General features: G+C 46.7%; 1 protein-coding gene across 1 annotated transcript; it reads right to left on the bottom strand.

Annotated features, from left to right (window-relative positions):
• Positions 1-149,472: 149,472 nt before the first annotated feature.
• Positions 149,473-276,903, bottom strand: ajap1 (adherens junctions associated protein 1). Its single transcript, XM_078239716.1, has 5 exons — positions 276,715-276,903; positions 276,436-276,502; positions 244,299-244,386; positions 202,836-203,078; positions 149,473-149,545 (listed from the first exon to the last, which is right to left on the bottom strand). Exons 1-5 carry the CDS (start codon positions 276,901-276,903, stop codon positions 149,473-149,475), a joined length of 660 nt encoding a protein of 219 aa, XP_078095842.1.
• Between the last annotated feature and the right edge of the window lie 11,455 nt (positions 276,904-288,358).

Below are 288,358 nucleotides of genomic sequence, written 5' to 3'. Positions count from 1 at the left end.
TTGCATTAAAAACAGCTGTGACTTAGTCTGGTTACTTGAAGGGATCAAAGTTGTGATCAATTTAAATGCTGAGCATCAAAACCCACAACATGTCCCCAGGCCAGTTCCAATTTTGCTCCAATCTCTCTGAAAAGTCTGCAATGATGCATTGTATCGAAGACGATCATTTATCTATATTTGTCAAAGACCTCCGATGCTTATTAACCTTTGAAAACTTGGCGTTATGTGCCCTGCTGCTTCACCCTACCCCTCCACTGAAAGCTTCTCATCTCTCTATCCCTCCTCTTTCTCCTAAACTAGTCGGGGGATATTGTAGAAACTACAGATGTCATTATCCATCTTTGAAAATGATTGACTAATGGTGGAGCATGTACACATTCCAATATAGAGGTGGGGGGGTAGGGGGTGGGGAGTTGAGATTGATTGGAAGTTTTTGTTTTGTTGGGTTCAAAGGGGCAGACAATTCAGATAAGCTCTTTGGAATATTTCACTCCTTTACGTTGAATGTCCACAATGGATGTAAGGTTGTTGAAGCTTAAGGGACTTCCCCCATTGCTTTCCCTGGCTAAAGGTGGTTAATATCCTCTGGTACAGCAAACCCCGAATTTTAAAAATGGCTGCCCAGAGGTCAGGTGTTCAGTCCGGCTACATTGGAGGTCAGGGTGATGACTTTGGAAGTAGTGAGGAGGATGCTAAGCGCAGAGGTCTGTTAGGCTGTTGGATCAGAAACCCCACGGTATGAAGCCAGACTAGACACCAACAAGTATTTTTATTTTGGTATTAATGTGAGGAAAGGATGTTTCACCTCAGGAGTGATTCCATTGACAAATTAGGGTTTTTATAAAAATCAAAACAAGCTTTATTCATAACACAGATTTTTAAAAAAATATATACCTCTAACAAAATGAAGCGGTTTGATTCTTAACCGCAAATCAATCTTTAAACATGAAAAGAAACAAACTTTTAACTTCTAAATTATTGTTATTCAGTTCCAATTAAGCAATATTCCTCTTACAGGCTTAAACCCCACTTTAAAAATAGTTAGCAAATCCAGGCATACTTGCTTTAACCTTTGTTAACAGCTTTAAAGCTCCCAGAGACATTTTGTAAGTTTCAATCTATAAACAACATTCTCCAATTGCTAAACTCAGAAAGCTATTTCGCTCAGCTACAAACCTAGCTCTTCCCATTTCTAGTATCACATGACTATATGACTCTCCATACCTAACTCATTTTTCATTACTTTAATGCAGAAAACACTTCACTCATCCTTTTCTTTGGTAAACAAAAGCTTTTGGGCCTTCTGCTAAATAAGCACTTACATGACTAAAATGAGTAATCATTCTGCTTTCCAGCATCTGCTGTATTCCTCCCACACAAACCAACTGCTCCTAACAAAACTCTAAATCTTAAAGCAGTTCCCCCATCCTCCTGGATCACCGGCTATGAGTGCACAGGGGACATTTAAATGAGGGGTGGCACAGTAGTACAGTGGTCAGCACAGCTGCCTCACAGCACCAAAAAACCAGGTTCGGCTCTCGACTTGGGTCACTGTCTGTGTGGAGTCTGCATGTCCTACCTGTGTGTGCGTGGGGTTCCTCCGGGTGCTCTGGTTTCCTTCCACAGTCTGATAGACATGCTGGTTAGGTGCATTGGCCGTGCTAAATTCTCCCTCAGTGTACCCAAACAGGCGCTGGAGTGTGGCAACCAGGAGATTGTGGTCTCATTCACACCGGATATCACAGAATACTGCAGAGCAGAAGAGGCCCTTCAGCCCATCAAATCCGCACCGATTCATGAAAGGCCCTGACCTGCCCACCTAATCCCGCTTGCCAACACTTAGGCCACAGCCTTGAATGTTATGGCACCCCAAGTACTCATCAAGGTACTTTTTAAAGGATGTGAGGCATCCCGCCTCCACCACCCTCCCAGGCAACGCAGTCCAGACCGTTACCACCCTCAGGGTAAAAGCGTTTTTCCTCAAATCCCACCTCGGGTGGCACAGTGGTTAGCACTGCTGCCTCACAGTGCCAGAGACCCGGGTTCGACTCCCGGCTTGGGTCACTGTCTGTGCGGAGTTTGCACATTCTCTCTGTGTCTGCGTGGGTTTCCTCCGGGTGCTCCGGTTTCCTCCCACAGTCTGAAAGACGTGCTGGTTAGGTTCATTGGCCATGCTAAATTCTCCCTCAGTGTACCCGAACAGGCGTTGGAGTGTGGCGAGCGGAGGATTTTCACAATAACTTCATTGCAGTGTTAATGTAAGCCTACTTGTGACACTCATAAATAAACTTTAAAAGTTAAAATGTTATGGCATGTCAATTATTCATGCAGGTACTTTTTAAAGGGTGTGAGGCATCCCACCCTAAACCTCCCACCCCTCACTTTAACTTGTGTCCCCTCATAACTGACCCTTCAACTAAGGGGAACAGCTGCTCCCTATCCACCCTGTCCATGCCCCAAATGTGGAGATGCCAGTGTTGGACTGGGGTAAACACAGTAAGAAGTTTAACAACACCAGGTTAAAGTCCAACAGGTTTATTTGGTAGCAAAAGCCACACAAGCTTTCAGAGCTCCAAGCCCCTTCTTCAAGTGAGTGGGAATTCTGTTCACAAACAGGGCATATAAAGACACAAACTCAATTTACATGAATAATGGTTGGAATGCGAATACTTACAGCTAATCAAGTCTTCAAGATACAAACAACGTGAGTGGAGAGAGCATCAAGACAGGCTAAAAAGATCATCATAGATCATAGAACCCTACAGTGCAGAAAGAGGCCATTCGGCCCATCGAGTCTGCACTGACCACAATCCCACCCAGGCCCTACCCCCATATCCCTACATATTTTATCCACTAATCCGTCTAATCTACACATCTCAGGAAACTAAGGGACAATTTTATCATGGCCAATCAACCTAACCCGCACATCTTTGGACTGTGGGAGGAAACCGGAGCACCCGGAGGAAACCCACGCAGACACGAGGAGAATGTGCAAACTCCACACGGACAGTGACCCGAGTTGGGAATCGAACCCAGGTCCCTGGAGCTGTGAAGCAGCAGTGCTAACCACTGTGCTACCGTGCCGCCTTCTGTGTAACATGTGTATTGTCTCCAGACAAGACAGCCAGTGAAACTCTGCAGGTCCAGGCAGGCTGTGGGGATTACAGATAGTGTGACATGAACCCAATATCCCGGTTGAGGCCGTCCTCGTGCGTGCGGAACTTGGCGATCAGTTTCTGCTCAGCGACTCTGCGCCGTCGTGTGTTGTGAAGGCCGCCTTGGAGAACGCTTACCCGAATATCAGAGGCCGAATGCCCGTGACCGCTGAAGTGCTCCCCAACAGAAAGAGAACAGTCTTGCCTGGTTCACCTCAGACTTGTTGTTAAACTTCATGCCCCAAATGCACAGATCACCCTGTGTTCCTTGCTCAAAAATACACTTTGGGAAAAATCCACCCATCAACTCGACATACTACAACGTGTTTACTTCTTTGTCCCGTTAATGTCACAAAATTTCATTGCGACACAATTCTGAGCTCAGTTGGAGGCTTATTCTCATCAGCAGGCCCTGTTGCCAACATAAAATCAGAAGAAAACAAAGAAGCCAAGTCTCTAGGTAACAAGTAAAATCATTAAAAATGACACCCCAGTGCCCATTAGAGAATAAATTTGTCCCAAACACGGGAAACAGACAAACCAATTACAAAAATGCAAAAGAAATCGGAATAATTTTATCTCTCAGTTCATTGCATTAAGTGTCAAGGTCCCTGCGGATTACGTCAAGTGTGACAAGAAATGTCTTTGCTCTCTAAGGCAGATGGGAACAAAATGTTCAGTGGATAAATTGAAGCGAAAGATCCTGATGTGGAATTTTCATGAGGGTCTGAATGATGGACCCAGCTGGATGGGCTGAATAGCCTCTTCAGCATGGCAACACTCCAACAGGTGCAGCGATGCCAACATACAAGGTTGCAAGCTCTGCAATTTGCGACTGATTTATTTAACGATTGCCACTCGGTGGAAAGGATGAAATATGTGGTGTTAGGATTTGCACCTGCCTTTCATTTTTCTCATATGGATAATGAACATTAAAAGTCTTGGGAAGGTAATGAGACTGGGAAAAAACTTTCCGCTGTGGAAGCGTTAGTTGCAATAGTGGCCCATCGATGAGGCGGAGAGATTTGAATTTATGATAGTTTGCCTTTCCCATTGGCAAAAACCGGCATCATATTCGGAAATCTCTCGTCTCAGATGTAATGTGGAGATACCGGCGCTGGACTGGGGTAAGCATAGTAAGAAGTCTCAAAACACCAGGTTGAAGTCCAACAGGTTTATTTGGTAGCGCAAGCCACAAGCTTTCAGAGCGCTGCTCCTTGAAGGAGCAGCGCTCCAAAAGCTTGGGCTTGTGCTACCAAATAAACCTGTTGGACTTTAACCTGGTCTCAGATGTACCCATGGCAGAAGTGCGGTCTTGCCAACCTCACCGACGCCAAGGCTGGGTCAAGCAATTAAGGATCACCAAAAGAGAGGGAAAAGTGCTGGAAGTGCTGGAATCTGAAATAACAGCACTGGGGTGGGAGAGGGTGACATTTATTTTTTTCCCCAGAATGGCGCTGGAGCAAGGTGACTTCTTCCAAGCTGTGCCCAGCATACCTTCTAATTCTATCTTTTACTCTCCTTCTATGCTTCCAAAACTTCATTCTAACTCTTTGAAACTCTCTGTGACTGTAACACTACATTCCGCACTCTCTCGTTTCCTTCTTGATGAACAGTATTTTCTTTCCTGTATAGTGCGCAAGAAACAATACTTTTCACTGTGTATTAATACATGTGACAATAATAAATCAAATCAAAACATGCCTGGGTAGTGTCCTGACATTGCCCCCGACACAGGTTGGCACTGACTCCAGCACAGGTCACCTGACTGAGGGCGTAAACCCCATCCCCAGGTATTTTTCTGTCAGCATGTCAGAAAATCTGGTCTGAAAATTCAGCTGAGACTATCTGGAGAGCGACACGCTGGTTTTCAGTGACAGTCTGACACGCTGGTAAACCCTGGGAAAATTGCACCTGATATATTGTCTGATGTTCGCAATAGACAAGCCCTCGATAACGGAATTGCGCACTCCTTACCTTATGAAAATGGTTTGAAAAATGAGTTGGCCACTGTAAGAAGGCAATGGGACGGATTCTCTGACCTCCCCCGCAGCCGGGATTCTCCTGTCCCGCCACAGTGAATGATGATTTGGCGGAATGCTGTACTCTCCGTCCTCCCTGACAGCAGTGATGGGGCGTGAATGGCCACAGAATTCCGGCCAAAGATCCTAAAACTAAAATCCTCACATTGAACTGAATGAAGCTGAGCGTGAGGTCTCTGCCAGAAACGTTCGGAATATATGGGCAGCACGGTGGCACAATGGTTAGCACTGCTGCCTCACAGCGCTGGGTTCAATTCCAGCCTTGGATCACCGTCTGTGTGGAGTCTGCACGTTCTCCCCGAGTCTGCGTGTGTTCCTTCCCACAATCCAAAGATGTGCGGGTTAGGTGGATTGGCCATGGTAAATTGACCCTGGTGGTAGGGGATTAGCAGGGTAAATACGTGAGGTTACAGGAACAGGGCCTGGAGGGATTCTGGTCAGTGCAGACTCGATGGGCCAAATGGTCTTCTTCTGCACTCCAGAGATTCTATGATTCTATATCCTTGTGCAACTGGGACGGTGAAACTTCATCTTCTGAAAGTTGCCTTTTTTGCTGCAGTGTTCGCTGTCGAGACCTTGACAAGTCGTGAGATCATATTCCATTCTGTGAGAGCCTCGCAGCTAGTTTGATCCACTGGTGAGGGAACATCACTTTCTGTTCAAGTATTTGAACGTTAACATCAGTGAGCTTGCCCTGGGAGCTGCTTATTAGTGTCACAAATGAAGCACAGTTTCCCTAGGGCGCTGACTTCTTGTGATCGCTTATGTGGCAATGTTACACAAAAGTCCACACAGCTCATCAATAAATATCTTGCCTTATCTGCCACCGAGCCATCTTGCATGTAAATTTTAATTATGCCTGCCGCACCAATTTCAGGAACGCGAGTAATGATCCCGCTGTCATTTAAGAATACAAGGAGAGGTTAGAATAATTACTTATCCTGCGCGGGCTGATTTAGAATGTAGAACACATCGCCACAAGTAACTGTTGTAGCTGTGTCAACCCCAGTGTTGGAGAGGGGGTGAATTCTCAAAGAAAAATATTGAAATGAACGTGAAAGATGTGGCTGGAGGAGATGGCTGTGATATGGAGACAAAGTGGGCTGAGAAAATAAAATCTGCTCCTGCGCATAAATTCCATCATAAAGTGCAAACTGCACCTGGGGTACTGAGTTTACGGAATGGGTCTAACAGGATTTTTCAGGTAGTGAATATTGGATTGGTCCGAGCTGTGAGTGACTGAAGCGAGTTGAAAATCTGGTTCAGCATATCCGGCGCCCAGCTGTGTGGCTGTCTGACTCCATTTGGATTATGAAGTGGGTTTTTTGCATTGTGCAAAAAGACAGCTCAATGAACCGTCTGCACACTCTGACCGGGCAACAGTCACAAAGAAACCAAAAGGGAAAATGCTGGAAAATCTCAGCAGGTCTGGCAGCATCTGTAAAGAGAGGAAAGAGCTGACGTTTCGAGTCCGGATGACCCCTTTGTCAAAGCCCCCAGCTACTAGACACAACATCCATACTGTTCCCACGACGTCAGCACATTGAAAATCTTAAATATTGTAAAGATATCGGACTAATTTACCAGGGAGAATTTAAATCTGAATAGTCTGAAAGTGTTCATATTTGCAGTTCCTTATTATCGTGTCAAAGGCCCCAGCTGTGACAAAGGGGTCATCTGGACTCGAAACGTCAGCTCTTTTCTCTCCTCACAGATGCTGCCAGACCTGCTGGGATTTTCCAGCATTTTCCCTTTTGGTTTCAGATTCCAGCATCCGCAGTAACTTGCTTTTATTTTACACAAAGAAAGCCAATGCTGACTGTTAAATCAATTTAGAAAGAGAGAAATGTACTTTTGTTTTTGCTCAGATTGTTTAATTCAGAGGAGGGTTCGAATTCCAGAACTGGTGGGAAACTTCTGAAATCATCATAGAATCCCTACAGTTCAGAAGGAGGCCATTCAGCCCATCGAGTCTGCATTTACCACAATCCCACCCATGCCCTATCCCTGTAACCCCACATATTTACCCTGCTAATTCCCCTGACACTAAGGACAATCAAGCATGGCCAATCCACCCAACCTGCACATCTTTGGACTATGGGAGGAAACTGGAGCACCCGGAGGAAACCCACGCAGAGACTAGAAGAATGTGCAAACTCCACACAGTGACCCAAGGCTGGGAATTGAACCCGGATCCCTGGTGCTGTGACACAGCGGTGCTAACCATTGTGCCACCGTGCCTTGCTGTCCCTGTGTTTTTTCCCCATTCGTTTGGGTGAGGGATGGTCCAGGGGGTCTCGGGCTGAGTCAGGTCCATCTGTGATGAGGAGTGTGGGGGTGAGGGAGGGGGGTGTCTACTTGGCATGGGGGGGGTGAGGGGTCAGGTCTACTCAGATGGAGAGGGGTTTAAAGTTTGCTCATGAGAGGAGAGGGGAGAATTCAGGTCTGCTCAACGAGGGATCCGGGTCCATTTGGGGATGGGTGAGTCCGTGTCTGCTCCGGGTGGGAGGGGGAATTCCAGATCCGCTTGCAGGGCTGGAGTGTAGGTTGGGAATCCCATTGTGGGGAGATGGTTGGGAGTGTATTGGTCGGGTCTGGGGGGGTCCACAGCGTGGGGGTGTCCAGTATGAGGCTCAGCCTGGGTGTTTAAAATAGTCACGCTGAAGTTAGAACGGTTTTATTCCTTCCAACTCTTTCAGAGTAACTATTGGTATAAAACTGGCACAACCATCCAGATTTAGCGATTTAAACCACTTTGTCGGATGGTTCCCAGCGCAGCGCAACTGTCCAGGGGAAGTTAGCGCTTCTGGACAACTGCAGCATTAAGCTTTACCTCGGAACTTCCCACGGGGGTTCCCCCGCGCAACTTTGACAGAAAAGAAAAAGTATCTGAGAGAAGATGTAGGCCAGAATTGTAGGACTCCTTGATGGCAGCATGCCAGACAGGGAGATGTAAAATTGGCCACCCTGCCAATGTTACTGTTTTTAAAGTTTATTTATTATTGTCACAAGTCAGCTTACATTAACACTGCAATGAAGTTACTGTGAAAATCCCCGAGGCACCACATTCCGGCGCCTGTTCGGGTACACTCAGGGAGAATTTAGCATGGCCAATTCACCTAACCAGCACGTCTTTCAGGCTGTGGGAGGAAACTGGAGCACCCGGAGGAAAATCCACGCAGACACAGGGAGAATGTGCAGACTCCACACAGACAGTGACCCAAGCTGGGAATCAAACCTGGGTCCCTGACGCTGTGAGGCAGCAGTGCTAACCCACTGTGCCACCATGCCGCCTTACCTACCTACCCACTATCTACCGACCCAGCTCACCCTGCTGCAATTTCACCAGTGGTGGGAGAGAGACTGGACAGCCTGTTTGTCCATTGCAGGTCTTAAGTGGACAATTAATGGAGACTTCAAGACCTCCTCCCACTGTGATTAGGATTCTAGCCCCAGGGGAGGAGGTTGGCGCTAAGTGCCCAGTCCTCCAGCTGGCAGCTTGGAGGCCAGGCAAGAGGGGGGGGGGCTTCATTTACTGGCCCCCCCCCCTTTTACCCATTGGGATTCCTCCCTACCCCAAGCTATTCCCCTCCCACTGCAATTCCCTCTGGTTGTCCTGCCCACCTCAACACCCCAGCCTCACCACCACGTAGCGCAAACCTGTTGCTGGGATCTGTGCCAGCCTAGCCCCAATGAGATCCCAGGCTTAGCTCTCAGCCCAGGCTCCCAAGGAGCACTCTTAACTTGGGGACTAGCTGTAATCCCAACTGTGGCCACTTGTGCCGCTGGTGCTGCAAGGACAAGAGCGCTGATGGCCATTTGATTGGATGGCAGCACTTGGAGGTGGGGCTGCCTCCCCGAAGGAGGCAGAGATCTTGCCTCCAATGGTTAATGCCCCAGCAGCCATTCAAGGGCTGCGGGACAAGCCCAGGCTCGTCTGCGGGAATTTCAGCCCATCATTAAAGAGGAGGTTTTGGGAGAGGATCTTGGAGAATGGGGCGAGGGATGGAAAAACCAGAAAGAACAGGCAGGGAATTCCAGAGGTGAGGAATGTAGCAGGTGATTACCAAGCTGAGGGTAGGGATTGGATGAGGAGAGATCTGAGAGGGGGAAGGCTCTATACAAGGACAGAGGGGGTGCTGGGTAATATACGATGGAGTAGGTCCACAGGGGAATTTGATGGTCAATTTGGAAATTAGCTCACCAGGCAACGGGAGCCAGAGGAACCTGGAGAGATACTGGGAATGGAATGTGCAATGTTGCGCGGTAACCAAAGGAGAAAGTAATGGAAACACTCAGCTGGTTTATCAGAGCTGGAAGGATCAGCAGCATTTAAAAAAGGAACAGAACAAAAATAACATTGGGCAAAACAACAACACAAACACACAAGAGAGAGGACAGGGAAAGTCTTGTAAGGTGTTTAATTGGAAAACCGGTGCAGACTAAATGAGGAATGAGAGGTTCTCTGTCAGAGCGTTGTGTTGACATGACTTCATCCTCAGTCGGTTTGTTTTTTTCCTCCTCCGTCTTCTGGATTCTGTTCCGCTTTGGTACGCCATCGGCGAAGGCCAATGAAAATCAGGAAATCCTGTCACACCGAAGTGAACTGCACCTTTTGAATTCCATGGGATTTTGACCCCACCCTGCTGAGACTGAGGGGTCAGAATCCCCCATTGTGTCGAAGCCTTCCGTGATGCTGACTAACCTGCTGAGTGTTTCCAGAACTTTCTGCTTTTGTTTCTGATTTTCAGCATTTGTGGTAGTTAATATAGTTAGAGGTAGTTAATATATTTTGTGGTAGTTAGTATATTTTGCAGTAGTTAATATATTTAGTGATAGTTAGTATATTTTTCAGTAGTTAGTATATTTAGTGATAGTTAGTATATTTTGCAGTAGTTAGTATATTTAGTGGTAGTTAGTATATTTTGCGACAGTTAATATATTTAGCAGTAGTTGGTATATTTTTTCTTGCTCTTTCGTTGAGCAGAAATGGTGTTTTAAACAGAGGCAAGGTTGAACTGAACATCAATATTCTAGACCTGTTGACTCGTGTTTGAGTGAGGAGAAGGATGGAATGAAGGCCAAAGGCACAAAACCAAAGATCAAGGCTTTAGTGTTGAAAATATTCAGGAGGATCCTGACACTATGAGTTGTATTTCATACCAATTGATAAGCATTGGCTGATTGGAGAGGACCCGGGAAAATGTATTTCAACTGTGTCTAAGTAGGGACAAGCTAGACGTTCGACAGGGCTTCTCTTTATAGAGAGCTTGAGCCTCTGAATGATTTGATAATGAATGTCTGTGGGTTATTCAGCTAAGGAGACCATCACAGCTCAGCTTGACCTCATCCATTGTCCACACACACACGTGGGCCTGACTTTAACTCTGTGCGAGTGGATGGGTTGCAAATGGGTTAAAATCGGGCCCATGTTTTCCAGCAGGATCTTCGATGGCGAGGAGATGGGTGGGACTGATTGTTACGGAAGGGTAAAGAAGAAACAAAAGGGGCAAACTTTTCCTGTCCCACCTGCCATGGGGAATCGTAGCGGGCGGGACATGAACCATGCAAACGTTCATGGAATCCTACAGTGTAGAAGTAGGCCATTTGGCCCATCGAGTATGCACTGACCACAATCCCACCTAGGCCCGAGGTTCATAACAAAATGCATTTACCCTAGCTATTCCCCCTGACACTAAGGGACAATTTTAGCACGGCCAATCCACCTAACCCGCACATCTTTGGACTGTGGGAGGAAACTGGAGCACCCGGAGGAAACCTGAGAACATGCAACTTCCATACAGACAGTGACCCGAGGCTGGAATTGAACACAGGTCCCTGGTGCTGTGGGGCAGCAGTGTTAACCACTGTGTCACTGTGCTGCCCTCAGTTTGTTGAGGTTCGTTAACCTTGGGTCGGATCTTCCGGCATTGGGGCGAGCACAGCCGGAAAATCCCACCCCAGGCGTCTGATCAACAGCTGCGATACTGGTTCGTCATTTCTCTGAATTGGATGGGCCTACCGTGTGTTTCCAGAACAATCTCTGAACAACGTGCTTCTTCACCAGCTAGTCCAACAGACCAGTTAAGCACCACATCTTGCATTGATGCAAAGAAGCTTCGACTTCATAATAACTCCAACTGTGAAGTGTAATGTGGGTGTGAAGTCACCCAATCAAGTGTAGGCAAGTGGTGTGAGATTAGTTCCAGGAGAGAGTCCCATATTCCATCAGTCACACTGGCTGCAGCCTAGCTTGCTGTGTTTTCTGCCGACAGTTCTGTGAGCTTTTAAAGTTTGATTCTTAACCAGCAGTTTGACACCGGCAAGCGTATATTGCATAGATGCATCCACACGGCTCCATTTTCTCTGCTTGAAGGGGAAATGGAGGTAAAAGTAATGAGCGGACCACACACAGCAGAGGGAAGTGAAAGAAAATGTTGGTGAGTGGCACAACTCTGGTTTGCAAACCCTTCACTGCTCTAGTAGGTACCAGCTTTGAGCTGATAGACAATACTCCGCCATGGTCCTTGATATATTGTCTATCAGTATTCACCCAAACAGCTTCTCCTGAGTAAATGGCATTGACCACGCTTGGATAACCTCCCCATCAACATGTGGGAAGATGAGAAGCCACCTTGTGAGTATATTCAACCATGAAGGGCAGAAATGAAAAGGGAAGGGAACACTGAGTAAATCCATGCATATAATGAATAAATATTACTTAGAAATAACAGATTGTGGCTTCCCCATTGTGGGAGTGATAAATGCTAACCCAATTGGTCTGGTCATGATGCAATGAGAATCAGGCATCAAAGTAAAGCCACTCAGTCCATCTAATGGATAGTCAGAAGCTTTTTCCCAGGGTGGAAGAGTCAATTACTAGGGGGACATAGGTTTAAGGTGTGAGGGGCAAGGTTTAAAAGAGATGTACGAGGCAAGTTTTTTACACAGAGGGTGGTGGGTGCCTGGAACTCGTTGTCGGGGGAGGTAGTGGAAGCAGATACGGTAGTGACTTTTAAGGGGCATCTGGACAAATACATGAATAGGATGGGAATAGAGGGATATGGTCCCTAGAAGGGTAGGGGGTTTTAGTTCAGTCGGGCAGCATGGTCGGTGCAGGCTTGGAAGGCCGAAGGGCCTGTTCCTGTGCTGTAATTTTCTTTGTTCTTTATTCTAATTCATCTCATCACCCAAGAATCCTTGAAAATACTTTTTAAAAATCTCACTAGCAGATCTCTGGTGGCACCACGCACAGTATAGAGTGGAGGTATTATACCACACAGCACTCAGTGTTAGTCTACTACAGAGGTGCAGTTGCTATTAACCTCCTGTGTTACTGGAAGACCATCAACTTTAATTGCTGTATTTAAAATATTATGTGGTCAGTCAGAGGTTAATTGCTGCATGTGAGTGAAGTCTACAGATTGGGGAAGTGTTTCAAACTTCCAATTTGGAAGAAGGCAATATGAAATCTCCAGGTCCAGATGAATTGTGCCCCAGGCACAATTGTGGGAGGCGATAGAGGAGATTGCAGGGGCTCTGATCCAAATTTTCAATTCCTCTCTGGCCATGGGGAAGGTGTCAGATGACTGGAGAACAACTAATGTGGTTCCGTTATTTAAGAAGGATTGTAGAGATAAACCAGGGAACTACAGACCAGTGAGTCTCACGTCAGTGGGAGGGAAACTATTGGAGAAATTTCTGAAAGAGAGCATCTATCACCATTTGGAGAGGCAAGACTTGACCAGGGATAATCAGCATGGCTTCGTCAGAGGAAGGTCATGCCTAACAAATTTGATTGAATTTTTTGAGGAGGTGACCAGGTGTATAGATAAGGGTAGTGCTGTTGATGTAGTTTATATGGATTTCAGCAAAGCCTTTGGCAAGGTGCCACATGGGAGACTTGTAAAGAAGGTAAATGCACATGGGATACAGGGTAATTTGATAAAGTAGATTCAAAATTAGTTCCGTTTTCGGAGACAGAGGGTGATGACAGAAGACTGCTTTAGTGACTGGAAGCCAGTGTCCTGTGGCATACCACATGGATCTGCGTAGGGTCACCTATTATTTGTCATTTATATAAAAGACATAGATGACTATGCGGGCATAGAATTAATAAGCTTGCGGATGACACAAAGATTGGCCGGGTGGTTAACAGTGAGGCTGAGTATCTTGGACTACAAGAAGATATAGACAAGATGGTCAAATGGGCAGATAAGTGGCAGATGGAATTTAACCCTGAAAAGTGTGAGGGGATACACTTTGGAAAGAGTAATTTGACAAGGAAATATTAAATGAACGGCATGACAATAGGAAGTTCTGTCGAACAAAGGGACCTTGACATGCTTGTCCATGGATCTCTGAAGACAGAAAGGCGTGTTAGTAGAGTGGTGAAAAAGGCATGTGGGACATTTGCTTTTATCAATCGTGGCATAGATTACAAAAGCAGGGAAGTCATGTTGGAATTGTATAGAAATTTGGTGAGGCCTCAGTTGGAGTACTGTGCGCAGTTCTGGTCGCCACATTATGATTGCACTGGAGGGGGTGCAGAGGAGATTCACCAGGTTACTGCCAGGGATGGAACATTTAAGTTATGAAGAGAGGTTGGACAGGCTTGGGTTGTTTTTGTTGGAGCAGCGAAGACTGAGGGGCAACCTGATCGAGATGTACAAGATTGTCAGGGACATGGTCAAAGTGGATAATGAGCAGCTGTTCCCCTTAGTTGAAGGGTCACTCAGGAGGGGATGGACACAAGTTCAAGGTGAGGGCAGGGGGTTTGGGGGGATGGAAGGAAAACTTTTTTATCCAGAGGGTGGTGATGATCTAGAATGCACCACCTGGGAGGGTGGTAGAGGCAAGTTGCCTCATATCCTTTAACAAGTATCTACATGAGTACTTGGTACACCATAACATTCAAGGCAATGGGCCAAGTGCTGGTAAATGAGATTAGGTGGGAGTTCAGGTATTCCTCATGTGTTGGTGCAGACTCGATGGGCCGAAGGGCCTCTTCTGCACTGTATAATTCTATGAAAAACAGTTGTCTATTTGTGATCTCTTTGAATAGGTTGGATGTTTGCAGAGTGTCACATTTTGTTGCAACCTGGTTAAAAACCTTTATTTCTTTACCATACGATCTCCCAAGGCATTGCTCACACTGAGTCAAGTTCCAGGAAGCCTTTAGAGAACTGATCACATGAAAACAAAAAAGGCTGGAAGCGTTAGAACTATAAAAAGCCGATAATAGACTTAATGGCCTGTATCTAGTGTTTAGCAGGTTGTAAGGTGAGTAACATGCTGGCAACTGTAGAGAAATATGAAATAAATAACCACATTTTTATATGAGGACAGGCTTGCAATAGCAAGACTCTTTCCACTGAAGTAGAGAAGGCTCAGAGGAGGTTTAATTCAAGTATTTAAAATCAGGAAAGAACTGACAAGGTGCATAGGAAAAAGATTATTTCTTCTTGCTGCATGAGAGAGCAAGCCTTCACCAACTTAAAATTCTCAATTAGGGAGTGAGGAGAAAGATGGGGAGGAATTTCTCTTTTGCTGTTTACATAACAGTGGGATAAATATTTTAATTTACAGAAACCATACAACAGGCTACAAGGATTTCTAATTCTCGCTGTGCCCGTGAATCCAATTGTCTGCACAATAAATAATAGGTGTTGGGGGTTGATCCGGCTTGCTTTTTGACAGATTCCTTTTTTCTTACTGATTCTTCATTTTCTAAAGAGAACACAAAGTCAAATGGATGTGGAGAGAATTGTAACAGGACGGATTTTTCACTAACTGGACCCTGTAGACATCTGGGGCCAAACACCTCAGTAACCAGTACAGTGTCATTCCTCCCACCAGCGCATGGGTCAACATTCTTTATTCAGCACTCACTAGCCCTTTCTGCACTTGCTTTTTATTTTAAATGCAGAGATGATGCTCCCAGGGAGAGCTTCACGGGGTGAGGTGGGGAGGGGGGGAGGGGGGGCAAAGGCAGTGTATAAAATTCCATGGATCTTTACAGCATGGGGAGATGGACCTGTGCAGATCCAAGAATAGACATGAAAGTTTAGCCTAAGCACCAGGAACTCTGTTGCGATCCTCCTCTGATCAGAACACTGTACAACATTGACAGGCAGACCACATCTCTCTGAAGTTACACAGGATTGAGGCACTACCTTTCTGACCAGAAATATATATTTCTTTAATGTCAGAAGAAACCTAATGCTTCACTCAATTCTTTCATGCGTCTCTTTGTTTTATTCTTGCCATTTGCCTCTTTTATTCTTTGGCATGTCCGCTACGACTCTCATCAACTTTTACAGATGCGCCACAGAAAGCATTCTTTCTGGTTGTATCCCAACTTGGTATGTCTCCTGCTCTGCCTAAGACCGCAAGAAACTACGAAGGGCCGTGAATGTAGCCCAATCCATCACGCAAGCCAGCCTCCCATCCATTGACTCTGTCTACACTTCCCGCTGCCTCGGCAAAGCAGCCAGCCATAATTAAGGACCCCACGCACCCCGGATATTCTCTCTTCCCCCTTCTTCCGTCGGGAAAAAGATACGAAAGTCTGAGGCCACATACCAACTGACTCAAGAACAGCTTCTTCCCTGCTGCTGTCAGACTTTTGAATGGACCTACCTTGCATTAAGTTGATCTTTCTCTACACCCTAGCTATGACTGTAGCACTACATTCCGAACTTTCTCATTTCCTTCTCTATGAACGGTATGCTTTGTCTGTATAGCGCGCAAGAAATAATACTTTTCACTGTATGTTAATACATGTAACAATAGTAAATCAAATCAAATCAAATCAAGTTTATAACAATCTCCCTTGATCTTTAATTTGTGAATCCTGCATTATATTGCTACTGTTCTCTCACTCCTTCTTCCCCTTTTGTAACATTTGGACTTGATTTGATTTGATTTGATTTAATTTATTATTGTCACATGTATTAGGATACAATGAAATGTATTGTTTTTTGCGCACTATACAAACAAAGCATAATGTTCATAGAGTACATTGGGGGGAAGGAAAGGAGAGGGTGCAGAATATAGTGTTACAGTCACAGCTAGCGTGTACAGAAAGATCAATTTAATATGGGATAGGTCCATTCAAAAGTCTGACAGCAGCAAGGAAGGAGCTGTTCTTGAGTCAGTGGGTACATGACCTCAGACTTTCGTATCTTTTTCCCGACGGAAGAAGGTGGAAGAGAGTATGTCCGGGTTCTTTGATTATGCTGGCTGCTTTTCTGAGGTAGCAGCAAGTGTAGATGGAGTCAATGGATAGAAGGCTGGTTTGCGTGATGGACTGGGCTACGTTCACAGCCCTTTGAACTGTTAGTGTTGCTCTTGTTCTCTACTGAACTCCATCCATACGACCTCATGGTAATCCAGAATAAAATAAATCGACATTCTTAATGCTATTGTTACTCATATAGCTGTTTGCTACAACACCATTTTGTATTGATTTCAGGCTATGTTCCAGATCGCATCGATGCTAAGACTGAATGCAAAGCAACCAAAATCAATAATACAGCTTATTTTGTAACATGAGGTTGTAGCCAATAACTTGTATTTGAGTCTTTTCAATTATTACAGAAACAGTACACCCTAAACAGACTGAAATTGTTCAGTGGGTTACTCAGTACCTCAGCAGCAGAGTCTGATAATTTCTTCATCTGATTCATCGAATGGTGTCAGCTATAATTCATTACGTTTATTCTTCATGTTTCAAACAAGGAGCTTTCAGGCAGTTTATACACTGTGTGCACTCTTAAGATCTGAAAAGTCAGATTGTCATTTCTTGAATTTCGATTATTTAATATCAAGAGCAGATCCCTTTGAAGTCAGTTAAGAAAGCGATGATGTGTTTAATTACCTGATATATTCCCAGGGAGAAAGCTCAGGGTGATTGTATTCACCAGGTAGATTAGTCATTCCTCAACCGAACCCATTTTGTTCATCATGCCTTGCCTTGATATAATGAATGGTGAACATGGAACCTGTTAATGCCAGCCTGGCACCCTGGCACTGCCCAAGGGGCAAACTGGCACTACTCAAGGGGCAGGGCCAGAGGGGGTGGGACCTGTTCAGGGCATGGCCTACTCAGGGCACACGCGGTGGAGGTAGTGGGGGCTCCCACTGCCGCTCTGCATTGGGACTGCTGGCAGAGGGAGGGAAGAGGGTAATCAGAGTTGGCCATCTGGGTAGGGGGGGTCGGGGCTGCGGGTGGGGGGATGTCGGGACTGTCGGGGGGCGTTCAGAGCTGTCGGGGAAGGGGGGGATCAGGAGATCTGGATTGGTCGGCTATGGAGGAGGGGGGACATCGGGGCTTGCCCGGGGAGATCCGGGAGGCCACCTATCAGGGGAGGGGGGAGTTGGAGGGGCAGCCATGTGGGGTTGTGGGCTGGCCAGTGATTGGGCCGGCCAGCGATTGGGAGGCCAGCAGTGCACTGACAGATTGGTCCATGCGCAATGGCCCACTCAGCACTATGCTGCCGGCCTCTCCAGCGGGAATAGGCTCCACTCCCAGATTATCAGAGCCAATCACGGTAGGGCACTCTGTAGTGCACAGAGTGTGGGAGATTCACTCTGGAAATTATGTTGAAAAAAACCAATGGAAGTTACTCCCATTTTCCCGCAAATGGGGGACTTAGAATTCTTTTGGGAGTAGCCCGGCCAATATATTCATGGTTAATAAATGTTTTATTAATTTGTAAAAAGTTCATCAGCTGACTCCTGTGACTTTGTTCAGTCGTTGCTCTCCACGTTTCTGAACCAAAAAATAAAAGTTAGGATTCATTCATCGAGCCAGGTTTCACCCTGGAATCTGACTTGTCCGATAGTAACATCAACTGGACCATCACAATGGTTTAATAATGTTTTTCATTTAGTTTATTGTTTATTTTTACTGAAATGAATAATGGAGCCTACAGCTAGTAGGGTTTGAGAAGAGTCAGTGCTTGGATCTCAGGTATTTACAGTCTGTGCCAATAGCTGAGATAGAATAGAATCATAGAATCCGACAGTGCAGAGGGAGGCCATTCAGCCCATTGAGTCTGCACTGACCACAATCTCACCTAGGCCCTATCCCCATAACCCCATGCACTTATGCTCGTTAGTCCCCCTGACACTAGGGGGCAATTTAGCATGGTCAATCCACCGATCCTGCACATCTATAGACTGTGGGAGGAAACCGGAGCACCCAGAGGAAACCCACGCAGACATGGGGAGAACATGCAAACTCCACACAGACAGTGACCCAAGGTGGGTCCCTGGCGCTGTGAGGCAGCAGTGCTAACCACTGTTCCACTGTACTGCCCCCTGAGGGAACCAAGTGTATGTGAAATAACTCCTCAAAGGCCGGTGCCCCTTCACCAGATTCCCTTTGCTTAAAACTGTATTCCACTCCTAAGGTACACAGTCAGAATCCAGAGTACCAGGAGACCTGACACTCCCATATTCATATACAGGTGAGGTCTCCTGATTGAGCAGACAATTATGGCCTCAATCAGGAAGCTCAGACTCCAAGAGGCCAACATCATGGTCTCTGTGAAGCCATTACAATATGTACAAAGATGCTGATGATATAACGCTAGGTGAGAATCTGAGGAAAATGCAAATAGATTTTTAAATGATACAAACAAGTTCAATTAGAGAACAAGAAATTGACAGATGGAACACCGGCCCAAATTTTTAGCATCATGGCAAATAGGAAGCCTGTTGTATGTATATGTCAATGGTGAGGCTGCACTTGGAGTTTTGTGTACAGTTTTGGTCACCCTGTTATGGGAAAGGCATTGATAACCTGGAAAGAGTGAAAAGAAGATTTACGCGGATGTTGCCAGGACTAGTGGGGCCTGAGATATAGGGAGAGATTGGCCAGGCTGGGACTTTATTCCCTGGAACGTAGGAGAATGAGGGATGACCTTATTGAGGTGTATAAAATCATGAGAGGAATAGGTAGGATGAACGTACATAGTCTTTTACCCAGGGAAGGGGAATGGAAAACCAGAGGGCATTAGTTCAAGGTCAGGGGAAAGATTTAAAAGGAACCTGAGAGGCAACTTCTTCACCCAGAGGGTGGTGCGTGTATATATATAATGAGCTGCCAGAGAAAGTGGTTGAGGCAGGTTCAATAGCAACATTTAAAAAGCATTTGGATAAGTACATGGATGGGAAAGGATTATAGGGATACGGGCCAGACATGGGCAATTGGGACTAGCTGGGAGGGCAGCATGATAGGCATGGGTGGGCTGAAAGGCCTGTTTCTGTGCTGTGTGGTTCTATGACTCTATGACTCTATTAGCCTACATTACAACAGAATGGGGTTTAATGGGAAAGTCTTGCTCTAATCATATAGGGCCTGGACGAAGCCACCCTTGGAGTGTGGTGTATGAATTTAATCTCATCATCCGAGGAAGGATATCATTGCCTCAGAGCAAGTGCAACAATGGTTTATTGGACTGATTTCTGGGATGAGAGTAAAGGTTTATAAGGAGAGATTGAATACACTAGCCTTTCTGCCCTAGATTTTGAAAGAAGTTTACATTGGAAACATGTAACATTCTTAAGGCACTGAACAGATTAGATGCTGGGAGAATGTTTCCCCTGGCTGTAGGGTCTAAAAATAGAGGTCATGGTCTCAGAGTAAAGGGGTTGACCATTTGGGACTGAGATGAGGAGGAACTTCTTCACACGGTGTGTTAGATTCTTTACCACCAAGGAGTATTACTCCACAGAGAGGTGTCAGGGAACATGGGTATTTATTGCAGACTTACTCGGTCCACACCCCGAATGACAACTGCCCTCTCAGGGCGGTTTCTGGACAGATCACCCCACACCCAGGGTCATCTGACTCGTTCCCTTAAAGGGGCTTCACCCCAATGTACAGAGGCTGGCGAATCTTTGAAATTCTCTACTCTAGAGGGTGGGGTGCGCAATCATTGAGTATATTCAAGACAGAGGTCGATAGACCTTGGGAGACCAATGTAATTAAGATTTATTTGAGTAGTGTGGAAAAATGGTGTTGAGGGAGCAGCAGCCATTATCATACTGAAAGGAGTAGCAGGCACAAAGGGCCAAATGGCCAACTCATGTTCCTATTTCTTAAGTATAATTTATTCTCCCTTCCAGTCGTTGATTAAAGTCTAAACTCTCGGAGGATTTCGGGTGGGATTTTCCAGCCCCTCCCACCCCAGCGGCAGAGAGGGTTCACCAATGGCCGCTGACAGGATCTTCCATTCCTGCCAAAGTCTATGGCATTTTGCATTGCTCGCCCACCCACCGTGAGGGACCACCTCAGATGGAACTGAAGACCCTGCCCAGCCGGAAGATCCCACCCTTCATTTTTGTATTCAGCCCTTGCCTGCCTTAGTTTAAATTCCAGGTTAAAGTCCAACAGGCTTTTTGGAATCATGAGCTTTTGGAACGTTACTCCTTAATCAAGTGTGATTCCACTCACCTCATGAAGGAGCAGCGCTCTGAAAGCTCGTGATTCCAAATAAACCTATTGGACTTTAATCTGGCGTTGTGAGACTTCTTACTGTGCCCACCCTAGTCCAACGACGGCATTTCCACATCTTAGCTTAAATTGACTGTAAGAAGTTTCCAGCATTGAAAGGAGCCACTCTGCCCATTGTGTCCATGCTAACTCTTTACTATGGCAATCCAGATCGAATCACGCTATTGTGCTCTCTCTCAATAACCCTGCACCTTTCTCTGCTTGAAATATTCTTCCATCAAAGTTTGGTTTGTCTCCAAGAATCATATTTTCATGGTGCCTGACCATGACTGTTCCTCGAGGTGAAACCAACCTGGGCACATTCTCACCACCAGCTGCGACCATCCACACTGCCAGATCCTCCAAGGTAGAATTAGAAAACCTCCCAAAGCCCTCGTTATATTTTTGTGCCTTATCTTTACAGAAACACGTTCCCGGCCTAACTTCATTTACATAGCGTGTGTGATGCGGAAGGAACATTTTTTGGGAAGACAATTAGCAACAGTGGGGTCCTCAAACAAAACAAAAGCAAAATCTCTCCAAAAGTGCTCCGGGTGCCACTGTTTAAAGAGAAACAAAATCCCCGAATCGAGGCACAAACCTCCCATTAATCCTAACAAACGATTTGACACTATCAGAGGGTGCAGCTGCTTTCGATTTTCAGCGGCAACTCGAGAAACTTATTTCAGTTAGAGTCGAAAACCAAGCAAAGTGGAGGAGCACGCAAGTTAATAGCTTCTAATTAGTATGCATCTTTTGATAATTATGTTTTTTAAGCTATCTGATTTCCTGCCAAGCAACTAATTGGAATAAAAACAAGAAATGATTCACCTTTTCTTTACTGGAAGAAGTGTGTTTCCATGGTTTAATGATTATTTTAATTCACTTTAAGCTTTCGTTCCTGTTTAAACATATTACAGAGGACGGTGCTGTAACACTCTTCCTCCTGTCCGCTGTACTACAGCGTTGACTGATTCGACCCGAGACACATGAGGGTAGTTTTTGTTAATTCGCTCCCTCGTTCATTCCGGAAAGGATGCATCTGTCGAAGTTGGTGAGAAGTTGGTAGCGGACATGCCGAAATTTCCTTAGCCCCCTGAGAAACTAGAGACGTCTTACCTGCCTTGCCCGAGGCAAATGCCCTTGAGAAGCTGGTGATGTGCCACCTTCTTGATTACAGCTGCTTGGTTTGCAAGGCTAGTTCAGAGGGTGGTTAAGAGCCAACCACGTTCTTTGGTCTGAAGTCACGTATCATGTGGTCAACGCTGATAAACCTGGCACTGATTCGATTTGATGTGATTTATTATTGTCACTTGTATCGGGATACAGTGAAAAGTTATTGTTTCTTGTGCGCTATACAGGCAAAGCATACCGTTCATAGAATACACAGGGGAGAAGGAAAGGAGATGGTGCAGAATGTAGTGTTACAGCCATAGCTAGGGTGAAGAAAAAGATCGGCTTAATACAAGATAGGTCCATTCAAAAGTCTGACAGCAGCAGGGAAGAAGCTGTTCTTGAGTCGGTTGGTACGTGATCTCAGACTTTTGTATCTTTTTCCCGACGGAAGAAGGTGGAAGAGAGTATGTCCGGGGTGCGTGGGGTCCTTGATTATGCTGGCTGCTTTTCCGAGGCAGTGGGAAGTGTAGACAGAGTCAATGGACGGGAGGCTGATTTGCGTGATGGACTGGGCTTCGTTCACAACCCTTTGTGGTTTCACATGGTCTTGGTCAGAGCAGGAGCCATACCAAGCTGTGATACATCCAGAAAGGATGCACCTGTAGAAGTTGGTGAGAGTCGTATGCCAAATTTCCTTAGGCTCCTGAGAAAGTCGAGGCGTCTTAACTAGCTTGCCTGACACAAATGCCCTTGAGAAGCTGGTGATGTGCCACCTCCTTGATTACAGCTGCTTGGTTTGCGAGGCTGGTTCAGAGGGTAGTTAAGAGCCAACCACATTCTTTGGTCTGAAGTCACGTATCAGCTGGACTGGCTAAAAGCGACAGATCTCATTTCCATGAAGGACATGACAAACGCGATGGGTTTTTGCACCAATATATATTTATGACATATATATATTTTGATATATGGAGCTGACCTTTAAACGTCCCTGGGTGTGTTTCCCGCGCGGGCAGGGGGGGTGTTGGGGAGGCACGTTCGATGTAGCGGGAACCCATCCACCACCTTCCCACCCATCCTCTGGCCACTCTATGGTTAGGCAGGCTGCCATCAAAGTCAACAAGTTAGGCTTTATTAGTTGGGCTTTATTAGGTTTGTCATCAAGCCTATTGATCCTGATAACATACTGCCCACACCATACGTTTGGCGGAGAAAGCAAGGTGGGAGCAGGAAGCCTGGTTTTTAATCTGAAATGGTTAAAAGACAGGAAGGAAGAAGGGATGGGGTCCATTTTCAGGGGCTGCCCTTTGCCGAAGATGGGACAGCCCCCCCCCCCCCCCTTTTCTCCCTACTCGCTCCCTCCCTTAAACCCACCCCAACACTTGCCCTCTCCCTGACCTTCCGTAGCCCTCCTGGTTCTAGGCTCCAGATTTACTAGCTCCAATAATCCTAGGCCTTAGGCTCCACTCCTTACCCACAGTCCCGGCAACTTTCACAGACACCTTTGTGGTGCTGTTGTGACTGAGGGAGTTGCAGGCTAATCAGGTTGGCTGGCAGTTCCATAGCGTGGGACTTCTGTCCATTCTCAACATAATACCTTTTCAATCACATCTTTTTGTTCGTCCATGGGACATGGGCATCACTGGCTAGGTCACCATTTATTGCCCATTTCTAGTTGCCCTTGAGAATGGTGCTGGTGAGCTGCTTTCTTGAACCGCTGCAGTCCGTGTAGTGTAAATACACCCAACAGTCTGTTAGAGAGGGAGTTCCAGGATTTTGACCCAGCGACAGTGAAGGAACGGCGATATATTTCCAAGTTTGGATGGTGTCTGACTTGGAGAGGAACTTGTAGGTGGTGGTATTCCCATGTCTCTGCTGTCCTTGTCTTTCCAGATAGTCCCTATCACAGGTTCAAAAGTTGGTGCCTGAGGAGCCATGATGCATTGCTGCGGAACATCTTGTCGATGGCACCCACTGTTGCCGCAATGTGTCGGTGGTGGAGGGATTGAATGTTGAAGGTGGTAGATAAGGTGCCAATCAAACAGGCTGTTTTGTCCTCGATGCTGTTGAGTTTCTTGAGCATTGTCAGAGCTGCACTCACCCAGATTGTCCCATCAACCTCCTGACTTGTGCCTTGTAGATGGTGGACAGGCTTGGGAGAGTCAGGAGATGAGCTACTAGCAATAAAATTTCTAGCCTCTGACTTTTTTTTATTCTTTCATGGGATGTGGGCGTCGCTGGCTGGGCCAGCATTTGTTGCCCATCCTTAATTGCTCCTTGAACTTAATGGCTTGCTAGGCCATCTCAGAGGGCATTTAAGAGTCAACCACATTGCTATGGATCTGGAGTCACATGGAGGCCAGGCCAGGTAGGGACGGCAGATTTCCTTCCCTAAAGGACATTAGTGAACCAGATGGGTTTTTACGACAATCGACAATGGTTTCATGGCCATTATTAGATTTTTAATTTCAGATTTTTTACTGAATTCAAACTTCATCATCTGCTGTGGTGGGATTCGAAACCAGGTCCCCAGAGCATTACCCCGAGTCTCTGGATTACTAGGCCAGTGACAATACCACTATGCTCGACTTGCTCTTGTAGCCACAGTATTTACATAACTAGTCCAGTTCTGTTTCTGATAAACGGTAACCCTAGGATGTTGAAAGTTGTGGCTTATGCAATGGTAATGCCAATGTATATTTAGATTCTTTCCGGTCGGAGATGGTGACGACCTGCCATTTGTGTGGCACGGATGTTACTTGCCACTTATCAGCCCAAGCTGGTCTTATCTAAAGTTAAAGTTTATTTATTAGTGTCGCAAGGAGGCTTACATTAACACTGCAATGAAGTTACTGTGAAAATCCCCTAGTCGCCACACTCCGGCGTCTGTTCGGGTACACTGAGGGAGAATTTAGCACGGCCAATGCACCTAACCAGCACGTCTTTTGGACCGTGGGAGGAAACCGGAGCACCCGGAGGAGACCCATGCAGACATGGGGAGAATGCATAGACTCCACACAGACAGTGACCCAAGCCAGGAATCAAACCCGGGTCCCTGGCGCTGTGTGCCACCGTGCCACCCCAGCTTGGTCTTGTTGTGTTTGGACATGAACTGCTTTAGTATCTGAGATGCAAATGGTGCCAACTTGTAATTTCCCAGTTGCCATGGTGGGATTGAAACTCTTGTCTGCGTAATAACATCACTTTTCTACCATTCCCTACACTCCTGTTTTGGAGATTTGGAATTGAACACATGTTGGCAACTTACGTGTATATAGCTCATGATGCTCTGTCCAAAATGATGGGAATTATTGGGTTATGTGTACATCATTTTCCAGTGTGAACTGCTGGAAGTGCCTAAGTGTGGACGTCAGGCGAAGACAGGATTGTGCTCCATGTGTGGTGATGTGCTCTCTTACCAAATAGGTTACTAAGCTATAAAAGTTTATTTATTGGTGTCACAAGAAGGCTTACATTAACACTGCAGTGAATTTACTGTGAAAATCCCCTAGTCACCACACTCCGGCGCCTATTCGGGTACACTAAGGGAGAATTTAGCATGGACAATGCACCTAACCAACAAGTCTTTTGGACATGTGGGAGGAAACTGGAGCACGCAAAGGAAACCCACTCAGAGATGGGGAGAATGTGCAGACTCTGCACAGACAGTGACCCAAGCCGGGAATCGAACCCAAGTCCCTGGTGCTGTAAGGCAGCAGTGCTAACAACTGTGCCACCGTGCCACCCTGCTGAGTTCATGATGAAGAGTGAACATTTGAACGAGATACCTGAGAAAGCTTGCATGAAGAGGAAGACTGGGAAGAATTGGAAAAATGTGAAAGAAAAAGAATTCTCTTTGCTCGAGTGTTTCCCATTTTCATTTCGCTTCACTGCCCAATAATTTACAAGTATCTTTTCAAAACTGAAGTTGGCCCAGTGTGTAGCACTGAAATTCACTGCCCATGTATAAGCTGCAGATATGATTTTCATACTATCGTGAAAAGTCATGGAAGCACAATAAATTTTTCTCACTCCATCATTCCTACGCCCAAGCTTTCCCTCTCCCGCTCCTTCCCACTTCCTTTCCTTCCCACCCCCTTTCCTTCCCACTTCCTGTACTTCACAATTCCAAAATTCCCACTCACAGTTCTTCACAATCCCAATCTTTCCCACTGCTCTTATTGCTAGTCCTTTCCACTCCCTTCCCTTCCCACTGCCAGTTCTTCCAATTCCCAATCTTTCCCACTCCTTCCCACTTGTAGCTTTTTTTAAATAGAATCCCTGCAGTGCAGAAAGAGGCCATTCGGCCCATCAAGTATTCACCGACTACAATCCCACCCAGGCCCAATCCCCGTCACCCTACATATTTACCCCGCTAATCCCTCTAACCTACTTGTCCCAGGACACTAAGGGGCAATTTAGCATGGCCAATGCACTTAATCCGCACATCTTTGGACTCTTTGGTTATTAACTCTCCACCATTTCTTTCTTCAGATAGGTGGTCCATCCCTACCAGCTCGCTGCTTGCAGGTTAACCTGACAACTGTGCTGGTGTGGCAGCACATGTTATGGGTCTACTTCCCCAAAATCACTGTGGCCGACTGCCTCCGGGTTTCTGTACCTCAAGAACAGTCACCTTGTCTTTTATGTCCAGATATTAAAACTTGCACCTTACTTTCAACAAGGTTTGACATGGGCCTCATTCCCCATGGTAACCAGGTCCCATGGGCTTGTCTCTGGGCAGGCTTAATAGTACGTCACACCACTCCCCCCTCCAAAATATTCCTTTTTATCTTGAATTAAAGGAGACAGTTTAAGACATAACCATCTTAATAAGTCCAGTGGTTATAACATTTGGTTGTTATAGCATACAATGGAACAATCATGACTTCACAATAGGTGTGCCCTAATGGGTAATAGGAGCATTGTGATCATGTCACTGGACAATTAATTCAGGAGCCTGGACCATTGATTCAGCAACCTGCATTCAAATCCTGCAATTGAGGCTGGATAATTCGAATTCAGTTCATTAAATAAATTTGGAATTAAGACCCAGTTTTGTCAGTATTTTATCTACCAGACTGTTATAAACATTTGCTGATATCCCTGAGGGAAGGAAATTGCTTCTTTTAGCCCCTTTTTCTTAAGCACTTTGGTATGTTTATTTTTTTCTAATATTAATGCATATGGTTGTAAAAATATTAATAATAGAAAAACGTAAGAACCAGGAGCATGAGGAGGCCATTCAGCCCCTCGAGCCTGCTCCGCCATTCAATACAATCATGGCTGATCTCATCTTGGCCTCAGCACCGCTTTCCTGCCTCCGCTTTCCACAACCCCACAACCCATTACTAATTAAAAATCTGTCTATCTCCTCCTTAAATATATTCAAATGTTCTGGCATCCACCGCACTCTAAGGTCGTGAATTCCACAGATTCACAACCCCTTGAGAGAAGTAGTTTCTCCTAATCTCTGTTTTAAATCTTCCATGATGTGGAGATGCCGGCGTTGGACTGGGGTAAACACAGTAAGAAGTTTAACAACACCAGGTTAAAGTCCAACAGGTTTATTTGGTAGCAAAAGCCACACAAGCTTTCGGAGCTCCAAGCCCCTTCTTCAGGTGAGTGGGAATTCTGTTCACAAACAGGGCACATAAAGACACAGACTGTAAGTATTTGCATTCCAACCATTATTTATGTAAATTGAGTTTGTGTCTTTATATGCCCTGTTTGTGAACAGAATTCCCACTCACCTGAAGAAGGGGCTTGGAGCTCCGAAAGCTTGTGTGGCTTTTGCTACCAAATTAACCTGATGGACTTTAACCTGGTGTTGTTAAACGTCTTATTAAATCTTCCACCCCTTATCCTAAAATTATGACCGATTGTTATAGATCGCCCCACAAGAGGAAGCATTCTGTCTACCTTGCCAATCCCCTTTAACATCTTATATATCTGTTAGATATCTCTCATTCTTCTAAACTCGAGAGAATATATTTGATTAGGTTTGATTTGACTTGTTATTGTCACATATATTAATATACAATGAAAAGCATTGTTTCTTGCTAAACTGCTCAATGTCTCTTCATAATACAAACCACTCATCTCTGAAATCAATCTAGTCAATCTCCTTTATGTATATGATTACTATAATATTAATTATAATAATGGGGAGGAGATGGCCTGGTGGTATAATCCAGAACCTCAGCTAATGTTCTGTGGACCCGGGTTCGAATCCTGCCACGGCAGTTGGTGGAATTTGAATTCAATAAAAAAAGAATCTGGAATTAAGAATCTACTGATGACCATGAAACCATTGTCGATTGTCAGGAAAAACCCATCTGGTTCACTAATGTCCTTTAGGAAAGGAAATCTGTCATCCTTACCTGGTCTGGCCTATGAGTGATTTATTATTGTCTCATGTATTAGTATACGGTGAAAAGTATTGTTTCTTGCGCGCTATACAGACAAAGCATACCCTTCATAGAGCAGGAAACGAGAGTGCAAAATGTAGTGTTATAGTTATAGCTAGGGTGTAGAGAAAGATCAACTTAATGCGAGGTAAGTCCATTCAATAGGCTGATAGCAGCAACAGCGGCACGGTAGCACAATGGTTAGCACTGCTGCTTCACAGCTCCAGGAACCTGGGTTCGATTCCCGGCTTAGGTCACTGTCTGTGTGGAGTTTGCACATTCTCCTCGTGTCTGTGTGGGTTTCCTCCGGGTGCTCCGGTTTCCTCCCACCAGTCCAAAGATGTGCAGGTTAGGTTGATTGGCCATGCTAAAATTGCCTCTTAGTGTCCTGAGATGCGCAGGTTAGAGGGATTAGTGGGTAAATATGTAGGGATATGGGGGTAGGGCCTGGGTGGGGTTGTGGTCGGTGCAGACTCGATGGGCCAAATGGCCTCTTTCTGCACTGTAGTGTTTCTATGATTTCTATGATGAAGAAGCTGTTCTTGAGTTGGTTGGTACATGACCTCCGACTTTTGAATCTTTTTTCCTGACGGAAGGTGGATGAGGGTATGTCTGGGGTGTGTGGGGTCCTTAATTATGCTGGTTGCTTTGCCGAGGCAGTGGCAAGTGTAGACAGAGTCAATGGATAGGAGGCTGGTTTGCGTGATGGATTGGGCTACATTCATGACCTTTTAAACTTTCTTGCGGTCTTGGGCAGAGCAGGAGCCACACCAAGCTGTGATACAACCAGAGCCACAGCAAAGTGGTTGACTCTCAACTGCCCTCAGGCAGTTATGGATAGGCCATAAATGCCAGGGACGCCCATGTCCCATGAATGAATACAAAAAATTAATAATGTTAATGTATATGGTTGCTGTTAGATATTGTCTTCTCGGAGATTGATTGCACCACTCTTGGTGAAACACTGCTACAAATCTTTCTCCTATATCGGGAAAGTGTCCGTATAAAGCTCACTGCTGCTTGTGGACTATGTTGAACACAGTCTGCCATAGTAAGATAAAAGCAAAATACTGCGGATGCTGGGCTCTGAAACAAAGACAGATAATGCTGGTAAATCTCAGCACGTCTGACAGCATCTGTGGCGAGAGAATAGAGCCAATGTTTCGAGTGCTCTGATCAAGGGTCACTAATGTCCTTTAGGGAAGAAAATCTGCCGTCCTTACCTCGTCCAACCTACATGTAACTCTGGAGCCAAAGCAATGTGGTTGACTCTCAACTGCCCTCCAAGTGCAATGAGAGATGGGCAATAAATGCTGGCCAGCCAGCGATGCCCATCTCCCACAATGAATGAAAATTAAATCCTGACTCGGAACATTGGCTCTATTCTCTCTCCACTGATGCTGTCAGAACTGCTGAGATTTTCCAGCATTTTCTGTTTTTGTAGTCTGCCATATTGTTTTTCCTTCTGATCACTCCGTAATCTATTTTTCCTGAAAATTTCCATAAATGAAAGTATGTTGGGAGACATTGGGACAAAAGAGAAAGGTTTAGTAGGTGTTTGGATACAACAGCCATCTCAACAAAACAACGACAGATTTTGTCAGCAAATTGATGATATCATTGATGTCTTAGTTATTTTTTCTCATCTTCTAATTTAACATGTCATCCCTACTAGAATCTTCATTAACATGAAGCTAGTGCCATTGTCACATCTTTAAGAAGATTAAGCGTAACCCCTTGACTTGGTCTTAGTGCTTTGTCACATCAGTGGTTTTAAGCTCTTTCCTTCAATGTACGGAGTCTGCACATTCTCTCAGCATCTGCGTGGCTTTCCTCCAGGTGCTCCAGTTTCCTCCCACAGTCCAAAAGATGTGCATTGGCCATGCTAAATTTTCCCTCAGTGTACCCAAGCAGTCACCGGATTGTGGTGACTGGGGGATTTTCACAGTAACTTTACCGCAGTATAAATGTTAGCCTACTTGTGACAATAATAAATAAAATATACGAAACTAAACTTAAACAAATGCACTGCCCTTGCTCCCAATAGCTCACTTTTTACTTAATTAGAGTCCCTTGTTATATGTGAGAACAAAAACCATTAGATGTCTTCAGCATGTAAAACTCTGTAGCTTCGAAATTAGCACTAGTGATAACAGAGAGTGAATGCTTCATGAGTTCTAATGCTATTTCTTTGTACTGCAGCCAGTAATTCGTTTATTAACATGTTAATGTCACCACTAAAATAAATCAGTTGTGCATCCAGTATCATTAGCAGCATTTCTAGCCTAATATCGGGCCATAAAACTGGTTAGCAACATTCTGCGCAAGGGTAGTTCTGCACCCACTCTGGGAACAGTAGTACCATGGAGGCAACAATGTGCAATATTGTAATTAAAATTCTCCAACACATAGAGAGTGTAAATGTCGCAGAGACACAAAGTTACATCTTATTTCCATTTATTTAAATCTCTGTATCTAGTGATCATTCTGGTACTGATGTGTAACTTATTCGTATCTCTCAGTCTCTCTGTAGGACTCCCTCTCGATCATTGCAACAGTGCAGTGTACCCGGAGTGTGGCGACTAGGGGATTTTCACAGTAACATCATTGCAGTGTTAATGTAAGCCTACTTGTGACACTAATAAATAAACATTAAAACTTTAACTTTAAGCCCTATGAAAAGGAGGCCATTCAGCCCATTGAGGCTGCACCGAGAACAGTCCCACCCAGATCCTATCCCGGTAAAACTACGTATTTACAATGCTAATCCCCCTGATACGAAGGGGCAATTTAGCATGGTTAATCCACCTAAGCCATACATATTTGGACTGTGGGAGGAAACCAGAGCACTCGGAGGAAACCCACGCAGACACGGGAGAACGTGCAAACTCCACACAGTCACCCAAGCCCGGAATCGAACCTGTGTCCTTGGTGCTGTGAGGCAGCAGTGCTAATCACTGTGCCACCATGCCATTATTGTTCCCCTCTTCTCCCGAGGTCAATGCTGAGATGAAATCCCATGGGCGTTGTTCCTCTCTCCACCCCAACATGGCACGTGCCCAGTGGACCATTCTTTATCAGGGATTGTGAATGTGAGTGCCAGCTGGTTGGTTTACCACTGGGGCTCACAACTGCTGAACCATAGGCTGCCCTCACCTGGCATTCGCCAGTGTGAATCAGTAAGTTGCAATTGGACATAGAAATCCTGGCTGATCTACCACACTCCAGTGGAGGGGACAGGGAGCCCCACTGAGGCATCCTTCCCGCACCCTGTCTTATATCCTCTCACTCAGAAAAGGCCACAGATAGAATTTGGGACAATTGGGGCCTCTGTGATTCTGCTCCACACCAGGCAATAATTTAACAACGACTGAACTTTCAGTGAGTGAGCTGTCCTTTTCCTTTGCTCCAAGTTTTATCTGGGGAACATAAATCTTGTGTGGCATTATTTATGGCAGAGTGTGAGACAGAAGGAAAATTGTCTTGGTGTTTTTTTAATTTATTCGTGGGACATGGGCGTTGCTGGCTGGCCAGCATTTATTGCCCATCCCTAGTTGCCCTTGCAGGGCAGTTGAGAGTCAACCACATTGCTGTGGCCCTGGAGTCACACAGACCAGAAAAGGACAACAGATTTCCTTCCCTAAAGGACATCAGTGAACCAGATGGGCTTTTCCAACAATGGTTTCATGGTCATCAGTAGATTCTAAATTCCAGATATTTTTTACTGAATTCAAATTCGACCACCTGCTGTGGCGAGATTCAAGCCCCGGTCCCCAAAACTTTAGCTGAGTTTCCTGGATTAATAGTCTAGCAATAATACTACCATGCCATCACTGCCCCATTGACGAACTACTTACACTGATTTGGGCGAACTCTGATTTTCTGAAATATACTTTCTTGCCCCCCTGCCCCCCTCCCCCCCGCCTCACCCCCCGCCCTCCCCTTAATCATTGCTTAAGAGTTGATTCAGTGACCTGGGAGGGATTGCAGGCCCATGAAAGACAACTACAGTGTTGTAGCCTATCTGTGACCCTTCAAGTTATAAAGAAAGGGCATGGTGAGAGACGATTGCACCATTTGAGTATCACATTCTTCATTGTGCGTTAATTCTTGTGACCATTTGGACTCCCAGAATAAAAATATCAGCCGGGATTCTCCAAAACAAAACTAAGTGCCCAATGGGCGGGAAAATGGGAGTACATTTTTTGGGCGTACCTACCAGAGCTAATCTCCGACACAAGTGAGTTTTAATACATGAATAGGATGGGGATAGAGGGATATGGTCCCCGGAAGGGTAGGGGGTTTTAGTTCAGTCGGGCAGCATGGTCGGTTCAGGCTTGGAGGGCCGAAGGGCCTATTCTGTGCTGTAATTTTCTTTGTTCTTTGTTCACTCTGAGTATCACAGAGTACCTCAGTGTGATGCATTCCGGACAGCAGTGGGTGGGGCCTATTCCTGTTGGAGAGGCTGGCAACATAGCGCTGAGCAGGCCATTGTGCATGTGCCAACCTGTCAGTGCCAAGATCGGCGCATGTGCACTGGCCCTTCCTATCGGCGGCTTCTCATTTGCTGGCCTCTGATCGCCAGCCTTCCCTCCTCCAACCTCCTCCCCTTCCCATCATAGGCCTACCGAACCACCCCCCCAATCGCTGGCCTTCCGGATGCCCCCCACACCCTGAGCGGTGAGCTACTGGAACTCCCCAGGCAAGCCCCAATTCCAACCCCTGCTCCCTTGACCAGCCCCAACCCATCCAATGGCCAGCTGCACCCCCCAACCCCAATGGCCAGCCCTGACACCCCCCACCCCCACTGCCAGCCCCGATCGCCTCCTCTCTTCCTCCCCCACCAATCCTACTTGCAGAGTGGCAGCATGCTCCTCTCAAAACAATCGCACCCCCCCTTCCAATAGGCCCCGCACCCCAGCATGACCCAACCCCCTCTGGTCCCACCCCAATGGACGTCGCTGGCTGGCCAGCATTTATTGCCCATCCCTAGTTGCCCTTGGAGGGCAGTTGAGAGTCAACCGCATTGCTGTGGCCCTGGAGTCACATGGAGGCCAGACCGGGTAAGGACGACAGATTTCCTTCCCTAAAGGACATCAGTGAACCAGATGGGCTTTTCCGACAATTGACAATGGTCATCAGTAGATTCTAAATTCCAGTCCAAAGATGTGCGGGTTAGGTTGATTGGCCAGGTTAAAAATTGCCCCTTAGAGTCCTGGGATGCGTAGGTTAGAGGGATTAGTGGGTAAATACGTGGGGGTAGGGCCTGGGTGGGATTGTGGTCGGTGCAGACTCGATGGGCCGAATGGCCTCCTTCTGCACTGTAGGGTTTCTATGATTTCTATGGTGTTTTTGCTGAATTCAAATTCTACTATCTGCTGTGGCAGGATTCGAATCCGGGACCCCAAAACATTCGCTGAGTTTCCTGGATTAATAGTTTAGTGATAATACCACCCCACCATCACCGCCCCACTGGCAGTGCCAGTTTGCCCCTTGGGCAGTGCCAGGGTGGCAGTTTTGCCCTGTTAGGCTGGCACAGCCCAAGAAGCAACCTCCCCCCCCCCCCCCCACCAATTGCCTCCAACCTACTGGGGGGGCCTCAATGGCCTCTGTCCTCACCAGTGGGGTGAGGATACCTACTTCCCATTAGTAGGGAGCAGTCTTAAACCCCACTGGAGGGAACCAGTCCTGGCAAAGGCGGGAGCGGGGGTTTATAGAAATTATAATTTCCATATGATAATCAGCTCCGTGTCGATTTACAGCATGGAGCTGATTGCACTGAGAAAAAAGCACTTGGGAGACTTGCAAACCTCACTAAACCTAATTGGTGTTTCCCTGTCATTCATTGGCACTGAACTAAGCTTGCATTTGGACTTGTTGAAAGACTTCTTATATCCAGAACATCGAGTCATAGAGGTTTAGGACACAGAAAAAGGCCCTTTGGCCCATCGCATCTGCGCCAGTCAAACCCCCTATCGATTCTAATCCCATTTTCCAGCACTTGGCCCATAGCCTTGCATGCCTTGGCATCGCGAGTGCACATCTAAACACTTCTCAAATGTTATGAGGGTCTCTCCCTCCACCAGCCTTTCAGGCAGTGAGTTCCAGACTCCCACCACCCTCTGGGTGAAAAAGGTTTTCCTCACATCCCCTCCAAACCTCCTGCCCCTTACTTCTGGTCATTGATGTCTCCACCAAGGAGAAAAGTTTTTTTCCTGTCTGTTCCCTATATGCCCCTCATAATATTACACATCATGCTGATAGGGTTAAAGAAGCAAGTGGTTAAGGGCTGAGATTTATAAGCTGTATGTATAAGGATTGAGGTGCTTCAGACGTCTGACACAAGCCATGCATCAACTGTGAGAAACAGCACCACAGATAGAACAACATACTTTGTCAAAGAAGCCTGCTTTCTAACTAATTAGCTCCTTGGCATAAAATAATGGGGTAGGGAGCAAATGCACCAAATGATTTATAAAATAAAGCTTTTTTCCCTGACTGTTTATCGCCTCACTTGAAGGAAGGTGACAAATCTTTGGATAATTTTCTTATTCCTTCAAGTTGCGAGGTCATGTTGTGGTATTTTTAAAGGATAGATTTGCAGACTACAAAGGTACAAGCAAACAAGAACTTATAGGGAAGAAGTTGCTACTCTACAGGCTGTTAGGATAGATTAGCCAGTTGTCTGCTCAGACAGCCAATGACGTCACCAAGACATCACATAATCGATCCCTTAAAGTGCCCTTGTTCCAGCTAGGAACAACGTGAATACACAACCCGTGTCAATTGAAAAGTTTCAAAATTTAGATTGATATTTTTATTGAGTGCTTATAAGGAATATGGAATCAAGTTTTTTTTTAAAGTTAAAATTTATTTACTATTGCCATAAATAGTCTTACGTTAACACTGAAGTGAAGTTACTGTGAAAATCCCACACTCCGGCACCTGTTCGGGTACATTGAGGGAGAATTTAGCTTGGTCAATACACCTAACCAGCACGTCTTTCAGACTGTGGGAGAAAACCGGAGCACCCGGAGGAAACCCACGCAGACACGGGGAGAACATGCAGACTCCGCACAGACAGTGACCCAAGCCGGGAATTGAACCCAGGTCCCCGGTGCTGTGAAGCAGCAATGCTAACCACTGTGCCACCATGGACAAATGGAGTTCAGATGCAGATCAACATGATCTAATTGATGGTGCAACAGACTTGAGAGGGGCTGAATGGCCTACTCTTTTCCAAATTTCCCAAGCATGCTTACGGCCACCTGATCTATACTGAGTTAACCCTGAGTCCAGGTACAAAGTGTTATATTTAGCTTTGCCCATTCAAACTAGGGAGGGAAAAGCAATCATCTGGGAGCTCTCTGTCTGTATATTACATTCTGGATTACTATCTGGTGATCTAGAAAATGATTGCGGATGATGAGGAACTTGGAGCTCACCTGGCTTGAGCAGAGTGTTATCTGTTTTCAAGCAGTGTGTTAACTGATTAATGATTAGATTTCTGGTTGCCTTGCTATTGAAGGGGCCAACTCGGCCTTTTGGCTAAGATCAAGTGTAGTGTGGTCGGCACCCCATGGTCGGCCGCGCTTGGTTGAGGTCATTAGGTTACACTGAGACTTCATATGTTTCATATGAGGCAATTTTTAAAAGCGGCATCTTGGCCTTTTGGCTAAGATGCAAATGAGCTCAAGTCTTGGAGGAGGAACCTCCCCCTTCTCCAATCAGCTTGGCTCATGTAGATCGGGCCCAGGACAGGGTGGTTTGGTCGCTCGCCCTGTCTTGTCAGCCTGGATCTGAAATGTCTCAACTTGTTGAGACTCTGAATCGGATTTGATTTGATTGAACTGGAAAAGTATTAAAAAAAAGGGGCCAGGGGTCCCTGCAGCAAATGAGTGCATCAGAACCGTTCCATTCAACAAGGTCCTGTTCAGTAACTTATGTTAATCAAGTCCAGTTTGTATCGAGGTCGTGCTTTGCAGACCCTGTACTGCCGGATGGGCAGCATGGTGGCACAACAGTTAGCACTGCTGCCTCATAGCATCAATGGCCCGGGTTCAATTCCAGCCTTGGGTGAATGTTTGGTGCAATATTCAACTTGAAACAATTTGCTGAGCAAGAATAAAGCAATGTAGAAGCAACACATTGATCATTTAAATGAATGAGTAATTAATAAAGATTACCATTAGAGTGTGAGGGGGTCAAATGATGTTTCCCTTGTTCACTCCCGTCTTGTGGTACTTATTGACTCACCCTTATCCACAGCCACTGGCAGGGATCAGGTTCAATTCCGGCCTTGGGTGACTGTGCAGATTTTGCACGTTCTCCCCTGTGTCTGCGTGGATTTCCTCCGGGTGCTCCGCTTTTCTCCCACAGACCAAAGATGCGCAGGTTAGATGGATTGGCCATGTTAAATTGCCCCTTAATGTCCCAGGATTTCTAGGTTGGAGGGATTAGGTCAGGTGGTAAATGTACAGGACTACAGGGATAAGGCGGATGGGAGGGGTGGGTGGGATGTTCTTTCAGAGAGTCAGTGCAGACCTGCTGGGCGGGATGGCTTATTTTAACATTGTAGGGATTCTGTGGTTCTGTGGTCCTGTTTTGAGGGTCTGTCTAGCCGGGTCTGTCTAGCCGGGTCTGTCTAGCCGGGTCTGTCTAGCCGGGTCTGTCCATCCTGGTGTGTTTAGCAGGGTCTGTTCAGCCAGGTCTGTTTAGCCGGAACTGTCCAGCCGGGTCGGTTTAATAGGGTCTGTTTAGCCGGGTCTGTTTAATAGGGTCTGTTTCGCCGGGTCTGTCTAGCCGGGTCTGTTTAATAGGGTCTGTTTAGCCGGGTCTGTCTAGCCGGGTCTGTCTAGCCGGGTCTGTCTAGCCGGGTCTGTCTAGCCGGGTCTGTTTAACAGGGTCTGGTTAACAGGATCTGTTTAATAGCATCTGTTTAACTGGATCTGTCTGGCCGGATCTGTCTAGCTGGGTCTGTTTAGCAGGGTCTGTCTAGCCGGCTCTGTCTATCCGACTCTGTCTATCCAGCTCTGTCTGGCCGGCTCTGTCTGGCCGGCTCTGTCTGGCCGGCTCTGTCTAGCAGGGTCTGTCTAGCAGGGTCTGTTTAGCAGGGTCTGTCTAGCAGGGTCTGTTGCATGGTTTTGTTTGGAACTGAGGGCCAGCGTCTAAAGAAGGCTTGTCCCAGATGAGGCTGGGCAACAGAGTCTGAGAGAAAGGATGTATCTGAATGATGGCAAGTTATCTCCCAATTCACCAAATTCAGGATATGGTGAGGAAGATAACTCACCAGTTACGTTGCCACAGTAACCACTGGTCACATTGGCTTCACTTTGCAGTGTATTATCATTGCACTGTTAACCCTGTTTTGAGTTTATTCATGCAGCAGCACCTGGGAAGAGTAAGCATCACCACAGAACTGGACAGTGATGCCATGAGAGTGCATTTGTCCTACGGGGCACTGCACGTGGCAAGTAACAAGAAAGATGGTTAGTGCAGGATGCAGGTATACAGGTAGCTCCTGTCTTGGGCACTTAGTGACACACGTCTTACTTGTTCTTTCCTAGTCCAATGGTTGCACAGTGTTTAGCACCGCTGCCTCACAGCTCCAGGGACCCGGGTTCAATGTTGGCCTCGGGTCTGTGTTGAGTTTGTAAGTTTTCCCCGTGTCTGCGTGGGTTTCCTCCGGGTGCTCCAGTTTCCTCCCACAGTCCAAAGGTGTGCGGTTTAGGTAGATTGGCCATACTAAATTGACCCTTAATGCAGGAGGACTAGCTAGGTAAATACGTAGGGTTATGGGGATAGGGCCTGGGTGGGATTGTTGTCGGTTCAGGCTCCATGGGCCGAATGGCCTCTTTCTGCACTGTATGATTCTATATGTTTCTTTTCTATGTGCTTGCTACAGAAGGCTGCACACAAACATGTGATCTAGGTGCTGCCAGCCCATTTGGAAGCTATAGAGGTGGTAAGAGGCGTAAGCTCCTTCCAAGCACATGGTGAATCTAATCTAATTTCTCCTTTCCTTACTCATCACTCCCTTACACATGGACATACACCAGAGTGTATGCTGTGCAGACACAATGACTGAAACTCTACCACATTGCCTGCTCCGGAATCCTGCCCAATATATCTCATTGTGTAAACACTGTTCCAAGGACATGTTTACCGAACATCATATTAAAACTGTCCTTGTGTTGTTCCTCTACCTTCCCATAAATAGCACCTGGCAGATGTGTTGAGTGGTGGCATCATGTTGGAGTTGGTGGAAATGGCTTAAACGTCACCAAAGACCGCACATCAACATAGTGGAAGTCAATCATCTCAGCTCCCGTACATCAGGTTAGTGTCCGAGGCTCGACCATCTCAGCCTCTTCTTCAGTGACCTTCCATCCATCATAAGGTCAGGAGTGAAGATGTTTGCTGGTGATTGGTTTAGCACTATTCACAGCTCCTCAGATACTGAGGCAGTTTGCGTCCATAAGCAGGGAGACCTGGTCAATATCTCAAGCTTGGGTTGATAAGTGGCAAATAACATGGGTGCCACACAGTGCCAAGCAATAATAATCTCCTCAAAAGAGAATCTAACCACCTCCGCAAGACATCTAATCATATTAGCATCATTGAATCCTCCACTATCAACATCTTGGGGGTACCACTGACTAGAACCAAACTGGAGATTAGCCATTTGAATACAGTGACTGAAACAGTAGGTCGTAAATTAGGAATTCAACAGAGATCAACTCACCTCCTGACTCCCCACAGCCTGTCTTCATCTACAGGGCATAAGTCAAGTATGTGATGGAATGCTCTCCTTGGATGGGTGCAGCTCCAAAAACACTCAAGAAGCTCAACATCATGCAGGATAAAGCAGCCCACTTTGATTGGCATCTCATCCACCACCTTTAATTTCACTCACTCCACCACTGACACACATGGTTAGCAGCAGTGTGTACCATCTACGGCAACTCACCAAGGTTCCCTCAACAAGCCTTCCAAACCCATGACCACTATCATCTAAAAGGACATGGCAGCAAACATATGGAGAAGCCACTACATGTTTCCTTCCAAGTCACATACCATCCTGACTTGTAAATATATCGCTGTTCCTTCACTGTCGCTGGGTCAAAATCCTGGAACTCCCTTCTTAACACCCTGTGGGTATTCTACAAGGCATAAACCATGTCTACTTGGCAGTGCCAACCTGTGCCAAGAGGCGGGAATCTCACGAGGAGGAGGTGGGGGGATTCATCTAGATGTGGTGGTGGTCAGGAGCAGATGGATTACCGCAGAATAGGTCTGGAGTCACATGTAGGCCAGACCAGGTAAGGATGGCAGATTTCCTTCCCTAAAGGACATTAGTGAACCAGATGGGTTTTTCCGACAATTGACAATGTTTTCATGATCATCGGTAGATTCTTAATTCCAGATATTTTTTATTGAATTCAAATTCTATCATCATCAAAATCCAGCATGAGCTTGGATCTCTAGATTGCTAGTTCAGTGTTAATTCCACTATGCAATTGCCTCCCCAGGTAATTATGCACGTTGTCTTAAACTTAAGGCAAGGATTTTTCTTAAAATATATCTCTTAAGTTAGACTAAGGCGGGGGGGGGGGGGATCTGATCTCGCCCGACCAGCTGAAAAGAGCGTGGAGCTGATTGTAATATTTAATTTCTATTTAAAATAGCGTTTCAATATTACAAGTGAGCCCAGGACGCAATCACCTGGGCTGACTTGTCTTTGCAGCCTCACCAGTAGAGGTCCTCACCAGCGAGAATCATGTATGGTCCCGATCAACGGTGACCTGTCAGGATGGCCTCACCGATTGGACCGGAGGCCATTTTACAATTCTCATAATTTATGACTAATGCACTTAAAATCAAGCGTTAATTAAGTGTAATAATAAAACGTAAATCATTACAAACATTGTGTTATAGGTTATATTACCAACCTTACTAATTCATCTATTGATTAACTACTCGTTCTTAATTTTCTCAGAATTAAAGCTCTTTATTTGACTAATTTGGCTGGTTTCCAATAGTGCAGTAACTGGTATAACTTTCAGAATGCCCTCCAGCTTAGATCAAAATGGTTTTTATCATAGAATCCCTATAGTGCAGAAGGAGGCCATCTGGCTCATCAAGTCTGCACTGACTCTCCGATAGAGCGTCTTACCCAGGCCCACCCCCCTTAACCCCACGTATTTACCCAACTAACCTACAGATCTTGAGACACCAAGGGGCAATTTAGCATGGCCAATCCACCAATCAAAGCTTTGACAAAGGATCATCTGGACTCGAAACGTCAGCTCTTTTCTTTCCTTACAGATGTTGCCAGACCTGCTGAGATTTTCCCGCATTTTCTCTCTATTTACCTCGCAAATCCCCCTGACAATAAGGGCCAATTTGGCATGGCCAATTAACCTATGCTGCACATCTTTCTAGTGTGGGAGGAAACCGGAGCACCCAGAGGAAATCCACACAGATGCAGGGAGAAAGTGCAAACTCCATACAGTCACCCAAGGCTGGAATCGAACCCGGGTCCCTGGCATTGTGAGGCAACAGTGCTAACCACTTTGCCACCTTGGAATATTGTGAGCAGTTGTAGACCCCATACCGAAGGAAGAGTGTGCTGGCCTTGGAGAGGGTCCAGAGAAGGTTCACAAGAATGATCCCAGGAATGAAGGATTTGTCATATGAGGAGTGGCTGAGGAGTCTGGGTTTGTACTCGATGGAATTTAGAAGGATGACGGGGGGGATCTAATTGAACTTACAGAATACTGAGAGGCCTTGATGGAGTGGACGTGGAGAGGATGTTTCCACTAATGGGAGAGACAAGAACTCGAGGGCACAACCTCAGAGTGAAAGGACGCTCCTTTAAAACTGAGATGAGGAGGAATTTCTTCAGCCAGAGGGTGGTGAATCTGTGGAACTCTTTGCCGCAGAGGGCTATGGAGGCCAGGTCATTGAGTGTCTTTAAGATAGAGATAGATAGGTTCTTGATCAATAAGGGGATCAAGGCTTACGGGGAAAAGGCAGAGAATGGGATTGAGAAACTTATCAGCCATGATTGAATGGCAGAGCAGACTCGATGGGCCAAATGGCCTAATTCTGCTCCTATATCTTATGGTCTTATGGGTTTTACTGGTACCCTTCATTTCCAAGGTTAGATTTTGCCTGTCCGCCCAGTGACAGGCATTGCTGCAGCCGAGATGGGAAATTTTGAAGAATTGACTTCGAGCCACTCTCCAATTTTCCCATCCCGCCCGCAACAATGCCCGCTTGCTGACAAGGCCGGGAAGTTCCAGCCCAAGATTTTCCTTCCAGGTGAGGATAGGATCAACGGCCCAGTGTCGGCTGATTTCCTGCATCGATCGGTCACTTGCAGTCAGGGAGTGAGATTTGAAAATTTAAGTGAGACCCTGACATTAGAACAGCCTAGACTGCATGTCAATGTGATCATCTGAACATCTCACCTGTGGTACACCCCTCACCCTGCCCCCAGCGTCCCGATGTAAAATGGGCTTTCCAGTTTGCCTGAAAGGCGATTGAATAGCATTGTACTCTCCATGTGGCTCAGTTAGTACTGTGATTGCTGTCACATGAGGAGAGACTAAATCGGTTAGGATTATATTCATTGGAGTTTAGAAGAGTGAGAGGGAATCTCATAGAAACAGGGTTATACAGGGTAGATTCAGAAAGAATGTTCCCAATGGTGCGGGAGTCCAGAACTAGGGGTCATAGTTTAAGGGGTAAACCTTTTAGAACTGAGGTGAGGAGACATTTCTTCACCCAGAGGGCGGGGAATGTGTGGAATTCACTACCACAGAATGTAGTTGAGGCCAAAACCTTGTCTGATTTCAAGAAGAAATCAAGGGACACAGGGGGGAAGGGGGGGTCGGGATATTGATCTTGATGATTGATGATCAGCCATGATCAAAATAAGAACATAAGAAATAGGAGCAGGAGCAGGCCATCTAGCCCCTCGAGCCTGCCCCACCATTCAATAAGATCATGGCTGATCTGAAGTGAATCAGTTCCACTTACCCGCCTGATCACCATAACCCTTAATTCCCCTACCGATCAGGAATCCATCTATCCGTGACTTAAACATATTCAACGAGGTAGCCTCCACCACTTCAGTGGGCAGAAAATTCCAGAGATTCACCACCCTCTGAGAGAAGAAGTTCCTCCTCAACTCTGTCCTAAACTGACCCCCCTTTATTTTGAGGCTGTGCCCTCGAGTTCTAGTTTCCTTTCGAAGTGGAAAGAATCTCTCCACTTCTACCCTATCCAGCCCCTTCATTATCTTATATGCCTCTATAAGATCACCCCTCAGTCTTCTAAACTCCAACGAGTACCAACCAAATTTGCTCAGTCTCTCCTCATAATCTACACCCCTCATCTTCGGTATCAACCTGCTGAACCTAAAATGAATGGTGGACTAGGCTCGAAGGGCTGAATGGCCTACTCATGCTTCTAGTATCTATGTTTCCTTTGGTTAGCACTGCTGCCTCTCAGTGCCAGGGACCCAGGTTCAATTCTGGCCTTGGGTCACTGTCTGTGTGGAGTTTGCACGTTCTCCCCATGTCAGCGTGGGTTTCCTCCGTGTACTCCGGTTTGCTCCCACAGTCCAAAGATGTGCAGGTTAGGTTGATTGGCCATGCTAAATTGACCCTTAATGTCAGGGGGATTAGCAGAGTAAATACGTGGGATTACGGGGATAGGGCCTGGGTGGGATTGTTGTTGGTGCGGACCCAATGGGCCGAATGGCCTCCTTCTGCACCATAGGCGTTCTATGATTCCAGGTCTGGTAAATGTAGAGTTAAGTTTAAGTTTATTTATGAGTGTCACAAGTAGGTTTACATTAACACTGCAATGAAGTTACTGTGAAAATCCCCTTGTCGCCACACTCCAGCGCCTGTTCGGGTACACTGAGGGAGAATTTAGCACGGCCAATGCACTTAACCAGCACGTCTTTCGGACTGTGGGAGGAAACCGTAGCACCCGGAGGAAACCCACGCAGACACGGGGAGAACGTGCAGACTCCGCACAGACAGTGACCCAAGCCGGGAATCGAACCCGGGTCCCTGGTATGTGAGGCAGCAGTACTAACCACTGTGCTACCCTGCTGCCCCATTGTCATGGACAACATTTATCTCTCAGTTAACTTGATGAACCGGAAGGGCTACCTTTCAGGTGAGACATGGAACTGAAGCTTCAGCTAAAATGGATGTGAAAAATATGCAAATAAGAACAGTGTGTGTCCTCCCAAATCCCCTGGCATATCTTTATCACTTCATCTTCATCCCTGAAATAAATTATCCACTCACTACCGTTCAAAAATTACTTAATTGACTGTAAAATGTTTTGGGCCATCCTGGGATTGTGAAAATCACTCGATGAGCATGCCCTTACTTTTGTCAAGCTCCGAGACTTAATCCATGTTGAAAGCCAAAGGAAACATAGAAACTAGAAGCAGGAGTAGGCCATGCAGCCTTTTGAGTCTGCTCCGCCATTCGTTTTGATCATGGCTGATCATCGAATTCAATATCCTGATCCTCCCTTCCCCCCATATCCCTTGATCCCTTTAGCCCCAAAAGCTATATCTAATTTTTTCTTGAAATCAGACAACATTTTAGCTTCAACTACTTTCTGTGGTAGTGAATTCCACACATTCACCACCCTCTGGGTGAAGAAATTTCTCCTCACCTCTGTTCTAAAAGGTTTACCCCTTATCCTCAAACTATGACCCCTAGTTCTGGGCTCTTTCTGAATCTACCCTATCTAATCCTGTTAGTAATTTTAGAAGTTTCTCTGAGATCCCCTCTCACTCTTCTAAACTCCAGTGAATATAAGCCTAACCGAATTAGTCTCTCCTCATGTGACAGATCCGCCATCCCACGAATCAGCCTGGTAAACCTTTGCTGTACTCTCTCTATAGCAAGCACATCCTTCCTCAGATAAGGTGCGCACAATGTTCTAGGTATATGGATCTAAAGAGAAATAAAACTGTGAATAGTAGAAATCCGAAATGAGACTGGGACAATTTGGAAATGCATGATGTCCAACATCAAGTTCTAAGTTTATTTATTAGCATCACAAGTAGGCTTACATTAACACTGCAATGAAGTCACTGTGAAAATCCCCTAGTTGCCACACTCCGGCGCCAGTTCGGGTACACTGAGGGAGAATTTAGCACGGCCAATGCACCTAACCAGCACGTCTTTCAGACTGTGGGAGGAAACTGGAGCGCCCGGAGGAAACCCACGCAGACACGGAGAGAATGTGCAGACTCTGCACAGACGATGACCCAAGCTGGGAATCGAACCCAGGTCCCTGGGATTGTGAGGCAGCAGTGCTAACCACTGTGCCACCAGATGTTGGGGAAGTGCAGAAGTAGGGGTCACAATCTAAGAATATGGGGTAAGCGACTCAGAACTGAGATGAGGAGGGATTTCGTCACTCAGAGAGATGTGAACCTGTGGAATTCTCTACCACAGAAAGCTGTTGGGGTCAGTTCGTTCAATATGTTCAAGTGGGAGCTGGACGTGTCCCTTGCAGCTAAAGGGATGAAGGGGTAGGGAGAGAAAGCGGGATTGGGATACTGAAAGTACATGAGCAGCCATGATGATCTTGAATGGTGGTGCAGGCTCGAAGGGCTGAATGGCCTTCTCTTGCTTCTAGTTTCTATGTTTCTATGCCACCCTTAGTCTGAAAGGAAAAGAATAAAACGGTGTTCCGGAGGTGGATCCTCAACATTATAAGATAAACAAAGGCCTTCTCAGAAGGACGAGCTAAAGTCATGAGCAAAGTCTTATCACCAGAAAGCAGTCTGTGGGTTTAATAGGCTGCAAATAGGTTTCATTAACACATGGGGAAGAAGGAAAAAAGTGCCGGCTGATACATAAAGATCATCTTGGTCAGACGTTAAACAGCACTGGGGAGACAAATAGTGAGACAAAAGTGCTTGGAGCTGGAAGGGATTGATGTAAAAGACATTTATTGTTCACCCGTCGCTTGATAATGAGAGTCAGATGCAGTGCCCGTTATAAATAACTACATTCAATGTCGAGATTGAGTGAGGTTCTCCCACTGTCCTTAATGCGGTAAAAGGCACGCCAGTTACCTTGAGCCACACACAGGGAATGTCCTGTTGAAATCAGGTAATTTCCTAAGGATTCTTGCGGGATTGTAATGCTTCTAACGTCAGACCTCATAAAACTCTAACAAGCCATCAGTGAATAAATTATGCATTTAACACATTGTGCTGGCCAGCCATCAGGCACTGATCCACGACAGGGTCTTTGCGCTCATGAAGCTGAGTGTGGTTCATCTATTAATGTACTCTCCAAGTGGCTCTGTACTGAAACGAGGGCCATTTACTTGATTGAAACTGTTTTGTCGTGCCTCATCTGCTTTTCGTTCCCCCAGTTCTGAAGCAGCCTCGATCACAGTGAAGGCAGCACTTCAGCAACGCGTGTACAATATATAAAAAAATAACTGCCGACCATGAGTAAAACCCAGAAGTTAAATATTCCTGCCCCGGATCCATGCTCATCAGTATCAGAATGGGATTGTGCCTGCACCATTGGGAAGTGTTACGGGAAGGATATTTTCTTTCTCCTCCGAGACATGAGAGGAAAACTGAGAAAACTGCTCCTCTCTTGATCAATCGCCTGGCACTTGGGTGAGGCCCTGGCACCTGTAGGAAGCTGTCTGTTGGGAAGGGGGCAGTGAAGATGAGGCAGTACGCTCAGGATATGGAAATAATCCAGTTTCTATTTCAATTGCCCTACTTCTGCAAACCATCAAAAGACGCACAGAAAAAAGCACTCTGCCATCAATCACCTTTCCAAATCTCTCAGAGAACCGCCTTGAGGAATTCTCAGACTTATAACGTGGTCTTTCCAGTTACATGAAAGAGTCACAAGGTGTACGGCATCTAGCTCATAAATTAATGGAAATGAAAGAGTCTAATAACACAAAGAAAAGCTCAGCAAGAGGAAAAGGAAGATGGGGACATTAAAAAAATTAGCAAGGAACCAACCACAAACAAATTCAAATATTTAGCGTGCTGATTTTATCATCTGTGTCCAACGCCTACGTATGATGTTGAACCTGGGCAGGCTCAGAGTTAGCACAACTCCCTGAGGTACCATCCCTAGTTTGATGATGCCTTGAATCAGCAATCCATTGAGCTGAAGTGCATAGATCTGGGAGACCCAAGAGGTTGAAGGATGGAAACAATAAGCTGAGAGAGTTATGAGTACAAGAGGCCGAGAGTTCAGTTTGAAATAGGCCTTAAGCCAACCAAGGTTGGTAGGATTCATCTGGCTTTGCAGTTTCTTTTTAGCAGTCTTGATGAAGGGTTAGAGTCGACATACCCGACGCCAGATCTCATAGAGAACAGATTAACCGAGCAGTGATCGACTGACACCAAGGGCGGGATTTTCCGGCCACGCTCGGCCCAAGGTTAGAAAATCCCACCCGAGCTAAAGGGACCTTTGCCTGGTCCGTGTCCCGTCTGCTATGATTCCTGCGTCTGGAGCTTCAAATGCCTGAAGATTTTTGACTGAGGGGAAAGGCTAAGAAATTCATAGAATCATAGAATCCCTACAGTGCAGAAGGAGGCCATTCGGCCCACCGAACCTGCACCAATAACAATCACACCCAGGCCCTATCCCCGTAACCCCACGTATTTAACCTGCAAGTCCCCCTGACAATAAGGGGCAATTTAGGGTGCTCACTGCACCTAATCAACATATCTCAAGACTGTGGGAGGAAACCGGAGCATCCAGAGGAAACCCACGCAGACACAGGAGAATATGCAAACTCCACACAGTCAGTGACCCAAGCCGGGAATCGAACCCGGGTCCCTGGCGCTTTGAGGCAGCAGTGCTAACCACTGTGCCACCGTGCCGCCAATTTGGCCATTCAGCTTCTGTTTTTAATGCTCCCATGGAGTTATCCCTGGCGTGATGGTCAGTCTGCTATCCCTGCACACAACATGCTGGAGTGAATCTCCTCAGGGAGCCCAGTGGCTGACCATACAATAGTTGAGGTTCCAATGTCTCTAATGCTTATTGGTCACTCTTTCTCTGCAGACTCCATACTTTGGACTATGGCAACTGTGAGTGATGCCTTCATCATTAACAGCTTTGTATGAATTTGATTTGATTTGATTTATTATTGTCACATCTATTGGGATACGAAGAAAAGTATCATTTCTTGTGCGCTATACAGACAAAACATACCGTTCATAGAGTACATAGGGGAGAAGGAAAGGAGAGTGTGTATAGTGTTGCAGTTAGAGATAGGAAATAGAGAAAGATCAGCTTAATATAAGGTAGGTCCATTCAAAAGTCTGATGGCAGCAGGGAAGAAGCTGTTCTTGAGTCTGTTGGTGAGTGTTCTCAGACTTTTGTATCTTTTTCCCGATGGAAGAAGGTGGAAGAGAGAATGTCCGGGGTACGTGGGGTCCTTGATTATGCTGGCTGCTTTTCCAAGGCAGCAGGAAGTGTAGACAGAGTCAATGGATGGGAGGCTGGTTTGCGTGATGGCCTGGGCTTTGTTCACAACCCTTCATAGTTTCTTGCAGTCTTGGGCAGAGCAGGAGCCATACCAAGCTGTGATACATCCAGAAAGGATGCTTTCTATGGTATACCTGTAAAAATTTGTGAGCATAGTAGTGGACACGGCCCATCCTTTCCGTCAGTGTTTTTTTGGGGTGGTTAGAATCAGTTTTTAATTCAATACGAACACATTAGCTAAAGGAGTCAAGTTTGATTTCATATTAAGATTTTAGATGTCATATTTCTCTGTGAATCGATCCTGAACTCTTGATTACTGTATAGAACATAGAACATAGAAAAAATACAGCACAACAGGCCCTTCGGCCCACAAGTTGCGCTGGTCATGTCCCTACCTACCTAGGCTTATATATAGGCTTACCTATAACCCTCAATCCTATTAAGTCCCATGTACTCATCCAGAAGTCTCTTAAAAGACCCTATCGAGTTTGCCTCCACTAACACTGACGGCAGCCGATTCCACTCACCCATCACCCTCTGAGTGAAAAACTTACCCCTGACATCTCCTCTGTACCTACTCCCCAGCACCTTAAACCTGTGTCCTCTCGTAGCAGCCATTTCAGCCCTGGGAAAAAGCCTCCAAGAATCCATCTGATCTATACCTCTCAACATCTTGTACACCTCTATCAGGTCACCTCTCATCCTTCGTCTCTCCAAGGAGAAAAGACCGAGCTCCCTCAACCTATCCTCATAAGGCATGCCAACCAATCCAGGCAACATCCTTGTAAATCTCCTCTGCACCCTTTCAATCATTTCCACATCCCTCCTGTAATGAGGCGACCAGAACTGAGCACAGTACTCCAAGTGGGGTCTGACGAGGGTCTTATAAAGCTGCATCATTATCTCCCGACTCCTAAACTCAATCCCTCGATTGATGAAAGCCAGCACACCATACGCCTTCTTAACCACCTCCTCTACCTGCGAGGCCGCTTTAAGAGTCCTATGGACCCAGACCCCAAGGTCCTTCTGATCCTCTACACTGCTAAGAGTCTTACCCTTGATATTATACTCCTTCATCCCATTTGACCTGCCAAAATGGACAACTACACATTTATCCTGGTTGAAGTCCATCTGCCACTTCTCCGCCCAGTCTTGCATCCTATCTATGTCACGCTGCAGCTTCTGACATCCCTCCAACCTCTCCACAACACCACCAACCTTTGTGTCGTCGGCAAACTTACCAACCCATCCCTCCACTTCCTCATCCAGGTCATTTATGAAAATGACAAACAGCAAGCGTCCCTGAACAGATCCCTGGGGCACTCCACTGGTGACCGACCTCCATTCAGAAAAAGACCCATCTACAACCACTCTCTGCCTTCTGCAGGCAAGCCAGTTCTGAATCCAGATGCATATTTTGATTATGTCACTTTAATGACGTAAAAGTTTAAAGAATAATTTTATTTTTAATCTGTCGGAATAACTTCAGTTGCAAGTTTGGTGCTGCAGGTTTTGAAAGGAGCTGTGAACTCTGGTAACTGTACACAACATTGAAACTAAATCTAACCAGTTCTCACCCATTGAATGAATAGCGATCTGCATACTTCTCCGGAACAGGAGTCTTATCAACTCCATGGGTGGGATTTCCGGCCAAGCTGGCCACAAGACCGGATAATTCCACCCATGGTCAACGGACCCCTGCATGGTCCGCCCGGGCCGCTATGATTCCCGTGGTGGGCGGGATGGGAAAATTCCGCCGGTCCCAAATTAGAACAGAGCAGACAATGATCACACACAGTCTAAGCGAAACAGGGGGCTAGGGATGGTTCTGAGAAGGTAGGGTCCAGTTGTCAATAAGGGTTTAAATAAAGAGTTCACAGGGCTTTGATTGTGCAGAAACATTTTGAGTTCTAGAAGTGGAATCTGCAGACTTAACAAATAGAGAGGCCCCAGCACGTGGAGTAACAAGACCAGGGTGCCGTTGGAACAGAAAGACCCATGGGAGGGAACAAGCACCTTGCCCGTCCCAGGTGGCATGATGGCACAATGATTAGCACTGCTGCCTCACAGTGCCGGGGACCTGGGTCCAATTCTGACCTCGGGTGACTGTGTGGAGTTTGCACATTCTCCCCGTGTCTGTGTGGGTTTCCTCCAAAAGATGTGCGTGTTAGGTTGATTGGCCATGCTAAATTGCCCCTAGTGTCAGGGGGATTAGCAGTTTAAGTATGTAGGGTGACGGGAATAGGGCCTGGGTACAATCGTGGTCAGTGCAGACTCGATGGGCCAAATGGTCTCCTTCTGCACTGTAGGGATTCTATGAAAAGTAAAAGTCAGACAAGCATTAAGTTGCTGCCTTGGTTTGCTGAGAATTCCAATCCTCTTCGCACACTTACTGATGCACTAAGGCAGACTTTTGTCTGTTTCCATAGCTATTAATTTCCGGAATAGGTCACTAGTCTGTCGTCAGGGGCCTATACTTGAGGGTATACCCCTCTGCATCAAGGGATCCCCCCTGCATGAGGGGATACTCCTCTTCATCAAGGGATAGTCCTCCTCATCAAACATGTCTGACCAGGAGCCTCTCCCGCTCTTACCACCAGCCATTGGTGTGCTTGAATGGATTTACAGGTTGACATTCAACCTGTTTGACTGCATTATGAATGCACCTTCCTAAGCCACCAAGTCCTGGGGTGGGACTCGAACATGGAGCTTCTGGCTCAGAGGCAGGGCCATTAACCCACTGCGCCACAAGAACTTCTTGTTTCTTAAAAAATTGTCCTCATCAAACTATCTCCTGCTGCGTTCTTGGTTTAAGTCTCATTGAACTAAATCTTGAGTGAACCAAAAACTCACATTTCTTTCAAGTGCATTGTAGGCAGGACAAAATTATTTTTGACATAGTGTCTTGTCCATTGTTGTGCTGGAATGCAGAAAGCTTCAGCAAGAAGGTCAGCAATATGATACATCTATGGCCCCTCAGGAAACCTATCATGTCTGATAAGTTTCTCAACCCCATTCTCCTGTCTTTTCCCCGTAACCTTTGATCCCCTTGCCAATCAAGAACGTATCTATCTCTGCCTCAAATACACTCAATGACCTGGCCTCCACAGCCTTCTGTGGCAATGAATTCCACAGATTCACCACCCTCTGGCTGAAGAAATTCCTCCTCATCAGTGGTTCTAAGGGGTCCTCCCTTTACACTGAAGCTATGCCTTCGAATCCTCATCTCGCCTGCTAATGGAAGCATCTTCTCCAAGTCCATTCTATCCAGGCCTTACGGTATTCTGTAAATTTCAATGAGATTCCCCCCTCATCCTTCTAAACTCCATTGTGTACAGACCCAGAGTCTTCAAACACTCCTCATAGGTTAATCTTTTCATTCCAGGGATTATTCTTGTTCTCCAATCAGTCAGCCCAATCTTAGCTGTTTTTTATAAGAACATAAGACCATAAGACTATAAGATATAGGAGCAGAATTAGGCCATTCAGCCCATCGAGTCTGCTCCGCCATTCAACCATGGCTGATACGTTTCTCAACTCCATTCTCCCACCTTTGATCCCCTTACCAATCAAGAACCTATCTACCTCTGTCTTAGATACGCTCAATGACCTGACCTCCATAGCTTTGCGGCAATGAATTCTACAGATTCATCACCACCCATGGGAGAAAGAAGGAACCCATTGAGTGAAGCGCTTAGCATTCCACTGTGACACTGTGCTTGGGTTGTACGGTGTGGGAGCCCCCTCCCCTCCTTGATCCAAGAAAAGCCATCCTGCTTTCTCGCACAGTCTATGGTGAGAGATAATCTGGAAGAGGTGGGTTGTGATCATTGAAGGCACAAACTCCTGATGCTTTCTCATCTCTTCCCCAGAGAGCCCAAGCTCCCATCATCTGTCAGTAAATATTCATTCATCACCAGGCTTTGTGCTTGAGCTGTGTGAAACTTGCTGTCAGTACCGGCACTGGCAAATTTCTGAAAGGAGGGATTTACAAGTTAGTGAAGCAGACAGTGGCCAGGAAGAGGCTCGGGCAATTTCCCCAGTCTGATTGATAAGTGCTCAATGCAAAGTCAAAACTGAGTAATTACTGACTCCCCACGGAAAGAGCACATTACTGCTATTGTTCAATTCATTCTTTGGACCAGCCTCAGCTTTCCTGTGCAATGCACTAATTTGAATTTTGTCTTATCAGCCAGCAGCAGTTCCCATGTGTAGCTGTCCCCTATAACACAGACCTATATTCTCTCTATACTGTATCCTGTGTACCTGAGGGTATAACAATTACACTTGCAGCATTGTTTCAGAGTATAGAACACCAGATTCATTTTAAAATCCTGATTATAAACCACCAGTTTACAAATTAAAGCATTTTTAAAAAAATGAACAGTTTTTTTTTGTTTACTAGTGTCACAAGTAGATGTACATTAACACTGCAATGAAGTTACTGTGAAAATCACCGAGTCGCCACACTCCAGTGCCTGTTCGGGTACACTGAGGGAGAATTTAGCACGGCCAATGCACATAACCAGCACGTCTTTCAGACTGTGGGAGGAAACCGGAGCACCCGGAGGAAACCCACGCAGACACGAGGAGAATGTGCAGACTTCACACAGACAGCAACCCAAGCTGGGAATCGAACCCAGGTCCCTGGGGTTGTGAGACAGCAATGCTAACCACTGTGAGACTGTGCTGCCCGCATGTTGGGCAAGAAGTAGTATATATGAGGAAGAAAGGCAGACTTTAGATTCATGGCGTCCCAGAGCAGTACGTTATGAAATCATAGAAATCATAGAACCCCTACAGTGCAGAAGGAGGCCATTCGGCCCATCGAGTCTGCACCGACCACAATCCCACCCAGGCCCTACCCCCACATATTTACACGCTAATCCCTCTAACCTACGCATCTCAGGACTCTAAGGGGCAATTTTTAACCTGGCCAATCAACCTAACCCGCACATCTTTGGACTGTGGGAGGAAACCGGAGCACCTGGAGGTTATGCGCATAAGCACATTGCGGAAGTCTCTAACAGGTCACATGGATGTCCTCTGAGAGTCTCTGCCCACTCATACTCTTGTAAATCTTCTGTGTGAATTTTTCCCTGCAAGTGGGGAGTACTCCTGAGCCTTTTGCAGCGATTAAACACCACCTTTCAACACCAGTTCATACTATCTGCTTCTAAACCATTACGTGTCGAAACCAACAATCAAAGAGATTCCCAGAGAAGCTTAACAATGCTTCATACGTATTTATATATTTTCAGAGTCTCCTGTAAGTACCATGCTTTTTCTACCCTGGAACCTTCTTCTGCCACACACACACATTTCCTCCATGATAGTTCTTGCCTCATTGCGAAAGCTATTTACTAATCTCACTTGCCTCTGACCAAGCCCTCTGATCTGGGTTGTGAAGAAGGATTCTGTGGTGCACTTTCAGTGCAGAAACCTCTCTGCCTCGTCGCCAATGTAAGTCACGCTGTTGTCCAATGCAATCTCTCTCCGCCCTGATGACGGCTCACAGCTCAGCCGCTCCACCCCATTGGCCACGGTTTGACCAACCCGGAGGCCAAAAACAACGCAACAGCAGTGTTATTGATTAAAACAGAAACTAAAACACAAACAGAAAATGCTAGAAAATCTCAGCAGGTCTGACAGCATCTGTGGAGAGAGAATAGAGCCAAAGTTTTGAGTCAGGATGACAGACTCGAAACGTTGGCTCCATTCTCCCTCCACAGATGCCGTCAGACCTGCTGAGATTTTACAACATTTTCTGTTTCTGCTTCAGATTCCAGCATCCGCAGTATTTTGCCTTTACCTTCTTGATTTTTGGAATCACTGGAAGTATATAATGGATTGAAAGCATGTGAAATGGCCATAAGTATTGTAATATTGTTTCAGGAGCCTGGGGGGTGGGGTGGGTGGAGGAGTAGGGGGGGGGGGGGGGGGAAGAGGGGGGGGGAGTGGGGGAGGGAGGAAGGGGTGGAGAGTGGGGGAAGGGGTGGGGGAGGCTCAGATCTCCCCTGTTTGTTCCATTTTACCCCTCCCCTCCCTGGCTTTTTCCAATCCCCCCCCTCCCATATCCTGCGGCCGAGGCATCAGAGATCTACGGACTTATCCCAGCCAAGACAGACCCTTAAATCTGTCTGACTGCGGCAGAGAAATGGAAATCATACACACCTGAACATCTCGTGTTGTGAAATTAAACGGCGCCCAAGGGAAACACGTTCTTCCTGGTTTTTGAAAGCAACAAAGTTGACTCTCGACCACTCCTTCCCTGCCTTCAAGATTGGGATGTGTTGTGGACATAGTGATTCATAGCCACTGATCACCAGGGCATAGTGCAGATGGGAGGGTGGGGGGTAACCTCAAAGATGCACACTAATGATAGAAGAGTCAATTATCCAGTCCTGGAAATTTGATGGACCATTGAAAGGTCCGCTGACTTCTGGCCTCAGTCTCAGGGTGGGCAGAGCAATAAAATTGATGTTCTTTATCCCATGATCCTTTGTGTCAATGTCAAAGGTTAACAAGCAGCCAATGCAGATCAAGATGACGCTTGCCCGGAAGTCAATGTGAATCAACGAACACCAGGGGACGATAAGGGACTCGCTGTGAGTTCATTCACGGGCGTCAAACGTTTCAGATGACTTTACTTTTATGGAGGTAGAAGGTGGAAGGCCAGTGAGGATTGTATGGGAATAGTTGAGTCTAGAGGTAACCAAGGCAAGAATGAAGGTTTCAGCAGGAGATGAGCTGTGGCAGGGACAAAGTCGAGCGATTTACGGAGGTGAAAACAGGTGGTCTTGATGATGGTGTGAATATGAGGTTGGAAGTTCCTCTTGGAGTCAACTGTGATGCCAAGGGCTGAATTGAATATAGATGATGGGGTTCAACTCGCTTGCTGGAGACCCAATGAGAGCACCGCATCATCTCAACTTGGGAAGACTCACTGTTTACTATGATGTGGAGAATCACCTGATGAAGGGGCAGCGCTCTGAAAGCTCGTGATTCCAAATAAACCTGTTGGATTTTAACGTGGTGTTGTGAGACTTCTTACTGTACCATTTACTGGGCAGTAGCAGAACTTCCTTAGAATCAAGGACCCCCCGGAGTGGAGGTTCCACCCACCAAGAATTGCCAGCAAATCAGAGACCGGCATCTCTTCATTGTGGCATGGTAGCACAGTGGTTAGCACTGCTGCCTCACAGTGCCAGGAACCCGGGTTCAATTCCCAGCTTGGGTCACTGTCTGGGTGGAGTTTGCACTTTCTCCCCGTGTCTGCATGGGTTTCCGCCGGGTGCTCCGGTTTCCTCCCACAGTCTGAACGACGTGCTGGTCAGGTGTATTGGCCAAGCTAAATTCTCCTTCAGTGTACCCGAACAGGCGCCGGAGTGTGGCGACTAGGGGATTTTCACAGTAACTTCATCGCAGTGTTAATGTCAGCCTACTTGTGACTAATAAATAAAAACTTTAAACTTTCTAAAACTTTGCTCATCGGCGTCACCCCAGAGGGGGTGGTTGCTACCAGTTACATGCCCACCCAAGGCCCAAGATGTGAGCGGGCCCAGGCCGAGGATGGTAGGAGGGGTTTCTGGGGTGGGGGTCGGGGGGAGAGGAGCCAGTAACAAGGTCAGGGAGGAATTTCTCCTGTCTGAAAGTTATACAGCACTCCCTCGGTGCACTGCAATGTTAGCTTAAGTTTCATACACAAGGCTGCTGAAGTGGGACTCGAACCCAATCTCCGAACTCAGCTGTAAGAGCGCTTTCCATTGAGATATAACTGATGTTCAGTGGCGGATTAACCATTAGGCTGAGTAGGCTTAAGCCTAGGGGCCCGGAAGGGAGGGGGGCCCGAGAGCAAAACAAAATTGGTTTAACCCTTTTAAGGGTGAATAAATTTTCATAACTATACCCCGTGGGTGAATTAATATAACAAATACCTATAAATCGAGGAGCTTCACCCCCAGACTTGTACTACATGCAAATAAATACAAAATAAATGCAACAAAGAGTTTATTGGCATGCTATAGCATGTATAGACACTTATTTTAGTGCATACTTAGTTACATATAGTACTTTTTTCAACATTCACCCTTACATAGTATTAGTCCCACACCACTTTTGTAAACCAAATCGACACTTTTATATCGACACTTTTGTAAACCAAAAAACACGGAGGCTTTTTAAAGTACAAATGTCAAGAAAATGAAAAATAAATGAATAAAAGGGCTGTAATTGATCCATATAACCTGATGATATTATACATGTAGTACATTATACATAGTACAACGATATACGTTATCTAACGTCACTTAACGCCACTTTATTCTATTCAACGAAGGGTGGGGCAGGGGGCAAGGTCAGGGGGCCTTGCTAAAGCTCAGCCTAGGGGTCCGGGTGGTAGTTAATCTGCCACTGCTGACATGAGCCAATGTGCCTTCCCTGTGTAATGTGCCCTGCGTTCCGTGGAGATTATAATCTGCTCTTCACACTGTGTGAGCAGCAAACATAATGTGCTCTTCATTCTCAACAGCACCCTTGCATTATCCATTTGACAACCTTTGGAGACCTTCCCTGTGGCAGTATTCTCTTCAGCCCACTCATCTGCTCCATTCACACTCGGTCCTGAATTGATTTTTCTTACCCTGCTTGTTTTCACTAAGCTCTCCTCTAATGCACAGAGAAATCCCTGTCGGCTCCAACCCCCGTACCTCAGACTTATTGATCCTATAGTCGTCATTGCACCCTGAAGTTGCAAAATTATTGATGGAGGGTGAGGACTTTCCGCCTCTGTTTTCGAGGGGTTGGAATGGCAGAGGGGTTGGAGAATCCAGCAGGAGTTCCAAAACTCCCACGGGATTTCCCCACTCGATTGTCACCACCCCCTCCCTCTCGCCAGTGATGTAACCTTAAAAGTCGGGACCCCCATTTACCTCGACTTGAACATGTATGGTAGGCACTTGGGCCGGATTGTGCCCCCGTGTGAGACTGCCCATTCACCTACGTGTGCCCTCACGACGGGTTCACCACTGTGTGCAGCTGGCGAACGGATTCTACCAAAGACGCACAGGTGAGTACAGCCCCTTGGGTTAGGGGCTTGGGGGGCAGAGAGGGTGATGCCCAGGCAGTGCCCTGGCATTGTCCTCTGAGACTGCCCCACCCCCCCCAGGCACTGCCCCCATTCAGAGCTCGCCCCGCCACCATGATGCCACACGACCCGCCCGTTTGCTTTTTACCCTCAAAGTGTCAGAAAATACAGCGGGTAAATCCTTCAGTGCAGCCGACAGGACACACTCTGCGTTTCCCACCTGAACTGGCACTTTGGAATAAAGATCCGAAGACTCCGTCCATTTTCTTGCACGTTGATGAAATCCGGACTCATCGCAGCAAGTGGATTTTTACTCCGGCTTTCAAAAGCATGTGAATTGCTGCCCTCCCTCAGTGCTTCCTTTCTTTAACAATCTCAGGGTTTTTAAGATGTGTCTGTAATGTTACACTTCCCCCAATCTGACCAATTATACTATCATCTCCAGAGGCCGGGTTTTCCTGCCACGCTCACCCCAAAACCGGAAAATCCTGCCCCTCAAAGTCAACGGACCTTTGCACGTCCTGCCGCAGCCCCCCCCCCCCCCCCCCCAACCCGTTACAGTTCCCATGGTGGGTGGGCAGGAGGGAAAACTCCCCCCTAGAATTGTCCTGCACAAGAGGCCTTGGTTCATCACCTGGTCATCTCATCCGTGCAATCCTCTGCTTGTGGTACAGTGGTGAGCACTGCTGCCTCACAGCGCCAGGGACCTGGGTTCGATTCCCGGCGTGGGTCACTGCCTGTGCGGAGTCCGCACATTCTCCCCGTGTCTACATGGGTTTCCTCCGGATGCTCCGGTTTCCTCCCACACTCCGAAAGACGTGCTGATCAGGTGCATTGGCCATGCTAAATTCTTCCTCAGTGTATCCGAACAGGCGCCAGAGTGTGGCGACTAGGGGATTTTCACAGTAACTTCATTGACATGTTAATGTAAGCCTACTTGTGACACTAATAAATAAACTTTAAACTTCTCTCTGGATGCATCCGTTATGATGTTCAGATGATCAAATGTGTCAATTGGCATGTTTCCTATAATTACCCTCGCAGCAAGCACTGTCCCTGACACTCGCCTTTGCTATAGCAATGGGATCAAGTCATTTATTGGGATTAAAGTCTCTACAATTGACTAAAAACTATGTCACGGGTTTGTTTCTACAAAAAAAAACTATTTTTGGATTCGCTGACAGGTTGAAGATGAGGTCGGCTGTGCCATGTGGAAGGTAGCCTCCTCCAGGCCCATTACCAGCCCCTTGGCCAGCAGGTACCTGGGCAGAGGGCAGGAAAGCTGCCAGAAAAAACAATTAAATCATCTCATGGTTGGGCTGGCAGCGTTAGGAGGGCATTTATCTTCCCAAATTCCATAACAGAGGATGATTATTAAGCCCTAGATAAGGCTACGTTTGTATTGTATGACTATTAGCAATGCACTGTTCCTTATCGAGACCCCTCCCTCTGAATTACCGGCATTTATAACAGTGAAGGCAGGGGAAATATTATCCTTCCTGACCGGGTAAAATGAACTGATACATCAGAAACAGTTTTGTGAAATTATCTCAGCCTGTTTTTGCAAAGGACCACATGGCATTAGCAGCATAATTCAGTCTAATGGTTTCAGTGTGTGGGCAAGATTTTACGGCTTCGTTCGACCCGAGACTGAAAAGTCCCACCCGAGGTCAATTGACATTTCCCCTCGCCCGCTCCGATTCTGAGGCGGTAGAATTCCGGCGTGTGTGTGAGTGATGGAGTGTGTATGAGAGCGGGAGTGTGTGAGTGCGAGAGTGAATGTGTGAGTGTGTGTGTGAGTGAGAGTGTGTGTTTGTGAAAGAGTATGAGTGGGAGTGTGGGTGGGATTTTCCAGCCGCACTCACCCCAAAACCGGAAAATCCCACCCGAGGTCAACGAACCTTTGCATCTTCCGCCACCAACCCCCCTCCCCCCCAACCCCCCCCCCCCCCCCCCCCGGGTCCGCTACGATTCCCCTCTGAATGTGTGAGTGAGAGTGTGAGTGTGTGTATGGGTGAGGAAATGTGCATGAAAGTAGGAGTGTGCATGTGTGTGTGTATGTGTGCATATATGATTGTGTGTACATGTGTGCGTGCGTGTGTGTGCGTGTGTGTGAGTGAGAGTGTGCGTGCGTGTGTGTGTAAGTGAGGCGTGTGTGGGGGAGAGTGTGTGTGAATGAGAGAACCATAGAACCATAGGGCCTGATTTTACCATTTTCATTCTAAGTGCTGAATCTGGGCGTAATTCAGATCCGACTTAGAAATCTGCTTTCAGGCGCCCCCAGACGCTCTCAGCCATCTCCAGTCCCATTCGCGCTGTGGGCGGGGCTTAGCGCGGCCGAAACGATCGGAGCTCTGAACTGCGCATGCGCAGTTGGAAAAAAAATTGAAAAAACGCGCCCGTGTCAGATCGCTCCCGGGCCGCAGAAAGCGAAGAAAGCGGCCCGGGAGCGAAAAGCGGGAGCGAGGGTGCCCACACACATCACTGTCCCCCTTATCCACCCACCCCACTACCCACACACATCACTGTCCCCCTTATCCACCCCCACCCCCACTACCCACACACATCACTGTCCCCCTTATCCACCCCCCCCACTACCCACACACATCACTGACCCCCTTATCCACTCCCCCCACTACCAACACACATCACTGTCCCCCTTATCCAACCCCGCACTACCCACACACATCACTGTCCCCCTTATCCACCCCCCCACTACCAACACACATCACTGTCCCCCTTATCCACCCCCCCACTACCCACACACATCACTGTCCCCCTTATCCACCCCCCCCCACGACCCACACACATCACTGTCCCCCTTATCCACCCCCCCACTACCCACACCCATCACTGTCCCCTTTATCACCCCCCCCACTACCCACACACATCACTGTCCCCCTTATCACCCCCCCCACTACCCACACACATCACTGTCCCCCTTATCCACCCACCCCCACTACCCACACACATCACTGTCCCCCTTATCCACCCACCCACTACCCACACACATCACTGTCCCCCTTATCCACACCCCCTACCCACACACATCACTGTCCCCCTTATCCATCCCCCCTCACTACCCACACACATCACTGTCCCCCTTATCCACCCACCCACTACCCACACACATCACTGTCCCCCTTATCCACACCCCCTACCCACACACATCACTGTCCTCCTTATCCACCCACCCCCCACTACACACACACATCACTGTCCCCCTTATCCACCCCCCCCACTACCCACACACATCACTGTCCCCCTTATCCACACCCCCCCCCACTACCCACACACATCACTGTCCCGCTTATCCACCCCCCCCCCACTACCCACACACATCACTGTCCCCCTTATCCACCCACCCCCACTACCCACACTCATCACTGTCCCCCTTATCCACCCCCTCCCCTCCCCACCGATCACCCACAGAGTGGCAGCGAACCCCCTTGCCCCCCCCCACCAGAGATCCATATGCCCCCCCCCCACCAGAAATCCATCTGCCCCCCCCCAACCAGTGAGCATTCGGGCCCCCCACCCCCCCCCCCCCCCCACCGAGATACATTTTACCCACCTCCCTCCTCCCCCCCACCCCCCAGACAATGATCTGGCCTCACTCCCCCCCCTCCCCCCCCCAGAGAATGGTCTGGCCTCACCCACCGCCCCCCCCCACCCCCCCACACCATGCAACGATCTGGCCTCACTCCCCCTCCCCTCCAGAGGAACATCTGACCCGCCTCCTACTCCCTCCCCACAAGACAACGATCAGCCCTCTCGACCCCCCGCCCCCCTCCCCCAGAGATACATCTGACCCGCCTCCTCCTCCTCCCCCACCCCAACCAGACAACGATCTGGCCTCACACCCTTCCCCCCCCTCAACCAGAGAAAGATCTTACCCGCCTCCCCCTCCCCGCCACCACCGATCTGAGTCAGGGAGCCGTTGGAAGCTCTGAACACGCTCTTCAGCAGCTGGAGTGTCTGTTTCAGACTTTTATTTAGCAGGTCCATTACAGCGCGGTTCCGCATTGGTAAACGTGGTGGTAAAGGGGGAAATGCTGATAGAGTTGGGCGGGCAGTTCATTAACTCAATTTAAATGCGGCAAATGCATTTAAATCGTTGTTGCGCCCGTTTTGGGCGCAAAGCGGATCGCCGCCATTCCCGGGTTTCGATAAAGTGGCGATCTGCGCGGACGCGGGTGCGGATCGCGATAATGACCTCTCACCCGACTTTACCACATTTTCGCACCCGTTTTCGGGCACGAGGCAATGGTAAAATAGGGCCCATAGAATCCCAACAGTGCAGAAGGAAGCCGCTTGTCGCACCAACTCTACGAAAGAGCATCTTATCCCGGCCCACACCCTCCGCCCTATCCCTCTAATCCTGCGCATTTAGCATGGCCAATCCACCTAACCTGCAAATCTTTGGACTGTGGGAGGAAACCGGAGGAAACTCACGCAGCCACAGAGAGAATGTGCAAACTCCACACCGACATTCACCCGAGGCCGGGATGGCCGGGTGGTAGTGGAAGGGTCTTTTTCCGGCTGGAGGCCTGTGACTAGTGGTGTTCCGCAGGGCTCTGTATTGGGACCTCTGCTCTTTGTGATTTATATAAATGATCTGGAAGAAGGAGTAACTGGGGTGATCAGTAAGTTTGCGGACGACACAAAATTGGCAGGACTTGCAGATAGTGAGGAGCATTGTCAGAAGCTACAGAAGGATATAGATAGGCTGGAAATTTGGGCAAAGAAATGGCAGATGGAGTTCAATCCTGATAAATGCGAAGTGATGCATTTTGGTAGAAATAATGTAGGGAGGAGCTATACGATAAATGGCAGAACCATAAAGGGTGTAGATACGCAGAGGGACCTGGGTGTGCAAGTCCACAGATCCTTGAAGGTGACGTCACAGGTGGAGAAGGTGGTGAAGAAGGCATATGGCATGCTTGCCTTTATAGGACGGGGCATAGAGTATAAAAGTTGGGGTCTGATGTTGCAGATGTAAGAACGTTGGTTCGGCCGCATTTGGAATACTGCGTCCAGTTCTGGTCGCCACACTACCAGAAGGACGTGGAGGCTTTGGAGAGAGTACAGAGGAGGTTTACCAGGATGTTGCCTGGTATGGAGGGGCTTAGTTATGAGGAGAGATTGGGTAAACTGGGGTTGTTCTCCCTGGAAAGACGGAGGATGAGGGGAGACTTAATAGAGGTGTATAAAATTATGAAAGGCATAGATAGGGTGAATGGTGGGAAGCTTTTCCCCAGGTCGGTGGTGACGTTCACGAGGGGTCATAGGTTCAAGGTGAAGGGGGGGAGGTTTAACACAGATATCAGACGGACATATTTTACACAGAGGGTGGTGGGGGCCTGGAATGCGCTGCCAGGCAAGGTGGTGGAGGCGGACACACTGGGAACGTTTAAGACTTATCTAGACAGCCATATGAACGGAGTGGGAATGGAGGGATACAAAAGAATGGTCTAGTTTGAACCAGGGAGCGGCGCAGGCTTGGAGGGCCGAAGGGCCTGTTCCTGTGCTGTATTGTTCTTTGTTCTTTGTTCTTGAACCTGGTCCCTGCCGATGGTTGTGGATAAGGGTGAGTGAATAACTACCAGAAGACTGGAGTGAGCCAAGAAAACATCATTTGACCCTCTCACACTCCAATGGCAATCTTTATGAATTACTCATTAATTTAAACAATCAATTTGTTGCTTCAACGTTGTTTTATTCTTGCTCAGCAAGTTGTTTCGAGTTGAATGTTGCGCCAAATTTTGTGTTTCTGAAATTTGCTCGTTGGCCCGGTGAGCGAGAAAAGGAAATGAAATGTGGCTCCTCGCATGAAAAGGTTGGAGCCACCTGGCCTAACTGCTGCTTATGTCCCACATCAACTTGTTCTTGAGTGTAAGGTCTATTCATTCCTCAGAATAGATGAAGACGGCACTGAAATGATGAATGTATTTTATTGAGCAGAATTTAAAATTGAAGCATTACAGAAGCGAACTGAAAGAAACTACTGGGAGAGAGAGAGAGAGAGATACTGGCAAGAGCCAGTCCGATACTTGTCAAAGAACTCAAAACATACTGAACAGGTCTTGAAATCAGGCTGCTAGCCACATACACACTTCCATATGTTAACCCTTATCTCGTGTTGAAATTGTTTGGTACACGCTGTCTCTGTCTGCAAAAACAGGTTTCTGCAGCTTGTTATGAGACCTTGCTGCTGTTTATGAAAATCTTTGTTTGGCTTATAAAAAAGCCTGTCTTTGCTGGCGTCGTACTTGCGGTCAATTGCAGTCAATTTTTCGAGCTAATCCCAGCATGCCTGCTGAGTTTTAAAATGTGGTCAAATTAGCTTTAAAAGCTTAGCATTTGAATGTAATTGCATAGGCAGAAATATCTTAAAATGAAGTCTTTGAAGACTTGTAGAATGCATTCTTTCTGGTTGTATCACAGCTTGGAATGGCTCCTGCTCTGACCAAGACCGCAAGGAACTACAAAAGGCTGTGAACGAAGCCCAGTCCATCAGGCAAACCAGCCTCCCATCCATTGACTCTGTCTGCACTTCCCACTGCCTCGGCAAAGCAGCCAGCTTAATCAAGGACCCCACGCACCCCGGACGCTCTCTCTTCCACCTTCTTCCATGGGAAAAAGATACAAAAGTCTGAGGTCACGTACCAACCGACTCAAGAACAGCTTCTTCCCTGCTGCCATCAAACTGTTGAATGGACCTACCTCGCACTAAGGGCCCGATTTTACCATTTGGAGTCTAAGGGCCGGATCCGGGTGTAATGCAGATCTGAGCCCGGAATCCTCTTTGCAGCGCGCCATACGCTTTTTGCCGGCTCCAGTCCGATCCGCGCAGTGGGCGGGGCTTAGCGCTGCCGGAACGATCGGAGCTCTGAACTGCACATGCACAGTTCAAAAAACATCTGAAGCAGCGCGCCCGGGCGCGAAAGAAAAAGACAGCAGAGAGAGCAGAGAGGAGGGGAGGATGGACTTGGGAGGGTCTTGCAAACTGAAAATAATGTAGCATCTTCTTTGTGCTGCCTAATTATCTATGGGGAAGGTAATTAAACTACAGTGTCCTAGTGAGCAATTAGTGATTTTCCCAAATTTTTGATTGTCAGGTTTTTAGTTCCTGCGATTATAATTTTGACATTATCTTCCAAAGGAAATTCCTCTAATTCTGTGCAATGTTCAGATGAAAACAAGATGACAGAAAGCATCCAAGGCTGCTCCAGAGGCAGAGTAGCTGCACCCAACGTTGCCCATGCAAATCACATTCATAAGTAGGGGCACATCTGCCATGGAATGTGAGAGAAGAGTTGCCAATACAAACTTCTTTTCGCTATGGTTGATTTCCCAGATTTAGTAATCTCCTTGAATCTTATTTCCAACCAAGTTCCACCACGGGGACAATTCTTCCAAGTTCACCACATGACTCTGAACATTTGAGCACCTGGCTCAGGGCTACAGGGACATCAAAAATCCAGTTACAGATCACAAGTGTATGATACAGGTCACTAATTGCTCACTAGGACACTGTAGTTTAATTACCTTTCCCATAGATAATCAGGCAGCACAAAGAAGATGCTACATTATTTTCAGTTTGCAAGACTCTCTCAAGTCCATCTTCCCCCCATCCTCCCCCCCGCAACCAGAGATCCATCTGAGCCCCCCCCCCCCCTCCTCCGGCGGACGCCAGGGGAAGGCCAGGAAGGTGCTGCAGGCTTTCGAAGGACTGCAGGTCGGAAGGATGGTGGAGGGAGACCAGCGATCGAGGTAGGTTGGGGGTGTGCTCTGCCGAGGGGGGCCTGCCTCCCACGGGGGTCCAATCCTGGGGGGGGGAGGGTCTGCTGAGGGGGGCCTGCCTCCCAGGGGGGTCCGATCCTGGGGTGGTGGTGGGAGGGTCTGCCGGGGTGATTAGCTGGGGGGTCTGTGAAGGATGGTCGAGGAAGATGGTGACTTCACAAAGGCAGAGAGGGCTGCGGAGGTTCCCCTGCACAATAGAAATCCGCTTCAGATTTTTATTCTGCAGGTCGCTAAAAGCGCGGATCCGGAACGGGCCAGAAGACGGTAAAGTGGGATTTGGCGGTAGGGTTGGGCGCGCGACTCATTAAGTCGATTTAAATGCATGCTAATACATTTAATACATGGGTCGGACCCACGCCCGAATCAGGTGTTGGTGAAGCCGCGATCTGCTCAGAATCGGATGCAGATGGCGGTATAGGCCCGACGCCCAACTTTACCGCGAAAACAGGCGTGAAGCTTTGGTAAAATCGGACCCTAAGTTGATATTTCTCTACAACCTAGCTATGACTGTAACACTACATTCTGCACTCTCTCCTTTCCTTCTCAATGAATGGTATGCTTTGTCTTTAAAGTAAAGTTTATTTATTAGTCACATTAACACTGCAATGAAGTTACTGTGAAAATCCCCTAGTTGCCACACTCCGGTGCCTGTTTGGACACACTGAAGGAGAATTTATCATGGCCAATGCACTTAACCAGCACATCTTTCGGACTGTAGGAGGAAATCGGACCACCCGGAGGAAACCCACGCAGACACAGGGAGAACGTGCAGACTCCACACAGACAGTGACCCAAGCAGGGAATCGAACCTGGGTCCCTGGCGCTGGGAGGCAGCAGTGCTAATCACTGTGCCACCGTGCAAGAAACAACACTTTTCACGGTATATTAATACATGTGACAATAATAAATCAAATCAAATGAAGCAAGCAGAGCTAAGCATACACAGGATCCCTCATTGAGTTAAACAGATTTGCCTTTTGGTTTACTGCACAGCCAGTGTATTGTCATCAACAGGAATTAGTTCTCACTCATCCCTCACATACAACCCATTCCCTTGCAAGTCTGAAGGGGTTTCTACCATTTCAATCTTGAGTTTTGGCTTTGGAAAAGGTTATGACGGTTGTTTAAAAATAAGTGGTGCTCTCATTTGTGGAAAGGATGTCATCTTTCAGGGAAGTGATGACCCATAGCCTTTCGGTGTCCTCTGCTTTGACATGAATTAATATTTTGTTCTCATGGTATGTGTGTTGGCGAGTCGCTCTCTGTCAAAACACACTGCCCGTCACCTGCTGAATTAAACAACAACCAGAAAATGAGAGAAAATTTTGAAAAAACATTTTGCAGAGAAAGCACTTGTTTTCCTTTTCTGAATTTAGCTTCTCTGGGCTAATGAGCAAAATGACCTATGGTGCAAAGCCTTAATTATCTATTTAAGATAATGGGCAGAGACTGCTTTTTCTTAAAGTATGAACATTTTCCTCAGTTATTAGTCAGTGCTGCAATTCAGTGTGGGGCCGTACCTAACTAGATTATCACACACAAATGTTCAATCAGCCTAATTAAACCACGAAGATGCAACTGCGCCATGGTTACATTTTAAGTATTAGTATTGAGTTTTAACAAAGGGAGGATTCAACAATTTAAAATGTTTATCACATAAAACGTTCCACTTCAATACTTCTCAGTGATTAACATTGATTACCGGTCCACCAATGCCTCGATTGTAAGATTCTCATCCCGTTGGGAACATAGGGATTTAGGATTGGAGTGGGAGAGGGCGGGGGGGAAATGGGCTAAGCCATTCAGCCCTTTGAATCTGTTCTGTCATCCGATCTGATCATGGTTCATCTGCATCTTAACATTTGCTTTGGTTCCATAACCCTGCGTAGCCCACTGTGGTGAACCATCATTGGTTCCCACCAGGTAGTACTGAGCCAGGGTCTGGCCAGTACTATGAGTCTGTATATATGTTACTGTTGGGGTTAGGGTTGGGCTGTTCTACATGTTACTGTTGGGGTTAGGGTTGGGCTGTTCTACCTGTAATATAGTTATTATGGTACATCCCAGTCGGGCTCCGCCTCCTGGGAGAGGTATAAAGGTCACTGCTCTGTCTGGGACCCTTCAGTCTGGGATCGTGTATTATATATGGTAGCTCTATTGTAGTAGTCAATAAAAGCCTTTATTTCCTCGAGCATCTCTAGCCTCGTGAGTTATATCGCGCATCACCCACCCAGCAAAAATCTTATCACCTTCAGTACTGGGAATTTTCAACAGGCTTTTTTGGGGAGGGAGATGCAGATTTCCAACATCCTTTTGTGCGAGGAACTGCTCCGCACTCGAACACCGCACTCGAATAGTCTGATTCCAACTTTTCTACTTTGCTCTGGACTCCTCCACCAAAGGTAATAATTTCTATCTCACCCAAGAATTCTTTTAAATTTTGTAAGCACTTCAATTGGGGTGCACCTTAATCATCTGGATTCAAGGGTGGCATAGTGACACAGTGGTTAGCACTGCTGCCTCATAGCGCCAGGGACCTGGGTTCAATTCCTGGCTTGGGTCACTGTCTGGGCAGAGTCTACATATTTTCCCCGTGTCACCTTTGACAAAGGGTCATCTGGACTCGAAGCGTCAGCTCTTTTCTCTCCTTACAGATGCTGCCAGACCTGCTGAGATTATCTAGCATTTTCTCTTTTGGTTTCAGATTCCAGCATCCGCGGTAATTTGCTTTTTTTTCTCCGTGTCTGCGTGGGTTTCCTCCGGGTGCTCCGGTTTCCTCCCACAGTCCGCTAGATGTGCTGGTTGGCCATGCTAAATTCTCCCTCAGCCTACCCGAGCAGGCGCTGGAGTGTGCCGAATAGGGGGTTTTCACAGTAACTCCATTGCAGTGTTAACGTAAGCCTACGTGTGACGCTAATAAATAAACTTTAAACTTAAGAGGGTGAACTAAACTATAAAACTGCAGGACCCTGAGTGCTAATGGACCGGGTTCAGTCTTGAGATGGTGACTAAAATATAAATAAGAAGCTGTCCTTACATTATAGAATAGGTGGCAGTCCCATTCTCAGCGTATTTATGGAGAAGCTGGAAGACAGTTGCAACTAAAATAAGAACTTGCAAAACAAGAGGCAAGCAGAGTAGAGGAAAAACCTTCAGAGCATAGTTAAAAGTTAAAAAGGAGAACCTGCAGAGTTAAAAAAGAAAGCTGCAATGTTTAAGAAAGCGTTACCATGCTTCTAAGTCTAAAAAAAGTCCTTGATCGGAACATGAACCTACCCAGTCTCCTGGAGTGTGGAACACGCAAACAAAAAGCGACAAGTCCCTGCAGAGTAAACGAATAAAGGAAAGAATTGCCTGGAAAATAAATGCTCCTTCCTCAAAAGTTGAAAAACAAAGAAACCCCACAATTTCTAGGATGTTCCCCAGCTCGAAAAAGTGCAGGGAGATTATTGGGTGGAAAGCAGACTGCGCCCAAAGATAAACAGGACCTGCAGAGTTCAAAAAAAAAGAAAAATCATCTAAAAGTTTGAGAAGTTGTTTTTAAAGCAGCCACGATCCCAAAAGAGGCCCCCAAAACCCTGAAAAAGAATGGAAACTCAGATAAAAGGAGGCTAAAGGCTACCGACAGTTCTGAAGTGGAAAATAAAATGGCTACTGCACCGACAGTGATGCAGGGACAACACAATTTAAACTGTAACTACAGGCCGAAGGGCCTGTTCCTGTGCTGTATTGTTCTTTTAAAACACAAATGGCCAAGGGCTGAAAACTAGAATAGGCAGTTGCATTTTGGATAAGGAAATGGCTACACCAGACAAAAGAGAGGTTTAGCACATGCCCAATAAAGTGCCGTAGGCAATAAGAGACCCAGAAGGAGGGCAACAAAATACCCCAGAACAAGGAAGAGAGAAGATTGCAGAACAAGGAAGTTATTGAGACTTATACACTCAAGCATGAACTGTTTAGTGTTAGGGCAGAATTTCTCTGTCCCGCTCGTCACAGGAATTGTAACGGGCTGGACAGGAGCATGCAAAGGTCCGTTGACCTCAGGCGGGATTTTCTGGCCTTGGGGCGAGTGCGGCCGGAAAATCCCACATTTTGCGGAATTCTCCAGCCGTGCTAGTCTAAAAGCCGAAAATTCCCACCCGACTGAAAATGGGGTTTTGCATTGTCCGCAAACCGCCCGCTAAAATTCCAGTGGCGGGCGGGATGGGAGAATTCTGGCCTTTGTCTTTAACTATTTATGGATGCCAGGGTTACTACCATGTTGCTTCTCCATGCAGTTAGGCTCCAAGAGTGTTCTCTCTGAGCCTATTACCATTTGGCTCTCTACATCATACCATGGCGGGGGGTGCTAGTCTCCAGTCCCATGTTACTCCTTGCTCCGCCGAGCACCTTTACATTACAAGGCTATGCCCATGCAAGGAAGAAAGGAGATCCCAGAGTGAGGGAGATGATGTCCAAGTAAGCTGCAAGATGGTTGCCATCCAGGCTTGTGCAATGAGATGCACAAGATGAAGGGTATAGCGTAGGAAGAAAAAGGTGGCTGAGAGGCAGCTAAAAAGTCCAAAAGATGAGCAAAATCTAATGAAGGAAAGGTTGACCAAGGTCATTTGAAACCCTGAATATCGACAGAAAAATCAAACCCAAAATTATGGCAACGGAACCTAAGGGCCAGAATTTTCCGGAATTTTCCGCCCCTTCACGCCCACTGCCACTACCGACAAGGGCAGAGAATTTGGCGCTCAGCCAAATCTCCGTTCGCTGCAGCGGGACCGGAAAATTCCACCGGCGTGAACGGCTGGAAAATCCCAGCCAAGGTCTGCGGTCGGGAAATGCACATCCTGCAACACAAGATGCTGGAGCGGTGGACACACGTGGGACAATATGGCCGGAATTCTCTGGCAGTTCACACCAGTGGGATTCTCCGGTCCTGCCCACAATGCTCCCGTGGGTTTTCCTGCCGGCATGGGGTGACTGATGCACTATCAATCAAGCCAAGACTAGTTGTGAGCAAGACAAATAGGCTTTTATTCGCAAGAACTTGGAGCCATCCCTGTCGGTGATCTGGTCTGAACTGAGGGCAAGGGGGGAGGAGCCACCGCCTTTATACCCAGACCAGGGGGGAGGAGACTTGGGCGGAAACAACAGGGATGTGCCCACATATACAGGTACTGAGAAATACCAACTACAGTGGTTAACCACGACAGATAACATATAACAGTGGTTTACCACAGTGACGTCAATGGAAATTCCCAGTGACAGCAGCGGGACCAGAGAATCCCACTGCTAGCAAACAACACGCCACCTCCCGCCAGCGGGAAGCACATGACGCGGGGGCCCGGGGAATCTTGCCCTATATAAATAAACGCTCACACAGGACAGAGGGAGCAATGATGTATGTCTACTTGTAGAATTAAATGGATACTATTTCCCACTCAAGGTGGAAAGGAAACATTTTTTGACCTCTATGGGCAAGTTATCAATCATCGGACGCAGTAATGAGGACATGTGACATTCCTTGAAGGGAATCAGAGGGATGGGAGCCTATCTTCTCTGCAGGATCAGGCTCTATAAACCGAATCAAGAGTTGATTGAACCTTCAGAGCTTTGACATCTAGTCGCCCTGGTCAAGGAAAATGCATGCAGCGGTTTGAGATGATAAAAGACATCATTAAAAAGACTTTGGAGCAAGTGTTTGACCTCACTGCTCATGAGTCGGACAGCTTGAAAAGAAAACAGGCAACGTCGCTGCTTCTGATTGCTATCAGGTGTTCATTATTGGAAAGTGTGCATGTATTGGTTCCGAACAGGGTCAGGTTCAGCCGCGATGCCCACCACAGGTGAACAGCACTGGCTGTGAACAAGATCGGATACAATGGTGACAGACCCCCATGGCTGGAAGCTTCTGGCAGCATCCTCTGGATGGACTTAAGCACAGCAGCGCTTGCTCGTCACTCCCAGTGGACATCATACCCCAGCCAGGGTCAGTGCTGGAAGAAATGGGAAAAGTTATGGGCCAGGATTATCCGATGTCGCCCGCCCTGTCGCCACTCTCAGTGAGAACAGAGAATTTTGCGCTCAGTCCGTTCACTGCAGCAGGGCCGGAGAATCCCAGCCGCGGGCAGGTTCCGGGAATTCTGGCCATGATCTGCCTATAAAATAGTGTGATAAAATCATTTTGTGAGTTTTCCTTTAAATTTATTAATTGATGGGATGTGGGCATCAGTGGCAAGGTTGGCATTTGTTGCCCATCCCTCGTTCTCCTGAGCTGAGTGGCGCGCCAGGCCATTTCAGAGGGCAGTCGCAATAGTGTGTGTCTGGGGTCACATGTTAGCCAGACCAGGCAAGACGGCAGATTTATTTTCCGTAAAGGGACATTAGCAAATTGGTCACAATAGTTTCATGATCACTTCCGCCCTTGGGTGTCCTTGATTCTAGGGAGAACCCCAACTCCTGCCTTCCCAGAGGAGGCAACGGAGTTTGGGTGGTTACCCCGAGTAGGGGTGGGGTAGTGGGGGGGTGGGGGGGGGCGGTCACCTTTTGCCAGTTCTCCCATCAATGAACAAGACCCTGTTACCTATGTTAAATTCTACCTGGGATGAAAACTGGGGGGAGTGTTAGAAGAGTTGCTGAAGGAGTTGTTAATAGAGTCTGGATAGAGTGGACGTGGGGAAGATGTTTCCATTATTAGGAGAGACTAGGATCCGAGGGCACAGCCTCAGAGTAAAGGGACAACCCGAGATGAGGAGGAATTTCTTCAGCCAGAGGGTCTTGGATCTATGGAATTCATTGCCACAGAAGGCTGTGGAGGCCAGGTCATTGAGTGTATATAAGACAGAGATAGATAGGTTCTTGATTGGTAAGGGGATCAAAGGTTATGAGGAAAAGGCAGGAGAATGGGGTTGAGAAACTTATCAGTCATGATTGAATGTTGGAGCAGATTCGATGGGCTGAATGGCCCAATCCTGCTCCTATATCTTATGGTCTCAAAGAGGTAGGTTTAAAGGGGAAAATTTATCGGATTATTAGATATAGGGGGTTGAGGAAAGCCCTAACTTATTTTATTCCATTCATCTCTGGAGATCCGACAGCCCCTTCACTGTGACAGTCAACTGCTTCATAAACAACATAAACAGGTTGGACTTTAACCTGGTGTTGTGAGACTTCTTACTGTCATAAACAACCCCAGGGGATTGGCTACTTCATCTAGTAATCCATTCCTTAAAGGGAATCATTCTTTCTATGACAAAATTCCTGACCTCTGCCCTTCAATAGTCTCGAAAACAAATGCGGTAAATTTTAGCAAGTCTGACAGCATCTGTGGAGGGAGGACAGAGCTAACGATGCAGACTCAATGGGCCGAATGGCCTCCTTCTGCACCATATGGATTCTATGACAGCAACTGTGGAGGGAGGACAGAGGTAACGTTTCAAGTCTGGATGACTCTTTATTTTGATTTGATTTGATTTATTATTGTCACATGTTTTAACATACAGTGAAAAGTATTGTTTCTTGCGTGCTATACAAAGCATACCGTTCATAGAGAAGGAAAGGAGAGTGTGCAGAATGTAGTGTTACAATCATAGCTAGGGTGCAGAGAAAGATCAACTTAATGTAAGATAAGTCCATTCAAAAGTCTGACAGCAGCAGGGAAGAAGCTGTTCTTGAGTCGGTTGGTACGTGACCTCAGACTTTTGTATCTTTTTCCCAAAGGAAGAAGGTGGAAGAGAGAATGTCTGGGGTGCGTGGGGTCCTTAATTATGCTGTGGCTTTGCTGAGGCATCGGGAAGAGTAGACAAGGCTGGTTTGAGTGATGGATTGGGCTACATTCATGACCTTTTGTAGTTCCTTGCGGTCTTGGGCAGAGCAGAAGCCATACCAAGCTGTGATACAACCAGAAAGAATGCTTTCTATGGTGCATCTGTAAAAGTTGGTGAGAGTCGTAGCTGACATGCCAAATTTCCTTAGTCTCCTGAGAAAGTGAGGGGCGAATTTTCCCATTCCCATTCCCATTTCCTATTCCACCCGCCGTGGGAATCTTGGGCCTGGGTAACATACTCTTTTGGAGATTCAGTGCAGCCTCAATGGGTGGGATTTTACAGCCTTGCTCTAGCAGGACTGGAAATTCCGAGGGCAATGGAGATTTCCATTGTCGGACCCTCGACCGCTCCGATTCTGTGGTGGGCGAGATGGTAGAGCTCCAGCCAATGGGCCAAATAGCCTCCTTCAGAACTATAGGGATTCTATGGTTCCAGCCATGCAACAAACCACCCCCCCCCCCCCCCCCCGCCGCCCCCCGCCCCCCCGCCCCACGCACGCACACACACACACACAGAGTCCTGCCACTGGGAGATTAGGGTCCTTCACTTTAGGTCAGGCAGCACTGAGATCCACCCTCACTTTACAAAGTGAAATCCTGTGCCCCTTGAGCACAGTGTTTGAGCTTTGCTGCACCAGTCTGCCTTGCTGGTTAATAGTCATCTCCAGAAAATTGTGGCAAATCAGTTTGTCTTCTTGTCATCTGAAACAAAACTGGGGCAGATTTTGAAAAAGGCTTTGAGAGAAACAAACTTCTGCATGGTATTCATCATTTGATTACAGTGATCATCTACGCAATGGCTGTTCGTTAAAACTAATTAATATTCTATGTAAATAAGCTCCACATCAGCACTGTACCTCAACACAGCTGGCCTGGAAGTAAGGCGCGGCTAATTGGGTAACTGCTGAGCATTGGCAGTGCGGGACTTAGCAATGGTGCAATAATCCTGTGTGTGGGTGAGAATTCATCCAGGCTGCAGATTAAACATGTCAGAACAGAAATAAAAGCAAAATAAGTAGGTTAAACTGCTGATCATGAAATTTGTAAAAGAAAATAGCAAAAAAAAACTCAACACAGGCTCACAATTACTCGTTTTCTCATCTCTCCATAATTACTTTCCTTAAAGCGGCACAGTGGCACAGTGGTTAGCACTGCTGCCTCACAGCGCCGAGCACTGCTGCCTCACAGCGCCAGGGACCCAGGTTCAATTCTGGCCTTGGGTCACTGTCTGTGTGGATTCTGCACATCTTTAGCATATTTATTAGTGTCACAAGTAGGCTTGCATTAACACTGCAATGCAGTTACTGTGAAAATCCCCTAGTTGCCACATTCTGGCGCCTGTTTGGGTACACTGAGGGAGAATTTAGCATGGCCAATGCACCTAACTAGCACTTCTTTCAGACTGTGGGAGGAAACCGGAGCACCCGGAGGAAACCCACACAGACACGGGGAGAATGTGCAAACTCCACACAGACGGCAACCCAAGCCAGGAATCGAACCCGGGTCCCTGGCGCTGTGAGGCAGCAGTGCTGACCACTGTGCTGCTGTGCCGCCCTCCAAATGTCATCCAATGTACAGCTTAGTTCAAAGGACCCAGTTTCTGAGTCAGCCGGTTGTAGGTTATGAGCACAGGAACATGGCTGCCGCCACAGTACAGTACTGTCAGAGGGAGATGATAGCGCCGAGACACTAAGTTGGCACGAATGATCCCTTGGCACCATAGGAAGAGTGGTGCAGATTTCCTGGTCAACACTCCTTCCCCAACCATCAAATCGAAATTAGTTGCTCATTGATATTCTACATTAGTGACTACCCTTCAAAAGTACTTCAATTCAAAACGTGCTTTGGGTCATCTTGAGGACTTGAATGGTTCCAAATAAATGCACATCTTTGGACAGGATTTTCCAGCCTCCCCCCATCTCCCCTCCCCCCCCAGAGTGTTTCTTGGTGGCAAAGTCAGCTCGCCATTGGCCGCCAGTGGGATCTTCCAGACCGGTTGATGTCAATGGCGTTTTGTGTGCTTTCCCCCATCCTGCCACCGGGACGAGAAAATCCATCTGATGGGAAGAGCCGGAATATCCCCATCCTTTCTATTTTTGTTTACGGGATCTTGCTGGATGCAAAAGGCAGCTACATTCCTTTACGTGACAACTGTCATTTACGTTCGAGAAATCGCTCCATCGTTTGAAGCACCTTGCAGGTTAACAGCTCCCCTAGATACTCCTGACATCCCTCTCTAACGCCAGTGGCTGATTGGCTGAAAGTTCGAAACAGTGGTGTCAATGGGCATTGATGCTGGCCTTCCACTATTGTTCTGGTAGGAGACGGAACGATGTCCACAGGTAAACCCACTGAGCAATAACGAGGTGTCGTTAAATGAACAATCTTTCTGTCCTTTAGCCAAAGCAATATCCATTGCATTGTGGAGGCAGACAGACCAAGGTGTTCCTCCATTTGTGTTGAGTCAGCATTGCAATTGGACTCAGTATCCCCAGCTGGGAAGAGAAAAAAAAATCAGTTGTGTTTCCTGCTCCTGGTCCCCATACCACTGATTCCTGCCAGACGGTCTGTCTACGGATACAGGACCAGCATCAGTCTCATCGCTACTGCCCTTCACAGCTGAATAGCATGTACGCCGAAGCTCACTCATGATAAATGACCCGTTAAATAACCTTGGGAGCACCAGCATCCATGAAGCTGCCTCTCAGAGTGAGTCAGAGCCTTCAGCACAAGGTAAGAGAAAAACTGAGAGAAGAGAAATAAGCCAACTATCTCAGAAACTATCTCTGCTGTGAAAAGTTCATAGACTGAATCTGCCAAGGAATAGCAATCACCACTGGATTATCACCCTGCTCCTACCTTCTCACCTTGCATCAGATCTGGGAGTCCTTCCTTCACTGGGCGGCATGGTGAAACAGTGGTTAGCACTGTTGCCTCGCAGTGCCAGGGACGTGGGTTTGATTCCCAGCTTGGGTCAGTATCTGTGTGCAGTCTGCACATTCTCCCCGTGTCTGCGTGAGTTTCCTCCGGGTGCTCCGGTTTCTTCCCACACTCCAAAGATGCGCAGGTTAGGTTGGTTGGCCATGCTAAATCACCCATCAGTGTACCCGAACAGGCTCCGGAGTGTGGCGACTAGGGGATTTTCACAATAACTTCATTGTAGTGTTAATGCAAGCCTACCTGTGTGTGGTGAACCATCGTTGGTTCCCACTAGATAGTGGGAACTGGCCAGTACTACAAGTATGTATATATGTTGCTGTTGGGGTTAGGGATGGGTTGTTCTACTTGTTGTTGTTGGGGTTAGGGTTGGGCTGTTACACCTGTATTATAGTTATTATGGTACATCCCAGTCGGGCTCCGCCTCCTGGGAGAGGTAAAAAGGTCACTGCTCTGTCTGGGACCACTCAGTCTGGGATCGTGTACTATACAGGGGAGCTTCGTTGTAACAGTAAATAAAAGCCTTTATTTCCTGAGCATCTCAAGCCTCGTGTGTGATAACGCGCATCAATTTTATTTACTGTTAATTAAACTCTCGTCGTTAAAAAAAAAGAAAACGATACAGAGAGTATGGAGCAGATGTTAAAACCTGAACGTCTTACACTGGATCCACGTGCGGCGGGCGCCTCTAACACCTTCGACCACTGGTTGAAATGTTCTGAGGACTACCTGGCAGCCTCCGCAGCGGTCACCACAGACGATGACAGACTCCGGGTCCTCCACGCGAGGGTAAGCGACACCGTATACCTCGCGATCCGTGCGGCCACCGATTACACAAGGGCCCTCGAGCTTCTTAAGAAGCGTTACATTAAACCGCCAAACGAAATGCATGCTCGATATCTCTTAGCCACTCGACGACGGCAGCCCGGCGAAACGACGGAAGAATACACGAACGAGCTCCGACAGCTCGCCAGGGGCTGTAACTGCAAAGCAGTGTCGGCAGACCAGAACATGAACGACCTCGCTCGAGATGCGTTTGTGGCGGGAATCGGATCATCTTATATCCGACTCAGACTGTTGGAGCAAGGTAATCTTGATCTCACTAAGTCGATAGAACTAGCGGATACGTTGGAAACGGCCTCCAAAAGCCTAGTATTATATCCTGAAGACCACGTGGAGACAACGTGGCAGGAGCAGTCGCTGATCCCTCCTCATCCCTCGGGTTCGAAAAGCTGCGTGATGGCGTGCCCACACTCGGGCCTGACGACGGCAGCAGCTCCGGGCGGCCCGCGGTGTTACTTCTGTGGGGGAACGAAGCATACTCGGCAACGGTGTCCCGCTAAAGCTGTGTTGTGCTCCGCCTGCGGTAAGAAGGGGCACTATTCGAAAGTATGCCGATCTAAACTTACTTCCAGGAACAGCAGTGCAGCCTGCGACTCCCCGGAGCCCGGTTCTTCGTCGTCGGCATCGTCGAGGGTTTCGTCCACGTGCGAGGCCAGGACGACGCCATTACAGTCGATGGAGTCGGAGATGCGTGACCACAAGGGGTCGCTGATTTTCGCGCCATCACCCACGTGCGACCTATGGGAGCAGCCATGTTGGTCGGCACCGACCGTGAACGACCAGCAGGGGTCACCTTCGTCTATCTCAGCTGCCTGCAGTGGCACTCACGAACCAACGGTGGCGCCAATCATCCTGGACCAGGCCAAGCCTCACATACTCGACAAGTCTATGATGGACATTCAGGTAAACAACCACTTGATTTATTGTCTGTTTGACAGTGGGAGCACTGAGAGTTTTATTCGCCCAGATGCTCTGAAGCGGTGTGGCCTCCAGATCCAACCTGTCAAACAGACAATTTCTATGGCATCAAGGTCCCGGTCTGTCACCGTGCTAGGGAGTTGTGTGGTAAATTTAACGGTGCAAGGCACAGTTTACGAGCGCTTCAAGCTCCTGGTGTTGCCGCACCTTTGCGCGCCAATACTCCTCAGACTAAATTTCATGGTCCACTTGAAGAGTGTAACCCTACAGTATGGTGGGCCACTCCCTCCGCTTTCAGTGGGAGAACAGCAGCTTCCAAATTGCCCAACGCGCCCCGCCTGTAGCCACTCGACGCTGAAGATTACCACACCCTCCCTGTTCCAGAATCTTGTGCCAGGCTGCAAGCCCATCGCGACTAAGAGTAGGCGTTACAGCGCTGAGGATCGGATCTTCATTTGATCTGAAGTTCAGCGGCTCCTCAAGGAAAGGATCATACAATCTAGCGCTAGTCCATGGAGAGCGCAGGTCGTGGTGGTCAAGAGTGGGAACAAACCCCGGATGGTCATTGACTATAGTCAGACCATTAATAGATACATGCAGCTGGATGCGTATCCCCTCCCGCGCATATCTGACATAGTCAACCAGATTGCGCCGTACCGGGTGTTCTCCACCATAGACCTCAAGTCTGCCTACCACCAACTCCCCATTCGCCCCGAGGACGGACAAGACATGGCTTTTGAGGCGGATGGTCGCTTGTATCACTTTCTCAGGGTTCCTTTTGGTGTCACCAATGGGGTCTCGGTCTTCCAGCGTGCTATGGACCGAATGGTGGACCAGAACGGGCTGCAGGCTACCTTCCCATACCTGGATAACGTCACCATCTGCGGCCATGACCAGCAGGACCACGACACAAATCTCCTTAAGTTCCTACGCACTGCATCTCGCCTGAATCTGACCTACAACAGGGAGAAGTGTGTATTTCGTACGCGACGTTTAGCCATCCTCGGATACGTGGTGGAAAACGGGGTCATTGGCCCTGATCCAGTCCGTATGCGTCCCCTCTTTGAACTTCCCCTGCCCACTGGTGCAAAAGCACTGAGAAGATGCTTAGGCTTCTTCTCTTACTATGCACAGTGGGTTCCCAATTACGCGGACAAAGCCCATCCGCTCATCAAGTCCACCTCTTTTCCCCTAACACCAGAGGCCCGATTGGCCTTTGATAAACTAAAAGCCGACATCGCGAAAGCCACGATGCACGCTGTTGATGAGTCCATCCCCTTTCAGGTGGAGAGCGATGCATCTGATTTCGCCCTGGCCGCCACACTTAACCAGGCGGGCAGGCCCGTCGCCTTCTTTTCCCGCACCCTCCAAGGCCCCGAAATGCGACAGTCAGCGGTGGAAAGGAGACCCAGGCCATTGTGGAGGCCGTCAGGCATTGGCGCCATTACTTGGCGGGAAAACGGTTCACCCTGATCACGGACCAGCGGTCCGTGGCGTTCATGTTCAATAACACGCTGCGGGGCAAGACCAAGAACAACAAGATCTTGAGGTGGAGAATCGAACTCTCCACCTATAATTACGACATCATGTATCGTCCAGGGAAACTCAATGAGCCCTCGGATGCCCTGTCGCGTGGAACATGCGCCAGTATACAGGAGGACCGTTTGCAGGCTCTCCATAATGACCTATGCCATCCTGGGGTCACTCGGCTCTACCACTTTGTAAAAGCCCGCAATCTGCCCTACTCGGTGGAGGATGTCAGGTCCATAACGAGAAGCTGTCGGGTATGCGCGGAATGCAAACCGCACTTTTACCGACCTGACCGGGCACAATTAGTCAAGGCCACTCGTCCCTTCGAAAGACTGAGTGTCGACTTTAAAGGCCCCCTTCCCTCAACAGATCGGAATGTGTACTTCCTCAACATCATTGATGAGTACTCGAGATTCCCTTTTGTTATTCCCTGCTCTGATACATCCGCTGCCACGGTTATCAAGGCATTCCGTGATCTTTTCACCCTGTTCGGGTACCCCTGCTACATTCACAGCGATAGGGGCTCGTCGTTCATGAGCGATGACTTGAGGCAATACCTGCTCTCATACGGGATTGCCTCTAGTAGAACCACGAGCTACAACCCTAGGGGTAACGGACAGGTGGAACGTGAGAATGCTACAGTCTGGAAGGCTGTCTTACTGGCGTTGAAGTCAAAAAGCCTTCCAGTTTCCCATTGGCAAGAGGTGCTCCCTGATGCGCTCCATTCCATACGCTCACTCCTGTGTACGGCAACCAACGCTACACCCCATGAGAGGCTGTTTTCATTCCCTCGGAAGTCTTCCTCTGGGACCTCATTACCGTCTTGGTTGACGTACTCAGGACCTGTCCTCCTGCGGCGACATGTAAGGGCCCGCAAGTCTGACCCGTTGGTCGAACAGGTCCATCTCCTCCACGCCAACCCTCAGTATGCCTATGTGGCATACCCTGACGGGCGAGAGGACACGGTCTCGATCCGAGACCTGGCGCCAGCAGGGGACGTAGAAACCCCTGTTGCTCCCATACCCCCTGTTAGAAACCCCCCAACTATTGTTTCCCCTCCTGACGCGGCGCGGGCAGCATCGGGACCATTACTTAACCCTTTGCTCCCGTGTACAGCTTGCCTGAGTCCAGGAGATGGTAGCCACTTCAGGGCGTGTCGGAACTCAACGGATTATCATCACCTCAGGGTCAACCGGCCCGTGAGACTTTGGAGGAACCGTTGGACATCGCCTTGGGGAGAACACCACCCCGAGTGCCTACTCCGGTGTCATCACCGGTGTTGAGGAGGTCACAACGACGGTGCGGTCCCCCTGACCGTCTGAACTTATAGACTGATGACAAATTTTTTTTTTTTGTACCCCGCCGGCCTTTGTCTTCAAAGGAGGGGTGAATGTGGTGAACCATCGTTGGTTCCCACTAGATAGTATTGAGCCAGGGTCTGGCCAGTACTACAAGTATGTATATATGTTGCTGTTGGGGTTAGGGATGGGTTGTTCTACTTGTTGCTGTTGGGGTTAGGGTTGGGATGTTACACCTGTATTATAGTTATTATGGTTCATCCCAGTTGGGCTCCGCCTCCTGGGAGAGGTATAAAGGTCACTGCTCTGTCTGGGACCACTCAGTCTGGGATCGTGTACTATACAGGGTAGCTTCGTTGTAACAGTAAATAAAAGCCTTTATTTCCTGAGCATCTCAAGCCTCGTGTGTGATAACGCGCATCACTGTGACACTGATAAATAAACTTATGTGCACATTCCCTTCCACTTCCGTGAGAAGTCTCTTCTCTTAAAGGGAAAATCCGTGGTGGTTTCATTCATCTCCCTGAATGTATGTGGATCTCCTTCTGAGGTAGATGGGTATCCTTTTGCTCGGGTGTCGGCTTGTGGGGAGTCAACACTCCTGCTTTCCCTCATTTATGGCTCAGTTGGTGTGAAGCTCCCCTAAGGCTCAGGGTACACTGGCCATGCTGTTTATATCCATCAAAATTATGAGATTTGTTCCTTCGAGTGATGCCTGAATGTGTTTAGACCAGATATAATCCTGGTTTCTGTGGCTTCTCAGTCAGTGTTCCTACATGGCTCTGCTCTCTGATTCATGCCCTTTCTCCATTCCCAAGAATTGGAAGGTCTTGAGCCCTTTGTCTCTGGTTAAACATACGAGCTTGATTCCCTCGGAAAGCTCCTTTCTTCTTCCTTGCTCGATGGTGGTGGTCGTAGTCAGGTGTGAGGCGGAAATGGAAACTGGGTCTTTAGCTTGTGGCCTATTTTGAGTTTGCATGAGGCAAACTTGTTATCTAATGGTATGGAGCGAAAACTAGGCAGAGTGAACTCCAAGCTATCATTCTTCTTCAAGAGGCCTTCGACAGTGCTCGCTCATCTTCTCTGTTAGATTGAGGGTATTCTGGGGAGCTTCTGGCATTTAGAAGTCCATCCGGCTTGGCCAAGGATAGAGCATCCATTGGCGAATCGTAATGCATTATCAGAGATGACAAGGTCAGGAGAAAGAACATTTTCTTTAAGGAGGTAATACCGGCTTCAGAGGTGAGACCAAAAACCTTTTGCATCCCTAACCAGCGGGAATAATAGAATCCCTACAGTACAGAAGGAGACCATAAGATCATAAGATATAGGAGCAGAATTAGGCCATTCGGCCCATCGAGTTTGCTCTGCTATTCGATCATGGCTAATATGTTTTGCAACGCCATTCTCCTGTCTTTACCCCGTAACCTTTGATCCCCTTACCAATGAAGAACCTATCTGTCTCTGTCTTAAATTTACTCAATGACCTGGCCTCCACAGCCTTCTGTGGCAATGAATTCCACAGATTCACCACCCTCTGGCGAAAGAAAAGCCTTCTCACCTCGGTTCTAAAGGGTTGTCCCTTTTCATTGAGGCTGTGCCCTTGGATGTATTCCTATAGGCCATTCAGCCCATTGAGTCTGCATGGACTTTCCGAGAGAGCATCTTACCTAGGCTCAGCCCCAGACCTAACCCCGCACATTTCCCATGGCTAATCCACTTAATCGACACATCTTGGGACACTAAGTGGTAATTTAGCATGGCCAATCAACCTAACCCGCATATCTTTGGATTGTGGGAGGAAACCGGAGCACCCGGAGGAACCCATTCAATCACGGGGAGAACGTGCAAATTCCACACAGTCACCCAAGGCTGGAATCGAACCCATAATAATAATCTACTACCAAAGCCTTGATGGGAAAGAGATGGGAAGAAGTCACTCTTTCTGCTCCTGCCATTGGAGACCAATGGAGTTGATTAGAGTGTGAAATCCCTGGCCACGATACAGGCTGCAGTGCCCTCGCTCAGCATTTCGTTCTGGTCAAGGTGTCCTTGGTGGATCTTCTGAAGGATTTCCAGGTTATGCTACCACCGCTCATACCAATATCGTAAACCAGGAGGTCATCCATGACGCTGAAGTGATGTCGCTGTTTGAAATATTGCCTCAGGACAGGGTTACTTGGGATGTACTGTGACCGACCTATCCAGAGAGGATGGTACAGCATAGAGGCACAGTGTTTAGCACTGCTACTTCACAGTTCCAGGGACCGGGGTTCAATTCCAGCTTTGGGTGACTGTCTTTGCGGAGCCTACACCTTCTTCCCGTGTCTGCGTGGGTTTGCTCGGGGTGCGCCGGTTTCCTCCCACAGTCCAAAGATGTGCGGGTTAGGTGGATTGGCCAAGCTAAATTGTCCCTTAATATCCCAAGATGTGTAGGTTAGATGGATTGGCCATGGTAAATGTGAGGGGTTACAGGGATAGGGTGGGGAGAAAGCCTGGGTAATATGTTCTTTCAGAGAGTCAGTACAGATTTGATGGGCCAAATGGCCTCTTCTTCAATGTAGGGAATCTATGAATCTGGATCCATTCTTTTTCATGTCTTTGGGCCCCACAGAATCAGTGTAACTTCACCTCAATCTCACTCCTGACTCTTTTCAGAAGTGGGACAATTCATGGTGTGAGATGACAAAGGGGGTTAGCGTCTGTTCTGGGTGTAATGTGATATGATGTGGAGATGCCGGCGTTGGACTGGGGTAAACACAGTAAGAAGTTTAACAACATCAGGTTAAAGTCCAACAGGTTTATTTGGTAGCAAAAGCCACACAAGCTTTCGGAGCTCCAAGCCCCTTCTTCAGGTGAGTGGGAATTCTGTTCACAAACAGGGCATATAAAGACACAGACTCAATTTACATGAATAATGGTTGGAATGCAAATACTTACAGCTAATCAAGTCTTTAAGAAACAAATTTGTTTCTTTTGTTTCTTAAAGACTTGATTAGCTGTAAGTATTCGCATTCCAACCATTATTCATGTAAATTGAGTCTGTGTCTTTATATGCCCTGTTTGTGAACAGAATTCCCACTCACCTGAAGAAGGGGCTTGGAGCTCCGAAAGCTTGTGTGGCTTTTGCTACCAAATAAACCTGTTGGACTTTAACCTGGTGTTGTTAAACTTCTTACTGTGTAATGTGATACCCAGTCTTCAGCTCACCTGCACCTGTAAATTACGTGACAAATTTCTCCTAACTTCATGATCATGTCTTCCTGCATTGACCTCACTAATGTTTAGAAGCAGATTCAGTGCTATTCTGGCTTTTCTGTTGAACAAGGAACGTTCTAGATAACACATAATAATTGTTTCAGAAATATCTCTCTCTTTGTATTTCACTGTTGTCTCGAGCGGGCCTTGAATATTTAATTCAATCCTTCCTGGACCTTGGAATTGAATAGAGGACGGTTTAGTGTTGCTAGTTAGCCAGGAAATCCCGTAAGATAACACAAAGTCACCAGCTCATGTCTTTAGCTTGAATTCAGTCTCATTCACATTGATGCACCATCAATCGAGCAAAGACTAGTTTGTATGCAAGAACAAATAGGCTTTTATTAGCGAAAGACTTGGAGCACACCCATGCCGATGAACTGGTCCAGACTGAGGCAGGGGGGTGGGGAGCAGTCGCCTTTATACCTGGACCGGGGGGGGAGGAGTCTCGTGTAGGGCCGGCAGGGATGTGTCCAGGCATGTCACATATACAGGCAATAAGCTAACAGTGGTTTACCACACACATCAATGCCAGTAATCCAAAACTGGTTTCTAGTTTCCATTATTCCTCCTAGGGCAGCACAGTGGTTAGCACTGCTGCTTCACAGTGCCAGGGACCCGGGTTCGATTCCCGGCTTGGGTCACTACCTGTGCAGAGTTTGCATGTTCTCCCTGTGTCTGCGTGGGTTTCCTCCGGTATTCCGGTTTCCTCCCACACTCCAAAGATGCAGTAAGAAGTCTCACAACATCAGGTTAAAGTCCAACAGGTTTATTTGGCAGCACAAGCTTTCGGAGCACCGGTCCTTCATCAGTTGGGTGGAGGACTGACTGTGCCTAACCCAGTCCAATGCCGGCATCTCCACATCTAGTCCAAAAACGTGCGGGTTGGGTGCATTGGTCATACTAAATTGCCTTTTAATGTCCCGGGATGTGTAGGTTAAAGGGATTATCTGGATAAGTATGTGGGATTACGGATAGGCCCTGGGTGCGATTGTGGTCGGTGCAGACTCGATGGGCCGAATGTCTTCCTTCTGCGCTGTAGGGTTTCTATGATTTTATGAAAATGATTGGCAGTGTGTCAAAGTCTTGAATTTCTTGAATGGAGGTTCACAGAATCATGAAATCCCTACAGTGCAGGAGGCCATTTGGCCCATCGAGTCTGCACCGACCACAATCCCACCCAGGCCCTATCCCCGTAACCCCACATAATGTCCCTTAAAGGGCCATCTAGACTTGAAACGTCAGCTCTGTTTCTCTCTCCACAGATGCTGTCAGGCCTGCTGAGATTTTCCAGCATTTTCTGCTTTTGTGTCCATAAAAACCCATCTGGTTGGCTAATGTCCTTTCGGGAAGGAAATTAGCAGCTGTTGCCTGACCCAGTCTGGCCTACATGTGACTCCAGCTCCACAGCAATGTGGTTGACTCTTAAATGCCCTCTGAAGTGACCACTCAGTTCAAAGGTAATGAGGGATGGGCTAAAACGCTGACATTGCCAGCCATTCCCACATCCCATGAAAGAATAAAGAAAGACAAGAAGAGGCAAAATGACTGATGTCTCCTTTAATTCATAGAATCATAGAATCCCTACAGTACAGAAGGAGGCCATTCGGCCCATCGAGTCTACACCAACAATAATTCCACCCCAGGCTGTATCCCCCCCCAACCTCACACATTTACCCCACTAATCCCTCTAACCTACACATCCCAGGACTCTAAGGGGCAATTCAGCACGGCCAATGCACCTAACCCGCACATTTTTGGACTGTGGGAGGAAACCGGAGCACCCGGAGGAAACCCACACAGACATGGGGAGAACGTGCAAACTCCACACAGACATTGACCCAAGCCAGGAATTGAACCCAGGCCCCTGAAGCTGTGAGGCAGCAGTGCTAACCACTGTTCCACCATGCCGCCCATAGATTCATAGAATCATAGAATCCCTACAGTGCAGAAGGAGGCACCGATCACAATTCCACCTAAGCCCTATTCCCGCAACCCCACATATTTACCCTGCCAATCCCCCTAAGACTAGGGTCAATTTAGCATGGCCATTCAACCTAACACGCACATCTTTGGAGTGTGGGAGGAAACCGGAGCAAGGAAAGCCACGCAGACACAGGGAGAAAGTGCAAACTCCACACAGACAGTGTCCCGTGGCCGGAATTGAACCCAGGTTCCAAGCGCTGTGAGGCAGCAGTGCTGACCACTGTACCACCATGCCGCCCTTGTAGTGTGCATACACTGATACAGAGCAGACAGCTCAGTACAGACCAGGCATCGAAGCCTTCTCCTCCCTGGCCAGTGGAACTTGCCGTCCTAGACCAGTCCCTTAACTGGCAACTACCTAGAGAGAGAAAAATAACTGAATGAGGCTCCGCAGTCGAATCAAGTTAAGCCTCTGAGCAGCACGTTTTATTTTTTAATGTGAACCCCAGGTCGAAAGGGGCAGGCATGCACCAACGGTGAATCCCAACCCACCAGGAGCAATGTCATTTAAATGCTGTGTTTTACCGACGCAAGTGAATAGTGAGAACGCCTGAACTGTTTCAGATCTGACCTGGGACTCCTGCTGAGATTCCCACATCCCCACTGATTCTGGCAAATCAAAACATGAACAAATAAATAATGACAATGTAAATGAGGAGAGAAAAATATGCATAGCAGCAAAAAAAATGGGAGGGGGGAGAAAATGAGCTGAAAAATATGAAAAGAAATCAAATGAGTATTAAAAATGAAATGCCGGTGGAAGCTAAATCTGTGCAATGCCTTTCCTTTACACAGCCTGAATATTAATGGTTATAGTTGTCAGGCTGAACATGTGCAGGAGTAGATGAAAAGAATTTATTGACAAATAAGAAATGATTTGAAAATTGAAGGAAAGCCAGATTTACATTGATTTTATTTATGAATCCTATATTGTCTGTGAATTAAATATGGATTCTTTACCCTTTTCTTCCCTTCCCAAAGCACTGACTTGTGGCCAAGTGTCCAACAGCCTGCAGAGCAAGGTCCGACACAGAATTGGGCAATCTAAATTAAACAGCAGGCATCAGCTTGAGCAGCCAGGCCTGATGGGGAATTTGGACAGGCCAAGTTTAAACACAGAGGTGGGACAGGAGGGCAAGCCTGGGCTTGTCCTGGAAGCTGGGACAGGAGGTGCTCACGCTGACCAAATGAGGACATTGTTTTTGCTTTAGAAAGGGTCAACTGGACTCAAAACAAGCTCTTTTCTCTCCTTGCAGATGCTGCCAGACCTGCTGAAACTTTCCAGCATTTTCTCTTTTGCTTTCTGATTCCAGCATCCGCAATAATTTGCTTTTATCCCGGACAACCAACTTTTACAGATGCACCATAGAAAGCATTCTTTCTGGTTGTATCACAGCTTGGTATGTCTCCTGCTCTGCCCAAGACTGCAGGAAACTACAAAAGGTCGTGAATGTAGCCCAATCCATCACGCAAACCAGCCTCCCATCCATTGACTCTGTCTACACTTCCCGCTGCCTCGGCAAAGCAGCCAGCATAATTAAGGACACCACGCACCCCGGACATTCTCTCTTCCACCTTCTTCTGTCGAGAAAAAGATACAAAAGTCTGAGGTCATGTACCAACCGACTCAAGAACAGCTTCTTCCCTGCTGCTGTCAGACTTTTGAATGGACTTACCTTGCATTAAGTTGATCTTTCTCTACACCCTAGCTATGACTGGAACACTACATTCTGCACACTCCTGTTTCCTTCTCTATGAACGGTATGCTTTGTCTGTATAGCACGCAAGAAACAATACTTTTCACTGTATGTTAATACATGTGACAATAATAAATCAAATCAAATCAAAATACATTGTTTTGTGTCTTTGCCAGTATCGGCCAGGTTCACCGGCACCTCCACTACCATATATGGAAAGGGTTGTGTGAACTCCGTGAGCCTGAAGATGGACATCAAGTGTGCTCCCTGTGTCTTCCACATATGAAATGACCATTCCCATTGGGTGCTGTGGCTCCTCCACCCAGTAACCTCACTGGCTGGAAGTCAGAGAACCTTCCAGACGGGCACAAAGAGAGGGATAAGAAGAAACACCTGGGGGCCACCCCCAGCGAAGACTCGATCACCGAGGAAGGACATGGCAATGCTGGGAGAGAGCAAATCGGCCCCCTTAGCTAGGATACATAAGATGGCACTCAGCATCCAGTTTGTGACAAAACAAGGTTAGAATCTCTTACAGCTTGAAAGCTAACACCACAGAATGTCCTGTCTGAACATTATGCAGTCTGAGCCAGCCCGCCAGCTTAAAGACATTAGCACATACACAAAGACACATCAACAAGGCAATCACAAGATGAGATCTAAATGTATGCAAATTCATTTCAATGTCCCTGGCTGGTTTCATGAATGAAGACGGTATCAGGTTATTATATGGAAATTGGTTTCGGTGTCTTTGCAATTTAAGAAGTCTCACAACACCAGGTTAAAGCCTAACAGGTTTATTTGGTATCACGAGCTTTCGGAGCGCTGCTCCTTCATCAGGTGGTGCGCCCTGTGGAATTCGCTACCCCAAAGTGCGCTGGGTGCTGGGACAGTGAGTAAATTTAAGGAGGAGTTAGACAGATTTTTAATCGGTAATGGGTTGAAAGGTTATGGGGAGAAGACAGGAAAATGGGGATGAGGAGCATATCAGCCATGATTGATTGGAGGAGCAGACTCGATGGGCCGAATGGCCTAATTCTGCTTCAGCATCTTATGAACTGAATGAAGGAGCAGTGCTCCGAAAGCTCGTGATACCAAGTAAACCTGTTGGACTTTAACCTGGTGTTGTGAGACTTCTTACTGTGCCCATCCCAGTCCAACACCGGCTTCTCTACATCTTTGCAATTTAAGAAACAATACAGTCGTAATTATCTTCGTCTGGGTAACAGCCAGCGAAATCAAACTGTGTGAATGTATTATGTGGATGTATCTTCCAACAAAGGTATAAATGTTGAAACCTTTACACTGACTCTTTGGAGAAAGTGCTGGGATTAGAACAGAAGCTTTCTCTCCACCGGTGTTAAATAAAGCTATTTTGGAAGCCAGAACGGAACTCTGAGTGTGGAGTGGTTTCTGAATTCGTCAACGCTAACAGCAATGATGGAAGAGAACGTGCGGGACCAACCTTTGAGAAGACCCTGAGTTCAGAGACAAGATCATCGGAATCGGCAAAGCTCAGTGAAGACAAAGACTCGTACTTGGCGAAGCAGCCAGGCCAAGTCCAACTGCACGGGTCATATCAGAATCTTAGATTGACTGTACAGTGTTTTACTAAGAGTTCTATGAATGGTATGCTTTGTCTGTATAGCACACAAGAAACAATACTTTTCACTGTATCCCAATACATGTGACAATAATAAATCGGCTCAAATCCAGGTTGTTATCTGACAGAATCAGATGTGGGCGGCACGGTAGCACAGTGGTTAGCACTGCTGCTTCACAGCTCCAGGGACCTGGGTTCGATTCCCGGCTTGGGTCACTATCTGTGTGGAATTTGCACATTCTCCTCGTGTCTGCGTGGGTTTCCTCCGGGTGCTCCGGTTTCCTCCCACCGTCCAAAGATGTGCGGGTTAGGTTCATTGGCCATGCTAAAAATTGCCCCTTAGCGTCCTGAAATGTGTAGGTTAGAGGGATTAGCGGGTAAATACGTAGGGATATGGGGGTAGGGCCTGGGTGGGATTGTGGTCGGTGCAGACCCGATGGGCCAAATGGCCTCTTTCTGCACTGTCGGGTTTCTATGATTTCTATGATAATGACAGCTTTCACACTGGACCTGACCCCCTTGGTGACGTGCGACAGCTGAAATTCTACGTGGGCTGGTAGAGCGGCCTGTAAGGAAGAGGTCGTGAATCCCCTGCCTGCGAGTCAGTTGGAAAGATGTAGATGGAATGGGGACATGCGTTGAAATATACGTCGGTATTTTACCTCCTTCCCCACTCACCACGGAATCAGAGTGGGCGAGGGGCGGACAATGGAAATGGCCGTTGACCTCAGGTGTGAATTTCCGGTCTCACTGGAGCGAGGCTGTAGAATCTCACCCATTGAGGGGTGAACCGCATGGCCATGGAAGGCGGGACCTTGTTTCTGATGGTATAAACTGCGCTCTGGTCCTGGGTATCATCGACATTCATGGAGCCGCAGACGAACAGAAATCAATGGTTTCGGGAGTGGAGGAAGAGAATAACGAGAGGCTTTCATTTAACTGTCGAATTCATATCACATCCAGCAATGGTGTCCCAAATACACAACAGTCTTATTACTTAGTTTCAGCCAAACATAATCAGTTGCATAGTTTTTGCATATGTCACACATTTATTAGTAAGCGACTGTGGAATAAGAGCTCCCTGCATTAATTTGCTCTTAAATTGTTTGGCAATTATATTGGCAGCAATCCATACGACTTAATCTGCTGTGCATAATTTTGCTCTCAACAGCAGATGAACATGGAATAGCCCAGTCTCCATCCAAAGGGGTTTTACCTGAACAGGCGCCGGAGTGTGACGACTATGGATTTTTACAGTAACTTCATCGCAATGCTAATGTAAACCTACTTGTGACACTAATGAATTTTTAAATTTAAACTTTTTCCAAGAAGGCTGCATCGTTCTCGGAGTTGAAGAAAGAGTGAGAAGTGACCCTTTAACATGAGGGTCATTCATTCTCTCACTGGGGAGATTTTGCAGCATTTAATTCGCGTTGGTTTTTAAATCTCAGCTCTGTTGCTCCTGGCGCCGGCAAGGCAGGGAGTTTGCACTCCTTAATAATATTTACTGAAGGATTTGTCCCTTGTTTTGCTGTTTGTTTTTGGAGAGTGGTCCATATTAAAGTAAAGTTTATTTATTAGTCGCAAGCAGGCTTACATTAACACTGCAGTGACATTACTGTGAAAATCCCCTAGTCACTCCAGCACCTGTTCGGGTACACTGAGGGACGATTTGGCATGGCCAATGCATTTAACCAGTATGTCTTCAGACTGTGGGAGGAAACTGGAGCATCCGGAGAAAACCCATGCAGACTCTGCACAGTGACCCAAGCCAGAAATCAAACCCGGGCTCGCAATGAGGAACCACTGTGCCACCGTGCCACCACATTGGTGGAACTGGGAAGTAAAGATTGATGCCATTGGCTGGTTGAAGCTTCTTATCTTCTGCAGTAGTGTCATTTTCGTCCTATTCTTGTCTCAGAGTTATGTGTTCAAGCCCAACATCAGCACTTAGTCTAGTCCCACGTCCGTGCCATACAGGCATGTGACTTTGGATGAAATTTAAGCCACTGGGTCCTTGTGATTCAAGTGAAATGAGTGACTGTTCAAGACGACCAAAAGAAGATTTATTTGTCATTCATCATGTTACTGTTGATCTTGCTGTGGGTGAAAAGGAAATCACTGCCTCAAAAGCAATGGATTGAATGTGAGGCCATTTAAGATATTTGGAGCTCGGGTCTCATTGCATTTGAGAAACCCAAACTCACATGACTGACTGTAGGTAAGTGAGGTAAGTGAGATTCGGGGGTCAGGAGGTCAGAGGCCAGGAGGGAGGGAGGAGTAATGGGGGGATTTATAGACTTGGAAGGAGTGACAATAGTGAGGACCCAATAGGGAGTGAGGATTGCAGGAAGTTCAGAGTGACAGTGAGGATCCAGAGAGTTTCTTCTGAGTGACAGTGAGGATCGTGGAGAGTTCAGGGTGATCGTGAGGATTCCGGAGAGTGAAGATTCCAGAGAGAGTGAGGATTCCAGAGAGTGAGGATTCCGGAGAGAGTGAGGATTCCGGAGAGTGAGGATTCCGGAGAGTGAGGATTCCGGAGAGTGAGGATTCCGGAGAGTGAGGATTCCGGAGAGTGAGGATTCTGGAGAGTGAGGATTCTGGAGAGTGAGGATTCCGGAGAGTGAGGATTCCAGAGAGTGAGGATTCCGGAGAGTGAGGATTCCAGAGAGTGAGGATTCCGGAGGGTGAGGATTCCGGAGAGTGAGGATTCCAGAGAGAGTGAAGATTCCCAAGAGAGTGAGGATTCCAGAGAGAGTGAGGATTCCGGAGAGAGTGAGAATTCCGGAGAGTGAGGATTCCAGAGAGTGAGGATTCCCGAGAGAGTGAAGATTCCAGAGAGAGTGAGGATTCCAGAGAGTGAGGATTCCGGAGGGTGAGGATTCCGGAGAGTGAGGATTCCAGAGAGAGTGAAGATTCTCGAGAGAGTGAGGATTCCAGAGAGAGTGAGGATTCCGGAGAGAGTGAGGATTCCAGAGAGTGTGGATTCCGGAAAGTGAAGATTCCGGAGAGTGAGGATTCTGGAGGGTGAGGATTCCGGAGAGTGAGGATTCCAGAGAGAGTGAAGATTCTCGAGAGAGTGAGGATTCCAGAGAGAGTGAGGATTCCGGAGAGAGTGAGGATTCCAGAGAGTGTGGATTCCGGAAAGTGAAGATTCCGGAGAGTGAGGATTCCGGAGAGTGAGGATTCCAGAGAGTGAGGATTCCGCAGGGTGAGGATTCCGGAGAGTGAGGATTCCAGAGAGAGTGAAGATTCCCAAGAGAGTGAGGATTCCAGAGAGAGTGAGGATTCCGGAGAGAGTGAGAATTCCGGAGAGTGAGGATTCCAGAGAGTGAGGTTTCCCGAGAGAGTGAAGATTCCAGAGAGAGTGAAGATTCCAGAGAGTGAGGATTCCGGAGGGTGAGGATTCCGGAGAGTGAGGATTCCAGAGAGAGTGAAGATTCTCGAGAGAGTGAGGATTCCAGAGAGAGTGAGGATTCCGGAGAGAGTGAGGATTCCAGAGAGTGTGGATTCCGGAAAGTGAAGATTCCGGAGAGGGAGGATTCTGGAGAGTGAGGATTCTGGAGAGTGAGCATTCTGGACAGTGAGGATTCCGGACAGTGAGGATTCCGGAGACAGCAGTGTTTTGAGGACTGTACATATTACAGAGAAGGAGGTGTTGGAGGTCTTAAAGCCATTAAGATAGATAAATCCCCGGGAACTGATGAAGTGTATCCCAGAACCTTGTGGGAGGCTAGGGAGGAAATTGCGGGTCATCTAACAGAGATATTTGAATCACCGATAGTCACAGGTGAGATGCCTGAAGATTGGAGGGTGGCAAATTTTGTGCCTTTGTTTAAGAAGGGCTGCAGGGAAGAGTCTGGGAACTACAGACCGGTGAGCCTCACATCTATAGTGGGTAAGTTGTTAAAAGGTATTCTGAGAGACAGGATCTACAAGCATTTAAAGATGCAAGGATTGATTAGGGACAGTCAGCATGGCTTTGTGAGTGGAAAATATTGTCTCTCAAATTTGATTGAGTTTTTTGAAGGGGTAACCAAGAAGGTAGATGAGGGCAGTGCAGTTGATGTTGTCTACATGGACTTTAGCAAGGCCTTTGACAAGGTACCACATGGTAGGTTGTTGCATAAGGTTAAATCTCACAGGATCCAGGTGAGGTAGCTAAATGGATACAAAACTGGCTTGATGACAGAAGACAGAGGGTAGTTGTAGAGGATTGTTTTTCAAACTGGAGGCCTGTGACCAGCGGTGTGCCTCAGGGATCGGTGCTGGGTCCACTATTATTTGTCATTTACATTAATGATTTGGATGAGAATTTAGCAGGCATGTTTAGCAAGTTTGCAGATGACACCAAGATTGATGGCATAGTGGACAGTGAAGAAGGCGATCTAGGATTGCAACAGGATCTTGATAAATTGGGTCAGTGCGCTGATGAATGGCAGATGGAGTTTAATTTAGATAAATGCGAGGTAATGCATTTTGGGAGATTGAACCAGGGCAGGACTTATTCAGTTAACGGTAGGGTGTTGGGGAGAGTTATAGAACAAAGAGATCTAGGGGTACAGGTTCATAGCTCCTTGAAAGTGGAGTCATAGGTGGACAGGGTGGTGAAGAAGGCATTCGGCATGCTTGGTTTCATTGGTCAGAATACAGGAGTTGGGACGTCTTGTTGAATTTGTACAAGAGATTGGTAAGGCCACACTTGGAATACTGTGTACAGTTCTGGTCACCCTATTATAGAAAGGATATTATTAAACTAGAAAGAGTGCAGAAAAGATTTACTAGGATGCTACCGGGACTTGATGGCTTGAGTTATAAGGAGAGGTTGGATAGACTGGGACTTTTTTCCCGAGAGTGTAGGAGGCTTAAGGGTGATCTTATAGAGGTCTATAAAATAATGAAGTGGATAGTCAACATCTTTTTCCAAAGGTAGGGGAGTCTAAAACTAGAGGGCATAGGTTTAAGGTGAGAAGGGAGAGATACAAAAGGGTCTAGAGGGGCATTTTTTTCACACAGAGGGTGGTAAGTGTCTGGAACGAGTTGCCAGAGGTAGTAGTAGAGGTGGGTAGAATTTTGTCTTTTAAGAAGCATTTAGACAGTTACATGGGTAGGATGGGTACAGAGTGATATGGGCCAAACGCAGGCAATTGGGACCAGCTTAGTGGTAAAAACTGGGCAGCATGGACAAGTTGGGCCGAAGGGCCTGTTTCCATGCTGTAAACCTCTATGACTTTATGACTCCTGGAATCATAGAGGTTTACAGACTCTTTGACTCTATGGCCGGAATTTTATCACCTCGCTCACCCGAGGCTCGTAATATCGCACCTGAGGCCAACAGAGAATGCCGTTCTGCGTGCCGGTAAAATCAGGGCTTTTGACTCTGTGAGCAAGGATTCCAAAGACAGTGGGGATTCCGGAGAGAGTGAGGATTCCGGAGAGTTCCGACTGACAGTGAGGATTTCAGAGTTGAGAGTGACAGTGGGGATGAACAGTGTCCAGTATGAGATTGAGGATTCAGCTGAGCTCAGAGTAATGGGGAATAATTTTTTGGTGACCACAATTGAAGGGAAGCACTCTTACTATTAGTGCCTGCTTCCTGACAAGATGTTCAATTAACTCATTGGGTATGATTTTCCAGCCTAGGTGGCACCCCAGGAATCGTCCAGTCCTGCCGAAAGTCAGTAGAACGTCGGCTGCTCAGTCTCATCTCCCCCAGCGAGTGAGTCCCACTACAGCAGAGCTGGGAAATCCCAGGCACTGTGTTATTCTCTAAATATAGACCAGCGGATTGTGAACTGCAAATTGCAAATTGCCCATCAATGTTGGTCTTGTTTTCAGTTACTTTCTGACATGGCTTTCACTCTCTGAAGGGTGAGAAATTTTTCCCTGTTCCGAGGTTCTGCTCATTGCCACTCTGAAAGAAAAATTTATCATCTATCCGGCCATCCACTTTTATTATTTAAAGGATAATTTGAATTTCTGCAAAGACAATGCCTCAATTAATGTCCCATCTACTTCATTGTCGTGCTCTGGTGAGGGGTTTTAATTCACATCCCTGCACTGTGTAATATTCATGATGTGGAGATGCCGGCATTGGACTGGGGTAAACACAGTAAGAAGTTTAACAACATCAGGTTAAAGTCCAACATGTTTATTTGGTAGCAAAAGCCACAAGCTTTTGAAGCCTTAAGCCCCTTCTTCATTGGTTTGTGAACAGAATTCCCACTCACCTGAAGAAGGGGCCTAAGGCTCCGAAAGCTTTTGCTACCAAATAAACCTGTTGGACTTCAACCTGGTGTTGTTAAACTTCTTGCTGTGTAATATTCAACATAATATGAAGTAATAAATCAAACAAGCCAAGTGACAGACTCTTGTTTGCTACCGATCAAGCTAAAAGTGGCAAGAGGCAGAAAGACTTTGCCCGGAGTTTTATTGGCACACCATGGTTTCCAATGTCAGGGGCCAACCCCACGATAGTAAATGCTGGGAACGCAGCATCAATTTTACCACTGCCCATCAGCACTGCCATCCCATGAAGGGCGGAGGCCGTGCCTCTCTGAGCTGCCAGCCCAATCAGATGGCCAACAACATGGCAGTCTTGGACAGTGCCATCAGGGGGAGGATAGCCTACAGCTGAGGCTGCATATTGAGTCACTCTCGTTGGGCTGGAAGAACTAATTTATATTGATAGAACATAGAACATAGAAAAGCTACAGCACAAACAGGCCCTTCGGCCCACAAGTTGCGCCGAACATGTCCCTACCTACTAGGCTTACCTATAACCCTCTATCTTACTAACTTCCATGAACTTATCCAAAAGTCTCTTAAAAGACCCTATCGGATCCACCTCCACCACCACTACCGGCAGCCGATTCCACGCATCCACCACCCTCTGAGCGAAAAACTTACCCCTAACATGTCCTTTGTACCTACTCCCCAGCACCCTAAACCTGTGACCTCTTGTGGCAACCATTTCAGCCCTGGGTAAAAGCCTCTGAGAATCCACTCTATCAATACCCCTCAACATCTTATACACCTCTATCAGGTCACCTCTCATCCTTTGCCTCTCCAAGGAGAAAAGACCTAGCTCTCTCAACCTATCCTCATAAGGCATGCCACCTAATCCAGGCAACATCCTTGTAAATCTCCTCTGCACCCTTTCTATGGCTTCCACATCCTTTCTGTAATGAAGTGGCCAGAACTGGGTACAGTACTCCAGGTGGGGTCTGACCAGGGTCCTATACAGCTGCAGCATTATCTCCCGATTTCTAAACTCAATTCCTCTATTGATGAAGGCCAGTATTCCATACACCTTCTTAACCACAGCCTCCACCTGCGACCCTGCTTTGAGCGTCCTATGAACCCGGACCCCAAGATCCTTCTGATTTTCCACACTGCCAAGCGTCTTACCCTTAATATTATATTCTTTCATCCGATTCGACCTGCCAAAATGAACCACCACACACTTATCTGGGTTGAAGTCCATCTGCCATTTCTCCGCCCAGTCTTGCATCTTATCTATGTCTCGTTGCAACTGCTGACATCCCTCTACACTATCCACAACCCCACCAACCTTTGTGTCATCAGCAAACTTGCCAACACATCCTTCCACTTCCTCGTCCAGGTCATTTATAAAAATCACCAAGAGCAAGGGTCCCAGAACAGATCCCTGGGGCACTCCACTGGTGACCAACCTCCATGCTGAAAAAGACCACTCTTTGCCTTCTGTGGGCAAGCCAGTTCTGAATCCACAAAGCAATGTCCCCTTGTATCCCATGCCCCTTCACTTTCTCAATGAGCCTTGCATGGGGCACCTTATCAAACGCCTTGCTGAAATCCATATAAACTACATCTACCGCTCTTCCCTTGTCTATGTGTCCAGTTACATCTTCAAAAACTTCAATTAGACTCGTAAGGCATGATCTGCCTTGGACAAAGCCGTGCTGGCTATTTCTGATCATACTATTCCTCTCCAGATGTTCATAAATCCTGCCTCTCAGGATCTTCTCCATCAACTTACCAACTACTGAGGTTAGACTCACTGGTCTATTATTTCCCGGGCTATCTCTTCTCCCTTTCTTGAATAACAGAACCACATCCGCAATCCTCCAATCCTCCGGAACCTCTCCCGTCTCCATTGATGACGCAAAGATCATCACCAGAGGCTCAGCAATCTCTTCCCTCGCCTCCCACAGTAACCTGGGGTACATCCCATCCGGTCCCGCCGATTTTTCTAACTTGATGCTTTTCAAAAGCTCCAACACATCCTCTTTCCTAATGTCCACATGCTCAATCTTCTCAGTCCACTGCAAGTCTGTACTGCAACTACCAAGATCCGTTTCCACTGTGAATACTGAAGCAAAGTATTCATTGAGTACCTCTGCCATTTCTACCGGTTCTATACAGACTTTCCCACCGTCACATTTGATAGGTCCTACTCCTTCACATCTTATCCTCTTGCTCTTAACATACTTGTAGAATGCCTTAGGGTTTTCCTTTATCATGTCAAGACCTTCTCATGACCCCTTCTTGCTCTTCTAATTTCCCTCTTAAGTTCCTTCCTACTAGTCGTATACTCTTCAAGATTACTAACATTACCTAGCTCCCTGAACCTTTTGTAGGCTTTTCTTTTCTTCTTGACTAAATTCGTTACAGCTTTCGTGCACCATGGTTCCTGTGACCTACCATAACTCCCCTGTCTCGTTGGAATGTTGCTGTGTAGAGCTCCAGACAAATTTTCCTTGAAAATTTGCCACATTTCTTCTGTACATTTCCCTGAGAAAACCTCCTTCCAATTTATGCCTCTAATTTCCTGCCTAATAGCCTCATAATTGCCCTTACTCCAAATAAACACTTTCCTAGCTTGACTGATCCTATCTCTCTCCAATGCTAATGTAAAGGAGATAGAGTTATGACCACTATCCCCAAAATGTTCTCCCACTGAGAGATCTGACACCTGCCCAGGTTCATTCCCTAATACCAAATCAAGTACAGCCTCTCCTCTTGTAGGCTTATCCACATAAGGGACGCGGTAGGGCGCCGCGGTAGCACAGTGGTTAGCAGCTCCAGGGACCTGGGTTCGATTCCCGGCTTGGGTCACTGTCTGTGTGGAGTTTGCACATTCTCCTCGTGTCTGCGTGGGTTTCCTCCGGGTGCTCTGGTTTCCTCCCACAGTCCAAAGATGTGCGGGGTAGGTTGATTGGCCATGCTGAGATTGCCCCTTAGTGTCCTGGGATGCGTAGATTAGAGGGATTAGCGGGTAAAATATGTAGGGATATGGGGTAGGGCCTGGGTGGGATTGTGGTCGGTGCAGACTCGATGGGCCGAATGGCCTCTTTCTGTACTGTAGGGTTTCTATGATTTCTATGATACTGTGTCAGGAAGCCCTCCTCAACACACCTAACAAACTCCTCCCCATCTAAACCCCTTACCCTAGGGATATTCCAATCGATATTTGGGAAATTAAAATCTCCCATCACGACCACTCTGTTATTATCACATCTCTCCAGGATCTGCTTCCCAATCTGCTCCTCCACATCCCTGCTACTATTGGGCGGCCTATAGAAAACACCCAGTAAAGTTATCGACCCCTTCCTGTTGCAAACCTCCACCCACAGAGATTCCGTAGACAAACCCTCTGTGGCATCCATCTTTTCTACAGCCGTGACACTATCCCTGATCAACAGTGCCACTCCCCCACCTCTTTTGCCTCCTTCCCTATCCCTCCTGAAACATCTGAAACCCGGCACTTGAAGTATCCAGTCCTGTCCCTGAGATAACCAAGTCTCTGTAATGGCCACCACATCACACTTCCAAGTAGTGATCCATGCTCTAAGATCATCCATTTTGTTCACTACACCCCTTGCGTTAAAATACACACATCTCAACCCTTTGGTCTGAGCGCTCCCCTTCTCCGTCACCTGCCTATCCTCCCTCTCACACTGTCTCCAAGCCCCTTTTATTTTTAAGCTAACCTCCTCTCTCCCAGTCACCTCATATCGATTCCCACCCCCCAACCATTCTAGTTTAAACACTCCCCAGTAGCCTTAGCAAACCTTCCCGCCAGGTCCCCCTGGGATTTAAGTGAAACCCGTCCTTTTTGTACAGGTCGCACCTGCCCTTGAAGAATTCCCAATGATCCAGGAACCTGAATCCCTGACCCCTGCTCCAATCCCTCAACCACGCATTTAGCCTCCACCTTATTCCGTTGCTTCCCCCACTGTCCCGTGGCACAGGCAGGAATCTCGAGATTACTGCCTTTGCGTTCCTTCTTCTTAACTCCCTACCTAACTCCCTATATTCTCCTTTCATAAGCCCTTCCCCTTTCCGGCCTATGTCAGTGGTACCAGTATGCACCACGACCTCTGGCTCCTCTCCCTCCCACTTCAGGATTGCTTGGATACGGTCAGAAACATCCCTGATCCTGGCACCAGGGAGGCAAACCACCATCCGCGTTTCTCGACTTCCTCCACAAAAACGCCTGTCTGACCCCCTCACTGTAGAGTCCCCTATCACCACTGCCTTCCTCCTCCTTTCCTTACCCTTCTGTGCTACAAGGCCGGACTCCGCGCCGGAGGCATGACCACTGCTGCTTCCACCAGGTGGGCCGTCCACCCCAACAGTACTCAAACAAGAGTACTTATTTTTAAGGGGCACAACCACTGGGGTACTCTCTACCACCTGACTTTTCCCTTTCCTGACTGTGACCCACTTGCCTGCTTCTTGTGGCCCCGGTGTGACCACCTGCCTATAACTCCTGTCTATCACCTCCTCGTTTTCCCTGACCAGACGAACGTCCTCGAGCTGCAGCTCCAGTTCCCTAACTCGGTCCCTTAGGAGCCGCAGCTCGACGCACCCAGTGCAGATATGCACTTCTGGGAGGCTAGGAGACTCCACGACCTCCCACGTCCGGCACTGAGAACAGCAAACTGGCTTCACATTCATAATGCCCCTTTTCCTCAGATTCCACAGGGAAAGAACTGAAGATTTAAAAGGTGAAAACAACTGAAAACTAAACCTACCCTGCCTCGCCCGTTTCCACCTAAGCCCGTTGAGCCAAAGCCCTTCAGCCCTCATTCTGCTACCTGCTCACTCCACTGCCCACTACAACACTGCCCGCTGGATAGTGCGGCCTGCTTTTTAAACCTCCCGCGTGCTTAAAAAAAATGTTTTCCCAGGTCACCCCGCGCCCGGCCTACTTCCGATTTTCCCTTAAACTCGTAAAAACGAAACCCCGTGAAAAAGTAATGAAAATAAAGTTAATCCCTTACTCTTTTTACTGCAGCCACAAATCGCTCCTCTCTGCCTTGCTCTGGTTGAACAATGATGTTCCGGGTCCAGAGAGGGAGGCCCCGGCGAGTGAAGGGGTGAACCTTCCAGCTGTAGTGTCATGGCCACAGGGGGAAGCTGGTACGTCAGTGGTGGTGGCGAGGTTTAAATAGAACATAGAACACAGAATGTAGAACATAGAACATAGAACGTAGAACATAGAACATAGAACGTAGAACGTAGAACGTAGAACATAGAACAGTACTGTACAGGAACAGGCCCTCCCCCCACGATGTTGTGCCGAACATGACACCAAATTAAACTAATCCCTTCTGCCTGCCCTTGGTCCATATCCCTCTATTCCTTGCATATTCATGTGCTTATCTAAAAGCCCCTTAAAAGCCCCTATCGTATCTGCCTCCACCACCAGCCCTGGCAGTGCATTCCAGACACCTACCACTCTCTGTGTAAAAAAACCTGCTCCTCTTATCTCCTTCGAACTTTCCCCCTCTCACCTTAAGTGTGTGCCCCCTCGTATTAGACCTTTTAACTCTGGGGGAAAAGGATTCTGACTGTCAACCCTATCTATGTCCCTTCATCGGATGTGGAGACTCTGGTAAGGAAGGTATCCCTCCCCACAGGAGACCGCTGTTTGACTGCCTTGATGTAGCTGGCAGTCTCTGCATGCGGTGAGGATGAGGTTGAGGGGGAATAGGGGCTGGTGGAATAACTACTGATGCCCATACTCCCTGGCGGCCTGGTAAAATGGTCATCCATAGGTCAATTAATGGAGTATTTGGTCACACCTTCTGCCAGCTGACAGTCGGATCACTACCATTCCCGGCGCTGGGACTATTTTCTGTGGCAGAAATAGGCCAGGCTTCCATCTCATTGCCATTTTACCATCAGTCCCACCAATGGACTGATCAAATGCAAAGGCTAGTATTCTTTGCAGCTGTAAAACACCTTCCATAATCTCAGGTCGCCCTGAGGCACTTTACAGCCAATTAAGTATTTTTTGAAGTGTGGTCACTGTTGAAATCTGTGGAAATGCAGTAGCCATTTTGTGCACAGCAAGCTCCCACAAATAAGGATGTGATGATGACCAGACCATCTGCTTGACGTGATGTTGGCTGTGGAATAATTATTGGTCAGGACACCAGGGAGCTGCCATTCCTGGAATTATGCCGGGAACCTTTGTTGCCCACCGGAGAGGTTTGGCATTCCAGCCAAATGGCGGCAATCTTTGTGCTGCACATGGGAACGTCAGATTGGATTCCTGTGTTCAAGTCCGGGAGCGGGACTTGAACCCATGCCCTTTGGAAAAAATGTACACCGGATCGTCCAGTGGTCAAAGGCACGACCAGAAGTATCCTCCTGTCTGTCCAATGCTGAATGAGCCCATCTCCACCAGGGCAGCAATCACTCCAAGTTAGAGAACACTAGCAGCATTGGCTCCTCAGCAAGAAGTGTGTGTTTGTCATAGAATCATAGAATCCCTACAGTGCAGAAGGAGGCCGCTTGGCCCATCGAGTCTGTACCGACCACAATCCCACCCAGGCCCTATCCCTGTAACCCCACCTATTTACCCCGCTAATCTCCCTGAACCTAAGGGGCAATTTAGCATGGCTGATCCAGCTAACCTGCACATCTTTGGAGTGTGGGAGGAAACTGGAGCACTCAGAGGAAGTGGGTAGAACATGCAAAGTCCACACACAGACAGTGACCCAAGACTGGAATTGAACCCGGGTCCCTGGCACTGTAAGGCAGCAGTGCTAACCACTGTGCCACCATGCCGCCCCCCCCCCCAAACCCCCTGCCCCCCCACAGTGTCAATGTCACATGCGAACAGGATTTAGTTTGATTGCAAATGCCTAGCACAGTTGGATAGCCCATTGACATTCAGGTCGGAATTCTACCAGCACGCCCACCCGAGGCTCGTAAGATCACGCCCGGGGCTCAACGGAGAATGCTGTTCTGCGAGCCTCGCCCACCCCAATTTGGAGGCGGGCATGCCAATAAAATCAGGGTCTCATTGTCCAGAGTCACATGAAGGGCGGCCGCTTCTGGAGGAGAGACCAGAGTGTACCCATAGCCTGCTAAATTAAAAACCCGAATCCAAGACCTATCGGGAGAAGTGAAGATAAAACCTGGTGAGGTGAAAGAAAGAGGAGGAAAATATTTAGTGGATAGAAATGCTAATTCAGTTTGATATGCAGGAAAGCACCAGTGATTGGAAGGTGCCCTCATTTAACTTTTCGAATGAAGGTTCTATAGTGTGATCAGCCTGTTACAAAGCCTAAGGTTGACAATAGCTGTGCTGATCCATTGTACCCATTCTCCGCTGCTTAGAGCCCAGAGATGCGCTCCATGCCAATGAATTATATTCCTTTGGCATTACTATCTTCATCTTAATGAGGACACAAAAAGCAGGAGACATGCAAAGCACATCTTGCTTAACTCTATGCCGTTCCAAAGCTCCCATTGAGCTCTGCGTCTGGGAAAGCCAGCCACGCAGCTTCATAACACATTCCCTTTCATTCTATCCCAGCTCCCCTCTCAGTCTATCACCGCCGCTTCATGTCAGCAGTGGGCATATTGCTGAAAACTGGGACAAAATTAATTGCCACTTGGATTTATGAAAGGCAGGGTGCGTCTGGTAAAAAATGATTCAGTCCTTTGATAGTGTCCCAAAGAGGATGCTTGATGTTACACAAATGGACTTCCAAAAGGCGTCTGATAAAGTGCAACATAATAGACTTATAAATCATAGAATCTCTACAGTGCAGAAGGTGGCCATTCAGCCCATCGAGCCCATCTGCACTGATCCAACTTTTTAAAAGATTACTCAGGCCCTATCCTTGTAACCCAATGTATTTAACCCACTAATCCCCCTAACCTACACATCTTGGGACACTAAGGAACAATTTACCATGGCTAATCCCTCTAACCTACACATCTTGGGACACTAAGGAGCAATTTTCCATGGCTAATCCCCCTAACCTACACATCTTGGGACACTAAGGAACAATTTTCCATGGCTAATCCCCCTAACCTACACATCTTGGGATAGTAAGGAACAATTTACCATGGATAATCCCTGTAACCTACACATCTTGGGACACTAAAGAGCAATTTAGCATAGGCAATCCACCTAATCTGCACATCTTTGAATTGTGGGATGAAACCTGAGCACCTGGGGAAACCCACGAAGACATGGGGAGAATGTACAAACTCCACAAAGACAGTCACCTGAGACTGGAATCAAACCCGGGCCCTGGCGCTGTGAGGCAGCAGTGCTAACCACTGTGCTACCATGCTGCCCTATACCTGTTGGCAAAATTAAAGGCTACGGGATTAAATGAACAGGAACAGGCCAGGGGAAGGAAGTGGTGTAGTGGTGTTGTCACTGGACTAGTTATCCAGAAATCCAGGAAAATGCTTTGGGATTCATTTTCAAATCCCACCACGACAGACGGTGAAATTTTGATTCAATAAAAATGACCATTGTTGATTGTCATAAAACCCATCTGGTTTACTAATGTCCCTTTAAGGAAAGAAATCTGCCATCCTTACCTTGGTCTGGCCTACATGTGAAGACCCACAATAATGTGAAAGACTCTTGAAGGAAAAATGGCCCAACAAGCCATTCACTTAGGGGACACCATTATTCCATGAATGACTTAAAAATTGAATGAACTTGAAACTGGTTAAGGTGACAGGAAGCAGAGAAAGGTGGGAAACAGTAACTTTTCAGGCTATATTCTGCACCCTCTCCTTTCCTTCTCCCCTCTGTACTCTATGAACGGTATGCTTTGTCTGTATAGTGCACAAGAAACAATACTTTTCACTGTATCCCAATAATGTGACAATAATAAATCAAATCAAATCAAATTAAAAGGTGGTGTCTCATAAGCTTTGATATCAGGATCACTTTTGATCAGGGATATTGGTGACTTGGATTGTTAATGGTGGAAGAATTTAAAGTTTGCAGATGACACAAAATTCGATAATGCAGTAAACAGCAAATTGGATGTTCGCAGACTTCGGGAGGATATAAACTTGTGAAATTGGCAGGCACATTGTCGTTTGAATTTACTGCAGAGAAGTGGTGCATTTTGAGAGGGAAAATGTGGTTAAGAATTTAAACTAAAGGGTATTATTTTCAAGGGAACAGAAAGAGATCTGGCAGAGGATGTGCACAAACCCTTTTTAAGATGGCAGGACAAGTCGACAACGCCATTAAATAAAAAAGAAGATGGAAACCTGGACCTCGTGAATAGAGACGGAGGGCGGGATTTTCCAGCCGCGCTCGCCCCAAAACTGGAAAATCCCACCCGAAGTCAATGGACTTTTGCATGGTCCAGCATCCCGCCCAACTCCACACAACACCTCCCCCCCGCCCACCCCCTCCCCGTTATGATTCCCGTAGTGGGACAGGAAAATTCCTCCCATGAAAAACAGCAACAAGAAATGTCGCGGTAAACAAAGGAACAGAGAGAGGAATTAATATTTTCAACTCGATGCTTACCAGTAAACCTTTGGAAATATGTCAAGACCTTAGAGAGAGTGAGGAGGGGATTTACCAGAAATAGTAGCATGTTTGAAGGAGACATCACTCGCATGGAGAGACTAGAGGTGATGGGATTGCGCTTCCTGAAGCAATGAAAGTTTAAGCTTTTAATCAAGAGAAGAAGGAAATCTGTTTCCACTGACAGGGGTGTGGGTAACTGGAGGACACAAGTTTTAAGTCACAGGGAAGGAACCTGGAGGAAACCCATGCAGACACGGGGAGAACAGGCAAACTCCGCACAGACGGTCACCCAAGTCTGGAATCGAACCTGGGTCCCTGCTGCGTGAGGCAGCAGTGCTAACCACTGTGCCACCATGCCACCTTCCACAAACATTCACTCCCTCCACCACTGGCACACAGTGGCAGCAGTGTGTACCATCTACAAGATGCACTGCAGGAACTCACCAAGGTTCCTTACAGAGCACCTTCCAAATCCACTACCTCTGCCATCTAGAAGGACAAGGGCAGAAGATACCAGGGAACACCACCACCTGGATGTTCCCCTCCAAGCCACTCACCATCCTGACTTGGAAATTTCTCAGCATCCCTTCATTGTTGCTTGGGAAACATAGAACATAGAACATTACAGCGCAGTACAGGCCCTTCGGTCCTCGATGTTGCGCCAACCAGTGGTACCAATCTAAAGCCCCTCTAATCTACACTATTCCAATATCATCCATATGTTTATCCAATAACCACTTGAACGCTCTCAACGTTGACGAGTCCACCATTGCTGCAGGCAGGGCATTCCACACCCTTACTACTCTCTGAGTAAAGAACCTACCTCTAACATCTGTCCTATATCTCTCACCCCTCAATTTACATCCTGGAACTCCCTCCCTAACAGCACCGTGGGCGTACCCACACTACTTGGACTGCAATGGCTCAAGAAGGCAGCTCATCACCACTTTCTCAAGAGCAATTAGGGATGGGTAATAAATGCTGGTCTAGCTAGCAACACCCATATCCTTGAATTAATTTGAAAAAAGCATCCAGCCTGGTATCCATCACTGCTCACACTGTGCCTGGGCAAGGGCTGATCTCAGTGAGACAACCCCACCACCCACCCCACCCACTCTTAGTTACCTTTACATCCTGCTCTGTTAATGACCACTGGATGCAGTCCCAGCCATGGCCAATTCTTTGAGTGGCGCTGTTGGAACCAGAGAGCTGCCCATTATCTGATTGCAGTAAGAGTTTTAACAACACCAGGTTAAAGTCCAACAGGTTTATTTGGTAGCAAATACCATTAGCTTTCGGAGCACTGCTCCTTCGTCAGATGGAGTGGGGGCGGTGCGGGGGGAGGGGGGGGCAGCGCGGTGGGGCTCCTTTCCCCCAGTGTAAAAATCCTCCCTGTGAACGCAGAGACACAGAAACAGAAATACCCCAGGTCACATTCAATGTTGGTACTGAAGTAGATGCCCTCAGCTTGTGTCCTGCAACTCACTTTCACAATACCAGATCCTAAGTCATAAGAAATAGAGCTTAGACATAAAATCCCCTGCAGTGCAGAAAGAGGCCATTCATAAAATCATAGAATCCTACAGTGCAGAAGGAGGCCATTCAGCCCATCGAGTCTGCACCGACCACAATCACACCCAAGCCCTATCCCCATAATCCCATGCATTTACCCTAGCTAATCCCCCTGACACTAATGGGCATTTTAGCATGGCCAATCCACCGAACCCGCACATCTATGGACTGTGGAAGGAGCACCCGGAGGAAACTGCTTACCAGCAAACCTTATTCAGCCCATGGAGCCTGCACTGACAACAATCCCGCCCAGGCCCTATCCCCATAACCCCTCGTACTTGCCCTGCTAGTCTCCCTGACACTAAGTGTCAATCTAGCATGACCGATCAACCTAACCCACACATCTCCAGCCAGCGATGCCCATGTCCCACAAACAATTAAAGAATATATAATGGGAAGAATATCATTCCAACCTGTACAGTGAGGGCCATTTGCCTTAACATTATGAGTCCTTCTTGTTTTTCGAGCAAGGGTGTATCAAGCACCACATTCTGTTCTGAGTGGCAGTTGCTGCTCATATACAATTAACACTTGGCAATGTGTGATGTGAGCAGCTTTCGCGTAAGAGAAGATGCCAGCTCTCAAAAGATTACAAGTGACACAGAGGAAATAATAACTGCTGGCGGCTGAATTTCAGCCTTATAGTATCACGTCAGAGCAGCTCATGTCAACAACAACCACTTGATACTGGAAGATCTGTCTCACAGGGTTGGTATTTATTGAAGCAGAACTTCACCAAGAAATGAAAAGGGACCCCTGTCATTTTTGTCCCAATCGCTCTTTCCGCATTCCACTGAATATGATTCGAAAGGAAACTCTTTCTTTCGCTTTGGGGGAAAGTTGGTCTCAGTCGTAGCTGCTGTTCAGTCTGCTGCGAGGGCCTTAAGCATCCAAAATGAGACACACACACACACTTCTGTAAAGGGATTAGCTTGTATAGCCTGCTCGCTGCATGCAGCGCAAACAGATCGCAATCTTAATGAGCATACAATGAGCTAATTTGATGCCAGGGCCACTATTTGGGAGTTCCACACTCCAGCCTATTCCTTCTCTTCTCCTCGTACAGCTAAACATGACATGAAGCACCCCCTCGCTCTACCAACACTGATTGTCAGCTATTTACAGCTCAGCTGCCGGTTTACTTATTGCTGCCTTTTACAAGTGTTTTCTACAGTTGGTTGAAGATTCAATAAAGCCACCCTAGTCCCCAGATGACCATAGGCTGCTCTGCCCTTTGAGGCGGAGAGCTGACTGCAGGTGATTTTAACCTGAGGATCACCACACCTGAGGCGAGGCCTTCATGAATAACTTCAGCCGGTACGGGAATTGAACCCACGCTGCTGGTATCGCTCTGCATCACGGACCAGCCGTCCAACCAATTGAGCTAAACCGACCCCTGAAGATCTGACATTCTTCAGGGTGTGAAGTCTCAGGTGCTTTTCTTGCTGACTTAAAGGCTTCTGCCAACAAAGTGCTCCTAGACAAGGGTGGACAAGAAATCCTTTGTCTCAACACCAAACATGAGTGGGAGAATGCACAGAAGTGATGCTGAGTGGGATAGGCTGCTAGAAGAGGAGGAGGAGGAAATAGCCCCAGCAGGAGACCATATCCGCACATTGCTTTTAGAGGAGATTTAGTAGAGAACATCCCTTCATCTTCACTCTCTCCTTGCTGGGAGGGTAAATCCTAACATTCGGACCTTGACAGTGACTTTGTTCCTAACACATGGGGGTGGCATGGTGGCACAGTGGTTAGCACTGCTGCCTCACAGTGCCAGGGACCCGGCTTCGATACCCAGCTTGGGTCACTGTCTGTGTGAAGTTTGCACATCCTCCCTGTGTCTGTGTGGGTTTCCTCTGGATGCTCCGGTTTCCTCCCACAGTCCGAAAGACATGCTGGTTATGTACATTGGCCATGCTAAATGTAGCCGAACAGACGGCAGAGTGTGGCGACTAGGGGATTTTCACAGTAACTTCATTGCAGTGTTAATGTAAGCCTACTTGTGACACTAACAAATAAACTTTAAAAAGCATGACATTATTGCTTTCATTAAAATAGGAAGCTTCCATTTGTTAGCCAGTGGATAATTCATCTTGTAGCCTCAGTTTTCACTCACCTGCCCTTGCCTGGTGGATACCGAACAAGTCTCTTTACAAAAGAACACTGCCCCATTATAATATGGTGCCCGATCTTCCACGTTGTGCTGGATCCTTTGCTACACATTCCTTGCTTCTGTAAAGAATTCTCTATTAGCCTTTTCAGGAATGTGTCTCACGTGACTGAGGGAGAGAGCTCATATATCAGGCACTCTTGGGACCAGACCATGCATTCAGTTAAGTGATGGGCTTGGTGGTGGTCTGTATCAGGACAACTGGGGGAGCCCAGAGTATGAGAGTCCTGGGCCTTGGAGAGCAGTAATAATGAAAGTGCAGTCACCTGGTCCCATCCTGATATCTTCCCACTAGGAAAAATGTTAACCTACTTTTCCTAGGGTGTACTAGAGATAGAGATTGAGGAAGAGACAGATAAGCTGGTGAACTGATACGACGACAATAATCTCTCCCTCAATATCAGTAAAATGAAGGAGATAGTCATCGACTTCAGGAAGCGTAGTGGAGAACATGCCCCTGTCTATATCAATGGGAATTAAGTGGAAATGGTCAAGAGCTTCAAGTATCCACGTGTCCAGGTCACCAACAACTTGTTCTGGTCCCTCCACCCAATGTTATGGTTAAGAAAGCCCACCAATGCCTCTACTTTCTTAGGAGGTTAAGGAAATTCGGCATGTCAGCTACGACTCTCACCAATTTTTACAGATGCACCGTAGAAAGCATTCTTTCTGGTTGTACCACAGCTTGGTAAGGCTTCTGCTCTGATCAAGACCACAAGAAACTACAAAGGGTTGTGTCCCATTGATGTAGACAGGGGCATGTTCTCCACTATGCTTCCTGAAGTCGATGACTAGCTCCTTCATTTTACTGATATTGAGGGAGAGATTATTGTCGTCGTATCAGTTCACCAGCTTATCTGTCTCTTTCTCTATCTCTATCTCTAGTACAGCTAACAGGGCCCGCTTAAAGGCCAGAAATGCTGGCCCAGGCTTCATGAGAAAGACTGAGGCCTCCCATACTCTGGGCTCCTCTAGTGGTCCCCATCCAGATCTCTGCCAAGCCCATCACTTAGCTGAATGCGTGGTCGGGTCCCATGAGTCCCTGGTATATGACCTCTCCCGCCGTCATGTGAGGCACATTTCTGAAAAGACTAAGGTTGAATTCTTTACAGAGGCAAGGAATATGTAGCGAAGAGTCCAGCACAACGTGGAAGATGGAGCAACATTTTACAAAAGGAGCTAATCAAACGAGCCAGTTAGATATCAGAGAATTTGAGAGCGGTACTACTCAGAAAGAATCAGATCTTGTTCCTCTGGGAAAGTAAAATACTGTTTTATATCGCTTTGTAAGCACTGACGTACAGATCGTAATATATCCCAGCACTCCATGCTCAGGCTAATTGAGCTGAGTCATAGTCAGAAATTCTGTTCTATTATGCCCTGGATTCGACTTTGATCTCGAAACAGTTTGATTCCAGGTAGTTCTCAGCAGTCTGTCCTGTTGAAATTATAAAGGAAATGCAGTATTTATAAAACAATTCAACAAGGTAAGCAGATTCCCTCCAGGAACCTCTATTCACAGCCAACTCATGTAAAGAATTTCAAGGAATGTCCTTTTGCGAACAACCTCACAATCAGGGTGTTAACACACCACAATATTATGTCTTTTACTGCCACTGTGACCGCCATTTAAAGTGTGTTGCTAAAAGCTTTTACTTAAAACTAAACGAGAGAAAACATGAGTAAAAGTTTCAATTTTTCTCGCAGTCGTTCCTATAAAATTGTTCCCTTTCTTTGCTTTTCCTCCGCCTTCTGCGTTCTTCCCCTTCCTTGGATCGCAAATGTCACAGAATCTCAGGATTGTCACGGCGCACAAAGGAGGCTTTTCAGTCCATCGTGTCTGCACCAGCTCCCCAAAACAAGCCTCATGACACGGTGCCATTCCCCTGCCTTTTGTTGCACTGTTTCTATTCAAATGATCATCGAATGACCTCTTGAATGCCTCGATTGGACCTGCCTTTCCAGCATTATTTTGCTTTTTTACCAAGCGCGAGCCTTGAACTTTTGACATTCTGACTCAGTGGTGGAAGTATCATAACTGAGCCAAGATTCAATCAAGAGGACGGGCATGGAAGTTTTGGTAGGCCTCTGAGACAGTGGGGTATATTTTCCAATCCCGCTCGCCGCAGGAATCATTATAAGTGGGCTGGACAATTTCACGGGCCACTAAAAGGTCTGTTGACCTCAGGGAAGAATTTGTTTTATCCATTCATTGGACATGGGTGGCGCTGACTGGCCAGCATTTATTACCCATCCTTTGTTGCCCGAGGGCAGTTGAGAGTCAAGCACATTGCTGTGGCCCTGGAGTCACATGTAGGCCAGACCGGGTAAGAACCACAGATTTCCCTAAAGGGTATTAGTGAACCAGATGGGTTTTTTGACAATTGACATTGGTTTCATTGTCATCAGTAGATTCTTAATTCCAGATATTTTTTATTGAATTCAAATTCCACCATCTGCCATGATGGGATTTGAACCCGGGTCCCCAGAACATTAACTGAATTTCTAGATTAATAGTCTAGTGATAATACCACTAGGCCATCGCTTCCCTTCCCGGGAGGGATGGGAAACTCTGGCATTCTCAATGGCTTTGGCGTTACTACGATCAAGCTGCAGGAACATTGGCTTCCAGTTCTACATTGGCAGATGGAAAATATTTCAGCAGCCTTTGGATCCATGAAAGAGGCAGAGAGGGAGAACTGTCAGTTGACCCTGCAGTGTTGCCAAGGAGTAACATATAAATAGCAAGGATGAGAGAACAATAGATGGATTCCTGGAGCTGTTCAGAGGCGGTCATGAAAGTGGCCAAGAAGACATAATTAATAGCTATAAAATTAATTAACATCTCTAACATTTATGGGGAGGCAGTGGCAGAGTGGTATTGTCACTGGATCAATAATCCAGAGACCCAGGGGAATGCTCTGGGTTCCCGAGTTCAAATCCCACCCCGGCATATGGTGAAATTAGAATTCAGTAAAAATCTGGGAATTAAAAGTCTACTGATGGCCATGAAACCATTATCGATTGTCAATGAAAAAAAACTCATCTGGTTCACTAATGTCCTTTGGGGAAGGAAATCTGCCGTCCTTACCTGGTCTGGCCTACATGTGACTCCAGAGCCACAGCAATGTGGTTGACTCTTAACTGCCCTCAGGGATGGGCAATAAATGCTGACCCAGCCAGCGACACCCACATCCCATGAACTAATAATAAAATGAGCAAGGATGAATGTGACCAGAAAGAGAGATGGGGGAAAGAGAATTGCCTTGGGAGAGGTATGTAGCAGAGAGGTCTTGGAGGAGGACAGAATTGTCAATCATGTTGTATTGGGCTGAAGGTTCTGGAGGGTATGTGAAAGACAGGAAACAATGCTGCATTTTTAGTGAGTGTGATCTAGCGGGGATCTAGGCTAGAGGGTCTCAAACCAGGAGTGGCACCAACTTAGCTACAAGTCAATAATACACTCTGGCAGATAGGAAATGAGGATGTGGGTGCGGATGGGGCTGGGGTTGGAGGGAATGGAAGTATAGACTATTCAGCCATAAAACTGGGAATGGTAGCACTCTTTGTTTGGGTGCAAAGGACACCATTTGGAGTCCAAAATGGCATTCATTAGACATGTGCATACTGCTGTCCCAATAAATGAGGAACACCATCTTAGCACATGTGGCTAACATCTGCCATCAGTATGTATCAGACCAAGACGGTTTGCAATTGCGGATTTGACCTCATGTGCGGGATTTTACGATCTCACTCGGGCGAGGCTCGTAAAATGCCAGGGCGTAAGATTCCGGGCCGGGCAAGGCGGTAGAAGTCCGACCCATGCCTCTGTTTGGGAAACTGGATTCCTTTGACCCTGCTGTGGCGGACTGGGACCAATATGTGAACTAACGACATTGTGGCAGATGAAAAGCACCATTCTTCTGTTCGGGTGTGGACCATCGACATTTACCAGTAGTCACAGCTTAACTTTCCCAGAGGCACCAGATGCCAAAATCTTTCAGGAATTGGTGGACCTAGTGAGGGATTATGATCCTAAACCACCTCTGATCCTGAGAAGGTACCGGTTTTCCTCGGCACTCCGGGAGACAGGAAAGTCTGTTATGGGCTTCCTAACAATGTCGAGATGGTTGGTGCAGATGCATGTGAATTTGGGTTGACGCTTACTGAGATGCTTAGAGACATTTTGGTACACGGGATAAATAATGTATCCATCCAAAAACGCCTGTTGGCTGAAACCCAACTGGACTTCAAACAGGCGCTGCAACTAGTCTTACTGCTGGAAAATGTTGCAAGTGGGGCATATGAGTTGCAAGGTATCTTGATGGTAGTGGACACCCACGCCAGTTTGACTGAGTTTGGGGACTGCCAAATGAGTGCAGCTGATTACATAGACTCCCTCAGGAAGTATCCGGGTTCACATAAACCCAGGTCTGCCTGCAGGACAGCTCCAAAGCAGAGTCAAGTATTGAGCAGACGGTCAACAGTTCCTTCAGAATCCCGCCCGGCACGGCATTGTAATTGTTCTGGTATGCGGAGTCAGAACAGCAAAGCAAGCCTTCAACAACTAGATTTAGGACAACAACAGTAGGCCAGTGTCAGAAGAGTGCATCCAGCATGGAATAATAAAACCGCAATGTCCAAATCGGACCCAAAGGTAGGATTAATATACAGGAAGGCACAGAATCCCTCCCTTGTCCATGTGTGTATTTTGCAGATGAGAGCCAGTCTGAAAATTTCCATCTGCAACTCTACACAGGTCACCGACAATTGGGTAAGTCATTGTGGGAGATTGTGAAGAACAAAAGCAGGTAAGTAAGCAGGTAAGGAAGCATGGCGGCACAGTGGTTAGCACTGCTGCCTTACAGCGCCAGGGACCTGGGTTCAATTCCGACATTGGATGACTGTCTGTGTGGAGTTTGCACTTTCTCCACGGGTCTGCATGGGTTTTCATCTGGGTGCTCCGGTTTCCTCCCACACTCCAAAAATGTACAATTTGGGTGGATTAGCCATGTTAAATTGTCCCTTTATGTCCCAAGATGTATTGCTTCGGGGGCGGGGGGTTAGAAGGGTAAATATGTGGGTTGTGGGAAACAAGATGCATTGCTTAGGGAGCGGGGGAGGTGGGTGGGGAGTGGGGGATGGAGGGTGCGGGGTGGGCCTGGGTAAGATGCTCTGCCGGAGAGTCGGTGCAGACTGAATGGGCCAAATGGCCTCCTTCTGCACTGTTGGGATTCTAAGCAGACTTTTTCTGCTTTAAAAGCCAGAGTTGTCTGGCCGTGATTTTGGAGGGGTCTCTACTGCTGAAACCTTGAACTTGAGTTGACGTGGGAATCGGGCCCTCACAGACCCCATAATTTATGATAATTAGCTGCTGACTGCTTGGCAGTGGGAAACTGATCAGTCCCAGGCTGACCTCACTGCAAATAGGTCAGCGTCGGGATTGTGGCAGGAAACTGAAAGAGACCAATGGCACCAAATTGCCCACCTGCCCTCCTGCCTCTGACCCCCAACCCCCACCCCCCTCCCATTTAAAAACCCCACTCCTTGGGCCCTATTTTACCATTTTGATTCTAAGTGCAGGGCAGACTTGAAACTGGGAGTGTTTCAGGTCTGATTTTTGGACCCGTTTTCAGGCGCCCCCATTCGCACTCTGTCAGAAAAAATATCAGAAGCCTGAGGGCAGGGCTTAACGTGCCCGAAACGCTGCAGCTCCGATCGGCGCCTCCAACTGCACATGCATCGGGAAAAGATGATAGAATGCTGCTCCCCTGCCACATCGCTCCTGGCCCGGATAATGCCTCCCCCTGGCCCCCACAGGCATTGCCCCAGCCCCACAATATTACTGACCCCCTTATCCTCCCACTCCCCCACTGCCCCCAAACCGATTGCAGGCCCCTCCCTCGCTACCAATCTCAAGCAGAGTAGCAGTGGACCCCCCCTTTCCCCCCACTGATCTCAGGAAGAGTGGCAGCGGATCTCCCCTTCCTCCCCACCAATCTCAAGCAGAGAACTATCAGACCCACCTTCCCGCCTCCCCCACCCCCCGCCCCCCACCCCACTGATCTCAGGCAGAGTGGCAGCGACTCCCTCCCCCCCCCAACTGATCTCAGACAGAGTGGCAGCGGACACCCCCTTCCTCCCCACCGATCACAAGCAGAGAGCCGTCGGACACTCGGCACTTACCTCCTCACTAACTGGAGCGCCCGAATCGGACTTTTGTGGAACATGTCAGTTTCACGCTGAATATGGATGTGTGAACACGATGGTAAAGGGGGAAGTGCTGGTAAAGTTGGGCATGCAGCCCATTAAGTCAATTTAAATGCATGCATTTATGCATGGCCGTCACACCATTTAAATGCACTGGGTGCAGTCCCGATTGCGGCCATTTTCGGGCCTTGGTAAAGGGGGAACTGGCGCGGAGGTGGGCGCGGGTCACACTACTCGCCTCATGCCCGACTTTACCAAGTTTTCACACCTGAAAAGGGGCGCAACGCGATGATAAAATCGGGCCCTCAGAGTCTGACAGAGAAGCACCTTGCTCAGGTCAGGCAAACTACGCCACAAGGCGCAACTCTGCACTACCACGGATGAAAGGGTGGCCTGGAAATGGTACATACCTGCTGCTGGAAGTGACCACCCAAGATAGCATCTTGTACAAAGGGATGAGAGTTATTATCTCAAAAGAGATAAGAGGCTATCAAGGAAATGAGTCTAGTCTGAGGAAGACTGAGGAATAATCGACCATCTGGAGTTTTCTCAGGGATGATTTTCCAGTATTATCCATCAGAACATGAAAATACAGCAGGAGTAGGTCATTTGGCCCATCTAGCCTGCCCTGCCATCCAAAGAGATCATGGCTGATCATTGATCTCTATGCCATTTTCCCCCACTATCTCCTTAATATCATCAATCTCCAAAAATCTATTTAATTCTGTCTTAAACATTCTCAAGGATTGAAGTTTCTCTGGGTTAGAAAATTCCAAAGATTCACCATCCTCTGAGTGAAGAAATTTCTCCTCATCTCAGTCTAAAATGGCCGACCTCTTGTTCTCAGACTGTGTCAGCTGGCTCTAGACTCACCAGCCAGGGGAAACAGCCTATCACATCTACCTTGTCATGCCCTGTAAGTATTGTGTAAGTTTTAAAGAGATGATATCTTATTTTTCAAAAATCTACAGAATACAGGCCCAATTCCCTCAACCTCTCCTCATAAAACAATCCCATCATCCCAGGGATTAGTCTGGTGAACCTCTGTTGCACTCCCTCTGTGGCAGGTATAAGCTTTCTCAGATCAAGGGACCAAAACTGTGCTCAATACTCCAGGTACAGTCTCACCAAGGCTCTGCACAATTACAGCACAACATCCTTACTCCTGTACTCAAATTCTCTTGCGATGCAGGCCAACAGACCATTTGCCTTCCCAATTGCTTGCTGTACCTGCATGCCAGCTTTTAGTGACTCACGAACATCGACACCCAGGGCCCTTTGGACGCCAACATTTCTCACCATTTAAGAAATACTCTGCCTTTCTGTTTTTTCTACTTAGTGGATAACTTCACATGTATTTACATCATAATACATCTGCCATATTCATAGAATCATAGAATCCCTACATTACAGAAGGAGATCCATCGAGTCTGTACCAACAACAATCCCACCCACCTGTTCCCATAACCCCACGCATTTACCCTGCTAATCCCCCTGACACATCAATTTATCCACCTAACCCACAAATCTTTGGACTGTAGGAGGAAACCGGAACACCCGGAGGAAACCCACGCAGACATGGGGAGAATGTGCAAACTCCACACAGTCAGTGAGCCGAGGCCGGAATTGAACCTTGGATCCTGGCACTGTGAGACCGCAGTGTGAACCATTTTGCCACCATGCTGCTTGCCCATTTGCTTAGCTTTGAAGCCTCTTTGCATCCTCCTCACTGCATACATTCCCACCTAGTTTTGTGTCACCAACAAAGTTGGAAATATTATATTTGGTCCCCGCATTCATATCATTGATATTGGCTGTGAACAGCTAGGGTCCCAGCACTGATCCTCGCTCCCCCTAGTAACAGTCTGCCAACCTGAGGATGACCTATTTATTCCAAATCCCTGTTTACCGTCTCTGAGGAGAGACCATCACAGTATCTTTGTTCTTTGTAAAGCTTGACCTGTCTTTTTTTATTTCATGGGATGTGGGCGTCGCTGGCTGGGTCAGCTTTGATGCCCATCCCTAATTGCCCTTGAACTGAGTAGCTCGCTGGGCCATTTCAGAGTCAACCACATTGCTGTGGCTCTGGAGTCACTTGTAGGCCAGACTGGGTAAGGACGGCAGATTTCCTTCCCTAAAGGACATTAGTGAACCAGGTGGGTTTTTATGACAATCGACAATGGTTTCATGGTCGTCGTTAAATTTTTAATTCCAGATTTTTTACTGAATTCAAATGTCATCATCTACCATGGCGGGATTCGAACCCGGGCCCCCAGAGCATTACCCTGGGTCTCTGGATTACTAGTCCAGAAACAATACCACTATGTCACTGCCAGATTTAATTGTTGGCAGCGAGGTCAGCCCATCATCAATAGGATTCCAACTAATGGTCGAGGAATCTAAGGCTATATGTCAAAAAAGTTTGAACAATGTTGATGAGAATCCGTCCAGGATCTGAAAGCCATGAGGACGTTCATCTTTCCTTTCTCCAGCTCAGGAACGTTGTAGCTAACTGTATATTCTGTTGAAGAAGGCAGTGTGGCCCAAACTGAGAATCTTCCTTCAGTGGATGTCTCAGAACGACATTCACACACTGAGACTTCAGGGCGCCAGTGTCTCAGATACCATGGCCGGAGTTCTCTTTTTTCAGTGGGAGTTCAGACTAGAATCTCGCACACTCTGAGCACTGCAACAGCCACCAGCATGAATATCATTAGATTTCGGGGGGGGGGGGGGGGGGTGCGATTCACACCCAGAAGGCTGAACCCAGTGGGTCTCTGCGCATGCGCAGCGGCCTGGAACAGTCAGCCTCCCGTTTGTGGCCAGCACGATCGCTGGCCAGCCCGGGACCCCCACAGTGCTGTGCCCCCAATCCCCTTCCTGACCCTTCCCAGGCCAGCCCTGTCCCTCCCTCCCGGCCTGGCCCAATCTCCAGCTCCACCCCCCCCCCAAAACAGATCCCCCCCCCGCAGCAGTCCCAACGCCCCCCTCCCCGCACACCCAGTCAGTGCCAATCCTGAGCAGGCAGACCATGCTTGAAAATTAGCGCAGCGGGGGGGGGGGGGCAGAATTGCCTCCTATACCTGGGGAACTGAATGGCAACAAGAGCAGGCATCGATGCTGAGGTTCAACACTGCCTTCATTGAGCCAACGCAGTCTTCAATTGCCTGAGAAAGAGAGCTTTTGAAGACCAAGACCTCAGATCCAACATCAAGTTCATGGTCTACAGAACAGTAGTGAAACCCGCCCACCTATGTGACTCAGAGATGTCGACTATGAATAGCTGACAGCTCAAAACTCTGGGAGAAGTACCACGTGGACTGCCTTCCTGAGATCCTGTAAATCCATTGGCCTGATAGGCACACCAACATCAGTATTCCCACTCAGACCAGCACCAAGCCGTTGACCACTCTCCATCATCTCCGCTGGGCAAGGCCACAGCATCCGCATGCCGGACACGAGACTCCCAAAACAAGTGCTCCACTGGGAGCTTTGACACGGCAAGCAAGCTCCGCAGAGCGGAGGAAGGGCACCCTCAAAGCCTCCTTGGAAAAGTGCAACATCCCGACCCAAACCTGGGAATCCCTGGCTCAAGACCACCCAAAGTGGAGGAAAAACATCCGGGAAGGAGCTGACCACTTGGGGTTTCATCGCCGAGGACAAGCTGGAGCCAAGTGACGACAGTGAATGGATTGTGTGGCCACCCTGGCATCCCCCATCTTCCCACTCTGGCAACCACCCTCTGCCCCACCTGTGACAGAGGCTGTAGGCCAAACATTGGATTCCTCAGTCAACTGAGAACTCATTGTTAATGTGGAAACAAGTCATCTCCGTCTATGAGGGACTGCCTAAGAAAGAAGAAAGAGAGTCTCGGAGAATTTGCCTGAAGAAGAATGAGCCCAGAACTGACAGAAAATACTTCCCAATAAGATCAGATTTCCAAAGCATGCTGCAGGCAGTGAATATTATTCCAAATTTTCAGAGCAATATTCAATCAGTTTTTGCAGAATCACTTGTCAAGCGCAACTAATCAGCACTTGAATTTAAAGTTTATTTATTAGTGTCACAAGTAGGCGTACATTAACCCTGCAATGAAGTTACTGTGAAAATCCCCTAGTTGCCAAACTGAGGGAGAATTTAGTATGGCCAAAACACCTGGCATGGTAGCACAGTGGTTAGCACTGCTGCCTCACAGCGCCAGGGACCCGGCTTGGGTCCACTGTCTGTGTGGAGTTTGCACGTTCTCCCCATGTCTCCGGGTGCTCTGGTTTCCTCCCACATTCTGAAAGACATGCTGGTTAGGTGCATTGACCTGAACAGGTGCTGAATAGGACTGTGGCAGCTAGGGGAATTTCACAGTAACTTCATTGCAGTGTTAATGTGAGCCTTACTGTTTGAATTTGCCCTGAATCTAATTATGCTGGAGAAATTGAGAGAGGTCAGGGCAAAATCCTTGATTCTTCCATAACATAATCCAGGCCAGTGCCCCACTGCAGTACCGAGGGAGTGTTGCACTGTCAGAGGCATGAGCTGTTGAGTAATCTGCCACACTGAGGCCCCCTCTGCCCTTTCGTGAAGATTTAAAAGATCCCAGGGGGTGGAATTTTATGATCTCACAGTGAGACCGTAACATGCAGTGAGCTGTTCAAAACTTCATTCACTCTGGCAGAACTGGAAAACCTCCATGGTGGGAGGGGCCCTGAAACTCCACCCATGGCACCATTATGAAGAAGAGCAGGGGTGTTGTCCCTGGTGTCCTGGTCATTATTCAACATCACCAAAGCAGATTATCCAGTCAGTGATTGTGGGAGCTTGCTGTGCACAGACTGGCCACCGCATTCCTCTATGTTACCACGGTAACAACAGTCCTACATTGGTTGTGAAGCACTTTGAGATCCTGAGGGTTGGAATGAGGCCACCTCAGTGCGAGCCTTTCCACCGGCAGGAAAAGTGCCGGAAGAGTCAGAGATCAAGGCAAGTGGCAGGTGTGAAGAACGCAAATGTAATATTGAGGATTTTCTGGATAGCTGCCTCCTCCAGAATCACCAGAATTGGGCGGATCATGGCTGAAGTGAGGAACTCCCATTCCCAGGAATACCAACTTCCATGGCTATTGGACGACCCTGGTATGAGACCAGGCATACGTAGCGGCAGCAGTGAACATGGAACAAGGAACATAGAATAGTACTGCACAGGAACAGGCCCTTCAGCCCACGATGTTGTGCTGAACATGACGCCAAATCAACCTAAGCCCTTCTGCCTGCCCTTGGTCCATATCCCTCTATTCCTGGCATATTCATGTCCTTATCTAAAAGCCCCTTAGACGCCCCTATCATATCTGCCTCCACTACCACCCCTGGCAGTGCATTCCAGACACTGTGTAAAAAACTTGCCCCTCACATCTCCTTTGAACTTTCCCCCTCTCACCTTAAGTGCGTGCCCTCTAATTTTAGACACTTCAGCTCTGGGAAAAAGATACGGACTGTCATCCTTATCTATGCTTCTGATAGTTTTATAGACTTGCATCAAGTGTTCCCTCAGCCTCCGCCGCTCCAGAGAAAACAACTCTACTTTGTCCAGCCTCTCCTTCTAGCTCATACCCTCTAACCCAGGCAGCGTCCTGGTGAACCTCTTCTGCACCCTCTCCAAAGCCTCCATATCCTTCATGCAATGTAGCGACCAGAATTGAACGCAATACTTTAAGTGCACCCCACATGAGGCCTGGGATCACTAAGAGGCACAGGCCACAGGCTGGTGACTGTGGTATGGGGTTTGCAAGTTGCAAGCAAGTGGGTGGGCGAGGGGTGGGGGGGGGGGGGGGGGGTGCGGGGGGGGTGGTGAGGGGCGGTGAGGAGTGGTTATCAGTGAGCACCCTGTTTCCGATGACGCCAGGCCACCCGACCATGCAAGAACAAAGAAATATCCAGCCCAGGAACAGGCCCTTCGGCCCTCCAAGCCTGCGCTGGTCATGATGCCTGCCTAAACTAAAACCGTGTGCACTTACAAAGTCCATATCCTTCCATTCCCATCCTATTCATGTATTCGTCTAGTTGCCCCTTAAATGCCGCTATCGTATCTGCTCCCACCACCTCCCCGGGCAGCGCGTTCCAGACATTCATCACTCTCTGTAAAAAGGGCACAAGATTCTGTCGTATATTTCTTCATCTCACTATTTATTGAATTCCTGCAACTGTGATTGAATTTGATATTAGGCAGTTATCCTTCTGCCAGATGTTCATTTAATCTCCCACTGTTAGTGCTACAAACGACTGTACTTTACATAAAATGGATAAACCACTAGGTCTCAATTCAACTGACGAAGCCCCAATCAAATAAAATTAAAATCTAGCTGCTAAAGAAACCTGGTCCAATTTGTGATGATACTGCGCCTTTAAGGGATGCATTTTCATCATGTTTCTTCTAAGGGGTATGTTTAAAATTCAGCTCTGTTTTACACGGTGCCGATTTGTCTGGGCAACAGGCAGTTCAAATGTTGAGAATGCAGGATAATGACTCATTTTAGCTAATGGTGTGTTTATCTAGGCAGAGTTAATGCATTTATGCTTACTTAGGTTTTCCTTGGGTTTTCAGAGTAGGGTTTTGATTAGGCTGATGGACATAGATAATGGTCGGAATTCTCCGGCCGCACTGTTCTAAAAGCCGGAAATTCCTTCTTGACCATCAATGGGGTTTCACATTCGTCGCAACCCTCCCGCTAAAATTCCAGTGGCAGGCAGGATGGGAGAACTCCGGCAATAGTCTTGTGCTAATGGGAGGAGTTGGGCTTTCATGGAAGATACACTTTGTTTTAAAGCAGTCAGGTTTCTACCTGATCCTGAAATAAACATTCAAGGTGGGATTTTCCGGCCACGCTGGCCAAAGGCCAGAAAATCCTGCCGGAGATCAATGTACCTTCGCGTGGTTCGTGTCCCACATGCTATGATTCCTGTGGTGGGCAGGATGGGAAAATTCTACCTGAGGTGTCTTTCTGTCTGTCTCTCCCTCTCTCTCTGGAGGCTGCTGTTTTGGGCTCTCAGAAGACAAGTGTCTCTCTGTCTCTGCCCACAAAGTTTTGCTCTAGGACTGTTAACAAGTACAAGCACGCAAGCCTGTGTATTGCTAACTGATTTTGAAGTGGGATATTAAGTCTGTAAGAGCAATATTGCTTCAATTGGAACTAATAGAGATAGGTTAGCAGTTAAGAACTACAACTTGTCACATTTAAGTATTTTTCAAATGTTAAATGTTAAGCTAATTCATTCATTATGGTTAAACTTCATAGAACATAGAACAGTACAGCACAGTACAGGCCCTTCGGCCCTCAATGGTGAAAGTTTTTTTTGATAAAAGCTTTCCAGTTTGTCAATAGAATTGCACGGGGAGTGAAACATCCTGTCCTTACACTAATGCCAAAATAGCAAATTATTGGAGTCTAGTCTCACATCATAATTTTCCTTGGGGTTTCTGATCCGTACCCTAGCATCATGGCTCAATTGGTAAATTGGCTGCCCGTCATGAGGACGTGAGCCGTGAAGATGTTACGTTGACCATTATTCAGGAAGTACGATACTCAAAGAAGTAATGCGTAGGGAATACGTTTGCAGATCAACTACACTGTCATGTTCAGCAACTGATCTTTCCTTTGCAGTCTTTTTGCTTGCGCCATTTGTCAGCCATGGTTCAGTGGTAACTTGCCCACCTCTGTGTCAGCGGGTTGTAAGATCCCATCCCCCAGAGACTTCTGCCCATCCTCTTGTGTGTGCCTGAGGGAGGGGTGCCCTGTTTTGGATGAGACATGAAGCCAAGGGGGGCGGGTGGAGCTGGGAATAGTAGCAGGGTAGGGGGGTTGTTGGGCTGGGTGGGATGTGATCATGAAAACTATATGAAACTAGCCTTTCAGAATCATAGAATATATACAATGCAGAACAAGGCCAATCACCCCATCGAATCAGCACTGGCCCTCTACCTAGTTCCACTCCCTTGCCTTATCCCCAAAACCTTTGCACATTCTTCTTTTCAGATAGCAATCCAATTTCCTTTTGATTACCTCGATTGAACCTGCCCACTTCTGATCTTGATGTGGAGATGCCGGTGTTGGACTGGACTACTTCTGATCTTAACAGGGGATTGAACTTTAGGTGGGAAAACAAGACACTCAGAGGAGGTTATTTTGTCGTTTAAATATTATAATGGAGCTGGCTGTCTCAGATCTAATCGCCGTTTTAAATTTAAATCTGGCCAAGCCTCGGAAAGCCTGTCAGCTGACAGGAGACGAGGATCACTGGATCCGGAAGGCCTATCCACATACCTGCTGGGTCCAGTTTACCTGCTTCACTCACCTGCCGCAATTGAACATTGGCCCTGATTCTTTCAATTGCCCCTCAGATCCTCCTAACCTCTCCTCTTTCACCCTTCTGAACTCTTCTGATCTCCCCCGAAGCCCTTCCGATGTCTCCCTCCTCCGATCTAAAACCTTTGATCTCTCACTCCCACCTCTGAGACCTCTGATTTCTCCCCTCCCAAGGCATCTGATTTACCCCCACTGGGGAACCGGGAGCCTCATTCACTGCCGTCTAAGGGCACATTGGTTCGTACTGCTGCCTCACAGCGCCAGGGACCGGGGTTCAATTCCAGCCTTGGGTCATTGTCTGTGTGGAGTTTGCACGTTCTCCCCGTGTCTGCGTGGGTTTCCTCCGGGTGCTCCAGTTTCCTCCCACACTCCAAAGATGTGCAGGTTAGGTGGATTAGCCATGCTAAATGCATGGGTTACGGGGATAGGGCAGGGAACATACTGTTTTGGAGAGTCGGTGCAGACTCGATGGGTTACTGCTACATACTTTAGAATAAAGGTGAGAGTGAATATTTTCACCAGGAAATTAGATTATTTGAGGTTGGCCTGAGGCTTCGCTTCAGTGAACTAAGCAACATCAACTACCTCATAAGCTTTAGAAGCTTAACCTGTCACCCAGTTCCTTTGGCGTTCGTTATGACTCTGGGGAATTACCAAGCTACAAGCAAGGGGTTAAAACAAGGAGATCGATCAGTGCCACTCTTGCAGGAGTAGTCTCGCATGAATGTGCATCATTGCTTCACTTTCCTGATTCCTTGCACTGTCATTGAAAGGCTCTGAACATGTCTCAGCTGTACATCTCTCCTCACTCGGCAATGCACACCAGCCCCCCGCTCCCCACCCCACCTCCCCATCAGCAGCAGCACATCTCCTCATTCTAATGTTGTTCTGTGCCACTGCTGCAGCTTTGAGGATCGTGGTGTTGAGCTCCCACTGCCAGAATAGCTGGGACCCTCCCCGTGAGAATATGGAACACCCTCCCATTGTTCCAGAGGAGCTTAATTTTCAGACTTCCCTGCTTCAAAGATCTCTCAATCCTCCTTCTATATTCCTTGATACCCGCATAATTGTCATGGATCGTTAGACTCTAAACATCTTGAAGCGGACATGCCTATACCTGGTTCAGGCCTCACCCGTCTCCATTTTCAGATCACTTACAGTCAAATGCAAACCAGGGCTCGTGATGTGATGTCCTGCACACAACATGCTGGGCACGGCTGAGACTGGCCTGATGTGCCTCCTCTTCCCCGGACATGGACACGTACAGTCTTTGCAAGCTCAACAATGTAAACTGAGGTGCTCCTTCACTCAACGCTTCACCAGTTCTGACCCCCAATTGACTCATGTCAATCTGTAACCTGCTCTTGCCCCATCCCCAGCACTGAGAATGCTAACACTCCTTGCCCTGTCCCCCGGTCATGTGTTTGAGTGCAACCTTCCCCACTCATCCCCTCCTACAGCCCGAGAGCTGTAGCCCTTTCCCCTGTCCGAGCCCAGTTCCACCTTCACCTTTCCCAAGGCAGGCCTAACTCTGCAGGCAATTAAAAGCCACCCTCACCAGCTCTGGTCTGTAGACACTTGCCTGTGACACCCGCAGGAAAGCGATGTGTCGCTGCCAGTTCCCATGCGCGATTCAGGATAAACAAACCTCGAAGTCCGAAGTGAAATGCAGGTCATCAGATGAATGTTGCTTCTGTACCATTGTGGAACGTGTCCTAACTGCATGTCCACGTGCCTGGATGTTGCAGCGTGGTGGGTGGAGGCGGGGGGGGGGGGGGGGGGGGGGGGGGGGGGGTGGGGGGGAGGGGGAGATGTGAGTAGTCCTTATAATGAGATGCAAATCCATTGAAATCCATTCCCAGTGGGTCACGGTGGAAAACAAGGCCTGCCATTGGTGGCTGGAGCACACGATCACAACCTCATTTTACAACAACATGACACTGTTTTTTTTAACCTTCCTGCGATATTTTCCGCTTCTCTCCATCATGGATTCCACCACAAATAGGAGCGGAAAATTCCGGCGACTGTCTTTTCTGACCCTATTCAGTGATTTCCCCCAACGGTCAGGAATTCCCCCGAGTCCGCAGCAGCAAGTGCACTCCATTCAGGTAGCACCAGGCTTGCCAGTTCTTGGAGTGCAGCTACTTGGGAAGCTGTCTAGTTGGAGGAGTTTGCCCTCAGCTGCAGTCAGCCAGATATCTCTAAGGCTGCTTCCTCTTTTGCAGTAACAGCCCGCTTAGTGAGCGACAGAATCTCCCTCGAACACTGGATATTTTTTTGTTAATTCCCCACCAGGACCTAACGAATGGGAAATCCTCGACTGGAATAAAGATTTCAATCTCTCCAGCCCATCCTTTCTTTATTCAATGTTAAAATTGATGTTTAAATTTGTTTTTATTTTCATTGCTCTGCTAAAATGTTCTCATTCTCTTCTCACCGGGCACTCTGTGCCCCACCCACAACAGTGACCTATACGCACACACCCACACGCCCACATGTGCACACACACACGCACACACACACACAGACACTCACAAACTCTCACACATACACAACCACACATGCACACACACACACACACACACAAACACACACTCAAACACACACGCGGCGCACACACACACACACACACACGCACACTCTTGTACATACACACACACACAAACACACACTCAAACACACACGCGGCGCACACACACACACACACACACATGCATACACACACGCATACACACCACAGGCACACATGCGCACACACACGCTCACACACCTTTGGCAGGGAGTGGGGTGGTGGGTGATAATTCCTCAGTTATTATTACACAGAGAACACTTTCTCTCGGCTGGAGATTCTGTGGTTAAGCGTGGACCAACCCGTAGAATCAGAGGACTTTTTTTATTACTTATTCATTCATGGGATTCAGGCATTGCTGGCTGGACCAGCTTTTATTGCCCATCCCTAATTGCCCTTGGGAAGGTGCTGGTGAGCTGCTTGCTTCAACCACTGCAGTCCATGTGGTGGAAGAACACCCAGAGTGTTGTTTAATATATTTTAATGTGACCTGATGCAACTTTCTTGCTTTCACTCTATTGTTATCAATATTACATTCGTCAGTGCGCCTGTCAACCTTCTCTCGTTTGTTCCTCCCAAGTTCTGTGAACTTCTAGTACTCTTGCTGTTTTTTAAAAAATTCATTTAGGGGATATGGGCATCATTGGCTGGTCCGGCATTTTATTGCAGATCCCTAACTGCTCAAGAATTCCTGTAAGGTGGAATCACATGTAGGGCAGGCAAGGATGGCAGATTTCCTTCCCTAAAGAGATTCGGTGTGCGTGCGCGCATGTGAGTTTGTGAGTGTGCATGTGTTTATGTGTCTGTCTCCCTAAAGGGCATGAGTGAACTTGAGGGGCTTTTATGACAATTGTTTCATCATTAGTGTTTTAATTCCAGATTTTTCAAAACTAAATTCAAATTTCACCATCTGCCGTGGTGGGATTTGAACCCGGGTCCCCCCAAATCTCATCCTGGATCTCTGGATTAGTAGTTCCATGACAGTACCACTCTGCCACTCCCCCTCCCACCTTCAAACTAGCCTTTCTCCTGCTCTAAATGGGAAGCTCCTCTCCTCCCTCAGTTTGCACAGCCTACTCTAACCTTCACGCTATTAAAATCACAATCTTTGGAATCTAAGCAACCACTTCTTGACTGACCTAATTTTCTAGGTGTTGGCAGCCTGCTGTGTTAATGCACAGTGAGTCCGGGTAATAAGCAGCTGGGGGAAAGGCAGTGAGAGCTGTTGTTAAACAGGTTTAATAGCAACATCAGAGTACTAAACTTACACAAGAGAATTGGTACAGGTTGCGTTTACAGTGCATTCAAACACAGTTCAGAATTACAGCAGTGACAAAATAGAAATCATCCTCCAATGAAACTGTCCTCTTAAGAAAAAAAAATTTACCTTTGCTCTCACTGGAAGATGTATGTATATGTTTATATATATATATATATATAGATTTCTTTTCTTTCATTCTCACCAAAAAGTGCTGTTCTTTTCAACAGAAAAGTTGGTGACAGCAAAGGTTTCTTCCCCATCAATAATCAGCGCCCAATACGGACTATAAGTCGCACATTTATATAAGCCACTTTCTATAAAGGCAGAGATTTTATTGTACAAGCATTTAGTTATGTTTGTGCCGTGTTTCCTCTCCGCACCACGTTAAGAAAGCTTGTACCTGTTAGCATAGTGGACAGGGGAATTTGAAACAAACGTGTTTAAAATGGGGAAATGCAATCTGGCACCAGGTGGGCGGCACGGTGGCACAGTGGTCACCACCGCTGCCTCACAGCGCCAGGGACCCGGGTTCGATTCCCGGCTTGGGTCACTGTCTGTGTGGAGTCTGCACGTTCTCCCCGTGGGTTTCCTCCGGGTGCTCCCATTTCCTCCCACAGTCCGAGAAACGTGCTGGTTAGGTGCGTTGGCCATGCTAAATTCTCCCTCAGCGTATCCGAACAGGTGGCGACTAGGGGATTTTCATAGTAACTTCATTGCAGTGTTAATGTAAGCCTACTTGTGACACTAACGAATAAACTTTAAACTTAACAAGCACGTTGATTGGCATTACTGCCAGGAATCTCTAACTTGTCCATTTAAAGTAAAAAACATCTAAAAAAGTTGGCCGTGTGTGTAAGTAGCCCTGTTACGTTCGAACAAAACAGAAAACCGTTGAGATGGTGCGGCTTATAGACCAGATTTAACGCTAAGCACATCACTTTTGTAAACCAAAAGGATAAAACAAGTATTAAGGTAACTGACACAATACTTTTAAACTGCTTTTAGAATCACACTTTACAGTTTTAAAATGCAGGAGAGGTATTCAGTGATCGTGTAAAACAGTGTTAAACACCATTTTGGAAAGTAACTGTTTTCTCATTAACACAATGTCAATCAGTATTTACTGCCAAAAGCAACTGACATCGTTTAATCAACTGTTACCATGGCGATTTTTCCGAACCCATTTCAGCCAGTGTTGTGACCATGTCCTTTCAGCCCTGGGACCGGATTGAGTTCGTGTGCAATGGCATCATTCCTTCCCAGCTGTCCCTCAGGAAATTGTACATGATGCTCACAGTTTTTGAGATCCACGATCGAGCGGGTATTCTCAGAATATCACTCAGTTCACTATCCAATTAATTCCCTGGGTAATTTAGCCCGCAAAATAGTTGTGGTGTCCATGCCTGTACAACGCACCAACCAGCCGGATTGAACACTCGAGTGGAATGCCTGCCCTCGTACTATCCATTGAGCAAAAGTAGTGTCCAGTATGTGGGACTGGTTGTCAAGTGCATTTTCCAGTGTGTTGGCCTATCCCTTGTCTCATGGGCTGCCCAGTGTGTGAGAAACCTGCAGCTTGTCCAGTCAGTCAGCTGTCCTGGGTAACACACTGTCCAGTGTGTTGGCCTCCCTTGTACAATGTATGAGTCATTTTGCTTAATGGACGGCTCAGTAGGTGAACTCCCCCAGTGTTATCACTCTGATATCCATTTATACAGTGACAGATATCAGTGTGTCACATGCCTGTGAATCTAGCTATAGAACAAACACCACAAGGAATGTCAAAGCGGTCAACATCCTGAACAAATCTTTTGATGCGCAACTTTTTCTGAAACTGTCCCTCAACAGAGATAGATCGTCATCCAGTGATATGTAGCATGCCCATTGTCATGTTTCTCAGAGTCCCATCAGAAAGGTACTAACTGTGCGGGTTGAAATCACAGAATCCCTACAGTGCAGGAGGAAGCCATTCGGCCCATCGAATCTACCCCGACCACAATCCCACCCATGCCCTATCCCCCATAGCCCCATGCATTTACCCTAGCTAGTCCCCCTGACACTGAGGGGTAATTTAGTATGGCCAATCCGCCCAACCCGCACATCTTTGGACTGTGGGAGGAAACCGGAGCACCCGGAGGAAACCCGCGCAGACACAGGGAGAACGTGCAAACTCCACACAGACAGTGACCCAAGCCGGGAATCGAACCCGGGTCCCTGGCTGTGTGAAGCAGCAGTGCTAACCACCGTGCCACCGTGCCGCCCTTGGTTCTGTTGGTCATTTTTACCTCTTTGAAACAAGATTAGGAAGACATTCCACAACTTGATATTCTGGTTTCCACATTGAGGAACAAACTGGATGCCAACACCTCTTAAGTCCTGGAGATGTCAAGGCTGAAATGGGTTCCTGTTTGATGCCTTGGAAAGTAACTTTGATGTATATCTGACAATTAGTACATTAGTTTGCATGGAACGACATAAAACAAAGGGGCAATCAAAATATATGTTCAATTTTCATACTAACACCAGATCATTTCCTCTTTTGATTAAACACACACTCTCTCTTACACGCGTCCTCATTTTTAACCTGTTGGATTAGATTTTTCAGCGTTACTTGGAGGAAGGACAATGGGGAAGGTGGTGGTGTGGGGGTGTGGGTGGTCGGGCAGGGCTATATAGAGTTCACTCATCCATTTTACATCCATTCACTTCACTGGCAGTGAAATGAAAATCAAAACCCTTAGTTCCCCAAACAAAGAGACTGCTTAACTAACGCACGGGCATCTGCGGAAGACATGTCTCGGTCTCCTTGCACTGGGGGAACCAGGATGTGAAACTGAGTGGCACCACTCTCTAATGGGAAGCAGATGAAACAAAAATCTTTGAAAGCAGCGTGTTGAAAGTAACTTAAAAACCCACAGTGCTTGCTTCCCCGTAAGGCAATCATGCAATAATCTTAATGAATTTACATGGTAAAATACAAAAGAAAAGTGATTGAATCAGCGTTATAATCCTTACCACGATGACACCAAGTTGAGTTGAAGTGCAAAAGGCCTCAGTAGTGTCTACACGACAAGGAGTGCCCTGCGATCAGATTGACCTGTGAAACTGGTCCCTTCCCAAGATTCAGGCTTTAAAATCCACACTTGGTGTCACCTGGGCATGACTTTTTATCTTTTTTTGTTTTGTTAAGTCTCATTCAATCTCCACCTTTTTATCAGTCACACTGGTGCCCTGCACTATCAGCCCTGAACCTTCAGTTATTCCGAGTGGTAGAAAGCCGTGCTTCTATCTTTGGCATTTTCTGGGGCAAAATACATTTTTCTGAGGGGGTGGGGTAGAGGAAAGAGAATGACGCTGGGTGACAGGGGGATGGGCAGAATCTCCAATTGAAACTTCTAATCTACAAGTGCTCAGAAGCATCAAAGCAGTGGTACAAAAGTCGTAGCGTTGATAATGCGAGGTCAGCAATGACGTCAAGCTCAAAATGGCACGTGGAACATGGTTCAAGTGTAATATTTGAAGTTTTAATTACCGAAGGCATCACGCAAGTGTTCTACTGAGGCTAGGACAGTGCTCTGTTCTGCTTGTCTGCCAAAACATCCGTGGAGGGGCTGTGAAAGCCAAAACAATTGACATCATCTGCGTTTGGCGCCATTTTACTGGGTTTCCTTGGCTTTTCCACTCAGCTGGTAGATGAGCAATTATTGGACTTTCGTCCCCTTAAAGTCAGGGGAAGAATCCTACCTTCCCGTGTTAAAAATAATAGCCAATTTTTGTTTTTGTCACTGTAGGGCGGCACGGTGGCACAGTGGTTAGCACCGCTGCCTCGCAGCAGCAGGGTCCTGGGTTCAATTCCGGCCTCGGGTCACTGTCTGTGTGGAGTTTGCACGTTCTTCCCGTATTTGCGTGGGTTTCCTCCGGGTGCTCCGGTTTCCTCCCACTCTCCAAAGATGTGCGGGTTAGGTGGATTGGCCATGCTAAATTGTCCCTTAATGTCAGGGGGACTAGCTAGTGTAAATACATGGGGTTATGGGGATAGGGTGTGGGTGGGATGGTGGTCGGTGCAGACTCGATGGGCCAAATGGCCTCCTTCTGCACTATAGGGATCCTATGAAATTCTATAAGTACTATTTTATCTGGTGCTAAATGTCTCCCCTCCTAACGTCGCTGACTTTCTAGCCCGATTCTGCTGGGCCCCAGTGCCATCCACTGTCACCCTCAAATGGCCAATATTTAAAGCTGCGAGGGTTATGTGGGCAGGTTATTTAATTACAGGAGCATTGCAGGCAAGGTCATTCCCGGCTTTCAGCTAATGGCCACACATGCCAACTGCCTGCGGGAGGGAGCCGAGCAGTAATCAGGTTACCCTCTGGGACGTTGAGGCTAAGTATAGCACTCTGAACGCCTCTCCACCCACTCAACATGGACAAGCCAAGCCTGGGATCTTCTCGGTGTCTACCACTTAGCTGCACACTGGACAACTCACCGAGTCAGGGTGGCAATGAAGCGAAGACCGGTCCGTTAACAGAAATGCCAGCACATCTTGTTTAACTGATCTGTCTGAATCCCGTTTCAAACTGCTTCTCTCCCAACGGGATGGCTCACTGGGATGGGAAATAATTATTCATCTGCGTAGCTCCTTCGGAGGTTCTGTGGGAAGGGGCCTTCGAGAAGGAAAGATATTCAGGATGCTAAAGAATGCCATGGACTTTCATGGTGACAAGGCACTTCATGCCGTGAGCTGCTATTTGAATCTGACTTGTCCCCGAGAGGAAATTATGGCATTTTTACTGCAAACATTGGATTTGTCTCCTCAATGAGTTTATCTATTGAAAGAATTGAATCCTCTCGTCAAATTCTAGTCATAGAATCATAGAATCCTACAGTGCAGAAGGAGGCCATTCGGCCCATCGAGTCTGCATTGACCACAATCCCATCTAGTCCCGATTCCCTTGACCCCACGTATTTACCCTAGCTCGTCCCCCTGACGCTAAGGTCAATTTAACATGGCCAATCCACCTAACCTGCACATCTTTGGACTGTGGGAGGAAACCGGAGCACCCGGAGGAAACCCACGCAGACATGGGGAGAACGTGCAAACTCCACACAGACAGTGACCCGAGGCCAGAATTGAACCCAGGTCCCTGGCGCTGTGAGGCAGCCATGCTAACCACTGTGCCACCGTGCCACCCACAGTCTTTGCAGAGGTATCTGTCTTCAGTCTTGCGGGCAATACAGGCAGCATGGACTTGATGCTTCTTAGTCAGTGAGTCGGGTGAGTGTGAGTCCTAGCTGCTGTTCACATCAGAAGCTTAAAGAGAGCCATTGGAATGTAACACCTTTGGCGGTGATGGAATCAGATTAGTTATGACCTATAAGTCCCACCCAATCTTACGTCTGTTAGATTTCTACCCAATGGGTGAGGGGTCAAAACTATTGCCAAAGTTGCAGTCACAACTTTTTACTAACTGTGCATGAACTTGAGAGCTCAGCCTGAACCCAGGGACCAGAGGACTCTTAGACATAGGGCCGGATTCCCCGACCTCGCTCGCCGTCGGCATTCTCCAGTCCTGCTGCAGTGAACGGAGATTTGGCTGAGCTCCAAATTCTCCATTCTCGCTGGCAGCAGTAGCAGGGCTGACGAGACTGGAGAACTCCGGCATTGATTAGACATCGCCATTGCCCACAGCACTCTGACTTTGCCCATTTGTGCCTACCATTGGTGGCACTTCACAAGGGCAAAGCGAGGACAATTTCTGATTGGTTCTTCATGACATTGAGGATTGAAATGTCAATCATGTTTAAGGGTCCCAGATAGTTGCGCCCAATTAGGGTAGTCCACAGTCAATGCCCTAATCTAACAATAATTACTTAGTAACCTCAGTTTTTGACATTTTATTGACCAATTTCTTTTTAGGGATAAGAGTTCCAGATTTGCCCGTCTCTTCAATTGGCATCAGGGCCTTTTGTGTTTAGGAGGGGTGGGGGTGGGGGGTGGGTGGATATTACCCAGTGCTTCCATCCCTCCTCCCGGCTGAAATGTCCCACAGTGTAAAATGTGGGAATTGAGTGAGGGCAGACCACTCTCCCTCTTTTTCCAATGGCCTGTGGCAACTCCCAAATGGCCTGGTTCACACATGAATCATGGGCCTCGGGTGGAGGAGGCGGATGGTTGCCTTGGAAACATGCTGCAGCACGGGTCTTTGTTGGGGGGGGGGGGGGGGGGGGGAATGGGAAGGGCCAAAAGAAAATGCTTATTCATACCTGCAGACCTCCGCCGTCAAAGAAACTCCAAAAGGATGAATTGGTTTCAACATTTAACGAGAAGCCACTTAGAATCAACGGTGTTCTCTCCACGGGTTAAGCTCCACTTATTCCTGTTGCTAAATTGAAATCTGTTTTATTGTACAGCATAATTTAAAATGATATATTCATGTCATCTTAAAAAAAAAACCCACAGTTGTCATGGCTATGAACCATTTCAAGGACAGTAACAGCATTGGTGCACTACAAAAACAATGCAAAGCGCAAGTTATTCAGTCAGTGTAGGCCACACACAGATCCCCAGCCTCTGTGCTTGACGCTTTGTTCTGTGTTCCACAGCTCTAAGAGTTTTGCACAACACCATTTCAAGGGAAAAAATATATATGACAGAAAACAGATTTGTAGAAATTATAAAAGTCCGTCACTCCTCAGAGGGTTAAAATTCTCTCTGTCGGCCTGGTAAATATGACTACATCATGACGACCATCGACACCGCAAACGGCCTGGTAAAGTCAGCAGGTTAATGTGAGAAACCATCTGTCCCATAGTTTCCTCCTTTCTGAGTGTACATTTTGTTTAACAGTATGAATTTGAAAGAGACTGATATCTTACTCGTTCTTGCCTGCCCGCCAAGCCAGCGAGCCAATTTGGTGATGCTTGGGGGAAATTTGGTTTCACCATCGCTTCATTTTCCATTTGCAAATGCGGAGCCCTTCTTCAAAAAAGAACAGTAATTTATTTGTGGCAGTTGCTTTAATTTACAGCTCGGGTCCGTGAGTGGTCGAGGTTCGTGGCCGTGTGCAATGACTCGGGTGCGCTGCCGGTACAAGCCTGTGGTGGCGGCAACACTCACCCGCGACCTCTTTCGCCAGAAAGTCTGGGTGAGGGCTCCGTTCCGGATGGCGTACTGAGCCGCGGGCTCGGGAGCCCTGGTCCTCCCTCTGCAGTGCGCTCCCCGCTCTCTCAATCAGCCAGAGGCTTCCAATTACCCAGGGAAGGAGGAGATGGAGATAATCAGAAGGGGGCTACAGCAGGCCGCTCTGGTACATTCGCTCAGGCCTTGCTAAATTTAGGCCGAGGCCTGCCCACAGCCCCGGCCTACCAGGGGCTTTTGGGGGAACCTAAGAATGAAAGGGGGATAGGAAAGAAACGACAAATACGAGGGCTAAAGGATCGATTCTGTTAAACAGGATATACACTCTGGATTAAGTGGAATTTGCCGCGTTCATATTTCTCATCATTTAACCTTAGCAACAGACACCGCTTTAGGAAACGTCAGCTCTGAGTAGGTCCTGCTTATGGAAAGAAGCGATACTATTCCTCTCAGACAAAAAATATTAAATGCTTTTCCAAGAGTTAAATTCTGTCAGCGGATCGTACCAGCCTGTAGTCTCTAAGTACGTGGCATCTAATGGCACTGTTGGCAGTGGATCCCAGTTCATGAGATTGTATCTCCACTATAGACACTTCTGAAAAGTTGCGAAGTCTCGTCGAAATTTGACTGCTTGCGGAGTTCTCTTCTTCAGCCCTGAAGCTGTACTCTCCTCCAGCTCCGGCAAAGGTTTAAATCGTCAACAGTCCTTCCTCGCTTTCACCTGCGTTCTTCATAAAATAGTGTTACTTTAGAGGCATCCGCACTTAAAAAAATAAACAAGGTTCTGCTCCCTCCCTGTCCCACGGGTGTGCAATAAAAAGTCGACGTCCACGCGAGTTTTTTTTTTACAGATTCACCAGTGGAATCCTGGAAAGAAAAGAGAGAGAGAAAAAAAAACACAAAACAAAGAAAAGAATTTGGTTGAAAAGAAAAGGACAATTAACCAGCTGGAATTTTAACAAAGCACAAGCAACAATCTTTGTGTGTGATCGGCATTTAAATTGATCATCCTATTCGTCACATAACATGCTAAACAAGAGTCTGTACGTGTGATGATATTAACAAGTACGAAGGATGGGCAATGGATGATTTTGTTTTCCGAGTACCAACGACACATAAAAATATGGGGATCACAATGCAAACCGTTGGAAAATCACAGCTGGAGCTGGATTTTCCAGCCGTGCTAAAGTAAAGTTTATTTATTAGTCACAAGTAGGCTTACATTCACACTGCAATGAAGTTAATGTGAAAACCCCCGAGTCGCCACACTCCGGCGAAACAGATTCTCACTATATACCCTGTCCACACCCCTCAGGATCTTGAATATCTCTATCAAGTCTCTTCTCTGCCTTCTATTCTCCAAGGAAAACAGTCACAACTGCCGGAATTTTACCGGCACCCCCACACCGGGCGAGGTCGTGAAGTACCGGCCAACCTCTCCAATCTATCTTGATGGCAGCAGTTATTAATTACCTTTCCGGGGGCCAGTTTAGTTCAGATGGCTGGATGGCTGGTTCGTGATGCAGAGTCACGCCAACAGCGTGGGTTCAATTCCCATTGAGGCTGCGGTTATTCATCAAGACCCCACCTTCTCACCCTTGCCCCTCGCTTGAGGTGTGGTGATCCTCAGGTTAAGTCACCACCAGTCAGCTCTCCCTCTCAAAGGGGAGAGCAGCCAATTGGCACATGGGGCTGCAGCGACTTAGCCTTTAGTTACCTATACAACACCCACTTTCAATACTTGCAGACTGGGGTTAGGGTTCCTCTGTGAGATGAAAAACATGATAGATGGGAAAACACAGTGGATGTTGTAATCACGCACATTCATGAAGTTCTTAACAAGGTACCACATAGATGACTCAGAGATAATCAAGGAGTATGGAATTGGGGGAAATGACATTAAAAACTTGTGAATAAAAGTAGAGAGCAGGAATTAATGGCAGTTTCTCAGAGTATCATAGAATCCCTACAGTGCAGGATGAGGGCATTTTGTCCATCGAGCCTGTATCGGCAACAATCCCACCCAGGTGCTATTCCCGCCACCCCACCTATCTACCCTGCTACTAAGGGAGGGCGACATGGTGGCACAGTGGTTACATTGTTGCCTCACAGTGCCAAGGACCCAGGTTCAATTCCGGCCTTGGGTCACTGTGCGGAGTCTCCCCGTGTTTCCTCCAGGTGCTCCGGTTTCCTCCCACAGTCCAAAGATGTGCGGGTTAGGTGGATTGGCCATGTTAAATTGACCGTAGTATCAGGGGGATCAGCAGGGTAAATATGTGGGGTTACGGGAATAGGGCCTGGGTGGGACTGTGGTCGGTGCAGACTCGATGGGCCGAATGGCCTCTTTCTGCACTGTAGGGATTCTATTCTATTCTAATTTTAGCATGGCCAATCCAACTAATCTGCACATCATTGGAGTGTGGGAGGAAACCCATGCAGACACGGGGAGAACGTGCATACAGACACTCATCCAAGGCCGGAATTGAACCCGCATCCCTGTGGCACTGTGTGGCAGCAGTGCTAACCACTGTGCCACCGTGCAGAGTGGTTGGAATTTAACGGTGACATTCTGAAAACCACTTCTGTTTCATCCATAGATTTGAATCAAAGGCGAGTGAGTGGGAGTGCTGTCCACATTTGCAGATCGTACCAAAAGTAGTAAGCGGAAGTAAATGCAAACTGATTATCTGATAAGTTGTTGGAATGGGAAAAGGTGGCAGATGGAATTTAACATCAGTGAGTGTGAAGCGATGCACTGAATAAAACAAATAAAAGTAACAATAAATGGAGGACAGGTGAGTGACGTTCAAAAACAGAGGGATTTGTGGGATTTGGATTCATACAACATTAAGGACAGCATCTCAAATAGATTTCAGAAGGATGTTGAGGCAATAACGAGGGAAGGATACAGATTTGCTAGGATACTGCCTGTTATGAGGAAGTGCAAATATACAAGTCTGAAAAATAGCATCTGTTTCTGTTAGAATAGGGAAAATTGTCAGTTGCTAACATGCTTGAAGCTAATCAGATTGGGTAGAATGTTTTCAGTGGTTCAGGTGTCTAGAAAGAGGCTTAATAGATACAGAAGTAAATATGAGATTTAGGACAGAGAATGGAAGAATATCTTTTACGCAGAGAGGTGGGAGCCTGAAATACATTAGCTGGGTTAGTGTTAAAAGCAGAGAACACATCAATGATTCAAAATCAGCTGAGTCGGTGGCTGAGGGAAAGAGACAGGTACGGGTACGAAGGATTCGGACTAATGCTGGATAATAAAAATGAACACAGATTGGTTAGGCTGCACAGCGCCTTTGTTGTAATCTCTACACAATTGTATATTTGATTGAAAAATTGCTGCATGAGGAAGGCATGAGGGGGACTGCGCTCCAGCTAAAGTGAGAATACAATAATAATGATATAGCACCTTACCAAAAAATAATCCCAAAGCATTTCACAGGAGGGTTATAAAACAAAATTTGATATTGAGCCACATAAGGGGATCTCAGGGCCAGGTGACATTGGGGTTAGGTTTTGAGGACATTGTAAAGTGGGATAGAAGCGGAGAGAAGCAGAGAGGCTTATGGGACAATTCTGGAGTTTAGGACCAGGTCAGCTGAAGACGTGAGCAATTAACATAATTAACATTGGGTATGCTCAACATAAGAACTAGGAGCAGGAGTAGGCTATCTGGCCCTTTGAGCCTGCTCCACCATTCAATAAGATCATGGCTGATCTTTTCGTGGACTCAGCTCCACTAACCCGCCCGCTCACCATAACCCTTAATTCTTTACTGTTCAAAAATGTATCTATCCTTGTCTTAAAAACATTCAATGAGGTAGCCTCAACTGCTTCACTGGGCAGTGAATTCTAAAGATTCACAACCCTTTGTGTGAAGACGTTCCTCCTCAACTCAGTCCTAAATCTGCTTCCCCTTATTTTGAAGCCATGCCCCCTAGTTCTAGTTTCATCCACCAGTGGAAACAACCTCTCTGCTTCTATCTTATCGATTCCCTTCATAATCGTATATGTTTCTATATGTTTCAAGAGGCTAAAATTGGAGGAGCAAAGATATCTTGGAGGGCTGCGTGGCTGGAGGGAACTTCAAATGGGGGTGGTGAGAGCAAGAAGGAATCCGATAACCAAGGTAAGGATTTTAAAATTAATGCATTGCCGAACTGAAAGCCACATAGGGCCAGTGAGCACAGGGGTGATGGGTGAACCAGACTTGGTGCAGCAGAGGTTTAGGTGACCTCAAGTTTACAAAAGGTGGAACAAGGGAGGTGTTATATATTTAAGTGGTTGCATGATTGCTTTAAGAGCTGGTCACATGATTTGATGGTGATGTCACTGGGCTGCTTCACAGGCTCCTGTTTTAATTTCATTTTCTACTCTCTACAGGCGACAGCTCCTCAATAAACCTGTGATTGTTACTTTGAATCAACGCGTGCAAACCATATCTTTTTCTTTCTGAAAACCTACAACCCCCAGCATCATTAGGAGACTACAGGCAGCCACCAGCATGTTGGAAGAGTCAAGTCTAGAGGTAACAAAGGCATCGATGAGAATTTCAGCAGCAGATGAGCTGGGTGGTATTATTTAGGTTGACAGTAGGCACCCTTCACGATGATAGGAATATGTTGGCAAAGACTCATCTCAGGATCAAATGTGACAAAAAGATTACTAAGTATTGTTCAGTCTCGGACAGTTATCAGTGGTTAGGGAACAGAGTTTGTAGCAGAGACTGAAGGCATTGCTTGCAGTCTCCCCAATATTCAAATAGCGGAACATTTTCCAGTAGTGAATGTTGGACGAGCTGTCCAACAATTTGGAGACATGGAGTCAAGACAGCTGTGACAAGAAAGAATCATAGAATCCCTACAGTACAGAAGGAGGCCATTCAGCCCATCGAGCCTGCACCGACAACAACCCCCCCACTCTATCCCCACATATTTACCCTGCTAATCCCCCCGAAACTAGGGTCAATTTAGCATGGTCAATCCGCTTACCCTGCACATCTTTGGACTGTGGGAGGAAACCGGAGCACCTGGAGGAAACCCACGCAGACACGGGGAGAACGTGCAAACTCCACACAGGCAGTGACCCAAGCCAGGAATGGAACCCAGCTCCCTGGCGCTGTGAGGCAGCAGTGCTAACCATTGTACCACCATGCTGTCCGAGAGGTAACAGTCCCGAATATACATGTGGAAAGTACTGCTTTGTTTTTACATGCCTCTCAGCAAATAGAAGAGAAACATGATGGGGCTAAGAGCTTCTGATGACAGCATCATGGATACATCCAACCAGATTGCCAACCCCACTTCCATGCTGGACCTCCGGCCATTTATGTAAAAACGAATTCCATAGCTGGCATGAGTACTATTCATCTGCCATGGTAACGTTCCCTCAAGATGAAAGCAGCTTAAGGTTAGTTCAGAAACCAGGCACTGAATTGAAATGCAGAGGCCAGTTCTGGGCAGATGGACAGGAAGGTGAATTAGAAACTCACCTATGGATCCAGAAATTTAAATCCCATTTAATTCCCAGTTAATCCAGCTGGTAAACTGTGGAAAAAGCTTGGGCCCGGAGACCATCCAGAGGCAGAAGTTATCAGGAGGATCAACTAATGAATCAGAGATGGGGGTGGGGGGAAGGCGGAACAGCGGATAACAGCAGGAAAGGCGGAGCAGTTCCACATTTCCTGCTCCTCCTAGCCCTGTGAGGAAAATACAAGGAAATTAAAAACTTACCTCCAGGACTCCTCCTAGCCCCAACCACCTCCCTTGTTGTGAAACTTTCTGCTTCCTTGCGGGCCTTTGGTGGACATTGCAGTCGGGTTCTGATTGCATCATTGGAACCCAATGTTCAAAAGGACCTTACCAGCTTTGCATGGATGTCCAAGCCTTCTACTCATGTCAGACAGTGAAAATTGGAACCTGTTAGCTCCCAGCAGCTCCAGGGCAAGAAAGGAACTCGGGTGACCTTAACTAGTCACTGCTCTCGCCCTCATTTGCAGCACTAGGTTTGTACTCCCGCGCCCACCTCCTCGTCGCGAACACAGATCGTATCTTGACACCAGTTTTCATCAAACTTACATTTCAAATATCAAGGGCTATGACTGCACCTAATGGAAGGAAAGGAAAGTTGCCTATTCGAGTTGGAAGCATTGCATTAGTCTGACCTCGGGATGACAGTATTTCCTGATGTTGGAATATGTGATCTGTGCTTCCTGCTCGTGGATGTGCGGCCATGTTTCAGGACAAGCCTGAAGGGGCCAAACACTCAAAACAACTTGACTGAAAGAGCTCATTGTCGAGGTGCAAAGGATGTTAAAAGAGAGAAGTGAAGATTGAGGGACACAAGGTAAGAAAATAACACATGACAAATAGGAATGTCATGAAAGTGAATCTACTACTCATCTTGCGCTTAAATTATGTGGAGAGATATTGGGAACCCCAACACTCCATATGGCTGATCTACTAAGGAATTGTTTCATTTGGCTCAATTTGTAGTCTTCTCACATCTGGACCAGAGGCAACCTCAGGACAGACTGAGGATCATAGAAATCATAGAATCCCTACAGTGCAGAAGGAGGCCACTCAGCCCATTGAGTCTGCAGCAACCACAATCCCACCCAGGCTCCATCCCCACAACCTCACATACTTACCACATTAATCCCTCTAACCTACGCATCCCGGGACACTAAGGGGCAATTTTAGCATGGCTAAGCAGCACATCTTTAGAGTGTGGGAGGAAACCGGAGCACCCGGAGGAAACCCACGCAGAGAATGTGCAAACTCCACATAGACAGTGACCCAAGCCGGGAATTGAACCTGGGTCCCTGAAGCTGTGAGGCAGCAGTGCTAACCACTGTGCCCCTTGCCGCCCCAAAACTGGAGTCTTCCGAATCTCTGAGAATCAGTTCTCAGGGACTTTCTGACAACCTCATTGCTGCTCTAAAACTCCCTCTGTAGCTGTGCCTTCAGTTGCCCGATTTTGCCTATTCATTTATCTCCCCTTTCCCTTTGCACAATGCCGAGCCTGGGTGTGTATTGAAGTAAAGTCCATTAACGTCATTCTGCTTATGAGAAGCACCAGATCAAAGAAAATCGTTATTTTTTTGCCATGGTCATTCTATCCAGGGAGGTCTTGTGACACAGTAGGTCGTGTGCCTGTCTGAGTCAGAATCTCTGGGTTCGAATCCCACCCCAGGACTTGTTGGCCAAGGAAGATGTGTTCATAATGCGCCAACAGGTTGAGTATTGACGTGGAAACCCTTCTGGAACAGACCAATAGCAGGCGGTATGCGCAGGAGAGACTCCTTTTCAGCAATGTTATGGGTGTCCCTCAAGCTATAAACCTCTGGCGACAGGGTAGGAAAAGCAGATGGAAGTCTGCACCATTAGGGTAAAGAAACGATAACTCCATCTTGCTACTATGTCAGTAGAGGGAGTTTAAAGAACTGTTTGCAACCGAAGAAAGGGCAATAATTTATTTCCGATTCAAATATACTCAGAGGATGCTGCTTTTTCAATCTCCATTTGAATAAAAATGGTCTGATGCTCCAGCCCCACCAATGCGCTCTTCCCAATCCAATCGGTGCTTAGCTAGATCAGATGGCATTCAGTGTGTGGCAGCGTGCCAATGGCATCTGTTCAAGTCGGAAACTGCCAACCATAACTGAGTCAATTCACCCATATATAAAGCGGCAGCTGTGTGAGGCAGCGCTCCCCCAATTATTTTTAATTTAACAGGCTTTGAAATGGACAGTGTCTTTGGGCAGGGGAGCAGGAGAAGGAATCTAACTGAAACGAAAACAAGGTAAAACAAATCGACTTAAGACACAATATAATGATTGAACTGTGGTGCAGTGGGTTGAAGATGGCACTTAGATAATCCAACTGCTCTTTCTCCCAGTGACCCTTTAAATTATATATACTTAGCGGCTAGATTAACGACGATTAAAATCCAAAGTAACTGTTTTCCCAATTAAGGAGTACTGCCCCTTTAAGGCAATCAGAGTTGGAAATCGACCTTTCTTGTAATTAGCTGGTAAAGCAATTTGCATATAATATAAACATAAAATAATTGGTAATGGTTTAGTGGTTAATTATCAGAATTATTACGGCTGTAATTTTAATATGACAAATAGAACAGATGGGATTTATTGCCATTTTTACATATTTTAATATATGAGTGTAATGTAAATTTATGGCAACTTAGATGTCCCCATCCATCAGATTCATCAAAGTGCATCTACAATTTTTGCTTCATTTACAATCAGGTGCCTGTAGTGTTCAGTCAACATATTACCCCCTCGATCCCCCTGCCAAAACATTGAATGTATTCAAGAGGCGGCTGGATACAGCACTTGGGGAGAATGGGGTCAAAGGTTATGGGGAGAAAGCAGGATTAGTCTATTGAGTTGGATGATCAGCCATGATCGTGATGAATGGCAGAGCCGGCTCGAAGGGCCAAATGGCCTCCTCCTGCTCCTATCTTCTATGTTTCCCTCTATTTCTGCCTGCGACCACTGCTTTCCCCTTTAACTATTCTGTTCCAACCCTCAGGTTAATACTCGGCTTCCAGTTCAAGCCTCCCTCAAGCTCAGGCCCTTGCTTGAGTTAAAGTTTTTGAACTTTATTTATTAGTGTCACAAGTAGGCTTACATTAGCACTGCAATGAAGTTACTGTGAAGATTCCCACAGTCGCCACACTCCAGTGCCTATTCGGGTACACTGAGGAAGAATCTAGCATGGTCAATGTACCTCACCAGTGCATCTTTCAGACATATTCTCTCTCTTCACGTCCTCTCTCCCGATTCATGCCTTTGAACTTTGACCTACAAGTTACATATCAGGAATGGCATCACCTGCTGCTTTTCCAGTGCTTTGGGTAAATGTCTTTCGTTCCTTTATTTTGTTCCCCTTTGTGTAAGGCATTGACTCATGCTGAAAATTGGTTTTGCACATGTCACCCTCACTCCAATAAGCAAACATTCTTCACAACAGTGGGAGTCCACTGAAGAACTGCAGCCAGGACCGATCCAGTCTCCCCCAGTGTCTGCACACATGCACGTCTTCCAGTGGCTGTCATCAGACAGCAATCAGGGATGGGAACCCTGTGCCATTCCTTTCCTCTTCCACAGCTATTATCCTAACTGAAATCAGTAATCATGGGTGGCACGGTAGCACAGTGGTTAGCACTGCTGCCTCACAACGCCAGAGATCCGGGTTCGATTCCCGGCCTCTGTCATTGTCTGTGCGGTGTCTGCATGTTCTCCCCGTGCCTGTATGGGTTTCCTCCGGGTGCTCCGGTTTCCTCCCACACTCCAAAGACGTGCTGGTTAGGTGCATTGACCATGCTAAATTCTCCCTCAGTGTACCTGAACAGACGCCCGAGTGTGGCGACTAGGGGATTTTCAAAGTAACTTCATTGCAGTGTTAATGTAAGCCTACTTGTGACACTAATAGTAAACTCTAATGTTAATGTCAGCAAAGAGCGGGGTCTGACCCTAAATTATTCCTGGTCAGTACAGTCCTAGTCAATGCACTGGCCTATTTAGACATTAAACTACCCAACAATACTGTTCTAAATGATTATTGAGTCAGGGGTTTATATAGAAAACATGAGACTGTCACTATATCATTTACTAATAGAGAGTGAATTGTCTTACCCATGTCAGAGTGACACAGTGGTAAGGATGGCACAGTGGTTAGCACTGTTGCCTCACAGCACCAGGGACTCGTTTTAATCTGGGTTTGGGTGACTGTGTGGAGTCTGCACATTCTCCCCATGTCTGCGTGGGTTTCCTCCGGGTGCTCTGGTTTCCTCCCACACTCCAAAGGTGTGCAGGTTTAGGTGGATTGGCCATGCTAAATTTCCCCTTTGTGTCCCAAAATGTTTGGTATGGGGGGATTAGCGGGGTAAATCTGTGGAGATAGGGCTTGGGTAAGATGCTCTGTCAGAGAGTCGGTGCAGATTCGATGGGACGAATGGCCTCCTTCTGCGCTGTGGGGATTCTATGATGTGCCAGAGGCAATTCACTTTGGAGAGGAACCTCACAGAGTGAGGGCCTTAAAATTAATATGCAAAAAGTTGTTTTGAGGGGTTTTTCTTTATGATAGCTTATTAAGGGTGTTCAACAACAAGTTAATTGAAAGCCGCACAGCGACTGTGAAAGGGAAGACACATTAACAACTCCTTCGATGTGTAACTCACTGGAGAGATGGCAGACATTGAGCTTCTCCCAGCGGTTGTTACAGTCATTTCCATGTGATAATGATCTCGGCAGATCCATTTGGTGGGTTGCTCGATCTACATTATGAGGAAATCTCACCTGTTCAGACACTCTCCAATTCTTGTACATACAGTCATCTGGATGAAAGGTCAAAGATCTAATACCCCACAAAGAGTGAGAGGAGTGAGAGAGCTGAAATAAGCCAGGAGGTGTTGGTTATGCAGGAGAAAGGGTACAGACAGAGACGAGATGATCCTGAAACCCTTGGGGGAAAAAGTAAGGTAGAAAGGTGCACAGTGCGGGGAATTGGTTTGAAAATAGTGAAAATTGTTCCTTTCTACAGAATTAACACTCTCGAGGATGAAGCCTCACTTCAAACCTCGGTGTTAATCTGTAATTGGACCTTGCTCTTCCATTGTTTTGTTTCTTGTGCTGCACGGGGCGGCACAGTGGTTAGCGCTGCTGCCTCACAGCGCCAGGGACCCAGGTTTGATTCCTGGCTTGCGTCACTGTCTGTGCGGAGTCTGCACATTCTCCCCGTGTCTGTGTGGGTTTCCTTTGGGTGCTCCGGTTTCCTCCCACAGTCTAGGGAGAAACTCCGCACAGACATAGTGACCCAAGCCGGGAATTGAACCTGGGTCCCTGGCGCTGTGAGGGAGCAGTGCTAACCACCGTGCCACCCACGATCATTGATTTCAGTCAGGATAATAGCTGAGGTACTACAGGTGCATTGGCCATGCTAAATTCTCCCTCAGTGTACCCAAACATGCGCCAGAGTGTGGCGATTTTCACAGTAACTTCATTGCAGTGTTAATGTAAGCCTACTTGTGACACTAATCAACAAACTTTTAAAAAAACTTTAAACTTAAGCATATCTGATTGAGTTGAGCACCAATTGGATTGGCACGGGTGGGGCTGGAGCATCAGAGCACTACGTGTAATATTTTTATTCAAATGGAGATCCAGAAAGCAGCATCCTCTGAGTATATTCCAATTGAAAATAAGGTATTCCTCTTTCTTCAGTTGCATTACTCGGGGAGATGAAGGAAAACTATCTGCGTTGGAGGGCAGGGTGACCTCATGTTCAAACATGCCTTCAAATGTATCTGAAGGAAGTACGTCATGGGTTCTTGTGGTGATTGTCCCTTTAAGGGCAACATAGCAGGGTAAGGGTCACATGGCTTGTGTGACCAATTGGGAGGCAGAGTGGGGAATCACCACAGTGGATGAAGCTTTCTCTTAGATAGGAGACATGTAGGGGACTATTGGCTTCTGTACAGTTCTTTTTATTAATAAATCTTTTTGTGTTTCTAATGAAGTCTGTGAAAGTGCTCCATTATGGGCGGCATAGTGGCACAGTGGTTAGCACTGCTGCTTCACAGCTCCAGGGACCCGGGTTCAATTCCGGCCTTGGGTTGCTTTGCTGTCTGTGTGGAGTTTTTGCACATTCTCCTCGTGTCTGCATGGGTTTCCTCCCACAGTCTAAAGATGTGCAGGTTAGGTTGATTGGTCTTGCTAAATTGCCCCTCAGGTTAGATAGATTAGCCGTAGGAAAGGTGTGCTGTTATGGGGATAGGGTGGGGGGAGAGGACCTGGGTAAGATATTCTGTCAGGGAGTTGGTGCGGACCCAATGGGTCAAATGGCCTCTTCTGCACTTTAGGGATTAGATGAATTCTAGACTTGTCAGAAGATTTCTATGTGCCAGAGAAACCCACAATACCACAGGGGGAATAAATGTGGGAGGGAGGGCATGGAGAGAGTTAAAAGGAATGAGAAAAAAAACTGTAAGACCCACAACGAAATAACATTATCCCACCACAATATGTTGTTATCCATTCCTTTGAAGTTAACCATTCCTATTGGGCCCAGCTACTGCTAGAATTCTCTAATGGACCACAATGCACTTTGGGTGGCCTAGCTTCCCGCCAGCAGCCTGAAATTGCAGCTCATCCAAAATCTAAGCTGTCTCTATTCTATTGCATACCCAAGACTCACTGTTCGATCACCTCACCAGCTTCCATTGGCTTCAAGCTCTCCGAAGCCTCAGGTTAAATTCACATCCTTGATGTTCACATTCTTTCAGTCCTCACCGTTCTGTATCTCTTTTACATCCTTCAGCCTTTCAAACCATCCCATTCCACGAACTTTGGCCTCTTGTGTATGCCCCTCCCTTCTCATCCTATCATTCCGGAAATTTTAGATCTTACAGTTTGGAATTAGCTTCCTAAATTCTTTCAAGTCTCTTGTTCGCACTTCTTGAGAACCTCTTTGACCAAAGATTTGATCATCTCTCCAATTCTTTTCTTCTCTGGCTTAATGGTTGGCATGGTAGCACAGTGGTTAGCACTGCTGCCTCACAGCTCCAGGGACCCAGGTTCAATTCCGGCCTCGGGTCACTGTCTGTGTAGAGTTTGCACATTCTCCCCGTGTCTGCATGGGTTTCCTCCGGGTGCTCCGGTTTCCTCCCACAGTCCAAAGATGCGCGGGTTAGGTAGATTGACCATGCTAAAATTGACCGTAGTGTCAGGGTAAATATGTGGGGTTACAGGAAAAGGGCCTGGATGGGATTGTGGTCAGTGGAGACTTGATGGGCCGATTGGCCTCCTTCTGCACCGTAGGGATTCTATGATTCTAAGATCAATGTCCATCTTTTCCCCCTCAGCCTTGGAGAGGCTCCTTAATGAGATTTTTTTTAACATAAATTGTGCTATATTAATGTAAGTCAATTAGTAAATCCTGGTAAGATGGAATATGAAATTCTCAAGTCTGTCATTGTAAGATCAATACAAGTGTGTAACCATTATTAAATGTACTGAATTTTTGATATACTTCAGTGCTGAATCAATGGAAAAGCCTTTTTGAGAAAACCATGGTAGCTTTGTGAAACTCAGCTGCAAATACACTTGCATCATTCAAAATTACATTTGAAAAAGGTTAATTAATCTTTACAGTCACAACTGGAAGTTAAACCATGGGCAAATCCTTCCTATCAAGGAATTATCATGAATGGACTCTCCCCGATAGATATATATATATATATATATAAAGTCTATTTATTAGTGTCACAACTAGACTTAAGTTAACACTGCAATGAAGTTACTGTGAAAATCCCCTCGTCGCCACAGACTGGCACCTGTTCGGGTACACTGAGGGAGAATTTAGCATGGCCAATGCAATTAACCAGCACGTCTTTCAGGTTGTGGAAGGAAACCGGGGCAGCCGGAGGAAACCCATGCAGACACGGGGAGAACGTGTAGACTCCACACAGACAGTGACCCAAACCGGGAATCAAACCCGGGTCCATGGCGCCGTGAAGCAGCAGTGCTGACCACTGTTCCACCTGTGCTAAGATTTGTTAAGTTGCGAATAGGTATTTGCATCCTGAAATTATTTTTCTTTGAACCACAGCATTTTTCTACAAATACCATTTCTTTATTCAGAAACAAATGCAAGCAAAAGTAGAACATAGAACATAGAACATTACAGCACAGAACAGGCCCTTCGGCCCACGATGTTGTGCCGACCTTCATCTGAAACCAAGATCAAGCTATCCCACTCCCTACCATCCTGGTGTGCTCCATGTGCCTATCCAATAACCGCTTAAATGTTCCTAAAGTGTCTGACTCCACTATCACTGCAGGCAGTCCATTCCACACCCCAACCACTCTCTGCGTGAAGAACCTACCTCTGATATCCTTCCTATATCTCCCACCATGAACCCTATAGTTATGCCCCCTTGTAATAGCTCCATCCACCCGAGGAAATAGTCTTTGAACGTTCACTCGATCTATCCCCTTCATCATTTTATAAACCTCTATTAAGTCTCCCCTCAATCTCCTCCGCTCCAGAGAGAACAGGCTTTAAAAGGCTTTAAAAATGCAAGCTTAGCTTCCATCATTCAAGTGTTTAATCACACATAGCATCCATTGTGGGTAATGCTTGGCTGAAATTTTGCCACACCTTGGAAATACGTCAAGACATTTTGAGATGCTTTAAGCCATGAATATTTGAAGTTAGTAAACGCGGCCTGGATAAGCTAATAAAAATGAGGGTCCTCTCTCTCAGTGGAAGCCAGACTGGGTCCACTTTACTTCACCTCCATTGCAAACACGCTAACGGAATATTGAATTGACCAATCTGGCTGGGAAGCTGGAAGGTATTAAATCAATCAAAGGTTCACAGATAGTCAAAAGTCAGCTTTCCTGCGATCACATTTTAGTGATATTTTAGCACCAAGTCAAATGTCTTTTCCCCGAGCCCCCATCATTTTCATTCCCCAACTCCGAAATTCATCCAGAACAGCACTGAGAGGGATTCCTAAAGGATGTAAAGGAGAAAGAAAAAGGGGGAACTAAACAGATATGTGATTTCCCCCACGGTGATCATCGTGGCGTGGCACGGTGGCAAGCACTGCTTCCTCACAGCACCAGGGATCCAGGTTCGATTCCCGGCCTTGGGTCACTGTCTGTGCGGAGTCTCCATGTTTTCCCCGTGTCTGCGTGGGTTTCCTCCCACAGTTCAAAGATGTTTGGTGAGGTGCATTGGCCATGCTAAATTGCCCCTTAGTGTCCCGGGATCTGTAGGTTAGAGGGATTAGCAAGGTAAATACGTTGTGTTAGGGGGATGGGATCTAGGTGGGACTGTTGTTGGTGCAGACCTCGATGGGCCGATTGGCCTCCTTCTGCACTGTAGGGTTTCTACGTTGTTGTATCGAACCACTAACTGTCTCCTGAAAATCATGAATATTCAGTGGGTGACCATTTGAACGTCGCACCACTTTCAGCTGGTTTTCCTTGAGATTATGCCAATCTTCGAATCACACTTGAACAAAGTGGGGCCCAATACTTAAGGCAGCTTTCACACATTTATGTAATGTCTCTCTAAACCGTGTATTATCACACCGGTGACCAAACAGAGCCATTTTGCCTCTTCATGAGCGTGGAGGACTACAACTCACAAACATGTTTCGTGTAAGTGGGTTTGGAAAGTCTTTCTCCTGAGTGTAAAAGAAGGCTGTGCTACCCGCTGCACAGAGTTCCATTGTCTCCACAAACATTGTTGGGTGGGGCTCAACATGGCTGGTGGAGTTTATTCACACATTGCGGTTTCAACGTTTTACCATTTTTTTGTGGGGATTTCTAAATCAATTTTGATTTAAATTTGTCAGACCTGACAGAACCTTGACGTAAATATGGCAACTGGAACGACACTAACCTTCACGTGTGTTTTGTGGGACACCAATTGATCATGGTAACTTTGGAAATGTTCATGTGGGCATCAATTGATCTTAACGGGGATGGGAGCAAGTTGACAAAATGGCCTTCTCTCTGGACTAAAGTTGGTGCTGGGCACTGGGATAATAGACTCTTTTCCTCACACATTGACTGATCTGACGGGCAAGGAAATGCCAACAATATGCCATTAGGACGCACTGAATGGAATGGATCCCAGAAAAAAAGTTGACAACTGACTTTCTTTCCCTTCAATGTCTAGCCTTGGCCTTCCCCGGACAATGTTAACAATCAAACTTGAAAGGAGCAGAGATGGTCTGAACCGGAGAGTCATACTTACCAAGGATTAGAAAGGTGAAGTCTGCCCGCCCCGGGAGTGAGAGCCTTCGGCCAGTCAGCAGGAGATTTCAAACCATTTTTCCGATGCGAAGGGCACTGGGATAAGCTGCCGTTCAGATGGGGGTGTTCTGCAGTGAGCAGAGAAATGGGCTTGTGCGTGCTGGCACGTAATACACATCAAGCAGGCCTAGCTAGGCCTGCTACAAGCTAAGCTTGAAAAAAAAAAGTTCTGTGTAAAGTGGCACTTTGTCATGTTATTAGAGCATCGACCTCTAACCTTTAATGAAAAAAAAAAGACTCTTCAGACATCTTAAGCTAGATGTAGCTTTCGATCAAGGTCCTCAAAACTGGGCATATTAACAAACTTCAGTTCTGTCACAAATTTAACTAACACATTTTTAATTCCTTTCTTCATGTCATCAAAGTTCACGGAATTTATTAAAAATTAGCAGGCAGACACCTTTAATAAAAACATATATAAAACATCGATTATTCAACTGAACCGGGCCCATTTCTATTCTTAAAATGTTGGTCGGAATTCTCCGGCCGTTCACGCCCTGCCGTCACTGCCAGCGAGGATGGAGAATTCAGGCGCTCAGCCGAATCTCCGTTCACTGCAGCGGGACCGGAGAATCCCGCTGGCGTGAACGGCCTTAGACTCGCACACAATTACGCTTCCAACCCTCGCGACATACTTTTGAATCTTTGTGGATTGAAGGCAAAACTCCTACAAATGATTGTGGCATTGCTCTGCCGTTATTTTTTTTTTAAATTTGAAGCATCTTTCCCAGGCCAATTATTCTTTCTGCACACGCCAGTGAAATGCACCATTCCCCACCTGGGAGACCGAAGGGCCTCTTCTCTGGCTCTCTCGAGTGAGGTCCACGCTAGTGGCTTGAATTCCCTCCACCACCACCCGCAACACCGGCCACTCCCCAGCTGCAGGAGAAGCCAGGCAAGGCAGGCTTCCCTCCAACACCTACCGGCACCATGTAATATACAGCACTGCATGCCAGAATGACTCGGCCTTTGCCCTCTCACCCTACGAAAAGGCAATGCCTCCCTTGGTGGGTTGAGAGAAATTATCAAGTGTTTTAACTGTAAGTGACAGAAACTGTAAATAATCCTCATTAAGTGCAGAAGATTTCACACCACTCCTAATGGTAACAATCATAAACTGATGACAAAATTAATATTCACAATAGTTTTCGATGCTAACTCATCAGCGATTGTCACCAATCACTACAATTCGGAAAGGAATGTCAAAGGTCAATCCTCAAACACTGAAGTGTTTCTAGATTAAGGCCCAATCTGTTATTGCTGTTTTCTCTTAACTACTTAGGTGGACAGCCCATTATCATTCATTTGGCTCTGACCTTTTTCTCTTAACAGTGTTCAACTCTTTGTTCCCCTGTCCTGAAGGCATTGACCCATTGGTTACCCTCCAGTATCTTGCCCTCCACGGGTGACCCTTATTCATCTGTTAGCCGTGGCAGTGACAGTCGGCAGACTATTTTGCAAACGATCACAATTCCGTACAGACAGTTGCACTATCCATTAAGAATCTTATCCATGAACTATTTAGTAAGGTCAGTTAAATAGCGATGGGAAGGGGGAACCCAGGCCAACGTTTCCCTAACCAACAGGGATCAGAACCACCTCCAGCATCTGAACAGTCTTCTATAGCTGAGATAATCTAATGGACACTGAATGAGACCGGGATCCTTCTAGTCTAGATGGCTCAAACATTCCGAATAAACTCTGGGAAGCATGGAAAGGAATTTTAAAACTATTCTGGTCAATAATGTGTCCATTTTTTTCATGCATTCAAAGATATATGAGCTCCAAAAGACATAGATCTGAGTTTAATAAATAGAAAATGTATAAAGGAATTTTTTGTTGCCTTCCCTCAGGTAAATTCTTTTACATGTTCAACCTTATCTTGAGGTTGTCCCTGAAAAGACCAGTTACAGTTGCGAGAGTGGCATTCTCTGGGGTAAATTGGCCAACCCCATCGCATGGTATTGAGAACGATGCAGGATATCAATGGAAAATTCTCATGAACAAAATAAAAAAACGTGGAAGACAAATATGCATCCAAAGTTAAAAGGAAGGAGTGTGATGAAAAAGAGCTAAGATGTTGACTCGCCATGTACAAAAACAAAGAAGATGTAACCATACTAAACATATAGATTACTCAACTAAACAGGGTTGAGAATAACGAACAGCTAAATAAACCAAAGATCAGCTAACAGGCTAAGGAATAAGAGGATCGTAATCAATTTTTTAAAAAAATCATTTATGGGATGTGGGCATTGCTAGCTAAGCTAGCATGGGGGTGGTAGGGTGACACATTGGTTAGCACTGCTTCCTCACAGCAGTTCAATTCCGGCCTCGGGTCACTGTCTGTGTGGAATTAGCACTTTCTCCCCGTGTCTGCTTGAGTTTCCTCCGGGTGCTCCAGTCTCCTCCCACAGTCCAAAGATGTGTGGGTTAGGTTGATTGGCCATGCTTAAATTAACCCTTAGTGTCAAGGGGATTAGCAGGGTAAATAGGACTGGTTACAGGAGTGAGGCCTGGGTGGGATTGTGGTCACTGCAGACTCGATGGGCCAAATGGCCTCCTTCTGCACCGTGGGGATTCTATGATTTATTGCCTATACCTAGTTGCCCTTGAGATGATGATGATGAGCTGCCTTCTTGAACCGCTGGAGTCCCTGAGGTGTAGGTATATCCACAATACTGTTAGGGTGGGAGTTCCAGGATTTTGACCCAGCAACTGCGAAGGAACGATGATATATTTCCAAATCAGGATGTTGAGTGTCTTGGAGGGGAACTTGCAGGTGGTGGTGTTCCCAGATATCTGTTGCCCTTGTCCTTCTAGATGGTGGGTTTGAAGGTTGAAGTATAGAGGGATAAACTTTCTAAGTTATGTGATGGATCAGAGAACTCTCAAGGACTGTGTCATTGGACCATTAAAAAAACAGGTTTCAGATGCATCACTGAGTATGAAGAGAATATTAAATGAATACACTGCGCCAAAATTCAACCTTGCAGAAGGTGCTCAAATATTAGAATTGAATGATTACATTAACAAAACCAGTAACATTAAAATAGATGAACATATTGGAGAAATAATTAAGAAATTGAAACTGGACAAGGCAGCTAGACTTGATGACAATGCACCCAATGATCCTTGGGAAGAAAGAACACATGTTATGCAAGCACCTAGCGTGGATTTTAGACAGTGCAGAATGGATCCCATGGACAGAAAGAATGAAGCACGGAATCTTCCTGCCCCACCTGTCACGGGAATTGTAGCGGGCGGGATACGGGACCATGCAAAGATCCGTTGACCTCGGGTGGGATTTTCCGGCTTTGGGGTGAGCGCGGCCAGGACATCCTGCCTGTAGTCTCAATCATTAAAATAAAGCAACAAGGTGGACCTGGCTAATTATTGCACCCATTAGTTTGACATCAATAACTTGAGTGAGTCTTTATGGATGTGATGTATGATTGGTTAGAGAGGAACATATTAGGGACATGCAGCATGGCTTCAGAAAAGGACCTTAGAGGTACATATTAGGGACATGCAGCATGGCTTCAGAAAAGGACCTTAATAAACAAATTGTATTTTTTGAAGGAGTTACGAAGTTGGTTGATGAGGAAAAACAAGTAAGTATATTTCTTTTTTTCAATTAATTCATGAGGCATGGACATTGCTGGCTAGACTAGCATTTATTGCTCATCCCCAATTTCCCCTGAAAAGTTGCCGCCTTCTTGAACTGCTGCAGTCCATGTGGTGTAAATACACCCATTGTGCTAATAGAGAGGGAGTTCCAAGATATTGACCCAATAACACTGAAGGTATGGTGATACAGTTCCAAGTCAAGGTGGTGTGTGACTTAGAATCATAGAATGGAATCCCTACAGTACAGAAGGAAGCCATTCGGACCATCGAGTCTGTACCGACCACAATCCCACCCAGGCCCTATTCTCGTAACTCCACATACTTACCCTGCTAATCCCCCTGATACTAGGGGCAATTTAGCATGGTCAATCAACCCAACCCGCACATCTTTGGACTGTGAGAGGAAGCTGGAGTATCCGGAGGAAACCCACGCAGACACAGGGAGAAAGTGCAAACTCCATACAGACAGTCACTCAAGGCTGGAATTGAACTTGGAGGGGATCTTTCAGGTGGACGTGTTCCCGTGCATCTGCTGCCCTTGTCCTTCTAGATGATAGAGGTCGCGTGTTTAGAAGGTGCTATGGAAGAAGCCTTGGTGAGTTGCTGCAGTGCATCTTGTAGATGGTACACATGGCTGCCACTGTTCATTGGCGGTGGAGGAAGTGAAGGTTGCAGGTGGTGAATGGGATGCCAATCAGTTTGGCCTGGATGGTGTCAAGCTTCTTGAGTATAATTGGAGCTGCACTCAGCCAAGCTATTTAATTCCCAACAAGCTTTCGATAATGTGCCACAGAAGATGATTGTCTATAAGATTCACATCTCTGGTATTTGTGATGGTATGTTGCACTAGATTGAGAATTGGCTGGCAGAACACGCCAAAAAGTAGATATAGATGGATTTGGATCTACTCTGATCATAAAGAGCAAGATCTCTGCCATATGAATCATCTCAACATGTGAATACCATGAATATATCCAGAGAATAGCAGAAACTCTTTGGGTGGGATTTTCCAGCCGCTCTCGCCCCAAAACCAAAAAATCCCACCCGAGGTTAATGGACCTTGCATGGTTCGCCCCAGACCTGCTACAATTCCCGTGGCAGGTGAGACGGCAAAATTCCTCCCTTTAGGTATTTTCTAGATGATAAGTCATGATGAGCCATGTCTAATTCATGCCATCCTAAAATGTCCCAAATCAATAATCATAGAAACCCTACAGTGCAGAAGGAGGCCATTCGGCCCATTTAGTCTGCACAGACAACAATCCCACCCAGGCCCTATCCCCTTATATTTACCCTGCCACTCCCTCTAACCTAAGCATCTCAGGACACTAAGGGTTAATTTAGCATAGCCAATCAACCTAACCCGCACATCTTTGGACTGTGGGAGGAAACCAGAGCACCCGGAGGAAACCCACGCAGACACGGGGAGAATGTGCAAACTCCACACAGTGACCCAGGCCCTTGGAGCCGTGAGGCAGTAGTGGCAACCACTGTGCCACCCTAATGGGATTGTAAAATTCTGATAAGGTATAACTGAAGAGTCTATTGTATTCTAACAGTCTAAACTTTGGTGAAAACCTCTGACCTCACCCGTGGCTGGGATTCTCTGGTCCCGCTGAAATGGATGGAATTTTGGCTGAGTGCCAAATTCTCCGTTCTCGCTGGCAGTGGGGTGGATACGGAAGAGATCGGAGAATCTCACCCAATTGTTCAATGTAATTCATTTTCAGGCTCCCTCTGTGTTCTCACTGTTGCCTGGGGCAACAAAGCAATGTACCAGCATCGACAAAAATGGAATATTAGTGGTTTTGCCCAGACCTCTGTCAACGTCCCTCTAAAAGAGCTGCTTGAGATTGCATTATATGTTGGATATTCAACTGTTAATTGAACAGAATAATGCATTTGATCAATCTTTTGAAAAAAACATTCAGCACTCCCTACACACCCAGTGAGAAACTTAAAGGAAGAGTGGCCAGAAAGTTTACCTACTTGCTTGTAGATCTGGCTCTGACCGACATCAATTTTAACACGATTCCTCAGTGTGACATTATTGGGAAGACAGTAGTGCAATGGTATTGTCGCTGGAATAGCAATCCAGAGACCCAGGGTAATGCTCTGGGGACCCGGGTTCGAATCCCACCACGGCAGATGGTGGAATTTGAATTCAATAAAAATCTAATGATGATTATGAACCATGGTTGATTGTCGTAAACACCCAACTGGTTCACTAATGTCACAGAATAGAATCATAGAATCCGCTACAGTGCAGAAGCAGGCCATTTGGCCCATTGAGTCTGCACCTACTCTCCAACAGAGCATTCTACCCAGAACCTAACTCTGTAACCCAACATATTTACCCTGCTAATCCCCCTAATCTGGATACTAAGATGCAATTTAGCATGGCCAATCCACCTGACCTGCAGATTTTTGGACTGTGGGAGCACCCGGAGGAAACCCACGCAGAAACTGGGTTTTCAGGGAAAGAAATCTGCTGTCCCTACCTGGTCTGGTCTATATGTGACTCCAGATCCACAGCAATGACTCACACCAAGATCCACACCAAGACTCTTAACTGCCCTCCAAAATGGCCTAGCAAGTCACTCAGTTCAAGGGCAATTAGGGATGGACAATAAATGCCAGCGATGCCCACATCCCATGAATCAACAAAGAAAATAAATTTAAAGTAAAGAAAAGAAGCTTGTATATTTGTGAAGCGCGAGTTCATGACCTCAGGACTTCCCACAGTGTTTGACAGCCATTTAGAGGGCGACACGGTGATGCACTGCTGCCTCACAGTGTCAGGGACCTGGGTTCGATTCCCGGCTTGGGTCATTGTCTGTGTGGAGATTGCACATTCTCCCCGTGTCTGTGTGGGTTTCCTAGGGGTGCTCCGGTTTCCTCCCACAGTCCAAAGATGTGCAGGTTAGGTTGATTGGCCATGCTAAATTGCCACTTAATGTCAGGGAGACTAGCAGGGGAAATATGTGGGGTTATGGGGATAGGGGCTGGGTGGGATTGTGGTTGATTCAGACTCTATGGGCTGAATGGTCTCCTTTTGCAATGTAGGGATTCTATGATTTAAATGCCGCATTGTTGTCAGGTAGAGAAATGAGTAATCCATCTGTGCACAAACAGCAATGGGATGACAATCAGATAATCTGTCTGTAGCGTTGATGTTGGGGGAATAATATTGGCTGCAGGGCACTGAGGAGAACGCTTCTGAGGAGACAGATGGTGCTGCGATTTGATGTTTCCGTCATCAAACCAACATCCAGCACACGGTTTGAGGTAATTTTATCCAGAGCCCAAACATTACCACAAGAAGCGTCGCAAGATTTCAAGTGTCCAAGTTTATTTATTAACCTCAAATAGGCTTACGTTAACACTGTGAAAATCGCCACACCCCAGCGCCTGTTCGGGTACACTGAGGGAGAATTTAGCACGGCCAATGCACCTAACCAGTACATCTTTCAGATTGTGGGAGGAAGCCGGAGCACTCGGAGGAAACGCACACAGACACGGGGAGAACGTGTAAACTCCACACCGACAGTGACCCAAGGCTGGAGTTGAACCCGGGTCCCTGGCGCTGTGAGACAGCAGTGTTAATCACTGTGCCACCCTTAGTACGTCTTGGGGAATGTTCTGTACAAAGTAGCCCTTCCCTTCAAACACTATCCTTTTGTATAATATTTGAATATACATTCACATATCCTGGGAACGCACGTGCCAGCAGTCATGTAACATAGTCTGGGATCATATCTTTTGATGTCCTCCACCGTCGACCACACCAGTTAAGGGCAAGGGGTGGGGATTCCTTTACGAGTCCCCTGGGCTTTTCGGTGGTACCCCAGAAGATCATCCCCCCCTTTTACCCTCCACTCTGACCTCTTTAACCCAGCCCGATCCCCGGCCCCCTCACCCTTCTCACTGAGAACTCCGACCCCGGATTTACTTGCCCTCATTGGTACGGCGGCACTGCCCATCGTCCCAGCCATGGCCCAGGCATGGCAATCCTGTGCCTACAGAGCTGATAACCAACCCAACTGGCTGGCAGCTCTCTAAGTCGGGACTTCCTCTTAAGGTAAGGGCTCCCAGTGTTAAATTGCTCATGCCCAAGGTCTCTTCCGTTATACTGAGAGCTTACGAAGCTTTATCTTCTCCATCACCAGCACAACAGGAGGGGTGCCAGTGCTTTTTATTAGTTATATGCCGCGGTGCAATAACTGGGGAGGCAGTGGGTGGCAAACAGTGAGTGAGGGAGGGGGTGTAGAGCGGGCCAACTCCCACCATGTCGCTCAGCCTCAATGGCATATGGTAGTTTGAAGCCCAGGTCACAGTAGGGTCACTGTGATGGGGGTGAAAGCTGTCCCAATCCAGCAAGTGGAAACTTTTACACATAACCTGGGACCGTAACATTGAAGGGCCTGACTGTCCCTCCTCCACACCCCAACCCCCCAATCCTATTACAGACCCCTTGAAATCTTCTTATAGGAACAGGAGTAGGCCATTCAGCCCGCTCCGCCATTCAATAAGATCGTGGCTGATCTGTGGCCTAACTACATGCACCTGCCCGAGGCTCATATCCCTTCCCTGCTCAGTAAAAATGTGTCTATCTCAGACTTAAACCTAGCGAATGAAAGGCCGTTTGAGGAAGAGAGTTCCAAATCTTCCCCACTCTCTGCGTAATCCCTTAGGAGTGGCTGGATCCCTGCTTGAGAAGCCCTGCAATAGGTCAAATGGCCAAGATGGAGGGTGGTGGCTGGTGATGTTTGATTCAGTGAGAGGGTGGGACGGTGGTTTAGTTTGGTGAATATGGTGAGTCAGTCAGCAGGAACCTTCTTCTCTTTGGAATATTCATGTGTGGGTCAGAGTTGTGCCGACAAGGTGAATGATCCGGAGTATCAAGGGATATGGGCCTAGGGCAGGTATATGGTGTGAGGCCACAGATCAGCCACGATCTTATTGAATGGTGGAGCAGGCTCGAGGGACTGCATGGCCTACTCCTGTTCCCATAAGAAGATTTATTTATTATTGTCACAAGTAGGCTTACATCAATACTGCAATGAAGTTACTGTGAAAATTCCCTAGTCACCACACTCCGGCGCCTGTTTGGCTGCACTGAGGATTTAACCAATGCACCTAACCAGCACGTCGTTCAGACTAAGAGAGGAAACCGGAGCATCCGGAGGAAACCCACACAGACATGGGGAGAACGTGTAGACTCCACACAGACAGTGACCAAAGTTGGGAATCGAACCCAGGTCCCTGGCACTGTGAGGCAGCAGTGCTAACCACTGTGCCACCCCTGCATTTGGCATCGAATTAAAGATGGCGGATGCGATTCCCAGGGTGCAAAGGTAGAGCATATCAGGCCACCCCAACTCCTGCGGGCCGGATCGGAGGGGCAGGGGAGGCACTGCAGCCACTATTAGCATCTGTGGAGTTTGTGAGAGGTTCACTGCATTTGCTTTCGGACAAGTCTGTCATCATTCCGTCTTCCCTCAATGGCCAGAGTGTAATTAGGGTAGACGACAGCCTTTCCAGCCCCTGAGGGTGAGCAATTCAGTGGCATCAAAAGTAGCAAGGCTCCGACCGGCTCCTGTGAGGCTGCCTCCCCTCATCAGCCGAGGGACCGACACAGTGAGGGGCCCTTGCAACGCCTGACACATTCCAACTGCATTTAGAAATAGGGGCCAATTGCCCTCTTATGTGGCTTGCTTGGAAACCTACCTCTGCCAAGCACACAGCCAGTGCCATGGGTGCCCATCTCTGGGAAAATCACATGGAGGTTGGAGCATATGAACAAGGTGAACCAACATACAATGTTCCAAATTTCCACCACCCCGTGCCAGTCATACCCAACCTCCAGAGCTGCCTCTTCAGGGCTGTTAAGATTCTGTCCTCAATATCAGATGACACAAAGATTGGCCAGATGGTTAACAATGAGGCTGAGTGTCTTAGGCTACAAGAAAGATATAGACGGGATGGTCAAATGGCAGATAGATGACAGATGGAATTTAACACTGACAATGTGAGGTGATACACTTTGGACGGAGTAATTTGACAAGGGAGCATTCAATGAATGGCATGACACTAGGGGGTTCTGTGGAACACAGGGACCTTGGCGTATTTGTCCACAGATCTCTGAAGGTGGAAGGGGTGGCACAGTGGTTAGCACTGCTGTCTTACAGTGCCAGGGACCCGGGTTCGATTCTTGGCTTGGGTCACTGCCTGTGCGGAGTCTGCACATTCTCCCCGCATCTGCATGGATTTTCTCCGGGTACTCCAGTTTCCTCCCACAGTCCGAAACACTGGTTAGGTGCATTGGCCATGCTAAATTCTCCCTCAGTGTACCCGAACAGGTGCCGGAGTGTAGCGACTAGGGGATTTTCACAATAACTTCATTGCAGTTACTTCATTAATTTCATTAATGTAAGCCTACTTGTGCCACTAACATATACACTTAAAAGCATGTTAGTAGGATGTGAAAAAGGCATATGAGACACTTGCCTTTGTCAATCAAGGCATAGTTTACAAAAGCAGGGAAATCATGTTGGAATTGTATAGAACTTTGGTGAGGCCACAGTTAGAGTAGTGTGTGCGGTTCTGGTCGCCACATTATAGAAAGGATGTGATTGCATTGGAAGGGGTGCAGAGGAGATTCACCAGGATGCTGCCTGGGATGGAACATTTAAGTTATGAAGAGAGGTTGGATAGGCTCGAGTTGGTTTCATTGGAGCAGAGAAGACTGAGGAGCAACCTGATCGAGGTTATGAGAGACATGGACAGACTGGATAAGGAGCAGCTGTTTGCCTTCGTTGAAGGATCAGTCACGAGAGAATATAGGTTCCAGGTGAGGGACAGGAGGCTCAGGGGGGATGTGAGGAAAAACCCAGAGGGTGGCGATGGTCTGGAATGTGTTGCCTGGGAGGGTGGTAGAGGCAGGATGCCTCACTTCCTTCAAAAAGCACCTGGATGAGCACTTGGCACGACATAACATTCAAGGCTATGGGATTAGGTGGGAGTTTAGGTGTTTCGTATGTGTCAGTGCAGACTCGATGGGCCGAAGGGCCTCTTCTGCATTCAATGGTGCTATGATTCTATGATTACATCTGATGTCAGTCTGCAAAATGAAAAATGTTGATTGTCCTGAGCTCCGGATCATTCTGTAAGGGGAATAGTTGTTCAATAAAAAGATACCATTGGATTCTTTTGATATCTTACTTTGGCATTAATTAAAATATATCAAATATGTTAATTAGCCAATTTTTACTGTGCCATTGGCCACAAAAAAAATAACAATTTAGCATCAATGAAAGCACTGAGTGTTTCCGAAGTATTTTTGTTGATTAATTGATGTAGTTAAGCTGCTACCTTCTGACTGCAAAATGATGAAAAGCTCTTTGAAATAAAGGACTTGAACTAAGAGATGAAGAGATGGCATTACATTGGGGTTGACTTTTTTCAAAGCATCTCAATCAACTGGCGAAACAGACCTTTGCTGAAATTGCCAGATGACTTGCGTGGACGGTAAGCTTTGTCCTTCTGTACCCACCCGTCCTGACAGACTCACACTACCAGATCAGCAAAGCAAAAAAATGATGCATCTGATGTTGTGTCTTCACCCGCAGGAGATTATTTTAAAAAATCCTTTCATCTTCTCAAAATTTTGAAAGGTTTTGAATAAATCGCATATCTTATTTAAATGTGTTTTCTTCATTGGACATCAGACAGTTATAGAATCATGGAATCCCCACTGTGCAGAAGGAGGCCATTTGGCCCATCGAGCCTGCGCCGACAACAATCCCACCCAGGCCCTATCCCTGCAACCCCACATATTTACCCCGCTAATTCCCCTAACCTACACTTGGGATGCTAAGGGGCAATTTTGCATAGCCGATCTAACTAACCCGCACATCTTTGAGGCCTGAATGCATTCTATATTTGGCATGTCAGCTACGACTCTCACCAACTTTTACAGATGCACCATAGAAAGCATTCTTTCTGGTTGTATCACAGCTTGGATTTCTCCTGCTCTGCCAAAGACAGCAAGGAACTACAAAAGGTAGCCCAATCTATCACGCAAACCAGCCTCCCATCCATTGACTCTGTCCACACTTCCCGCTGCCTTGGAAAAGCAGCCAGCATAATTAAGGATCCCATGCACCCCGGACATTCTCTCTTCCACTTTCTTCCGTCGGGAAAAAGATACGAAAGTCTGAGGTCACATACTAACCAACTCAAGAATAGCTTCTTCCCTGCTGCTGTCAGACTTTTGAATGGACCTACCTCGCATTAAGTTGATCTTTCTCTACACCCTAGCTATGACTGTAACACTACATTCTGCACTCTCTCGTTTCCTTCTCTATGAACGGTATGCTTTGTCTGTATAGCGCGCAAGAATCAATACTTTTCACTGTATGTGAACACGTGTGATAATAACAAATTAAATAAAATATATTTTTTATTCATTTGTGGGACATGGGCATCACTGGCTGGCAGCATTTATTGTCCATTCCTAGTTGCCCAAGGGCAGTTGAGAGTCAACCACATTGCTGTGGCTCTGGAGTCACATGTAGGCCAGACCGGGTAAGGATGGCAGATTTCCTTCCCTAAAGGACATTAGTGAACAAGGTGGGTTTTTCTGACAATCGACAATGGTTTCATGGTCATCAGTAGATTCTTAATTCCAGATATTTTCTTTTTAATGAATTCAAATTCCACCATCTGCCATGGCGGGATTCGAACCCGGGTCTCCAGAACATTAGCTAAGTTTCTGGATTAATAGTCCAGCGGTAATACCACTAGGCCATCTAGTATATGTTGTATGTACAGTATGTGGTGGAACAGGCTTGGTTATCCTTCTGTGCTCGGTGCATGGTAGATGAAGGGGGGGTTGTGCAAAATAAGTACTCTAGTTTCTCTTTACCAAAACCATTTTATGTGGAGAAGTCATCAAGATGCTAGGTGTGAAAAATGTGCAGGTTTGGTTGATTGGCCGTGCTAAATTGACCCTCGTGTCAGGGGATTACCAAGGTAAATATGAGGGGTCACAGGAATAGGGCCAGGGTGGGATTGCAGTCGATGGGCCGAATGGCCTCCTTCTGCACTGTAGGGTTTCTATGATTCAATGATTCTATGAAATGGGGTAGGGAGGGGGTAAGGATTGCCACTCTAGCCCCAGAGGGGGCTGACCAAGGTTGCAGAAAGGGGGTGGACTCCACTCCCATTGGTTGCGAGCACTGCACTGGATACAATCCAATAGTCAGAGGTGGTCACTCTTGGGGGCCAGGCATTTTAACTATTTCATCTGCTGAGGGAGTGAGATCCAGTTTCACAGACCTAAAGCAATTCAGAAGAGAAGCCGGTGTCATTTCGATGGGCTGAATGGCCTCCTTTTCCACTGTAGCGATTCTATAATTCTAAGCTAAAGGGATATGAGGACAAACTTTTTTGTGCAGGGCTGGGTGGGATGATCGGGTTGGAAAGTCGGTGCCGACTCAATGGACTCCTTCTGCACGGGAGGGATTCTATGAATCCGCATGTCTTTGGACTGTTGGAGGAAACCGGAGCACCCCGAGGACGCAAACGCAGACACAGGGAGAACGTGTAAACTCCACACAGACCAAGGCCAGAATTGAACCTGGTCCCCTGGCGCTGTGAGGCAGCAGTGCTAATCACTGTGCTACCGTGCCACCATCTTGTCTCCTCCACAATCCTGACTTGGAAACGTATCGCCGCTCAGTCAAAATGCTGGGACTTGCAAACCTAATAGCACTCTGGGTGTTCCTACTCCACAATGAGTGCGGCTGTTCAAAAAGGCAGCTCACCATCACCTCTTCAAGGGCAATTAGGGATAGGCAATAAAAGTTGGCCTTGCTAGCAGCACCCACACCCCACAACCAAAAGCATTGATATTCGTGTAACTCTGTGTGTAAATGTTTACAATACAAGAATAGGTTTCTTTATGAGTTAATGGCTATTCTATGCATGTCACCCACAGAAACAACGTTTATTATCACCAGCTTGTCAGTTGTGTCAGATTTCACAATGTTGACAATATCCATTATTTGTTTCTGTTGAAAATCTAACAGTTTGCTGATTACTTAAAAAAAACAGCATGCACACATCTGAAATTCGCACGTCCATCACTGCATCGTGTGTTTTGTTCTATTTTAATCGATCTCAGTATGAAGGGTAAGTAGCACTCCAAATATATCAGACATCGATGCCACTTCCAATGCTGTTAACATGTCTCTTCAGATACCGTGTCCTTGGAGGGAGTTGGCAATAATTGACTTCCATGAATTTCCATGGTGGCACAGTGGTTAGCGCTGCTGCCTCACAACGCTAGGGATCCGGGTTCATATTCCGGCCTCGGGTCACTGTCTGTGTGGAGTTTGCACGTTCTCCCAGTGTCTGCGTGGGTTTCCTCTGGGTGCTCTGGTTTTCTCCCACAGTGTGGAGATGCCAGCGTTGGACTGGGGTAAACACAGTAAGAAGTTTAACAACACCAGGTTAAAGTCCAACAGGTTTATTTGGTAGCAAAAGCCACACAAGCTTTCGAAGCTCTAAGCCCCTTCTTCAGGTGAGTGGGAATTCTGTTCACAAACAGAGCTTATAAAGACACAGACTCAATTTACATGAATAATGGTTGGAATGCGAATACTTACAACTAATCAAGTCTTTAAGAAACAAAACAATGGGAGTGGAGAGAGCATCAAGACAGGCTAAAAAGATGTGTATTGTCTCCAGACAAGACAGCCAGTGAAACTCTGCAGGTCCACGCAACTGTGGGAGTTACAAATAGTGTGACATGAACCCGCAGAACCAGGCAAGACTGTTCTCTTCCTGTTGGGGAGCACTTCAGCGGTCACGGGCATTCGGCCTCTGATATTCGGGTAAGCGTTCTCCAAGGCGGCCTTCGCGACACACGACAGCGCAGAGTCGCTGAGCAGAAACTGATAGCCAAGTTCCGCACACACGAGGACGGCCTCAACCGGGATATTGGGTTCATGTCACACTATTTGTAACTCCCACAGTTGCGTGGACCTGCAGAGTTTCACTGGCTGTCTTGTCTGGAGACAATACACATCTTTTTAGCCTGTCTTGATGCTCTCTCCACTCCCATTATTTTGTTTCTTAAAGACTTGATTAGTTGTAAGTATTCGCATTCCAACCATTATTCATGTAAATTGAGTCTGTGTCTTTATAAGCTCTGTTTGTGAACAGAAATACCACTCACCTGAAGAAGGGGCTTAGAGCTTCGAAAGCTTGTGTGGCTTTTGCTACCAAATAAACCTGTTGGACTTTAACCTGGTGTTGTTAAACTTCTTACTGTGTTTCTCCCACAGTCCAAAGATGTGTGGGTTAGGTTGATTGGCTATGCTAAATTGACCCTAGTGTCAGAGGGATTAGCAGGATAAATGTGGGTTACGGGAATAGGGCCCGAGTGGGATTGAGGTTGGTACAGTCTCGGTGGGCTGAATCACCTCTTTCTGTACTGTAGGGATTCTGTAATTCTATGAGTTGGGCCATAGTCATGCTTGTCATGGTTTGCTATGGCTTTCTAGATTCTGGCTGACCAGGGCGACTATTATAGGCACAGAGGGGCAAGGGCAGCAGATACATGGGAACACCACCACCTGCAAGTTCCCCTCCAAGCCACTCACCATCCTGACTTGGAAATATATCGCCGTTCCTTCGCAGTCGCTGGGTCAAAATCCTGGAATTCCCTCCCTAACGGCATTGTGGGTCAACCCACAGCTCATCGACTATAGTGATTCAATAAGGCAGCTCACCACCACCTTCTCAAGGCAACTAGGAGTGGGCAATAAATGCTGGCCAGCCAGCGATGCCCATGTCCCATGAATGAATAAAAAAAAACATGGGGAGGTTGGGCAATCAGCCAACTTGACCACATTATGAACACACCTTCAGAGTCTAACAAGTCCTGGAGTAGGATTCGAACCCGGGATTTCTGGCTTAGAAATAAAGAACACGACCACTGTACAATAAGACCTCCCTACTCTCTGACACAACGGATGGAATTTTGCTGCCTCACTCATTCCGAAAAACCGTATAATCCCGCCCGGGGTTAACAGACCTTCCCATTATCTGCCCCTTGCCCGCTCCGATTCCTTGAGTAAATATTTATTGTCAATATTTGCATTGGCCTTGCAGCAACATAGAAAATAGAAGCACGGGGAGGCCATTCAGCCCTTTGAGCCTGCTCCACCATTTATCCAACTCAATAACCTGATCCCACCTGCCTCCCTATATCCTTTGATCCCCTTCACCTCAAGTGTTATGTGTAACTGCTTCTTGAAAACAACATGCCACACATATAGTTGGTACATTGGCAGCTCAGCGCTGACGGTGGCAAAATCATTCTAAATAGCATGGTGAGCTATGGGACATTATCCTCCCTTGCTTCCCCTTTGCCCAGCTGGAATGAATACGTTCGAATAAATTATCCACTTTGAGAAAGAAACTGCAGAGGCGTCATTTAAGTTGTCGTCAGAAAGAATAGGTCTCATATGATCAAGCGTTACGGCAAAGATTTCTTTTTATTTATTCGCAGGGTGTGGGCGTCACTGGCTAGCCCAGCATTTATTGCCCATCACTAATTGAACTGAATGGCTCGCTCGGCCATTTCAGGGGAATTTATGAGTCAACCACATTGCTGTGGATCTGGAGTCACATGTAGATCAGACCAGGCAAGGGCGGCAGATTTCCTTCCCTAAAGGACAGATGGGTTTTCAACGACAATCGACAATGGTTTCACAGTCCATCATTTGACTTTTAATTCAGGGCGTTTATTGAATTCAAATTTCACCATCGGCCGTGGTGGGATTTGAACCCAGGTCACCAGAGCATTATCCTGACTCTCTGGATTACGAGTCCAGTGACAATACCACCAGCTCCCCAAAAAAGTTGTTGGTGGTGGTGGTGATGGAAAATTTTCATGACTCACCCAATAAAATGATCTCCAAGGAAACCCTATCTTAACTGTGTGGATCTTTTGGTCCCCCTGGCGCACTACAATTGTATCACTATTGTATGCACTACAAGCTGAGGAGGAGAATTATAATTCAATCCAGGACGGCCACCACGTAGCCATCATGTCAGTTGGCGAGTTCCGCTCCCAGGCAAAGCTTCAATCCTTGGGTAACGGATGGGAACAACTTCTCCCAGTGGATGAGAAAGCTCGGGCTGAAGGCAATCGGAACTTATGAATGTTCTAGCCAGCAGGTACTGTAATATTTATCACCATTCATTTTGAAAACAACATATCGACCCTGCAAATGTTGAGGTCGTCAGAGATGGTATCGACGCGAATAATTAAACGCCCACAAATCCTGTGTGCAGCCCCTTGTCACTGAGGTCAGGGAAGCAGGGCAACTCCCTGTATCAGGAAAGGAAATGGCTTATGTAGCTAGGCATGGTTGCCTAGCGATGCCTCTTGTTAGCTTTATTTTGTTTTTTTAAATTTGACTGTTATGGAGCTGAAAGGTATGCAGTGACGAGGCTGCTGATGTTTTCCATATTCAAGGAAGATAAAGAACAAAGCGCTTCAAAGGTTCGTGCTATGCCCCAAAGGCCACATCAAGCAGGAGGGTTCAGATGGAAACATGGGTTGACTGATCTGTACACCAAGGTGATCATCCTACGGGAGACAACATTGAGGGGGAGGATCTGGCTGAATCCGATTCTGAAGTGATACAATTGTTTTAATCAAGGGGGAACCAAGCTGGGTAACTACACTCTTCGGGCCTGACTTTCATCTCCCCCAGGCATGCAGGGCGGGCATTACAAAACTCCCCCTCCATTTCCACTGTGCCGTTCTTCACATGGCCGGGCAAATGTTTGAGTCTCAACACCTGTGAGGTCAGCGTTGCCATGCCAAAGGCTTCGGGGAAGCTTGTTTTACATCTCTATTTCAGTCGCAACAGGAGGCCCTTGAAAGCCTTTGAGGACCGCAGCAGATAAGCTAGTTGGTGATTGTTTTGAGGGAAGCCTGTTGAGGAGTCGGGAATCTTTTGATGGGTAAGTTGAAAAGATTATGCCAATGCGCCCCCATATCTCCTATGCCCTTCCCTTACCCTTCTGCTCTTTCCATGCCCTCCATGCATCCCCCATACCCAACATTTCAGAATCAACTATGCACCTATTGGCAAGACAGGCATATATTTAAAATGTCCTTGAAGCTGTCAGAATTAGCAAAGAGGTTTGAGAATCTCCTTTCTAAAATAAAATGCTGATCTTACAACTCATAAAAGTGTCAAATAACCACTGCCATTCACAGTATCAATGACAAAAGCTTTAATCTTCTTAACATCTCTCAATCTTATCCAAATAAACAAACAGGCACAGAAAAAGCATGATGAAGAAAGAATAACATATTACAACGTCTGAAAGATTTCAATCAAACAAAGCTAACAAGGCCCTACAAACTGTGTTAAAAAAAGACCTCTTGCTGAGCTGAATTTATTAGCCATTCTTAGAGCTCATTCGAGTGTTCACAATGAGACCATCTGGCAACTATATCAACAGAAACAGTTTTATCAGATGGCCAGGTGTCCATTTTCCAGGGTATGCAGGGAATTAGAGAACCCATTGACTTAAAGATGGTGGGTTCATGCTTTGAACATTATAATGAGGTTGTGTGTCTCATTTGTATCCACTATTTGAAATTTGACTCTGGTGGGCAAGGCTTCCTGGGCTTTCGAACTGAAGGAGGGCGGCTGTTGGATCAGTAACTAAGTGCCTTTCCATTGCCTAGCTAGGTAGATGCCTACCTGTCTAAACCCCCGTGATCAGATACCCACCACCAATCCTTCCAATCTCCCTCTGACCTCCCCTCATGAGGCTTCTAATCTCCTCCCACAAGACCCTCTAATGTATTCTGAGGCCTCCGATCTCCAACCTCTGCCCAGTTATCTAATCTTCACTCTTAAAGGTATCCACCCCTCTGTATCTCTCCAGTCCTGTGGCCTCCTCTAGACTACCTGCTTGCTGGCTGACTAGAAACTAAGCTTGTCAATCAGACTAGCTTCTAGGTCTCTCCTGCTCTATCACCTTCCCACTCCAGGCAGGGCAAGGGCTTACAAACTCCCCCAGGTCTCTCTGGCCTATTCTAGCATAAGGCCTAACAGCCAGATGTCATTCTATCCTCTGCAAACTCCATGCATACATATTTCCCAGAGAGAAATCCTGGATAGTGATAGTAGGATTCTGACTCTAACTAGGGGTGGGTATTGAGGTCAATTGTAATGGCCTTGATATGCCTTGGCTCAAATGAACAAAACTTTCTGAGATCAAGGGTCAAACACGGTGCCTTCTCTGGTTAATGCCAGAACTATCCATCTCAACTATGACAGGGTGCCCAATACTAAATAGAAACTCTACAGTGCAGAAAGAGGCCATTTGGTTCATTGAGTCTGCACTGACTCTCCAAAAGAGCATCCCACCCAGGTCCAACACCACCACCCCCACCCTGGCCCTATCCCCATAACCCTGCTCATTTACCATGTCTTATCCCCCCTAACCTACATACCTTTGGACACCAATCCTTCCAATCTCCCTCTGACCTCCCCTCATGAGGCTTCTAATCTCCTCCCACAAGACCCTCTAATGTATTCTGAGGCCTCCGATCTCCAACCTCTGCCCAGTTATCTAATCTTCACTCTTAAAGGTATCCACCCCTCTGTATCTCTCATCTTATTTTACCATTTTGATTCTAAGTGCTGGGTGGACTTGAAACTGGGAGTGTTTCAGATCTGACTTTTAGACCCGTTTTCAGGCGCCCCCATATGCACTCTACCTGAAAAAATATCAGAAGCCTGTGGGCGGGGCTTATCGCACCCGAAATCCTGCAGCTCCGATCGGCGCCTCCAACTGTGCATGTTCAGTAAAAAAGATAGAAAAAAGCTCCCCTGCCACATTCGTCCCGGGCCAGATAATGCCTCCCCCTGTCTCCCACAGACATTGCCCCACCCGCACAACACTAAAGACTCTCTTGTCCCCCCACCCCCCCACCACCCAGACTGATCGCGGCCCTCTGCCCCCCTACTGATCACACGCAGGGTGACAGCGGACCCCCTCCCTTTCCCTTCACTGAGCAGAGACAAACTGGCAGCGGAACCCCCCCCCCCCCGCCCCACCCCCCAGCCCCCCCCAACTAATGAGTGGAGGCATCTGACCCACCTCCCCTCCCTCCCACTGATCTGAGTGGAGCCATCTGACTCATCTCGCCCCCCCCCCCCCCCCACCCCGCCAATCTGACTCAGAGAGGCATTAAGTCAATTTAAATGCATGCAAATGATCCCAATGGCAGCCATTTTCAGACCTTGATAAAAGGGGAACTGGCGCGGAGGTGGGCGCGGATCGCGTTACTTGCCTCACGCCCGACTTTACCAAGTTTTCGCGCCTGAAAACGGGCACAACTTGATGATAAAATCAGGCCCTAAGGGGTAATTTAGCATGACCAATCCACCTAATCTGCACATCTTGGACAATGAGGGGCAATTTAGCATGGTCAATCCATCTAACCTACACATCTTTGGACTGTAGGGGGAAACTGGAGCACCCGGTGGAAACCCACACAGACATGGGGAGAACATTTAAATGCCACACAGTCACCCGAGGCTGGAATTGAACCCAGGTCCAACTGAGGCAACAGTGTTAACCACCGTGCCACCATGCTACCTGAAACATCTCTCTCCTTCTATCAGTTATTATCAAGGAGGAAAATTGGCAGTTCTTTAGATTTTGAGTACTGATTGCAGTATGCAGCCCTGTAGACACTGTGCTGTGTGCTACCACCTGCACACAGTGACACAGTGGTTAGCACTGCTGCCTCACAGCACCAGGTTCGATTCCCGGCTTGGGTCACTGTCTGTGCGGAGTCTGCATGTTCTTCCCATGTCTGCGTGGGTTTCCTCCGGGTGCTCCGGTTTCCTCCCACAGTCTGAAAGACGTGCTGGTTAGGTGCATTGACCCGAACAGGCGCCGGACTGTGGCGACTAGGGGAATTTCGCAGTAACTTTTTTGCAGCGTTATGGTAAGATTTACTTGTGACTAATAAATAAACTTCAGCTTTTTTTAACCATGAAGTGCTATCAACCAAGTGCAACCACCCTTCTTGAAAATCCAAAGGACAACAAAGCAACGAGTCTGATTTATATATTTGAGTGAGAGTCATCATCCCTGGTGGAGTTTGCTACTGCACCTTTCTTAGAATCTTAGATTCCCTACAGCACAGAAAGAGGCCATTCGCCCCATCGAGTCTGCACCGACCACAATCCCACCCAGGCCCTACCCCCATATCCCTAGATATTTACCCACTAATCCCTCTAACCTACACATCCCAGGACACTAAGGGCAATTTTTTAGCATGGCCAATCAACCTAACCTGCACATCTTTGGACTGTGGGAGGAAACCGGAGCACCCGGAGGAAACCCACGCAGACACGAGGAGAATGTGCAAACTCCACACAGACAGTGACCCAAGCCGGGAATCGAACCCAGGTCCCTGGAGCTGTGAAGCAGCAGTGCTAACCACTGTGATACCGTGCCGCCCAATTCTTTGTGCTACCGTGCCTTTCTCTCAATTCATCTTCTCTACCCGTGTCGACGTTCAAAGACTATTTCCTCGGGTGGATGGAGCTATTACAAGGGGGCATAACTATAGGGTTCGTGGTGGGAGATACAGGACGGATATCAGAGGTGGGTTCTTTACGCAGAGAGTGGTTGGGGTGTGGAATGGACTGCCTGCAGTGATAGTGGAGTCAGACACTTTAGAAACATTTAAGCGGTTATTGGATAGGCACATGGAGCACACCAGGATGATAGGGAGTGGGATAGCTTGATCTTGGTTTCAGATAAAGCTCGGCACAACATCGTGGGCCGAAGGGCCTGTTCTGTGCTGTACTGTTCTATGTTTCTATGACACAATCGACAAAAATAAACAGAAGGTGGCACTTATAACAAAACATGAGTGGTCAGAATGCAAACAATGAAATTGGTGTCAATGAAAAGATTCATTCAGTTATTCTGTGTTTACCTAATTGCAAGTATCAGCTGCACGGCAATTAAACAAAGGAAACGACTGGAATTTATTAGCAGATGCCCAAACTCATTAATTAGCCAGGTTTACCTCCGGCTGTTTTTTACTTTCCTCTTTCCAGTTCTCTTGTGAAAGTGTTTTGAGTAAGTCTCTGAGGCTGGTGTCGTGGGAGAATTTTATTAACTAAGCAGTGTTAATGTGATAGAATCTTCTTTCGGAGTGTGTGTCACAGAGTGGAACATCTCCAATATTTTACCTATCGTCCCTTGACATTTAATACATTACCAAAGCTCAATCCCCGACTATCAAAACCTTGGGGGTTACCACTGACCAGAAACTGAACTGGACTAGCCATATAAGTATGGTATCTAACGGAGCAGGTTACAGACTGGGAATTCTGCAGTGAGTAACTCACCCCCAGTCTCCCCAAAAGCCTGTCACTATCAATAAGGCACGGGTCTGGAGTGTGATTTGATTTGATTTGATTTTTTATTAGAACCATAGAAAATTACAGCTCAGAAACAGGCCTTTTGGCCTTTCTTGTCTGTGCCGAACCATTTTATGCCTAGTCCCACTGACCTGCACTTGGACCATATCCCTCCACACCCCTCTCATCCATGAACCCATCCAAGTTTTTCTTAAATGTTAAAAGTGACCCCGCATTTACCACTTTATCCGGCAGCTCATTCCACACTCCCACCACTCTCTGCGTGAAGAAGCCCCCCCTAATATTCCCTTTAAACTTTTCTCCTTTCACCCTTAACCCATGCCCTCTGGTTTTTTTCTCCCCTAGCCTCAGCGGAAAAAGCCTGCTTGCATTCACTCTATCTATACCCATCAAAATCTTATACACCTCTATCAAATCTCCCCTCAATCTTCTACGCTCCAGGGAATAAAGTCCCAACCTATTCAATCTCTCTCTGTAACTCAGCTTCTCAAGTCCCAGCAACATCCTTGCGAACCTTCTCTGCACTCTTTCAATCTTATTTACATCCTTCCTGTAACTAGGTGACCAAAACTGTACACAATACTCCAAATTCGGCCTCACCAATGCCTTATATAACCTTACCATAACACTCCAACTTTTATACTCGATACTCCGATTTATAAAGGCCAATGTACCAAAGGCACTCTTTACGACCCTATCCACTGTGACATCACTTTTAGGGAACTCTGTACCTGTATTCCCAGATCCCTCTGTTCAACTGCACTCTTCAGAGTCCTACCATTTACCCTGTACATTCTTCTTTGGTTTGTCCTTCCAAAGTGCAATATCTCACACTTGTCTGCGTTAAATTCCATTTGCCATTTTTCAGTCCATTTTTCTAGTTGTCACATTTATTGGGATACATTGAAAAGTATTATTGTTTCTTTGGTGTTGTACAGATAAAGCTTACCGTACATAGAGGACATAGGGGAGAAAGAGAGGAGAGGCTGGAGAATGTAGTGTTACAGTCACAGCTAGGGTGTAGAGAAAGATCAGCTTAATATAAGGTAGGTCCATTCAAAAGTCTGATGGCAGCAGGGAAGTAGCTGAGGCAGCGGGAAGTGTAGACAGAGTCAATGGATGGGAGGCTGGTTTGCGTGATGAATTGGGCTTCATTCATGGCCTTTTGTAGTTTCTTGCAGTCGTGGAGCCATACCAAGCTGTGATACATCCAGAAAGAATGTATATATCTATGCCTCTCATAGTTTTGTAGACCTCTATAAGGTCTCTCCTCACCTGTCCGTGGCAGAGGTTGAGGTGGGTTGACAGATCTCCCATATATTGTGTAGGAGATCAAGGCACGTGCCTAGAAGTCTGCAGCTGGCTTCCCCGGCAAGCTTAGGCTCTCCCCTGCCCACACTGGCGTGAAATTCCTGACTACCAAAACGTGTGGGTAAATTGCTGAATAAATCAAAGTGAAACACTCTGCTTGTCAGACTTTTGTGACGCTTTGAATTTTTGGAGGTAAGTTCCATCCATGATGGTACGCAGGCAATGGCCAATATTTAAAGAACGTAGTCTACGACAAATAAATATTCCTCTCAGACACAAAAAACCCAACAGGGAAGGTACATTCACCATGGCTAACAAAATAAGTTAAGTATTGCATTGGATCAAAGGCTTATAAGGTTGCCAAAAAAAGAGAGAAGCCCAAGGCTTGGGAGCAATTTAAAACCAAGGAAAGAAGGAGCAAAAAACTGTTAAAGAAAGGGTAAAGAGAAAGGGACACAAGCTAGCGAGAATCATAAAGGCAGACTGTAAAAGCTTCTTTCGGTATACGAAAAGGAACAGATTAACAGTGACCCATGTGAGTCCATTACAGGCAGAGACCAGAGAATTTATAATGCAGAATAGGGAAATGGTGGAGAAACTAAACAATTACTCTGTTTTCATGGTGAAAGATGCAGAAAGTGTTATGGAAATACTAGGGAACCAAAGGGCAAATGTAAATAAGGAAATGAAAGAAATTAGTATTAACAAAGAGGCGGTACAGAAAAAAATAATTGGATTGAAGGTTGATACTAAGCCCTGGACCTGATGACCTACATCTCAGTGTGTTGCAGGCCGTGGCTATAGAGACAGTGCTTCCATTTGTGGTTATCTTTCAAAATTCTACAGATTCTGGAAAGGTTCCTGCCGACTGGGAAGTAGCAAATGTTTCAGCAGGGAGGGAGAAAGTAAATGGAGAATGACAGACTTGTGAGTTTGATGTCAGTGTGGATGGCATGGTGGCACAGTGGTTAGCACTGCTGCCTCACAGCACCAGGGAGCTGGGTTCAATTCCCAGCTTGCGTCACTGTCTGTGCGGAGTCTGCACATTCTCCCCGTGTCTGCATGGGTTTCCTCTGAGTGCTCCGGTTTCCTCCCACATTCCGAAAGCTGATTAGGTGCATTGGCCATGTTAAATTCCCCCTCAGTGTACTCGATCAGGCACCGGAGTGTGGTGACTAGGGGATTTTCATAGTAACTTCACTGCAATGTTAATGTAAGCCTACTTGTGACACTAATAAAAAAACTTTAAGTAGCAGGGAAAATGTTATAATCAATTATAAAGAATGTAATAATTAGACACTTAGGCCGGGATTTTCAGTCCCCCCAGCTCCTTGGCCGGGCTTCCCATAGAAGGTGTGGTGAATCATTGGCTGCCAATGGGATCTTCCAAACCTGTCAAAGTCTGGGCTTTTTTATGGCTCACCTGCCCAGCTGTTGTCAGGGAGGGGTGTGACTTCAGAGTGATGGGAAGATTCTACTGGTTGGAGGGGCTGGAAAATCCCATCCTGAGAGAATAATTATATGATTGGGCAAAGTCAATGTGGATTTATAAAAGGGAAATGATGATGGCAAACCTGCTTTTGAGGACGTTACTCGTAGCGTAGATGAAGAACAACAGATGGATGTGGTGTATTTAGATTTTCACAAGGTTTTTGATGGCACAGGGGGTTAGTGAATAAAATTAGAGCATGGGATTTAGGGGGTGAGGTGATATACTGTTATGGATTGAGAATTGGTTAATGGACAGAAAACAGAGAATATGAATAAATGGGTCATTCTCAGGATAGCAGGCTGTTACTAATGGGGCACGGCAAGGATCAGTATCGGGGCTGTCACTGTTCACAATCTATATTACCGAAATGTAATATTTCTAAACTTGCTGATGAGACAAATCTAGGTGGGTATGTACGGAGCAACCGACTCAAGAACAGCTTCTTCCCTGCTGCCATCAGACCTTTGAATGGACTTACCTCGCATCAAGTTGATCTTTCTCTACACCCTAGCTATGACTGGCTAGCTAATAAGGGGAAGCAGATTTAGGACTGAGTTGAGGAGGAACTTCTTCATACAAAGGGTTGTGAATCTGTGGAATTCCCTGCCCAGTGAAGCAGTTGAGGCTACCTCATTGAATGTTTTTAAGGCAAGGATAAATATATTTTTGAACAGTAAAGGAATTAAGGGTTATGGTGAGCGGGCGGGTAAGTGGAGCTGAGTCCACAAAAAGATCAGCCATGATCTTATTGAATGGCGGAGCAGGCTTGAGGGGCCAGATGGCCTACTCCTGCTCCTAGTTCTTATGTTCTTATGACTGTAACACTGCATTCTGCACTCTCTCCTTTCCTTCTCTATGAACGGTATGCTTTGTCTGTATAGCGCGCAAGAAACAATACTTTTCACTGTATCCCTATACATGTGACAATAATAATTCAAAATTGTGAGGAGATGGGAAGGAGGCGTCAAAGGCTCTTGGACACGATGAGTGAATGGGCAAAAATATGGCAGATGGAATATAATGTGAATAAGTGCAAAGTTATCCACTTGGTCAAAGAAAATAAAGGTGGTGTATTTCTTAAATAGTGAGAAGTTCTTTTTTTACTCATTTGTGGAGCATGGGTGTCACTGGTTGGCCAGCATTTATTGCCCATCCCTAGTTGGTCTTGGAGGGCATTTGAGAGTCAGCCACATTGCTGTGGCTCTGGAGTCACATGTAGGCCAGATCAGGTAAGGACGGCAGATTTCCTTCCCTAAAGGACATTAGTGAAACAGATGGGTTTTTCCTGACAATCAAAAATGGTTTCATGGTCATCAGTGGATTCTTAATTCCAGATACTTTTTACTTAATTAAAATTCCACCATCTGCCGTGGCAGGATTCGAAGCCGGGTCCCCAGAACATTAGTTGAGTTTCTGGATTAGTCTAGCAATAATACCATTAGGTCATCGCCTCCCCTTGTCAGCAATGTTTTTACTTCGTCATTGGTTCTTATTATGTCATCTTCTATCCTGATCTCTTCAACCTTGGTGATGGCCTGCATGAGACCCTTGACCTCCCTCCCCCATCTCCCCCTTTCAAACTTCTATTTTCTGGCCATCTTAATCATTGCCAACCCCCCACTATGACCCAAGTCTCAAGGGTTGTGAACGAAGCCCAGTCCATCATGCAGACCAGCCTCCCAACAATTGACTCCATCAACACTTCCCGCTGCCTCGGAAAAGCAGCCAGCATAATCAAGGACCCCAAGCACTTTGGACAGACTCTCTTCCATCTTTTTCCGTTGGAAAAAAGATACAAAAGTCTGAGGTCACGTACCAACCGACTCAAGAACAGCTTCTTCCCTGCTGCCATCAGACCTTTGAATCTATCTTATATTAAGTTGATCTTTCTCTACACCCTAGCAATGACTGTAACACTTCATTCTGCACCCTCTCCTTTCCTTCTCTATGTACGGTATGCTTTGTCTGTATAGTGCGCTAGAAACAATACTTTTCACTGTGACACGTGGCAATAATCAATCAAATTAAAAAGTAAATCAAATCATTACCCTGTGTGATTTTTATTCATTCATGGAACATGGGCATCACTGGCTGGGCCTGCATTTATTGCCCATCCCTAGTTGCCCGAGGGCAGTTGAGTGTCAACCACATTACTCTGGCTCTAGAGTCACATGTAGGCCAGACCAGGTAAGGACAGCAGATTCCCTTCCTCTAAAGGTTATTAGTGAACCAGATGTTTTTTTCCAACAATTGACACATGGTCATCAGTAGATTCTTAATTCCAGATTTTTAAAAATTGAATTCAAATTCCACCGTCTGCCATGGCGGGATTTGAACCCAGGTCTCCAGAACATTAGCTGAGTTTCTGGATTAATAGTCTAGCGATAATACCACTAGGCCATCACCTCCCCACGAACTGCCAAGTTCCATTTTGAGTCATGAACAATTTCTGCAGCTGGGGAAGGAGGGTTAAAATCATCAGGACAATTAAAAGCTTGTTCCTATGTGAGGTTCTGACCTCCTGTATTATTTCAAAAACATGGCCCTATCTTAGTTATTTTTTAATTTGCTTTCCACTTGAAATTCCTGCCAGGAGCACTAAATCTGCATACAGGACGAGTTTGGAATGTCTATCTTTTCAGAGAAGGCAGTTCCTCTCATGTTTCTCTGGTTTCCATCTGGCACCCTGGCATCAGACATTATGGGTGAAAACCCCACAGGGTGCCAACTATCAATCAGCTAAGTGATCAAATTGATTTCAAAAATTTTCAGTGAAGTGAGTGTCTACAAATTAATATTACAAATTGATTTATAGTAAAGGAAAAAAAGAATCCGATTAAACCTTGCTCCATAATATCAACACATTTTTCAGATTTACAAATCTTTTAGATTTGGGAGCCAAAGCTTAAAATTTCTGGGCCTGAATTCCACCTCCATCTGGAACCCAAGTACCCTTGACTCCTCTACGTTTGAGGTGGCTTTCTACATTCTAATGGGGGGGAGGTCCGTTGATGGGGGCATGCTGGCAAGGAATTTCTGTGCATCAAAGGCAGTATGAGTCCCATACAAGCCTTAATCACCTTAGCTGGGGACTCATGGCACCTTTTGCAGCTGCAGAGATAATAGAAAGGCTCTCTCAGCTAATGTTCTGGGGACCTGGGTTCGAATGCCACAGCGGAATTTGAATTCAATAAAAAAATCTGGAATTAAGAATCTGCTGATGACCATGAAACCATTGTTCATTGTTGGAAAAACCAATCTGGTTCACTAAGGTCTTTTAGGGAAGGAAATCTACCTTCCTTACCTGGTCTGGCCTGTTTGAGTCACAGCAATGTGGTTGACTCGCAACTGCCCTCCAAGGGCATCTAGGGATGGGCAACAAATGCTGGCCAGCCAATGATGCCCATGTCCCACGAATGAATATAAAAACTTTCTTCTGTCCTATTGGGCCCTGAGGGACTTCAGACAGAGTGGCTATGGCAACTTCACCTGACGGCCATCATGATTCTGGCTCTGCCATGAGAGAGAAGCCCCATGGCTCGGTAATATCTCACTGGAATACCACTGAATAGGTCACCATATGAAGGATGCTCGTCCTAGTTTTGTGCAGAATAGAATTAAAAAGAAATAATGCCTTCAGGACTTCAGGATGTCCTAAAGCAATTTGCAGTCAAAAATAAAAGCACTTTTGAAATGTGGTTACTGTTGTAATGTAGACAATATGTCAACGCACAGCAAGCTCCCACCAACAGGGATGTACCTGTTTTTTTGTGATGTTGGTTAAGGGATTGGTTGGGACACCGGGGGAAAGCACCCCTGCTTTTGTTCCAGCTAGTGCCTGGGGGATCTTTTATGTCCACCTGAGGGGGCAGACAGGTGCCTCATCTGAATGGCGCCACCTCCAGAAGTGCAGCACAGCAGTGTCAGAGTAGATGCTCAATTCTCTAGAGTGGACTTTTTGCTTACTCTAGGGAGAAGACGACTTGAAAAAATACATTGAGGGAACAATAATGCTCTATTTTCTTTTCAGTCCTCCTGGTCGCCCTGGATGACAGTAGCCAAGGGAGGCAGTGGGCTAGTGGTATTGTCCCTGAGCTCGTAATCCAGAGACCCAGGGTAATGCTCTGGGGACCTGGATTCAAAACGCACCATGGCAGATGGTGAAATTTGAATTCAATAAAAATCTGGAATTAACAGTCATGATTACTGTGAAACCATTGTCGATTGTTGGAAAAACCCATTTGGTTTGCTAATGTCCTTTAGGCAAGGAAATCTGCTGACCTTACCTGGTCTGGCCTACATGTGACTTCAGATCCACAGCAATGTGTTTGACTCTTAAATGCTCTGAAATGGAGGGCGGTTAGGGGTGGGCATTAAATGTTGCTCCAACCAGTGACGCCTACATCCTGTGAATGAATTAAAAAAGAGAACCGTTTCTCAATGCCCCATCCACGCTGCTCTGATTTGGCCTTTGGCAATTTGGAGGAAGTAACCTTCCATCCCTCCCTTGGCTCATAGATGGCACCCAATCTCTCTTCAGGATCAAACCAAAAGGCAATGGGGGGGGGGGGAAGGAAAGGCATATTTGCTGCAAAGATTTGAGGCGCCCAAGTCTTCACACTTTAAAGGATTACAGCAATAATCAAAGTCAAAAGGTGATGGGGCAGGGGGGGTGTTGTGGTGGGTGGTGGAGGGGGCTGGGGTGGTGTCCTTTTAAAGCGTTCATGCCCCAACCTTCCATCTGAATCCATCAAGCATCAGTTCCCAGTAACGTCACAGGCAAATGAATTCACTCAACTCAAGAGTGTATGAAATCTGCTACTTGACACCAGCCTGAGCGACTTGGTTACGCAACAACTCATTTGAATCATAATGTGTGAATTAGCCGCAAGCTCAGCAAGCAACCTGACAACTACAGGACTGGGAAGAAAACACTTGCACAGTAAGGCTTTATCCCATCTGTTTCTCTCTGATTTGGATACAGCAGAGAACATTCCAAGACTCGTGGGATATGATTTATTTCCCATGAAAACACCAACGTCTAATCCCATCCCACGGGACCTCGCTGCGTTATGTTTATGGGTAATGCTAAAATTGATTAGGCAAATTTAGATAAGTCAGGTTGCTACAAGAAAATGGGCTTCACAATGTATTTTAGGGTGTCACCCTTGGCTTAGTGTTGGGACTCTTACTCACACCACCATTTTCAACCACCAGCGAGATGAAATCAATGGATTTATTGGGACAGGGATGGGTGAAATATTTAATATATACATTGCATGTATGATTAAAAATAACATCCTTACATATATGAATATTATAATTACAACGTGTGCATTGTTAGATACATGCTTGGTAAAAGAGAACTCGAAAAAAGACCTGCTGTTGAAGTTTTTCATTTTGCAGTCAATATGACAGACATAAGAATGCAAAATTTCAAACAACAATTTACACTGCATGAGAAAAGGGGTGCTAATTGATTGGCAATCTGGCTCTGATTGGTTGAATCGTTGCCATGGCAAATTTGCCAGGGTGCTATTGACCCTCACGCTTCAGTTCATTCAAAAAAGGTGCTGGATATATTCCTTGTGCCTGCAAAGGGCACATATCAATATATGCAACCTCGAACAAGTGTAAGTGAGCTACATCACAAGACTAATAATCTGAGATTGGTTAGTAGTGTAATTCTTAGCACACTCGGGATTATTCAGAAAATGCTGCCCAAATGTGGTGGAATCTCATCTAACATTAGACATTGTGTTCTGAGTACTGAGAGCACAGATTGGTGAACTACGGTCAGTGCTCTGCCCACTGCAAACAGCCAAAGGAACGTGCAGTTTGATACGATCCACCAGTCCTCAGGGTCTATGGCCTACATATCTGGCCTCACACCTACACTGAAATTCATATACCACATTATTCATTTGTGTGGTGGGAAGAACGTCTTTTTTGGCTTGACAGCAACATAGTGTGAGGGGAAAACACCACTTGTGTTGCTACTAAATGGTAACAGCGTAAATGACTGGCTTTGCACGTTGCTCAAATTTCTGAGATACTTTATCCTTCCAGGGTAATCTGAGGAAGACTGGGCACTATTCAGGTCTGAAGGTGGCAACCTTTGACCCAATAGTGAATTCTGTGACACACAGTGAGCAATGATCTGATCAGGGTAGCCATTATCCCGCATGATAGCTTTGATGTGTCCTATTTCAACAGCAAGCTTGCACAGTGAGCAATTAGCTCAGGGCCTATTCAGGAGATTGTCAATAAGACCAACCTTGTAGAGTGTCAAAGTTGTAGAGTAAGAGGGGGGAGGTTCAAGACAGAGATAAGGAGAAGCTACTTCTCACAGAGGGTTGTGAATCTATGGAACTCACTGCCCCAGAGTGCAGTGGATGCAGAATCAATCAATGGATTCAAGAAAGAGATATATTAATATTTGATCAAAAGCAGGATAAAGGGCCATAGGGAAACGACAGGGAAGTGAAGTTAGGATGAGATGGAGATCAGCCATGATCATACAGAATGGCGGAGTGGGATCAAAGGGCTGAATTGCCTACTCTCGCTCCTAATTCCTATGTTCCTAAGATGGTTGGGCCTAGGACACTACCCTGAGAGACTCTTGCAGTGATGTCCTGGAGTGGAGATGACTGACTCCCCACAGCCACAACCATCTGCCTCTGAGCCAGGTATGCAATCATAGAAGGTTTTGATGAGGCCACATTTAGAATACTGTACAGCATTGATCACCTGACCTAAGGAAAGATATACTCACCCTCTAGTGAGTCCAACCAAGGTTCACTAGATTGATTCCTGGGGGCGAGGGTGGATTATCCATTGAGAAGGGATTGAGTAGATTAAGCCCATATTCGTTCCAGCTCTGAAGAATGAAAGATAGTTTTGTTGAAACTCGCACAATTAGTAAGGGGGCTGACATGGGGGGACGTTTCCCATGGCTGGGAAGTCAAAAACTAGGGACAGCTGTTTCAGAAGAGTGGCACGGCCATTTCTCGGACTGAGCTGAGGAGACATTTTTCAATCTTCATTGCGATTCATTGAAATTCTCCACCTTAGAAAACTATGGATGCTCAGGTTGCTGAACATATTCAAGGTAGAGATTGATAGGTTTTTTTGGACATAAAAATATGGAGGTCTGTCGGGAACAGGCAGGAGAGCGGGAGTTGGTCTTCCAGAGAGCTAGCACAGAAAGATGGACTGAATGGCATTTTTTCCTGTGCTGTAACAATTCTATTCTATGTAAGGGAATCAAGGGTTATGGGGATAGTACAGGAAGATTGATTTCACAGAAGAATAAAATCCCTACAGAACAGAAGGAGGCCATTCAACCCATCAGATTTGCACCAACCACAATCCTACCCAGGCCCCATTCTGGCAACCCCACATATTTACCCTACTAATCCCCGAGACTAGGGTCAATTTAGCATGGCCAATCAACCTAACCCGCACATCTTTGGACTGTGGGAGGAAACCGGAGTACCCGGAGGAAACCCACGCACACATGGGGAGAATGTACAAACTCCACACAGTGACCTGAGGCTGGAACTGAACCTGGATCCATGGCACTGTGAGGCAGCAGTGCTAACCACCGTGCCACCGTGTCATCCAGGTTGAGGTAGAGAATAAGTTATCTTCTTCTCGTATTGGGAGAACAGGCTTAAGGGACCACTCATTCTTTTCCTGCTCTGATTTCTTACCTTTTTACGTACACGTGAAGAGATACATTTGGTTAAAAAGAATGAGGGAAACAGAAAAGGTGTGGATGCGCATAAATCCCTGATAGTCACAGAACAAGATGAAAAGGTTATTAAAAAAAACTAGGATTGTTTGCCTTGTGATTAGAGGCATAGTGTATAAATGCAGGAAAAAGTCAGGCTAAACCTTCATTTGTTTAGGTCTCAGCTGGAACATGGTGTTCAATTCTGGATGTTACACTTTAGGAAGGGTGCCAAGAGTGCAGAGGAGAATTACTGGAATGGCACCAGGGATCAGGCACTGCAGACATGTGGAACACTCATCACCAGAGAGAGTGGGAAGAGGAGATTACAGGAAGATTTGACAGAGGTATCCAAAATCACAAAGGAGTTTTAATTGAGTAAATAAGGAGAAACTGGTTCCAGTGTCATTAAAGTCAGTAACTAGAGGACACAGATTAAGGATGATTGACAAAAGAACTGGAGGCACCATAGGTATAACATCACATCCCTATGCCATGGTGATCTACATACCATTGCCTGAATCTGTACTAGCTGAATTTATGAAGCTTGTAGGTCATGCCGTTGAGTACAGTTTAAATAACACCATTATGCCCAAATAGATGGTGTTGCCATAGGATCCTCTCTAGGTCCAGCTCTCACTCATAATTCTGTCAGTCTCCCCAAGAAACGCATTTCTGATGGAATGGCCCCCGAGCCTTCTATTTCTTGCAAGTCTCCAACACGTAGATGATGCATTTCCTAGATGTGGCTCTGCAGCTACATGTAAGAATTTCCTTACGCACCTCAACCTGTTCCATCCATTCGCTCCTGCAACGGAGCAGTTAATAAGCTCACTTGACTTGACTTGCAAGTTGAGAAATCTGCCCATGGGTGATTTACTACTGCCGAGCACCAATCCACCTTCACAGGTCAGTCTGGCTTTTGGGATTCCTACAGCTCCATAAGCTATAAGATCGGCCTACTGGCCATCTTGTAAACTGCGCCCGAGTCATTTGCACGCCATGCATGTTTGACGCTGAAGTAGGGTGCATCATCGCTATCCTGCGAGATAATAGAATCCCTACATTTGATTTGATTTATTATTGTCACATGTATTGGTATACAGTGAAAAGTATTGTGCCCATGCGGAGGGTGGATTGGGGAGTTCCCTGTGTTTGTGGAGGGATTCCCCGTGTGCGTGAGGGGGTGATCTCTATGTCCCTGGGGGTGGATCTTGAGCAAACTCTTAAAAGGAAATGGAAAGTTCCACCCCATGCGCGTTATACAGCACAAGCGTGTTGTCTATGGAGTCGACCTCAGTCAGCACTGATTATGGGTTTGAAATTTCAAAGATGCTGGCAGAGTTTGAAGATAGAGTTCACTGCATAAGGCTACCTAGCGACCAGACTCCGTAATCACATTGTAGAATCATAAAATCCATACAGTGCAGAAGGAGGCCATTTGACCCATTGAGCCTGCACTCTGGCCCTATTCCCTGTAACCCTATGTATTTACCCTGTTAGACCCCCTGACACTAAGGGACACTAGCATGGCCAAACCTAATCTACACATCTTTGGTCTGTGGAAGGAAACCGGAGCCCCCGGAAGAAACCCACGCAGACACAAGGGGGTGGAATTTTCCTGTCCCGCCCGCCATGGCCGGAAAATCCCCACCCAGGGAGAACGTGCAGACTCCGCACAGACAGTGACCCAAGCCGGGAATCGAACCCTGGTCCCTGGCGCTGGGAGGCAGCAGTGCTGACCACTGTGCTACCGTTTGCACAGCATGATGGAATGGCAAAACGTTGAAACAGCAATGAGCAATGAAAATGGGAACCAGAAACACAACCCAAAAATTGTAAAGCAGCAAGCGTGTGCCGAAAGTAAGACTTTTAATCTTGTAAAATATGCTGACAGTCATTGTATAACAGAAGATATTACATAATTGCTTCTCACATATAACACAAGCAGTTATATGAGAGTAGATTTCAATCTCAGGCAGATGCAATGAACATTGTATCTTTGTCAGATCGAAGCAAGAATTCAGTAACATGCACTGATTGTGTTACACTTTGGAAAGTGACTGCAGACTGTCACTTGATGGACTAGCACTAATCAAATCATAATCACCAATGCCTTAGTTAGAGCCCCTTCAGGGACTGAGCTGCTAAGGCCCAGTGGAGCACACACTAGATTTAAATGACGGTGAAGTATCTCCGTGAAGAACAATCAGGCCACCCGCTCCGTAAAAGTCAACGGGAAACTGGTAAGCGCCAAGCGGCCTATTGAAGTCGATCTCTCCGGCACCTTAATGCTTTCAAGCAGTTGTACATCCAGATGTTCCTTCAACAACTGTACCGTTTTTGATTGTAATGATCCTCTCGGCAGATTAGTCCAGCCATTTATCAATCTTCTGCCTAATTTAAACCTGGTTTTATTACTGATTCTCAATTTAAGTCAATCGAAAGTAGGGATTTGCATTGGGATTGCAGCTTTTGTTGAGCTGTAGGCCTCAGGGGTTTCACAAAGACAGGCCAATTCAGGAGCCCTGTAGAAATAGCAGGCCAACCCCAATACTGGCATTCCCGCCTCCAGTCTCATCCTCCGCAATTTTTTGCCAGTGGGGTAAGGGCGCAAGTAGTCTTCCGGCATGCAGAATTCCTATCCTTGCCAGCTCCATTGTGGAAGGGAGGGGGTGGGGAATGTCCATCCCCACCTCCCGCAATTTTAGAATTATAGATCATAGAATCCCTACAGTGCTGAGGGAGGCCATTCAGCCCATCGAGCCTGCACTGACAACATCTCCCACCCATGCCCTATCTCCGTAATCTCACGTATTTACCCTGCTAATCCCCCTGACACTAAGGAGCAATTAAGCATGGCCAATCAACCTAACCCGCACATCTTTTGGACTGTGGGAGGGAACCAGCACATCCAGAGGAAACCCATACAGACACGGGGAGAATGTGCAAACTCCACACAGACAGACAGTCATCCAAGGCCGGAATTGAACTCAGGTCCCTGACACTGTAAGGCAGCAGTGCTAACCACTGTGCCACACAATTTTAATGGAGTTGGGTGCCTTCTGTAAGAAAACGAGGTTCCTGGTGCCTCAGAAGAGTCATGAACCAAGGGGAAGCCCCAGCCCCAAGTAGGGAACTAAAAAAAAAAACACCTGTTCCTTGGATAATTTCATTGATTTTTAAATACAAATAAAACTTCAGTTTCTGTAGTTAGATGTTGTAAGTTCAATATGTTTTTACTGTAATGATTGATTGTAGGGCTCTGTCCTGCAAAGATAAGTTGACCACTACATTAATTAGTATGATGTAAGTGTTCAGATGCATGAGAGTACTTTTTCCATCTGGAAAAGTGCTATTATACATTCAAGGCTGAAGGAAACAGTATTTGGAAACTACGCTTATCATGATCTGAAGTGATGAAAATATTCACATCCCTTTAAGTCTGAAAAAAAACATGGGCCTGCAATTTTTCCTTAGTGCTAAACAAAACACAGGGCATCGGCTCTTGAAGTACATTGATTGACAGGCCATATGGTGTAGCTTAGAATGAAACATAGCTATCTCTTCTTACAGTTTCAATAGGCTTCCTTGTCTGGAACAGTAATAGTTTGTTTTGATAGCTGGGCTATAATGAATCTTTGGCTGAGTTTCAAAAGCTCCACAACCACCCATCTCAGCAGCAGCTGTGTAGACAGTATGATTGGCAGCTTTAAAGGTTCTAAAGGTATTATCTGTCTTTAGTGTGGGTTAGTGAATATATATTTGTTTGTTTTTACAGCAGATTGGCCACTCGAGGGAAATGAATGTGTTTAAATTGTTTTTCTGAATGAGGATATTTTATGAGTATGAAGTGTGCCTGATTGATTGCTCTATTAGATTGTTCAAGTTTAATTTGTTCTCCTATCCATTTAATGGAAATGTCTTCTGAGAACTGTCCATCACAGATACTGACTGAGTAGCTATGGAAGATACATGGGAAATGGAAACAGCAAGGTGGTAATAGGGGGCATGCATGGAGATATGAGAGAGTAAGATGCACATAGGACATGGAGAGAGCATGAATGTATGGAGGAGTGTGGCTGTGTATGGGGGGAGTTAAGGGATGTGAGCCTAACGTTCATCACTAAAACTGCGCCATGTCCCAATAAACGGAAGTGAGCATTCCAGTCTGCTAGACTTGTCACCCGCCTGCCTCGGTTGCCACTAAGGACCTGCTTCGGAGCTGGTGGGCCCAGATCCATCCTGCCCGGCTTTAAGGTTGGGGTGTTATTTAAGGATATGGGTCTGCCAAGTCAAGCGGTTTCCCCACCCGACCTTCCATAGATTCATTACGGCAGAGAAAGGGTTTCCTCCGGGTGCTCTGGTTTCCTCTCACAGTCCCAAGATGTGTAGGTTAGGTGGATTAGCCATGGTAAGTGTGCACGGTTACAGGATAGGGCGGGGGAGGGGGGAGAGAAGGGGGAGGGGAAAGATGCTCTCGGAGAGTTGATGCAGATTCAATGGGCTGAATGGCCTCCTTCTGCACTGTAGCGATTCTATTTAAAAAAGAGGCCACTCAACCCATCAAGTGCATGCTGGTTATCTGTACAATCTAGTCAATCCCATTCACTTCCTGCTTCAAGTACCTTCCCAATTTTGTTTAGAAATTATTCCAAAGCTCTCTGTCAGACTTCAAATTACCACTCAGTGTGTGACAAATGTTCTTCCTGACACCCCCTCTGTACCCCTTTCCCAAGAACTTAAATCAAAAACTTAAATCGCACTAGTCCTTGTACAATCAGTTAATGGGAATAGCTTATTTCTGTCCATCTTAACTAAACCTATCATAATCTTGTACTCCTCTAAGAAATCTCCCCTCGGTCTCTTCTGCTCCCAGGAGAATGTCACAAGCCCTCAAGTATCTTCCCCAAGTGGTTTTTCCCCCAAGGCACCACTGCTCTGCAGATTGGGTGCTGATAATTGTTGGAGTGCTGAACGTGACACATACCAGACAACCCTGGCTTCATTTAACATTTCCATCCATTATGTTTCTAGATTGTAGGTCAGGTGGGAGAAGCCTGGCCAATTTCCCCCTCATTTTCCTGAAGCACACTAGTCTGCGTAGATTCAGTTTGAACCTCAGGCTTGCTGCTGTGTTGGACTTACCACTACATTCAGTGCCACAGGGCGGTACAGCGGCACAGTGATTAGCACTGCTGCCTCACAGTGCCAGGACCCGAGTTCAATTCCATGACTGTGTGGAGTTTGCACGTTCTCCCCATGTCTGCGTGGGTTTCTTCAGGTTGCTCCGGTTTCCTTCCACAGTCCAAAGATGTGCGGGTTAGGTGGATTGGCCATGCTAAATTCCCCCTTAGTGTCAGGGAGATTAGCAGGGGAAATGAGTGTGGTTAAGGAGATAGGGCCTGGGTGGGACTGTTGTTGGTGCAGACCCGATGGCCTCCTTCTGCACTGTAGGGGTTCTATGATCATACCATCAATCAGACCAACTTCATTGCAAGAGTTAAAAGGAACTGTTCAATACATTTGTGTCTCTGGTGTTAACTTTCTAATACATGAAGACAGAACAAAATTACTTTGCAACCATGCTGTCGTTTTTCTTTTCTCAACGATCAATGAACCTTGCCAAAGAAAACCATAAATTGTACCTGACATACTGAAACCCAGATCCCATTCTGAAACCATGTTTAAATGACTACCTTGATTATTTTCATTTGACTAAGTTCGATGCTCTAACTCAAACAACTTCACCAGGTAAATCATAGAATCATAGAAACTACAGCACAGAAAGAGGCCATTCGGCCCATCGAGTCTGCACCGACCACAATCCCACCCAGGCCCTACCCCCATACCCCTACATATTTTACCCACTAATCCCTCTAACCTACGCAACTCAAGACACTAAGGGCAATTTTAGCATGGCTGATCAACCTAACCCGCACAACTTTGGACTGTGGGAGGAAACCGGAGCACCCGGAGGAAACCCACGCAGACACGAGGAGAATGTGCAAACACCACACAGACAGTGACCCAAGCCGGGAATCGAACTCAGGTCCCTGGAGCTGTGAAGCAGCGGTGCTACCACTGTGCTACCGTGCCGCCCTGGCAAATCTGGCATGGCATTGGGCCAACTGAGCCTGGCAGGCCTATGGCGCGTTCACTGAGAGTATCGCACCTCAGGCAGCAGCGGGCAGACAGCACATAATGAAAGGTAGATCAATACATGAGCAGCACTAGTGTGGATGAATGACTTAGGCAGTAGTCACTCACCCCAGCGCTGATCAGTTGGATATTATCAAACAAAAGCAAGTCAAATAGATAGGAAAACTCCCCTGGCATAGTGGTATTGTCACTGGACTAGTAATCCTGAATTAGTAAAGCTATGGGGACGGGTTCAAATCCAAGTAGATAGTGAAATTTGAATTCAATAAAAAAAAAATCTGGAATTAAAAGTCTAACGGTGACCATGAAACTATTGTCGTAAAATCCCATCTGGTTCCCTCATGTCCTTTAGGGAAGGAAATCTGCCGTCCTCACCTGGTCAGGCCTACATGTGACTCTAGAGCCGGAGCAATGTGGTTGACTCTTCACTGCCCTCAGGGATGGGCAATAAATGCTGACCCAGCCACGTCCCATGAAAGAATATTTTTAAAAATGCTATTTGGAAGCAAAACTGATCAGTCTGATATCCGGCACTGCTCTGGGCTGGCTCCAGGGGTATGCCCTAAATCTGGTTCTCCTAATGTCTATCAAGAACTAATTAAGTGTAGCAATGCAGATATTTAGCCATTAATGGAGGCTCGCTGTGTGCAGTCAACCAAATTTAGCATATCTGACTTCCAGTCAAATGCAGGACGCGAGAGAAACATTTGATTTGGTCTCATTTTCTTTGGGCATTGTGCGTAATTGCCGAGTTCAATAAAAACAAAATCAAACATGGAGAAAAGTGCATTGCAAACTGAAGCAGATAATCAGGCTGAATATAACACGTGCGGCAGAGAACTGAGAAAGGCAAAAGGGGGAAAGGCAGCGTGAAAATTAAATGTTGGATCACCCATAAAAGGGGATCCAAAAGTCTCATTCCTCAGCCTTTTGGCTAAGATCAAGTGTAGTATCGACATCCTGCACTTGGTTGAAGTCATGAAGTTACACCAAAGCTTCATTTGAAGCAATTTTTAAAAGCGGCATCTCGGCCTGTTGGCTGAGATGCAAATGAGATCCAGCCTTGGAGGAGGTGCAATGCCTGTTCCAATCAGCTTGGATCATGTAGATCAAGTCCAAGACAGGAAGTGGTGAGCCTGTCTTGTCAGCCTGGATTTGGAATGTCTCACTTTGAATTGGACTTTGGTTGCATTGAATTGGATATATAAACAAAAAAAAGTCTTTTATAGGCAGATAAATAGTAGAAGAGTTATTGAAAAAGGGTGGGACAAATAAGGGATCACAATGGAGATCTGGGGCATTTGTTTCCAGCCCCGCTGCACTGCCCGAGTAGTACAGCAAGTGGGAAAATGTCAGTGGCGGGGCTGGAGCGGGATTCCCGACCAGCGTCCAGCTGATTGCGATTCTCCCAGGCCTTTTTTAACAACGTAATCAGCCCCACACCAGAAATCAGCGGGAGACTTCTAACAATATGGACATTGGCATTTCCACACCATTAGTGAAATGGGGCAGTATTCTCCGGGCTCGCTAATGTTTCCCCCGTCACCCGCCGGGAGAGGTTCCTACCAGCGGGGATTAAAGCTGGTCCCCATCGATGGGAACCAGGCGTGATCATCTCACTGGTGGGGACAGAGGCCATTGAAGCACCCCCCTCCCCCCCACCCCATTGGGAGGTCGAGGATGGGGGGCCATATAGAGAAACTGGCTATGAGATTTTAAAAATTGTTGAATATTGTGGGGAATGGCTGCTTTTTGGGGGACTGGAAGAGCTACACAGTGGGGTTACCTTGGGTTCAGTACAAGGCTCACTTCTGTGTCTGATATGTATTAATAGCTTGGACTCAGGGTAGAATTTTGAAATTTGCAGGTGATATAAGACTTGGAATTGTAGTTAACAGTGCAGAGGATAGCAATAGGCTTCAAGAGGACATAGGTAGCCTGGTAGAATCGGCAGAAGCATAGCAGGCAAAGTTCAACTCAGAAAGCGTACAATACAAGCTGAAGATGTTTTTGTAAAACATGTAAGAGGGACCTGGAAGCGTTTGTCCACAAATCGTTGAAAGTGGCGAGGCAGGTTCACAAAGCGGCGATGAAAGCACATGGGATCCTTGGCTTTTTAAATAGAAGTATAAGAGTACTCAAGCCAAGATGTGCTAAATCCATATAAAGTACTGTTTTGGCCCCAGCTGTAGAACTGTGTCCAATTCTGGGCACCACACTTTAGGAAGGATTGAAGTCTTTACGAAGGATACAGAAGAGATTTACCAGTGTGGTTCCAGCTTAAGGGATTGAATTTAAATGGATGAGGTTATTTTCCTTAGATCAGGGAAGGCTAGGATGAGGGCGTTTTAAAGTCAGGAAAGGTTCAGATAGAGTAAATAAAGAGTAACTGTTTTCAGTCGTCAACAACGAGAGAATGCAGATTTAAGGTGATTAGCTCAGGAGTGCGGGGCAACGAAAAGGAAAAACTTTTGTTTTAAACCCAACAAACGGCTAGGATTTGAAGACTTGAAGATTTCTCGAGGGAATTGGATAAACACTTAGAGATGAACGGTGTAAGGCTGAGGGAATGCGACTAGCTGCATTTCTCTTCAGAAGGGCTAGTTCAGAATTGATGGGAGGAGTGGCCTCAATCTGTGCCTCACAAGTGCATGATTCTATGAAAATGAGTATTTAGACCTCCATTTGGGGCTGAGTCATTGTGAAGAGTTAACATAGGCTAGCGTTAAACCATTTGCTCAGCAATAAGGGCAAGGTGTTCTACTGAAATCACAGCATGGACTAAGCCGGTGTGAACAATCGACTTTGTCAAATTATACTGTGGCTGTTTTTTTTTACCAGATTAGATCAGTGGTCGGCCTTGTACATTGTCAGCAATACACTAATACCTTGTCATTTTCACCTTCTGCTTAAAACACACACAAAACAGAATAGCCAAGTAAGTGAAGGATGCCCATCACTTTGTTAAGCACCATTTCTCACTATCCGCTCACTGATCCACACAGTCTTAATGCAACTAAATGTTATCAATCGCATTGAATCTTTGAAATGTGACCATCCCATGGTACAAATGGGCGGGCAATGTGGCAACATTTTAATCTAGGGATTTGGCAGAAACGAGGAAAAACAACCCTTTATATAACAATTTCCGGGACATCCCAAAGCACTTTACATCCAATGATTTGATTTGATTTGATTTATTGTCACAGGTATTGGGATACTGTGAAAAGTGCTGTTTCTTGAATGCTATATAGACCATAAGACATAGGAGCAGAATTAGGCCACTCGGCCCATCAAGTCTGCTCCACCAATCATGGCTGATATTTTTCTCATCCCCATTCTCCTGTCTTTTCCCCATAACCTCTGACAAAACATACCATTCATAGAGTACATAGGGGAAAAGAGAAGGAGAGGGTACTGAATTTAGCGTTGCAGTCACAGATAGGATGAAGAGAAAGATCAGCTTAATACGAGGTAGATCCATTCAAAAGTCTGATGGCAGCAGGGAAGAAGCTGTTCTTGAGTCGGTTGGTACGTAACCTCAGACTTTTGTATCTTTCTCCCAATGGAGGAAAAGGGAAGAGAGTATGTCCAGGGTGCGTGGGGTCCTTGACTATGCTGGCTGCTTTCCCGAGGCAGCAGGAAGTGTAGATAGAGTCAATGGATGGGAGGCAGGTTTGCGTAATGGACTGGGCTATGTCCATGACCCTTGGTAGTTTCTTGCAGACTTGGTCAGAGCAGGGGCCATACCAAGCTGTGATACATCCAGAAAGGCTGCTTTCTATGGTGCATCTGTAAAAGTTGGAGAGAGTCGTAGCGGACATGCTGAATTTCCTTAGAATTCTGAGAAAGTAGAGGCGTTGGTGGGCTTTCTTACCTATAGATTCTTTTGAAGTGTAGACGCTGTTGTAGCGCAGGAAATGCTGTAGCCAAATTGTGCACAGCAGGATTCCACAAACACCCATCCTCCAATGGCCGGGTAATGGGCGGGAATTTCTGCTCCCACCATGTTTTGCGGGGGCAGAGGTAGCCCGCCATTGGCCAGCAGCAGGATCTTACAATCCCGCCGTTATCAACGGGGTTTCCTGTTGCAACCCTCACCGGCAGGAAGCCCACGGGACCAGAAGATCCTGCCGACGTGAACAGCCTGAAAATTCCTGCCAAGGTTTTTTATGATGTTGAACAATGGACTAAGACAGGTCAGGACTCCGAGGATAACTACCCTGCTCTTCCTGGGCATACTGCCATGCAATCTCTCACATCCACCCGAGATGGCAAACAAAGAAACGGTGTTGCTCTCTTAAGAGCATACATGTTAAGCTGAAAATCATGGGAAAGGTTTGTTCTGAGCTTTCTGATACAAAAAGAGTTCTTTTTAAATAAGGTTATGATGCCGCAAAACATGAAATCTTCCCCTTTCCACGGCGCTAAATTAGAAATATAAAAATCTCCCCATGGTTATTTAAAGCATTTGCATTAAACACTAACATTATGGCAACCCAAAGTGAAAAGTAACATTCGGCTCATCTCCAAGGCACTGCCATATTTTGCAACATTGCATTTGTTAATTAACATTCTCGCCAGTGGTCAGTAGGTTAAGTAATTGTCAATTAGTCAACCGTGCAAAACAATAATGTATGCACCTCTACATTCCAGCATGCTATCCATTTATCTCTTTAACAAATGCAACACTATTGATTTGCTGTCACTTTTATCGAATAGTTTATATTGTCACTGGGCAATGCCATGTAGAATGAAGCATCCATTGCTCAGAAGGGCAGCAAGTTATTAAGTCTCAATAGCGGAAGTCTGGAACTAAAACATTTAAAAAAACCGCATTTCTGCAGAAGTTGTTCGTGTTAAAATGACCATCTTGTACCAACACATCCATGGGATCACTGAATTCATCACCAAAGATATCCACACTTGGAAGTTTTGGATGATGATGTTGGCAGAGAAATGAATAAGACATACGTTTTCTTTTTGCAATTTTAGCAAAGGTTTCAGACTATTGTAACTTGTCATGGACCCCACCTTCCCCTCCCCGCAGCCCATGGACACAGAACCCCCAGCACTGCCCTCATGGACTGACCCTGGTGCCCATGGACCCATCCTTGCACTGCCACCCAGCATTGCCATCTTCAACCCTGATGAATCATAGAGTTCCTACACTGCAGAAGGAGGCCATTCGGCCCATTGAGTCCGCATCGACAACAATGCCACCCAGACTCAAAACTTTGAGTGGGTGGGTGGGAAACTTCCTCTCCCAGTTCTGACGGGTGGGAATGGCGGAGTGGGTGGAGAATCAAGTGGAAGATCCAAAATGCCATTTATTCCGGTGGGATTTCTCCACTCGATTGTCCCCCCCAACCACACCAATCACCATCCCTTCCCCCCAACCTGCCAATAATATAACAGGGATCCCATCATACAATGTATTATAATGGGGTCCTTGTCATTGTAAGATAATCGGCGGGCCTCCCCGCTGTGACATGCACCCCCACATAGAAAAGACCCCACCCCCAAGCAGCATGACGTCACATTTGCGTGGCTTACACCAGATTTTTAAAAATTGTGAATTGGCAGTCAGAACTCGTCATAGGCGCAGAGTTGAGTAATGCCCCCTCCGGAGGGGGAGGTGGGGGGGGGGGGGGGGCGGAGGGATGGCAGACTGTTGGCAAGATGTTGTGGGTTCCATGTCTGTCGGTGCAGAGGGGGGAATGGTCTGCGTCCTTGGCGGGTGGAGGTGAATGGGAGAAATTGGTTCTGTGCTGTAGGGAGGGGGTGGGTATTCCGTGGAGGGTGTGGTGGGGGGGGTGTGGGGGCAGGGGGCATTCCTGTTTCCTCTTATGTTTACTTATTGTTCTGAGATTGGGCCAGATTTTAAAAATGGAACCCATCTCCTTAATTTTTATTTTGTCTAGAAGTGTTTTAAAATATGGCGAGGAAAGCCAGCAATCCAACCAGCAGGCCGCACTCCACTTTTTACATCCGGGTGACAGTTAGCCAAAAACAGGATAAAATTCTAACAACACAGTGATTAGCTCTGATGCCTCACAGCTCCAGGGACCCAGGTTTGATTCCGGTCTCGGGTGACTTTCAGTGTGGAGTTTGCACATTCTCCCCGTGTCTGCGTGGATTTCCTCCGGGTGCTCTGGTTTCCTCCCACACTCCAAAGATGTGCAAATTAGTTGGGTTGGCCATGTTAAATTGCCCCTTAGTGTCCAAACATGTATAGGTTGGGTGGATTGGCCATGGTAAATTGCCTCTTCAGGGTGAATTTTTCCATTCCTCCTGTCACGGAAATCAGAGCAGGCGAGGGGAGGAACAAGGAAAGGTTGGTTGACCTTAGTTTTGGGGTGAAGCAGCCGGAAAATCCAGGCCTTAATTTCTGAAGATGTGTACGTAAAGCGGATCAGCCATGGTAAGTGAGCAGGGTGACAGGGATAGGGCAGGGAGATGAGCCTGGATACAATACTCTTCGGAGAACCATTGCAGACACGATGGACCGAATGGCCTCCTTCTGCATTCTATGGTGCTAACCGTTACTTCTATGTCTCTCTTCATATGTTAAATGTATCTCCTTTCCTGCAAAGGACACATGTTGTTTCAAATATATTGGTGCTCATATTTCTCGCTTGTGAGCTTCAAGCAAGAAGTAAACAACTCGAGAAAACAGATGAACAATCTTTGATTAACAGCAGAATGGACCTAGGGCACAACATGCACTTCATACATTACAGTTTCAGCAAAACCTGTGTCAGCATATTGAATGAAAAAGCACACTTAACCAAACAAATGAAGGATTCTTGATTGCTGACTGCGACGTTTTGGGGGCAGGTGGAAAAGGTTTGTGCAATGTCATGTACCATAGCATTCCATGCCAAGATTCTGCACGATAGCATTGCAGAATTGAACGTGCATCCTTTTTCATTTGCTTAATTTGGTCCGAGCCTGTGCATAACTTACCAATCATGGAAAAGATTTTGATTTGATTTATTATTGTCACATGTATTAGTGTACAGCGAAAAGTATTCAATTAATTGTGTGACCCTGGTCTGCTTCCATTGTTTTATGTCAGTCTAAGAAAGCATAATAACTATGGAAGAAAAAGAATGAAGTGTAGCGGAAATAAAGGGGTTGTAGCTGGCATTGCAAAAAGGAAGATTGTTGTAGATGATCCAGCAACTCACCTTGGCCAACCCTGGTTTCTGCAGGTGACACATTTCCCAGCTTCCTCCGGTTGTCTCCTTTCCCGAAACTTGTTGGTCTTCCAGCAACTAGGAGTTGTCCCCGACTGAGTGTTGCAGACTGGCACATTCCAAAGCTGAGGGACGCACTTGGGGAAGGTCGCTGCCGCAGAGGGACAATGGGGGTAGGTCGCTGTCTGAGATCTTTTAACCACAGTGAATGGAGAGGAGCAGAACCCCCTCAGGCCAAATGACTCACTGAATATGACATATATCTCAGCTGTACTGAAGCACCTCGGAGTGCAACTTTTTCTACGTAGACAACCTTTAAAATTAGCTTGCAACAGTTGTAAGACCATTGTAAAATATCTGAAATGTTTCCTATACTGTACTGAAGCATCTCAGAGTGTTACTTGATGTATGTAAAGAGCCTGGATATTATTGTTTTTTGTGTGATGGTCATTTTGGAATGTTTGTAACGTTCTCACAGATTTACGAATGAAGTATATTTTTGGGAAAAAAAAAATTCTCCTCTCCTTTTCTTGAAGTGCTAACTCTAGTTAGGGTAGAGTCCCAAAGGGAGATAGAGTCATAAAATCCTACAGTGCAGAAGGAGGCCATTCAGCCCATCGAGTCTACACCAACCACAATCCCCACCCAATGCCTATCCCCACAACCCCATGCATTTACCCTAACTAGTCCCCCTGACACTCAGGGGCAATTTAGCATAGTCAATCCACCTAACCGGCATATCTTTGGAATGCGGGAGGAAACCGGAGCACGCAGAGGAAACCAACGCAGACATGAGGAGAACGTGCAGACTCCACACAGACCCAAGCCGGGAATCGAACCCGGGTCCCTGGCGCTGAGGCAGCAGTGCTAACCACTGTGCCACAGATAGCAGCCCTAGTGACTATAACATGAGCATGAACCGTGAAGAGGATCCGATAGCTGCTGCTGAGACTGCAGAAGCCACTATCCTGTCTGCCTTTGCTAACCATGAATGTTCCGGAAGGATTTGGCAGATGAGACCAAGGCCAGGAGCTGGCGAGCTGATCATTTTCCTTTTCCTAGCCCAGGGATACAGAATCCAAATATAGAATCCCAGCCAGAGCTCTAAGAATGAAGCCTGCAACTGTACAGCACTTTTTATTGATCACCACAAAGGGCTTTGCATTTGCAATAAACCCAATAGGGAACTGTAGTTGCAAGGATGTGGTATTTGATTTGAGTTGGATATTAAAGGATTTGAATAAGTAAAAGCGAAAATAAATCCAGTATTGATTATCGAACTTTCCTATGAGTAACTGCAGGAGATATTTATTGTGAGGTCATCGTGCCAATGACTTCATCACCAATGATTCCTGATCTGTGCGGTTAACTCACCTTGACCAAATGCTAGTCATTGTTCCACAATCTGAGGTACATTCACAAAATTTAGATATGTTATTCTCCAAATTATAGCCAATAAAGGACGAGTGAAATCTTTAGCCATCCAATGAATGCTTACAATTGTTCTTTCCTAAGTTTAAGTTTATTTATTAGTGTCACATGTAGGCCTATATTAACACTGCAATGAAGTTACTGTGAAAATCCTCTTGTCGCCACACTCCGACGTCTGTTCGGGAGAATTCAGCACAACCAATGCACCGAACCAGCACGTCTTTCAGACTGTGGGAGGAAACCGGAGCACCCGGAAGAAACCCAGACAGACACAGGGAGAATGTGCAAACTCCACACAGACAGTAATCCAAGCAGGGAATCAAACCCAGGTCCCTGGCACAGTGAGGCAGCAGTGCTAACCGCTGTGCCACCATGCCACCCACAGATATCAGTGCTAACACTGAGTTTAAGACCAATTCAAGATACTGTGTAAGTCTATGATTTGTCGCACATCTACATTAGTCCACATAAGGTCATCAGACTAACAGGGGATGAATATGGAAGGGTAAATTTTCCAAGGCTGCATTCCTGGCACATAACCTCATTACATAAGATTAAAGAGGAATCGTCTTACTTTTCACCTGTGCAAGCATTCAGCGATGCTCCACAACTCCTGGGGAGCCTCGCAAGATCCTCTCATCTCCTTAAGCATTTGGAACTGTGACTGGCTATAATGCCCGTGTACTTGTGTATCCAAGCCTGTGCTCTCTATATGGTGGCAATGAGCACTTTGCTTGTCCTGCCCATGCTGTCAGTTAAGTGCGATGGATAAACCCAATAATGACAGCTATCATTCAGTTAACGGGGGCAAATTCAGAGTAATAACCTTGTTATAACTTTAAAAAGACAGGCCGGAAGTTTCCGGCCATATCCTGGCTGTATTAGGGCAAATCCAGGGAGTGTGGGCTGCAGCAGGAGAGGAATGAATGGAAAGGGTTAAACCATCAGCTTGACTGCAGTATCCACACTCACTGTGGGCAGACATGACAAATTATCACATCCCAGACAGCACTGACGCAGTTGCACCCCAGGTGCGATCTTTCCGAGGCTACAGCAACAGTAAGAGAATCGATACCACTTAACCAGACTCCACAACGTCTAGAGGAGCCATTGTGCCTCTGGAAACTCATCAAATATCAGGGAGATGGAGGACAATTAACACACCTTCAAAATTGGCTTGACAAACACAACGCTTTGATATTGTAAACAGGTAGACAGGATATGTCCAGAAAATGATTAAAGTTAAAGCACACAGGACAATGGATCCACATAATGTGATCAGAACTGAACTGCAACAAATTCAAAGTAACAATATGATGACCTAATGTAAATGTAACACTTTGTAATGTAAAAAAAAGGGTACAAGAAAGTGTAAGAACATTTGAGGAGCAGAGTAGCTCGGAAGCAAGCTGGAATTATAACTCCGAGTTCTGCTCTCCCTCATGCATGTTGAATAAAAGCCATTTTTGTTGAAATTTGATATGATCTCAAAAGACTCAGTTTGTTTATTCCCTCCAACATGACAAAGGGGTGGAGCTGGAAACTGCGGCGAGTTGTTCGAAGGGCCATTGACTTTGGTGGGAAACGAAAATGTCACCGGTGGGAAGGGCCACCCAAAGTTATAACATTCTGAAGTAACTCCATACGATGACGGTAAGTATGCTGCATGGTTTTTGACCATTAGGTAACATTGGGATGGCCTCTACCCCTCCCCAGGCACTGGTAAAATACCAGTGGTGATGCGTGTGGTTCTTAATTGGCCACTTAATTAGCTCAATAATCCTCTGGGCAGGAGGCATCTCCTGTACCTGCCCCGGTACTGGTAAAATGGCATTGACGATGGCAGTGCAGTAGGCACTGCACTCTCCACACATTACCTCACCATAATAATGGGCCATCCCCAACCTCTCAGCCCACCTCCAGAGGACTGGCTAAAATCCAACTCTTAGGATCAAGAACCTGGTCCTTGCCTAACAGCTCAGGTAGTTAAGCAAATCAATAATTTGGCCATTGAAACTGGAGAAATTAGTAGTCAGCACAGGCTCAGCCAGGGTGTTGGGAGGAGTGCTACATCAGTACCGGATAAAGAAGAGGAGAATCAGTCGAGTTTCCTTCTCCTGATCAGGTCTTTAGAATTGTGAAGGGATCCTTTACAATAAACGTAGAGGTGTTTCAATTTCTTGGGGAAAACAAAATGAGGGGTCATTAACAGTTGCTAATAAGTTCTATAAGTAACTGAGGAGAAGCTCAGATGGGGGAGGGACTTTCAAAATCATGAGGGGGCTGGACAGAGTAGGTAGAGAGAAACTGTTAAAGCTTGTAGAGGATCAAAAACGAGAGGGCACAGATTTAAAGAGATTTGCAAAAGAAGCAAATGTGATGTGAGAAAATAACATTTTCACACAGCGAGTGGTTGAGGTCTGGAATGCACTGTCTGGAAGTGTGGTGAAGGCAGGTTCAATCGAGGCATTCGAGAGGGCATTAGATGATTATGTGAACATAGGGAAAAGGCAAGGGCACAGCATTAAGCCGTGATGCATGTTTGGAGAGGGGTGCAGACATGATGGGCCAAATGGTCTCCTTCTGCACCATAACAATTCGGTGATAGAGGTGTTCCAGTGGAATCCAAAAAAGCACAATAAGGGTGGGGGGGGCAAAGTAATAGAAGAATATAGTGACAGAGTAAGATGAACTAAGAAGGGAGGGGATTCTGATGGAGTATATACACCAGTATATAGACCTGTTGGGCAAATGGATTGGTTCTGTGCTTTCAATTCAATAAAATTATCCATCCATAACACCCTCAACTAGTCTGTCTACACGCCCTGCCAGGACTAACACAGGAATGACAGACCCCTTGGGGGAGGCTATCAAGTGATAAAAAAATGACTGTACCCCAACAAAGAAGTCAATGCCTTCAGGGAGTGCAAGGAGAGAGGGGGGAGGAAAAGATGGAAGAGGAAAAAAAAAGCAGGAAAAGTCGATAGGGAAAGGAAATGGGACGCTGTCAAGAACCTGCCTTCCAGAATTATGAAGGGGGCTTGATGCCTCAACAAAAGTGTGAAGGGCAGCTGTGTACTTCATGACACAACAGAAGAGGGCGAGTTTGTTAACTGAGCAAATAGCTCCAATTACATTGAAAATAGGGGACAGAGACTGTATAGTCAGCTCCTTCAGCCACACGTGACAGGATGTCCCTGCGTTTTTCCAATGGCATCGAGTCATAGAGATTTATATCATGGAAACAGGCCCTTTCGCTCAACTTGTCCATGCCGCACTTTTCGCACTAAGCTAATCCCAATTGCCTGCATTTGGCCCATATCCCTCTATACCCATCTTACCCATGTAACTGTCTAAATGCTTTTTAAAAGACAAAATTGTACCCGCCTCTACTACTACCTCTGGCAGCTTGTTCCAGACACTCACCACCCTCTGTGTGAAAAAAATGCCCCTCTGGACTCTTTTGTATCTCTTCCCTCTCACTTTAAACCTATGCCCTCTAGTTTTAGACTCCTCTATCATTGAGAAAAGATGTTGACTATCTATCTCATCTATGCCCCTCATTATTTTATGGATCTCTATCAGATCACCCCTAAGCCTCCTACGCTCCAAGGAAAAAAGTCCCAGTCTATCCAGCCTCTCCTTATAACTCAAACCATCAAGTCCCGGTAGCATCCTAGTAAATCTTTTCTGCACTCTTTCTAGTTTAATAATATCCTTTCTATAATAGGGTGACTAGAACTGTACACAGTATTCCAAGTGTGGTCTTACCAATGTCTTGTACAACTTCAACAAGGTGCCCCAACTCCTGTATTCAATGTTCTGACGGATGAAACCAATCATGCTGAATGCCTTCTTCAGCCTCGTCCACCTGTGACTCCACTTTCAAGGAGCTATGAACATGTACCCCTCGATCTCTTTGTTCTGTAACTCCCCAACACCCGACTATTAACTGAGTAAGGCCTGCCCTGGCTTGATCGACCAAAATGTATCACCTCACATTTGTCTAAATTAAACTCCATCTGCCATTCATCAGCCCACTGGCCCAATTGATCAAGATCCCGTTGCAATCCTAGATAACTTTCTTCACTGTCCACTATGCCACCAATCTTGGTGTCATCTGCAAATTTACTAACCATGCCGACTAAATTCTCATCCAAATCATTAATATAAACAACAAGTAACAGTGGACCCAGCACTGATCTCTGAGGCACACCGCTGGTCACAGGCTTCCAGTTTGAAAAAAAAACCCCTCTGCAACCACCCTCTGTCTTCTGATATCAAGCCAATTTTGTATCCAATTGGCTACCTCACCCTGGATCCCGTCAGGTTTAACCTTATGCAACAACCTACCATGCGGTACCTTGTCAAAGGCCTTGCTAAAGTCCATGCAGACAACATCAACTGCACTGCCCTCATCTACCTTCCCCTACTCGCTACACTCCGGCGCCTGTCTGGGTACACTGAGGGAGAATTTAGCATGGCCAATGCACCTAACCAGCATGACTTTTGGACTGTGGGAGGAAACCAGAGCACCCGGAGGAAACCCACACAGACACGGGGAGAACATGCGGACTCCACACAGACAGTGACCCAAGGCCGGGAACCAAACTGGGGTCTCTGGCGCTGTGAGGCAGCAATGCTAACCACTGTGCTGCCCTGTAATTTGAAAGGCAGCTGGTTACAGTGCAGCTCCCTGGAAAACACATTACTTCAAAAGTAGAACTATCTACCAAGCATCGAGAGTCATACCAATTTCAAATGGATATTATTGGTTTTGACTATTTCTTGGTAACAAATTTGCCTCATGCACAGGAAAACCCCTTCTAAAGCTATCCTTTCCTGCTGCTGATTATTTTGGTTATTGTTTGTACATTATGCTTTGTGCTGTATTGCTGCCATACCAAACTATTAACAGTGCCTACTTGTCAATAATTTTGGAATGTTGCATCCCCACCATGGTGTAGGTCGGGGTTTCCCAAAGGATGGGTCGTGACCTCTGTCCACCGAGGCAGCAATGGTGGCCATGAAGCTTGGACTGATTTCTAACAACTGTGAGGGCCCTTTAAATCCTCATGTTCTTTCTTCGATGGGCATGGCCGAATGGACTGTTGTCCAAGGCCTGATTGCTGCCACAAAATAAGTCACTGTATAGGCCGGTGTTCTTTTTCCTTTTAGGAAAGCCTGCTTCTTCTCAATCAGTACCCCCCACAAGTGCTATGGGGCAGGAAAGATGGGGGGAGATGGGGGTAAGCGAATGGGGCACACTGAACTCCATAAGGAAAACCAACCCCCACTTAACAAGAGAAGCTACCCTCCCCCTTCATCACCAACCCTTCCCCCTGCTCAACAACCCTCCAACCCATGAACTTTCACCCTGAAGGAGGGTCACACAAAGTCAGACATTAAAATAAGATCACACTGGGAAAAGGGTGTTGCCGATACCTTTGCTCTTAACATAATATTCAGTTGGTGAGTGTCTTGGCTCAAACTTGTTGGGCGGGATTTTCCAGCCTCGCTCATCCCGAAACCGTGAACTCCCGCCCGAGGTCAACCTTTCCATTGGTTGCCCATCGCCCGCTCCGATTCCCGTGGCGGGCAGGGCGGCAAAATTCCGGATGTTGTTTTAACATCTGTTTCTGGTAGGGAGGGACAGCGTGCCTCTGCCTCAAAGCACGGGATGGATCTCTGAGAGCTTGGCATTCCCAGCGAGAAAGGTGAAATCAGTCAACGCTAATTCAGTCCCAACTCCCTTGATATCCTGGAACCATGCCACCTGAATCAACTCAACCACTAACTGTCCCTTCCCCAAGCTGAGAGGTTTTGTGCCAACGGTGCCCATACATTTTATGTTCTACTTTAACATGACGGCCTTACCGGTTTCCGTTGAACGTGGTTTTATAGACGGTCGTCTGGTGCAGGCCCTGGTCAGCGTAGACTGGCATTGACGCGCGGACGCACTCATGGGAGCACTGGAGAGTCTCGTTGTACGCCGTGAATATGTCCAGGTTGCTCGGTACCCGTGCGGCAGTAAAATCAGTCAGATTTTGGCAACTCTCTTCCTGTTGGTTAATCTTCCGTTGGTGACTATTTCGGTGTCCGTTCCCATTTTCCGCACAGCTGAAAAAACAAACAGGTCTGTTCATCTCCGCAGCACCCAGGTTGAAAATGCACACACAAAGCTTCTCCAGTTCCAAATAAGCTACAGCAGAAAGGAAGGCAAAATACATTTAAAAGAAAAAAAATAAATAAAGATTGATCTGTTCGTTTGGTTAATTTTTTTTTTAAGGTGCAAGTCTCAATCAGGCAGTTCTGGTCACTCAGTCACAGAAGGGGCTTGCTACCCTGAGCAGAACGCAGAAGGAAGCAACCAAGACGATGTTCCAACTCTGGTTGGACACCTTTCCAGGAGCTTTTCTAGAATTTCCTGCCTTCATCTGCCCTGCCTATACTGACATTCCCACCATCGGTTACCCAATATTTCCATTTTTATAGTGCACTGCCATCTTATACCCATCAAAATCGATACTCAATTGGACAATTCTTCACCATTAGTTGTTTTCTCCACCCCCATGCTTTATATCCTTATAACGAGTGAACAAAAGTGTTGTTTTGTTTTGTTTAAGGCCCCTACGATCGTTCTCCTGCTTGGTTTGAGGCAGTGTGACGCAAGTTAACTCGCTAATTCCTAAAAACTCCTAACTTAGTTGCGAAGTTGAACAGTGAGGAAAGTTGAAGCAAAGTTGGGCTTCTTCTCCTGGGGGAGTGGAGGCGGGGGGGGGGGGGGAGATAGACTTCAGGGTGAACATTTCCAGATTGTGACAGGAAGAGACAAGCGTGAGCGAGGTGACATTTTCGGCCAATAGGCAGGAGGTAGGAGTAGGCCTCAGATTAAGGACGATTGTAAAATTGCAGAATTTTTGCAGCTCAGAATGAGACCAGTTGGCCCATCACATCTGCACTGTGCTGTAAAGGTAGGTTACGCAGGAACTTTCTAACGACATTGAAAACACTACAACAACTGTTCATAACTCCATCATGTCACAATACGGAAGTACTGAAGACAATAACAGGACAGGACAATGTTTTATTCAAGACTAAACTAGTTGGAATCTGACAACATGCCATGTCTGTATTTAAGTGTGTATGTGTGTGTGTGTGTGTGTGTGTGTGGAATATATCTTTGGAAGTGGTCTGGGGGGAGAAAGCTAAGGAGGCCCGGATGCATGGCAACTGGAAAAATTGAACCTGGTGGGAAAATCTACAGGCAGAACTCAAAAATGAAGGCTACGAATAAATAACCATGACTTCCTAGGATTTGTTCAGAAGCTTCGGAATGGGAAAAGGGACAAATGAACTCCACTGCAGCTTCTCACCTCCATCCACACTCTGTCACATGCCTACTGATTCTCCTGCATTTGGTCAAAGTCCCACATCTTCAGTGAACTGAATTAACTTGGATCCCTACAGTGCAGAAGGAGGCCATTCAGCCCATCAAGTCTGCCTTACAACAATCCCACCTAGGCCCTATCCCCGTAACCCCACATATTTACCCCGCCTAACCTACACATCCCAGGACACTAAGGGGCAATTTAGCATGGCCAATCCACCTAACCCGCACATCTTTGGAGTGAGAGAGGAAACCGGAGCACCCGGAGGAAACCCACATAGACACAGGGATAACATGCAAACTCCACACAGACAGTCACCCAAGCCGGGAATCGAAGCCAGGTCCCTGGAGCTGTGAGGCAGCAGTGCTAACCACTGTGCCGCCCAACCCTCCCACCTCAATATATTAATGCTGCTGCTTCCGTGTCCACCTGAAGCAGTCGTGACTGTTTGGCGCTAAACTAGAAACCTTCATACGATTGATACCCTCACTCTGCTGTGTTAAACACAACCAACAGGGCTGCTTGAATCTCCGCAGCCTTCCCTAGCTTGTTACCGACCAAACTTAATTACACACACACTGACGTCCTACTTGGGTATTCTGGCGAGTCCTCGCTTTATTGTGGATTTATTTTTCTTGGAGAGATGGACAGCGCATCCCGGGAATGAAAGTCTTTGATTGGAACTGTCGTCGAGAAATAAATCTGATTTGAGGACCGTGAAAGGAGGAATGTAATAAAAAAACAGCAAGTAATAGGGAGAATGTGTATGAATTCTACCTGAAAAAAAACATCGGGAGAAAGTATGTCAAAGCTACTTGACACTCGCCTGTAGATTTCTGACAGGAGCAGATTCTTATTTTAACCGTGTTTCTATTTTTAAATTGGCACCTCAGGTATAAAGCGCGTGACTGAAAATTCTGACAGGTAGGAGCGAGCCAGGGTTGGCCACAATTTCATTGCTTTCCCTGCAAGTTATTTCTACCATCTGTGTCGAAATATTCAGCGTCCCAAATCCAAACCTTCTTAACATCAAACCACAACCTGCTCTATTCCTCTTATGTTCCCAAAGCAACCAATTGTCCTAATTTTGTCTCTGTTTTTTGGACGCTGACGATTCCATCATTCCCACTTAATCCATCCCTGAGACCAATTCTTCCTTTCTTCCCTTAGAATCATAGAATCCTGAGAGTGCAGAAGGAGGCCATTCAGCCCATTGAGCCTGCACCAACCACGATCCTACCCAGGCCCTATCACCGTAACCTCATGTATTGACCCTCCTGGTCCCCCTGACACTAAGGGGCAATTTAGCATGGCCAATCAACCTAACCCTCACATCTTTGGGGTGTGGGAGGAAACCAGAGCACCCGGAGGAAACCCAAGCAGACACGGGGAGAATGTGCAAACTCCACACAGACAGTGACCCGAGGCCAGAATTGAACCTGGGTCCCTGGCGCTGTGAGGCAGCAGAGCTAACCATTGTGCCGCCCACTACCATTTTTTTTCGTCCTGTGCCACCATTTCTTTCATCTTTTGATCACTCCTGCCCTATCACAGACTTTACCCCTCCCACATCCCCCCTCCCCCACCTCACCTCTCCCTCCTCAGTAGCTGCTGCAAACCATGTGCCATCTCTTAACTCTATCCGGTTCAGACATGAGGTCCGTGGCCTGAATTGTTGGCCTGGATTGTCATGGAGTCGGGTGGGATCTGCTGAGGAGTTAACTCGGATCCCGGAGTCCCACCCCATTCGCGGCGTTTTCGATATTGACAGCTGCGTGGCAGATGGGAAATTCCGATCATGCCAATCGGCTGTGCCATTTAAAGAGGCAGAGAAGGACAGGATGTCAAGAATTTCACCTTCATTGCCTCCAGAGGGCGGCATGGTGGCATAGTTGTTAGCACTGCTGCCTCATAGCATCAGGGACCCGTGTTCGATTCCCGACTTGGGTCACTGTATGTGCGGAGTCTGCACATTCTCCCCGTGTCTGCATGGGTTTCCTCCGGGTGCTCCGGTTTCCTCCCACAGTCCGAAAGATGTGCGGGTTAGGTGCATTGGCCATGCTAAATTCTCCCTCAGAGTACCCGAACAGGCGCCTGAGTGTGGCGACTGGGGGATTTTCACAGTAACTTCATTGCAGTGTTAATGTAAGCCTACTTGTGACACTAATAAATAAACTCCAGGAGTTGGAGTTTATGTGACATGACTGAGTGCTGAAGGCATGAACAGACTGAGGGGCAGGGGTAAAGAATTCGAAGCTTTTTATCGAGCTGTGTGAAGCAGTGAGTACGACACTGAAGTTCCCTCTGAGACAGAGGCTGGTGTCTGGCCTCAGGGAAGAGGGGCTGGGGTGGCCTGTAACAGGCCAAAGGCTCATCAGTGTAGACTCCTGCTCACCACTCCTTGATTTGTCAGCCAAATAGGCAGCATTACAGACTGCCAGTCTCACTGGGTGACGAGTGCGGAGGTCACGGAGGAGGAACCCTTGCTGAAATAGCCCTTCACACATGTAAAGAAAAGGTAGTGGCAATGTTGAGTGGCTTAAGTCAGGGTGCCTGAGCATAAGGAGGCAGACCCCCACATTTGGATCAGCAAGAAGGAGAAGGATGAGTTATCGCCCTAAATGCAGGGTTTATTGGGCTGGGTTCAGCATCCTGAACATGGATCAGAGGCAGTGTAGGCAAAGGCTCAGGATGTCTCGGGAAATAGCAAGAGAAATATGTGCCATGTTTCTAGCGGACCTCGTGTCCTGAACAGTCGGTGCCCACGCCCTTCCACTGGCAGCCAAAGTCAGCACTGCCCTCAACTTTTATGCAGTTGGGTCTTTTTTGGGCTCTGCTGTAGACCTCTGCAGCATCTCAGAGTCAGCTGTGCACAGGTACATAGCAGCAGTCATAGATGCCCGCTTTGCCATGATAGGAGAGTTCATTCAGGCAGCACAGTGGTTAGCACTGCTGCCTCACAGCGCCAGGGATCCGGGTTCAATTCCGGCTTTGGGTCACTGACTGGCCTACATGTGACTCCAGAGCCACATCAATGTGGTTGGCTCTTAAATGCCCTCGGGGATGGGCAACAAATACTGGCCCAGGCAGCGACGCCCACATCCCATAAACTAACAATAAAAAGAATTAACATTCAGCGACATGATGGCACAGTGCTTAGCACCGCTGCCTCACAGTGCCAGGGACCCAGGTTCAATTCCCCCAGTAACAAGATCCTGGGGGTTACCATTGACCAGGAACTGAACTGGACCAGCTATATAAACAATGTGGCTACAAGAGCAGGTCAAAGGCTAGGAATCCTGTGGGGCATAACTCACCTCCTGACCAAAGCCTGTCCATCATCTACAAGTTACAAATCAGAAATGTGATGGAATACTCTCCATGTATCTGGATGGGGGCAGCTCCAACAACACTCAAGAAGCTCGACACCATCCAGGACAAAGCTGCATGCTTGATTGGTATCCATCCACCATGATCAAGATTCAGTACCACTACCACTGACACACAGTGGCTGCAGTGTGTACCATCTACAAGTGTACCAGCAACACACCAAGGTTCCTTCGACAGCACCTTGCAAACCTGCGAATTCAGCTGACTGGAAGGACAAGGGCAGTCGATGCAGAGGGACACCAATACCGGGAGGTTTCCCTCAAGCCACACACCATTGAGGCTTGGAGCAAAAATGCTGTTACTGGGTAAAAGCCCGGTGCTCACTTCCTAACAGCACTGTGGGTGTACCCACACCACATGGACTGCAGTGACTCATGAAGGCAGCTCACCGCCGCCTTCCCAAGGGCAATTAGGGATGGGCATCAAGTGTTGACATAGGCAACGATACCTACATCCCGTGACTGAATAGATAACCAAGAAATGAAGCCAACCAACTCATGGCCAAATCATTCACAGCATCACATGTAACATTGACAATGGTCACTGTGGAAGCTTAGCCAGGGTTACTGCCAGCTCACGGAATGCAACACGTGAAAGGACAAAGTTCAGTCATCTCCGACAATTACAACGATACCCAAAAGGCTCATTTCAGTCATGACGTGTGAGGTCACCACGGTTCATTGAGGGAGAATTTTCAGAAATATCAATGTCCTCATCTCAGGACTATGGGTGGGCCTTCACCGAAGGGATTGCCGATTCTCCCTCAGTGTACCCAGCCTCCCAAGAGTCCCCGAAGGGTGGAAATGAGAGGCTCCAATGGCCCACAATTCACACATCCCATGGGTGACTACCATCCACAGTGAAAGTATTCTCCAACTTAACAATGATGAATCTCCATGGCCTCACACTGCAGAGCTGCCGGGTGACTGAGGGTTGGACTTCTGTCTGTAACCTTCAGTGACTGGTAAGAACGTGAAGTGTTAAGTTTACCTTGTTATTGTGTATGCCACTCAACAAGTATAGACCGATATATTGTTCCTTTGGTTTCTATGGTGTATCTATAAACACTTGGCAGTGTGAGTATAACATCACATATAAGCCTATCAGCGCTTGAGTTGCCGTGACGCCAATGCCTACAGTCACTCCAACATGGTGCCCCCTCCTCAGTGCTGCCTCAGACAAGGTAGAGGCAGGTTGCTCATCTCTCTGTCTGGAAGGCATTGAGGAGCATCGTGGCCAGCCTCTTTGTGAAGGCACTCATTTGGGATCTACCAGAGACTGCAGCGTCTGAACTCACGCAGGGGAAGTCATGATCATTGGAGCACGGGCTACGGATGGAGGGGCCGGGGAGGCTGTGGAAAACAAGTGTGCAGGACTGCACATGCCATCCTCATCCTCCCTGGTAACCTCCCCAGCCCTGTGCTGGCTTTCAGGATGGTTGTGTGATGCGGAGATCCTGCAGCAGTTGTCCATTCCAGCATCCTTTTTGCCATCAGCGGGGTATTCAGCTCTTCATGTTCCGTCCATGGAAAACTGTGCTCAAACTCTGAACTCCAGGCTATTGAGTGAGCGTTGTTTCCTCTGCAGGATTTCGCACTGCTCTTGTATTCATTGGAGCGATGCTGCACGGGAGTCCCCATGAGATGGGCCATTCTCGTGTGGTCAGAACCTCGAGATGAGGTCTGGCTCACACCCCGGTGGGCTTGCAGTGCACGGGCCGCATTGCCTTAGAGAGATCTGCCAGAGGCCCACACATTGACTTCTTCTGAGCCAAGTACTGAGCCCCCCTAACCTGACTCCTGAGGTCCACGCCAACCAGAGCATCATAGTCACAGCTTTCCTTCCACTGTGTGTGTGTGTGTGTGTGTGTGTGTGTGTGTGTGTGTGTGTGTGTGTGGGGAGGGGGGAGGGGGTGGGGAAAGAATGTCCCCAGATGTTTATGACTTTGCTACCTCCTCCTGCCCTCAAACCTACAAAACGTGTTATCGATTCTAAGGGTCGCGCTCGCCCCAAAACCGGAAAATCCCATTCAAGACCAACAGATCTTTGCATGGTCTCCACACCTGTCCCCGCACCCGCTACGATACCCGTAGTGAGCGGGACGGGAAAATTTCCCCTAAACACACGCCGCTTCCCTCCCCGGTGTTAGTGCCTGTGCTAGTGGATTGTGGCATGGTGTTTCATAGAATCCCTACAGTGCAGAAGGAGGCCATTCGGCCCATCGAGTCTGCACCGACCACAATCCCACCCAGGCCCTACCCCCACATATTTTACCCGCTAATCCCTCTAACCTACGCATCTCAGGACTCTAAGGGGCAATTTTTAACCTGGCCAATCAACCTAACCCGCACATCTTTGGACTGTGGGAGGAAACCGGAGCACCCGGAGGAAACCCACGCAGACACGAGGAGAATGTGCAAACTCCACACAGACAGTGACCCGAGCCGGGAATCGAACCCGGGACCCTGGAGCTGTGAAGCTGCAGTGCTAACCACTGTGCTACCGTGCCGCCCGCCAAGTGTTTCCTTGGATATCTTTTCCTTCTCCGGATGTCTGACGAATGGGTGGGAATGGGGGTAGGGGTGGTGATGGGATCTGCGGGAGACACACCAGGATATATATAATTAGTGCCATCCTGGGTCAGTGTGAGGGCACGTGCAGTTACAGAATAATACCAGAAACCATTCGAGCCAAACAGTTGGTCTGATACCCTTCCTCGGTGCTCGACCATGCACCAGCTGCTCGTTATGCCCAATCCACCTCCACTATGGTGGATAACCATCACCCTCACCAATGAAGCCAAGCTTTAGAGTGCCTATAACACTGCCTTTGGCACCTGCATGGGCAATTCACCATCTCCAATGCTGGCCTGGAAGGGTATATCACCCATTGGCAAGATCCTCTCCTCCACTTCACAAATTGCTCTCAGCTCTGGACTCCCACCCCCTGTTCTGACCACCTCCTTTGCAATTCGCGTTCCCTTCTCCTGCAAATGATCAATAAAGACAAGTTTAAGGACATTGGCTCCAGGTACAAGCCTAATCTATTTGGAAGTGTTTCAAAATGGGCATTCCATTGCCACCCCTTGGCTGCTTGGACACGCAAGAGTGTCACATCCATTAGGTCACCCTTGACACGGGGGAGAAGGGAATCAATTGTATCCCATCTAATATTTCATTCACCTGGCGCCCAAACCAAATGGAAATGCATTCTTCCATTAGACAACTCACTGGGCCCAAGCGCAACAGGTCATTCAACTGCTTGTGGCATTATTTCCAAGATATTTGCTGGGGCGGCATGGTGGCACAGTGGTTAGCACTGCTGCTTTACAGCACCAGGGACCTGGGTTCAATTCCGGCCTTGGGTGACCGTCTGTGTGGAGTTTGCATATTCTCCCCGTGTCTGCTGGGTGCTCCGGTTTCCTCCCACACTCCAAAGATGCATGGGTGACGTAGATTGGTCATGCTAAATTGTACCTTAGTGTCCAAAGATATGTAGGTAAGTGGATTAGCCATGGTAAATTGCCCATTAGTGTCCAAAAAGTATGTAGGTAAGTGGATTGGTCATACTAACTTGCCCCTTAGTGTACTAAAATGTATAGGTTAGGGGGATTAATGGGGTAAATATGTGGGGTTACAGGGATAGGGCGGGGGTTGGTGTGCTTACAAAACCTGGGTGCAATTTATCCATGAGACGTATTCATTCGCACTACTCCATGACATTCCGGAACAATGGATGAAACACATGAAAGATCCTTAGGGGAGGAGTCCCTACATAATTTGGGTGCCTGACTGCCAGCTGACATCTTCCCATTCTGTGAACTCCTGTGGCCCAAACAGCCTTTCCAATCCATTACTGGAGAATCCAGGGCCACCCTGGAGGATTGGCAACCCTCCTTGTGTGTGTGTCTGAGCATCTGGAGGTAATCCCGATGTCATAATGCTCATTTCACTTGGGGTCGCACTGTGTTGTGACCTGCTGCAGCTGCCAAGGTGCAGGCATCAACGTAACTGGGTGTGGTGGGTCTTTGACAACAGAAAATGACTGCTGTGTGGACACGGTGGCACAGTGGTAAGCACTGCTGCCTCAAAGCACCAGGGACCCGGGTTCAATTCCGGCCTTGGGTCACTGTCTGTGTGGAGTTTGCACATTCTCCCCGTGTCTGCATGGGTTTCCTCCAGGTGCTCCGGTTTCCTCCCACACTCCAAAGATGTGCGGGTTAGGTGGATTGGCCATGCTAAATTGCCCCTTAATGTCAGGGGGAATTAGCAGGGTAAATACAGGCATATATAGGGCCTGGGTGGGATTGTTGTTGGTGCAGACTCGATGGGCCAAATGGCCTCCTACTGCACTGTAGATTCTATGATACTCTTCCCACATTTCCAATGGTCAGACTTCACAATCTAAAGTTTCCTACAGAGGGCATCACCAACTGCATGAAAAACCAGTTGGACAAAATGTTCAACTTCCACTCACCTGATGGCTTTTGAAGTGTTCTCCCACACGGCCCTGTGGACCCTTGACAACTTCCCTTCCTCTGCAGTGACTGACTTCCTGGGGCAGCCCTTTAATGTGGGGCTTGTGGAGCGAGAAGGCCATCTCCTAATTAATGCACCCCCTCTAGGAAGTGTTTTCGGTGCCCACCAGCACCCGCACCCACACCCCTGGCAACGAAATCGTGCCTCTGGAGCCACCGATTTTCCAGAGGCGGGCACTCGGAGCTGGGAATTTTTCCAATTCCCGATATCCACCCGAAGGATGAAAATCTAGGCCATTAATTCTCTCTCCACAGACACTGCCGGATCTGCTCAGTTTCTATTAGTTATCCTTGAATGGGGTTTCCCTCCTTTGAATGTTCTCATGGTCAAAGTACATCCTGAACCGTGTTACTATGGAAACTAAACTGTTTGAAGTACAGCGCATTTGCATCAATTAACAGCTCTAAGTAAGGTTAGATGTAAAATTCAGGATGACTGTTAGAAATATTTTATGGGGCTTCAGTGCGATCGATTGACAAAATTCATCCCTGATCGTGATTCATGAATTGGGCTAGAAATCCCATCTGTGGACCTCAAGGGAGAGAAGGATTGGCACGTGCATGATCAACTCAACAAATACCAAGTTGGTAGGTGCACGGTGGCACAGTGATTAGCACTGCTGCCTCACAGCGCCAGGGACCTAGGTTTGGTTCCCGGATTGGGTGACTGTTTGTGTGGCGTTTGCATGTTCTCCCCGTGTCTGCGTGGGTTCCCTCTGGGTGCTCCGGTTTCCTCCCAAAGATGTGCAAGTTTAGGTGGATTGGCCATGTTCAATTGCCCCTTAGCATCTAAAGATGTGTCGGTTAGGGGAATTAGCGGGGTAAATAAGAGAGGTTACGGGGATAGGGTGGGGGGGTGGTCATGGGTAAGATATTTTGTCGGCGAGTTGGTGCAGACTTGATGGGCTGAATGGCCTCCTTCTGCATTGTAGGGATTCTATGATCAGCCCACGTCAACTGCCCACAGTCTCTGTGTTGTAAGGTTTGGAAAATGCTGGATCAAAGGTCACCTGTTCCTCCCAAACAGGCTACACTGACGGTGCATTAAGTCTCAAACTGCTAAACTTGGTTTTGAAGAGATCTGTCCCTCGAAGGGTTCTTGCTCGGAAATTGCATGTTCATGACCAAACGACAGCCATACAATTAGAATATGACGGAGTGGGAGCACTGGCTTGTAATGGGATGTGGCTATGGCATACCGATTAACAGACTGGGTTTACTGGTGAACTCAAAAGCCATTAACACTGTTCAGTCAACACACAAAGAAACAGACAGGATTGATGCACATTGATAGCTGAGGTCCAGGGGCGCTCACCTGTGATCCCACCTGAGGGACATCGTGTGTAGGACGGACCCCACCCAGGAAGGAAACAAAAGGAGAAAAAGAGTTGAAAATGGTCCAAGGAATTTCCAGTTTAATTTTGACTTGATCATTTCCTCACCGTCTGGCTGCCAGCTATCTTTTAATCCAAAAAAAAACATTCACAGTTCTCCCACCCCCCCCATCATTGATCAAATGTCACGCCCAGCAGCATGTTCGTGTTGTGATACAAGGCCAACTATAAAGGACCTGGCAACCCGCTGCAAAAACAAATCCTCTAATTGTTTCTTTCCTGTCCCGCGGTGCTATAAAACCATCATCACTGCACATAGCTGCTGTCTTTCCAATCACGGGCCTGATCAAAGTTGATACCCCAAGGTGCCACATCAACATTTATGGTTGCCTATGTAACACATGCCAATCAGTGCCATTCTGTACGCAACACACCCTCACCATTGGTCACTCCTGTTGTAAGATACCCCAACATCTGTCATTCCCGGTGTAAGGCACCCAAATCTGTCATTTCCTATGTGAGGTGACCCAACACCTGGAACATTCTGTGTACGATGTCTTGACATCTGTCACTCCCTGTGTAAAACACCCAAATCTGTCATTTCCCACTTGGGATGACCCAACATCTGGAACTTTGTGTGCGCAATACAAGGGCCGGCACAGTGGTCAGCACTGTTGCCTCACAGTGCCAGGGATCCAGGTTCAATTCCCAGCTTGGGTCACTGTCTATATGGAGTCTGCACGTTCTCCCCGTGTCTGTGTGGGTTCCCTCCGGTTTCCTCTCTCAGTCCAAAGATGTGCGGGTTATGTTTATTGGCCACGCTAAATTCCCCTTGGCATCGGGGGGATTAGAAGGGTAAATACGTGGGGTTACAGGGATTGGGCCTGGGTGGTATTGTTGTCCATGCAGGCTTGATGGACCGAATGGCCTCCTACTGCACTGCGGATTCTATGATATGATACCCCAACATCTGTCATTCCTTGTGTAAAACACTCTAATCTAAAGTTTATTTATTAATGTTACAAGTAGGCTAACATTAACACTGCAATGAAATTACTGTGAAAATCCCCTAGTTGCCTGTTCGGGTACACTGAGGGAGAATTTAGCGTGGCCAATGCACCTAACCAGCACGTCTTTCAGACTGAGAGGGGAAACCGGAGCACCCGGAGAAAATCCACGCAGTTGGGGAGAAAGTGCAAACTTCACACATTGACCCAAGCCGGGAATGAAACCCAGGTCCCTGGCGCTGTGAGGCAGCAGTGCTAACCATTGTGCCACCATGCTTCCCTCTGTCATTTCCTACGTGAGATGACCCAACATCTGGAACTTTCTGTGTACGATAGAAAGCCTAAAGTGCAGGAAAAGGGCGTCCGGCCCATCAAGTCTGCACTGATTCTCCGAAAGAGCATCCCACCCAGGCCTTCCCCTCCACCCTATCCCTGTAACTCCATGCATTTACCATGGTTTATCCACCTAACCTACACATCTTGGCACACTAAGGGGCAATTTAGCATGGCCAATCCACCCAACCGGCACGTCTTTCAGACTGTGGGAGGAAACCGGAGCACCCAGAGGAAACCCACGCAGACACGGGGAGAACATGCAAACTCCACACAGTCACCCAAGGCCAGAATCGAACCTGGGTCCCTGGCGCCGTGAGGCAGCAGTGCTAACCACTGTGCCACCCTCAACGATACGCCAAATCTGTCATTCCCTATGTAAGGTCATTGGGGATCAGGATATTGATGACCAGCCATGATCAAAATGAATGGCGGAGCAGGCTCGAAGGGCCGAATGGCCTCCTCCTGCTTCAAGTTTCAATGTCTCCACGTTTCTAATGCGACCCAACATCTGGAACTTCCTGTTTTCGAGATCCCAACATCTGTCATTCCCTGTGCAAGAAACCTCGGCTATCTGCTGCTCATTCTGTAACATGATACCGCTCTCTTTTGATGTAGTCATACTACCAATTTTCTGATCCTTTTCTGCATGACACATGAGGATATGTTATTTTCTGTGAAACACACTTCTAGCTCTAATGCTCTATGTAACATGCTCTTTCGAGTTGTTGCGCTTTTATCTCTGAGTCAGAAGCTTGTGAATGTGTAAACCCATGGCAGGATATTAGTACATAATGCAAACAGACACATCGGTGAAGTGTCGAGTCATTCAAGATGATTCCCTTTGGAGCAAAGCCAAATTGAAAGTTCTGTTCTGATGAAAAGGTCACCTTGACCTTAACTCTCTTTCTCTGCACAGACACAGCCTGACCCGTTAAGCACCTCCGCCACTTTCTGTTCTTATTTCAGATTTTTAGCCTCTGCAGATATTTTGTTTTTGTGTGGAGGATGCATTTGCCTGTTCAGTTACTGTGAAAGATTCCATGTTCTTTGAAGAGCTGTGAACTCTCCTGGTCACCTGGCCAACATTCATCTCTTTACCAAGGAAGAAAGATTAATTATTCTTGAACTTAATTGCTGCTTGTGGGATCTTGCTGTGCGCAAACTAACTGTCATATATGCATACATAACTCACCGTAAAGAAATATTTTGAGATATTTATCAGTTATAGCCTAAATATAAATTCAAGTCTTAAACACTCCCAGGCCTCAGCAATTTTTAAGGTACTTAATACGCTATTTACGAGGCGATGGTCTAGTGGTTAGACCATTAATCCAGAAACTCAGCTAATGTTCTGGGGGACCTGGGTTCGAATCCCGCCACGGCAGGTGGTGGAATTTGAATTCAATAAAAAATATCTGGAATTAAGATTCTACTGATGATTGTGAAACCATTGTCGGATAAACCCATCTGGTTCAGTAATGTCCTTTAGGGAAAGAAAGCTGCCATTCTTACCAGGTCTGGCCTACATGTGACTCCAGAGCCACAGCAATGTGGTTGACTCTCAACTGCCCTCTGAAATGGCCTAGTAAGCCATTCAGTTCAAGGGCAACTCGGGATGGCCAACCAGTGACGCTTATGTTCGATGAATTCATAAAAAAATAGATTGCCAGCGATAATAGAATAATAGGTGGCGGGGGATCGGGAGGTTTCTTGGGGGGGAAAGAGGCCTACATGTAACTCCAGAGCCATAGCAATGCAGTTGACTCTCAACTGCCCTCTGAACAAAGACAGCTAATGTTGGGCAATAAATGCTGGCCATGTCGCAGAAGTGAATAATAAAAAATAAGACACCTTCAGTTCTGAGCTTAGACAGGAGGAGCTCAATGGTTTTAGGGATGATGTAGCTGAGTCTAATGTTATCCTTACCCAGCCTCCACCAATAGACAGGAGGCTTGGCTGAATCTTGACCTCATTTGCCATGTGGAATTGAGGCAAATTATCAGCACTCACTGCCCCACTGAGGCCTGCCACACTCAAATCTATGCACATGAATATTAGAATCGTACAATAACGCAGAGACGAAAAGAATGAGGCAAATAGGACAGAATTCTAAAATAACAATGAGGTGATCCATTTCTCCACTAATTTACATTCACTCCCGTTTTTATTTCTGCAGCTGTGGTTAGCATTGCTGCCTCATGGTGCCAGGGACCCTGGTTCATTTCCTGGCTTGGGTCACTGTCTGTGCAGAGTCTGCACGTTCTCTCCCTGCCTGCGTGGGTTTCCTCCAGATACTCTGGTTTCCTCCCACAGTCCGAAAGACGTGCTGATTAGGTGCATTGGCCGTGCTAAATTCTCCCTCAGTGTACCCCAACGGGTGCCGGAGTGTGGTGACTCGGGGATTTTCACAGTAACTTCATTGCAATGTTAATGTAAGCCTACTTGTGACACTAATAAATAAACTTTAAACAGTTCACCCTATTTCAAGCTCCTTCTACACAACGTGCCGAGCGTAGGCTTCACCACGTTTAGCTCTGTGTGCAGTCATTCAATGATCATTTAGTTAATCCTGTTTCTCCATCTGTCAGCCTCACAGTAGTACTGGCGCTGCATGGGGCAGGATACAAGCCAGTCTTGTAGTTATAGGAATCTTTGATTGACTCACGATGAGGGAGCTCAGAGAAGTCCATGACTCATGTGCACATACAAACCTCAGAATATACAGTAGGGCAGTCACACGGAGAGCATTATAATAGGTGAGGGTTCTTAGAGAAATATAATCAATCGATATCACATTGGTGTGATACGGAAACTTGTCCCAAAGAGGATTCCATCCTTACGGGTGGCGACACGGTGACACAGTGGTTGGCACTGCTGCTTCACAGTGCCAGGGACCCGGGTTCAATTCTGGCCTTGGGCCACTGTCTGTGTGGAGTTTGCACATTCTCCCCGTGTCAGCGTGGGTTTCCTCCGGTTTCCTCCCACAATCCAAAGATGTGTGGGTTAGGTTGATTGGCCATGCTAAATTGCCCCTTAGTGTCTCAAAATGTGTCGGTTTGAGGGATTAGCAAGGTAAATATGAGGGGTTATGGAGATAGGGGCTGGTTGGGATTGTTGTCAGTGCAGGCTCGATGGGCCGATTAACCTCCTTTTGCACTGTAGGGATTCTATTTTATAATTTTTACGATCATCTCATTGATCGTGTTCCTCTTATAAATTGTTCAGATTTTAATGTCCCTTTCCATTGCTCAAATGTGCTGAGCAATGGTGACCAATTGGTTTCTCGTAATTCCAGGTTTATAGCCGATCGATTTTAATTCAATTAGACAGAGCATTGGTGAGGCCATGGCCATGGTACCAATCTAGTAAACTTCCCCTGAACCACCTCCAACACATTTACATCCTCCCTTAATGAAGGAGACCAAAACTGCACACAGTATTCGAAATGTGGGCTGGATTTTCCAACCTGGCCCGTGGCTGGGATTCTCCAGTCCCGCTGCAGTGAATGGGGATCTGGCTGAGCGCCAAGTTCTCCATTCTTGCTGATGGTGGGGCGAACGAGACAGGAGAACTTGGAATGTGTGGGTTGCCATATGATGAGAGGTTGGGCAGACTGGGCTTGTTTCCACCGGAGTTTAGAAGAGTGAAAGGTGGCGGGGGGTTGAGGGGGGATTTTGCAGTTTAAGAGATCCTGTATGGTCTTGACAAGGTGAAAGTGCAAAGGACGTTTCCTCTTGTGGATGAGTCCAGAACTAGGGAGCACTGTTTCAAAATTAAAGGTCACCCTTATAGGACAGAGAGGAGGAGAATTCTTTTCTCTCAGAGGGTTGCACAACTTTGGAAAGCGCTGCCTCAGCGGGAGTACAGGTGGTGTCACTGAAAACATTTAAGGTGGAGGTGGATAGACAACTGTTATGCAAGAGGCTCAGAGGTCATTGGGAATAGATGGGAATGTGGAATTTGAAACACAAACAGATCAGTCATAATCTTGTTGAATGGTGGAGCAGGCTCGAGGGGCCAAATGTTTGCACATATGAGCGAATAGCTGCTGATAATATTTAAGCAGATTATATATTGATGAACGATATCTGTATTAGACACTCAAGATAAGAGAGGGATGGCACAGTGGTTAGCATTGCTGCCTCACAGCGCCAGGGACCCAGGTTCAATTCTGGCCTTGGGTGACTGTGTGGAGTTGGCACGTTCTCCCCACCTCTGTGTGGGTTTCTTCTGGCTACTCTGGCTTCCTCCCACAGTTCAAGGACAAGTTTAAGTTCATGTGTTAGTGTCACAAGTAGGCTTACATTAACACTGCAATGAAGTTACCGTGAAAATCCCCTAGTCGCCACATTCCCGTGCCTGTTTGGGTGCACTGAGGGAGAATTTAGCATGGCCAATGCACCTAACCAGCATGTCTTTTGGACTATGGGAGGAAACCGGAGCACCCGGAAGAATCCTACGCAGACACGGGGAGAACGTGCAGACTCCACACACTGACCCAAGCCAGGTCACCGGGTCAGATATGCAGGATAGGTGGATTGGCCATGATAAATTGCCCCTTATCATCCAAAATGTGTAGGTTAGAGGGATTAGTGGGGTAAATACATGGGGTTGTGGGCATAGGGCCTGGGTAAAGGTGCTCTTGGAGAGTCGGTGCAGACTCGATGGGCCAAATGGCCTCCTTTTGCGCCGTAGAGATTCTACGATATTCCTGGGAATTGAACAATTCCTGGGAATGTGACAGCGATAGAAAACTGCTACTAGACTGCTACTCCAAGAGTAGCTGTTAAATTACATACACAGAAGGGAACATAACAGAAAATGCTAGAGAAGAATGTGGGTGCAGTGGTAATCCTAAATCATGCTTTCCTTATCTGCACAGGCCACAGACATTGCTTCCACTGCTGGCCACGTCTCCAACTCCAGTAACCTCATGGAAGGCTGATCATTCGTAATGTAGGAGACAGATTGTAAAACAGTAGGAAAGCTGGGAAAACAAATTAAGAAGTGGAAGGTGGATAACACCAAGCTGGAGAGTTTTTATAAACACCCTCGGATTGTCGGAGGGAGGGGATGCTGAGGTTTCATATCTCTGTGAAGTTCTGAGAAAAGATTAGCCTGGTTGGGAGTGACGAATCTCGATGCGTACAAATGCAGGAGAAAAACACGAGGGACGGCGTCTTCACAGTTTGAAAGGGAAGAAAAATACCAGCAAAGCACTGATAAATAGGAATATCGATTAACGAAAACCACAACCAGTCCATCCGCGTTAGCGTGTCTGACTCATTTACCTCTTCTTAAGTGAGCGATATTAGAAAATGCAATTATCTTTTTTATCCGTGATAGTTCAACAGCTCATCTGTGCGAAAAAAAAATTGAATTGTCCAAACATTTGAATCAAACAAATTAAATAGCCCAGCAGAGTCGAAGACAACGCGAAACATCAGGAAATTAGAATTCAGCCGCTTTGAATTTGGACAAGTCTGAATTAAAAGGTACGAACATCGTCCGTTAATTATATACTGGCATATTCTTTTAAAAAAAAGATTTAAAATGGTTAAAAAGTCAAGCTGTTACACTGTAATTCACTAGAACTGAAATGGCTTGCAGGGAAAAATGCTAATTAATTCAATTAATCTGTATAGCTTAGCTGAAATCAATGAGATCCACATAGCATTGATTTGCATTTAATTTTCATACAAATAGTAACATCTTAACTCTTAGCCAAAGGAAATGCATATTTGACAAGTTAATAATTGATGTTGGAAACAGGGGATTGGAATTAGACTGTCGCCAATATAATGGTTTATGGGTTGCTTCTCTCAACCAAGAATCAGAAATGGGAATATGTTATGTTCTGAGCTGAGAGGCCCTGACGTATATAAGTGAGAGCTGGCTCTCGTGGGATAAATGCGGCCCACCAGAATATCACCCCAGAGAGACTGAGGGCAGGATTTTCCAGCCGCAAGGCGGGAAATCGCGCCCGAGGTCAAGGGACTTTTGCCTGGTCCGCCCCCGCCCCCTCCAATTCCCATGGCGGGCAGGACGGGAAAATTCCAGCCTGAGGTTCTATAATGTGAGGGTCCTTGAAGGTTTAATTCCCTTTGTATTCTTCAGGTTCATAGAAATCATAGAAATCATAGAAACCCTACAGTACAGAAAGAGGCCATTCGGCCCATCGAGTCTGCACCGACCACAATCCCACCCAGGCCCTACCCCCATATCCCTACATATTTTACCCGCTAATCCCTCTAATCTACGCATCCCAGGACACTAAGGGGCAATTTTAGCATGGCCAATCAACCTAACCCGCACATCTTTGGACTGTGGGAGGAAACCGGAGCACCCGGAGGAAACCCACGCAGACACAAGGAGAATGTGCAAACTCCACACAGACAGTGACCCGAGCCGGGATTCGAACCCAGGTCCCTGGAGCTGTGAAGCAGCAGTGCTAACCACTGTGCTACCGTGCCGCCCCAAAACGATCAACTTGATGTGGAGCATTCCACACCAGAGCACAATATGAGCATGGTAGTGCCATGGTTATCATAGGAACCCTACAGTGCAGAAGGAGGCCATTTGGTCCATCAAGTCTGCACTGACTCTCTGACAGAGCATCCTACCAAGTTCTATCTCTATAACCCCACGTATTTACCCTGCTAGTCCCCCTCATACATCTTGGGACACCAAGGGGCAATTTTGCATGGCCAATGAGGGGAGGCTATGGGGAGAGGTGAATAAAATTAGGAGGGTCCTCGATAAAGTGGATAGAAGAAGTGAATCATAGAATACCTACAATGCAGAAGGAGGCCGTTCAGCCCATCGATTCGCCATTGGTTCTTAAATGGAACATTTTACCCAGGTATCCCAGTGACCCCCTGCATTTACCATGGATAATTCATCTGACCTACACATCCTGGGACACTAAGGGACAATTTATCATAACCTGCACATCTTTGGACTGAGAGGGGAAACCGGAGCACCCGGAGGAAACCCATGCAGACAAGGGGAGAACATACAAACTCCACACCGACAATCACCCAAGGCCGGAATTGAACCTGGGTCCCTGGTGCCGTGAGGCAGCGGTGGTTAGCTGTGCCACCCCTATGTTATGTTTCTAGACATGCCGTCCAGAGACAAAAACAGAAAATGCTGGAAAAGCTCAGGAGGTCTGGCAGCATCTGTGGAGAGAGAAAAGAGTTAACATTTAGAGTCTGTATGACTCTTCTTCAGAGCTAATGATAGTGAGGAAGAGTCTGAACAGACTCAAGATGTTAACTCTATTATCTCTCTCCACAGATGCTGCCAGACCAGCTGAGCTTTTCCAGCATTTTCTGGTTTGGTTTCAGATTCCAAACACCTGAAGTACTTTGATTTTATTTTACTGACCTCACCAAAGAATTTAAAACTCAATTCATTCAATAAATCTGGAATCAAAATCTAATGTCATTATATGGTGACCATGAGTGTAACAGGTTGTCATAAGAACCCACCTCCTTGATTAATGTCCTTTGGAAGAACATCTGCCATCTTTACACAGTCTGGTCTCCACGTGACTCCAAACCCACTGCAGTATGGGCGATTCTCAAATGGCCTGTGGAAGAGCCCATCAGGGCCCACAGCTTTGATCAAGAAGGCAGCTCACCACTGCCTTCTCAGGAGCAATTAAGGATTGGCAATAGATGATGACCTCACCAAAGAAGGCCACATCCCGTGAAGTAAAATTTTTAAACAAGAATTGCCTCCACCAGCAAAGATGAAGGATGGAAATTGGCTCCGGTTTCAGCACCAACTTTTGTTTTATTCAGTCATGCGATGTGGGCGTCGCTGGCTGGAGTGCCCATCCCTAATTGCCCTTGAAGGGACAGTTAAGAGCCAACCACATTGCTGTGGCTCTGGAGTCACATGTAGGCCAGACCAGATAAAGATGACAGATGTCCTTCACTAAAGAACATTCGTGAACCAGATGAGTTTTTACAGCAATCAACAATGGTTTCATGGTCATAATTTGATTTTTAATTCCAAATTTCTATTGAATTCAATGTTCACCATCTGCCATGGTGGGATTTGAACCCAGGTCCCCTGAGTATTACTATTGGTCTCTGGATTTCTTAGTCCAGTGCAATATCACTGCACCACTGCCTCCCTCTATAGCCAACTGATGGGTTTCCATTGAATATTTTTAGTTTAAGTTTATTTATTAAGTTTAAGTATTGTCACAAGTAGGCTCACATTAACACTGCAGTGAAGTTACTGTGAAAATCCCCTAGTCGCCACACTCCGACACCTGTTCGGGTACGCTGAGGGAGAATTTAGCACGGCCAATGCATCTGACCAGCACGTTTTTCGGACTGTGGGAGGAAACCGGAGCACCCGGAGGAAACCCACGCAGACCCGGAAAGTGCAAACTCCACCCAGTCAGTGACCCAAGCCGGGAATCGAACCCGGGTTCCTGGCGCTGTGAGGCAGCAGTGCTAACCACTGTGCCACCAATTTTTCCCACCTGTGCTATTTTACACGATTGGTTTTAGTGGGTTAATGATTCCTCCTTTTCACATAAACAAACAAGTAAGAGGATTGCAATAGCCAGTACAGGATAAAGGAAATTAAATATCTAGGAATATAGGAGCAAGAGTCACAAATCCTGTGCTGGTGGGGAAGTGAAGGGAGGGAAGAGCCCTACTAGATTAAAGCTGATTTTAAATCCTTTTACACAGAGAGGAGAGGACTGGCTGGGCTTAGAAGCAGAGTAAAGCTTCTGTTTTGACTTTAATTTTGTTTTTCTCCATCTCCCCAGAGGCATGGACACAGGAACACATTTGAAGTTGTATTAAATACTTGTGCTGTGCTTAGAGTTCTGAGAATGGGCATGCAGGCTCCAACCATCATCTCCTATTTACTTGGTCGCTGTTTTGTAATTAGCAGTTCAATTTAAAATCAATAACATTTTCATCCAGACAAATGGAAAACATAAGTTCAATTCCACCCTCCGATGCACACGCACACAGCACCGCCGGGAGCAGAGGTGCTTACTATCTGTCTAAACACTCACTCAGCTTTGATTGCCAATAGGACACTATTGCAAAAACAAAAAGCGAAAGGACACAATGTCACCAGGGGCACCGCGACACACAGCAGATGAGAACAAACAGACCAGAAATGGTCAAAATCTGAGACAAAAGTTGAAAGTCCCAGGAGCGCCCAGCAGCTCTGCCAGAATCTGAAAATGGAAAAAGACAAGTCAATGTTTTGGACGTCGGCCCTTTGTCAGAACTGGAGGATCCAACGAGGACACACAGCCGCTGGCTCTGTCCATCTGGAAATTGCCAGAAACAGAAGTGGAAAATTGATAGTGCATTTCCACTTCAACTCTAGCCGGGGCCTAGAACAATTCAGGAACCCAGCGATGTGAGGCCCCCCTCGAGGTGGTGACTTGGATTTGACTTCACACGAATGTAGCACCAGCAGGAAGAAAGCTGGAGATTGGTTGATTTCCTCTTGACCTTTCCCTCCCTAGCTCAGGGACCATTGAGGTTCTATAATGTAGTACGTCTTCTGGGGCAGAAGTCCCTTTACCAAATCCCTTTATTTCCAATTCCAACAGCAGTCTATCTTTGGGACTGCCAGAGAAACTGACACTCCTGGTTAAATAAACGGAAAAGACTCCCTGATTGGCCCCTCAATTAACTCCTTAATCAGGTTCATCTTTTTGTGTCCAACCAAATAAACAAAATCAAATTAACTCAAGGACAACTCAAAAGGGGCAGCACCCTAAAAGGAGGGGAACTGCCCAAAACAAGGAAAAGCAAAGCGGAAAGGAAACTTAAAACATCAAATTAAAATGTGATTAAAGGGGTCAATAATACACCCCAGTCCCTGCGGTGCCCATCGGGCATAGAAGGCATCAACTGTGCCCTCGGACACCACGTGCTCCCTTTCCAGGGACACCCAGCTGCGAATATAGCTGCAGTAGAGGGGCGGACTGTCAGGTTGGACGACCCCCTCGATCGCCTGCTGCCTGGACCTGTGGATGGGACTCCTTAATCAGGGATTTCATATTCCAATAGGTCAACCTCAATGGCCTGATTAAAGTCATTACATATACAACATCCCAACTTATAACCTCTGACTTTTAACCCTTTAAAAGGAGCTGATTTTGGTGCCACCAATTATCCATTCGGTCCAAACCCCTACGTGCACGAACATTCTGTCAGGCCAATGGCTAACAATTTCCTTCTTCCTGTCAGACTCTTCGAGCTGAACTTGTGTCCTGGAATTGGGAGTTTGACTCCGGGTGAAGTCCAGGCCTCCAGCTCGCATCGCACTGGCACTTGACGTCCAATGCGATCTTTGACCAGCTGGCCAATTAGGGGCCAGGGTATCTCCAATTAAGGAGACAGATGGGCCCCCAAGGCTGGAGGACCAATAAGAGGCATCCAGAAAAGACGCATTAGGACAGTAGGGGTGGCACGGTGGCACAGTGGTTAGCATTGCTGCCTCACAGCGCCAGGGACCCGGATTCCATTCCGGGTGATTGTCTGTGTGGGGTTTGCACATTCTCCCCCTGTCTGCATGGGTTTCCTCCGGGTGCTCCAGTTTCCTCCACACTCCAAAGTTAGGTGGATTGGCCATGCTAAATTGACCCATAGTGTCAGGGGGATTATCAAGTTAAATACATGGATTATCAGGGTAAGTAAATACATGGAGTTATGGGGATAGGGCCTGGGCGGGATTGTTGTCGGTGCAGGCTCGATGGGCCGAATGGCCTCCTTCTGCACTGTAGGGATTCTATGATTCTATGTGTAGCCCCAGGTGGGAGATACTGATGAAGGTAAGAGAAAGAGACGGAGGGGGGGGGGGGGGGGGGGGGGGTGGTTGTTGGGGAGACTCGCCTTCTGAGGATATTTTTTAAAATTTGCAACGTTAGAAAGGCCAGAGTTTCTGGGCCACCGTAATGGAGAGGCAATCGTTTCACTGGGTGGTCAACAGGCTCAGTTGTTGCCCAATGGCTGTGGCAGGCACGGTGGGGGAAGAGGGGGATTCTCTGCCCTTGGTGCAGCAGCGGGAGGCCACCTCAGTTGAGGGGCAAGGTGGGGCCTTCATGAATAACCTCAACCGGTACGGGAATTGAACCCACGCTGTTGGCCCCGCTCCAGCCATCCAGCCAACTGAGCTAACCGACCCCCTGGATGGAAATACCCGAGAGGCTGGATAATTGCAGGAGATTTCAGACCATCCTCCTCCGGAACCATCTCCATGGTTAATAAAATAATTCAGCCCTTGGTTTCTTCTGTGAATCTGGTTTTTGGAAATGGCAAACTATCTGAGTTTCGAAAGATGTGAAGTGACAAGCACGCCTACTGCAAGTTCTTTCCTTCTTGCTTTTTTAATATAAAGACAACTCCTGTTATCTTTTAACTCCTACATGCTCTGCCTCATCTCTGTCCTAACTGAGTTGAATGAAAGACAAATTGTATGCTCTCCTAATCTTACATGTGCCTGCTTAGGACCTCAGATCTGTGAAATTATTTACTTCCCTCAGTTTTCCCTTCCTTTTGCAGTCTATTCAACATTGGAACCCAAGCTTCAGTAAGCCAAGTCTTCATAAAGTAAAGCAAAAAGTTTATTTCTGTTTTGTCACAAGTAGGCTTACATTAACACTGAAATGAAGTTACGGTGAAAATCCCCTTGTCGCCTGTTCGGGTTACACTGAGGGAGAATTTAGCATGGCCAATGCACCTAACCAGCACGTCTTTCAGACTGTGGGAGGAAACCGGAGCACCCGGAGGAAACCCACGCAGACACAGGGAGAATGTGTAGACTCTGCACAGACAGAGTCCCTGGCGCTGTGAGCAGCAGTGCTAACCACTGTGCCGCCCATATATTAATATAAAGCACCAAAATAAGTAGCAACTTTGGACAACACAAACAAGTGTGCTTGCCCCTGGCTCGGTGAGACTGGAAATTGAGGATACAGAAGTTGGAAAATTAAGACAGCATCGGTATTGCAAAATGATTCATGCTTTGTACAGATATTAAGATTTCTGGAAAATTCAAGGTTTGGGGCGATTCATTTAGCTTTAGAAACAAAACTGCTATGCTTTGGCATCAACTTCCAAACGCATGACTTCTACCATCTAGAAGGATAAGGTCAGCAGACTCAGAGACACCACTACCTTTGAGTTCCCCTCCAAGTCACTCAGCATCCTGACTTGGAACTCTGTTGCTGTTCCTTCACTTAGTCCAAAATCCTGGAGTTCCCTCCCCAACAGCACTGGGGATTTTTACCTACAACACTTGGTACAAACCAATTCAAGAGGGTGTCTCACCAACACATTCTCAAAGGCACTTTAATAATGAGCAAGAAATGTTTTCCTTGTCAGTGATGCCCATATCTCAGGAATGAATAGAAAAAAAAACACAATTTAAGAGTCAAAATGTTGAAATAAATAGAGGGACAGTTTCAAGGCAAATTTTGCACAAATTCGGAGTTCTTTCAAAGCCATTACATCTTTGTCTACAAGACTCCCTATCACATCCACTTTACATTGCATTTTGAGAGGCTTTAACCATTATAGAAAGTTCAGAGGGGAAAAGGGTGGCATGGTGGCACAATGGTTAGCACTGCTGCCTCAGTGCCAGGGACCTGGGTTCGATTCCAGCCTTGGGTGACTGTGTGGAGTTTGCATGTTCTCCCCATGTCTGCGTGGGTTTCCTCCGGGTCCTCTGGTTTCCTCCACAGTCCAAAGACATGCAGGTTAGGTGGATTGGCCATGCTAAATTGCCCCTTCGTGTCAGGGGGATTAATAGGGTGAATATGTTTTTTCTTCATTCGTGGAACATGGGCATCACTGGCTGGCCAACATTTATTGCCGATACCTAGTTTCCCAAATGTCAACCACACTGTTGTGGCTCTGGAGTCACACGAAGGCCAGACAATCATCAACGGTTTCATCAATAGATTCTTCATTCCAGATTTTTTTAATTCAATTCAAATTCCACCATCTGTCGTGGCGGGTTCAAACCTGGGTCCCCAGAACATTAGCTGAGTTTCTGTATTAATAGTCTAGTGATAATATCACGAGGCCATCACTTCCCCCTAAATGTGGAGTAATGGGGATAGGACTTGGGTGGGATTGCTATTAGTGCAGGATTGATGGGCCGAATGGCCTCCTTCTGCGCTGTAGGGATTCTATGACTCGACGATTCTATGAAATAGGAGTAAAGAGAGAGTGAGAGTAGAGACTGGCAACTAACCCCAAAAAGGAATCCAAAGATCTTCTTTCAACATACAAGTGGGAAAAGTGTAATAAGAGGATGGATAGGGCTGATTAGGGACCAAAACAGTGACCTACTCGTAGAAGCATGGACATGGCTAAGGTACTTGTTGAACATTTTGCAACTGTCTTTACTAGGGAAAAAGATGTTCCCAAAGTGAAAGGTAAGGTGGTTGCGTTACTGGATGAACTGCACCTTAATAAAGCAGAGATACGAGAAAGGGACTTAAAGCTGATAAATCATCAGGATTAGATGAAATGTTGGGGGATATATAGGTGGAAATTGCAGAGATACTAGCCGTAACCTTCTAATCTTCAACATGGAGGCTCAGTGGTTCGCACTGCTGCCTCACAGCGCCAGGGACCCGGGTTCGATTCCCAGCTTGGATCACTGTCTGTGCGGAGTCTGCATGTTCTCCCGTGCCTGCATAGGTTTCCTCTGGGTGCTCCGGTTTCCTCCCACAGTCTGAAAGACGTGCTGGTTAGTTGCATCGGTCGTGCTAAATTCTCTCTCAGTGTACCCGAACAGGCGCCGGAGTGTGGCAACTAAAGGATTTTCACAGTAACTTTCATTGCAGTGTTAATGTAAGCCTACTTGTGACACTAATAAAATAAACTTCTAATCCACTTCAGATATGGAGCTGGTTCCAAAGAATGGGAGAATTGCAAATGGCATTCCCTTGTTCAAAAGGGGATATAAGGTAAACCAATCATCTACAGGGCACTGAGTTTAATCTTTGTGGAAGGAGTTATTGGAAATGATCGATTGGGGCAACACTCACTTGCACAAGCGTCGATTAATTAGGGAACCTCAGCACGGATTTATTATAGACAAAACATCTTTCACTAACTTGATTGAGTTTTTAGATGAGGGAACAGAGATGGACGATGGGTTATTCCGGTTGATGCCTTTATGCTTTTATTAAAATGCCATATCAGCAACATCGAAGCCCAATAAATAATATAGGAAGTGTAGGAAGAATACAAAGTTGGCTGAGTGACCAGACACAGAGGCCGGAACTCTACCTCGCTCACCATGGAATCAGAGTGGGCGAGGGTCCGACAACGGAAATCTCCATTGACCTCGGGTGGGAATTTCCAATCTCGCCCGAGCGAGGTCATAAATTCCCGCCCAGAGAGTCATGGTGAATGGTTGTTGCAGGGATGAGGAACTTCAGTTACGTGGATGGATGGCCGTTCTCCTTATAGAAGGGAAGGTTGGGAGGAGATTTGATAGAAGTGCTTAAAATCATGAAGGATCTAGGCAGAGTAGATAGAGAATTGACGGGGAGATCAAGGGCTGAGGAATACAGGTTTTAAGTGATTGACAAAAGAACTAAAGGGTCAAGAGGGAAAACCTCTTCACACAGTGGTGGTAATGATCTTGAAGAATCAGCCTGGAAGGGTAGTAAGAGGTAGATTCAATCTTGACTTTCAAAAGGGAATTGAATAAGCACAGAAGTGGAAACAACATTGCAGGGCAATGGCATAGGGCTAGCCACTTTTCTCCTGCAGAGAGCTAACCTGAATTGAAGGGCCAAATGGCCTACTTCTGGGCTGCAACCATTCTATGATTCTATAACTTCCAGCAGCACAATTTAAGCTCCATCCATCAATAAACATTGCACTAAACATGTCTGAATCGACTCATCTTGCAAATCAAACAATGAAGGATCACTGATTTATTTGATTTTAATTGAGATGGCTCTTACTTGTACAGAATGTTCTGCGATAAATATGCCCTAAACTGTTTCATATTTTGTCTTATTTATACTCCATATTCAATTGCAAAATGACTGTTGTTTGGCAAATGAACAAAATGCATCTTTAGAGCTTAACTTGCATTTCAAGGATCATCTCTCCCTATTCACATGCCAGGTGTATGGGGTAAAGCTTATTATGCCTTGATTTTCCCAGTCAAACATTGCACAAGTGCTCAAAAACTCCATCGCTACACTGTAGGCAGCCTATTCCGCAACTGAATTGCAAACACTTGTCACTAAGTGTCTGAGAAGGTTTGCGCCTTTGCTGGCCATAGATCATCGAAAATGAGGAATGGAGAGGGGAAACTGAAACACTCATAATCTCAAGCTCCATTTGTCCTGAAACTATTATTCCATGTTCACATTTTCTCTCCTATTTTATCTTCTAAATCTCTATAAGTTCAGGGCTGAAGAACCCTATGTGGAAGTTATAAATGTGGGGGCGATCTTATCAGTTCATCATGCTGGTGATCAGGGGGTTGGGTTTGGGGGGACTGTCTGATTCCCAGTGCACCAACTGCTTACACTTTACACAGAGCACTGGGAGATCATGCGCATGCGCAATGGCGCCCTCTAGCATTTAGCGGCTGGCTTCCCGGTGTGAATAGACTCCGGCCACTTCCCCTACTGGCATGAATCACACTTTGCCTCATTCTTTTCTCTAAGTGGTATCAGATTTGAATTTTTCTCTTGCCGAAAAACTGGGCACAATTCTGTCTGGCTTTTACGCACTTAGAATTTTTTTGGTAAGATTGCTGCCTCCCACCCCCACACACACAATAGAAAGCCCCCGTAGGTTTTGATGCAGAGGGAGGGGTAAAATGTATGTCAGTGCAATAGTTATAGGGGACTCAATCGTAAGGGGAATAGACTGGCATATCTGTGGCCACAAAAAAGACTCCAGGATGGTATGTTGCCTCCCTGGTGCTGGTGTCAAAGATGTCTCAGAGCAGGTACAGGACATTCTGGAGAGGGAGGGTGAATTGCCAATGGTCGTGGTACACATTGGCACAAACGACATTGGTAAAAAAAGGATGAGGCCCTAAAAGCTGAACACAGGGAGCTAGGAAGATAGTTAAGAAATCGGTCCTTAAAGGCAGTGATCTCAGGATTACTACAGGTGCCACGTGATAGTCAGAGTAGAAATGATAGGATATATCGGATAAATACGTCGCTGAAGAGATGGTGCCAGGAGGAGGGTTTCAGATTCCTGGGGCTTTGGGACCAGTTCTGGGGGAGATGGGACCTGTAAAAATTGGACGGGTTACACCTGGGCAAGACTGGGACTGATGTCCTAAAGGAACTGTTTGCTAGAGCGGTTGGGGAGGGTTTAAACTATTATGCCAGGAGGATGGGAACCTATGTAAGGAGTCCGAGAAAGAGGACAAAAACAAGAGGTAGAAAAGGTAATAAGAGAAGTGATAGGCAGAGAAACCAAGGATAAAATTCAAATAGGGTATGGAGAAAACTATTGGGAGCGAATCAAACAATGTTAAAAAGATGAGTTTAAAGGCTCTGTGCCTTAATGCGCAGAGCACTTGCAATAAAGTGGATGAACTAATCGTGCAGTTAGATGTAAACAGGTACGATATAATTGGGATTACAGAGACATGGCTGCAGGGTGACCAGGGTTGGGAACTGAATGTCCCAGGGTATTCAGTATTTAGGAAGGACAGGCATAAAGGAAAAGGTGGTCGAGTGGCACAGCTGGTTAAAGAGGAAATTAACACAATAGTAAGAAAGGATATTAGCTCTGACAATGTGGAGTCTGTATGGGAAGAGTTGAGAAATACCAAGGGGCAAAAAATATCAGTGGGCGTCATATATATAGACCCCAAACTGCAGTGGTGATGTTGAGAATGGCATTAAACACGAAATTACAGATGCATGTGATAAGGAAATATCAGTGATCATGGGTGATTTTAACCTGCACATAGATTGGACAAATCAAATTAGCCACAATGCCGGAGGAGGAGGAATTCCTGGAGTGTATATGGGATAGTTTTCTTGACCAATATGTGGAGGAACCAACTAGAGAGCAGGCTATCTCAGACTGGGTACTGTGCAATGAGAAGGGAATCATTGCCAATCTAGCTGTACGAGACCCCTTGGGGATGAGTGACTATAACATGATAGAATTTTTTTATCAAGATGGAGAGCGAAGTAGTTGATTCGGAGACTAGGGTGCTGAATCTTAATAAAGGAAACGATGAGGATATGAGGCATGAGTTGGCCTTGATAGATTGGGGAGAGTTACTTAAAGGGATGACAGTGGATAGGCAATCGCAAGCATCCAAGTAACGCATAGAGAAACTGCAGCAACTGTTTATTCCTGTATGGCATGAAAGTAAAATGGGTAAGAGGGCCAATCCATGGCTTACAAAGAAAATTAGAGAGAGTATCCGATCCAAGGAAGAAGCATTCAAATTGGCCAAGAAAAATAATAGGTCTGAGGATTGGGAGAAGTTTAGAATTCAAAGAACAAAAAAAATTACAGCACTGGAACAGGCCCTTCAACCCTCCAAGCCTGTGCCAACCATTCTACCTGACTGAGCTAAAACCCCCTACCCTTCCGGGAACCGCATCCCTCTATTCCGATCCTATTCATGTATTTGTCAAGACAGAGCAGGAGGGAGCAAGGACAAAAACATGAGGTAGAAAAGGTGATAAGAAAAGTGATAGGCAGAGAAACCAAGGACAAAATTCAAACAGGGTACAGAGAAAAATATTGAGAGCAAGACAAACAATGTTAAAAATACCAATTTTTAACTTAAAAGTCACTATCATATCTGCTTCCACTACCTCCCCGGCAGCGAGTTCCACGCACCCACCACTCTGTGTAAAAAACTTGCCTCGTATATCTCTTTTAAACCTTGCCCCTTACACCTTAAACCTATGCCACCTAGTAATTGACTCTTCCACCCTGCGAAAAAGCTTCTGACTATCCACTCTGTCCATGTCCCTCATCATCTTGTAGACTTCTATCAGGTCGCCCCTCAACCTTCGTCGTTCCAGTGAGAACAATTCAGCAAAGAAGGACCAAGGAATTGATTAAGAAGGGGGAATTACAGTACAAAAGTAAGCTTGCAGGAAACATAAAGACTGACACTAAAAGTTTCTATAGATATGTGAAGAAAAAAAGGTTGGTGAAGAGAAATGGGGGAATGCACAAATAAATGGTTGAACAACTGAATGCATATTTTGTGTTCTGTCTTCACAAAAGAGGACACAAATCAGATACCAGAAATGTTGGAGAATGCAAGATTTAGTGAGAGGGAAGAACTGAGGGAGATCAACATGAGTAGAGAAATGGTGCTGGGAAAATTGATGGAATTGAAGGCGGACAAATCCCCAGGGCCTGATAACCTACATCCCAGAGTACTTAAAGAAGTGGCTCTAGAAATAGTGGATGCATTGGTGGTCATCTTCCAGGATTCTATAGCCTCTGGAACAGTCCCTGCAGATTGGACGGTAGCTAATGTCACACCAATATTTAAAAAGGGAGCTAGAGAGAAAACAGGGAATTATAGACCAGTAAGCTTAACATCGGTAGTGGGGAAAATTCTCGAATCCATAATCAAGGATTTTATCGTGGAGCATTTAGAAAGCAGTGGCAGGATCAGACAGAGTCAGCATGGATTTATGAAAGGGAAATTATGCTTGACAAATCTGTTGGAATTCTTTGAAGATGCAAGTAGTAGAGTTGACAAAGGGGAACAAGTAGATGTGGTATATTTGGACTTTCAGACAGTGGTTGACAAAGTCCCGCATAAGAGATTATCGTGCAAGATTAAAGCACATGGGATTGGGGGAAGTGTATTGAGATAGATAGAAAACTGGTTGGCAGAGAGGAAACAAATGGGTGCTTTTCAAATTGACAGACAGTAACTAGTGGGGCGCTACAGGGATCAGTGCTGGGGCCCTAGCTATTCACAATATATATTAATGATTTGGAGGAGGGAACAAAATGTAACATCTCAAAGTTTGTCGTTGATACCAAATTGGGTGGGAGGGTGAACTGTGATGAGGATGCAGAGATCCTTCAGCATGATCTGGACAGGTTGGGGGAGTGGGCTAATCAATGGCAGATGCAATATAATTTGGATAAATGTGAGGTTATTCACTTTGGAAGCAAAAACGAGAAGGCAGATTATTACCTAAATGGCTGTAAATTGGGAGAGGGGAGTGTGCAGCGGGACCTGGGTGTCCTTGTGCACCAGTCGCTGAAGGTAAGCATGCAGGTGCAGCAGGCGGTAAAGAAGGCGAATGGTATGTTGGCCTTCATTGCGAGAGGTTTCGAATACAGGAGCAGGGATGTGTTGTTGCAATTACACAGGGCCTTGGTGAGGCCACACCGAGAGTATTGTGTGCAGTTTTGGTCTCCTTTTCTGAGGAAGGATGTTCTCGCTCTCGAGGGGGTGCAGCGAAGGTTTACCAGGCTGATTCCGGGGATGGCTAGACTGATGTATGAGGAGAGATTGACTAGGTTAGGAGTGATTTTGCTGGAGTTAGACAAATGAGGGGGGAACCTCAGAGACTTATAAACTTCTAACAAGACTAGACAGGGTAGATGAAGGGAGAATGTTCCTGATGGTGGGGGAGTCCAGAACCAGGGGTCACAGTCTGAGGATTCAGGGTAGACCATTTAGGATGGAGGTGAGGAGACATTTCTTCACCCAAAGAGTGGTGAGCAGGTGGAATTCATTATCACAGGAAGTAGTTGATGCCAAAACATTGAATGTATTCAAGAGGCGGCTGGATATAGCACTTGGGGTGAATGGGATCAAAGGTTATGGGGGGAAAGCAGGATTAGACTATTGAGTTGGATGATCCGCCATGATCGTGATGAATGGTGGAGCAGGCTCGAAGGGCCAAATGGCCTCCTCCTGCTCCTATCTTCTATGTTTCTATGTTTCTAGGAAAGTTTATGGCAGAGAAGGAGGCCGTTTGGTCCATTGTGGCTGTGCTGGCTGAACAAAATTGAACCACTTTCTAGCTCCTGGTCTGTATCCTTGTAGTTTATGTCACTTCAAATGCACATAAAAGTATTTTAAAATTGTCACTTAGTAGTATAATACTCGAGTATTGCTGAAATAAGAGACACACTGTTGAAGCTTTTTGTCTTGCACTCATCAGAACAGATGCAAGAATGCCAAATTTCAAAGGAAGCAACAATTGATACTGCATGAGAAAAGACTGGTGGGAAAGTTAACTCTGATTGGTCGAGGGCTGTTATGGGGAATGTACCAGGAAACTTTCTCCCATGTTTTTCATAGGATCATAGAATCCCTACAGTGCAGAAGGAGGCCATTTGGCCCATCGAGTCTGCACTGACAACAATTCCACCCATGCCCTATCCCACAACCCCACTTATTTACCCTGCTAGGGGCCCTGACACTGAGGGGCAATTTAGCATGATCAATCTACCTAACCTGCACATCTTTGGACTGTGGGAGTAAACTGGAGCACTCGGAGGAAACCCACACAGAAATGGGGAGAATGTGCAGACTCCACATACTCACCCAATGGTGGAAGTGAACCCAGGGCCCTGGCGCTGTGAAGCAACAGTGCTAACCATTGTACCACCCCATGTTTAACTTCAAAAAGACACAATGCCTGGACATGCACCTTTTGCCTGCAGAGGACAGGGCCTTGCATATGAATATATGTAGCTTCTAGCAAGGCTAAGCGAGCCACATTATGAGCTCAACTGATAATCTTAATTTGGTTGTTAGTGTAATTCAGGATTATTCAGCAAGTGCTGCCCAATTGCGAAAGCACGGCTAATGTTAGATGCGACATGTTCTGTTTGACAATCACGGGCAGGTGTTCTTAAATTGCAATGAGCATTATTTCCTCTGCCACCCTTTCAGGCGGTGAGTTCCAGACACCCATCTGGGTGAAAACATTTTTGCCATAACTCCCCTCTAACACTTTTATCGGATACTATGACCCACAGACTATTAACCTCTCGGCTAAGGGAGGTAAATGCTTCCTATCAGTGGTTAGCACTGCTGCCTCGCAGCACCAGGGACACGGGTTTGATTCTCTCATTGGGTCACTGTCCATATAGAGTTTGCATGTTCTCCCCATGGGTTTCCTCTGGGTTCTCTGGTTTCCTCCCACAGTCCAAAGATGTGAAGGTTATGTGGTTGGCCATGCTAAGTTGCCCCTTATTGTCCCAAGATGGGTAGGTTAGATAAATTATCCATGTCAAGTGCAGGGGTTACAGGGATAAGGATGTTGGCAGGCCTGGGTAAGGTGTTCCATCTGAGAGCCAAGGCCAAATCGATGGGCTGAATGGCCTCCTTCTGCCTTGTAGGTATTCTATGATTCAATTCTTCTATCCACTTTATCGAGGATCCTCCTAATTTTATTCCCCTCAATTAAATCTCCTCATTGCCTCCGCTGACCCAAAGAAAATAATCCCAGTCCGTGCTATTATTATAAAATTCTCAATTCCTGGTGCCACCATATAAACTTCCACTGGGTGCTCCCTCGTACAATCCTTCCCATAATGCGATGACCAGAACCATATGCAGAACTCTAGCTATGGCTTAACCTGGGGCAGCACGTGGCACAGTGGTTAGCACTACTGCCTCACAGTGACAGAAACCCAGGTTCGATTCCTGGTTTGGGTCACTGTCTGCACATTCTCCCCGTGTCTGCATGGATTTCTTCCGGGTGCTCCGGTTGCCTCCCACAGCCTGAAAGACGTGCCAGTTAGGTGCATTGGCCATGCTAAATTCTCCCTCAGTGTACCCGAACAGGCGCGGGAGTGTGGCGACTAGGGGATTTTCACAGTAACTTCATTGCAGTGTTGTTTTAAGCCTGTTTGTGACACTAATAAATAAACTTTAAACTTTGTAACTTTTCTGCTCTTATATTCTATGCATGGCTAATAAAATAAAGCATCCGACATAACTTCTGAACCACCTTATGTGCCCATTTTGCTATTTTTAGGGATTTGTGGAATGCATGCCCAGGTCCCTCTGGTCCTCTCCACTTCTTAATATCTGACCATCCATTGTATGTTCCCTGTCTTCATTTGCCCTTCCCAAATACATTTGTTCATATTTCTCTGGATGGAATTCCATTTACCATTTCTCTGCCCTCTGATCATTTGTTATCTTTCTGCAATCAACAACTTTCTTCCTCAAAATCAATCGCACATCATTTTTTCTGTCACATACAATTTTCTTTATTGTGCACCCCTAAACTTTAAGTCTAGATTACTCATATGTGCCCCAAAAACAGCGGACCTGACACTGAGCGCTTCAAAAACACACTGAAAACAGTCTTCCACTCACAAAACTATCCATCGATCACTACCCTTTGCTTCCTGCCACTGGAAACTGTTGGATCCAACTTGCCACATTCCTTTGAAATCCCATGAGCTCTTACTTTCCTGACCAGTCTGCCGTGTGGAACCTGGTCAAAAGCTCTGCTAAAATCCATGCCGACTACATCAAGAAGTATCACATGGGAAAACGTGAGTTCATTCACTTCAGCACATAGAATAGGAAAGCAAAGTATTATTTAAATGGGGAGGGACTGCAGAATGCTGGGATATTCAGGGATCTGGGTGTCCTCCTTTATCAAACGTCGGAAGTTAGTATGTAGACACAGCAAGTAATTCGGAAAGGAAATGGACTACTGATCTTTAGACGGTGGCCTAGTGGTATTATCGCTAGACTATTAATCCAGAAACCCAGCTAAAGTTTTGGGGACTCAAGTTCGAATCCCGCCACGGCAGATGGTGGAATTTGAGTTCAATTAAAAATATCTGGAATTAAAAATCCACTGATGACTATTGTCAATTGTTCAAAAAACCCCATTTGGTTCACTAATGCCCTTTCGGGAAGGAAATCTGCCAGCTTTACCTGATCAGGCCTACACATGACTTCAGAGCCACAGCGGTGTGGTTGACTCTCAACTGCCTTCGGGCAACTAAGGACGGGCAATAAATGCTGGCCAGCCAGCGACACCCGTGTACCCAAGTTAATAAAGAAAATATATTGCAAGGGAGATGAAGCATAAAAGTGGGAAAATCCTTTGACAAATGTACTGGATGTGGAGAGTTCACACCTATAATATTACATCCAGTTTTGGTCTCCTTAACAAAAGGAGGAATATCCTTTTATTGGAGGCAGGTCAAAGAAGATCTTTATGGTGAACAGGCCATTCTTTGAGAATTGCTTGATTAGGTTGCTGCTATCCTCATTGGAGTTTAGAAGAACAAAAAGTGATCTTATTGAAATACTTAAGAATTCTGAGGGGGTTGACATGGTAGTTGCTCCCATTGGGTAATCTAGAAGAGGGGCACAATTGTAGAATAAAGAGTCGTCCATTTGGGATGGAGATTAGGAGGACTCTCTTCCCTCAGAGTGTCATGATTTTTGGAATTTTCTCCCCTCGGATGTCACAGAGGCTGCCTCGTTGTTTACATTCAAGGCTGAGATAGACAGATTCTTGACCTGTGAGGGAATTAAAGATTATAGGGAACAGAAAGGAAAGTGGAGTTGAGGCCAAAATCAGGTCAGCCATCTCACTGAATGATGGTGCAGGCTTGAGGCCTAGTCCTGCACGTATTTATTACATTCTTATCATAGAATCCTTACCATGCAGAAGGAGGCTATTCAGCCCATCAAGTCTGCACCGACTCTCCGACAATGCATGTTACCCAGGTCCACCCCCTTCCCTATCCCCGTAACGCCACACATTTACCCTGCTAATCCTCCTGACCTACACATCTTTGGACACAAAGGGGCAATTTAGCATGGCCAATCCACCTAAACTGCACACCTTTGGACTGTGGGAGGAAACCAGAGCACTCAGAGGAAACCCACCTTATGTTCTTACTAAACGCATTAGCCTCAGTGACCCTCACGTAACCGCTTCAGAATTTCAATCAAGTTTGTCCATCCCATAACAAATCATTGCTGACCACCCTTGATTAATTTGTGCCTTTCTAAACTGACAATTCATGTTGTTCCTCAGAATATTTTCCAACAACCTGCCCACTATCAAGCTTAGGTCTTTTTTGTATTCATTTGTGGGACATGGGCGCGCTATCTGACCAGGGTTAATTGCCCATCTCTAATTACCCTTGAACTGAGTGGCTCGCTAGGCCATTTCAGAGGGCAGTTGAGAGTCAACCACATTGCTGTGGCTCTGGAGTCGCATGTAGGCCAGACCGGGTAAGGACGGCAGATTTCCTTTCATAAAGGACTGGGTTGTAATTACACCTTTCCTCCCTTTGAAAACAACAGTGTAATGTTAAGAACCCTCCTGCACAATGCCTGGACCAGAGAGGACTGGAAAATATGGCCAGTGCCTTTACTACTTCCTCCTTTTCTCTGCTCAGTAACTTGGGAGACATTTCATCTCGGAATGGCGACTTATCTAATTTCCAACCTGCTGAAGCCATGAATGTTTCCTCTCTCACAATGCTTCCCCCATCCAATGCTTCATACATCTCCTTGATTATAATTTTTGGCACTCAGCCAAATCTCCATTCACTGCAGCGGGACTGGAAAATCCCACCGGCGTGAACAGCCGGAAAATTCCACCCCATGTCTGTCTTCTGCCTTAACACACAGGCTCTTTCTCTGGTCTCCGATGGGTCCCAGACTTTTTTCAGTTGTCCTCTTGCTCTCTATGCATCTATAAAACATCTTTGGATTTTTCTTGATTTTAAATGCCAATTTTGTTTTCACGTCTACTATTTGCCTTCCTAATTCCCTTCTTAATTTTATCCCTGCCCATTCCATACTCACATTGTAGCTCACATTTCCTCCCTTTCACAGAATGGATCACACTTATTATTCCCTCCTACTCCACCTCTGTAGAACTTCAGGACCCTCTTCTGCCGTGACTTCCAGACAAACACACAGTATTCCAGGATCAGAGTTCCCCATATGTCTAATTGCTAACTTCACAGCATGGAGTAAAAACTGAATTGCAGAGATGGAGAAGATCCCTAATTTGACCTTCTAGCTGATGCTTTTTTTAAAATCAAAATCAATACCAATTACCCATCTTTTCACTGGATTGGTTAGTCCAATCTCTGTCCAAAATACTGCTCATGTAATGTATAGCCCCCACCCCCAGATAATGCCAAGGGGTGGGGCCTAAGTGGAAGGGCAGGGCCTGAAGTGGGCAGAGCTTGAAGGGACGGCAGGGCATGGGGGCCTGTGTATCGGGGATTGCTGGAGCAGTGACTGGCTGGGGTTGGGTGGGGGAGGGGAGGTCAAAGGGTACAGAGAGTCAGTGGCGGTGATTGGCTGGGGGTGGGGGAAATTGGGGAAGACGATCGGCCGGGGGGGCGCGATAATCGGGGACGCCGAGCGAGTGGCAACTGGAGGGTGCAATGTCCGGGGGGAGTGGGGAAGTGATAATATTCCAGTTCACTGTGTACTGCTGACACAGTGCACCAGGAGATGAGGGCGCATGCGCAATAGCGCACACTAGCATTCTGTAGCCGGCTTGACGACAAACTTAGGCCCTGCCCGTTTCCCCTGCAGGCGAGAATCAGATTCTGGCTCATTTTTTGAATAAGTGTCACAGGTAAAATGGCTCTGAAACTCCCATTTTCACACTCATTCTGCATTTAAAATCTTTTGGTTAGATCACCCACAGGGTTTCTCTCCAGATCTTCTGAAACTATGTCAAAGAAAGAAGGAGGGCATGCTTTGCGCCATCATTCTTGAGAGCCGGGACCTAAAGACACCCACAAGTTTGGCTCCATGGAGCTCACGGCGCCCTTTTTAAAGGATACCCAATCTTAACATTATGAGACAGGGCTCCCTCCACCCAATGGACATCAGGAATCTCCCATCTATTATCGCAGGCAATCTTTCTTTTATTAATGCGTCAGACATGAGCGTCACTGGCTGGCCATCCCTAGCTACCCTTGAACCGAGTGGCTTGCTAGGCCATATCAGAGGGCAGTTGAGATTCAACCACATTGCTGTGGCTCTGGTCGGCCAGGCCAGATAAGGATATTTCCTTCCCTAAAGGACATTAGTGAACCAGATGGTTCAGACAATCGACAATGGTTTCATGGTCATCGATGGATTCTTAATTCCAGATTTTTTGAAATTGAATTTAAATTCCACCACCTGCCGTGGTCCCCGGAACATTAGCTGAGTTTCTGGATGAATAGTCTAGCGATAATACTACTTGGCCTTCCCTTATCTCCTCACTCATCTATTATCTCTGGCAATCTCCCTCCCCATCATTTCCCCATTTTCCCCCCTAGCCCTGCCTCCCCCCACCCCCCTCCTCCAGTTCCACCCTAGCCCCATCCATCGATCCCACCTCTTGGAAGTACCAACCTGACACTGCCAGTTTGGCACTGCCAGCGTGCCAGGGGGAGTGCCAGAGCCCTGTCCAGCCATGTCCCTGACCACCTGGGGGCCACTACTGACATCTGCGCCCCAATATGGTCATCTTGACCTCTGAAGGGCAGTCGTGATTCCCACAGGCGTGACGTCACGCCGGTGCCGGTGGGGTGAAGGGCCGGGGGGGGGGGGGGGGGGGTGGGGGTGACATCTGACAGCCCTGGAAGATAAAGCATCATGCCACTCATGCTTATTTAAATGTACTTAAACCTGATTACATCACTGGCCGGAGGGAATGGAGAAGATTTATTTCTGAGGTTTCCCCAATGCAAATCTCATTCTGCCACTCTCGTGAGGTTAAACAGCCGTAAGGGAACGTGGGCCTATGTTGAGCGAGCCTGGAAAAGCCTGGCCAGCATCTCAAATCCAAAAACCAGAGTTGTCTGAAAGCCAGACCTATATGCCATACATCAATTTTAATTGAGTAAAATTTTTTTTAAACTTACCTGCTTTGGCATGGTGTGGCACCGGACTAGTTATTCCATTCACTGCTTGTGCACCATGGGTCTACCCCCAAACTCTGAGAAACCCTTAACCCTTGACCCATACTGCCCAAAGCACCCAACCCAAATCTGGCAAGGTTTGAAATCTGGCACTGTCTTAGTTCTGAGGATGCCGGTTTTGAGACTCTGGCCAGGGTATTACCATCCCGCCCGCCAAGAGAATCGGAGCGGGTGAGGGGTGGACAATGGGATGGTCCCTTGACCTCGGGTGGGATTTTATGGTTTCGGGACGGGTGAGACCATAAATATACCTGTATTACCCATTGCAATGTACTAACTTCATTACAAAATCTACTACCCTTTGGGTGAATAAAACAATCTAACTTTGTTGATGCCAAGAAGACATGAGAGAGAAATATATATCTAAATCATTCTGGCTACTTTATAAAATTATTACTTTTTAATTATATTGGATCAAGGTTTTAGACTGACTGAAGCCATGACTCACGGCGACTCACACAAAAGGAATTTCTAGCCTTCGGAAGACCACAGCAACCTTGTTATCTCTAAAGAGTTGTTAATGCCTGCAACTGCAGAAATCAAATTCCAGGGAAATACACAAAGACCCTTGACATTTCTAAGCAGAGCTTTGTCCAATGGTGTGTCTGCAAAGACAAAGGACCTTGAGATCTCTGGTAAGCGTATTAATGGATAAAACTTTAACTCTCTCAAGAATCCAGACCAGCAATCTACACCCTTTGTCCAAGAAAGAAGTGAGAATTATGTCACATGCCCTCCCCTTCCCCACAAGCTAGAATCTGTAATATTGCCTTGTGGACCTGAACAGTCTGACAACTTCCATCAATATAACAGCAGCAGAACTAGAGCTCTGTAAAGGTTTGAATAGCCTCAACTACACTGTTTCTACTGGAATGTCTGAACATCTGTACGAATGCCTACTGCACAACTAATTTAGCTCTACGGGCATCTCCTATCATGGAATCAGTTCTACTGGAGAAGTGGATTACCCCTCACCAGCTTCAGCCTGCTAAGCTTTCTGAAGCAATACACCAATGGAATTTTGATTCCATACTCAGGATTCACGTGAAAGAATTATTTTCATTTTGTCTGTGGTCTTTTCCCTGTATCCCTTCCTTTCGCTTATCTCTCTTTTAATGTGTGAACGCTTCGGGGGTAACATAGCAAAGCCCCCTCCCCTTATTTGTGTGTGTGCAAAGCAAACCAACATCTGATTTCACTGTATTTCAACTTTGCTGTGGGGATATCAATAGAGGATTTTGTCACTCAAAGCCTGAGGGGTTGGGGAAAAGACAGGGGGAAATGAAGAGGGGACTCAAAGAGTAAAAACGCCTTTCTGCTTACAGATGAGTGGGGAGGGGAGAAGTCAGGACTGTTTAAAATTAAATGCCCTCCTGTCCATAACAATTCCCAACTTTCTAAACAGTGTCTTAAACATCGGTTAGTCATCTTCAGGCACTCCCCAAAAGTTAACTTTACTAGCTTCAACATAGAAAATGGGTGAGATTTTCCAGCGCCGCTCACCCCAAAGCTGGAAAATCCCGCCCGAGGTCAATGGACCTTTACGTGGTCCGTGTCCCGCCCGCTGCTATTCCCATGGTGAGCGGGATGGGAAAATTCCTCCCAATACGTTGTTTTCAAAATCCACATAGCGTCACTGGCATTATTTTATCAGTTGAGGCTTCAGAATAAAAGGGAGTTGAGAAGCTGGAGGGTAAATCTGATGAATAAAAACATGATGGTGATCTCGGGGAGTGCACATGCCGGACTATTTGAGCCATGAAAGATCGTTTATTCTGTCTAAGTCTCTGACCATTTCCAAAACACATAATTCTATTGCCAGTTTTTTTTACAAGGGGGAACTAGTTGTTACATCTCCTGTCGGCATCAGCAGTCATCTGTGAAGTAGGCTTGGGAAATCATTTGAACAGAGTGTTTAGTCGACATGGTACATGGCACACAAAACCTTTAATTGGCAATCTCAGTCAGGGAGACGGCTGGGCGGCTAAAGTAGCTTGTATGGGCTGATCTGATGCACGTTGCTGGGGCCATTTTACACTGTACATAACCATGCTACGTCTAACTGGAAGTACTTGTCATTACTGGGTGTCTGAAATATGTTCTGGCCTGGAACCCAATGTCAACAATCTAGGAAGAGCGTCAAACAGGCTAAAAAAAAATATCAAAACAGAAAAGGGTGGAAATACCTATCTATTGGCACCTGAACCAGGTGAATATTTTGGGTGTCACCATTTATTGACAATGTAAACCCTGAAGGGGGGTCCTCCAAAATACCAATCTATCACTGGCTAATTCAGTTGGCTAAGTGAACAGCTCTACATTTCCAGCTTTACACTTTTCAACCTCAGATTCCCAGCTTTTCCAGTTTCTTCCAAACACTCAAAAGATCGTACTTACCAATTTTTTAAAACCAGCGTCGTTATCAAAGCAGCGACAACCATAATGAGGGAGACGGTGATGGTGATGATCTGGTGAACAGCCAAACCTGATGATCAAAAGAGAGAAAAAAAAATGACTTGTTTAATTTCTATCCGCCACCTATGGCTTCACATGCAGTCTCTCCGAGGAACCAGGATATCTGAATATTTGTGCAAAGCGCATCTTTATTTATCAATGGTCAAATCTCCTTTGATGACAAACAGGAAACGATTTCACTGAATAACTGATAATGGGTGTGTTAACTGAGGGTTTTGAACTCAATAAGGAACAAGGAAGGAACCACAAAGGTCGTTATTAGAATACAGAGGACCTTACAACAAGTGATCAATGAGTTAAGAGATGTAATGATTTTAATCAGGGAATTGAGGTCGGCCTGCTTGAATATGAGCTCCCTGATTAAGGGCCAAATTGATAGTCCATTCAGGGAGCCCCATGTTCTGTAGGTAAACAGGAGTGTCAGTTCCTCTGGCACTCCGGGTGTAGACTGCATACTGAGAGCGCTCTGTATAGTGCTGTGGGATTTTGTAAATAAAGAAATTTTGGTGAAGAGACTTCAGCCTCCGAGGACTAATTACAAGCGACTTCAACAACAATTGGTCAGGATTTTACAAGGAAGAATTCAAAAAGATTTGCCGGGAATTGGGGCTGTAGAGCAAGTCTCCATCATAAAGACTAAAGAGATAGGATTAGAATAGATTGTTCCAGTGTTAGATCTGGGAATTGGAATTGGGTTGGCATAGATTCATTACAATGCAGAAGGAGGCTATTTGACCCATCAAGTCTGCACCTGAAGAGCATCCTACCCAAGCCCCCATAGCCCCGCGCATTGGCTAATGCACCTAACCTAACCTATCTTTGGCATGTGGGAGGAAACTGGAGCACCCGGAGGAAACCCACGCAGACAAGGGGAGAACATGCAAACTACACACAAACAGTGATCCAAGGCTGGAATCGAACCCAGATCCTTGGCGCTGTGAGGCAGCAGAACTAACCCCTGTGTCACCGTACTGCTCACTTCAAGCCTAGGGTTAGCACTGATGCAACACAGAATGGCCTCCTTCTGTTTTTTTTAATTTCTGGACCCCTTTGGGACAAATGGTGCTAACTCTTTTTAAATTCAATCAATAAAACAGCAAATTTACTCTTAGGTGAAGAAATGGGCAGTAAACAGATACAGGTCATATCCAGAAATACCAAAATGGACCTACAGACATGAAAATTAACAAACAGGGAGATTTATAGAAAGTTACTCCGACAGATTGGAAGATTCACATGTGTGTTTTTCTAATCAGGCAGGCACGTAGGTAGATGCAGAGATATGTACAAAGATAGGGACACAGATGAAAATATTGATAGGCACATATAAGTGTGTACAGAGGTAGCAAAGAGGTACATCCAAGTTAAGAAATAAAAGAACGGATGGAAACGTAACTAGAGTTTGCGATATAAAAATGGACAGTTAGAATACAAGGATAACGAGGCAGATTGTTATACAAAGTTAAACCATAGAAAGATACAAACAAAATATATTGGAAACAAATAGGGACATACTTGTTCTTGGCTGACTAACTTGGATGAATATATTTGCTGGTTTATACATAACGGCAGAGTGTGCAGAAAAATACACTTTCCGGTCTCCCGTGTTGATGCTCACACAGATTCTGGGTCTGGAATCTGGTCAGGGGATGGGGATGCTCTGCCTTTAAGACCACTCCATGTCATCCTTGTGGTGAAGTGGTCCAAATGGGAAGAGGCAGATAGTTACAGCTGCTCGTAAACACATCATAGCAAAGTGATACTTTGAAGTGTGACAACTGGAGTGTGACAGACATTGAATGCGAGAGGTTTCTATGTGTAAACAGTAGATTTATTTTACTCGAGAGACAAATGTAAATAGGTTGGCGAGGAGTAGATAACTGGAGTGAGAGAGAGAAAAACGGGGAGAGAAACAGAGCGAGAGCGAGATGGTGGTTAATGAACCAGTGCCTTAACTTGTTTACAAATATATTGGCAGCATTTCACAATGCCAGGAGGGAGCAGCCTGCGAGTTGACATCTTTTCTTCATAAGAGTGGCAGATTTTCAGAGTTTAAAGGTCTTGAATCATCCACGGTTGCAAATTAAGAAACTGACAGTCCATTTCTCAGTGCGCTGAAAATCCAGTTTGGTCTCAATTGCTCTCTGTTCAGCAGGGTGCTTCCTGTTAGAGCGCCTTTTTTCACATCGAGCCTGATGATCCCAGCAGAGGTGCCTGATGAATTCCACTTCAGTGTTTTACACAGGTTTTCGGAAACTCTTGAAGTTCATCGAGTCCCCTTGACGTCCAGGGAATTCAAGAGCCTTGCAGAACAATTCATTAAAGCCCACCCCCTGCCCCCAGGCTTATGGCTGCAGGATTTTTATGGCAACATAACTGCAATGTTCTGAAGCAACGGGAAAAGAGGAAACAACACCAGCAGCCTCTCCACCTGGAGATAAAATTATATAACTATAGAATTATAGGGCGGCACGGTGGCACAGTGGTTAGCACTGCTGCCTCACAGCGCCGGGGACCAGGGTTCGATTCCTGCCTTGGGTCAGTGTGTGTGTGGGTGTGTGGAGTTTGCACGTTCTCCCCATGTCTGCATGGGTTTAGAATGCCGACAGTATAGAAGGAGATCATTCAGCCTATCGAGTCTGTACTGATCACAATCCCACACAGGCCCTATTCCTGTAACCCCACGCATTTACCCTGCTAAGCCCCCTGACACTAGGGTCAATTTATCATGGCCAATCAACCTAATCAGCACATCTTTGGACTGTGGGAGGAAACCGGAGCACCCAAAGGAAACCCACGTAGACATGGGGAGAAAATGCAAACTCCACACAGACAGTGACCCGAGGCCGGAATTGAACCCGGGTCCCTGGCGCTGTGAGGCAGCAGTGCTAACCACTGTGCTGCCCTGTTTCCTCCAGTTTCCTCCTACAGTCCAATAATGGCAGTTTAGGGGCATTGGCCATGCTAAATTGCCCCTTAGTGTCCAAAGATGTGTGGGTTAAGTGGATTAGTCATGGTAAATGCGCAGAGTTATGGGGCCAGGGCGGATGGGAGGTCCTGAGTGGGATGTTCTACCAGAGAATCAGTGCAGACTTGATGGACTGAACAAACTCTTTCTAATTTACCATTCCCAGAAAAAGATCATAGATAGGCACTGCTGTGAGGATAGAGGCGAGAGAAAGACCTGCCTCAGTGCTCTGGACTTTGTCACAGCTGACACCTCCTCAGGCCCCCATCCATTCCTATTGCTCTAACCATGTCAAATCATACCAACCCATTCACTCCACCCAGCCACAATGTCCCTCATACCCTCCTGGCCAACCCTTGCCCCTCTACCCTTCCAAATATTCCTTTATAGCCCATACATGAACTTAGTGCCAATTTATGTGGCATGGTGGCATAGTGGCTTTGTCACTGGACTAGTAATACAGAGACCCAGGATAATGCACTGGGTTCGAATCCCACCACAGCAGATGATACCCCATTTGAATTCAATAAAAATCTGGAATTAAAACTCTAATGATGACCATGAAACCATTGTTGATGTTGTAAAAGCTTATCTGGTTCATTAACTTCTTTTAGGGAAGGAAATCTGCCATCCTTACCTAGTCTGGCCTACATGTGACTCCAGATCCACAGCAATGTGGTTGACTCTTAAATGCCCTTTAAAATGAACTGAATTCAAGGGTAATTAGGGATGGGCAATAAATGCTGGCCGAGCCAGTGACACCAACATCCCATGAATGAAAAAAAAACATGACCCTCACTCATCCCTCTGGCTCCTCCTAGCTCCTATGCAATTCATACAGTGTCCACTTTGGGCAGATCTCAGGAGCCTTACTGAGATTAAATAAAACAAAAGTTCTAAGTATCTCTTCCATAATTTGCTTTCACAAACAAACACTCATAGAAAAAAGCCCATTAAATACATTAAGATCCCTTCAAGTACTTAATCCCTCACAAAAACAATTTGCATTCATAGCCCAAATCCCGCATCAAAGACTGCTAACCATTAACAACCTCTTGGAGCTGTGAATCAAACTGAACTAACAGCCCCCAATGTGATAATGATCAGCTGTAAAAACAGTCAAGCAGTAATACTAATACGATAATGATAACCCTTAGGATGTCAACAAACAACTATTGCAGCTGTAAGAACCACTGTCCTTTTCAAGAGACACAGCTAGCTGTTTTTTTCCCAAAATTTAAAGAGCAGAGGATTTAAGTAACTTGACACCTTGGCAGTTCCACAGACCTAGCTCATCTTTTATATGCATTCACATCTACTCTGAAGAAATGATATAACTGCAGGAAAAGGACTTCACTGCAGTGAAAATAGAGTCTGGTTGAATTCAGCAATGAGTACTAATTGCCCTACTGAGTTCAGGTGTGTGAATCCTATCCTGCCCCTTGCTGTGGACAGGAGAGAGCTAAACTGAACTTCTTTAACCTGTCCCTGTATGTCCGTAAGCAGAGGTGCTTTTGAATTATTTTAAAAGTCGGCCGTGGCATGTTTTCCCAAACCCTCAGACTGTGCAATCCAATTTAATAATAATAATATGGAGCAAGCTCACATTATGATTAACTCAGAAGGTTAGTTTCTTCACATTCAAACCTAGGGGATGGGGTGGGGGAGGGGTAGTGCTCGCAACCTCATGCGCACATACAAACTGAAGGGGCATAGAAAAGAGTAAGATTTTCAATTGTGGGCAATGAAAGTAAAAGAGCCCCAGTCATGAATGTTAGCTCGTGTGATTTCCAGAGTCCGAGGAATAAACATCCAGACGGTGTCTTCCTTGTGGGGAAATTCTGTACTGAAAAGGATGTGAGGCTGATTGTAATATTTAAATCCAATCAAATGTGGATTTAAATATTATTAGTGAGCCTGGGATGGAATCATCTGGGCTCACTTTCTTCTCTGGCCTTGCTGGGAAAATTCACTCTGGCGAGGATCATTTCTGATCCCCACCAACAGGGACCAAACATGATGGCCTCGCTGGTAGAACCATAGGCCATTGAGGGCCCCCTCCCTCCCCAGGAGCTTGGGGGCAAGAGGAGGGTGCTCCATGAGCAATGCCAGCCTGTTACCCTGACAGTGCCCACCAGGCACCCTGGCACTGCCAGCCTGGCACCATGCAGAGTCAAGTGGGGAAGAGGGGGTGGGGCCTTAGGGATGGGGACAGACCAGGGGTGGGCTGTTCAAGGGGGGGAACCGATGCGCACTTTGCAACAAGGATCATGTGGGGGGACCACTGTACACTCTGCGACAGCGATCAATGGGGCAGTGATCAGCCGTGGAGCCCTGTGGTAGCAGGGGGGCGATTTCAATCAGATGGCCAGCTGTGGCTTGGTGGAAGCAGAGAATGACTGGTCTCTGCTCACAGAGCACAGAAATCTGTACATGTGCAACTGTGCTCTCTGCTACTATCAGCCGGCTTTTGGGCGATTTAGGCCCCATCCACTCCTGGCGGAATCTAAGTTTACAAGATTTTTTTTGACAAAGTCAGATAAGTTTTGATTTTTAAGTCACCCAAAAATAACACGAATTTCCCCCGTTTTCATGCTTGTTTGGGACTTAGATTTCTTTTGCTAAGATCGCCCCCTAAACATCCAACATGGCAGACAGGGTGTGCCACCCACTATACTGGCTCAGGCGGAAAAAGCAGCACTCAGAGTCTGAGTTTCAAACAGGCATTATGTCCTTTTAGTATGCAAGGAGGGACTGACTCTTGTTTGAAGCATCCCAGGCAAAACTGAGTACCTGCATTGTAGGCGCATTAGGGCTCCTGCATTCAGGAAAATCGGGTCAACAGGAAGACTTGAAGGGACCACAGGAGGCTGCTCGGCCACTGCATTGAGTATTTTTTAGAAATTATTTATGGGATGTGGTGTCGCTGGCTCATCAGCATTTATTGCCCACTCCAAATTGCCCTTGAGAAGGTTGTGGTGAGCTGCCTTCTTGATCTGTTGCAGATCATGTAGTGTTGGTACACCCGCAGTGCTGTTAGGGAAGGAGTTCCAGGATTTTAACCAATGACAATGGAGAAATGGTGATATATTTCCAAGTCAGGATGGTGAGTGACTTGGAGGGAACCTCCAGGTGGTGTTGTTCTCATGTGTATGTTGCCCTTGTCCTTCTAGATAGTAGCAGTCGTGAGTTTGGAAGGTGCTGCCTCAGGAACCTTGATGAGTTCCTGCAGTGCATTTTGTAGGTGGTACGGCTGCCACTGTTTGTGGGTAGTGGAGGGAGTAAATGTTTATGGAAGGGGTAGCAATCAAATGAGCTGCTTTGTCTGGTATGGTGTTGAGCTTCTTGAGTGTTGTTGGAGCTGCACTCATCCAGGCAAGTGGGGAGTATTCCATCACACTCCTGACTTGTGCTTTGTGGATGGTGGACAGGCTTTGGGGAGTCAGGAGGTGAGTTACTCACTGCAGGATTCCTAGCCTTTGATGCGGTTCCAAACCTGGACTCTGCTTGTGTACCAATGACAGCAAGTCCAAGTAATCCAAGGTTACACAATACGCTGCAATGTCCTGAGGACATGATGGGGGACTATATAAATGTAAATCCACTCCTACTGAGAGAGAGTTTCTTCTTTATTATTAACAGGCATAACGTCAATACCCTTTTAATAATGGAAAGGCAAATGAATAGAAGAGAGGATGGTTAAAAAATAGATTAAAGTCCTCTGTGACTGGCTGAATAGCAAAATGCTAGCTGTTGCTGTTAAAAGTTCATTCAAAATCTCTCCCAAAGTTAAGTTTAACTCACATTTTCTCCTCATTAAAACACTGTCATATTCTCCATCCAACAAGCCTGCTTCTTGTAATATGCATGAAGGTGAAAGTGTCATTCCGTATATGAGGTTTAAATGCCCAAGCTAATTCTTATGGCCAATCCCCTCTGGACAAGTGTTGACTCTGACGGGGCAATTAATATCTCTGACAAGCTTCTCTTAGAACGATAGAGTTCCACTGCATGGAAAAACTGACTGACAAGTGGGAAAACCAGTCAATCCTGAGAAAGGAAGCAAGATTGACCCTCTAACATGTGGCCTTGGTCAGATTGGTAGCACGTGCACTCACTGAAATTTATAACCATCTGGTGAGACTGCATGATGGATTGCTACAGCATTGAAGTCTAAATATATTCACAAATCACCGATTTATTTCTCTTGCGACATTCCCAACAACATTGTGTTGGGAAAATAGAGGAAATATGTTTCTTTTAATTCAAATTTATACTTGGTGTGGATGTCTCTAATTGGAATTGGACATTACATACCAGGCTCATCCGGGGCAGCCTGGTTGCACTGCTGCCTCATAGCTCCAGGGACTCGGGTTGGATTCCTGGCTTGGGTCACTGTCTGTGTGGAGTCTGCACATTCTCCCTGTGCCTGCGTGGGTTTCCTCCGGGTGCTCTGGTTTCCTCCCACAGTCCGAAAGGCGTGCTGGTTAGGGTGCATTAGCCATGCTAAATTCTTCCTCAGTGAAGCCAAACAGACGCCGGAGTGTGGCGATTAGGGGATTTTCACAGTAACTTCATTGCAGTGTTAATGTAAGCCTACTTGTGACACTAATAAACAAATTTTAAAACTGGTATGTATCTCTGGTCCGTGCTGGGTTAAGTATCTCAGCCATTCAAAGTGGTTGGCGTGTCACACTTGGTCTCATTGCCACTGGGCCAGGGAAGCAAAAACATTAGGCAACAAATTGTTCTCTCTAATGATCTGATGGCTGGCTACCCAACACTCCTTGTCTTGGTCTGTACACCAAATAGGCATCAGCTGTGAAATGGCAACATCTGTGCAGAAGCAGAGAGATTTAATGGGCAAAATTTGCCCCTCTGGGACTGAGCCCCATTGATTGGGAGTGGGGACAAGGAGTGTTTCCTGCTGTGAGGTGGGCGTAAACACAGAGGTGTAACACTTGCCCTTTCACCCCCTCCCTCCTCATTGTGCATCAATTTATAAGTACTTCTTTCAACCCCAATCTACAGTATTCGCTGCTCATGGTGTGATCCCCTTTATACTGTGTGGGGGGACATCAGATTGAGTGACCACTTTGTGGAACATCTCCTGTGAGACTCCTGTCATTTTAATTCTCCAGCTCGCTCTCCTGCTAACATCTCTGTCCTCGGCCTGCTGCACTGTTCCAGTGCAAGCCTCAGGAACAGCAACTCATCTTTCAGTCAGATACTTTACAAACTTCTGGATTCAATTTTGTTTCCATTTCTTTGTTTGTTTTGTTCTCTTTTCAATCACCCACTTTTTTTGTCTTTTTTTGGCCACATCTCCATTCCCTTCGGCCCTGGAAGAGCAGCTTTTCCAATATTTGATCCCTCCAGACTTTCCCCCGATCTCAGACCTTGTCCTTGCTCCACCCAGCCATTGCCCCAAAAACCTATTCCATCTCCAACTTTTCCTTTTGTGCTGTCTCCTGGCGGGTCCAGCGAGCCATTGAAATCTCCCTTCACATCGGCGGGTTTGGGAAACCCTACCGGCGTGAGGGGTCGGAAAACTCTGGCCGTTAACTCTGTTTCTCTCTGCTTACACAGGCCATGCCTGACCTGATGAGTTTATTCCAGTATTTTCCTGATTTTATATGTCAGATTTCCAACATCTGCAGTATTCTGCTTTTCGATTGGGTGTCAGCTGTGTGCCAGTGGTTTTTAAGTTTAAGTTTATTTATTAGTGTCACAAGTACGCTTACATTAACACTGCAATGAAGTTACTGTGAAAATCCCCGAGGTCACCACACTCCAGTGCCTGTTCAGGTACATTGGCCGCATCTCTTAAGACTTATCTAGACAGCCATATGAACGGAGTGGGAATGGAGGGATACAAAAGAATGGTCTAGTTTGGACCAGGGAGCGGCGCGGGCTTGGAGGGCCGAAGGGCCTGTTCCTGTGCTGTATTGTTCTTTGTTCTTTATTGAGGGAGAATTTAGCATGGCCAATGCACCTAACCAGCACGTCTTTCAGACTGTGGGAGGAAATCAGAGCACCCGGGGGAAACCCACGCAGACACGGGGAGAATGTGCAAACTCCACACAGACAATGACCCGAGCCGGGAATCCAACCTGGGTCCCTGGCGCTGTGAGGCAGCAATGCTAACCACCGTGCCACCCAGAGGTGCCTCACAGCGCCAGGGACCTGGGTTCAATTCCAGCTTTGGGTCACTGTCTGTGTGGAGCTTGCACATTCTCCCCGTGTCCTCTGGTTTCCCCTCTCAGTCCAAAGATGTGCGGTTTAGGTTGACTGGCCATGCTAAATTGCCCCTTAGTGTCAGGGGGATTAGGAGGGTAAATATTTGTGAGTATGGGGATAGGACCTGGGTGGGATTGTTGTCAGTGCAGGCTTGATGGGCCAAATGGCCTCCTTCTGCACTGTAGATTCTATGATTTTATGAATATTCCTCCATTAAACCAACAAAAGGAAATGGAAGCCTGGCTTTTGTTGCATTGCTGTTTGTGAAACTTTGCCTAATGGCTGCTGTTTCCAACAGTATAATATAGTCCCCACTTTAGACGTATTTAATTGGCTATAAAGGTCTTTGCGATGCCCTGAGATCATGAGACTTATTGCATCAATACAAGTCTCTCATTCTCAAGTAACAATGACTCTCAAGGCAAGGTGCCTGCAGATATCAGTTAGCTCGGAAACTGTACTGCAGCATAAATCGCTACGGCTCACAGAGTTCCTTCCATTAAACGTTAGCCAATGTTCACATTCCTGCAGCTATGTTCAAAGTGTAAACATTTTGAACCCACATCATATAAAATCTTCTGGCGTTAAGGCTGGATTTTCTGATTGGCTAACAGTTACTGCCACCCACTCGCTGCTGGGTAATTAAACACCACCATTGGGGAAATCTAGTTCCTGCTCCTTCGAGTGGGGTCACTGAGTTTGCTTGTCTGGAGATGTTAGGCTGAGGGCACTCCTCATGCCTCCGAGTGCACTCATTGGCAGGATTTTCCGTTCAACCCGCCTCGTGTTTCACAGTGAGGTTCCGCCATTGGCCAGTGGAGGGATCTTCTGGTCACGCCATTGTCGACGGGGTTTCCCGTCGAATGCACTTCTCGCTGCCAGGAAACCCACAGCTGGGGGGAGGGGAGGTGCGTCACCAGTGGGATTGGCTGGATCCCTCGAATGTGAACGGCTGGAAAATTACAACCAATTGTCAATTAGCGGCCCTCTTCCTGAATGTCAAAAACTGACATGTTTACACTCACGTGGGGAGGGGGAGGGAGTTAATGCTCCCCAACACCACACCCCCCCTTGCTACCCCAGGAGTGGGCTGGGAGGTGTTGCAGAGTGGCAGGGCTGTGTTGTCTTGTGTGACAGCACAGCAAGTCTCGGGGTGGAGACTCTGTACTCTTCCCAACTTTCTCCAGTTAAGTTCAGGTCAAGTATGATCTTCCCACATGGAGGGCCACTTAAGGGGACTCGAATAGAGGTGAGTGGACAGCCATGTCACATGTTGGCTAGGTGCCTGGTACACATGTAGTTGGTTGGGGTTCCTTCCCAGGAACACTGGGCGGGATTTTCCAGCTGTGCTTGCCACAAAACTGGAAAATCCCACCCGAGGTCAATGGACCTTTGCATGGTCCAACCATCCCCCCACCCGCTACGATTCCCATGGTGGGTGGGATGGGAAAATTCCCCCCAGTGTTTCCACGGAGGGACCCATTGGTGGCAGGGGAGGAATCTGCGGGAGGGCAGCCCCTGCCCTTTACACTCGCAACCGCACCCTCTCACCAGGGCATCCCTGACTTGACCCCAGTGATCCTGCCCCACTTATCTGCATTATCCAGGGCTCCAGTAACGACCCTCAACTTTGGGCCTACTGCAGTACCGGCAGTGGTCACTGCTCCCAGTGGTGCCTCTGGTTCCAAAGAGGTGCCGGCCAGTTCTTGGAGGCAGGAAGTTCCCCCTGCAGGACCCAAGAAGCCTGATGGCAACCAGCAGACTGCCTGATTGACAGTTAATCTTTTCAAGGCTCCAAGAGACTGGACACATTGGGATTGCCACCTATTCTCCAATTGGTGGACTGGCCCATTGCCGCCTCTGGTGATCATAAAGCCTTCACTGTTCAATCAATCCGAGAAGCCATCTTGGGATTTGCTTACTCAATCGAAAGGCATTTTCTGTCAAGTTGTTCTCATCCTTAAACATGGGTGGATGAACAGTGAGAAAGACGAGGAGTAAAAGATTTTAAAATAAGAACAAAAACCTTAGACTAATTAGAATTAGTTAGCATTAAAAAAAAATGGCAGACCAAGTAGACAGAGGAGGGATTGCAAGTCCCAAGTCTGCTTGCACAGTTCTCAAAATGGTGAAGGCCACATGACTGAGAGAACTGCAGTGTGTTTATCGCCATGGCAACAATGAGTAAAAAGTAAACCGAATTCTCCCCAAATCTTCTCACATTCTGAGGGTGGAAGCACCCTCTTCCCCTGGCCAGTTAACTTTAACCAAATCATTTCATTCCACAACAACTGGAATGTGAGGTATCTTTTTGTTATCCTTCATAATCGAGAGGATTCCGTACGAATAATGAAATGGCTGGAAAATGGAGCCTCAGAACTTGAGGTACATGGAACAGCAGGAATAAAGACCAATAATGCATACACAAAGGGATCAATTCTAACTGCAGCCACATGGCATAGTCAGGAAAATAACAAAGTCCCAATGGAATTGGGTTACTTACCATCCCACTTGTACTGGGATCCCAGCCACCACCATCTTGGCAGGGGTCCTTAGGCCCCTTGGATGGGTGGCTTATTCATTTGCCTGTTTAATGTTAGAGGCCCCATTTTTAACATGAAAATATGTGTCCTATGAGATACATGGGATGCAAGCCTCAATCATTTCTACCAGCACTGAACAGTTTAACCAATGACCCTGACGTTGTGAGGGTGGAATATACTTGAAGCTGTTCTGTTACTGCTGGGCTGAAGGTGCCATGTTTTACAGTAGTTATGATGTGGAGATGCCGGCGTTGGACTGGGGTAAGCACAGTAAGAAGTCTCACAACACCAGGTTAAAGTCCAACTGGTTTATTTGGCAGCACAAGCTTTCGGAGTCTCACTTGAAGAAGGAGCGAGACTCCGAAAGCTTGTGCTACCAAATAAACCTGTTGGACTTTAATCTGGTGTTGTGAGACTTCTTACTGTGCTTACAGTAGTTAGCCAGCTTTGTAATATGGTTGTTTAGTGTTGCCTCTAGTTTAGAAAATGTCCAAGCCTGAGAGGTACAGCAAATATTGTCAACACAGATGAACACCACGGGGGCATGGTGGTTAGCACTGCTGCCTCTCAGCGCCAGAGACCCGGGTTCAATTCCCAGCTCGGGTCACTGCCTGTGCAGAGTCTGCACGTTCTCCCCATGTCTGCATGGGTTTCCTCCGGGTGCTCCGGTTTCTTCCCATAATCCGAAAGGTGTGCTGATTAGGTGCATTGGCCATGGTAAATTCTCCCTCAGTGTACCCGAACAGGTGTGTGGCTACAAGGGGATTTCCGCAGTAACTTCATTGCAGTGTTAATGTAAGCCTAATTGCGACACTAATAAATAATAAATAAAATAAATTTTGAGACAGAATTGGAGGCAGATTATTGCTATAGAGGGTCGGGGCTCAAACAGATTCCCTGGGGAAGCCGGTTGGACTGTTTCCTCCAGGTGCTTATCTCATCACCCATGTGACCTCTGAACCATCTATCCCAGATGGATGCTGCAGTGAGATCGAGAGAGACAGCTATTTTGAGCTTATTTTCAAAGCCATTTTCAATGAAGCTGGTCAGGGGAAGGACCTGGTCATGCATGCTTTGCCCTCACCAAAAGCCAGCTTGTGCGGCTTTCAAGATTTTCTCCACCTCTGGCTTTAGCTGCTGTGAGAAGCTCTTAAGAACTCACAGCACACAGAGGGCAGAGATGTTGGTCCGTGACTTGAAGGTAAGTTTGGGTCCTTGTCTGGTTTTGGGAAGCTGATGACTTTGGACATGCATTAGGGTTTAGGCAGTCTTACTTCACAGCTAACCCTCGTGAGGAATTGAGTTTGCACAACAGCAGGCATGTGGGTCGAGGTGTTTGAAGAACTCGGGAAGAATGTTGTCATAGCCGGCAGCCATGACGGGCTTGATTTTTTTCTATCACTTTGTCCACTGCAGTGAAGGGTTCAGGGCATAATCTGAAATTGTAATGCCATCGAAAGGATCAAGTGGGAACTTAACATCTCTTTGATTTGATTTGATTTATTATTGTCACATGTATTAGCATACAGTGAAAAGTATTTCTTGTGTGCTACACATAGCGTACCATTCATAGAGAAGGAAAGGAGAGAGTGCAGAATGTAGTGTTACAGTCAAAGCTACAGTGTAGAGAAAGATCAACTTAGTGCGAGATAGATCCATTCAAAAGTCTGATGGCAGCCGGGAAGAAGCTGTTCTTGAGTCGGTTGGTACGTGTCCTCAGATTTTTGTATTTTTTTCCTGATGGAAGAGGGTGGAAGAGAGTATGTCCAGGGTGCGTAGGGTCCTTGATTAGCTGGCTGCTTTTCTGAGGCAGTGGGAAGTGTAGACAGAGTCAATGGATGGGAGCATCGGAACAGATTCTGCAACCAACGCAAAGCCCATTTTTCAGCCAATCTCCCAATCTCCCCTGGAGCTCACGGGACAGAAAGCTCCACCCCCCCCCCGCCCGCCCCGCTTCCCACCCCTGTATCTCCAATGGGAATTTCTCACAATCAGACCTCACCTTTCCATCAAGACTACTTACACCTACTGCGTAAATTCTAAAGCACCATTCCAACACCGCAGGGCAAAGCCCTCGGAATGGTTAAATGGGATCTACTTGGACTCGCCACAAATTTCAAAATGGCCCTGCAGAGCTCAGAGTTTCCTGCCTGTGCAATTCATAACCCCTCCCCTTTCTCCTCCCCCTTGCTGGAAAAATACAGGGTGGGATTTCCTCATCTGGGTCCCAACCCCATCTTTAAAAGTCTCCCAAGTCGGCTCATCTCTGCAAAGATCCACCCCTATTCTCCTCACACGCTATTGATGCTTTCGAAAAAGTGTGAATGTGGGCCACAAAAATTAGTTCCCAGTTACTTGTAATTAAAACATCCCGGGCTCAAAATAGACAGGCACAAAGAACTGGGCAGACATGCTTCATAGAAATGTCAATTTAAGGGTGGCTTGATCAAGGTTTGTAGGATGATGTGCGAGTGCTTAGTTAGGCCAAATAGTGGAACGGGGCTCATGTATTTACAGGCTAATACACCAAGCAAAACTATCATTTTCTTGTACGAAACGTTGGCTGGGTCTCAGTTAGAACATTGTGTTGTGTTTTGGGCTGGATTTTTCACTCCCCAGGCGGGTAGTTTGAGTTGAGAGATGTCCTGATTTGGCAGAGTAGCCTCAAGGCATTTTTACACCTAATTTCCGCTCCGGGGCAGCAACGCGGTGGTTAGATGGCATACTGCGGTTCCCTGGAACATAGGGGAGGCGATGGTCTAGCGGTATTGTCGCTAGACTAGAAATTTAGTTAATGTTCCGGGGACCCGGGTTCAAATCCCGCCACAGCTGATAGTGGAATTTGAATTCAATAAGAAATATCTGGAATTAAGAATCTACTGATGACTATGAAACCATTGTCGATTGTCGGAAAAATCCATCTGGTTCACTAATGTCCTTTAGGGAAAGAAATCTGCTGCCCTTACCTGGTCTGGCCTACATGTGACTCCAAACCCACAGCAATGCGATTGACTTTTAACTGCCCTCCAAGGGTAACTGGGGATGGGCAATAAATGCTGTGATGTGGAGATGCCGGCGTTGGACTCGGGTGAACGCAGTAAGAAGTCTCACAACACCAGGTTAAAGTCCAACAGGTTTAAAGTCCAACCTGTTGGATTTTAACCTGGCGTTGTGAGACTTCTTACAATAAATGCTGGCCAGCCAGCAACACCGATGTTCCACGAATGAATAATTATACACCCTGTTGTTTCAAAAGCTGTTGAACCCGTTAGTCTTCACCCTTTCTACCCCCATTCCATGCTCCCTCTGTGCCATTTTGTATCACCTCCATGTCCTCAATTCCCCCTCTAAGCCACCTATAACCCCCATGCCACCTATGGCAGAATTCAGGAGCCATGTGGGGATTAAAAGAAACTCTTAACAATTTAATTGACGTTCACTCGTGCGCACTTGATACTGAATAAAGACTCTCATTCATGAAACCCATTCAAAAATTTTAAATCTCACGTGTTCAATCTGTTATAAAAACAAACTACTATTTAATAACCACATCAAAGGCAGCCAATCCTTCAATAGCCTCTTTAAGCTGTCAATCAAAATGTTAACCCAGCAACCCCCCAATCCACCCCACCCCCCTGCTGAGACAATGCTTTGTGGGTTTTGAAACTTAGCCAAATATTTATAAGACCTCAGCTGTAGTAGCAGCCCATGGGGAATGTCAACAAACAACTCTATTGAAACTGCAGTAACAGTTGGTAATGGCTTTTTCTAACCTACAACAGATGACCTGTCAATTAAAGCTGTCCAGCAGAGGGTTTTTTTTTAACTCAAACTGACAGTTCCAGCTTGTTTTTTTTTGTGTTCAAAGAATTGGGAGAGAACTTCAGATCATGACGCTTAAACAGACCTTATCTTCCCGTCAAGAGTATTTACATCTCCTCCATAAATTCTAACGCACTACTCCAACACTGCAGGGCAAAGCCGTTGGAATAGTTAAATAGGATCTGTTTGAACTCAGCAATAATTTAAAATGGCCCTGCATGTTTCCTGCCTGTGCGATTCATAACCCGTCCCCTTCCCCTTCCCCCTCCCCCTTGCTGGATAAGGTCAGATCTGCTGGAAATATGGGGCGGGATTTCCGCATCCGGGCCCCACCGCCATCTTTAGACATCTCCCATGTTGGATTCTGCAAAAATCCACCCCTATTCTCCTCACACAGTGGGTGATATTGATGCTTTCGAAAGAGGGCAAATGTGGGCCACAAAATAAGTTCCCAGTTAATTTAAGTTAAAATATCCCAGGCTCAAAGCAGACAGGCACAAGGAGCTAGGTAGACATGCTTCACAGAGGTGTCAATTTAAGGGTGGCTTGATCGAGGCTTATAGGATGATAAGCTAGTGCTTAGCTAGAAAGTCTGAAATGAATAGGAAGGATCAGGACCACAATCTCAGGAGATGTGAAGGCAGACTCAGTTCAATGTTCGGAGGTAGTTTGTTTTGCTGAGAATACTGAACCGTTGGAACTTGCTGCAGTGTGTCATGACTCGCTGCGTTCCTTCATGCGAGATCTGGGTCAATGTTGTGGCATCCACCACCCTCTGGGGTAGCGAATTCCACAGATTCATGACACTTTGAGAGAAGTAGTTTCTCATCATCTCTGTTTTAAATCTGCCACCCCTTATCCTAAAACGATGACCTCTTGTTCCAGATTGCCCAACACGAGGAAACATCCGCTCTTTGTCAACTTTGTCAATACCTTTTAACATCTTATATGCCTCAATTAGATCTCCCTCCATTCTTCCAAACTCTGGAATATGGGTCTAAACTGTTCAATTTCCCTTCAGAAGACAAACCCCTCATCTCTGGAATTAATCAAGTGAACCTCCTCTGAATTGCCCCTAATGCCCCTACATCTCTCCTTAAGTGATAAATATAGAGGTCATAGAGTCATAGAGGTTTACAGCATGGAAACAGGCCCTTCGGCCCAACTTGTCCATGCCGCCCTATTTTTTAAACCCCTAAACTAATCCCAATTGCCCGCATTTGGCCCATATCCCTCTATACCCATCTTATCCATGTAACTATCTAAATGCTTTTTAAAAGACAACATTGTACCTGCCTCTACTACTACCTCTGGCAGCTTGTTCCAGACACTCACCACTCTCTGTGTTAAAAAATTGCCCCTCTGGGTACTTTTGTATCTCCCCTCTCCTCTTAAACCTATGACATTTAGTTTTAGACTCTCCTACTTTTGGGAAAAGATATTGACTATCTAGCTGATCTGTGCTCCTCATTATTTTATAAACCTCTATAAGATCACCCCTCAGCCTCCTACGCTCCAGAGAAAAAAGTCCCAGTCTATCCAGCCTCTCCTTATAACTCAATCCATCAAGTCCCGGTAGCATCCTAGTCAATCTTTTCTGCACTCTTTCTAGTTTAATAATATCCTTTTGATAATGGGTGACCAAATATAATGAATATATGCTGATTAGAGTTAAGGTGGAGGTTGAAAATGTTCCACACTAACCAATGGGGTTTGGAGGAAGCTCTGTAAGCGGAGCAGAGATGTAGTGAGATTGAGAGGTTTAAAATTCAAGAGGAAGGCTCACATTGGCTCTCAATACTGATGGCAGAATGGATTTGGCTAAGATTAATTGTTGGATCAAGCCCAAGATCAGATGTAATGCCTGCTCTTGTCAGTTTGGATCTAGCATGCCTCACGTGTAGGGACAATGAATTAGATTTGTTTTGAATTTGAATTGGTTTTTGGAGCAAGCAAGGAGATGGATAAAGGACTCATCCTATCCACTGCGCATTGGCTTTGTAACCCTGAGAAAGTAATACAATATTTAAATAAAAACAGGTGGAATGGAAACAAAGGGTAGCAATAGAAGGGAGTCAGCAAGGTACAAGGAGTACAAGCTTGGACGTAGGGCTGTTGAGGTTTGCAGATGTGTAAGACCATGATGGATTAAGGTTATGGTTGTGTGAATTAAACCAAGAAACGTTCAGCGTGAGACTTCAGTGTGGGCGGCACAGTGGTTAGCACTGCTGCCTCGCAGCGCCAGGGACCCGGGTTCACCCAGCCTCGGGTGATTGTCTGTGCGGAGTTTGCACATTCTCCCCGTGTCTGCTTGGGTTTCCTTCGGGTGCTCCGATTTCCTCCCACACTCCAAAGATGTGCAGGTTAGGTGCCATGCTAAATTGATCCTTAGTGACCAAAGGTGTGTCGGTTAGATGGATTGTTAAATACGTGGAGTTACGAGTTTACTGGGATAGGGCCTGGGTAAGATGCTCTGTTGGAGAATCGGTGCAGACTCGATGGGCTGAATGGCCTCCTTCTGCACTCTAGGGATTCTGTGATTGTACAGTATTCACAGTTGCACAGCAAGAATGTACGTATCAGCAAAGCTTACTGTACAGCACAGAAATGTTGCATTTATAGGGTATTGCTGTACTTGAACACTGCACAGATCTTGTAGTTAGGCTGTTTCTCTCATATTCACAGTTCAGGAGCAGCCTACGAGTGTGAAAATAAAATCAGCTGAAGCATTCATGACAGAAAAAAAACAGTAAATGCATACTTCAATGAATTTGAAATACCTGAGTGAATAAGAGTGCATTGAATGGAAGCTGAAAGCCTTTGGTTAGGAGGTGAGACCGCATTTTATTCATAAGATTATTCAGAAGTGTAGCCCACACATTTCGGTAATACATAATGGCATTGTGCTTCATGTCTCCCTCCCTCACAGTTCATTCCCCCACGCCCACACTATCCCTTCAAGTCTGGAAACAGTCATTGCCCATGCTGGAAGGAGTTGTGTGGAAAACGAGCTTCATCTTTCCCGGGCAACGTGAGAATGGGGACCCCGCGTAAACCCACCTCTTCATCTGCTCGAAAGAGTCAATTGCAATCCTCTAATGGCCTTGAGGTCGGACCAAAGTGAAGCTTAATCTTACTTAATTCAAGGAAAGGAGAAGGCTACTCCTGACAACAGCTGTGTTCAGCATTAATAAGTATTGTTCTTAAAACTGGAGACAGATAAAAGGCTTGTTGCTAAGGCAGAAACAGAGAGCATGATCAGAGATTCAGGGCTGTCATGTGACAGCTTTCCCTCTGCCTCCTGTTTCCCTTGGAACGAGACTCTGTACTCAAACTGATTTAACCTGATTGTTCCTCGAGTTTCACACACCGGGCAGCTTTCCCAGTATTCTCACAGAAGTTAACTTCCAGGCATCTAGTTTTAAGTTTTTTTCATTTATTAGTGTTACAAGTAGGCTTCCATTAACACCGCAATGAAGTTACTGTGAAAATCCCCTAGTCGCCACACTCTGGCACCTGTTTGGGTACACTGAGGGAGAATTTAGCATGGCCAAAGCACCCTAACCAACACATCTTTCAGACTGTGGGAAGAAACCGGAGCACCCGGAGGAAACCCAAGCAGACACGGGGAGAACGTGCAGACTCCGCACAGACAGTGACCCAAGCCTAGAATTGAACCCGGATCCCTGGCGCTGTGAGGCAGCAGTGCTAACCACTGTGCCAAAATGTCCTGAAGAGCGAGCACGTGGTGTCCATGAGCGCCGTTGAGGCCTTCCGTGCTCATTGGGCCCCACAGGGACTGGGGTGCATTATTGACCCCTTTAATCGTATTTCAGTTTGATGTTTTAAAGTTTCCTTTAAGCTTTGTTTTTTTGTTTTGGATGGTTCCCCACCCTTTCGAAGGGGCTGTCCCTTTTGCTGTGGGCCTCATTTAGTTTGATTTGATTAGCCAAAAAGATTGGCATCTAAGACTATTTGATGGCTGATCTGATCGTGCCTCTCGTGACCTTGCAGCCAAACAGAAATGTGTTACCAGCTATTGCAGAGCTTACCTGCCCCGAAGGGAAGGCTCCAGCTGGCATGGGGAAGGGAGGGGTGGTGGTGGAGGCGGCACCACTCTCAGATTTTGGGCCCAGTGGCGATCAGAGGTAATTCCCTCCCCAAAGAGGGCAGGGATTCAGGCATCAGACATCAGGAGGGCCCAGGAGTTGAAGGGGAGACAGGAAGGAAATGTAGGCCCAAGCCTCAACATAAGGTCTACTGCTGCAGATGCAGCTACCAGGATTCAGCTTACTAAGTGTGCCTCTATGGACTAAGATGCATTAAAAAATCACAATAAATAGGTGCGCCCATTCAATCAGGCCTAAGTCTGCCCAATAGGGTCCCATGCTGGGAGGAGCTAATTACTCAGGGGTCACCTGACACTCATAAAGGGGCGGTCTGTACCCCAAACCCCAATATACTATATATATATATATATATATATATATGTCACAATGAACCAGAACCACAGAACTTTCTGGAAAGGTGGTCACAGGGATCTGTGCCCTGTTGGCCGAAGACCTCATCCCTCATTGCACTGGTCACCATGCCCTGTCAGTAACTATTAAAGTAACTGGGGCCTTGATCTGAATAAGATCTCAGTGCATGGCAGACGCAGTATTATATGGATAAATGTGAGGTTATCCACTTCGGTAGCAAAAACGGGAAGGCAGGTTATTATCTGAATGGTTATAAATTAGGAGAAGGAAGTGTGCAATGAGACCTGGGTGTCCTCATACACCAATCACTGAAGGTAAGCATGCAGGTGCAACAGGCAGTAAAAGAGGTAAATAGTGTGTTGGCCTTCATAGGATTCGAGGAGCAGAAATTTCTTGATGCAATTATACAGGGCCTTGGTGAGATCACACCAGGAATATTGTGTGCAGTTTTGGTCTCCTTATCTGAGGAAGGGTGTTCTTGCTCTAGAAGGAGTGCAGAGAATGTTTACCAGGCTGATTCCTGGGGTGGCAGGACTGATGTTTGAGGAGAGACTGAGTCGGTTAGGATCGTATTCGCTCGAGTTCAGAAGAATGAGGGGGGAATCTCATAGAAACCAATAAAATTTTCACAAGGCTAGACAGGGTAGATGCAAGAAGATTTCCCGATGATGGGGGTGCCCAGATCCAGGGGTCGCAGTCTGAGGATACAGGGTAGACCGTGGAGAGGGGAATGTGCAATGAGAGGCATGGACAGGTTGGACAGGTCAGAAGCTTTTTCCCAGGCTGGAAGAGTCAATTACTAGGGGGCATAGGTTTAAGGTGCGAGGGGCAAAGTTTAAAGGAGATGTACGAGTCAAGGTTTTTACACAGAGGATGGTGGGTGCCTTGAACTCGCTGCCGGGGGATGTAGTGGAAACAGATACGATAGTGAGTTTTAAGGGGCGTCTAGACAAATACATGAATAGGATGGGAATGGAGGGATATGGTCCCTGGATGGGTTGGGGGTTTTAGTTTAGTCGGGCAGCATGATCAGTGCAGGCTTGGAGGGCCAAAGGGCCTGTTCCTGTGCTGTAATTTTCTTTGTTTGTTCTTTGTTTGAAACCTGGGTGTCCTCATACACCAGTCACTGAAGGTAAGCATGCAGGTACAGCAGGCAGTAAAAAAGGCCTTCATAGCGAGAGGATGAGGAGAAATTTATTCACCCAGAGAGTGGTCAGCCGACGGAATTCACTATCACAGAAAGCAGTTGAGGCCAAAACATTGAATATTTTCAAGAAGCAGTTAGATATAACACTTGAGGTGAAGGGGATCAAATGATATGGGGGGATGGTGAGATCAGGCTAATGAGTTGGATAATCAGCCATGATCATAATGAATGGTGGAACAAGCTCAAAGGGCTGAATGGCCTTCTCCTGCTCCTATTTTCTACATTTCTAGGTTTCACCTGCCCACTGGAAATCTGAATTTTAGTCAGTTTCCTGGTGGAGGCAGGATTTAAATCCAGCTCCTGATCCCTGTGTCAGTGGTGAAATTTCAACTCCGGGTGCAAGTCGGGACTGACAGACTGAGGGAGCGGAGGGAAGGATCTATCCTTCCTGCTTTGAGTGAGAGTGTTGAATTATGCAATTGGAAGATTCCCAAAATTGCTACTTTGCTTGTTCAGTTTGTCAAAAGAAAAATGTGGTGAACAGTCATTACTGAGCCAAAGGCTTTCATTCTGTTCCATTAGAAACTCGTCCTGCCTATTAATAATCATTCTGATTTACTCTAAAACGAACTGGGGCAATCGGCCTAATTTCCTCAAACCAAAATACCCATGTTCAATTCAGCTTTCGGATGGTGAAATGAGATAAGTGCATTTTAGGAGCTTTTATAAAAGATGTGAAGTTTTCTTTTCTGTAATCTTTTGAAGGCAAACCACATTACATGAACTTCTATGACTATAATCATTGCCTAACCCAATCTCAAGGAACTGACAGCACATATTAGAACCATCTGATTGCTGTTCCCTTGCAGTTGGTATTCTGACTCATTTCATACTCACGATGGCTGAATTTTCGTGGTGAAGGTGATGTTGCGTTGCCAAGGCCTAAAGTTGGACCCTTGGGTCGTGTACTGTCACTGGTGGTCAACTGAGGACAGTGGCCCTTCCCTCAGAGGCACTGGTCCAATTGGAGGACTGGCATCTCACACCACTAGCAATGGCCAAGGCTTAGGTCACATCTCAGGGGAAAGGACCGTGCACCTTTCCCCTCAAAGAGAGGCTGAGGGAAGCCATAGCCAGGTACGTAGGCCCTGGTGGTTGGGGGAATTGGGTCATGATGTACAGGCAGTACTCTTGCCATGGTGACGGCCAGGGGGGCCTCTCTCTGGGCAGTTGAGTGCCCATGAAGGAAGCCCCCAGCAGCACCCCCGCCCCCCCCTCCCCACTTCTCAGTACCCACTAGGAGGCTGCCAGGGTTTACCTTGCAGTCTCCCCAATGGGGCACTAGGCCCTCCCGTCAAGAGTGAGCACTGGTTCCTTGACTGTCTGGTAGATGGGTGTGCTACCAAGGTTCCTGCTGCTGACAGCCTGCCATGGTGGTGGGAAGGCGTTGAGTTCTTCTCCCCTGTTGCGATCCCAGTCCTTCCTGCATCCCAGCACATCCCTAATGGGAGCAGGAAAATTCAGCCGACGCTCTCTGGCTCTAAGTTTGCTGGTTAGATTCTAGTGTACTCTTTAAATAAAACTAATAATCAATCGATTAAACAAAAAAATGACAGGGGTGACAGCCCCTGGTGGAGTACAGTAACTAAACTAAAACGTCAAAAGAAAACGAAGCCAATGAAAATGTCACCCCCGGGATAATGATGCACTCCAGCACCTGCGGTGTCGACTGGTCACGGAAGGTCTGACGCAGTGCACTCTCTAGGGACACCTGACCATCAACATTGGAGAGCGGCAGAGAGTTGGGTTGGATTGGCAGTCCGCTGTGTGGACTGTGTTAACCAGTCAGGCCCACGAGCAGGCTTATAAGGAGGTCTTCCTCCCTCCTCGCTCCGCTCCGCACCGGGTCATCGAAGATTCAGAGGGTGCGGCTGAACTACAACCAAAGGTCAAGGAGCAGCCTCTTCAAAGCTAGCTGCAACCGCGGGCAATCTATATAAAGGTGGAACATGGATTCCGCTTGGTCACAGAAAAAGTGTGCGGCCTTAGGGTGGGGAGGATGGGGGGTGTCCGTGAACCACTAGATTCTCGAATATGTACTGAAGGGATTTGAAGCTTTAAAGTCCAAACCTTTAAGCGACCATTCTCCCCACTGAATACTGGGGCCGCTGACAATCAGTGCAGTGGTGGCATTCTAATGTGCATACTTTTTAATTTCCCCGAACCTCTCAACCTGCAGATCCCGCAAGACATGATCATCAAGACACGGGGGCGGCACGGTAGCACGGTGGTTAGCACTGCTGCCTTACAGCGCCAGGGACCCGGGTTCAATTCCGGCCTCGGGTCTCTGTGGAGTTTACACATGCTCCCTGTGTCTGCGTGAGTTTCTTCCAGGTGCTCCGGTTTCCTTCCACTGTCCAAAGATAAGCAGGTTAGGTTGATTGGCCATGCTAAATTGACGCAAGTGTCAGGAGATTAGCAGGGTAAATACATGGGGTTACACGAATAGGGCCTGGGTGGGATTGTGGTCAGTGCAGACTCAATGGGCCGGATGGCCTCCTTCTGCACTGTAGGGATCCTATGATTCTATGATCTAAGTTGCTTGCCAAATGGCCATTTTCCGTCTGCAAGGTAGACGGGTGATTTCATCCTGAAAACCAACATGGTTTCCTGCTCTCACCTACATCCAAAACAGTGAGGTTTTCTTTTCAAATGGCATCACTAGACAGCAATCAGGAACTGGTTTGATGCTGTCCAGTTCCAGGCCACCAAATTGCTTGAGTTGAGATTGGCAACTGGTTCCTCCTGTTCCATAGCGGTTGCTACTATAATGGGTGTCCCTTTATCTGCTAAGCGATGAGGGAGACCTGCAGGAAGGCCGGGCTGATGCACAAGTTTATCTTACAGAATCCCAAAACACAAGGAACGCAACGGTACAAACCATTCTTAGTCACGTGACCTTGCTGGCTGCCTAATAGTTATGAAGTGTAATGTGATTCGGACCAGTTGCTTGGTGGTAAGTCAGATTTCTACGTAAGTACTTTATATAGACAAGCTAATTACGGAAACATTAAGGATCAGCAAGATTAAACTGTACACCAACAGATGCTGCTCAGTCAAAGCGAGTCAGTTTCCTTGCTCCAATTCAAGTGGTTTCATATTCGACTAATATTCGACTAATTTCATATCATATTCAACTATCCAAAGATAGCCCAAAGATGTGCAGCTTAGGTGGTTTGGTCATGCTAAATTGCCCTTTAGCATCCCAAGATGTGTAGGTTAGGTGGATTAGTGGGGTAAATACGTAGGAATACAGGAATAGGACAGGGAGTGGGCTTGGGTGGGATGATCTGTTAGAGAATTGGTGCAGACTTGATGGACCGAATGGCCTACTTCTGCACTGTAGGAATTCTATGGTTAGTGGTTAGTGCTTAGCACTGCTGCCTCACGGCGCCAGGGACCTGGGTTCGATTCCCAGCTTGGGTCACTGTCTATGTGGAGTTTGTACGTTCTCCCCGTGTCTGCGTGGGTTTCCTCCAGGTGCTCCGGTTTCCTCCCACACTCCAAAGACGTGTGGGTTACGTGGATTGGCCATGGTAAATTGCCCCTTAGTGTCCCAAGATTTGTATAGATAGATGGATTAGCTCTGGTAAATGTATGGGGATGGTAGTCTTCGGTATCTTGTCTGCTTGTATAATGTATGGGGATACAGGGATAGGTGGGGGAGAGGGCCTGGGTAAGATACTTTGTCAGAGAGTCAGTGCAGACCCAATAGGCTGAATGGCCTTTTCTGCATTTTAGGGATTCTATGATTCTATGATTAATCAACTTAACCTCTGATCATAGTTTAATCCTTTCATCCCAATGTGTCTCCTTGTATTTCCCACCACCGGAAAAGCTTAGCTCTACCGTCCCAAACAATTCCTTTCAAAATCCTAAAAATAAACTCAGTCACCTCATCCCTTAACCTTTTTACATTCCAGGGAATGCAAGGCTAGTTGATGAAATCTCTCCTCATAATCTGAATCTGGTCGTCCAGGTCACATCCAGGTGAACTGGCTGTGCACTCTTTTCAATATATCTTCATAAAGTGTCGTGCCCTGAACTCTATACAAGGCCCCAGATGTAGTCTAACCTATGCCTTGTTCAGTAGTTCCCTCCCCACTGTACAGTAATCCTCTGGTTATGAAGGCAAGCATCCCATTAACAGTTTCGATTTTTGGTTTATACCTGACCACTACATTTTGATAACCTGTACATCTGAACTCACTTTACAGTTCCATTGCCACTAACTTAATCTATTGATGTCTCTTATGTTTACACTGCTTACCATGCCACCAATCTTTGTGTCATCGGCACACTTGGATATATGGCTGTCGGTTGTGTTATCTAAATCATTAATAAACATGGTGAATGGTTTAGATTCCAATACAGATCCTAGTGGAAAACCACCAGTCACTTTCCTTCCATTAACAGTATTTATCCCTTATCACTTACACAGAGAGTGGTAGGCATCTGGAACATGCTGCCAGGGGTGGTGGTGTAGGCAGATACGATAGGGGCTTTTAAGGGGTTTTTAGATAAGCACATGAATATGCAAGGCATAGAGGGATATGGGCCAAGGGCAGGCAGAAGGGATTAGTTTAATTTGGCATCATGTTCAGCACAACATCGTGTGCTGTACTGTTCTGCTCTATGGTCTATGGTTTATGTTCTATGTTCTATATTCCATGTTCTCTGTCCTGTGTTATCCATTACTCATACTCTCTAGGCTGAGTTTTACCACTGGCTTTAAGACTCTGCAACCTGTCGAAAAGGGGGTTCCGAGTCTGCACCCGCCCGCAGTGGGACAACCTCGGCAATTTTAACACAGACTACTCTCCAATCAGAGAGGTGGCATCTCTGAAGCCTCACTAGTCCCAGTGGGAGAGTTGGATGTTGCTGAAGGAAACCTCAGGGTCAGGTAAGTCAGTTGAAACTTCGGGGGCTGCAGGATGGGGTTAGAGGGGTCGGGTAATGGAACTTCTCTAGGTAGATCTTTGGGTGGCAGTGAGGCTGACCTCACTGCCCACACCACTCTCTTTGGATCCTGGCTCCTCTGGCTCCAGTAGAGCGAGGGCAGCTGAAGAGAAGCTACCTCCCTGGCACCCTCTCCAACGAGGGCTGTCCCGCTATTGGCAAATTGCTAGCAGCTCTGTAAACTGGCCTCCAAATGGGCCTTAACTAGGCCTTAACTCCTCTGGGGAGTGGTCAGCCAATCCACCTTGCTGTCTGTTGCTGGGCAATTGACACCGACAAAACCCCTCATTATTTTACTAGCCCACTCGCCTCTGCTCCTGCCACCAAAAAAAAACAGGAAATTCAACACTCTTTTTCAACTCCCATCAACTTTTCGTCCAAGTCAATAATTTGCCTTCAATTCCATTAGCTTTAATTTAGCAAACATCTCTTTGACTGCTTTCCGAATGTCCATTTCAATGAGATAGATAGACATTCTCCTGTCTACTACTTAGTTACTTCCTCAAAAAATTCAGTTAGTTTCGTTCGACGTGACCTGCCCTGAACAAGATCATGTTGCCTCTTTCTAATCAGCTCAGACTGCTCTGAGTACTCGATCACTCTGTCCTTAATTATTGTTTTCAATAATTAAGGAGGCGATGGCTCGTGGTATTATCGCTAGACTATTATCCAGAAACTCAGCTAATGTTCTGGGGACCAGAGTTTAAATCCCGCCACGGCAGATGGTGGAATTTGAATTCAATAAGAAAAAATATCTGGAATCTACTGATGACCATGAAACCATTGTCGATTGTCGGAAAAATCCATCTGGTTCGCTAATGTCCTTTAGAGAAGGAAATCTGCTGTCCTTACCCAGTCTGGCCTGTGTGTGACTCCAGAGCCACAGCAATGTGGTTGACCCTCAACTGCCCTCGGGCAATGAGGGATGGGCAATTAATGCTGGTCAGCCAGCGACGCCCATGTCCCACGAATGAATTTTTAAAAACTTTGTCACAAGTGATAAGTAAAGTTTATTTATTAGTCACAAGTGGCTTACATTTACACTGCAATGAAGTTACTGTGAAAATACCCTAGTCGCCACACTCCGGCGCCTGTTCAGGTACACTGAGGGAGAATTTATCATGGCCAATTCAGCTAACCTGCACATCTTTGGACTGTGGGAGGAAACCGGAGCACCCGGAGGAAACCCACGCCGACACGGAGAGAATGTGCAAACTCCACAGTGACCAAGCCAGGAATCGAACCCGGGTCCCTGATGCTGTGAGGCAGCAGTGCTAACCACTGTGCCACCGTGCCGCCCTTTGTTAGACTCATAGGTCTTAAATTCATAGTCACTCTCTCTCAACTCTCTTAAATAATGCAAATTAAGTAATTTGGAATGCTTCAATCTAAAGGGAGAATTCCCGAATCAAGAGAGTTTTGGAAGATTATGGCTAAAGTCTTTGTATTTTCTTCACCTAGTCTCAGAACCCGCAAGGTGAAAGCCAACAGGTCTTTGGGATTTCTATATCTTTCATTGCATTATTTTATATTGTTTCCTTGCTTATATTAACTTTATTCAGCTCCAGAAGTATCATTAATATATTTAGTATATTAATATCTGAGAATTTTATTTTCTTAATTAACTGGGAAGATAACAATAAAAGTTCGGGAATGTAGGAAATTGTAGGAACTCAAAGATGGTCTCAAGTCTCTACTTTGAACTCAACCTGACCACCAAACTTCCCATCGTTTCCCGTAAATGTTCTGTGCCAGAAACACAGCCAACTGGCTCTTTCACCCAATCGCACTCAATGGTTTTTCATTAGATTCCGCTAGACTTCCTTTATTTCTCCTAATTTCCTTCAGGTAGGATCTGCTCCTCCAGAGAAAGGTCTTCCTCTACATCGTAAGAATAGCAAAACGCTGAATGTCGATAAAAGAAACATGTATATGGTTCTACCAAGCATATCACACTGAGGAAGGTCTTGTGACTCAGTGGTAGTGTCCCTCCCTCCCTCTGGGCTAACAAGCTCTGGGCTCAAGTCCCATTTCAGAAGTTGACAGTCGTAGATGCTACGTTCGTACCAAGTTGATTGTTGGCCTGTTCCGATGGTGCCCACTAAGAGATCTTGATGCTGCTGGGACTCCCAGTCGGATTGGGCCCCAGTGGGATTTCTTTTTAATATTCACTCCAGGGACAAGGGCATCGCTGGCCGGCCAGCATTTATTGCCCATCCCTAGTTCCCCTTGAACTGAATGGCTTGCTGGGCCATTTCAGAGGGCAGTTGAGAGTCAACCACTTTGCTGTGGCTCTGGAGTCACACGTAGGCCAGACTGGGTAATGACGGCAGACTTCCTTCCTTAAAGAATATTAATGAACCAGATGGGTTTTTCCAACAATTGACAATGGTTTCAAGGTCATCAGTAGATTCTTAATTCCATTGAATTCAAATTCCACCATCTGCCGTGGCGGGATTCGAACTCGGGCCCCCAGAACATTAGTTGAGTTTCTGGATTAATAGTCTAGCAACAATACCACTAGGCCATCATGTGGAGAAGGTAGACATGGAGCATTTTCTCTGCTTCTCCTGCACCCCCTCCTTCCTGGTCATATATACCCCCAAGTGCGATTGGAATAGAATAGAATCCTAACAGTGCAGAAGGAGGCCATTTGGCTCATCAAATCTGCACCGACTCTCCATAAGAGCATCTTACTCAGGCCCATACCTATCCCCGTAATCCCCCACCATGGCGAATCCACCCAACCTTCACATCTAGGACCAATTTAACATGGTCAATCAAGCTAACCTTCACATCTTTGGACTGTGGGAGGAAAGCAGAGCACCCGGAGGAAACCCACACAGACACGGGGAGAATGTGCAGACTCCACACAGAGAGTCACCCAAGGCTGGAATTGAACCCGGATCCCCGGCACTGTGAGGCAGCAGTGCTAACCACTGTGCCACCGTGCCACCCTCATATTGGAGTCATACTTTACAGGATATCTGCTAACGATCTATCATCATTTTAAAAGTTCAATGTGTTAACTGATTTTGTTGCCTTCAGACATCTCTGAGATTGTTTCATCGTGTTAAGCTGATGAGACGATGTCCCAAATGATTGGATAATCCTGGGCTAAACACGGTCGGGTTTTCCATATGCGCTGCTGGCCCAGAAGGCCAACTGTGTGGAGTTGTAAACTCAGCCCTGATCATGAGTAATCCATATAAAAGCAGACAGCGGGGCTGCACGGTGAATGTAGAAAACCAATCTCCACAATTTGCAACCTCACTATTCTTCCCCTATAAAGAGACACTATAAAAGAGACACATGTACATCCTCAAAGACTGATATTATTGTATCGGATTTGTGAGCCTTGGTTCACAGTTTATAAGCAAAGCCAAACGATTTCATGAAAAAAAGACATTGCATTGGCTACTTCATAAGCAACGAGATTATCTTGGTGCAGCTTGATAAGTATGTCTAAAATCGGCCCCGCAGGTGGAGGAGGTGGTTAAGAAGGCGTATGGTGTGCTGGCCTTTATCAATCGAGGGATTGAGTTTAGGAGTCCGGGGATAATGATGCAGCTATATAAGACCCTCGTCAGACCCCACTTGGAGTACTGTGCTCAGTTCTGGTCGCCTCACTATAGGAAGGATGTGGAAAAGATTGAAAGGGTGCAGAGGAGATTTACAAGGATGTTGCCTGGATTGAGTGGCATGCCTTATGAGGATAGGCTGAGGGAGCTCAGTCTTTTCTCCTTGGAGAGACGAAGGATGAGAGGAGACCTAATAGAGGTGTATAAGATGTTGAGAGGCATAGATCGGGTGGACTCTCGGAGGCTTTTTCCCAGGGTGGAAATGTCTGCTACGAGAGGACACAGGTTTAAGGTGCTGGGGTGTAGGTACAGGGAAGATGTTAGGGGTAAGTTTTTCACACAGAAGGTGGTGGGCGAGTGGAATTGGCTGCCGTCAGTGGTGATGGAGGCGAACTCAATAGGGTCTTTTAAGAGACTCCTGGATGAGTACATGGAGCTTAATAGGATGGAGGGTTATAGGTAGGTCTAGAAGGTAGGGATGTGTTCGGCACAACTTGTGGGCCGAAGGGCCTGTTTGTGCTGTAGTTTTTCTATGTTTCTATGTCCAAAGTGTTTCATTAAAGCTGTCTCTTAATTGGACGCAGCTTCATTGCATTCACCCAATAACCAAGCGTTTGTGAAGATTTCCTTCGCATGTTCCTTCTTGGGAACAGTGCAAGCTTTTTCTGTAAGATTTGCATCATTACTCATGTCGCAATTGGGCAAAATCACACCATAAATGTTTTTACATGCTCCACAAAACAAGGAAAGATAAAAATCAGAGGATCGCTACAGCGCAGAAGGAGGCCGTTCAGCCCATCATGTCTGCACTGACTCTTTGGAAGAGTATCCCACTCAGGACCTCCCCTCCGCCCTATCCCCATAACCCTGGCTATTTTACCATGGCTAATCCCTCTAACCTGCACATCTTTGGACACTAAAGCGGCAATTTAACACGGCCAATTCGCCTAACCTGCCATCTTTGGACTGTGGGAGGAAACCGGAGCACCCGGAGGAAACCCGCGCAGACACAGGAAGAATGTCAAACTCCACACAGTCACCCAAGGACGGATTCGAACCCGGGTCCCCGGCGCTGTGAGGCAGCAGTGCTAACCATTGTGCCACCGTGCTTGCATTGATAGGCGTGTATTTATAGTGCGTCTTTCGAGACCTAAACATGCCCAAAGCACTTTCCAGCCAATGAGTGATCTTCGAAGTGTTGTAATCTAAGGAAATGCAACAGCCAATTCGAACACAGCAAACTCCCATGGACAACACAGAGATAATGGGCAGTTAATTTGCTGAGATGCTGATGTGCAGTCTAAGGTTATGAATGTTTAATTATTCTGTATTACAATTCTGGCCATCTGCTATCACTATTTATTTATTGGTGGACCCGTTCCCCCACCATTTTGAAATGAGAGTAGACCTTTTCATTTGGTGAATTGGAGACATCATTGGTGAGGTACAATAACCAATACCAGCTTTTATTTAATCATTCAGGATGACAAGGCCAGCATTTATTCCCCATCATCTATTGTCCTCAAGAAGTAATGGTATTGAGCCACCTCCTCAAATCCAACTGAGTGACTTGCTAGGCCCCTGAAGTGTCAATCATATTGCTGTGGGTCTGGAGTCACGTGTAGGCCAGACCAGGTAAGGACGGCAGATTGCCTCCCTTTAAGTGAACCAGACGTACTATTACAACAATCCTGCAATTTCATGTTCATCACAGCTAGATTTTTACTCATTAATTATTAAATTAATTGAATTTAAATTCCCCAGCCGCCATGTTGGGGTTGCATAGAGAATCCTACAGAGCAGAAGAAGGCCATTCAGCCCATCAAATCTTCAACGACTCTCAGACAGAACATCCTACTTAGGCCCATTCTCCTGCCCTATCCCCATAATGCAAAGCATTTGCCCCGCTAATCCCCTAATCTACACATTTTGGGACGCGAAGGAGCAATTTAACATGGCCAATCCACCTAACCTGCACATCTTTGGACTGTGGGAGAAAACCAGAGCATCCGGAGGAAACCCACGCAGACACGGGAAGAACATGCAAACTCCAAACATACAGTGACCCGAAGCCGGAATCGAACCCATGTCCCTGGCGCTGTGAGGCAGCAGTGCTAACCACTGTGCCACCGTGCCATCCCATGGGTGGAATTTTCCTGGCATTTTCCACCGACGGGATCTTCCAATCCTGCCAAAGGCTGCGCCTGCTACAGAAAAACCCACTGCCTGTGTCTCTGGATCAATTACCTAGGCCTTACCCAGCAATGTAACCAGAACGTTACTTTCCCCATAGTTGCAAATCAAAGTAGCTGGTGTGCATGAAGCCTGCAGAAATGAAATAGACAAAAAATAAAATCACAATTGAATTAACTTTGGTTCACCTATGCTTTCTTGCCTACTGAGATAGCGCAACTATCCACCACATTACCTGCAAGACTCCAGTAAAACTATTCAGGATCCTTATAGAGTCAAAGAGTCACAGAGTAATTTTGGCAAAGAAGGAGGCCATTTGGCCCATTAAGCCCATGCTGGCTCGCAATAGAGCAATCCAGTTTGTCGTACTCCCTCGCTTGATTCCTGTAGTCCAGCAAGTTTATTTCTTGCAAGTACTCATCCAATTTCCTCAAGGAATCATTGATTGTTTCTGCAATCCCTTGTGGGGCAATGAGTCCCAAATCATTCCCACTGGCCGAGTAAAGAAGGTCTATTTCATGCTTCCCCTGCATCCCTTGCCCAAAATCTTAAATTGTGTCCCCTAGTCCTTGTACAGTCGGCTAACAGGAAAGAATATCCTGTCTATCTTATCTAAGCCTGCCATTTTCTTGCACACCGCTATCGAATCTCTTCTTGCTTGCTTTGCTCCAAGGGGAAGAACTCCAACTTGTCCAATTGAACCTTGTCAGCACCCCCCGTCCCGCACCCACCCCCTGCCAAACCCGCACATTGCTTGAACCATCTGATAAATCTTCCACGCACCACCTTTCCTATCTCACACCTTTCCTAAATGTGGTGACCAGAACTGGGTGCAATACACTAGTTGGGGCCAAACCAAAGCTTTATTTGGCACCAGCATAACTCCCCTGCCTTTGTGCACAAAGCACCTATTTGTGAAGCTTAAGAGCCCATGTGCTTTGTTAACCACTCTGCCATTTTCAAAGATCATACACGTGTAGCCCCAAGTCCCTCATTTCATAGAATCATAGAATCCCTACAGTGCAGAAGAAGGCCACTCGGCCCATCAAGCCTGCGCCAATAACAATTCCACCCAGCTCCTATCCCCGTAACCCCACGTATTCACCCTATTAATCCCCCTAATCTACACATCTTGGGACACTAAGAGGCAATTTAGCATGGCCAATCCACCTAACCTGCACATCTTTGGAGTGTGGGAGGAAACGGGAGCACCCAGAGGAAATCCACGCAGACACAGGGAGGACGTGCAGACTCCACACAGTCACCTGCAATGATTCCCGCAGTGGATTGGACAGTAAAGTTTACCTCGACGTTTCTGATAATGCTGCACTCTCTCAGTAGATCACTGCGGAATCAGCCTGGGTTATTTCCCCAGTGTCTCTGGCATAGGACTTGAACTCTTGCCCTTCTAACTGGTGTATAAGAGTACCACCAGCAAAGCCTCAGCTGACACACAACAGTCAGTCTTTCAGAGAATATGTTGTATGTATAGAAACATTAGGATTGTGAAGCATTCACTGGAATGATAGCTGGACACCATCGGTTAAATTACAAACAGAGATTGCACAAACTAGGATTGTATTCCCTGGAATTTAAGAGGGTAAGTGTTTAGATTTGGAATTTACAGGATAGATAGAAATTGGGGCTGGAATTCTCCGGCCGTTGACACCAGCGGGATTCTCTGGTCCCGCCAGTGGTGCGTCCCCTGCCATTGGCTTCCCAGTGGCATGGGATGGCTTCAGAGGGAATTCCCATTGACAAAATCATAGAATCACAGTCCAGAAGGAGGCCATTTGGCCCATCGAGCCTACACTAACAACAATCCCACCCATGCCCTGTCCCAATAACCCCATGTACTGATCTTGCTAATCCCCCTGACATTAAGGGTCAATTTAGCATGGCCACTCCACCTAACCCACACATCTTTGGAGTGTGAGAGGAAACCGGGACACCCTGAGGAAACCCACGCAGACACGGGGAGAACATGCAGAATCCATACAGACAGTCACCCAAGGCCGGAATTGAACCCGGGTGAGGCAGCAGTGCTAACCACTGTGCCACCGTGCCACCCTTATCTGTTAGTTCTGGAGTCTAGGAATAGGAGATGCGGCCTTCAGATTAGAGGCAGATCTTTGATGAGCCTGTGATCACATCGATACACCGAAGGTGGTAGAAATTTGCAACTGTTGATCACAAATGGTAGTTGAAGCTCCGTCAATTGCTAACTTGAAATCTAAGATTTGTATTAACCAAATAAATATGGGGCAATGATGGGTACGTGGAGTTAAGTGACAGATTAGCCATGATCTCACTGACTGCAAACAGGTTCAAGCAGCGAACAGTCTCCTCCTATTGCCATGTTCCTTCCACAGTCTAAGTGTTGGGGTGAATGCTGTTCTCAGGCAAGGATGACTAAACTTAAAATTAAAATAGAAAATGCTGGAAATAATCCGCAAACCAAAGTGAGAAGGAAAATTAGGATTTTGGATGATTCCATCAGAAACGATTATTGTTGTCTTTATTCATTTATGGGATGTGGCCATTGCTGGCTAGGTCCATCTCTAATTGCCCTCGATGGCACGGTGGCACAGTGGTTAGCACTGCTGCCTCACAGCTCCAGGGACCCGGGTCCGATTCCTCGCTTGGGTCACTGTCGTGCAGAGTTTACATGTTCTCCCCATGTCTGCGTGGGTTTCCTCCGGGTGCTCCAGTTTCCTCCCACAGTCCAAAGATGTGTGGGTTAGGTGCACTGGCCATGTTAAATTGCTGCTTGGTGTCCCGGGATGCATAGGTTAGACGGATTAGCGGGGTAAATATGTGGGGTTACAAGGATAAGGCCGAGGTGGGATTGTTGTTGATGCAGGCTCGATGGGCCAAATGGCCTCCTTCTGCACTGTAGGGATTGGAGGGTTCTATGATTCTATTGCACTGAAGAAGGTGGTGGTGAGCCACCTTCTTGAACCGCTATAATCCCTGGGGTGTAGGTCCACCCACTGTGCTGTTAGGGAAGGAGTTCCAGGATTTTGACCCAGCGACAGTGAAGGAATGGTGATATATTTCCAAGTCAGGATGGCGTGTGACTTGGAGGGGAACCTCCAGGTGGAGATGTTCCCATGTGTCTGCTATCCTTATCCTTCTAGATAGAACATAGAACATTACAGCGCAGTACAGGCCCTTCGGCCCTCGATGTTGCGCCGACCAGTGAAACCAATCTAAAGCCCATCTAACCTACACTATTCCAATATCATCCATATGTTTATCCAATGACCATTTAAATGCCCTTAATGTTGGCGAGTCCACTACTGTTGCAGGCAGGGCATTCCACGCCCTTACTACTCTGAACAGTCTCCTAACAGATGTTAGGAGGTGCGGCGTAAGGAGCCTTGGTGAGCTCAGTGTTAAAACGTCTAAGAGGTTTTCATAGAATCCCTGCAGTGCAGAAGGAGGCCATTCGGCCCATCGAGTCTGCACCGACCACAATCCCACCCAGGCCCTACCCCCACATATTTTACCCGCTAATCCCTCTAACCTACACATCCCAGGACTCTAAGGGGCAATTTTTTTTAACCTGGCCAATCAACCTAACCCGCACATCTTTGGACTGTGGGAGGAAACCGGAGCACCCGGAGGAAACCCACGCAGACACGAGGAGAATGTGCAAACTCCACACAGACAGTGACCCGAGGCGGGAATCGAACCCGGGACCCTGGAGCTGTGAAGCAGCAGTGCTAACCACTGTGCTACCGTGCCGCCCAGTTTTAAGCAAAGAGGAAAGCGAGGGAAGGAAGAAAAGAATGAAAGGGAAGGTCTGTGACAGGATAGAGGGAAAGGAGCAATTAATTGGCAAAAGAGATGACTTAAACTAAAAGGAGGGTGGTAATGGGGCAAATAAAAAGACAAAGCATGAATCTAGAAGACTGTAAACGAAAAGGACAAAACCACTACTTACATCTGATGTCCAACAAAATAAGAATAGCTCCAACAATCTGAAATTTTTGAACTGAATATTGGGTGGAATTTTCAGGCCGTGCTCACCCCAAGAGTGGAAAATTCCACCCGAGGTCTGTGTTCCGCTCACTACGATTCCCATGGCGAGCGGGTTGGGAAAATTCCGTCCATTGGGTCTGAAAATCTGTACGGTGAATGATAAAGGGGTGGGATTTTCCAGCCGCAAGCACCCCAAGGCCGGAAAACCCCGGCCTGAGGTCAACGGGCCTTTAAATGGTCCACCAAATTTCCTGTCCCGCCCGTTACGATTCCCATGGCGGGCGGGATGGTAAAATGCCACCCAAGATGTTGTTTCTTGAGCTTGTGTTGAGCATGACTAGAACAGAGTAGGAAGCAGAGGACAGAGAGGTCAGGGTGGGAGTGCGGCGGAGAATCAAAACGACAACTAATCTTAGCCTGATTCAACCTGGACTCTGCCCAGGGACAACTTGATCTCTGTTCATTCAAAAAGCTGATCAGGCATCTGATAGGAATTTTGAAACTTAGCCAAGTGCTCACCTGTAGTATTGAGTTTGTCTCAGCAATTTTATTATATAGTTTTTTGCAATTACAATCATGCTTTGAGTTGAGTGGCTGGGCCCAGGGCAGCGGGCACGAGAATCTGCTGACTCTCATATTCCGTCACGACTGCTCAGTAATTGCCTAATTTCAGAAGTGAGGGCAGGAAGAAAAGTCTGAATAGTTTCAGTTCACTCTTGTGGTAATTCGCAGTGTCAGGATCTGTGGCTTTAGTCCCAGCAGGGCCTGCTACTTGGAGCTCCTAACCAACTGTCTAGCAAGCTACATTAGCTTTCACCCGAGTGATTTCGAGTGATGTGCTGCTTTTTGGGGGACACCGAGGTTTCCTAATTTTCTTCCCTCCTGTCCGTCCCTCACTGAGGAGACAAGTTTTCAGGTCTAAACCGAAAACAGTAGAAACTACAGGGAAAGTACAGTCACATTCACTGAATATTATTTCGGAACAGGAATTTTGGGAGACCTTTTTCTCCTGCCTTCCAGAGACTAGGCCTGTGAGCTTCACAGTCTGTATAGTTCACAATGCCTCAGGAGGTGCAATCACCCACTGAACCATAAGATCGTCTGTATAGGAAGGCAATGGCCAAGTGGTACTATCGCTAGACTATTAATCCAGAAACGCAGTTAATGTTCTGGAGACCCGGGTTCGAATCCCGCCACAGCAGATGGTAGAATTTGAATTCAACAAAAGATATCTGGAATTAGGAATCTACTGATGGCCATGAAACCATTGTCGATTGTCGGAAAAACCCATCTGGTTCACTAATGTCCTTTAGGGAAGGAAATCTGCCAACCTTACCTGGTCTGGCCTACATGTGACTCCAGAGCCACAGCAATGTGGTTGACTCTCAACTACCCTCCAAGGGCAACTAGGGATGGGAGATAAATGCCGGCCAGCCAGCGATGCTCATATCCCATGAATGAATAAAGAAAAGTCAGCAGTACAATGGAATATTCCGCACTTGCCAGAATGAGTGAACCTCAACAATGCATATGAAACTCACCAGCATCCAAAGCAAAGGAGACATATTGATCCGCACACCCCAACCACTGTAAAGATTCAGTCCATCCAGCAGAGCAGATTTGCAGTGGTTAAACCATCTACAAGATGCCCTGCTGAATCTCACCAATTAGAACAGTCAAGTCGAGATGTAATAAAAGAATTTCAGAGGTTGATGAATTGAGGCGCTATGACATAGGTGAATACAGGCAGTCTGGGTAATGAAACAGATATGTGGTCAGAAGCTCACCCAGTATTAAATATAACACCAAGACAGCAGCAAGGGGTGAGATTCTAAAGTTTCTAAAGTTTACTTACTCATGTCACAAGTAGGCTTACATTAACACTGTAATAAAGTTACTGTGAAAATCCCCTAGTCGCCACACTCCGGCGCCTGTTCGGGTACACTAAGGGTGAATTTAGCATGGCCAATCCACCCAACGAGCATGTCTTTCGGGCTGTGGGAGGAAACCGGAGCACCCGGAGTAAACCCACGCAGACACGGGGAGAACGTGCAAACTCCACACAGACAGTGACCCGAGCCAGGAATCGAACCCATGTCCCTGGCGCTGTGAGGCAGCAGTGCTAACCACCGTGCCGCCCCACAGCCTCTCCAGCCTCCCCTCAGCCTTTTCCTCGGCAGTGGGAGGTGGTCTGCCATTCATGGGACCGCGATCTTCTTGTCCTGTAGCTGTTAACGGGAATTACCATTGAAGCCACCCATGCCACCGGGAAACCTACGCCGGGGCCAGGGAAATTCTTTTATTACATCTCGACTTGACTGTTCTAATTGGTGAGATTCAGCAGGGCATCTTGTAGATGGTTTAACCACTGCCAATCTGGTCTGCTGGAGGGACTGAATATTTACAGTGGTTTGGGGTGTGCGGATTAATATGTCTCCTTTGCTTTGGATGCTGGTGAGTTGGCATGAGAATTCTTCCCTTTGATTTCTGCTGTCCATTTCGCCAATGTCATTTGCATTACTCCCCTCAATTCTGGGGATGTATTATTTTGTAAAGACAGCAGTATTGTACCAAGGTGCACACACAATGAATAGATCTTAACTTTGTGCAATAGCTGTGAAATGGGTCAGAGTAGGTAGGCAGCTCATTTTACATTGAAGCCATTGGAAACAAAAAATGGGGAGTGATGTAATATGGGTTGCCAACTCGCCAACACCTGCTTTATACTATTTTGGTTAAAGTTTTATAGTTTATTTATTATTGTCACAAGTAGGCTTACATTAACACCGCAATGAAGTTACTGTGAAAATCCCCGAGCCGCCATACTCCGGCACCAGTTCGGCTACACTGAGGGAGAATTTAGCATGGCCTCTGCACTTAACCAGCACGTCTTTCAGACTATGGGAGGAAACTGGAGCACCCGGAGGAAACCCACGCAGACATGGGGAGAACGTGCAAACTCCACAGAGACAGTGACCCAAGCTGGGAATCGAATCCGGGTCACTGGCGCTGTGAGATAGCAGTGCTGACCACTGCACCACCGTGACTCCCTATAAAGGTGCAAATATAATAAACTGGCCTGTTCCTTTAAGGCTAACAAGAACAGTATTGCATCAAACAGGCACACCCTGAGGACAATTGGAATCTAATTGCTGGTCCAAGTTCCACATGCATGTGTTTTCCAACAGAATACATTGCAATCAGTAAAGGAACAGTGATACAGTTCCCAGTCAGGATAGAGTGTGGCTTGGAAGGGAACATGCAACTGGTGATGTTCCAGTGTTGCTCTTGTCCTTCTGGATGATAAGAGGTTGCAGGTTTAGAAGGCGTTGTTGAAGGAGCCTTGGCAAGTTGCATCTTATCCATGGTGCACTCTGCTGTCACTGTGCACTGATGGAGGGGGGGGGGGGGCGGTGCGCGCGCGAGTGAATGCTTAAGGTGATGGATGAGGTGTCTATCAAGCAAAGTAGGTTGCCTTGGGTGTTGTCAAGCTCCTTGAGTGCTGTTGGAGCTGCATTCACCCACTCAAGTAGGGAGTATTCCATTAAACTCTTGACTTGAGCCTTGTAGATGGTGGACAAGATTTGGAGAGTCACGAGGTGAATTACTCCATGCAGAGTTCCCAACCTCTGACTCAGTCTTGTAGCCAAGATATTCATGTGGATAGAATCTTGCTGATTCTACCTTGCCCTCATCTAGAGTCACTGAGACCAGTAACAGAATTCCTACCACAAGCAAAGCCGAGATCAGCCAGCATTGCAGGCTGGGGGATTCAACCTAGAGTCTTCCCTCACTGTCGGCTCAGCATTGTGTGTGAAGGTCTCACCTATCAGTAAAAGATGAAGCATCTTCGAACCATTGTATTGCACAGATGCCAGCTCTCAACTTGACTTTCGTGCAAACAGATCCAGCGTATTAGGAGAAAATAATGAGTGCTTCAGTTAAAAAAAGTGAAACATATTAGCATTGGCACAGAGCAGTGCCAAAACTTTGCAGCGTTATTTCAGCAGAGTCCTGTCACTTGACTAAATGTCTCGCAAAGGCGCTTTGCAGTGTTTACTAACACTGGCGACGGTGATGCCATCAAAAGCACAATGCCATTATCGAACCGTGCCCATATGTTGCACATTTTAAAATATGCACAGTTAACTTCAAAGTCCTGGCGCCAGGTTTTCCAGAGAGATGTTTCAGTACTTGCAGGTTGTAGTGTGAACATTTCCGCAGAGGCTATTAACATGCAGTCTGCTCCTGACTGTTCCACAAGCTGGCTGTCCACAGGGCTCCCGAACCACACAATAACGTGCTTTTAAAAGACCAAAATCACAGAATATTTAGCACCGGGTGACAAATTAAAGTCTGCACAGATTTGTTAACCTTGAAGTAATCTGGCAAGATATTTTTAGATCAAAAGAAAGTTTTTTGGATTAAGGTAATAGGGTTGATATATATGCAGATTCTTCAAGAGCATTTGATAAGCTCCATTGGAAGATACAAATGAGATGAAAAGTAATGGTTATTTGGATTTCAAATTGACTCAATCAGCTTGAAGGCTGTCCAATCGCAGTGAGGAGGGACTTTCGAGCTAATCTCTTTTCACAGAGAATTGCTGGAGCATGGATTGCTTTTCCACAGGGGACGAGTGAGCCAGAGGCCATCGCATCAGGGATATGTAAATAAACATTTAGAACAAACAAAGATACAGGACCGTGAGGAGACAGTGGGATTACTGGTAGTTTGGGTTGTTCTATCAAAGGAGTCACCTCAGACTCAATCGCCCTGTATTTACAAAGAGAGGGAAGGGAACAGGATGTGTCTGCGGCCAGGGTTTATTCATCTGTTATCCTTCCTTTGGATGGGCATGTCACTGGCAAGGCAACATTTATTGCCCATCCCTGATTGCCCCTGAGAAGGTGGTGGTGAGCCACTTTCTTGAACCGCTACTTTCTTGAGTCCTTGTGGTGCAAACACCCACAGCGCTGTAAGGGGGCGGGGGGGGATTCAGGATTTTGACCCAGCAACTGTGAAGGAACGGTGATATAATTCCCAGTCAGGTTAGAGTGTGGCTCGGAAGGGAACTTGCAATTGGTCATGTTCCAATGTCATTCTTGTCCTCCCAGATAGAGGTTGCAGACTTGGAAGGTGTTGTTGAAGGACTGACAAATTTAAAAATTGGCAAGTCATGTTGCAGCTTTATAGAACCTTAGTTAGGCTGCACTTGGAATATAGTGTTCAATTCTGGTCGCCACACTACCAGAAGGATGTGGAGGCTTTGGAGAGGGTTCAAAAAAGATTTGCCAGGATGTTGCCTGGTATGGAGGGCATTGGCTATGGGGAGAGGTTGGAGAAACTTGGTTTGTTCTCACTGGAGCGACGGAGGTTGAGGGGAAACCTGATAGAAGTCTACAAGATTATGAGAGGCATGGACAGCGTGGGCAGTCAGAAGCTTTTTCCCAGGGTGGAAGAGTCAATTACTAGGGGGCATAGGTTCAAGTTGCGAGGGGCAAGGTTTAAAGGAGATGTACGAGGCAAATTTTTTACACAGAGAGTAGTGGGTGCCTGGAACTCATTGTCGGGGGAGGTAGTGGAAGCGGATACGGTAGTGACTTTAAAGGGGTGTCTTGACAAGTACATGAATAGGATGGGAATAGAGGGATATGGTCCCCGGAAGGATAGGGGGTTTTAGTTAAGTCGGGCAGCATGGTCGGTGCAGGCTTGGAGGGCTGAAGGGCCTGTTCCTGTGCTGTAATTTTCTTTGTTCTTTGAACCTTGGCAAGTTGCAGGTAGTGCATCTTATCCATGGTGCAGTCTGCTGTCACTATGCGCTGATGGTGGGGGGAGTGAATCTTTAAGGTGGCGGGTGAGGTGTCTATCAAGCAAATTGTGTTACCCTGGGTGTCGTCAAACGACTTGTTGGAGTCGCACTCATCCAGGCAAGTAGACAATATTCCATCAGAAGTCCAAAGATGTGCGGGTTAGGTTGAATGGCCATGCTAAATTGACCCAAGTGTCAGAGGGACTAGCTAGGGTAAATATGTGGGGTTACATGAACAGGACCTGGATGGGATTGTGGGATTGTGCAGACTCGATGGGCCTAATGGCCTCCTTCTGCACTGTAGGGACTCTAAGTACTGATCCTTCAGCTGAGGAAAGGTGCTAGGTGGTAATTAGCAGGAGGTTTCCTTGTCCATGTTTGACTCGAAGCTTGATACTTCATGGGGGCTGTGGTCAAACTGAGGACTACAAAAGCTACTCCCTCCTCATTGGCATACCATCGTGCAACAACCTCCGGTGGGTCTGTCCTGCCGCTGGCTCAGGGCTGGTGATGGTAGGGTCCAGGACCTCAGCCGTAAAAGGATTCAGTGACAATGAATATGTCTGGCTGTTACTTGACAAGACTGTGGGACAGCTCACCAGTGATGGCCCAAGTCACATGGATGTTAATGAAGGGGGATTTGCAAGGTCGGCTGGGCAGGGTGTGCCTTTCTTGTTTCCGATGCCCAGGTCCATGCCAGACAATACTTCCGGTTTTCTTCCTATCCAACCTTTGAGTGGTTTGACCATTCCAAAAAGCGGTTAACCACATTGTAGATCAGACTGAATAAAACTAGCCCTGCCCTGAAGGGGAAGGCAGACCAGGAATGTTCTTTCTCAACAAACAGGTAGTTTCAGGATCATTATAAATGGGATGAGCATTTCCCTCCAGAGATTATTAATTAATTGAATTTAAATTCTCCTGACTGCTGCCACGGTGGGATTTGAACCCATGGGTGGGATTTCCTCGCCATGCTCCCCTCAATTGGGATCAAAGGATAGGGGAGAAAGCAGGATTAGGCTATTGAGTTGGACGATCAGCCATGATCGTAATGAATGGTGGAGCAGGCTCGAAGGGCCAAATGGCCTCCTCCTGCTCTGATCTTCTATGTTTTTATGCTTCTAAAACTGGAAAATCCCGGTCAACGGACCTTTACCTGATCTGCCCGCTGCCCGCTAAGATTCCCGTGGTGGGCGGGTCGGGAAAATTCCACTCCATGTCTCTGGAGCATTAGTCTGGACTTCTGGATTATGAGTCTGGTATCATTACCACGATGTTACCACCCCCGTAGGGAGTACTGACGATGCTGGGAACTTGCCAAATCTAAATATAAGAGCTAAATAGCATTATATTTCACTCTGCTTTCTGCTCAGCAACCGGTCAGCCAATCAGTCTGGCCAGCTGATGGTCAGGAAAGCCAATAGGAGAAGGTTGCAGTCAAGGGTCACTGGGACAGTCCCTGATTATCGCTAAAGATCCGGGCAGAACATGGGTTGCTCAGAGCACAGCAATGCAGAGGGAAGGAGGGGGGAAATCAGATGTAGTATTGACTAGGGGTATTGATTAAATTTTGACAGCAGGTTAATTTGAGGCACTGGTAAAAGCAATTCACCTCCACCTGACCCACAAGCAGGACTCTGAAAAAACGTTTGCCCGTTTGGAGCTGGCAACCTCCACTTCCCTTCAGCTGACGGATTTTGCAAACACTGGAAAACCCGACCTGCAGCCGCTATATTCAAATCACTCCCAAAATCTGAGGGATGGAGCTACATTTAGATGCTACAATGATGGACCCACCTCTCCAAAGCTGGGTCCTTGGATGACACCAAACCTGCCCTGGTTAAACTAGGTAAGTTCGCAGAAGCGGATGGAGTCGGACTCCACGGGGCAGGATTCTCCGGGCCCCCCCCAGCCGCGTGTTTCCTGCTGGCGGGAGGGATTGTTTGCTAGCAGTGAGATTCTCTGGTTCCGTCCCGCCGTTGTCAATGGGAATTCCCATTGACGTCACCCCACACCGGCAGAAAACCCGCGGGCGGGCGTGCACTGCCGGCGGGACTGGAGAATCCCACCAGCACGAACGGCCCGGGAAATTCCAATCCACATTTTTAGCAATTTGAATTCCCCAATCATTCAATTCGACTCTTGCTGTGTTCTGCTGTGTGCTCTGTGACAGTAAGAAGTCTCACAAC

The sequence above is a fragment of the Mustelus asterias genome, chromosome 22 (genome assembly GCF_964213995.1).
Source record: "Mustelus asterias chromosome 22, sMusAst1.hap1.1, whole genome shotgun sequence".
Taxonomy (NCBI): Eukaryota; Metazoa; Chordata; class Chondrichthyes; order Carcharhiniformes; family Triakidae; genus Mustelus; species Mustelus asterias.
The sequence above is the reverse complement of the archived record's forward strand: the minus strand, read 5'-3'. Positions and strand labels throughout refer to the sequence as shown.

Coding starts and splice junctions, on each gene's coding strand:
- ajap1 (XM_078239716.1), bottom strand. CDS start 276,903: ATGCAGGGGAAGCATGAAATAGACCTTCTTTACTCGGCCAGTGGGAAT. Junction 276,503..276,714: donor ACAAACTGGATTGCTCTATT/GCGAGCCAGCAT, acceptor TCATTTCTGCAG/GCTTCATGCACACCAGCTAC. Junction 203,079..244,298: donor ACGCTGGTTTTAAAAAATTG/GTAAGTACGATC, acceptor TTGTTTTTTCAG/CTGTGCGGAAAATGGGAACG.